Raw genomic sequence first — 282,837 nt, 5'->3', positions numbered from 1 at the left:
AATCAGTCAAACTTTTTTATCGAATCGCTGTATCTTTTTTCAATTTTCCCCTCGTGGAAACAAGCCTCGTTTCTTTGCTAGCAGGTTATGCAATACTTTTTCAATGAAATCGATTCAGCGGCTCAGGGGAATGGTTATAAATCGATACATTTCATAAAGGGATTGTTCTTCAAAGGTCCTCCTTCGTAGTGCGACAGGGTTATGGTGGAGAAGGGGGCTCCCGGAGTGGCGGACTGTGGAGTCGGTGCGGAGAGACAGAAGCCGGGTTGGAATAGAGCACGAAGCACGTACGACTACAAATAGAGCCCGTGCTCAAGTTGGAGCTGGAGCTGGCAGGAGCAGAAGTCACACGCAAATAATTATGTGATTTAAAACATGTTAAGGCAGAGGAATAAGCCTCGGCTCCAGCGCGGCGTGGTTGCGCCGTGATTGGGCAGCAGATATGACTATGAGCACTGAGTCCGGCACTGGTTACAGGGTAGCAGCATCGACGAAGGAAATCGCCGACAGCTCCAGGTCACCCCAGGGACATTGATGTCATATTGAGCTCAGAATTTATTACGATAGAATGCGTTGCTAACTTTTCCCTGATGAAAATGATCATACTGGTGCCAGCATAGTCGGTTTCAGTTCAGACCGTGTTGGTATCGTATGATATCATCATTTTACCAATAAACGACCGTGTTGATAAGTGAAACATGGTAACATGTTGACGCAAAACATAGTACTAACATGGCACCAACTTGGTCTCAACATGGGTCCGATGTTGGTATCGTGTTGAGACCATGTTGGCGTCAACGCGGTACCAGATTTCACTCGTTTACATTGTCGTCTTTAGTGGGGTTGCTAAAGCAAAAAGAAAGAATGCTTTGAACAGGAATAGGGTCCAAAATCACGATGAGCATAGCGAGGAAGTGTGACATTCATTACTAATCTGACAATCTTCCGATTTGCACAAAAAAATTTCTTTCCACTTCAGCAAAACTTTGCAAAAACCCATCAACTTTAGCTTGATTGTTGTATTTTGTTTTTGTTGACCGGACAAGGCGAGAATAAGGAGAAATAGAGTTATGAGTTATGAGACTACACGGGTTGATTATTGGAATTGATCGACAAAGCAATAGACGAAAAAGACAAGGGAGATATGGAGGAATCCTATTGGTGGACCACCCATTTCGACCAATAGGATCGCTCCATACACCTATGTCTTTTTTGTCAATTGCTTTGTCTGTCAGTTTCAATAATCAGCCCGTTGGTCAGCTTTGTCTAGTCTTGTTCGGGTTGATTTAACGACAGGGTATCGGCAACTCAAGAAGTGGCTTCAGCTTATCATTGTGTCTACCTGACCATTCATGTAACTCCACTCGTCCTCAGTCTTGTCTCGTCCGTGCGACAAACACACAATTTTAACAATCAGGCTGCTGTCCTTTTTTTTTGAAGGCTGTCGTACAAACTGGAGTTTTCAAAGAGGCTCATCAATTTCCCTACCTTGCTAGCCAATGAGAGGGCTGGAAAAGGCGACGATGAGCCTCCAGCTTTAACGTGGAAAAGAGCTTTGGAAAAGTTGGTTCGCTCCGGCTAAGCATTACCTCCTGGTCCATTGTGAATACGGACTTCAAAGCTTTGCCAATTTGGTAACCCCGGGAGGAGTGCGGCCTAAGACGATAAGCAGCGCGGTGGCGGAGCCGCAAGAGAGCTGCAGGTTCGCCCTCGGCCGACCCCGCGGACTTGGGCCCGAAGCTCGGAGGCCTTGGGATCTGTCGAACCGAGGGATCTGGGATAGGAGTCGCGAAACGGCGCCAGATCTCGCGGAGAATCCCCGAAACCGCGGGTTCCGCGGCGGTCGGACGGCGGCGGCGCGGCACGGCACAGGGCCGGCACGATCACGTTTCCATTACGAGGATCCGCGGTACACTTACAATTAGTAATTGCCGGGCATAGAGCACCCGGATTCCGGGCTAACCACGTTTCCCTCACCAAATCATAAGCTACCGCGGGCCGGCATATCATTGAGAGACGGACAATTCCGAAAATTACACCTATTAAACCGTGCACTGGCTCCTACTCGCGACGCGCGGCAGTATGGGAGCCCGGACGCCGAACGACCGACCGGCCTGCCCGACGTCGGACGCGGCCTTTAATTGGCCTCGTACGCACTCGCTCCCGGTCGGTCGAAGACCAATCCGCACGCCGCCCGACTTTGCATCCGTCCGGTGGGTTCGGATCCAGTGTAAACTGTCAACCCAACGGTGGCAGTAGGAGGAGTTTCAAGTAGGTAGGCGAGAGCAAAGACACAAGAACGACGCATTATCTAGTTACCCGGGATTAGTGCACGGAGAAAAAAAACTTCGTGCGTGGGACCCGAAGTTTAGGTCATATGGATCTCTGAAATTTTCGGATTGAGCATCTGAACACTTTAGGTCCAGCTGCTGAGGTTTGGATCACACATCTGAAACTTCAGTTCTCACATCTGAAGTACTTCAGATATAAGAACTGAAGTTTCAGATGTGTGATCCGAACCTCGACAGCTAGACCTAAAGTGTTCAGATGCTCAATCCGAAAACTTCAGAGATCCATATGACCTGAACTTCGGGTCCCACGCACGAAGTTTTTTTCTCTGTGTGGAAGCCTTTACTGCTGAGGAATCGACAACGAGTCTGTTGCAATCTTCAGCAAGAGCGTAGACAAGAATTTGTTCCTTCGGAACTGTAGCTGAAGTGACGATTCTATAATTTACTTCTCACCTCACAAATTAAATGAAAAATTGCGTATATCTTTTTCCCTATTTTTTCTTCTTTTTTGCTAGTTCCTCGCTTCAAAAAGTACACTGCGGCGAATATATAATTTGAAACATGAGTAGTTGATGGTATGTGGTCACCTCGATCAACACTGACTTCATTAAAAGAACATGGTGGGATTAAATTGATATACTTAATATATTACCATTTTGTTACAGGCGGGGGTGACCATATTGACCATTCACCATAAAACAGTTTTAACAGAATAAACCGTCAGGCAGATTGCTTAAATTTCCTAATATCTAAAAGGAGATCGGATTTTTACATACTAAATATAAGTGTCACGCTCTTACAAAAATACGTGTAAACGCCAACTTATCGATGGTGCAACTGCAGAAATGCGTATCTTGGTTCGCAGCGTTGCAGTCATACTTCATTCTCTAGATGGAAAACCACTAAACGTCATTTTCCGAAAATTTCAGTGATTTTTCATCTCTGTTCAAAAGATATATTCTGTGAAAACTTCAGGCCATGTAGTTGGTTCGATCTCCTTTTAAAAAATAAAAAGTGAGCGGAGATTTTGAAACACTGCAACCGAGATACGTAATTTTGCAGTTTTACCTTCGATATGCAGACTTTTAAAGATGATTTTCGGTGAAAATAATGTACTGTTTTACCAGTCTCAAATACCTTCCCCCTTATATGTCAATAACGAAGCAAAACAAGCAGTGAGCTCCAACACAATGTGTTGATGAGGCGCGTCATTAACTCGCACATATCAACCCCTTTAGGTTTCATTTACAGAGATTTCAAAAAAGGCAAGCAGCACAACAAGAGAATTCACGATCCAACACTGCAAGGTCAACGACGCACCTTGACGAGACCGTGTATTGTGAATCTAGAAAGCTATTCGAACAAATTTAAGTTTTTTGATCTGCCTCAAGCAAAATCTTATCAGATTCTTGAAGAAAAGTGCTACGGAAAAATTTAAGCGAAGAAAGGAAAAATTCTGTCGAACTCCTAAAAGATAAAGTCGATTTAAAGGTATTTTGGGGCTAAAATACCCAAATCACCGGTATTATAAATCCCGTTATATTATTGAAAAGAAATTGACTCGATATAAATGCAATTGTATTAAATATCTCTTGATTTTGTTATTTTAAACGTCTTTTCATGCAAAGAAGCTCAACCATGTCCATGCTTTATTCATTCATGAATTGAAAGTAAGCAATCCACATCCCGAAAATCTACCGATTTGCCGTAAAAAATCGCAGAAACTTGATATACCAGGTCGATGTACCCACTCTTTGAATTTACCAATCAATTTAGTGAGTGCACGTTTGTGAAAGTCAAAATGCTATAGTCATTTTGGGTGCATTCATTTTTCATGAAACAATTGTAAGTAATTTCAATCACGAAAAACCATAAATTTTCCGTATAAAATCGAAAAAATCAAAATATGTCGACTCCCTGACGTGAAAATTAAATTCTACGTATGAAAATACTTATGTATCGATATGCTGAACAGAATGCCCGCCTCTCCTCGTAATTTACAAACCTACTACTATTTACTTACCTACTTACTACGTAATTATATATTTTTCTTATTAAAAACTAAGAAAAATATATAATTACGTAGTAATTATAAATAAATACCAAAACAATTATCAATAGATGTCAAAGACTGACTGAAAACTTTTATTAACCTCTTATGTGAAAATATACATTTTATCAGCTGACACTGACAATGTTGTCAGATGAACAGCACTATCAGAGCACGGGTACCAACTTTTGCAAAGTATAACCGAGGTTACAGATCTGTCAAAGCAACGTTTTGAACAAAACGGAGGAGTTAAATTCTCATTCCGAGAGTGCCGACCTGCTCAACCATCCTCGAATCAGTTCGCTTGATTCTGCTTATATATGCATATTTTAAATCAGCGCGTCGCATTCTTAGGCTTTTTTTAAAAAAACCAAGTAACGTAGACTCTTGGTATTCACTGCACATAAACTAGAGACCCCCAGAATGAGAAACAACTTTAAATCATAATTATTGACGGATAAATAAACTTTTTACACGCTTTGGAAAATCTGAGAAGTTCGCGGTAGTCACTTTTCGGTAAGGAACTAAGGGACTCGGTTATTGTATCGAGCAGGGTTCGAAACGATCGCAAAGGCGGTATACTACGTATACGCGCCAAAAACGTAAACATTTGAAACTTATTTCCAGCACCTATGTGCGTTTCTCTTGCAAGACGGTCATCAGAGCCCGAGGAAGTATACCTATTAACGAAAGACTTGAAACTCATACTGCCGTGCTAAGGAAAAACGTCATATGACCCTTCAGGCGTTGCCAAGTCGTCTTTGATAAAATACGAATTCCCTGGTAAACATATGAATATTTTTCTTTCAATTTTTCAGAGAATTTTGTTTGTATTTTGATCTAAAGTTCCTGAAAACTTCAAGGGAAAAAAGTCACGATTTTTCTCAAAAATAAACATTTTATCGAAGGAAATTTGGCAACTCTCGAATGTTCATACTGCGTTTTTCCTCAGCACGACAGCATAGGTAAGCACACCAAGGCTTCAATTCTCTCTGCGGCACCTGTATCCGTCATTTTGAAAATGCCCGAGACTATCAGCCAAAGGTGCAGTATAAAAATGAAGCTACGAGCATGTCGAACATGGACTAAATCTTGAGTGAAAGGACTATGATTTATTGGTTGCAATAACTGTTAGTGAATACTGCACTCCTTCAGCCGTAATGCCAGGAACAAAAGTCCTTTCGCGTGTTGGCCATTCGGTATTGTGGTGCCAACCGACCATAAAGCCACGACTTATATGACCCTTTGGCGGGGGAACTTTTTCGTCCCATTAAAATTACTTTATGTCTTTTCTTAAGTAAAGCTCTGTCGAGTTTATTTTCTCAGGTAATACACGCTGAAATGTAATTTTTTTCTTCATTTTCTTGGCCTTCTTATTTCACGTTGAAAATTTAGATCAAAGCTATATATTGTGTGGATTTGGAGTTATTTTGTTAAACAGTATAGTATGAGTGTCGCAACTATTTTTAATTTATCTGTTGGCTTTATTTTGCAATTGGGAACTACCATTTCTGGCTCAGCGTAAAAACAGCGTGTGGACCGTTAGTTTCCCCGTGCAAGTAAGTTTTTTAAGGATGAGACAGTTCCCAATTGCAAAATGGAGTCCAGATATGGACTGATTTCATGACTATATTTGGACTGCATTTTGCGATTTGGAACTATAATATCTTGCTCAGTTTTGAAACAAAGTATGTACCATTAAATTACCTATGCACACGAGTTTTTTTTAATTTTTTTTTAATGTGTAGTTCATTTGATAAATCGTCATGAAAAGGCAATGCCACAACACTAACAGTACTGACTGTAAATTCTGACAGTATCAAAACAGTCCCTATGTTTTGGGTGACGATGGTTCATCAAACATGTTATAAAACAAAGTTGTAACTACATCAGTCAAAGCAAGAAATATACGCTCTTATAGGACACGACTAATACTTTTGACTTTTGACGGATAAGTTCAAAAACTCTGGAATAGGCTTGATTTCATCGTCTTCTTTGGTAACTTAGTCAAATAATGTGGCCGTGTTATAACCTCCCCCTTCATTTATTAAAAAGAAATGTACGTACAGTTTCGACTCATCAATTTGGATATCTGGCTTTCGGAACGTTTTTAAGGCATAAGTTCATGTAAAGCAAATTTTAAAAACTCTGAAAAGTTCAAACTACAAATTCTATTACAAATAAAAAACATTAAAATACGAATCGGAGGAATCCAATTTTCTTGTGAATCCAATAGAGAGACAAAACAAGTTACCTGCGCTCTCGCGAAAAAATACGTGTACCCAGCTCCTTTACCTATATTTTTGGTCCGAGTTTAGGCGATGCCTGCTACAACCCGCAGGAGCGGATTTAATTCTCGCTCAATAGCGCCACGTGCTCGGTCTTAAGAATAGACCATCTTCATAATTAAATCACGGTTTTCAGTGATTTCCATTTTATTAAAAGGCTCCTCTTCAACGATCTAATTTATCAAAGGACAGTACCGTACTTAGCGCCACAATTCTCCTCGGAAGCAATCATTTACCGATCTGAACCTATAATTAGCACAGCTTTGACCGCTCTAACCATCTCATAGTCCTATACCTACCCTCCGCTGCCTGATTTGTTTTAAATTGATCGCCGTCATTTGCACCTCTGCAGAGCGAGAGATGAAAAAGGTCAGCTGTTTTCTCGCTCGAACATAACGCTTGACGAAAAGGAAATGGTTTAATTCCGTGAAAAATTCGAGTTTTTGGGTGTACTCTTGGCAGAGCGTGGGGTGATTTTGTGTCCTAAGAGGTATCCTGCCGTGTTAAGGAAAAACGCCGTATGAACCTTCAGGCGTTGTAAAATTTCCTTTTATAAAACAAGAATTTCCCGGTAAACGTAAGTATGTTCTCCTTCCAATTTTTCAGGTAATTTTGTTCATAATTTCATCAAAAGTTCGTGGAAATTTCAAGGAAAAATATTCACAACTTTCCTCCTAAATAAATATTTTACCGGAGGAAATTTGGCAAGCCTCGAATGTTCATACGGCGTTTTTCCTCAGCACGGCAGTATCGGGTTGAAATTTGTTGACTTTACCCCTTGGTGCTGCCGGGCCCTACCCTAAAATTAAGATTAAAACGGTTTAACGGATCCCAATCGGTGTAAAATTGATCAATTTATTTTAATGGCAGGAAGACATAAAAGGGTGCGGGATACCGGATGCCGGTGCCTCTTATTTTTTCGGAGCCGTGTCCCGGCTGTTATCTAGCGCCTGTGACCTGCGGTCTTACCTGTGGTTCTGGTGTGTGCGCCAGTGGTGACGGAGAGGATCATGTGTGTTTATCACATTTTCGCCAAACCTCTGTTCAATTACCGCCGTTGTTACCGGTCAATTAAGTGATAGATCAATGTCAAGTCGACTGTTACTAACAACTACCCTTGAAATTTGGGAGGATAGGTAAGAGTTACGCGGTAAATGTGCCGACTCGGATTAAGGGTCTTAAATGGGTGGAAAATCTATTTTAACTCGATATGAATGGTATTATAAGAAAAGACTAGACAAGAAAATACTTAAAAGGAAAAAGTGTCGACGGCAAAGCCACGAGAATACAAATCGCTGGCGGAAATATAATATTGAAAGCTTATAAGGAGCAATATATAGGAGCAATATATAGGAGCAGTACTGCCTATCTGAAAACTGGCAATGGAGATGTTTCATGTGTGAGGAATTTGTGAATGCACATAGTTCACTGGAAAAAAGAGTCGCTTGGATCTAGAGTCCAGGCTTTTAATAACATTGACAAGAAAAAATACTCCTGATTCAATCCGACTTTTCCTTGAATCGAAGAGCCGATCCTCTTGAGGCAGATTTCCTTTTGATTCGAGCAAAAAGTCCGATTAAATCAAAATTTTCTTATCTTGTCAATGTTTTTAGGAGTCTGGACTCTAGATCCAATCGACATTTTTCCCAGTGTTCCGTTTGGCAGAAATACGTCCATGTGTTTCAAGAATCCGTGCTTTTTCTTTATTTTTAGGAGAATATTACCGGAAATTTTTGCAGGAAGTTTCCAAAGAATATTCCTCAGAATCTAAGAAAAAATCGATTGTAACGTCCACACCGCATGTTTTTCATAATTTTCCCGCGAGAAAAATGAAATACAAGGATGGATCGGCGAAGCACTGGAAGAAGGTAAAATTTAACGACGAAGTGGTTCGGACGGGCCGAATTTAGTGGTGGGTACCCTTTGGCGCGGTCATAACTCGCGCGCGTAGTAAATTTTTTAAGGGCGATAATTTATTGCGCTAATTGATTGAGTGGTTGCTCGTCGGTTTGACTGGGAATCCGCGAGAGGCCATACCACGCCGCACACTGGACCAAGTCAATCGGAGAATTCGGACAAAATTTAGAAACTTTAAAAGCTCATAACTCCATTCATACAAAACATAAGTGGTTTCATTGGTTTCCTCGTAAAATTTTCGTTCGGAACCACCCCTTATAGTGTCAAATGTGACGAATTAATCATCAAAATTTGCAGTTCTAGTTGAGAATTTTATGTTTTACTTCTCTGATTGTCTCGACGCACTGTGCCGCGCCGCGCCGGACGAACACGGGACCACGGATTTGCGCCTGGCGCGCGCATGAATTTTGCGCTCCTCCGCGCGGGGCATAAATCATAATTAATTTGAATACATTAGTGTCTGCGAGCGCGCGTCGCATGCAGCGCGTTTTCATCGTAAAACATGTTGATTCGCCCCTCATTCACATTTGTCAGGACTTTCGAAGACAAGGCTACATGAGAACAAGTTGACTTGCAGCCATGCTCCGTCTCTGTTCTCCCAAGTCCGCCGTGCTAAGTAAAAACGCCGCTCAGGTACTCAAATGTTGCCAAATCGCCGCTCAAAGAGGGTTCATTTTTGAGAAAAGTTATGAATATTTTCACTTGAAATTTTCAGATTTTTTAAATGAAATTACGAACAAAATACTCCGAGGAATCGGATGAGAAATATTCACAAATTTTCCTGAAAATTCGTGACTTGTCGAGGGAGATTTGGCAACGCCTGGTGGCTCATACGACGCTCTTCCTTAAGACGGTAGAAGTATACTCCCTCCTCTTTCCTTCATCGAGTATTCGAGTCTACCTATTTCCTCGTGATGTCCCTCTCAAAAACTCGGGTATTAAATTGCAATATTTTTACACCGGACTCATAAGTCATTTTATGCGTGGCACCTACATTATTTTTGCGCCTTCCTTGTTTTGTTTTATTCGATTTTTGAGTGGATTTTGCCGGGGGAAACAAAACATGTTGTATGTGATGCTGTCTGCTGGTCGTAGTGTGAGTGTGTTAAAATTTGGGACAGCTTAGCGTCGTTTCCTAAACGAAGAAGTCTGTAACTTTATTTCAACGTTACAAAATACTCACTCGTAAATTGATTTTTCACACGAGGACCTTTGGAAATGCGTCAGGACCGGATTAAGGGGGTGGCCACACGGGCCGCGGCCCATGGCGGCGAATTTTGCAATTTTTTTTAAATGTAGGTATAAAAAAATATCGGATTTAGAAAAAAAATTACAAACGAGAAAAGGCGACAAAATCTCTCATTTCCTGAGAGTATAATAATTTTTAATTTTGTCGCCTTTCAGTGATACAAGAGACAGCACCTTTAATTAGTCGAGTTAAGAGAGAAACCAAACACGCAATTTGGCCTGGAACGGCGCGGCGCAGAGAGAAATGATAACGAGGACTTGAGATGAAAAGGAGAAGCCATCGGCGCGGCGATCGGCATGTAACATACATCAGCGCCTGCAAGACTGCACGAATACTTCACGCATTGCATCAAACACAGTGCAGTCATTGCGGTCAGCGTGAAACGCATGGCGCCTACAAGACTGCGTGAATACTTCACGCATTGCGCCAAACACGGTACGGTCTGCGCGGCGCGGCGGCGGAAGTTAAAATCATTAAACCACATTCATGTTTGTTCTTTCATAATTTTTTCGTTCATTTCTTATGGATGGAAGGCCTTGTCCACACAGAGATAGGTTTACAAAACTTAACTTTTGCTAGTAGTGTTGACAGGGCATCCCCAAAAAATGAGTTCAGAACGAGTAAACTTGTCTTGTGCACCCCTCTCCCGCTAGCACGTTCACTTTATGGTTTGTATTTACCTATGTTTCAATACGAATGAGAAGGAGGCGGATAAATACAGGCGGCCCATGGGCGGCAAGTAGCTAAATCCGGCCCAAAAATGCGTACCTGAAAATTTCACTGAATTTTCGTCTAATTACATGCAAAAATCAGTAACATTTTGAATGACCATTGCACAACCAACATTCTTGAAAAATATTTAAAATTGTGTATCCATTTTATGATAGACTTACGTTCATTCGTTTTGGAAAAGACAATGAAAAGTCATGGTAGCTTTTAAAAGCTAACCCTATACAATGGATCTTGAACAGACTAAAATTCCCGAGGATGTATACTATTCTGCCGCTAAAGTTAGTTAGTTGCGCGTGTCTTATAATCGAGTTTTTACTGCAATATCCTTTAAAAAACAAGAGAGAGGTGTCATCCACTGATTTCTTTAAATGACGTTTTCTTCGCATCGTTATCGTGAGAATTAGATGTCTGACTTTTGATTTAGAGCATCATAATCTCTTGAAGGGTTCAATTAAGAAAGTACAATTTGGTGACAAGCAGAACTTACATATACATACATAATAATAAGCACCGGCATGGCGCACGGCGCAACACGCGCATTACGCGAAAGAGAAACCAAGGCGCCTTCAATTTTTTTCATGCAACACGCGCATCCACTGAGGACGAATAGTTGCATCCAGGTGCAGTGCTGAACTTTGTCTCCTTTCGCGCATCAATCGGTTGCAGCCAAGGGAAACGGAGAACAATGGAGATGTTGCATGTGTGAAATGTGCATTTAAAATCATATATTAATTCCTCATGTCACTAATTGTCACTCTCATTGTCTCTAACGCAAACCGAAATCCATGCACCATACTTAAATTCACGAAAGGACCTTAGTTGAAAGTGTTGTTACTTCACATTTATTCGCTCTTCAAAGCATTTACATAATGGACCACTAGACGATGTACGAATTTCAGCATTCTGATACATGCTTCTTAACCAAAATTTCACGTAGGCACAACAAAAATTACTGACATTAATTCCTAACCAAGATATTTAATTTTTCTAGATGCGTAAATTCAAATCTCCAGCTCATGAAAACTCAATGGTCTACGTGATTCACATCGCGCGCTAGACGTTTATCATGACGTATCATGACAGTCTCTGCAATATAAAAATCTTGCAACCTCAATCATGACGCTTTGGCTCAGCTATAGCAAATTACTTAGAGTTTGAACAGCACATGGTGAAAAATGAACATGAGCTTGATTGAGAAGATTGCTGAAACCATTGTAGTGCGCGATTTGACTCACGTAGAGCTTTGAGTTTCTTGTGAGCGGGCAGTTCAAATTCCTTGTAACCAAAGTGAAATAAAAACGCCAATATCTTCGTTAGGAGTTGGTTTCAGTCATTTCCGTTGCACGAATCGTGTTTTGCGTGAAATTTTGGTTAAGAAAGATGAATCAGAATCCTTTAATTCGTACCTCGTCTACTGGTCCATTGCTTCGCAATAATTACCGGCTCCTTAAAATTATTTGACGGCGAGGAATCCGAAAAGCGAAGGAAAAACGAGAGTAGGAGGAGGAGGTGGAGGAAGGAGATAAAACCTAGAAGACGGACAGGTACTCGGGTGGGAAAGCGAGCGATAGAGACACGAAGGCGCGCGGGAAAAACTGAGCGAGCCGAGAATCAATAAAAAGCTGTTATTAGCATTTAATGCCCAGTTTACGGGGCGAGCGGAATCGGCCCGAAGCCGGCATAAACCATGTTTCACAGCGTTCAGTGGCGTGGCGTGAATTGCGATGTATCGATTGTTGTGCCATTTAAACCTATGAAAAAAGATCGATTATCAGGGTGTTCCTATATAATCGATTCTTTACCATAGTTTCAAATGGGGAGATATCGATAATCGATTACTCACGCCACGCCACTGACAGCGTTGTCAAGGAAGAGCTTTGGCCAGTGGTCACGGGAGGGCGCGCGGCGGGCCGGCGGTGACAGGGTTAGAACCCCCGGCGGGGAGGGGGTGGGGGCCGGCTGGCGAGGGGGCGGGGAGAAGGTGGGATATCAACATGTGTAATGTTTGTGTGTACCGGTGCCGGCCCAGCGGGGCGTCGAGAGGAGCGCGCGCCGGGGGGTCGCAGCCAGAGCCGCGAGCCCCTCACCCCCCGACACAAATCTGTTATTTTATAATAATTATTGTTCTCAATAAATTTGACAACTTTTCATCCCGGCAGTTTGAGACCCCCGCCCCGCTCCGCCGAGCCCGCGGGGCTTGTTAACGTCATCATCGCCAATATCGCTTTTCTTCCGCCGTTTCGCCCGCCCGTCCCGGCGGCCCACAGTGGAACGAACTACCAGAACTGCCGTGCAACGCAAAAACGCCGTAAACGCCATTTTACATTTTTTGGAAACAACGTATCGTAACGGAAAAGCTTGTGTACCATGGAACAATGTTTTTGCACAACTCTTTTGCTAACACTATCGAGAACATAACTTGAAAATTTGCGGTTCATAGGTAAAACAGTTTTTATGTTATAAAGTGTTAGTTAAGTTTCGAATAACGAGGGAAAATCTTGATGGATTTACGGCGTTCTTGCCTAGCACGGCAGAGAACAGGTCGGACATGAAATTTTTGGCTTAAATTTCAAATGTGTATGTTTATTTCCTCAAATTCAACTTTATAGAGTGTTTACGAGAGGAAATTCTACGAAAAAAACAATGGAACCACCCCAGAGGCAAGAGACCCTCCACTAGTGTCTTCGCAATGGTGGAAGCTTTTACTTTCGGGACCTCAACGTTCAAGTGTTGACCATCCTACTCGGTTGATGGTTAACAAGATGTTGGCAGTTTCGTTTTGCAAACTTACCGCAGTTTGGGAAACTTGTTTTGCTCATGACGGCACCCGAAGCTCATCAGCATCACCCACCAAGCAGGTAAGAAAGAGTGATGACCGTTGCTCCCTCGTATTATTTTCCGCAAGGAGGTGTTGAAACCCGAAAGGGTATCACAGCAATGCCCCGCAGTTTATTGCCCCGTGAAACTCAGCCTGTTGCTGTTGCGCGGGGAAATGCAACTAAAAAATTAGTGCGGGGCAATGAAACCAAATTTTTGCAATCCCCCGCAGGAATGAAATAAAATTGTTTCACAGCCCCGCACCAAAAAATTTAGAGTTTCATTCCCCCGCAAATTAAATTGCTGATTTTTCATAAAGTTAGATTCTTTCAAAGTCATCATAAAATTCTGAACGACATTTTCCATTCCTTGGAGTTTCTACTCAACAGCCTGGTCTATTTCTTCTAAAAACTTCATGCAAGAAAAAAGCAGTTTGCAGCAACTCACCATTCACTGTGTCTAGTTCTCCTGAAGAGGTAAGATATTTCAATTCCAATCGTCCTATATTTTAAAAACACTTACAGAATCGCACTTCACAGGATTCCCAACACTTCCAATTTCTTCCCTTTCAATTCATAGGAAAGTTAATAAGCTCATTCAAAGTTATTACTGGTCTTTGTACTTTTGGAAGAAAGTAATAATAATAAAAAAAAATCCTACATGCTAAATTTCTTTGAAACAAATGCCTTCCAGGAGATTGCACTTTTATGATTTTCTGTCAATCTTCCAATAAATTTTAAGGTAGATTTTCAAGAACTTGATGATGTGATTTTGCTGCTAAATCTCTGTTAATAACTGATCTAATGCGGAAAAATCAGTTGAATTACAGAGTGCTAGTAGCTTTCATTTTTCCATGAGGATCCCAGCAAACCAAGCACTTCGTAAAGAAGTTCTAGAAAAAAAGAATAAAAAAACAGGCATTAGTGATTATTTCCTCATTGAACAAATAATTTTAAGAAATTGCAAAATAGCTTCCATCGTTTGAAATGTTTACACCTTGGCATGTTGGATACAGAATGAAGTGAGTGACCAAAAAAAATTACATCCATAACATTGAGAACTACAGATAGAGGGCATACATGAGGCAAAAATAAGTGACTGCTGGATTTTTAAGTCATGCTAAATAAAGAATAAATTTGTTGTTAAGTATGATAGGTAAATTTCTGTTTTTGAATTTTTTCTTGCGTTTCTATTTTTAATATTCAATTCATTTTCCTAAATGAAAGTCCCGTCACAGAGATTTCCTACTTAAAATAATTGAAACCTAATGTTTGACAATTGACTGATGAGTACCACTGGTAAGCATAGTGAAAATTGAGAGCCCAACCTCAGCTTCTAGGAGCAATCCCTTCAGCTTTTTAAGATCTTATCTGTGACTTAGTCAATATTTAAACCATGTAATTTATTGTCAGGAAAATCTCATTGTATCTACTACAATTGGATTCATGTAAACCTACATTTACTCGATCACACTCGAAGTATTTTGACAGTGTGAGTCGGCAATCACATAACTCGGTTTGCGACATCGCAGACTTCCTGTCATACTTTATTTTTTAAAAAGAACACTAGTCAAAGTCAATTCTTTAAAATTGCCGAGATTTTTCTTCTCAGTGAGAAGAAAATTCAGCATAAACTTCAAGGAATGATGTCCATTTGTTCTCCTTTCAAAAAATATCATAGAGCCGGAGATTTCCAGACACCGCAAACAAGATATGTGATTGCGGACTTATACCGTCGATTTGCGCTACTGAGCATTTTCAGGAACTTAATGAGAGATTCATTGATTGGAGGAGGGGTAGGGCATAAGCGTAGCAGTAGAGAGAGTTAGGGAGTGAGGGTTCAGGAAATTCACTCCAGATAATCTATAATTGAACCCAAAATTCGCAGATGGGCATTTTCCACACAATATTCATAATCATTTGAGGCTGAACGTTTGACAAAATTGATAAATCACCAGGCTATGGTGCGATGTGCCACAGATCTGCGCATCACGCTCAAGATCACCATAGTAATCTGGAAAATGCACTACAGTGTGTGCACCATGCACCAGGTATGATCACAAATTTCAAGTCTCTTTCATCTAGGTGAAATCTGCCCAAAGACATAAAGACGGAGGGCTAAAAGCAAAAAATGAAGCTTCTTTTCAACCACCTCTACTATTGGCTAGAGGATTGGCGGGGAAATCGGGACAAGTTTGAAATTCAAATGTAGGGCGGGAACTAAATAAAATTGCGGAAAAAAAGTATTCTAGGTTGATTTTTGCCCAAATTCACTTACCCACTCATATTTTTTTAACTTTAGGTTAGTTTTGGTCTGTCGTCGACCGATTCATTTCATTTGGGAGTAACGGCCATCTAGCACTGAAACGGCCTGTTTGAACCTGCAGAACCACCATGAGCAGAAGAAAAACTAACTTTATCTGAGATTACTGCCTGTTACTGAGCAAAAGTAGGTGTACTATATTAGGACGCAGACCGAACTTTCTTAATATAATCGTTTTAGGCATTTAAAACACGTTTAGAAGAAGAAATAAGGAAAAATCAAGAGGACAAGTTCAAATCAAATTTCCGTTTGCCGCCATGGATTCCCGCGCTCATTTACACACTCACACAAGCACCCAGCGCCAAACCAGGCTTCACTTTTTTCCCGTGCTTTTAGATACGAGCACTCCGTCTTTATGTCTTTGAATCTGCCACAGGCTGGTTAAAGTACTACTTTATGTTTACTGCCAACTGATTTTTAACTGTTATAAAAATAACTACCATCTAAACTTAAAAATCAATGCATGGTCAACTTTAGGTTGGACTTCTAAGCAGGTTGTACCAGCCATTACGCAGTTTCAAGCTTGCAAAAAAGCGTTTGAGCATGCGTTGGTGCAGCCACAGGCATTCTTTTTGGATTTCTGTTGAGGACTATTGTGGCATCAAGATGTATGCCACATTGCACCATAGCCTGTACAATTCCAGGGCTTGCAATAAGTTACAGAATCAGAATACTGTATCATCTAGTGGGGATCATGGTCTTTGCACTGCGCATAGGTACTTCGCCTACTGCCAGAGGGAGTATCTACTTACAATGTGCAAAACATCAGATTCCTATTATTATGTTCATGTTGAACTTGAGATACTTGATTAAAAGGAATACTTGCTTACCATCAGAAACTGCATGAAATGCCCGTCTTTTCAGAAGAATTTCGAATTGTCGTTGCGAAACTAGTTGCAGTTTCTAAGTGCACTTATCGATTCTTTCATAAGAATGAAGAGGCTTAGATTTCCTTCAAAGTGGGTATAAAATAAGGACCATAAACGAGGAAGAGTTGAAAAATTGATTTTAAATCATCACAACAAAAAAGTAATGCCCAGATAATTATAAACACTGAGTTTCGGGCCAGCCAGCATGAAGTTAGTATGCTACGAGTAACCAATGGAGTAACGCAGAGAGTTTTAGGTTATGTTGATGTTTTCTCGTTTCGCTGTTGCCATATGGTAATTCCTTTGAATGCTCTTTGAGAGGTAATAAGTCAACTTTAGACATAACTAATGTAAATTTAACTTTATTACTGACATGTCTCACTGTAATCGCAGTAAGTACATGCCATTTGTGTTGAAATTACAAAATCTATCTGTAGCCCATTACCTCCAATTTGGCTCCACTGTTATTTTTGCTTTCCCAACCTTCCAAATCAGATGTGCACCATACGATTTGCCGAGCTCATCAGCTCATCACTTAATTCTACAAAGAAACAACAAGTTTATGCCAAAAATCTTCAGTTTATTAATAAAAGTCGATCTTAGTAAGCCCTTAGTCGTAGATAAAGTGAAAATTAAGAGATTCAATGGATGTAATATTTTAATGAGGTTGGCTACACTGAGATCGCGGGGATTTTCTTAGCGGGAAATCCTCTGATACTTAAATTCTCGCAATTAACATTTTCAATTTTATCTGACGAACGGGGGTGTTTTAATTGTTTAAAAGCCCATCCGGGTCGACGAATGTGCACTATTTTTCACGAGGAATCGGAAAAAAACACCTTTAAAGGCGATAAATCATTAGTAAGGAAGAAAAAACAAGCCGGGCGCAAAAAATTTACGCATCTAAACACAGCTTGCTTTCTTTAGTTCTTATTCAGCACTTATTTGGTGATGCGGATTTTTATTTTTTGGTGCACGTGTTTTTTTTGGAGGGGGTGGGGGGGGGGGGTTAACATTAAAGAAAAAACCCAAATACAGTGTACTTCCGTATAGTTCATTGCACTAAGGGAGAATTCTTATTGAAGAAAAATGAGTCACGGTGCTGGGGGGGGGGGGGGGGGGTCAGCATTTTCAAATATCGTTTTTTCGGTCCATATGGTTAGAATCGGCATAAAAGGGGCTTATTGCGCATACTGGAAGATCAAATCTGTCTAACATCATTTCAAAATGGCGGCCGATTAAAGTTTTGAAACTATCCAGTTTCAAGGACAGACATTCTCAATTTATTAAGTTTAGTATGAGAATTTCCGGGATCTTTGAAATTATTTTTATTTTTTTGAGGGGGGGGGGATAAATATCGATCATTTCCCGCACTACTCGCTATCCCCCCCCCCATCGGAAGGGGGAATATTTTTGAAATTTTAACTCTATTTGAGCGCATCTCTATAGGTATCCGTGGCGCTAATCTTCCTACAATTTTTACACCAAGTTACCCAATTTTATGCATTTACAGGTTAAAATACTTTCAAATTGTTGCATTTAACAAGTTATTCGTGCATCAAAGAAGGTGTTTTTACACCATCCAGAATTTCTGGGGGGGGGGGGCAAATGAGACTATTTCAAATTCTGGGGGGGGGGGGCGGCCCCCCTCCGCACGCCTCTGTTACAGAGATTTTGGACTTAATCGATGCGATGTATCGCATGATCGCATGCCAGTTCGACCACGTCAGAGAGCTTGACAAATCACTTTAAAGGCTAGGACGAAAAGGCAAATACAGGTCAGCCTTCAATAATTGGACTGTACTACTAGACAAACAATTATAACTTCCTTGGCTCATTCGAACATGAGAACAACCTATGTGGTATCAGTTTCCCTTTGTAGATAAGTGCTTTCACGATCTCGTTAAGCGTGTCTAGCGCCTCTATCGGTGAAATCTAGAAACTCTTCTCATCAACTTGGCAGCCTCGCTGCAGCAGATGTTTACAAATCAATCCTGTTATTAATTTTAGGTTATTTCATTTCACTTCTCGTCTAATTTCTAATTCTGAAAGTATTTTCTCCTACTTTTTCTCGGCTGAAATTGGTTTCAAGTCTTCAAAATTGTTTGTAAAATCAGAAAATTATTTTCGTCATATTCGGCGAAGTCAGTAAGGTGAAGTTCTTAATAAATGCAAGCATGTGTTTTTGCCACCCTGCAATGATTGAATGGTAAGCTCTTTAGTCGCTCAGTCGCTCTTACAGCGTAAATAATATTGCTCTGCCCCCCACAAATCAGTGATATATTTGGTTGTCTTCCTCTTCGATTCATCATCTCATTGTTTTGAGTTTTCTTTGGATATCTTGTATCTCTAAACTTTGATACTTCCCTTCTATTGTTCGACATGGATAGGACATATTTGCATGTATTAGCCAAAAAAATTGAAACCCTTCAAAGGCCCTAATACTTATAGCCTTTGGATAACAGGTCCAGGTTGAGACTTTCACTCTAGGGGCTTCACAGCTAAACCATGGGAACATTTCACTGGCTGGTGAACAACAAGATGAGCCATTGTTGGACCCTTCAGCTAAAAATGTCTTTGTCAGGCCTTGAACTGTTTGATGCATTACTGAACAGCCAAGAGGAAAGTAAGGTGAGTGTTGCTGGAAACCTATACTCAGAAAGAACAAATCCGTGTAGCTTAAGGTTTTCCATTTCTTGTGAACCAGATATCAAATCTATCATCATGATTGCCATTGATGGATGACGTTGACTATTACGATCTTTTGCCCCTTCCTCTTGGATTAGTTTGGTCGCAGATCTACAAATTACTGATTACACCATCGCCCCATATAAGTTAAAACTCTCAGTTTGTAAGGTTCATTCCATGCGAAAGCAGCGAGAGGTTATGCATGACCCACTCAGAAATTGCTGATACTTTGAATAGGTGTTCTTCTGGGCTAACTAATAGAGACCTAAAATATTTTGTCCCCGTTTTTCAAGTCACATACTATCAACTGCTACAGGAACTCCTTTAAAATCTGTCAAAAGGGAAAGAATACTCCTAGCGGTAAATAAAATATATCTCTCAAAGGGCTTATTAAAGGTAATTTGGCATGTAGCTTGGAAATGGTAGAAACCTCAAACTACACTGATTCCTTCCTGAGTAGGTTTATATCATCAATTTACTTTCCCCTTGGATTTTTCAAGTCACATAATCAGCCACAGCACCTTCAAAATCTGTCAAAAGGGCAAAAATAGTCCTAGGGATCAATAAAATTTCTCTTAAAGGGATTACTTAACCAATGCAATTTGGCATGTAGTTTTGATAGCTAAGCTGGGCTGCAGGCTCCTTCCAAGTGAGATGTTAGTTCTGCCTTTAGTCAGTATGTGATTTGAAAACTTAAAAGAAAGAGAGAGAGAGAAAAAAATTGACCCAATTTTGAAAGATGAGATTCTGGCTCTTAAATTGCTCGATGTTTACCAATTTTGAACACAGTGTAAAATATTGGATAATAGTTAAACACTAGATTTTAATTTATCTTAAGTAGGAAATCTGAAACCGGATTTTCATTTTGAAAAAAAGATGAAAAGTTTTGAAGTAAGAAAGAAAAAAAAACTAAAAGAAAAGAGGCGAAGAAACTTCCAGGAATAATTGAAATTCATCACAATGAAGACAAAAAACTTAGTTTTTTTTTTTTTTTTTAAATTCAGACAAACCTCCAGAAAGCCACTAAAACACTTTTCGGCTCATGCCCACCCACAAGTCTCCTTCTTTCCGGACTCACTAAAATCTACATCTAACATGTTCGACATACCAAACTATGGAGGGTCTTTTGTCAGTTCTTGAAATTTTTTGTTCAACGAGAACAAAGTCATTAATGCCTGTTATGTATTATTTTTTTTTAGAATTCATCCACCCTGCGCCTGCTTTCCTGGAGTCCAACCTGGTAAAATGAAAGCTACTAGCACTCTGTGATTTGACTGTTTTTTTTTATATGATCAGTCATTAACAGAGATTTAGCAGCAGAATCCCATCATCGAGATCTTGATAAAAGATCCTTAAAAATGCTTGAAACAGCAGAAGCGCTGTCTAAGATTTTTATCTCTTTACTTTCAAAAAGTAAAAAGGCTAGTTTAAAATTTTCAATGAGTATATTGACTCCTTTATGAATAAGAAGGGAGGACATTGGAAGTGTTGAGAATTTTGTGAATTCCGGTACTTTAAGTGTTTTACAATATCGGATGATTGAAATTTAAAGATCTTACCTTTGTTGGAGAGCTCGATGCATTCGGTGGTGAGTTTTCTCATACTTTTCCTTTGTTGCATGCAAGTTTTGCCGTCCACTCATATATTTGCAAATAAATGGACTGGACTGCTGAATGGATATTATTTTCTTGCAAAATATACTGATGAGATATCAACCAATAATAAGAGGGAGGGCTTCAAATGTAACTAGTTAAGTGATAAAAATGGCATTAGGAATTTTTCGCTGACTGATGTTTTTTTTACCAGGTGAGGTTATCAAAAGTCAATGACATAATCTGCGGGGGAATAAAATTCTACAATTCTTGGTGCGGGGCTTTGAAACAATTTTATTTCATTCCTGCGGGGGATTGCAAAAATTTTGTTTCATTGCCCCGCACCATAAGTTTTATTGCAATGCCCCGCATCTTGCGGAGCAATGAAATTCCAGTTTGTTTCATGGGGCAATAATCTGCGGGGGATTGACACGTAATCACCCGAAAGTAAAAGCTTCCACCTGTCGCCAATAGGCCTGCGGGCTGATAATTGAAATTGATAGACAAAGCAAAAGACAAAGGAGACGTAGGGAGTATGGAGCTGTCCTATTGGTTGTAATGGGTGGTTCCTGTAGACTAAGGGAAAAAATGATGGACTAACTGTCGAGTCTCTCGTGGGTTGCCGTTAGTTAGTCTATTACCTACCTCGTTCGTCCATCACTGGAAAAAAAAACATTGGATATGGAGTCCAGACTCTTAAAAACATCGGCAAGAAAAAATACTCTTGATTCAATCGGATTTTTGCTTAAATCAAGAACCAAGCCTCTTACTAATTTGAGTTGATTTCCTTTTGATTTAAGCAAAAATCTGATTGAATCAAGAATATTTTTTCTTGTCAATATTTTCAAGAGTCTGGACTCTCTAGATCCAATGTGTTTTTTTTTCTTTTTCCAGTGATTGCAACCACCCGTTTCCACCAATGATGGAATCCCTCCATATCCCTGTTGCCTTCTTTGTCTATTGCCTTTTCTACCGATTTCAACAATCAGTCCAGATCTCTTTCGTCTTCTTTGTCTATAGCTTCGTCTATCAATTTCAATAATCGGCCCGTAGTGGAGGGTCTCTCGTGTATGAAACCTCCCTCATCCAGTTTTGTTTCGTATTTTCGAAAATGTAAGTTTTCAAAGTTTCTGGATTTTGTCCGGCTTTTCCTTTTGCGTCGGTCCAGTGTGCGGCGGCCCGGCACCTTGGAGCGCCTTATCATCTCGCGCGTAATCTAATCATATTTCCGAGGTGGGATCCCATGCCCGGGCCCTGCCTGCCTTCGCGTCAATTTGTCCCTCGCCCCGAGCCCGAGGACCCCAAACAGGGCTGCCCCTCTTCGGGGAAGCACATCGGGACACGGTCTCCGGGAAGGTATTAACTCGGTTATCGTCCCTCTCGGCCGTCCTAGTTAGTGCACTGTGCAGTTTTGTAAAAATAATCACCCCCCGCGTGCTAATACTTCGCCTATGCACAGGATCCACAGCTACGAACTGAAAGTCTGTTGTCATTGTGGGGTCATGGCCGGAAAAATGGAATTCGATGATGACATGCTGCACGGACATGCGCGGAGCTCATTAATTTGTCTCTCTGAGGTCTTGTACACACTGGTAATGGTTCACGGAACTTTGCCGGAATTCGTTTTCGTAACTTTACCGGAATTAGTTTTCGGGACTTTGCCAGAACAAGTTCGCGGATTTTTCAGCTGCGCATCATTTTTCGCCCATTTTCTGTGCGCAGACGGACCAGGTTATAACTCAGCTACACTGGAAAAAAAACTTATTGGATCTAGAGTCCAGACTCTTGAAAACATTGACAAGAAAAAATACTCTTGATTCAATTGGATTTTTGCTTGAATCAAAACGAAATCCGCTTAAATTAAGAGGCTTGGTTCTTGATATTTAAGCTAGATTCTGATTGAATCAAGAGTACTTTTTCTTGTCGATGTTTTTAAAAGTCTGGACTCTAGATCCAATGTGTTTTTTTTTTCCCCAGTATGAGGTCTTGTACACACTGGTAATGGCTCACGGAACTTTGCCGGAACTAGTTTTCAGAACTTTGCCAGAATTAGTTTGCGGGACTTTGCCAGAACAAGTTCGCGGATGTTTTAGCTGCGCATCATTTTTCGCCCATTTTCTGTGCGCAGACGGACCAGGTTATAACTCAGCTATGACTTATTCTACCTTTACGGGAACTCTGCACGCGTGAAAGGTCCAAGCCTTTAATTAGTTCAGTATCTAGATTAATTTGTTCTGAAAGACTCTCATTGACAGTTGTTAATTGGAAATACACACATTGATATCGCTTTATAGCTTTCATTGAACCAAACGCGATTTCTAGAGGTTTACCTTCAATTTTGCTGCATAGGTATAACAAACATGCCGCAGAACACGAATAGCTATCTATTCAAAAAAGACACATTATTCTTGCTCCAAAAACTTTGACGAACAAACCTATTGATAGATATTGTCCATTTAGGTTCGCCTTCGATTCCCCGCATAGGCAAAAAACATACCGGGAAGCGCGAATAGTTATCGCGTCGAAAAAAGCACATTCATACAGCTCCATAAGCTTCGATTGAAGCACTAAACGATGTTGTGAACCCACGGTAGGTGTCGTCTTCGATGTTATGACTTACTTATTCCCTTTTCTCCGAGATCATGCGTTTATCTTGAAGTTCTTCTGAATTTGCGATTATTTAATCGCTCAAACTAACAAAATTGCAATTGGAAAAGTATCCGCTTGGGTAAATTACGAATTTTAAAAGTTGATTCGGTAGTTTTTACTTTATTTGTATTTCTTATATTGAGCGGATATACTCTTATGATCTAATTGGTTCGATCATTGGTACCAAGAACAATGATTACTATTTTGGACACTTTGAAGTGACAATAATTATTCCAAAGATGATAAGTTGCGGCCTTTAAATTGGAAGAATCACCGCTGACCGAAGACAACGAGGGAACTTCTCTGAACTCTTTTCTTCAATTTTCCATTACATTTTCAGTACACAGAGGGGCGAAAAACACTGACTAAACCGCAAATGTCATTCATGGGACTGTTAACTTGTAAATTTTCTGTTGGGTGCTCCCCTAGGTCCCTTTTTAACTTCAGGGTGTCCCTGAAATTTCCCCCCACAAAACGCCTAAATTGATCTTGCCTGTCTTGCCTAATGTTAAAAAAATCCTAAATGCTGCACTGTCCGTGAAGAAGATCAACTATTTAAAAAAATTAATATTCTCTGACATGAGAGACTAATTAACTACGCTTATTCTGTTGAGAAGGTTAAGGTTCCGCGAAATGGATCAGGAAAAAAAACATAATTTCAGCACACATTTCAGACTCTGGATTCCTTCTGAACTCCAAAACCACAACAAACTCTTTGGTCAATGTACGTTTCCTCCGAAACGCCACAAAACCGCTCGAGGTGGAATCTTGATATATTTTTTTCGGTCGGCGATTATCTATGAATGGCCTCTCGTAAGCACGGTTTTTTCTCCAGCTTTCGAGGCTTCGAAGAGGTTGGAGTAAATTTAAGAGGAAGGGAGCTCCTCTAATTTAAGAGCTCCGTTTGTGGTGCAGGAACCGCCGAAGTATTAACGGCTCCGACTGACCAGAACCCGAGCTCCTGAGGCGAAGAGCAGAAGCCGCGTCAAGGAAAAACAACGCATGAACCGTCGGACATTGCTAAATTTACCCGGATAAAACATCTATTTTTGAGAAAATATATGAATATTTCTCCTTGAAATTTGCGGGTACGTTAGATTATGGCGCGAATAAAAATCCGTGAAAAATTCTACGGAGAATGCCGATAAAATTTTCAGAAAATTGGGATTTTATAAGGAGAAATTTGGCAACGTTCGAATGTACTGAAGGCGTTTTATCTTAGTAGGCCGTATTCAGATTTTGAACGGAAGACAATTCTCATATTAATAAATAAGTCAGTGGCTCGCCTTCCTCCGCGAGGCACGATGCCACCTAGTATACTAGTATACCTTCCCAACTCACTAGTATACCTTTGGTCAAAGACAAAGCAGTGCGCGCCGTGTCCTTGTAAACGGAACCTCATTAAGCGCTCGGTCCATCGATGATTGGTGGCGTTCGGGCCCCGCTTTAGAGGCCCCGTCGCGGTAACTTTCATCGATGATGTACGGTATGAGTGTAGGCTGGAGATAGAAGAGTGTCGGCGATCGTTTTGCTTTCTGCGGGCGACCGAGACACCTAAAATGCGATTTTAGCATTTTAAGATGCAGTGGCATTATTTCACCTTCCCGCGCGCCGACAATAATGTTAGCGGGTTGAACAGAGTACAATGCTGCAGGTATCGCTATAAACTTCTCCGAGCGCATTTTTTTACATTATTTCTCAAGTCATAGAAAAAATACTGAACGAACGATGGGGAGGTTAAAAATCAGCGCGAAAACTGTGGGATATTAGGTGATCGCGCCGGTTGTTAATTCAACGCATGCGAGGATGTTACGTTAACAGACAGAGCAATCGCATCAAAATTCCAGAGTTTTCGCGCACATTTTTAACATCCGCCCAGGTTTTAACCTGGCAATTTTTCCCCTGAAAGAATTACATAATTTTGATGAAAATGATGCATGCATGAAAATGATAATGCATTCAGATTTTTGCATTTAAGCAGGTGCTTACACACGCTTTACGCGCTTTTTCTATCCTATTTCAAGCAGCAAAACATGAATGAGGGCGAAGGTTATCTTTCTGCTTGCAAATAACACTGGCTGAGATATCGGTCACTAAACTGTACGTACAAATATATGACGTCTTTTGCCATAGTAGTGCGTGTCTTTTGTCTACCTTGGTTTTATGAGTGCTTCCAGCTTCCCATCAAGCAAAAAGTGAAAACTTGTGATGCATTCAAGGTATGAGAAACCAATTGGACGTATTTCTATCAAACGGAACTACGTGCATTATGACGCGAGCCCTGTTATACATATATTTTTATGGGTCTCAGGGCTCATGTCTTGATGCACATAGTTCCGTTTGGTAGAAATACGTCCAATTTATGCTCTGTAGCGATGAATAATATCAAACATCGTTCTTCCAGTAGGGATACCGCCATTTGACAGTCATCAGGCATTGCTTTTGGACAGGAAGAGTTTTACCACTGAAAAAAAATCAAAGGAATAAAAAAATGGAATAAAATGAGCCCTCTAAAGCGAATTTTACCTTACCCGTTTGCACAGCCCAGAGGATGGTCCGTCAGTGCAAAGCCCCGAAAACGTTTCATCTCTTGCCATAGTTCATAGTTCACCTGCGCAAAGTGTCCAAAAAACACACGGTGATCCCGCGTGACACGACCCATTGTCCCGGACGGGGATCTGATGCAAAGACGGATTCCGGGCATTGTACGATTTCCGCAAATGACAAGGACGAAAACGGAGGAGACCCCTTCAACGCGAGCAGCTATGCAAGAGCCAGAACCCACACCACGCCCCAAATCGAGCAAATACCACCTAACTCCACCCAGAATTGCATGTAGATACGCGGTTTTGCGGAAGAACGGACGACCACCCAAGAAGAACCGCGGCCGATGTCCAGCGAGCGGATCGCCACTGGTAAGAGTGCGCTCGGCTTATGACGAGTGTCAACGACGACAAAGGGCCCACTCGAGTGTGAGGGCCCCCACAAAGGCCCACTCTTCCTTTCCGATGTTTGTTGTTTGGCTCTCTTTCTAATTTCGTGTTTGTCTTCCGCGACGCGCTGGTAATCGATCGGGTTAATCTCGTTTCGAGAACGGATTAGCTCGACTCTCACTTGGCTCCCTGCATGGTCTCCCCACCTGGGTATTTTTTGCGTTTTGGTGGGCCCGGGTTGCATTTTGCTCGCGCGTCGATGATGAAATGGAGATGTTGCATGTGTGAGGAATTTGCGATTTGACTGTTGATTCTTATGTAAAAGTTCGCGAGAAACACGATGGTGCCACTGGTTTTCTCTGAAATCAACTCCCAAGCTCAAAAAAAGCTCTCAAGTTGAGGCCAAAATGGAGGGGATATCCCACCCTACCCTGAGAGTCCACCTCTACATCAAGACAAACTCTCCATGAGCATTGATAGGGAGCAAATACATTGACAGGGTTGCGGTGATTTCAGTTTTGGAGTCCCTAAATAAAGTGGCAGCCCTGTCAATGTATTTGCTCCCTGGCTTTGCATGGAGAGTTTGTCTTGATGTAGACGTGGACTCTCAGGGTAGGGTGGGATATCCTCTCCATTTAGGCCTAACTTGAGAGCTTTTTTTGAGCTTGGGAGTTGATTTCAGGGAAAACCAGTGGCACCATCGTGTTTCTCGCAAACTTTTACAAAAGAATCAACAGTCAAATCGCAAATTCCTCACACATGCAACATCTCCATTGCAAAAATGCGAATAACCCGGAAGAGAAGGCCTTAATACATAAAATTTTAGAATTTAGTTTTCTGCTAAAAACAACGATGGTCATGGAGAAAAAACGTCGTGCGTGCGGGACCCGAAGGTGAGGTCTAATGGATCTTTGAAGTTTTTAGATCGCATATCTGAAAGCTTAAGGTCCAGCTGCCGAAGTTCGCATTGGAAAAAAGACACGCCGGATCTAGAGCCCGGACTCTTGAAAACATTGACAAGAAAAAATACTCTTGATTCAATCGGATTTTTGCTTGATCAAAACGAAATCCGCTTAAATTAAGAGGCTTGGTTCTTGATTTAAGCTTAAATCTGATTGAAATAAGAGTATTTGTTCTTGACGATGTTTTTAAGAGTCTGGACTCTAGATCCAATGTGTTTTTTTCCAGTGTAGGCAAGACAGGCAAGATCGATTTAGGCGTTTTGTGGGGAGAAATTTCAGGGACACCCTGAAGTTAAAAAGGGACCTAGGAGAGCACTCACGAGAAAATTTACAAGTTAACAGTCCCTTGAATGACATTTTCAGTTTAGTCAGTGTTTTTCGCCCCTCTGTGTACTGAGAATATAATGGAAAATTGAAGAAAAGAATTGATACAAGTTCTCTCGTTGTCTTCGATCAGCGGCGATTCTTCCAATTTAAAGGCCGCACCTCATCATCTTTAGAATAATTATTATCGCTTGGTTCTTGATTTAAGCTAGATTCTGATTGAATCAGGAGTACTTTTTCTTGTCGATGTTTTCGAGAGCCTGGACTCTCCAATGGTTTTTTTTTTTTTTTTTTTCCAGTGCGGGTTCCAGTTCGGCAACTGGGTCTCAAGAGTTCGTATGCGTGATCCGAAAATTTCAGAGATCCATATGACCTCAACTTTGATCTCGCGCACGAAGTTGTTGTTCTCCGTGTGATACGCAGCAGGGCCGGATTAAGGGGGTGGCCACATGGGCCGCGGCCCATGGCGGCAAATCTATAGGGGCGGAAAAATTTTGATATTGTTTTAAATGTAGGCATAAACAAAAGCGAATTTAGAAAAAAAAATTACAAACGAGAAAAGGCATCAAAATCTCTCATTTCCTGAGCGTATAGTAATTTCGAATTTTGTCGTCTTTCAGTGATAAAAGAGACAGCACCTTTAATTAGTCACGTTAAGAGAGAAACCAAACACGCAATTTGGTTTGGAACGGCGCGACTTAGAGAGAAATGATGATGAGGACTTGAGATGAAAAGGAGAAGCCCTCGGCGCGGCGATCGGCATGTAACACATATTAGCGCCTACAAGACTGCACGAATACTTCACGCATTGCATCAAACACAGTGCGGTCATTGCGGTCAGCGTGAAACGGATAGCGCCTACAAGAATGCATGGATACTTCACGCATTGCGGCAAACACAGTGCGATCAGCGGGAAACGCATAGCGCCTACAAGACTGTCAATATACTTCACGCATTGCGCCAAACAGGGTGCGGTCTGTGCGGCGCGGCGGCAGAGGTTAAAATCATTAATCCACATTTATGTTTGTTCTTTCATAATCTTTTCGTTCATTTCTTATGAATAGAAGACCTTGTCCACATAGAGATAGGTTTACGAGACTTAACTTTCGCGCAAAGTCCCGTGAACTTTTGCTAGTAGCGTTGACATGGCTTTCCCAAAAAATGTGTTCAACACGAGTAAACACGTCTTATGCACCCCTCCCTGCTGGCACGTTTATTTGATGGTTTTTATTGATGTTTCAACATGAATGAGAATGGAGCGGCAAAATACAGGCGGCCCATGTGCGGCAAGTAGGTAAATCCGGCCCTGATACGCAGAAAAAAATAGAATGCTTTAATGGCGACCTAGGCGAAAAAATGCGTCTGGAGATGCTGGGTTGACTGTTCGCGCAGTTGTATTTGCATTCCCAGGATGTAAAATTAACTGCATTGGCAGTCAACCCAGGATCTGGAAATCACCAGCAACATTTGTTTTTTGACATACTCTCTTTTTTGTTTGTCTGGTCGTATTATTACCAAAATGGTACCGAATCATGTAATTGATGTCAGTATGTTGTCAACATGGTAGCAATCAGTCACATCAACTCGGTTGAAAGAGATATTAGTGAAAAACTAGCATGTTACTATGTTGATTTCATTATGATAACTTACTGATCTCAATGATGCCGCATTGGTAAAATATATGTTGGCACCCAGCTGCCGTCAAATTGGTACGATGTCCAATTCACCGAAAGAATAGGTATACGATAATAGAATACTTAAGATTTTAAATGATTACACTGTAACTATTTTTACATCAATTTAGAAGAAACTATCCGTAAAGACAATCGCAAAAATGTTCCCAGAATTTATGAAATTTTCTGATTGACTTTCTTGTATGCCCAAGATCAAAACTACGTGCCCTGTGTTTGAATCCAAGTCAGTTTACACGATGCAATCATTTTCATGCTGCAATATTTTCAAAGTCACATCTGAAACAGAATATAAAACTTTTATTAATTACACACGGACGTATCTCTGCTAAACGGACCTAAGTGCATTATGACGTGAGCCCTGTTATGTATACATTCTTGTGGGTTTCAGGGCTCATGTCTCAATGCACATAGTTCTGTTTGGCAGTAATACGTCCACATAGTGTTGCTTCGCGGCATGCTATACCGAGATTATTTACGTAGAAAGCTCCATCGCAAACGCAACGGACCGATCAAGTAAAATTCTAAAATAAACAGGTCCTATAATTAGATGTGAAAATCTCAGAGAAATGTCTAAAAATCATCCATTTCTTCTAGTCTTGATTTGCCTATGAGATCTCATGAATAATTGATGAGATCAAACAGACGGAATGAATAATAAATGAAAGGCGGGTGCACTCCGCGTTCGACTGTGTCTCTTGCGTTTTTGACGGAACTTTGACAAGGAGTGGTGAGCATTTTGACGTCTTCTCCGTCGAGCAAGAGGAAGAAAGTAAAAAGAATGCACCAATCAAATTTTTTCCAGGAACCTGTACCTGTTTGGGGTTACATTCCCGGTCACCTGCCAAAGCCCGAACAGGTTGTGGACAGTTTGCTCACCGCATAAATCGCCATCATGTTTCATTTCATCAAGTCAGTTTGCCGTGGGGAGATAGTGGCGCCTCGAATTCAAAGGATTAAAAAGCCGTGGAGTCGGTATGAATTAGAAATGAGAATGAACACGTCATATCCACACCTATCAACAGTTTTCATCAACTCAGAGGTCGCGTGTAAAAATGTATGTTTCGTTTCAACAGGTTGCCATTTATAAAATGTGCAATATTTAAATTTTTTCATGAAGGATTATAAGCATTTGTTACAATTTCGATAAGAAAAATGTAGAAAAATAAAATAAAATACAACAAAATATAATAAATACATAGGTATGCTAGATTATTTATCTAAACAGTCATATCTTGATAAAATACACGTTTTTACTCATAGTAGATCAAACCGATCCTCTGAATAGATTATTATTAGACACTTTAGAAATCAAAGTGCAAGTGGAATAATTTGTGATTCTTTCAGAACATAAACCTATTGGGAGTTACCAAAATCAACTCAAAAGTGAGAAAAAATCGTTTAAAGAGCTCATTTAAATTATTCTCTTCAAAATTACCACCCACGAAGAGAACAAAATGAACTTATTGGTGAAATCGATAACATTCAAAACATATTCTCGGCATATGATTTTAGTTGGGTTTTATAACGTATTTCCTTCTCTTCAAAAAAACCAATTTAGTAACTTTTTAGGGCCCGTTTTAGATTACTTTGCCTCTTTTGCTGTATGCGCGGAACAAGGAATTCCATATACCGAGCATTTACAGCGAAAAGTACAAAGTTATCTGAAACGGGCTGTAGGAAAGTTCAGCACACCAAAAAAAAGTTTTCCTTTCCAAAATAACGTGGAATTATTATAGGGCGTAACAAAATGGGAGAAAAGTGAAACATGATATGCCTGAATCAGATGGAAAAACAGAAAGAAAGAGAGGCATACACACTCCTCTCAGTGGCGTGGTGTGCTTTGCGATCTATCGATATTTCCCCATTTGAAGCTGTGGTAAATAATCGATTATCAAGGTGCTCGCTGCGAACACCCTGTTTATCGATACTTTTCCATAGGTTTAAATGACCGATCAATCGATATATCGCAAAGCACGCCGCGCCACCGACTCCTCTTGGCGCCGCGTGAACAACTGCTGTGTCAAGTGCACGGACTCCATTCTTCTTCCTCCTGGATTTGATTGATTTGAATAGCCAATGTCAAAGGAATAAAAAAGAGAACAAAAGTGAGGCGAAGAAGAAGAAGGAGGGGTGAAAAAACCAAAACGAAGAGCAACACCTAACTGCACCCATTGTTGATAGGCAGGACAATGGGATTCGGTAGGGATCCTTAGGAAATCGATTTGTCTTCCAGACGGACTGTTGAGTGTTGAGTGAGACCGGGACAGGGGGCATCGGGGATCGAGGGGGCATCCACGACCCGGGAGGGGGGAGCGCTGGGGGGCTATAATGATGCTCGTAATGAAGACGGAGATAATAATCGTAAAAATAATAGTGATGCGGCCGGCTCTGAGGTCCGCCCGGGAGGGAACAGGTGCCCCGTCACTCGGAGCTTGACGCTTTTTAAAAGCTCACGTTGGATGTGACGTCAGTCCTCGCAAAGGCATTGATTAGGCGTCGCGGCGCCCGCGAGTGTTCGGACGGTGACAGTCATTGAGCGGGCGGAGCGGATGGGGCTGACGCCCGTGCTGGAGTGGGATCTTCCCTCCGCAATCTCGCCCATGTCATCATCAGCCACCATTTCACTAGGAAAAAGTTCGAGCGCACGGGACGGGTCATCCATGGAGAAAGTCGGTATACGCGTAGGCAGCTAGCTGCGCAACAATGCAATTTTTTTATGGTTAGTTTCACAGCAATTTTGAAATTTTCTAGGATGCGTGGATTTTTTCAGTGGATGCTCTCTGGGAAGTGTAATCAGATGAATTGAAAATTAAAAGAACTGAATTCAAAGGGCTCTTTTACCTAAGGCACACGTTCTAAAAAGCACAAAACGGCGTTATAAGATTTTGAAATTTTGAAAGCTGAAGACGGCCTAGACTCTTCCCCTTGCTGAAAGATAATGCTCATTTGGTAAAAACCTGAACGTTCCAAATGGACCACTAGACAAGGTACAAATTTAAGCAATCTGTTACATGTTTCATAACCAGAATTTTACGTAGAACACGATTAGCGCAACGAATATTGCTGAAACTAACTCCTAACGAAGATATCAACGTTTTTATTTCACACTGGGTACGAGGAATTTGAACTGCCCGCTCACAAGAAACTCAAAGTTCTACGTGAGTCAAATCGCGCACTGCAACGGTTTCATCAAGCTTCTCAATCGAAGCAATGTTCAATTTCTCACCATGTGTTGTTCAAACTATAAGCAATTTGCTATAGCTGAGCCAAAGCGTCAAGATTGAGGTTGCAGATTTTTATATCGCAGAGACTGTCATGATAACGTTTAGCGCGCGATGTGAATCACGTAGACATTGAGTTTTCATGAGCGGTGTTTGAATTTACGCATCAAGAATCATTAAATATCTTCGTAAGGAGTTGATTTCGTAATTTTCGTTGTGCGCATCGTGTTCTACTGTGAAATTTTGGTTGAGAAACATGAATCAGAATGCTGAAATTCGTACCTCGTCTAGTGGTCCATTATTTCAATTAAAAACAAAAGTGTTATCTACATACATATTAAGCCGCTTTTATAGCGCTCTCGGCGCTCTGCGACGCCCGGCCACGAAGTCCCCTATCTTCCCAAAGCCCTTCAGGGAGTTGGCACACCCTCATTTCTTCTAAAACCCTCTGTCGCCGCCCTTTCACTGACCGAAAGGCTGCCGAAGAAGATGCTTGATTGGGTTCCTCCTGAGAGGAGACGAAGGGGACAAAGGTGTTTTATAGCTTTTGAAATATTTACCAAAATAACGCTTTTCGCCGAATAAAATGATTAACTCCCAATTAGGCATTACTGTGTCCTTTTGGGTGATAGAGCGACGAATGCTAAAATAATAGAGGAAGATTTTCAAACGGCAGTGGTAAACGAAAAAGAAATCAAGAGAGATGAAGGCTTTTACTGCGCATTTTTTACTTGATTTTGAACTTAAAAACGTGAAAAAGTTAATTGCGTTCAGTCTCATTGATGGGTGCCACCTGTATCTGCGATGCACGATCGAATAAGTCAGAAAAAAACAAAACTGAGTCGAACAAAAAGATCATTTGAATATGAACAGCGGGTAAAAAGAGGAAAAGAACGAGGAGAAGTGGAGAAATTATTCAAGTACAATTCCAAAAAAATACCATGCGCATATTTATTCATATTTATAGAAAATAATATTTCTGGGCTGAAACCGACGGGATGAACTGACGTAAAGACAGCTGACACGGGTCGGGCTGTCTTTTCGTTTGAGTCTCTCACCAGGAGCGCCCCAGGCACCTTCACCTCCTATTAACAGCTTTTTTCTGCTTGGGTACGAGTGTTCTTGCGTCCGAGGTGATGCTTCTCGGAATAGGGGTTTTCCATTTCCATGTTGGTGTCTTATTGTCATTATGCGTGTCACGCGTCAGGGCTGGAAAATGTTGCACTGACGTGGGCAGACATCACGTGAGCACATCACAACTGATTTGAAACAATGGGTTAAGCTGTCAAATTAACCAAGATCAGAAAATAATTTAAATTCCCCCTCCTTCCTCCTGAAGCATCTCTAAACAAGGCTCGCGCTTATCCATTCCGCTAGCCGTATTCTGCTGTGCATATGAGTTTTAATCAAAGCTCACTCTATCTTTGAGTGAAGATCCCTGCCCTGAAGACATAACATGAGGTGCAAGTCTGAAACTTCACCAAACGTGCAGGGGAAAACAAATGTCGTGAGTGGTTTGCAAAGCTATAATTTTACGAAACCCTGCCCTTTTTTACCGTGAATTAGATTCGTAATACTAGGAATTGTATTGGAGTTACGTCGCGGGTATGGGTTGAGGGTGCGGCCACGCCACCCCCTCCCAATGTCCTAAGGATTTTTTTTTTACATGAAAAAGGTGACATTTACCCCGAAAACTACTGAAAATTGCATTTCAGGGTTATCTAATTTCTAAATAAATTTCTTCGGAGGACCTGTTCAGCTGACTAAAAATATCTCGTTTTTGCACATTACACATCCCACAGTTTTAACACTCAAATCAGATTTTATTTCCATTTCAAAGTCACATAAATACGAGCCTTCATATCAAAGAGTTGTAGATGACAAGATTGCCAGAAAAGAATCACGAACCAAATTTTTATTGACTAGGGTCCATCATAAAACCGAAAATATGTGGAAGAGAAATATTTAACTTTTTTCAAATTTAAAAAAAAAAAAAAAATAATAAGAAACGCCTCAACGCGCGGTGATGAAGATGCAAAGTTACAGCTACTCGTGCTTGATGAATGTCCGTGTTGCATCTACAAAATTGAAGGTGCGATTGCGCGAGGTGTGAACTCGCAATAATACTCCGCTGTTTGCTGACCAAATAGGTTTAGCTCAAATTCAGGATACAATTTAAAAAACGAGGCGAACGAACGACTATTTCGTGTCTCCTATATTTGATTGGATTGCTCACGTAGCCCTCGATGCCCCTCGACAAATAAGACAAACGGAAACAAACACAATTAAGAATTTATTGAAATAGAGCAAGGATGTGCGTTGATGACGGCGCAGAGATACAACTATTCGTGCTTGATGGATGTCCGTGTTGTATCTACAAAATTGAAGGCGCGATGACTTGAGGCGTGAGCTCCCGTTGATCCGCTCTATACTGCTGGTGAGGAGTCGTTCAGGTTCGGCGAAAAGTTAAAAAACGAAACCTGATATCATCTTTCCTATCTTTGGCTGTGTGGCTCACGTAGCCCTTAAAACACAATTATAAATAAGACAAACGGAACCTACGCAACATGGAAATAGAGCAATGGAAAGTAGCGCTCGATGACGGCGCAGAGATACAACTATTCGTGCTTGATGGATGTCCGTGTTGCATCTGCAAAATTGAAGGCGCGACGGTGGGAGACCTGAGCTCGCTGCGCCTCGCTCTACGCTGCCAATGAGATGTCACTCAAACTCGGGAGAGGAGTTAAAAAACGAGGCTCGAGAAAGTCTCCTCTATCTTCGGCTGTGTTGGTCTTGGATTTTTTTTTTTTTCTTTTCCATTTTGATGTTTGATTTTCTTTTCGGGTGCATTTGTAAACTTATATCGAAAACCCGTATGTAGGTACCGGTCCCGGACGACCCGCGGGACACATATTCTTAGCAAATTGGGTCAATTTGACCCGGTTGGAACATCTAAAGGTTAAAATAGCGGTGGATTCAAATTCGGATTCGACTCGAGTATATGAGGGAAAATCCAAAGACACATTTTGAAGTTGACCCGAAGCTACTTTGCCATTTCATCACCTCAACCTATTCCACACTTCCCCGATTCGAGTAGTTTTGACCTGGCGCTGGAAGACAGAGACGGCTGCAAATCAATTTCCTGGGAGCTTCCTGTGTCCGGCTCCAGGTCATTTCCCCGGGGTCGACTGTCGAGGGCGGAGGTCCGACTCCGGGGACGACGATGACCGCAGCGGTCGAAATCCGCGGGCGCGGCGTCGAGGAGGGCTCCTCAAGAATTCGCCTCCCATCGCTTTTCCTCCTTTCTGGGCGATTTAGTTTTCCCAATTTGCGTTACGTGCTCCTCGTCCTCCCCGCGCACAGTGGACCAGTCAACGGGGAGGTCGCACAAAATTTGGAAACTTCAAACCAGTGCTCCCATCTCCCGGAACATTCCGAATGCCAGAACTTTTGAGATTTTCCGGAATTATTTCCGGAACTTTTGAGATTTTCCTGAATCATTTCCGGAACTTTTTTTGGGGAGTTTTGTGGCTTCTACTATACCGGAACTTTTGAAATTCCCGAAAGGTTCCGGATCTTTGGCATTTTCCGGAACTTTCTCGGAATTTTTGAAACAATTTGAACAGAATCCCCGGAACTTTTGACGGTTATGGAATGGGAAAAATTGAAATTGACAGTTCCGAATTCCGGAACCTTTGACGGACATGAATGGGAGCAATGCTTCAAACGCTTATAACTCCGTTTATACAAAACTTTGAGGTTCGAAAAGTGGCTCCATTGATTTCTTGGTGAAATTTTCCTACCACAAGCACGTCTTGAAATTTAAAATGTGACAAAATAAACATCCAAATTTGCAGTTTTAGTCAGAAATTCCATGTTCGATCGCTCTTATTGACTCGACCCATCGTGCGGCGGTGCGGGTGCGCGCTCCCACCTAATGGAGTTTGTTTGACCGAGCTATACGTTTAGATTACCCAAGGTGGTTTCACTCCGATGAATCCCGTGAACTTCCACTTTTGACGGGATCCGCAGCCAGAAATCCAATGGCGTGGCGTGCTTCGCGATTTATCGATTGATCTGCCATTTAAATCTATGGAAAAGGATCGGTAAACAGGGTTTTTGCAACGGACTTCTTAAGAATCGATTCTTCACCATAGCTTCAAAAGGGGGAAAATCGATAATCGATCGTTCACGCTTCGCCACGGGGGAGTCCCGAGAGTTTTTGCCCCCTCAAGAAGCGAATCATTAGGCTGGGGCAATCGGAAGCAAAAACACCGCAAGTTTACAGAGTACCAACTTCAACTTTGCCGTGTTACTCGGACGGAGTCGTAAGTGCAAAGATGAAGCTCAGCGTCCGAGCGGAAAATGTTATTGAGCGAATCCTCCGTTCTACGTTGAAAAGTCTGTTATCACCCAAAAGTATCCTAATTATTGTTTGGGTGATTAAAGCATAGAGGAAATTTAGATTTATAGAGTTTCACCTAAACAATACAATTTTGAATTGAATATTTTTTTTTGAACTTTTCACTAAATCCACCGTGATGTACAGGCAAAAAGTGAATTTTGCCCCTAAAAAATCTACAATGGCCCCTAAAAATCGAGCTTGATGCGCCGCATGGCTCCTGAAACTCAAAGGTGAATTTCGAACACTGTTTGTCACCTTCAAAATAAGATTGTTGATGACACGGAATAGTCCTTGAAAAGAATACCCACACTGTTACCACGCCAGCGTGGTCCTTTCAATGTGGCCTCATCATCGGATCATGTGATTCCTGCAGTATTCCAATAATTATTCATAAATTGGTTTCTCAAGGATTTCAGTTAGTGCGTGACTTTTGCAAAGCAGAACTCGGTTGTGCAAAGCCCGTCGAGGCGAATGCTGCTGGAAAAGACGAGGATGAAGAAGAAAAGAAAGAAGAAGAAGGAACGCGGCGTAAGAAGTTCGGGGGGGGGGGGGGGTAGTCGCGACGAGGATTATACGTGTGTCGAAGTGGCTGATGGTTGCATCGAGCGACCTACGGACCAATGCCATTGTTGAAGAGGTAATCACGGCTTGACCAATCACCGGCCACGACAGCTCGCTTTAATGATTCCGAACTGCAAGCAGAGTGACTAATAAGTGCTGCAGTTTTAGTGCCGTGCAATAATGTAGTAACATCGCCCTCTTGTGTTTACCGATTCCTCGTCTACCTGTCTCGTAGCTCTCGTCACGGATGATGGAATTGTGCCGTTGTCTTACTTTCAAATGAACACAACATTTTATACGGAAGAGAGTTCACTGGGGAAAAAAAAACGCATTGGATCTAGAGTCCAGACTCTTAAGAACATCGACAAGAAAAAATACTTTTGATTCAATCAGAATTAAGCTTAATTCAAGAACCAGCCTCTTAGTTTGAGCGGATTTCCTTTTGATCTAAGCTTAAATCTGATTGAATCAAGAGTATTTTTTCTTATCAATGTTTTCAAGAGTCTGGACTCTGAAATTTGAGAGACGTATGAATCGTATTTGATACATCAAACAAGTGGGATTGTATCGATATCGATTGGTTTGACATGTAAGCATTGCCTCGAAAGTCAGTGGTGTGATCTGAGGGATCGGATTTTTTGTGATAGATTTTTTATTCTTACGAGTACAAAATGGCAATGAAAAGTGAAATTGGTGGGACTTTTCTCATTTTCAGCTTTCTTAACTTAAATCCTAAAATTATTGTTTGAGGTGATGTTCTATTGTTTTTAACAGACGATACATCGAATCACTATCGAATACGATCCATTGTCAATTTTACCAAGTGTTAATATATGCATGTAGGGATAACTTCGTTTCAAAGTAAAACTGGAAACATTCGCATCTCAGCTGCTGTGTTTTAAAATCTCAGCTTATTTTCTCTCTTAAAAAAGACCAAACCAGAATCATGGCTTGAAATTTTCACAGTTTCTATTAAAAATATCAGATTTAAATTGATGACAAATCGTCTACAGCATTGTGTTAATAATTTTTCATCTGCACCAAAACGATCTTGCTGCTGCTTATCTCGGTTGGACAAACTGTATTTAACTTTTCAATGGAGATCTGGATGCAGGAACTCGTTGATTGATGAACATTTGAACATGAGAGGCAAGAACTGGACAATTATTGTTCATCCACAGCTGAGTGTGAATTGTTCACTCATGCGTTTTATCGCCCTTTGCTGAGGGGCACTGAATTCGTGATATAATTTTCGTTTCGTTCAATGCGGCTGAAGTGTTTCTGACCAGCTGTTCAAACTATCCAATTTGGTCGACAAAATTCAAACTATTTGTAAACCGACTCAACTTCTTGAGAACTTTCTTCTTTTTTTTTTTTAGTATGAATTAGTAAGTAAAAGAATGAAATTAAAAGAACCCACATGAATTTTTTTGGTTGAATGGATATGTTACTCTCATCATTTTGCCTCTAAAAATTTGAGACGTAATATGAGCATCTTCGGAGCATTAATAGTTGCTCGTACCAGTTTGAGCACGTTCATTCGATTCTTGCAAAATGAGCGCATGGAGTTACTTCATTCACCGTGCTTCCGACGCCAGTTTTTCATTGCAGCGTTCAGATAGATTGGATCTCTACCAATAAGTAAAAGAAGAGCACTGAAAAAATGCAGTTAATTCAACATACTTGATGTAAAAAAAAAGTGCGAGAATTTAAAAAATGCTGAATTACCCATTACTGTAGTTACTTTAGCAATGCCAAGATGTAAAACAAACTGCTGAGGAGGGTAATTCATCATTTTATTAGTTTTTGCTTACTTCTTTTACGTTCAGAATGTTAAATCAGTTTCTTTTTTTTCGGTGAGGGGAACAAGGGTGGAAAGAAGAGATGGAACAAGAAGAAAAGTATAAGGTGAGATGTGCAACATGCAGCTGAAATTAAGCGTTTTAAACTCAAATATGTGAATGTTGGTGAATATCATCCTAATGATGAAAAGGGACTCCATTTTTATCTTAGCTGCGTAAGTTTTTCGCATGAAAAAATGGGGAAACGGGGGTGAAGAGGGGAAAGGGGCCGAAAAAGGGGGAACTTTAAAAAGAGACGAGCTTTTGGAGCCAGATTGGATTATACAGTATCAGTGACAAGGAGCAGAAGATATTGGTCAGATGACGAACCAACATTAGGCGCGGATTAAGTCGGGTATCATTGGTCCCCCTCCTGGAGCCCGAATTCTCATCTCCCAGATTAGTTTCACGTGAGCGGTTCCCACCCTCCGCGAATGCCAATGAAACCCCCTTTTACGGTTTATGGGTCAAGAAATGCTTTTCCACACATTATGTCATTCACATGCCCGCTGATCGCACCCTTTTGTTTATTCAGCTCCCGCAAGTTGCGGCTTAGGATCGGCTGAGCAGAGCACTGAGCACTGAGTAGAGGGACTCCGGTGCGACACTTCGCATTTCGGAATGATCCGCTGCAGCAATAAAGGTAATGAAGAGAAGAGAAGTAATAGATGCAGATGTAGGTACTGGAGCCGATTGAACTTTGCGTGGATTGTTGTCTATCAGATGAAAAAACGCAGATCTATTTAAATGCTACAAAATTGACTCAAACAATTCAATTTTTATTAAAATATGACAGAGCAATTTTTGCAAAATTTTGCAATTTTGAATTGTAGAATTTTGCGAATGTGTTGAATTTTGAATGTCCTTTTTCTGGGTAATCATAAAATAAACACGTACCATGGATGGCAGTCCAAGTCCGGTACCTCTGGACCAAGTCTGTTATTCGGCAACAATGGAAATGATCCGGGAGAGAGGACCTATACAGATACACCTATAAGTATATCGACCTAAAAACACGTTTAGGTATCTTCACTGCGTCTTTTGAGAATGCTCTCTCAAATTTGATTTTTTCAGAAGGTACATATTTCATCATTATCAAACTTACTCATTATTTATACTTTGAGTTATTTATTTCTGTAAGTGTGCACAATACCGCTCTGCTAAAAAGGAACGCCGTATATGAGCACTCACGTGCTGCCAAATCACTCAGTGCATAGGGAATTTTTTGAATATTTGTTTCCTGAATTTTTAGAAAATTTTCTTCCCAATTTAATCAGTTACTGTGTACAAATGAGAGAGAAAAAACACTAAGAAGTGGCCTGAATACTGTAGGTAACAATTGGATTTGATTTCCCCGCGGAATAGTGTGGACCCAGCACCATTTCTCCACCTTGTTACATTTAATCAATTACTTACCCTTATAATTATTAAGAGAAAATATGAACTCTTCTCTGAGAAAAGTGTTTTGTTGGAAAAAATTGGCAGTATTCGAATGCTCGAACAACGATCTTCCGTCGCATGTACGAACAAGCGAACAAAGTGCGAGCAGCTCGCCTCCATGCGTCGTCGTGCCTCGGCGTGGCGTTAACTCTTGGCAAGGCGGGACCGGAGCACGGGCTACTCCCACCCAACACGGAGTAATTTATGGGCAGAAATTCGAAAATGTTGAGCAGGTCGTATAAGTGGCAGGCGCCCGCATACCTGAAAAATGGACGGAGCCGAGACCGGTGCCAGAAATACAGACGTTGCTACTGATTAGCACCATGGCTACCAGAGCCATTAAATGCACAAGAATCGTAGATAAATGAGCAAGTTAAAACAACATCGATCCGGGCTCCCGGCCAGAGTGACCCTCGCAGCCGACCTGTCGCAACGTCTGGCGGGTGCCAAACGGTCCCGACCACTCCGCTTTGCAGCCTATAATTATGAGCCAAAGATGAATACTGGGAGATATGCCCAGCTTTCTCGCTGCCAATATTAAAGGCTCCTCCCATGAGCAACTCCCATTTCTTGTAGTCCTTAATGTTATTCTTGTATTTTTATGTATTTCCCCTCCCACCACCCTCCGCCGTGTGCTTTTTTCCGCGCTCATACTCCTTCCTCACCTTTCCCCGTCCACCGCGTATAACTTATCAGCACCGTGTAATTTTAAAAATTAGAAATGTTTACTATAATTCAGAGCAGACAGGTACGTATCTGTGATTACACTAATACAAGATAAATAAAAATAGGCACACCTCAAAATTATGATTTCCAATTGAAAATTTTTCAGATGTAACATCATTGCGGTTACAGTCCAGGTATACTTGATAAACAGAGACAGTATACTTTACAGACCATGCACTGCTTTTTTCCTTATGGTGTATAAGGTATTTTTGGAGGTCAACATTTAGATTTCCCTGCTGGTGACTGATGACTAAAGAGTTAAGCTAATGGTTTACCGAATAACGTAAACGCAGAAATTCGCCTGGCAAAGTGCTCTCTACGACTTACACCAGTCATTATTAGGCGAATTTTATTTGACTTTTTGCTCGAAAATTTGCTGATGAATCATCATCAGGAGAAAATTATTGTTAGCCTTAGAATTTAGATTTTGTCTCACTCCATTACATCGCTCCGATTGTTAAAGCGGGGTTTTTATAATATATTGTCTTTACTGATAAAAGAAGAAAGGAAAAACACAAGATAAGCAATATCATTCACTTTTCAGCTTTTTGTAGAATAAGGAAACCTTGAAAATCCAAAGATTTTTTTAAGAGTGTCCACTGCCGGAGGTTTCTAAGTACTTGAAATATGATACATGTGTTGGCCTCTTTGGTTGCCGTTTTTAAATATCAATGACCACCAAAAAGTTCGCTCGGTTCAAGCGACATATTTTCCGAATCAACATTATAAGCAAAGAAAATGCACGCGCACTGAAAGATTCACCCTTTAATTATTCTGGATTTGAAAACCAGGAATCCACCCGAGGGAAATTCTTGAGTTAATCTGGAAGCCTGCACTGAAACTGAGCTCGCTGTTCAGATTGAACTTCAACGTTTCAAACCAAACGCAGACTTATTTCCAAATCCGGAGAGCAAACCGCTCACGTGCAGAGGCTTCTTGAGATTCAAAATCCAGCGCCACCCCCAAAAAATAAGGGATGAAAATCTCGCGGGCGAAAGTTGGCGCTCGTAACGAATCGTTAAAACAATTCATAAAAAAATTAAGCTCGAGACAGTGAGCACAAGATAATAAAAATTCCTTGGGATGTCTTTCTTGACACCCTCCTAATTCCCGTTCGAGGTGGCTGGGATTACGAGTTGAGTCGGGAGTGAGGGATGCCTCCCCCCGCCCCCTCCCTTCCTCGACACCGATCCCTCGGGCTCGCCCCTAAGCTGGAAATTCCCCTTGACTAGCCATCCATGATTTCTCCGCATTATTTTACTGGTTCAGGTCGCCTCGCCTGACTCAAATTTCATTTTTCCCCGTTTTATCAACCGTCGCGGATTTCAGCTTCCTAATCTCAGCTTTTCATTTCCCCGGGCGAGGCTAAGCTTCCAGATTTCCGGGAAAAACTTTTAACGTTCGTTACCATTGTCCCGACGAAACATGTATTTCTCCCGCGATCTGACGTCAGGGAAACGTGCGGCGCAGAAGAAGAGGAGAGGCTCAGATGAAATCATTTTCAGTTCCCACTTTCTTCAAGTTTTTCTTCCGAAGTTTAAGGAGGCAGAACTTTTTTAATTTTCCGAGGAGTAGGTATATGAAAATATTCCTCAGGTCCCCGGTTTTTCTTTTGAATCACGTATTTCCCGCAGAGATACTACATAATTTCATGAAAAGCCGGGAAAAAGTAACAAGGGGTGAAACACACGCCTGGCGCGTGCGCTCTTAAACGTAAGAGATTCTTCGATCATCCCTGAAAAAGAGCTATTTTTCTCTTTAACACTGACTCTTGTATATCACGATCATAACAGATCATGAAAAATATCAGAAATCAGGGAACCTATCTATTGGATAAAACTTCAAGGTATAACTTGAATTACAAGGAAACCAGATACAAATAAGAAAAGCTTCCAGGACTTTATGTCCACCTATCTTTCGTCCATTAAATAAATGTCTACCGCTATTTATGTCCACTAAACGTTAAGTCCAGTCTCTATTAAGTCCACATGATTTAATGTCCAACCATGAATATGTCCAAAATTGTCTAAATTGTGGACATGTTATGTCCACATTTTTTTCTTCTCATTTAAATGACAGGAACCACCTCAAAAATAAATGCATACTATTACTAGTTAGTTAGTTAGTATATTTTAAGACGTTCAACGCCACAGGCTATTGACGTCTTTACAGAGAATTTTGAAAATGGGAGTATATACGAAAATTTAGATTTTTAAATTAAGAGAGATGAAGAGTTCCTTCATTCTTAAAAACATTTCATTCATGAATCAAGTCAAGAAAGAGAACAGACTCTGAAAGCAGATGAAAGCATATGTTCATGTGTACACTGTACGGATATGATAAGATGAAAACCAAAGCGGGAGCCTAGGAAACGCTCCAATGCCAAATTAAACATTTTTCAGTAACAGATGCAGTCAAAACTGAAAGTCCTCTTTAACTAGTTATTTCGTGCGCCTTCAATCTTGTAGGATACTGTGCAACGCCTCTGACGCGGAATAGTTGCTTAAAGCGTTGCGGCGCGGCAGGCAACCAGCGCAGAACGCGCATAGGCGCCTACAAACCTAACGGGATACTTCACGCGTTGCGCAATGTGTGAGGTATCCCGTTAGGGTTTGTAGGCGTCAAGTCGCCGTTCTGCGCTGCTAACAAGCCGCTCCGCTCTGTGTTAGGCTCTAATATTTAAACTCGAGGAGTCAGCGTTTTTCAACTCATGATTTTGAAATGTTTGCACTCTCTGCATTGATTATTCCCTTTTAAACTGATGAAAAAGAAATATGTACTATTGGAAAATATAATGTGTTTTTTGTAAATATAATAGTCGTTCGTGTCAATTTTAATGATTTCCAAAGCATTCAAATTGATTCTTTTATGTTTTGGGCTTTGACTGTGCTGCAGCGTGGTGTGAGCGCAACTAAACGCTCAAAATTGGACGTATTTGACTCAAGAAGTCGATGTACAAATAAGTTAAAAACAAAAAATTTGACAATTTGAAAAGATGAATCAAAAAAAGAAATTAACATTTCATTTAAAATATGAGTTACGATAACAACACCTCATTATCTCTTAATTTTCTCATTTCGATATTGTCAATATAATTTTACACACGGACTAAAATATGACGTTTGAATTTGGTTTTAGTGGACTTTACATTTGTGGACTTTACTTAGTGGACGTTTAAGTGATGGACTTAACAATAGTGTGGGCTTTAGAACTGCGGACGTAAAAATTGTGGACGAAAAGTCTGTGGACGTAAAAAAAGTGGACATAAAGTCCGTGTATCTAAAGAAAACGGGTTTTTTGAATGTTTGCAAAATTTTACTCAACATTGGTCGATTCAGTCGCCAAACCACCACAATTGTGAGAACTAAATTACATCGTCAAGTTTGTTATTGGTGATCCACGTGATTCATTGACATGGTAGCGAAAAATGAACGGATTCATTCTAAGATTTTTTTCTGATTTTTCAGCTTGAAGTGAGCTTTTAATAGCTTATAATTGTTTGTTTACCTATTAATTAGCTATAGCGATCCTTATCCTTCTTTTATCATCACGTCTTATTGGCCTCATGTCACACATCAGCACATCCACGTAAAGTTTTGTTTTGCTTAATGGTCTGTTCAGCCGCACTCATTAACGCTAATTTGAAACGTACGTGAGCTAGTTCACGCCAATTACATACGAGGAATACACAAAAACATAAAAACATCATTGTAGTTATAGTTCCCAGACACGTATACTTTACTTATTTCCTAGGCTTCAGACCATTAATTCCCAAGCCCGCCAGTCAGAAGATATCGTCGCATCCTGATAAGCGCATGAAGGCACTAATGATTAATTGAATGTAATGAGTATGCCACAATTGAAATTCTCAAGTGAATTATTTATTTAACGCTCTGCCTGTACACAGAGGAAAACTCTTCTAAAGGCAAAATCATCATGGTTCTTTTAATTGGTGCCAATCTCATTCTCTCTCTCCCTCTTAAGGATATTAGAGTAATTTCATGAATCGCACCGTGGATGAAAATAAAACGTCTAATGAGCTTGCTTATAATAATTATGTTAATTATAAGTAGAACTTACAATGAATTGCTTTAAATCTACCGCCATTTTGTTTTAGTTTCATCGATGTTAACAAGTATCTCAAAATCTGCATATTTTACCATTTACGCTCCTCCATTTCTTTTTTTAAAAAAAGAACAAATCGGTTATTTTTCTTCTCTTCTCTTTTTTAAAATTTTTGCAAGGGAATGATAATAATAGGAGGTAAACTCAAAAAAAAAAAAAATGTTGATTCCATATTTATTCATTGAAAAATTAAATTTGTCAAAAAACGACCATGCACGTTGCAAACCTCGGATTTCACGTTTTCGAACTTTCAGCGACCCATGCACTCCTGTTGCAGTAAAACTTTTTCATCATTGTACATGCATACACGAATGATTTAGATGAATTGAATCCGTCGAATGTGAGAAATATGCGATTATACATAAACAGTTTATACATTACATGCATGCAGTCATTTTACATTATGTCAATTATATGCGACACTAGCGCCTTGAAAATGTCTGATAGGCAGCCAGCAACACATAACTCCCGGAAAAGGGATGCCGCATTACAGCACTATCTAGAGGGGTCTTTTTTCGAGCATTTACGCACACAAAAAAAACCCAAAAATTTGATAATCAATCGCCATTTGCACCCAATTTGAATGACGTTGATCAAGAAAGGTTTACAACAACGTTTGTCTTCTAACTTGGGGTTTAAAATTGTCTAACTTGAAACTAATTTTCTGCAGTCTATTCGTACAAAAAAGAAGTAAACAGGGCCGGATTAAGGGGCTGGCCACATGGGCCGCGGCCCATGGCGGCAAATCTAGGGGGCGGCAAATTTTGCAATATTTTTAAACGTAGGTATAACAAAAAAATCGGATTTAGAAAACAAAATTACAAACGAGAAAAAGCTACAAAATCTCTCATTTCCTGAGAGTATAGTAATTTCTAATTTTGTCGTCTTTCAGTGGTACAAGAGACAGCACCTTTAATTAGTCGAGTTAAGAGAGAAACCAAACACAAATTTGGCCTGGAACGGCGCGACTTAGGGACAAATGATGACGAGGACTTGAGATGAAAAGGAGAAGCCCTTGGCGCGAAAAGCGGCATGTAGCACATATTAGCGCCTACAAGACTGCACGAATACTTTACGCATTGCATCAAACACAGTGCGGTTATTGTGGTCAGCGTGAAACAGATAGCGCCTACAAGAATGCATGAATACTTCACGCATTGCGCCAAACACAGTGCGGTCAGCGTGAAACGCATAGCGCCTACAAGACTGCGTGAATACTTCACGCATTGCGCCAAACACGGTGCGGTCGGCGCGGCGCGGCGGCGGAAGTTAAAATGATTAAACCAAATTTTGTGTTTGTTCTTTCATAATTTTTTTGTTCATTTCTTATGAATGGAAGGCCTTGTCCATTAGAGATAGGTTTACGAAACTTGACTTTGGCCCCGAGTTCCGTGACCTTTTGCTAGTAGTGTTGACAGGGCTTTCCCAAAAAATGTGTTCAACACGAGTAAACGCGTCTTATGCACCCCCTCCCCCGCTGGCACGTTCACTTGATGGTTCCTATTGATGTTTTAAAACTAATGAGAAGGGGGCGGCAAAATACAGGCGGCGCATGGGTGGCAAGTAGGAAAATCCGGCCCTGGAAGTAAACCCTCAAGATGCGTTCTATTTGATACCATTGGTGTCAAATAACTGTTTTTTAATCGACTTAATAAAATAAATTCTTTAAACACCAAAAAAGTCCTCGTCCCGTGTAAACGATCACGAGTTGAAAAACGCCCTCCCAATCGAAGAATTTTCCAACTTTCGTGCTGCTAGATCACACCGAAATGGCATAGATAATGTATAAAGCGTGGAAGCATTTTAAAACTTTTATAGCTATACGGCCTCGTCATTTCAGTCATTCCTGAAGGAGATAGAAATTTTCCCTCAGCAAGGAAAATTTCCTCGGGGCGAAAGTGGGCAAAATATTACAAAGTCTCCCACAATGCCCTATAAGTTCCCCTAAAACTTGTAAATTAACTCAATTGCGGTTCCTACTTTCAAAATTGGAAGGTGCAAATGCGACTCAGTTTCTTCCTGTCCTTTCCGAATGACGCTCTTGCTTGGTTTTTTTGTGCTGTTTTTCTTACGTCGGTTTCAAAGTTATCACTGCAACCTTTCTTAAAATTAATCGAAATTGACTCCAAAAATCATAACTTTTGAAACTAAGGGAGGGAGCCATTGTACCACCTTTAAGGTGATTCGATGGACGCCATATTTTGTGTCACAACGGCATGCGATATATCGCATCAATTGGTTCCATTTTTTCAGCTACTCGTCATTTTTCTCCAATTTTGAGATCGCAATTCTGTTGTCAGGAGACTGAAGCACTCACTTACCAATTCTAACAAAGAAATTCAACGTAATAAAGGCGTGGTTTTTTCTAGAGAGTAGAACATCGCATTCGAGTGCAGTTCGATATCGAAACTGCATCGAATGCGATGTTCTTCTCTCTAAAAAAACCACGCCTTTATTACGTTGAATTTCTTTGTTAAAATTGGTAGGTGAGTGCTTTAGTCTCCTGACAACAGAATTGCGATCTCAAAATTGGAGAGAAAATAACGAGTAGCTGAAAAAATGGAGCCAATTGATGCGATATATCGCATGCCGTTCTGACACAAAATATGGCGTCCATCGAATCACCTTAAATGACGTTCTTGCGTTGCCTTTTTGTGTTCCTGTATTTACGACGGTTCGAACATATCACCACAAGCTTTTCCATTCGCAAAAGTCTGCATGTCCAAGAGTAATTCCGGTTAGCCTGCGAGACTTTCTGATCACTCTGAAATTATCACGGGTAATTTCAACCGCATGCATAGCATACTCCCACCGCGTGATTGAGTGTAACCACTTCAAAGCCGCTGCGACTCGCTGAAAGGTAATTTGACGATGAGCGAGTGGCGCCCTTGCCATGTGACGTTTCCGAGACGTCTGTAATTCGTGGGTTCCGGCCGGCGGGTCCGGAGGTTTCCTCCTTCTTCGGAAGCTGTTATTTTCCGAAATTGACCCCGGCGTAATGGGTGCCTTGGCTGGGGTTTTGTTTTATCGGTCGATCCACCGTCTGCTTAGGTTTTGATTTGTTTACAGAGGCCACGCTGGAGCCACCGTGAGCTAAGAGTGGAACACGGAAGGCCTTGTTGACACTTTTAAGGAGAAAAGATCTTAAAAAGAAGCTCGCTCATTAATCCTGTCCACCCAGAACTATAAAATGTATCCAAAGGTATGACTTTCAACGGTGAAAGCAGGAAGAAGAAAGTGACACTGACAGAAAAGAATCACAATCTCAATTATACTCTTGGCTGATTTTGGCGCTAGTTATAAGAGTAGTTACACCAGAAAGAGGTATGGTTGATCAAACCACACTTCCAGCTGACACAATTGTACCTCTGGCTGTTGTAACTACTCTAATATCTGGCGCCAATATCAGACAGGAGTATAGTTGGGATTGGGATACTTTCTTTTTCCATGAAGATAATTGTGAGTTAATGATTCGTATCCACTGACGTCACTGGGTAGATAGAATTCATTTTTACGAAATGAATAAAATCAATTATATTGCGGAATCGAAATGTCACAAAATTCGGAACATCTGGAAAGAGAACCCCTCACAGAAAATTATGTAAAACAATCAGTATAATATTTGCAAAGTCGAATAATAACCGCTTCCTGCACAAGGGAAGCGTTCTATTAAAGAACCAAGTATGTACCAAGTAATGATATGCTAATGTCTCTTTTGCAGGCTTCACATCAAATGAAATACATTTGTGAATGAAATAACTTGATACGGAAATTTCAGCAGAGGTATGAGACATTCTCGTGAGAATATTATAGACAGGATCTAATTTTCTTTTCTTTTTTTTATCCTTTTTTCAGAATTTTATTTGAGCATGCACATTGTTAGGAGCACTGTAAAAGATACACTTGGTCGTTTCAAGGAGAGTCATCAATTTCAAAGCCGAGCCATTCATTAATAGTCCAAAATAAATTAGATATTTTTCTCAATTTCCATGTAGCTCAAATGGTATGACCACCGACATGAAAGAGCACTGTCTGATACAGGAAGCTTCACATTTTCCTCGAAGTATTCTCTCTAATTTATTATTGTCTGCCTATATCTCCTCCACTATTTCAAGTAAGTACCGCATTCACGAGTACCGCCATCGAGGCATCATCATAGGGATCGGATGTCAAACATGCCTAAGGGCGGCCTGGAGCCTACCGACTACGCGTGTGTGAAGGGAGATGTTGCGAGGTATCGAAGCATCGCTAATGGCATTGTGGCGATTGTGGTTTGCGAGCCCCCCGCCACTGCCTCTCCAGCACTTGGCGGACGCCACGTATTATCGGTGCGCGTTCGTCTGTTTGTTTGTGAAACGAATGAGAATCAGCTTTTAATTTGGTAAACATCTTATTGTGATAGCTTTGTTTGCCTGTTTGTTTTGTTGTTGAGCGTTGCGTGGGGCATGAGGTAGCTTTTGATCTCGAGCTCCGCTGAGCTGGGGCTAGGGGTTCGTACATTCCCGCGGGCAACTTCCACCCTGTGTGGCAACAGCCTCGGTGGGATGCTCCAAGTTTTAACATCCACTTGATGGTAACACATCATGTACGTAGTAGAAGGAGAATAATTTTTCGAATGTTCGAAGAGAGATAGGTTGAAAGAAAAAATGGATCAATTTTGGCGCAATCAATTATGCGTTCCTTTGAGATAAATTTGCGTTGGATGAGTATCGAAAGGATAAAAATTTAAGTCCGCAAATTTCGGAAGTTCAGATATTGAATTTCACTCGAGCGAATTACATCTGGTACATTCTAAAGGCCCTCACGCAACTAATCTCTCAAAAAGACTAAGCACCTAACATCAATCACCTAAAAAAGAAATATGGCATTGCATTACAATTGAATTCATTGAAAAGAAATGCGTAGAACGTCATATCCACGGAACGTCAGTGAAAAGATTCACTGACAAAATCATATCAATGTTTGGTTGTGGTAATCAATTTGCATCTCAAATCTATGCAAAAAGAGAAAAAAGGTATTTGTGAGTTTTTATTACGCGACACAATAAACTGCGAACCCACATCCGAGTTACACTGTTCATCAGATACCACTATTTTAACGCTGAAGAGTGCATTTTGCCTATCTCGCGAAATGAAGGAAAATTGAGTGCAAGAGTTTCCGTCCTCCTCAGGATGCACCCATTGAATTATATTGAGTTGAATTACGTTGTGTCATGACTGTTTCATTCGAAAAAGAAAGAATGTGATCGTGTTTACGTGTATATTTTCATTTCAGTTACATTTACTATGAAACGACATTTTGTAAAGAGAAAACACTGCTACTTTGATATGAATGATTGTTATCATTGTTACGGAAATGTTGGTAGCGTAAGGAGGATTCGGACGATTTTTTTGAGAAAACAATTTAATTTGTCATCAATAATGACTTTTTTTTACCGTTTGAAGTGATCCGTAGGCACCAAATACTTGCCTCAGTTTTAAATTTTCATTTTAAATCACCTGAAAAAAAAAAAAAAAAAAAAAAAAAAAAAAAAAGATGAAAGAATTGCAAATAAAGTTTCGGAGTAAACACAAACTCTCCATCGATCATAATAAAATTATGCTCATGGCTCCTATCGAGCTCAAATTTATTGAAAAAAATGAACGAATTTCTATGCAACTCCAAAAAAAAAAAAATGCAGAAAATCTGGTCTCTACTCTAAAAAATGCTTTCAGAGTCCAGCTTGGGGCAAGTTTTATGCTGAAGTCTGAAGGTCGTGTCAGCGGTTGATGTGTCGCGTTTGATTCTTGTTCCTCTCACGACTCTCCCTCCGAGTTTTCTTCTCGAAACTCAGCTCCAAGCGTCAATACTTGTCAGAGAAAGCACGCCAGCGCTTCTTCCAGTCAAGGGGCGCACGCTTACCTGGCGAAGGCACCGCCGCGCGCCGGGCCCGGCGAAACTTCCGACAAATCGGCGGACAAAACACGCACCAGTTTCAAACTTTAATTGTCGGAGGCAGTGATGCCATCTCGTCATCATAAAGCTTATGGATGGAAAAGGATAGAATACTAAAAGACAACTGGACGTATTTCTGCCAAACGGAACTATGTGCATTAAGACGTGTGAGCCCTGAGACCTATAAGAATATATGCATAACAGGGCTCACGTCATAACGCATATAGTTCCGTTTGGCAGAAATACTCCCAATTTTACCGGGATCAATCATTGCCTTCATTCAATCATTCAGTTGTGCAAGACATGACATTGTCTTTTGATGATTGAATAGTGAATACGGAGATGCAAAATTTAATGGAACTTTTTAAAATGAAATTTCGTGAAATTTCATGAAATTTTTTAAAGCCTCTGCTATCGACTCAGTATGCCATGAAACGCAAAAAACAGTATAATCCTAATTATGATATGTTGGAGAAAAAATATCATGAAGTCAAATTTCGAAGTTTCTTCACGATGCTCGGATAAAATGAGGCGTTAGGTGTAGAAAGGACATTTCTTAGTTGCGATGTTTCAGAATGTCCTCTGCTAATTTATATTTTAGAGAGGAAACTATTTGGCCAATTTTCTGAAATTTTTAGATTTCAGCATTATAAAATCATAATTAAAATTCCGTAAAAGTTTTAACAAATTCTATTCATTTGCTTTAATTATAGTGGATGTAACGCTAACAGAGATCCTGAAACACCGCAACCAAGAATAATGCCCTTTTTGCACTAAGCGCTTCAAATGTTGTGGGCTGAAAACGCAGCCCCTGAAAAATCGTTGAAACTCAACGGAAAATGACATTTCACTTTTCAATAAAATGAAATTTCGAATGAAATTTGTCTCTCCGATTGGTTCTCAAATCTAAGCAATAAGTGAAAAAAGTCTTTGGCGAAAACCTGATTCCAGCTTTTGTTCGAGCTTGCTGCAATGTGCACCATGCAAAAAATGACGAAAGTCATCTCGAATATGATTGTTTTACTGCGTGAATCTCAGTCTTGGTTCAAATAGGCGAAGTCTGTAGCAAATGATTGGCAACGTGGAACGAGCAGTCGGATTTTGATATTTTCCCGCCTCTTTCCCGCCTACCTCATCCCTCACATCCGTCTAGGTCACCCGTCTCGTTCTTAAACCGTACAATCGTTGTTGATTCCATCTCGGGCTCAACTTAGTTTGCAAGACGTGCATGTGAGCATGCGATTAGCATTCGTGTCCTAAAATCGAATGCCTCTCACACAACACAACAAAATTAAACAATTAGGCCAAACATAAATCATACATAACTCACTACTGGTATATGCTATAATTTTCGTTTCGCTGCATATTACATAGCTTCATATAATGACTTCATCAACAAGTCTAAAGAGCAGGGTACCATACGAATGTTCTTCAGATAATTCACCATTTTAATATCATCTTTAGATAATTCACCATTTTAATATCACATGCCATGGGTTAAATCAAAGCTCTTTCAAAAATGATTTTTTTCAAGTTTTTAATGAAGCTATACTGCCAGCTACTTTCCATCTCTGTAATGACGAACTGCCCTCGGTTTAATTTGAATCGACCCGTTATATACACGTGAACAAATAAAGGTGGCGTAAACACCTAAATGCTCGCGTTTCGAATTCATTTGAGTCTAAATGGCCTCCATTTGAACTTGTCTCGCATTGTTTTGTCGATTAATTTAATATTTCAAAACTCTTAATATATTTCTACATTTCTTCTGTTTCGTCAATGTGTGCGCATATACCTAGCGAGATGGTTTAATCATTTCTAAGGAAACACCTAGATCCGTGGATAACGGTTCACGATCCTTTGATTTTGCAAGTTGGTTCAATTTATGAGAAAGTACGGCAATTGGTCTAAAGCATTCAGGATTTCTTGATGGGGAACTTTTTTGCCCGCAGGTAAATACGTATATATTACAAAATATGAGACTAGTAGATGAAGCTATACACTACCGTTCTAAGGAAAAACGCCGTATAAACCATCAGGCGTTGCCAAATTTCTATTGAAAAATCACGAAATTTCAGGGAAATTTGCGAAGATTTCTCTTCCGATTTTTCAAATAATCTTGTTCGTAATTTGATCTATGAAGCCTGAAAATGTCAATGAAAAACATCCATAACTTTCCGCACACGGAAAAAAATAGGGTAGTCGACACAACCAGCGGCTAGTTAAAAATGCGCCAGCTACTGTGTAGTAGTTGTGACCCCCACCGCGGTCGATACCGTAACTACCGCATACGGTAGCTGGCGTATTTTTAACTAGCCGCTGGTTGTGTCGACTACCCTATTTTTTCCGTGCAAAAGTAAACATTTTATCGAGGGAAATTTGGCAACATTCGAATGTTGATACAGCGTTTTCCCTTAGCACGGTAGTATAGATTGCGATCACTTGCAAAAGAGATTGGAGGTTAAAATTAAGTCATTATGTCTATGCATGATGCTTCAGGAGACTTTATAAATGAATCTCCGCTATTTACTCAGCACTTCCCTCTTAACTTGCTTCCCATTAAAAAGTTCTAGAGCTGGAAGAGGCCGATATCTCTGACAAGATTTAGTTCACTAGTTCACTAGGAGGTGGCGTTAAAACGGCACCGACGACAATCGAACCGAGCTTCGCGTCTGAAAGCTGAAAGCTGGAAGCTGCCTTGGCATCTATAACTCGGCGCGGCAGCTGCTGTGGGACTCGAAATCGGGGTCCGGGCGCGTTTTATCCGATGACGCGCCATATTTATCTTCCATAAGATAACGCCCATAAATCTCGCGCCTCCCCATAAATCACAACCCCGAATGACAATCCGCCATAAAGCTGCGGGGAGGGAGCGCGAGGCGAAGCGCGCTCTCTCTGGCGGCACTCCTCCGACACTCCGGATCGTGACACACGCACAATCCGTCGTCGCTCCCTCGATGAAGGAGCGTAACTCCATTCCAAAGTTGCAAAATTTATCCCAGAGAATATATCGACGGCGTAAGTCCGCAATCACACATCTCGTTTGCGGTGTCTGAAAATTTCCGCCTCTATGTTATTTTTTTAAAGGAAAACAAATTGACATCATTCCTAGAAGTTTCTGCAGAATTTTCTTCGCACAGAGAAGAAAAATCACGGCAGTCTTAAAGAATTGCCGTTGAGAAATTTTCCATTTAAAAAATAAAGTATGACAGGAAGTCACAGCCGTCACAAACCGAGTTATGTGATTGCCGACTTACACCGTCGATATATTCTGAAAATCCCGCACTGATATCTTCCTTGGGGTGTAAAAGTTACTTTTAGAAGTCTAAACTTTGATTCACCTTGACGTATTTATGCTAAAGGGACCTATGCTGCACTGGAAAAAAAAAAAAAAAAAAAAAACACATTGGATCTAGAGTCCAGACTCGTAAAAACATCGACAAGAAAAATACTCTTGATTCAATCAGATTTAAGCTTAAATCAAGAACCAAGCCTCTTAATTTGAGCGGGTTTCCTTTTCATTTAAGCTTAAATCTGATTGAAACAAGAGTCATTTTCTTGTCAATGTTTTCAAGAGTCTGGACTCTAGATCCAATGTGTTTTTTTTCCAGTGCAGAGAATATATATTCTGAAAATCCCGCACTGATATCTTCCTTGGGGTGAAAAAGTTACTTTTAGAAGTCTACACTCTACACTTTGATTCACCTGGACGTATTTGTGCTATAAATGGACCTATGCTACGTGCAATCCCTACGCACATAGTTCCTTTTAGCATAAATATGTCGACTTAATGAGACAATGATCAAAGAGGCGAGCAATAGATCGTATTCTATAGTGGCTCGATGTATCGTTTGGTTCAAAACAATAGATACCTCAATAAAAAATGTCAGTATTTAGGTTGGAAAAGCTGACAATGAGAAAATTCCTGACAAATTCACCTTTCATTGCGTTTTAGTATTCATGAAAATGAAAAATCTATCACAAATAACTTGTTCCTTCGGATTACTCAAATTACTTTTGAGGCTATGTTTACATGTTGAACCATTCGATATCGACACAATCTCACCTGTTTGATGTATCGAATACGATATATTGGTCCACCTAAACTAATTTGAGAAAACTCTCCTGGCAAACTGCTTACTCCGAGGGCATCCGTCATGGGAGAATTTCATTCGATTTTTGGCTCAACAAGCTGTTCATTATCCATCACCGGCAAAAAAAAAAAGTTAATCTCCCACTTCAACTCTTTGATTACATTGGTAATACGAGGACTCTGAAATATATTGTCCCTGGATTTTTAAATGAATATTGAATTCCTATACAAAATTTTGCAGATAATTGCATATAATCAATAGAGGAATCAGATAGATCTCCAGTTCAAAATGGTAAATATTTCCACGGTAAAAATAGAGAAAGCGAGTGGAAATTTTGCAACGTTGAAACGCGGTTCCGTCCTTTCGTCCGAAAAACATCGGAACGCATCCACGTGACGGCCCGAGCGGCGATCGACAGTTGGACACGACTTCAGAATCGGTTCTTGATCCACCCGCTGAAAAGCTGACCCGAACGTCATTAATGTTATTTATGGAACCGATGTCTAATGTAATTTATCACACCAAATGCAGTTTTTATTTTTTATTTCGAGGTGAGGTTTTGACCCCTTCCCCCTCCCCCGCCGCCGTGGGGGAGGGGGGGGGGGCAGAACAAGTTCACGCTGGGTTGTCGAGGGGTTTCTCTTAGGGAGCGGAAAACAAAAACGGCACCGCGGGGAGAGAGCATCAGCAGTTTCGCCGCTGCCTCGAATAAATTCTTCTTGCTTTCCTTCTTCTTCCTCCTCTTTTCCACCTTCCTTCTTCTTCTTCTTCCCTTGTCGGTCTGAATGGCCGGTCAGTCGCGGCCTCAAGACTCATCAACTCTTTTTTACCATTATTATTTTTTAATTCTCTTTTATCTCGCGTCGCGTCGGGTTTTCCTCTTTTATTTAAATAGCCTTTCCACGCACACACTCGCCTCGACGCACACATTTACAGTCCTCCGACCGCCGTCTTACCCCCCTCAATCTCTCCTTCGTCCTTCGGATGTTATCACACCTTTGTTCGAGACCCTCTGCTCTCCTCTTCCTCGGTTTTTTGTCTCGCGCTCTTCTTGAGCCCACTCCACATTGCAGCGGCGCTATTTACAACCGAATGAATTTGTTTTCCTCTTAATTTACTTTGAAATTCTTTGACAGTAAACTCGTAAAGGTGTTCCTCCCTGACAAGCGCCTCGAGGCGTACATGTGCAAATCGTGCAGAATTCTTCCTCCCTCTTGGGCTTCGTTTCTTTTTATGTAGTTACTGTTGCTCTGGAGTAGCACCAATTGCATCCACCAATGTTTGTAAGTGGGTGTGTGGATGTGACGCTGAGTGTTCAACCATAGCACTGGTTGAGACTTCATGGACCTCCATCAACTTTGACATTGATAACGCCCTGGTACTAGTGTTGGATGGGTACAGGAGGGAGCAGAGGGTTCCACTTTCAAAATTGTCAAAATGGCAGCCGTCTAAATTTAAATTTTCCCCGTTTTAAAAGTCAAAATTCTAGGAGTGTGGATCCTTTTAAAGGCACATTTTTACCTTTTATTGTTCGTTTGCATTTGCACTTAATACATAATCGAAAAACATGAAAAAATAATTAAATAACTTCCCATGCTTCTCACTACTTGATGATTGAACTTTTGAAGACTGCTATTTCGGAGACTTTAATATCCTCGTTTCTAACTTGTCCTCTCTAACTTGATAAATTTAAGCATTCTATTTAACACATATCAGCATTGAACGCAAGGTGGAATATTAGACTTAGGCACCTTCCTTCCTTACCTAGCAAAGGAACGAAATAGACGCTCAATACATCTTAATCTTTCTTGCTGTGTTAAAAGTTTGCAGGAAAGTTGATCACGAGCAAACCATTACTTAGAATTTGAGCCCATCGGTGTTGTAATTAGTGAATGAAGATTAAGTTATAAGTATATCTTTCAATGTTTCAATTTCTATAAAAAGCTCACAATCGTTTGATGATAGCCCTGAGTTTTGAAAGGAATCCCTAACAAAGAAAATAAAATGAACAGATTCCTATTGTGAATTAAAGTATCCTTTCCAAGACTTCTCTCTTCTTTTCTTTTCCATTCTCGTTGAACAGAGACGCCACTTTCGATGAGTGCAGTTAAAACACAGATATACACGTCACTTCCAATTGTCGTCAGAATGCAATTAGAGTACGATCAAAAACATCCGAGATGAAGTCTCTTAAGTAAGTTCCACAATAAAATTTCTCGCGGGCAACTTGTCCAAATAGGACTGGAAATGTATATCAGCATTGTTTTTTGTGCAAAACACCGCGCCAAGCTTTGAAACCTGGTTCGGAGGAGCAAAAATCCCATTTTATTTATCCTCAGCTTCATTTCAATCCTCATATTCAAACGAAGTTTTCCGCGTTCCAGCGCCATGCTTTGCTCCGTCCGGGAGAATAGAAAGTCAACTAATGGCTAAACGGATTTTCACGATGTCTCTTAGGAGAAAAATTCGATTTGATGAAATACCACCGCTTGCTAGAACATAATTTACTCAGTTTCCTGTATCTACCTCAAACGGATTCTGGGATTATCCTGAGCGTGTACCAACAGTCTACTTTCCATGACTTTCCTCGTTGCGATCATGATTAGACGCGTATCAAAAAAACTTTTCCAAGTCTTTGAAAAAGATGGAATGAAATTTGTCTTGCTCTGTATTTTTCCTGTCATGATGAATGTATTATATAGTCTCCATACCTCAATTTAAATCCTATGCTACACAAAAGAGTGCTATGTCGCATTATAAGTATTTTGAAATCGACTATGCCCGCTTTGAATTGTCTTTGTATTATTCTTTTCTAATTCTTACTTTTTAATGTATATCTTTTGAGGGCAATTAGGGATCACTACAAAAATTGCAATCTATGTATGTTGAATAGAAAAATGTAAAACATTTAGAAATAAAGGAAGAAGATGGAAAGAAATGATCATTATGCTTGGAATTGGAAAAGACGTTTCTTCCTCTAATATTATTCATGGTGCCAGCTAACACATTCAGCGCAATGGAATCAGTGACCTTAGTTATGTTCGGCAACTAAACCAACTCCATGGAATGCGGAAGTATCACGGGATATTGAAGGCGCTATGTGATGAGGCAGCGCGCATGTCGTTTTCAAATTGCCGGCGATTGCTGCCTGCCTGCGGCTAATCAAAACAATAGAACCTAACTTTCTGTTTGTCACAATCAGTCGTCGCAATGACAGAGGCAAACCACGAGTGTAAATGTAAGTTTTGGACTACATGGGTATTTCATGCGTTTCTTCTTTTTTTTCTTACTTTTTACACTTTAAATATTCCATTAGGGATAATCTTGCGCTTTTCCGTCCCTAATGTCCCATGTCCCAACCCCACTCCGACAAAAATCAAGCCATACCAATATAACCGTTTGAAACCATCAAATTCAGGTCACCTGACCGAGAAGCGAACCCGCGGCTATCCGATCATAGTGCAAGTGCTACAACCATCACACCATAGGAAGCCGACCACCACTACTCCGAAGGAGGCCGACAAACTGAAAATTGTTATTCTGTACTGAAGCTGCTAGTTGAATCAGTGAGAACGAAAACACACCCAACTCGAAAAAATGAAAAAAATCAAGACACACACAAAACTGCACAGTAAGTTTAAAATTTAGTCTAAGAAAAAGATTTTTGGTGTCAAAAGACAAGTACTTAGGGACACTTCAAAGGTCCGAGATTGAACAGATGCTCTAGCTTCAATGGTCTTCATTAAAATTGATTGTCTTTAACAGGGCCGGATTTACCTACTTGCCGCCTATGGGCCGCCTGTATTTTGCCGCCCCCTACTCATTCGTTTTGAAACATTAATAAAAACCATCAAGTGAACGTGAACGTGCCGGAGGGGGAGGGGTGCATAAGACGCGTTTACCTACTCGATGTTCGATACATTTTTTGCGAAAGCCCTGTCAACACTACTAGCAAAATTTCACGGAACTTTGCGCGAAAGTTAAGTTCCGTAAACCTACATCGATGTGAACAAAGTCCTACATCTATAAGAAATGAACCAAAAAATTATGAAAGAACAAACATAAATGTGGTTTAATAATTTTAACTTCCGCCGCCGCGCCGACCGCACTGTGTTTGGTGCAATGCGTGAAGTATTCATGCAGTCTTGTAGGCGCTATGCGTTTCTCGCCGACCGCTGCTGACCGCACTGTGTTTGACGCAATGCGTGAAGTATTCATGCAGTCTTGTAGGCGCTAATATGTGTTACATGCCGACCGCCGCGCTGAGGGCTTGTCCTTTTCATCTCAAGTCCTCGTCATCATTCCTCTCTGCGCTGAGCTCCAGGCCAAATTGCGTGTTTAGTTCCTCTCTTACCTCGACTAATTAAAGATGCTGTCTCTTGTAGCACCGAAAAACGACAAAATTAGAAATTACTATACTCTCAGGAAAGAGAGATTTTGTCCCCTTCTCTCATTGATTATTTTGTTTTTCTGAATCCGATTTTTTTTATACCTACATTTAAAAAAATTGCAAAATTTGCCGCCCCCTAAATTTGCCGCCATGGGCCGTGGCCCATGTGGCCACCCCCTTAATCCGGCCCTGGTCTTTAATGAAAATTGAGCATTTTCGATTTACCGAGTTGGTGTGTTTTCGTTCTCACTAATTCAGTTTTGGAAACAAGATCCCAACAACAATACATGTTCCCACTCTTGAAGCCTCGTTTTATACGGCGTAGTGACTAAAAAAAGATCAATCTCCTTTATGAATATGATACAGTTTTTTTCATCCTCTCTTCTTTTCTATTTTTTTCTCCGGATTTTTCGGAAACTGAAAGTGATCCGGAGGTGGAGTCCGGAGGTGGGAGGTAGGAGTTGTGCCGGCACGTGTTCGGGAGTGCGTGGAGGCCCGCGGCTGGCGGCGCACCCTGCGGCTCGGAGACGCGTGCTACCCTTTGGTGCGAAAACCACCGAACTCAAACCGAAATTCCCTTGAGATACGTGGTTTTGGCGGCACGGGGCACGAGCGCAAGTGAACTCGTAGCGCTGCCGCCGGTACTGGGCGCCGCGCCGGGGGGATCCTGATGTGTTTGATGGTTTCAACAGTCAGAGCCAGCGTTTCGGCATTCGGTAATCGATGACTGTCGTCTCCTCCCCTGCTCTGCATGAATCTAAGGTAGCAGCCCGGGCCTTCGTTGTCAGATGTATCCTCAGGAAAATAGAGTCTCGACAGTGAAAAAACATCTTAATTAGTACAGAATCGGGATGGTAGAGTAGTTGAACCGATTATTTTCCAAAATACGTGAGCGCCAAAATTTGTATTTTGGTGGTAGAGAAGTTGTGTCCAATTTGTTCTCTCTGGTATAACCAATCATGTCTGATTTTAAAATAGCCTTCTACAAGAGCATACATTTTTTGGAATTCGGAGATTGTCAACAAAGTGAATAAAACGGTTTTTCTTATTTTTCTCGCATTCGCAATTTTGGCGCTTACGTGATTTGGAAAATAATCGGTTTTATTATTGTAATGGAATTTTTCTTCCTGATATCAAATTCCATCTTTGGCTTAACCAGAGATGGGGATTTCTGCCGCAGAGCGTCGGGAATTCACTTTTTCCCCGGGAAATTATCTCTTGGCGCTGTAACTTTCGCGCACAATAGAAGAGTGTTTCCGGCGATTTATTGATGCAACCGGAAATATTGAGATTTTCGGTGGATATTTCCTTGACACTAATTTATTAAGACAACATTATTTGGATACAGGAGGTAAGTTTTTGCATTTGAAAAATTTTGTCTCCCACGGTCAACGAAAAATACCTCATCATGACAGGTAAAAGTTCTTTATTACGACTAATCTTACTTGACGCAATACTTGTCCGCCTCCACGCAAAGATAATAAACTGTTCCAATGTTTGGTTTTTTGCCTTTGTTTCCAAATGGTTTATGGTCTTTCCGGAAATGAAGAGTATTTCTTTTTGTTTTCCCCCCAGCTTTTCAGGTTGCTCTACTGATAAATTCCGAAAGGCACACTAAAACGAAGGCCTCGGGTCAGTTTGATAGCTGTCAATCTGGAGGAGCAATCTTTGAAAGTTTAACACGGGAGCAACTTTAAGACGGAAGCAAAGTGCTTTACAACGTTGGGAATTTTGATTTGGTGCCACGTCCCGCATGCAAAAAGGAAATGAAGGCAGGTTTATGAAATCGTAACAAGTTATCATAAACATTGAGCTCCTGATCCACCCATCCGCGGCATAAAGGGGTATCGAGAGGTGAGGGAGGAGGGGGTGAAGGCGCCATAGTCTACTGCTCGATGTTTATGACGATGGTGTGAGGGGATGTACTGGGCGAGGGGGGTAGGCGGGGGTGAGGCGCGGCGGGGCGGAGGCGGGAGGCGGGTAGTCAAAGAGACGTTTTTCCGGTTTAATCTCCTGCTTTCATACGTTCCACTTCCTATTTTAAATATTTTCACGGCCCCCACCCCTCCCCCTTGCCGCCCCTCACAACTTTGTGATGGTGCTTCTCCTCCCTTGCAAAACTGCGAACCCAGAATATGTTTTTATTTGTACTAAACTCACAAATAACTTTGACCACCGCTTCCACCGAGACTATTTCACTTCTTCACTTAATCAGTTTACTGCTCTAATGATGATTTTTCTGATTTTTTTTTGTTCGATGTTGATCACTGTTTGAGATGAGCGTTAACTTAAATTCTCTGATTTACAACTTTAAAATTGTTTGTACTACGAAGACTTACAAAACTTTATAACGTTCCACGTGCGCTAAGTTCCTACAAATTTGGTAAAACACTTATTGCTGCGAGTGCGGGAAAGTCCAGAGCGCCTTCAATATTTCGAATATGCAACGCGGACAGCCCTCGAGCACTAATAGTTGCATCAAGGGGTTACCTTCAACTTAAAGTGTTTTTGCTACGCTCTTGTTGCATGAAGAATGTATCTCGACTATGCAATTTCAAGATCTGCATCCGCTTAATAGTTTTTAAGCGGGAATTGACGTCTTAGAATAACTATTTCAGATTTTATGTTATATCATTAAGTTTGAAAGGGCAGAGAAAATGTTTAAAAACCATTATTTTTATATTTATAGAGAGTAGACAGTTGAAATTCCTATAGCATTTCTAGTTTTATTACGAATTTTATGCATTTTAATGCTCGTTAAAATGCATAAAAATGCATAAAATTAGAAATGCTATAGGAATTTCAACTGTCTACTCTCTATAAATATAAAAATAATGATTTTTAAACATTTTCTCTGCTCTTTCAGACTCAATGATGTAACTTAAAATCTAAAATAGATGTTCAACCCAAGCTTGATTCTGACGGTTGGCATATAATTCTCCACGAGGTCACAAATGTTCAACACGAAACTTTGGCCACCTCACACTGGAAAAAAACACATTGGATCTAGAGTCCAGACTCTTAAAAACATCGACAAGAAAAAGTACTCTTGATTCAATCAGAATCTAGCTTAAATCAAGAACCAAGCCTCTTCATTTGAGCGGATTTCGTTTTGATTCAAGCAAAAATCCGATTGAATCAAGAGTAATTTCTCTTGTCAATGTTTTCAAGAGTCTGGACTCTAGATCCAATGTGTTTTTTTCCAGTACAATCCAAATATTTGGTTGATTTGACACAGGGAAAACTAACACAAAAAATCTAACGCACAGCTTGTCCCACTCCATGTCTTACCTCCCTTAGTGACACAATTTTTCTTTTACTTTTTCTTAAAATGCATGTGCACTTAACCCATTTTCTGATTTTACCGTTGGCTCTTGCTTCGCGCACGAGGTAAAATTTCCGTTGCACGGCTGAGAAAAGTCAAGGATTACGCGTGGTGGCTCGAGAGTTGAGAACTATGTGACTCGAGCGAAGCGTGAATTTTACGAAATCCATTTTTGCAGAATTTATCCTCTCGCTGTTTCAATATCTTCGAGTATAATCCAATAATTCAGCGATGCGGATACAGAGCCGAGCACCGGAGAAAGCAGCGAGCTTTTTCTTACTTTCCTCGCGTTTGAGTACTTTAGTTAACAACCTAACCCACCTTGCTTCGGCAAAACAACCCCGGACCCCGCCCGCCACCTCCACCGTCGTAAGGTTCAACTTCAACCCCTCCGCTAAAGCTCTAAAGCTATCCAACTCATGAAATTGATTTCCTCCTCTTGTCCTCCGTAATCTTCCGCTTTTCTCCCTCAGGTCGTCTCTTCCCTCTTTTTTCACTTCATTTTTCCTCCTTTTCCATTTTTTCTCAATTTCAACTTTTGAAATTAAAGCCCGCAGTGAGCACGGGAACTTCAACTTTTGTTTCAATTATTCATAACTCCGTATCAACAGCTTCAGATCATCAATATGTGCAACTACATCTGAGCAAGGAATGAATTGTATGAAGTTTGCAGTGATAAAAAAAAGTAGTATATAACCCATAATTTATCATAAAATCGACCGAAGTGAGCACTATGTATGAGATCAGATGGATGGAAAAACGTGAAACTGAGAAAAGCTACATGAAATTGTTTGACGCCGTTATACTAAATGAACCGATTAATTTATTTTTTTAACATTGTTTGCTCCGCACATTCAGAATTGATTTTTCAGTGAACACAAACCGTCTACGCCGTAATTGAGTCAAATTATTTTAGTCCTTCTGTCCTCAATTCCGCACTGAAATACATATTATCCATTGAACTTTATTTATTTCTTTATTATGTATTTTGAACTTTTTTAACATCCATCAAGATAAAAATCTAAAATTTTCTTAATTTTACTCACACTTTCCTAAATTCTGTGAAGAAAATAATAGCCTCAGTAGCTGAATGTCTCTAAGCAATAATAACCACATAACTAACTTCCTTCAGTCAGATGTTATTTTTGTAAGAAAAATGTATTCTTTTTCTGAAGAATTAAAGTAGCAAATATACATTTTAAGAAAAGGAAAATCGGGCTTACTCTCACTTTTTTCGTGACCTCAAAAAATTTATATTTTCTATTTTTGTATTCAATTATTTTTGCAGTTTATTTGGCTTCTATTCCATTGCCGCGAAAAATAAAACATAAGATCTGAGGGTCGCAATTCTGAGTCTTTTAGACATCCCTTCGTTTAAGGGGTATTTGCCGCGAATTCCAGAAGCAGGTGCTTCAACCGAGGATACGGCTTATAAATCCAGACCTTGCGATCTCTGAATCCAAAGTGGATAGTAGGTCTACCTCAGCTATAGAGGGTCTATTTCGTTTGCAAGAAAGCAGAAAAATTGGGAAAACTTTTCAGAGATAAAGTCACTGAAAAATAATGATACGCACACCAAAAATCTGAAAAATACTATCTAACACTCATGACCGCACTCTTTATCGCGCTTATTCTTTCCTGCGTTTGCGGGCACTTTTCCTTTTGATGTCGAAAACCAGGTTTTCCGAAAAGATATGTGAGGAAACCCAAGACAAATAATAAATAGTTATAAAATGTCGCAAATGGTTCCCAATCCTTCTCACGTGAGACTTCTACCGTTTTGAACCTATTTTTTCTACTTTTATGATAGAAATGGAAGGCATATAAAAATGTTTTTAAAAAATTGAGATTACACATGAAGAGAATCGGAAATTGATTGCAGTTTTGTTTGCATATTTAGAGTGAGTTTTTTTACATCTTTCTCCGGGCAAATCTGATTACCAACGATGAAAAACAATTGCCCACGGACGAGAGGAATTTGGAAATGCAAGATACGGACCACACAAAATCGCGAGTTAACCTCCAATGGCATAGTGTTACGAATTTGTAACAACGTTTTTGGGTTTTTTTTTGAAAACTATATGTTTTTTCTGTGGCATGATTTTGCAAATTTTCATTAGTTCTTCTTTTTTTGAATAACTGATTTCCAAAAATTTAAAATTTTGAAAAAATATTGGGTACTCGATGATCGTTGTGCAAGCTACAAAATAGATTCGTGCCCTCAGAATCTGAGATCCAAAATTAATTCATGCCATAAAGGATTTGGACAGCATTCTGCAATAAGGAACCACTATTTCTAGCCCATTTTAGAAACAACATGCATATTATTGGTTTCCCTATGCAGATATGTGCTTTATGGGAGAGCCAGAGATAGTGGTTCTTTATTGCAAAATGTAATCCATTTAAGGAGTGCATTTCAGACTTCCTTGGAGGGTGTATCGTGATTTTTGGACGTACCCACTTCAAAAAAGTAAATTTCATTTTATATTTCAGGAATGAAATAACGATCTTGGGAGGAAAGGCACAAACCGGTGTGGTGTTTTTATTCCAAAGACACGGTGAAGTTTCCTAGACAAAGCTCTTATTCTCACCTAAAATGTTCGGAGAAAAGAAAACGAAATGCTGGAAAGTTCCCGAGCGAAGAGTCTGTCGGGTTTTTTCGCTCCGAAAGTTTGCCGGGGGATCTCGCAGGAGAGGGAGTAATCCTGCTTCAAGTTTCCTCCACAACATCCTCCTGAAAATCACAAGTTGGAGATGCTGAATGGGGAGTAGTTTTGTTCGCAAGAAGCATACAGCGGTTAATAAAGTTTTGCACTCGAGCTACGTTCGAGGACCCTGAAGGAATTTGACTTTCCTTTCGCTCCGACTCCGGCACAAAAAGACCCCGGGCTCGAGAAAAAAGTGAGCGACGCAGGAAAAGGGAGGAAAATGAAGAGAGGATTGTTCATGGAAGCAGAAGTGGAAATCAATGGTTGTCCAATAAGATTTGAAAAAGCGCGTTCCTTAGCAACCCTCCACCTCCAGCCTTGCCCTGTCTTTTGGAGGGGACTCAAAGTTGGCGGCTTCCAACTTTTCACTTTACAACTTGGAGTTGGAACTTTCGAAAAAAGTCTTTGTCGCTGCCGTGCTCCTGCTTTGAGTGAAAGTACATAACTCGGCGTCGAACCCTTGAATACCGGGAACACTCTTGGAATGGCAGGAATTTATCACATCCCCGAGGACTTTTTACTCTTTTTCTTTTATTGTCTTTATTTCTGGTTCCAAAAAATGAACCAGAGATTATGGTTTCTTAGAAATTTTAAAGGTAAAATGATGTATCCTTAATATACAACAGTTAGTATGGACCTGCGCCAGTTTTTATCGAATTAAATATGTAACAACTACGATAAGGGAGACGACCAAAAGTATACTAGTAAAAGTAGTAAAAGTGGTAGAAGTGGTAAAAGCTCCTTCATTTCACCTTTTCAAAAGAATATTCCATGGAAACTTCAAGCCGTGATGTTGGTTTGGTCTTCTTTTTAAATAAAAAATAATAGCGGAGATTTCGAAACACCGCAACTGAGATTCGCATTTTTGCGGTTTCACCGTCGATATGTTTTTTTTTTTTTAAAATGAGACAGAAATAGTAGCTTCCTGTTGCAAAATGCAAAAAATTGTTAAATGCTGTCCAGTTTCTGTTCTTCTGGAATCTATACTATAAGCTCCGAGACCTCCTAATTTTGCGAAACTGGTAACGCTTAGTTCCAGCGTTCTACCGGGCCGATTTTCATGATTTTTGCGGCTATCGACGGGCAATTGCCTCTAGATAAGCCAACTCTTTTCAGATTTTCAAAATATGGCCCAGGTTTTTTTATATTATGTGGTAAAGTTGCGAATTCTCCCATTTAAACAATGTAAATTTATACTTTTTGTCATAGTTCGTTTTTCTACCGGGCCGATTTCCATGATTTTTGCGTAAATCGACAGGTAATAGGCCCTAGATGAGCCCGCTGCAATCAGATTTTGGAAAAAGGACCCAGATTTTTTAAAATCACGTTATAAAAGTGAGTGAGTTTACAGAATGCTCCGGTACTGCTACCGCTATGCGCGGGAGGATGCGCAATGGTCGAGGAGGTTGCGCAGTAGCTGGGTAGCCTGCGCATCAGCTCTACACTTATCTACACAAGATTCGCACCTGCGACATCATGTCGAGCAGTGGCCGAGTCGTCTAAAGACGTCAAATGCGTCCACTTTGATCACAGTGTGAGTTCGATCCCCGACTTATGAAATCTTAATTATTACCTGACTATCATTGTTCATTGTTTTACTGCAATATTTCATCAAGCAGTCATTCCAAAACGCGTCCTTTTAATTTTAAAGTAATTTTAAGTAAAGTTTAAAATTAAAGTATACCTCATATCGTATTTTTTTAGGGGAAAAATAAAACTAACACTGATAGGAGGGTAAAATTAGGGCCGCGAAGCGGCCCATTGATGGCGCGGAGCGCCTTCAGTGGGTTGGGTCGCGTAGCGGCCAGGGGGCGTAGCGCGTAGCCGTAGCCGTAGCCCCCTAGTTCTAGAATAACGCTAGAATGCTGAAGAGCGTTCCGCGGAGTTCACAGGTCAGAAGATGGAGAAAAGGCCAAAAACTTAGGCTTGTAAGTTCTTGAATTTGTTTTTCGTAATTTTGACCATCTATACAGGAAAAGGAACATTGAACGTATTGAGAGAAATATTCACTTTTTTCGCCCACTTCAAAAAAGATCGCTCAGCTAAAAATAGTGTTTTCACGGACCAAAGTCCATTTTCCTTTGGACGGTCAGATTTTAATAATTTTTTCAACGTGGATATAAGAGCTCTGAAAAGGAAGTTGATGCGTCAGAAAGGTTGTGTCATTTTACAAACCACTCATCCGTTTATTTCGTGTAAAAGAATCACATTGCGATGAATGAGGCGAGCCTGGTTAAATCTGCATGTTGTTGATGAGCTTTGCACGGATTAGTATCACCGGGGCGGTAAGACTTTAAGAGCTGTTAATCCAACCTACCTGAAGCCTGTTCACCGAGCTTTTACCCCTTCAATGAATTCTCAATTTTCCGCTCTTAAAACACTTAATCGGTGGTTGCCGGTCATCGCGTCGCTCGGATGGCGTGGCGTGCTTTGCGATATATCGATTGATCTGCCATTTAACTCGTGGAAAAGTATCGATAAACAGGAGGGTGTTAGCAACGACCATCTTAATAATCGATTCTGTATTACAGCTTCTAATGGGGAAATATCAATAATCGATCATTCTGCCTCGCGACTGATATTATTCCAATATTTTTCAAAGTTAAACGTTCGGTCAGCTCAGATACGGACAGAGTTTAATACAAAAATGCGCATTATATTAAAAATATGCGTTGAGAACAGTTTTGAACGTAATGAGCCACTAGGAGAAGTCGAACGTTTTCATCGAAAAAGTTTTCTTCGCAAAGAGAAGAAAAATCACAGAGTTTTCAAAAATTGACGTTGAGCAGTTTTCCATTTAAAAAATAAAGTGATAGGGGAAGTCTGCGTCGTCGCAAACCGATGATGGTGGTCTGGTAGTTTCACCGTCAGTAAGCTTTTCTATGCAAGTAGGTGTTTCCAGGGATGCGTCAGAAATAAAAGTTCCCGATCACAAAATGAAGTCGAACTGAGCTTAGCACATTTGTGCTTCTAAAGTTCTAACGAAAAAAAATGTTAAATGTCAATGCCTCCGACTTCATATCTGAGGCACCATTACGAATATAGACCGTATTCGATAGTGGTTTGATGTAGTTTGATGTATCGTTTGGTTAAAATTTGGTTTAAAACAATAGAACATAACCTCAAACAAAACTTTCAGGATTTCAGTCGGAAATGCTGAAAATGAGAAAATTCTTAACTATTTCACCTTGCGATGCCAGTTGGTACGCATAAAAATCAAAAATTTATCAGAAAAACCCCGTTTCCTCAGATTACTCGATTGACTTTAGAGGCTATGTTTACATGTTGAACCAATCGATATCGATACAATCTCACCTATTTGATATCGAAGACGATCTATTTTTAATTTCAGGAAGAAATGCTTCCATGACAATGCCGAGCCGTTGTCGATGTATTCGGGGACGCATTCGGCATTTTGTTATCAGGAGCTCGGCAGATGAGCATTGAGCAGGTGTAAGGGTGGGTGGGCGGGCGACAGAAGGTGGCGGCGGCGGTGGAGAGGGAGGCGGGAGGAGCAGAAGGTCGCGTTTCCATGGCGACGACGCCGCGAGACGCCTCGATCGCACCTCGCCGTCCTCTCTCGGATTTTCCGTCAACGTCTCTCACGCCACGCGATGCGTTCAGCAACTCCTCTTCACTGACGACGTAAGTTTTTGCGTAAGGTCAAGTACCTGGACTAGAATCCAGCTTGTGCAAAGAAATAGGACGTGAACTTTCAAGGGAAAACGACTTTCAAAGTAATTCGAGGTAGAATTATTATCTTTGCGTCCAGAGACAAGGAGCCCCACGACGGATCGAGTCAATAGGAGAGGTCGGACAAAATTTGGAACCTTTAAACGCTCATAACTCACAAAATGTTGAGGTTTCATAGGTTTTCTCGTCAAATTTTCTTCCATGAGCACCCTTCGAAATTTAAAATGTGACGAAATAAACGTCAAAATTTGCAGTTTCAGTCAAAAATGTCATGTTCGACCTGTCGACGAATGGGCATTTTCTTTGCCCTCGGCGAAATTTGTAAAGCATTGAGCTTACCTGGTAATTCATTGCTACCATGTTCTGGGTGACAAATGATAGCTCAAATTATATGAACTTACCTGTGAGCAGACCTGTTGATACAAAAATGTGTTTTTAAGCAAAAACAATCGATTGACCTGAGCAATAAAATCCTAAACATGGTTATACATAGTTTATACAGTCCTGTAGCATGAACCATGAATTGCAAGCACGCTGCCCACTGATTCTGAGAAAGAAACAGACTGATGTTTCAGAAAAATTTTACACGTGAGTAAATTAAAGTGGACTTGAGGTGTGAATATGTTGATTTTCTTCCTTAAATATTCCTCACAATTAAAATACATTATTTCAAGGGTTGATCCGTAACCATCTGATCAAAGGGTCATGGGTGGTATACCTACTATCATATCGTATCGAAGAGAATAGCTAAAGAGGGAAAATATTCCCAGGGACATGCTTCACAAGCTGCATGGCTTGAAGCGAAGAATAATGACAGGAAACTATTTTTCATAAATTAACTGATATAGAACGATATGAGTTTGGCGTAAAACTAAGACAATTATTAATGAAGGTTCCCAAAAGCACACCCTTCGATCTTACCTCCACGTAATCTGTTTTCGAAAATACCACCAGCCCCGCTTCTCCTGGTGCCCGGATTTTTTTAAATCATAATTTTTGTTAATATACCTAGTCATAATTTTACCCTCCTGGATATAGTTAACACTCCCGAGTCCTCAGCAACCCTTTATGGATTCATCCCCAGAGTAACCGCATACGCCTCCACGAGAGGTTGTTTTAATTAATTTCAAATCTCCAAACGCGAGACGAAACCGCATGAATATTTTAAACTTTTCCGCCTTAAATATGGGCGTTCCACCAATTAAACGGTGGGCCAGCGTAGGTTTCATCAGTCAAGTTAATGAGTTAGCGGGCTGGTCAGTTCTTAAAGGGTAGTCCGGCCACGCCCCCTAACTGAAATCTAATGATGAAGGTGCACCTACCTGTAGCATTTACACCCACGAACGTTGAATTATGTGCCTGTCGAAAGGTGCACATGAATGTGAACCGTGTACGGGCACGTTGCACACACGCATAAACGTGGATGTAAACGTGAGAGACAGTACAGGTATATACGGAGTGAATTCTTTTACGGACCTCAGAAATGTGCCATAAACCGTTTTCGACGGTCGAGAGCACAAACCATCGAGGGGTTTTAGCCCCCGACTCATCTTTGTCTGGCGAAAATGAGAGCAATTAATCTTTGGAACTGATATTCATCCTGAACCCACCGCGACCCCCGTCCACTATTCTGAAGACAAATTCAGGGGCGTTTTTGACAGTAAATTTTTAAAACAAGAGAACGGAGCGGATACACCCTTTTTTCTCCCGTCATATTGGTCATTAGGTTAAGATGTTCATTATTTTTCTTTTAATTTCATTGTTATACGTTTTTATACTTTTTGTTCGTATGCAAGTTTTACCTTTATTATGCGCAAGGTCTTGACGGAATAATTTAGGTTTCTGAGCGGTTACTTTGAATTCGTAACGGCTTAAGTTCATAAAATTAGTTTTTCTTATGAGTAATGCCACACTTTTCAGTTCCTTTTTTAATTAACCGAAAAGCCGAATACGTGAATGCCCTTACATGAAGCAGGCAAAAAAATTTACGAGTCTTAAAGAGGGCAGATCAGCAAAACAGTATTGCATTATTGCAAAACTCCTCTTTCTTCTCATTTGAATTTCAGACTTTCCCTGCTTTGCTCAGCGAGATTTTTATTCACTTTCCAAGAGACAACTCTTCTTTTTGCTCCAGCCAAAGTTGATAGCAACCCCATGTCCATACAATTTTTGTAACGATGACAAATCCCCATCTTAAATGTGAGAGACAACTCCTCTTTTCGCTCGAGCCAAAGTTGGTAGCAGCCCTATTTCCATAAAATTTTTGTGACGATGAAAAATCCCCATCTCAAATGTATGGATTCCACGCCAAATAAGTTCACGCACTTCTAGGCTACTACAGATATCCGCCATCTTGCTTCTTCCATTTACTTTACAAGTAAAAGTGACGTCAGACGATCTTCTGCCGCAGTCTAAGTTTGGTAAACTATTTGACGTGGAGTCCACCGTCACAAAACTTTATTTGCTCCTTACTTATCTTGATTTTCCCCTCAAAATTCGCCCGTATGAGTGACACTGTGCTATGGAAAAACACCGTATGAGCCTTCAAATATTGCCAAACTTCCCCTGATAAAAATTATTTTAGAATCAAGTTCATGCAAACATTTTCTAGACATTTTTAGATATTTTAGATCATATTGCGAACAGAATTGTCTGAAAAAATTGGAGGAAAAATATTTACAATTTTCCCAATAAATTCGTATTTTATCAATGGAAATTTGGCAAAATCTGAAGGGTCATACGGCGTTCCTCCTTAACACGGCAGTGTGGACTCCACACTGTGGAGGCCCATCTCACACGACGCACAGTGGATCGAATCAATAAGAGAGGTTGGACAAAATTTGGAAACTTTAAACGATTAAAACTCCGTTTATATAAATCTTTGAGCTTTTGAAAGTGGTTCCATTGGTTTCCTCGTGAAATTTTCTTGCAATCGCACCCCTTCAAATTTAAAATATGACGAAATAAACGTCAAAATTTGCATTTTCAGTCAAAAATGTCATGCCCGACCTCTCTAATGGACTCGATCTACTGTGCGACGCGACGCACCTCCTCACGCGCACCGACTCGGAAATTCGTGGTGTCAAGTGGACCGAAAGTAACCGTTTAAAGGTCCAAAACGTCCTACACGAGCGGGGGCGGGGGGTCGATTTTTGACGGTGATACGCGACGCGGACGCTAAAGGTGACACTTTTGAGTGTTATGCCTTGCGCCCGGACCATAGCGAGAAGCTCGCGCAGTGATTTGTGAGACGGTAGCGAGGACCCCAGCGGGGGTCCGACTCGCCCATTGTCATTGCTAAGGAGCCGTCCCAGCGTTTATCCTTTCCCCATCTCACAATTACTGCCCCCGATCACCGTGTCCCCCCTCATAGGATGAGCCCTCGATTGCATTGGAATGAGTTCATATCAAGGCTCAGTTGGACGTATTTCTGTCAAACGGAACTATGTGCATTAAGACATGAGCCCTAACACCCATAAGAGTACGTGCATAACAGGGCTCATGTCATAATGCACATGGTTCCGTTTGACAGGAATACGTCCAGTTGAGGATGAGGTCATGTGGCTTGGACGACTTTCGGCTTACACCCCCGCCCGTGACCTCCTCGGTTAAATCGTCATCCGTGAGGAAACCGGCTCCTTTTGTCACTTTTTTATGTTATCATTAAGCTTCATCGAAAGAGGTGGAGAGCGAGCTCTTTGAGTGATCTATGAAATTCATCATGATGCGACCAGGACGAGAGTGAGTATCGATAGTGGTAAGGCTCTGGTTATATGATCGTGTTCTTCATTTGAATAAGTGTGGACGCTTCCAGAAAACCTCTGCTAATTTTAGTGCGTCCGTCGAAATTTACGATGGTTTTACAATTAGGCACGGTTGAATGGGAACCTACGCCATGGCAGTGGAACGGAAGATTTTGGTAATTTCAATGGTGAACCGACAAGTAGAAATATGATAATTTCCAGTTACACTACAGAAGTGTCCCTCTAGTACTACCTATCTACTCACACTGAAAAAAAACACATTGGATCTAGAGTCTGGACTCTTAAAAACATCGACAGGAAAAAATACTCTTGATTCAATCGGATCTTTGCTTAAATCAAGAACCAAGCCTCTTAATTTGAGCGGATTCCTTTTGATTTAAGCAAAAATCTGATTAAATCAAGGGTATTTTTTCTTATCAATGTTTTCAAGAGTCTGGACTCTAGATCCAATGTTTTTTTTTTTTTTTTTTTTTTTTTTTTTTTTTTTTTTTTTTTATTTTATTCTTTCTAGTGCAGTACACCGCGCCGCGAGTAAAACCGTGAACATGATCATGAAGTCTTTCTTAGAGCAGGAACGCTCCTTTAGTCTTGCCGTTTCGTCGCAAAGGATTTTCGCATGTGTAGTACACCCGCTCTTGGATTGCATACGACGCGATGTTTACGCGTGCTATATAATACTTGCTATCGTGCTAATCGTGCTAAGGGAAAACGCCGCATGAACCTTCGAGAGTTACCTTCCCCAAATGAAAATAGTATTTTTGAAGAGAGTATAGCATATTTTTCCATGGAATTTTCAGATATTTTAGATTAAATTGAGAACAAAGTTCTCTGAACAATTGAATGGCAAATATTCAGAATTTTTCCAGTAAATTCGTTTTCATAGAAGGAAATATGGCAACACCTGGATGCTCATACGAAATTTTCTCTTAGCGCGGCAGAATACTGATGCCTCGACACTCTGAAACAATCATGTTGACGGCCCTTAAACTGACTGGACATAATGCCACCGTGCTGCCAGTGGAACTTCATTTTGCAATTGAGGCGTCAGGTGCAGAGAGAGAATTACTTAGCTGCGATATTGCAGAACTGTCAGTGCTACTTAGATCAACAGCATTTTCATTTTTAATTATTGTTTTGCTCTTTTTACAGGGGATAAACAAACCAAGGCGTTCATGTGAACTTTTAAATTTTTTTTTGCTACAAAAGTTTTAAAAACATGGAAATACGACTTAGTTGCATGGCTTCGCCTTTAATTCGCAACAGTTTCTAGGTTCCTTCGATGGGTTTTCTGAATTTTTCAGCCCCCCTCCCCTTTATTTCAAATCAATAGATGAGTTTTGTTTTAAATTGCTACGGGCTTGCTCTTATAATACTCGCCACCGTATTTGACCATATTTTATTCTTTCACACACACGGGCTCGTGATCCCGTGTGTGTGACACACCCGTGAAACGACAAGTGAAACCCCCGTGAAACCCCCGTGAAATCCACTTGAAACCCCCGTGAAACTCCTGTGAAATGCCCGTGAAACCCCGTGAAATCCACGTGAAACACCCGTGAAAAGCCTGTGAAACGTCTGTGAAACCCCGTGAAACCCCCGTGAACCCCCGTGAAACCCCCGTGAAACCCCCGTGAAACCCCCGTGAAACGTGAAACCCCGTGAAACCCCCGTGAAACCCCCGTGAAACCCCGTGAAACCCCCGTGAAACCCCCGTGAACCCCCGTGAAACCCCCGTTAGACCCCCGCGAAACCGCAGTGCACGTTATACTCGCTAATCCACGTACTGCTACGTGGTTGATTGGGTTTTTGAATGATACAACTATTCGGCCTCCGAGGCCACGCTGGGAAGTATCTTTCCTCAATGAAGGCGTTTTTCATGCGTTGTCACTCATCGTCAAAAAAAACTGAATCAAGCAATCACATTTTTTTACTCACGAATCTAAGCTACTACAATGCTGCTTGGGTTTTGGAATGATCAACTATTCGGCCTCCGAGGCCACGTTGGGAGGTGAATTCTCTCAATGAAGGCGTTTGTCATGCGTCGTCACTCATCATCCAAAAATGATTTCCAACAATCGCATTTACTCACCAATCTAGGCTGCTGCGTTGTATTAAGCGTAAATAATCGATTACCGATATTCCCTCATTTGAAACCATGGTAAAGAATCGATTACACAGCCCTGCGTTTTTTTGGTCATGTCTTGTTGCATGGAATCACTTGATTGATTCCTATGTATTTTTTAGCGCTGAGTTCGGGAAAAATATCCAAAAAATTCCATCACGTCAGGATTTTCTGCAAATTCAAAATTTTGGTTTTTATGGGGCAACAATTTCCAAAAAATTGAACTTTTATTTCTTTTTCAATTCAACCATTGATTTTGGTCTGTAGTATCTCTACTAAGTATAAAATAACCATTGCACGTCAAAAAGAAGCCTTAAAGAGTGATACTTGTCCGAATTTCGTCAAATTTTATGCATTTTTAGATGATTTTTATGACCCAAAAAATCGTTTTCCGGTCAGAACTTTAAAAGATACAACTCGAAAACAATTTATTCCCCTAAAATTCACTTCCATTGGTACCCACTAATCACCAGAAAAAGTAAACACAAGTTTCTAAAAGATTGGGAAGAGGGGGGCGGCGCCAAGATGTCATGAGAGCTTCACGCGGCTTGCGGCTTCTTCCCACCCCGCACCGCCACACCGTGTTGCAGGTTCCAAGTTATCTAAGTTTCACACACTTTTTTGATACCTCGACACATTTTCACAAGTTTCAACTTGTCTACTGTTCTATCACGAGTTCAGTGGGCTTTTATCCTGACTTATTAGTGCTAAAATGTCAGACAAAGCGGTACGTTGTTTGAGATTCGGTTCATTTTTGAGCCAAAAATTCGTAATTTTGTCCAAATGGCTTCCAGAGAGTGCGAAAAGTCACCAGATGTGTTTTGTTACATCAGTGGTGAGCCGATGGTACAAAATAAGCGACGTAATAATACAGAATTTTTGAGGAAACTTGCGACGCGGCGGCGCGCGGCCGGAAGAAGCCACGAGCCGCGTGCAGCTCTCATGACACCTTGGCGCCGCCCCCCTCTTCCCAATGTTTTAGAAACTTGTGTTTACTGTTTCTGGTGATTAGTGGGTACCAATGGAAGTGACTTTTAGGGGAATAAATTTTTTTCGAGTTGAATTTTTAAAAGTTCTGACCGGAAAACGATTTTTAGGGGGATAAAAATCATCTAAAAATGCATAAAAATTGACGAAATTCGGACAAGTATCACTCTTTAAGGCTTCTTTTTGACGTGCAATGGTTATTTTATACTTAGTAGAGATACTACAGACCAAAATCAATGGTTGAATTGAAAAAGAAATAAAAGTTCCAATTTTTGGAAATTTTTGCCCCATAAAAACCAAAATTTTGAATTTGCAGAAAATCCTGACGTGATGGAATTTTTTGGATATTTTTCCCGAACTCAGCGCTAAAAAATACATAGGAATCAATCAAGTGATTCCATGCAACAAGACATGACCAAAAAAACGCAGGGCTGTGTTATTAAAGTGTTCGTTGCGAACACCCTGTCTATCGATCCTTTTCCATAGCTTTAAATGACAAATCAATCAACCACGTACCTGGACCAGCCTACTTTCAGCGTTAATCAGTGGGCTGAATATAAATTTGCAATTTGCGACAAATGTTTGTAGAAGACATTGCCAGGTAATGAGGGTGCATTCAATCGAACGTGCAAAAATAAGAACAATTGAGCTGAATGAAATCACCATCAAATTGTTCGTTCACGACTCTCCTGGTCATCACTATGGATTGCATCGACCCTCAGGAGAACGAGGAATTGAACGGGGAATGAATAGATAACAAACAAGCAAAACAGTTATCGAAAGTAAATTTGAACAAACAAAATGAATTAGGAACGAGATTAGGACCCGAAATTAACCGCCGAACTCTCGATGTCTCCAACACCCGTCAAACGCCCCCCGTCAATATTATTTGTACGGAAACTAATTAACACATGCGACGCGGCCCAGGTACATTATAATTTCGGGGTCGCGTAAATAGCCGGACAAATTTCGGCCGCGGCCGGCAAATCTCGTTTGATTTCATCGCAGGGCGAGGGACAGGACAGGGGGCAGGGACCTCGTTTCCCCGCGGGAATTAAATTTCGCAGGATTAGCGCTGTCGATCCTCCACCTTTGCCGCGGGGCTCGACCGATGGGGTCGGGGGATGTGTGATAGTTTCACCTGATGGCGAAGGATCCGAACCTGGGTTTGGGCTCGGGTAGTCTTGTGTGCCGGGTCTAAGGCTATAATCCCTGGGAAGATTATAATTTTGATCCACTCACGTGCCGTGTCGGAATTTAATTAAAACAGGAGTCCCTTTAATTTGTATTTTGCACGCTTCTGGTTTACCCACTCAACATCGCATCGGCGGCCGTGGCCCTGTCCGGGTTCGGGTGAGGACCCTGCCGCGGAATATTCTGCAAGTACACCCGCGCACCGATTCCGATGCTAATTTAATCTCGTCGCACCTATAGCCTAGCGCTGCGCCCGCCCGGGCCCCGTCCAGAAACCGCGCTAAATTCATTCTTAATTCTTGCTTAATCCCTTGTTAGTTCAGAATTTACGTGCTCCCGCCGCACAGAGAATCGAGTCAATGGACCACTAGACAAGGTATGAATTTAAGCAATCTGATACATGTTTCTTAACCAGAATTTCACGTAGAACACGATTCGCACAACGAAAACTAATGAAACCAACTCCTAACGAAGATATTAACGTTTTTATTTCACATTGGTTACGAGGAATTTGAACTGCCCGCTCACAAGAAACTCAAAGCTCTACGTGAGTCAAATCACGCACTACAACGGTTTCAGCAATCTTCTCAATCGGTCAATGTTCATTTCTCACCATGTGTTGTTCAAACTATAAGCAATTTGCTACAGCTGAGCCAAAGCGTCAAGATTGAGGTTGCCAGATTTTTACCTCGCAGAGACTGTCAGGATAACGTTTAGAACGCGATGTGAATCACGCAGAGCATTGAGTTTTAATGAGCGAATGGTTTGAATTCACGCATCAGGAATCATTAAATATCTTCGTAAGGAGTTGATTTCGGTAATTTTCGTTGTGCGTATCGTATTTTACGTGAAATTTTGGTTAAGGAACATGCATCAGAATGCTGAAATTTGTAACTTGTCTAGTGGTCCATTGGAGGGGTCGGACACGAAATTTTGGACTAAAACTGCTTTGTATGCTTATTTCGTCATATTTTAAACTTTTAGAGGTGCTTCTTGACTACAATTTTACGAGTAAACCAATGAAACCACTTTCAGAACCTCAAAGGTTTGTATAAACGAAGTTATAAGCGTTTGATGTTTCCGAATTTTGTCCGACCTCTCCTTTTGACTCGATCCACTGTGCGCCGCCGCGCCACCGCCCCGACGCGACGGGCCCAATTATAAAAAGGATTAAGCGGGGGCTTCGAATTTGATTTAGCCATGTTTTTCCGAATCTCCGCTTCCGTGCAAAAATAACACGTTTCGCGGTTTTATCCAGGGATTTCCCTAAGCTAGGCCATCCGCATTCTGTCGCTGATCTGACGAAGGAGTGTAACTGAGTTTCCTTTTTTGGCTACGCTACGTGCGTGTATCAATGTAATTTCAGGTTTGTATGAAGTTTGACTTCCGCTCTTTGTTCGACGACCCGACGATTCTCCCAGTAGGTTTAAGAGGCCGTTTACGGACAACTTTTGGGGTGCGTGGACCACCGCAAACTCCAAAATGTAACTTAGTCAAAGGTACACGCGTTTAGTAACCGTTTGGTTTATGAATCTACTTCTGAGGCCCTGTCCACACGAGCGTGGTTCGAGGAGCTTATTAGACGAACTGCTCAGTTTCCCGAAATTTGTTCCTTAAAATGAGGCATGCTGTCCACACGAGTTCGCCCGAACTGGAGCCGGAACTTCAATAAAACTATATAATTATTGCAAAATGATAGATAACTGCGGCCACGAGAGAAACAAAAACAAACGGCAAGACATAAAGGGCGTAAAAAACAAAAACAAACAAATTCACAACAAAAGAAACATAGAAGCTGGGAACACGGGGGAAGTTCCGGTGTTCGAGGTTTGAAGGAATAAGTTTTAGCTCACAATCAGCTAAAACTTGTTCTGGGAACAAGTTCCCCGAACTAAGTTCCGCAAACCACGCTCGTGTGGACAAGGTCTAACTTTTCGTGGAATGCAGGCAGTAAGTCTAAACCAATAATGTCTACAAAAACAGTCTACTTTCCTTCGTTTCCTTGAAAAATGTCTTTAACGAGGTTCTACTGTCAACAGTTCTACAAAATAGTGATGTCTCTGAGAAAATTGGCTTTCTTCCCAAGTCAAGGGAGTTTTTTTGCACTCTAATCCTAGTGGCTCCCTCGAAGATCTCTTCTACTAGAAAAAACCCCTTCAATGAGAAAAGATACTTCCTTCCGGGGTCTCGGAGGCCGAATGGTTGCATCTTTTAAAAACCCATTTGCCATTGGGCGGGTCTTTGGTCTCTGGTCTCCTGAACAAACAATTGAATGATCGGATACATTTGGACAAGATTGCCTTACTTCATCTTTTCTTGATTTTCTTTTTTTCTGGCTTGGGTGGTTCCGTTCATGATATCATCATTATAAATGCATGCAATTGAAAATCATTCTGAAAAATTACCCTGGAATAAATAATAGGGATGTTTAAAATTAATCGTGATTTTTTAAAATGTGAACAATATCGTTACATCAATCTCTTATCCATACATATCTCTTATCTCTTATCTCTATATCCTAAAGACCATCTTAACTAAGATGAATTTTGCTGTTTTGGAAATTTCAGTGATTTCACCTAAAAGAGTTCAGACGAATTTTGAAGGAAACTCGATTTCGAAAATTTGATACTTACTGCTCTCTTCGCTATCACGGCGGACCTCTGAAATGTATTGTCTTGGTTCCATATCGCCGAAAACTTCGCCCATAATCCTCCTTGACATGCACATATCACTTGGACGTATTTCTGTCAAATGGAACTGTGTGCATATAGACGTGAGCCCTGTGATGCACATATTCTTATGTGTTTCAGGGCTCATGTCTTAATGCACATAGTTCCGTTTGGCAGAAATACGTCCACGTGTGCCATTGAAATGCCGCAGAGCACCTCTGGAAGACTTCATCGTGCCAGGGTGCGGGTGTGGACTGTGATCTGCGCGTGACGCAACGGCGACCCGGGCCGTGTCGCGCGGTGGCCGGTCAGTGCGTTGCGTTACGTTGCGGTCTCGGGCGGACAATGACGGTGGTGGCGATGCTAGGCGGGGTGCTGCTGGGTGGGTCGCCGGCGGTCGGGGTCCTCCGATCCGCGATTAGATGGAGCCGGCCCGATAAGGGGCACAAGCCCCGGCTGTAACGAGCTATTGTTTTCCTGTCACTCCCAAAACAGCCCGGCCCGCCGCCACCGCCGCGGATGAGCCACACTCCGGAGTCGTCTCGTTCACGCTTCGGAGTCCTTGTCACTCTACTTGACCACGATCATCCCTCCGCCGCACGGTGGATCGAGTCAATCAGAGATGTCGGACACGAAATTTTCGACTCTAACTGCAAATGGAGATGATGCATGTGTGAGGAATTTGCGATTTGACTGTTCATTCTTATGTAAAAGTTCGCGAGAAACACGATGGTGCCACTGGTTTTCTCTGAAATCAACTCCCAAGCTCAAAAAAGCTCTCAAGTTGAGGCCAAAGTGGAGGGGATATCCCACGCTATCCTGAGAGTCCACCTTTACATCAAGACAAACTCTCCATGCAAAGATAGGGAGCAAATACATTAGCAAGGTTGCCGTGTTTTCAGTTTTGGAGTCCCCAAACAAAGTGGCAGCCCTGTAAATGTATTTGCTCCCTATCTTTGCATGGAGAGTTTGTTTTGATGTAGAGGTGGACTCTCAGGGTAGGGTGGGATACTCCCTCCATTTTGGCCTCAACTTGAGAGCTTTTTTGAGCTTGGGAGTTGATTTCAGAGAAAACCAGTGGCACCATCGTGTTTTTCGCGAACTTTTAAATAAGAATCAATGGTCAAATCGCAAATCCCTCGCACATGCAACATCTCCATTAGAGAAGTCGGACATGAAATTTTTGGCTAAAAGGATGTGTCCCATTTAGGAGGGTATTTTGGCCCTCCTGACTTTTGTCGAAAATTGAAACAGCTTGGAATAATGTCATGTATGGTCAAATCGACTCTTAATCATCTACCCTGAGAGAACTTGTCCTTATTTGAGCTGTTTTTGAAAGGTTTTTGCCTGATTTACTAGCGCAAAGTAGTGAAGTTTTGCAGTTTTCTTAAATAATTGCTCATTTTCGGTCCCAAATTAGATTGTCTATGTATGAGCACAAGCGACTACCACTTCCTACTTTAAAAATGTTGTAATGGGGGTACTAAAGATTAACATATTTAAAGTAAAAGTGGTAGTCGCTTGTGCTCATACACAAACAATCTAATTTAGGATCGAAAATGAGCAATTATTCAAGAAAACTGCAAAACTTCACTACTTTGCGCTGGTAAATCAGGCAAAACCCTTTCGAAATCACCTCAAATATAAGGACAAGCTCTCACAGGGTAGATGATAAAGAGTCGATTGGACCATACATGACATTATTCTAAGCTGTTTTAATTTTCGATCAAAGTTAGGCCAGGGCCATAAAACCTTCCTTAATGGGACGCATCCTGTCACGAGAAAACCTATGGAACCACATTCAAAACTTCAAAGTTTTGTATAAACGAAGTTAAAAGCGTTTAAAGTTTCCAAATTTTGTCCGACCTCTCCTATTGACTCGATCCACCGTTCGTTGTCCTAAGGGAAAACACCGTATGAGCTCGCGGACGTTGCCAAATTTCACTATGTATCTTCACCTATAGCTCGATTCGGGATCAAAATATGGTTGACTTGTAAATCGTTAGGTATACTTGAAATAATGTAGTGATACTTACCGTCTTTTTTGGATCAATCTCATTAACTCTGCGTACGACACTTTAATGTCAAGTTAAATATAATGAAATGCGATTCACGATGATTTCAGACTGCAAAATCAGTCCAGCCATGCGACAAACGATAATAAAAATCCACCAGGGAAAAATTTCAAAAAATTGGGCTGTTGTAGACATGAATGGAGGAGTTTTATCCCTGAACTTTAGAAACCTTGATCTCGTACATAAGTTTAGCCCTTCAAAGCCAAACATTTCAAAGTGGAAGTAAAATGAAAAACCAAGTTATTTGAGTGTGCGAGATCTAGAGACGATTTTACTTCCTCGTTTTCCTGTGAGCAGAGGAAGTATTGTCATCTTGCAGAAAAAATGAATAAAAAGATTTGAATTTCCTCCATTTCAAGGCGTTCCAGGGCACCTGGAGTGAAGAAATCAGCAAGCTTGAAAATTTTTATATCCGACCGTCCGGCGCAGCATCACGATCTCGAAAAATGTACCCATGAGGACATCAGTATTTCAAAACCTTTTCCTTTCGAATTCACTCCAAGTCAGCACAGCGGACCATATTCATACTTTCTTTATGCACACCAAATGCATTTACGGGTTTCCAAATTTTGGGGGGGGGGGGGGGGGCAAAAACAAGAAATTGCCTAAATTATTTTTCGTTTTCTAGCACATGAATTCTCTCCGCTCCACCGAGAGGAACTCAAAGGAACGCGCGGCGGAGCCTTTAAAGTCGGAGTAATTAGCGAAAGCACGGCAAGGAAAACAATATATGACTGGAGGACAGGGCCGGTTACGGCGGAGCGCGGGGGAGCGCGAGAGAAAATGAGGGGTGGCAAAGGGGCTCAAGTGGCCTTACATGTGTTGAAAACTCCGTTAATCCCGGGTTTTGGCCTTTTTACGTGCGCTTTTCACCTTCAACTCATCGCTCCTAACTTTCAACCCCCTCGCGCCTCCCGCCCCCTCCTCCCTCCGCGCCGCGCCGGGTTATTCGCTTCCGGAAAATCACCACCCTCGCGTTGCGGCGCGGCGCCCCTCTGCATCCATAAATGTATGACATTTCCTCGTCCTCGGAGCCATCGCGATCCGGGGCGGCCACCCTTATCGTTGCCCGATCCCGTAATCGCACCCCCTGCGCCGGGCATTTTGATCTCCGATCCCACCGGGTCCCCGCGCCCCTCCGGCCCGCCATTTTCCTCCGAGTCCGAATTTTGAATCAATAAACAGGAACCCGCCTCGTGAGTCTTCACCGTTGAGCCCCGTGGATGCCTTCACGCGAGGCGCTTTGACTCTTTGAGCCTCGTCCTTCACGTAGATTCTTGGTCGTATTTATAATATAACGCATTTAAATCAAAAGGAACTATATCAATGGACCACTAGAGTACATTGGATGATACATGATCCTTAACTTTGCAAAGCACGATTCGTGCAACGAAATGACAGAAATCTAACGTTTCTCTTTCTGGTTAAAATTTTAAAAACTAATGTATCAAATCGCGCATTGCAAAGCAATCTCAATCGAGCAATGTCATTTTGTGTTGTTCAAATATTCAATTTGCTACTGAGTCAAATCATGATTGCCAGATTTTCATATTGTAGCTGTCATGATAATTTAAAAATCACTAAGATTGACATGAGTGTTGAATTCAAACATCAAGAATTATTACTTCGGAGCTGATTAGAATGTTGTGCATCGTGTACGTGAAATTTTGGTTAAGAAGCATATCAGATGCTGAAATTCGTACTTTGAGTGGTCCATTGTGACATGAGCCTTGTAATGCAAGTATTCTTATGGATTTCAGGGCTCATCCAGAATGGCTATAGTTCCTTTTGATTCAAATACGTCCAACTAACAGCCTTGAACAGCTCCTTTCATTAAGGCCTAGATACACACGGCGATTAATCGCCGCGAGTGAAAGACGAAAGCCAATGGGGAGCCTTGATTTCGATCCATTGACGTCGATATATCGAAATCAAGGCTCTCTATTGGCTTTCGTCATTCACTCACGGCGATTAATCGCCGTGTGTATTTAGGCCTTTAGGAGCCCTAATACGGTCTGAACTATGATTAAAGGAGGTTTAAGGAGATTTTTGACATGTTTACATCATTAGATCAATAAATGCTGATTTTAAAGATCAATAAAATTAGTTTCGTGTGGGAGAAAGTTAGGCTTTTGCAATGCAGAAAATATTGAAACTTATTTCAATGTTATTTTGCAATAAATTTCAATAGATGGACCGCTCTCAATCAGAAAATAGACAACATACACAGCACTCCAGCACAAAAAGAAGGAAGTTTTAACGAATCTTAAGTAGAATTCAACAAAACAACTTAACATCAGATCTTTACAGAAGATTGAATAGATTTGTATCTGTACAAAAATAACTTATTTAAAAAAAATAAAAAAAAAAAAAATGAAAGACAAAGCCATAATTTTTAGGTTTTGAAAAATTGTAAGGTTTTTTTGTACCTTCAGTCACAGTCATAAACTTTTTTCATCCATATATTTTAATTTTTTGCGATGGCAAATGTTGTTATCTGTCATAATGGTTTATACCTTCGAAGTTGTTCTGATACATTACTGGAGACTCGTTGAACTTTTCTCAATTTTCAAGAACCACAACTACCACAAGTTACAATCAATTGCAAGGACATGATAAAAGTATTGCTATTTGCCGCAGTGTGTATGTTGTTTACTCACTGGTTGAAGGGGCTCCCGCTCCTCTCATTGAATTTTTCAGCAATGAAAACGAAATAAGTTGCAATATTTTCTGCATGGCAAATTGCCCACCTTTCTTCAGCATGAAACTCATCATATTGATCGTTTAAAATTGGCATCAATTGATCAAATTATGTGGAAACATTACAATTTCATGGTAAAAGTATTCAATTTTATAGCAGTAAATTTGAAAAATTTTTCAATCTTTTTGCTGTAGTGTGCAGCGATACCTCTCTTCCTCCTTGAACTGACAAAAATGTGTACATTTATATCTATCGGAAAGCATTTTGATGATTTACCGAATTTGTGGTCGATTTTTCATTCAATTTGCCATCCTTACTCTGAACAAGAAACCTAGGTAAAAACGAGAGGTAAATCTAGGCATAAAGATGCATGGTCCATCAAGAAACTTAGGGAGAAACAAGGGAGGAAACGGGGGTAGGATGGAGAGGGCCTGAAAATGATGCGTGGTGCGGCTGCTGACTGGAAAACGGCTCAATTTACGATGACTGCTTTCTCACTGGAGCTTGGTGTTAGCCTTTGATATGATTAATCCGCTATGCTAATACGCCGAGAGCTGGCGCTTGGCTCAACTCATCTGACGGACAAAAGGCCGTGACTTGATAAATGTTGCCCGGCACTTCAAAAGATGACGCGGGCGGGCGGGTCCAACACTTGACTTCGTACCCTTTGACTTGATACTCTGAAACTGTGATACTCTCGATTGAGCTCGCCCGTCCCCTTCAGACATTGTTTTAGTCAATTCCCATACAACTTACTTCACTCAAACTTGCATCTCCCACGTGTGTGAATTGTGGAATGATTAAACTTCATACCACAGCCGTTGATAGCGCACTTAGCGAGAATCGAGGCTCTCTGCTTTCGCGAGGGTTGTTTTAATTTTTATTGCCATTACCGAGAGGAACATTGGCTAATTTGTTCTCTCGTCGCCAGAAATGTGACTCAAATATCAGGGTGGTGTTGACAATTAGGGGAAATCAGCCGCGTCTTAACCCTCAGATACCCAAGATATTTTTATTCACGAGTTTTTAAGTCGGGTTATATTAGCACGTTTTTAAATACATCCATTTGGATGGTTTTTGAAGTATTATCTATGTTATTTCTAAAATTTTGAAGGTAAGAAATATTTTGTTGACATTTTCACCGGTTTGGTAACATACTGCAGGCGCCTTCTAAAACCCCTTACCGTAACGACCACATGTACATCCCCCAGAAAAGATAGTCGGGGATTTCTAGGGGTAGTCGTCAAAAAAATTCCCTGACACGACCTAACTTTCACCACAATACCAATTTTTAGATGTGCGCTTTTTAAAACGCTCAAGAGACATTTAAACATCCCCTCCCCAAGCGGTTCTTGCCTTGAGCACGACACGTGACAGCATATTTTGAGCAAACATAACCTTAAATTATCTCAAATAAAAACAAGAGACACCTCAATGCTCGTTGGTGGCGGCGCAGAGATGCGACTATTCTTGATTGATGGATATCGGTGTTGCATTTGCAAAAATGCAGGCTCGATGGCGCGAGACGTGAACTTTGAATGCTCCTCTCTATGCTGCTGATGAGATGTCACCCAGATTGGAAGAGAATTAAAAAAAAAAAATAAGGACCGATTTCGCCTATCCTATATTCGGCCATGTTGCTCACTCATCCCTAACAGCACCGCTACAAATAAGACAATCGTAACCATCGGAATATAGAAATAGAGCAAAGAAAAGGACGCGCTTGATGACGGCGCAGAGATACAACTATTCGTGCTCGATGGATGTCCGTGTTGCGTCTGCAAAATTGAAGGCGCGATGGCGCGAGGCGTAAACTCGCAATGCTCCATTCTAAGCTGCTAATGAGATGTCGCCCAGATTCGGAAGAGAATTTAACAAAAAAAATAAGGACCGATTTCGCCTATCCTATATTCGGCCATGTTGCTCACTCATCCCTAACAGCACCGCTACAAATAAGACAATCGTAACCATCGAAATGTAGAAATAGAGCAAAGAAAAGGACGCGCTTGATGACGGCGCAGAGATACAACTATTCGTGCTCGATGGATGTCCGTGTTGCGTCTGCAAAATTGAAGGCGCGATGGCGCGAGGCGTAAACTCTCAATGCTCCGCTTTATGCTGCAAATGAGGTCTCACTCAGATTTGGAAGAAGAGTTAAAAAAGTAACTTAAGATTACGTCTCTCCTATATATTCAGCTGAGTTGGCACTCAATTTTTTCCTCTTTTTTCCAACTTGATGTCTGATTTTACTTTTTTAGGATGTGTTTGTAAACTTATATCTAAAGCTTGTATGCACCGACCCCATAACGCCCCCGAAGGGATAGTCGGGTCGATTGGACCCGGCTTAGGATTTTTAGGGGTAGTTGTTAATCATTAGTTATGTCATTTCATCTAATTTTGGGGGGAAGGGGGGTGACCTGACATGACCCCTACGTAAGGAAGACATAAGGAGACTTACGTACAGAAAAAAATCAAGCTTTCAGCAATTCGATAAATTTTTCTCCTTTATCTAAGCCTTTTGAAACGCAGGGTGGGGGGGAGAGGCAACTACACTACCGTGCTAAGGAAAAACGCCGTATGAGCATTCGAGAGTTGCCGAATTTTCCTTGATAAAACATGTTTTTTGACAACATTTATGCATTTTTTCCTTGAAATTTTCAGATATTTTAGATTATTGCGTACAAAATCATCTGAAAATTTTGGAAAATAATATTCGCAATTCTCCCAGTAAATTCAGTTTTTATCGGGGGAAACTTGGCAACGTTTGAAGGCTCATACGGTGTTTTTCCTCGATACGGCAGTACACCCCCCCTGCCCCCACCAAATGACGCAACTGTCAATCATATCACTATCATTTATTGAATCATGGAAATCGCCAGAAAAACGATCAAGTATTGAAATCCTTAGAGGCACTGCAACTGTTCTAAATTCGGAGTAAGTCCCTGCCCAGCATTGAGACAGAGTTCAACCCGGGTTATTATCCGCTGAAAAAACATAACGAGGGAGCGAAAATTGAAGGTTTATGGGACGAAAGAGGTCTCAATTAAATGTCATCATCGTCTCCTTTCCCAGAAAATGAGATTAGTCTCAGTTAGCGGGCTCGCGCAATTAATTTCTCATTTGGCACGTTGATCGTTCACCCTTACATGCGGCTCTTGAGCGTATCATTGGAGGGCGGCGTCGGGCAATTCATTGCTACCAACATCTCGGCACTCGGCCGGCCGGCTACAAATTGGCGTTTAGCGGCACGTGCCAACGTTTGTTGCGCCCGTTCGCCGCGCCCCGCGCAGTTTCCCCGTGAATTTTCGTGCACTTGTTCCCGGCAAAGAAACCCCAGGGGTGAATCGTTAATGTTTATCGTGCTCCCGGGACGACGAATCGTTGTAGTCACGGTTCCAGTGAAACCCTTTTCGATGCCGGAAGCTGAAAAATGTGTATGTCTCACAATCAATTGAATCGGTTATTATTCTTGGAAGGAGGGTATGGATTCGATTGACATGAATCGATCGAAAAATGAAAACGAGAAAAAAATGACTTGATTTGGTATACAAACCAGTGAGTTGATCGACAAACCGGTGAATCGATCGACAAACCCATGAATTGCTTGAAAAATCCGCAAATCGATCGTCAAACCCGTGAATCGATCGAAAAACCTGTAAATTGATCGACAACCCCGTGAATCGATCGAAAAATGAAAACGAGAACCAATTGACGTGATACGGTTGAAAAATCAGTGAGTCGATCGACAAACCGGTGAATCGATCGACAAACCAGTGAATCGATCGAAAAACCCATGAATTGCTTGAAAAATCCGCAAATCGATCGACAAACCCGTGAATCGATCGACAAACCCGTGAATCAATCGACAAACCTGTAAATTGATCGACAACCCCGTGAATCGATCGACAAACCCGTGAATCGATCGACAAACCCGTGAATTGATCGAATTTCGTCGATCGAATCAGTGTCGAAACTCGTACCTCTGTTTGCGACGCTACAGATTTCTTGTCATAATGTATTTTCTTAAAGGAAAAATATTCAACGCCATTTCTTGAGAGTTTTCCTGATTTTTCTTCTCCGTAGGAAAATTACTTTGTAAAAATTCCACGCAGTAGGTAGCATTGGTTGTTTCTCCTTGGATGAAAGGAAAAGAGATCAGAAATTTTGAAATGCCACAAACCAGTTACGAGTTATTGCAGTTTCACTATATCGCAATGTGCCTCGGTGTCAAGTCTGCCGTGCTAAGGAAAAAGGCCGTATGTAAATTCGAGAGTTGCCGAATTTCCCCGGATAAAACACGTATTTTCTAGAAAAGTTATATATATTTTTTCTTTACATTTTCAGATATTTTAAATCAAATTGACAACAAAATCGTCTGCAAAATTTCAAGAAAAATATTCAAAATTCTCCAGTGAATTCGGATTTTATTGTAAGAAATCTGGCAGCGTCTAAAGAATCATACGACGTTTTTCCTTAACACGGCAGAATTGGCTTGGATGTGCAAAATTTCGTGGTCTCTTTCTCGCTTTAGTGGCGCAGCGTGAATGATCGACTATCGACATTGAAGCTATGATAAAGAATCGATTATTACAGTGCCCCCTGTACACCCTGTTTATCGATCCTTTTCCATAGGTTTAAATGCCAGATCAATCGATTTATCGCAAAGCACGCCAAGCTACTGCCTTGTTTGACACCAATATGTCTCATATTTCCATACATGATCCACATACATCTAGAGTTCCTTCCTCTTTCCTCAAGGCTCTTACAAAATTTAAAGACAAAATTATGGATCTGGAGTGATACCAGTTCGTGGAATCTTATTTGTTCACTCGTGTTTTTCGGTTGAAGCGGGTTATTAATAACTCATCCTACCGAACCATAACTATTGGTGGAACACGAAACAGCCTCAGGCTATGATCTAATATTTTTACGTCTTTATTCTCCGCCCTCTGATTCATTGATGAATTTCAAATATATAGATTTAGTTCAGGCCGAATTTCTCATTCTTTCCTCTTCGTTCTAATTCAGTTGAATCTTGATCCAGTTATAATCGAGGAGGGGCTTACTTATATTTTTATCGTGAGCTTAGGAAATAAATTTGTGTATTGACAATATACTGAAAACTTGTTGAGATACAGTAGAATGGAAGAGTAAAAATCATAAGAGGTCACAAGTGAGATGAGAATAAACGATAGAATGCTCCTTATGTATGTACTCTACCGTGCTAAGAAAAAACACCGTATGAACCTTCAGGCGTTGCCAAATTTCCTTTGATAAAACGCAAATTTCCTGGTAAACTTGTGGATATTTTTCTCACAATTTTTCAGATAATTTCGCACGTAATTTCTCCTTAAGTTCCAGAGAATTTCAAGGAAAAACATTCATAACTTCCCTCCAAAATAAACCTTTTATCAAAGGTAATTTGGCAACTCTCGAATGTTCATACGGCGTTCTTCCTTAGCACGGCAATACTGTTCTGCTATGCTGGAAAAACGCCGTATCAGCATTCGTATGTTGCCAAATTTCCTCTCGGAAAGTATTTATTTTTGAAGAAAGTTACGAATATTTTTCTTCAGAATTTTCAGATCATTTAGATAAAATGACTGACAAAATTCTCTGAAAAATTGGAAGCAAAATACGTACGCATTTCCCCGAAAATTTGTGATTTATCAAAGAAAATTTGGCAGCGGTCGAAGGTTCATACGGCGTTTTTCCTTAGCACGGCAGTGTTGACCTATTGAATAAAAAGATAAAACGGCATTACTTTTACTGCTCAAAACGTCACTCTCTAAAAAACAGCGTAAAGCCATTTTGGGATGATCCCTAGTCCTTATATAAAGTTATGCTTTCTAGGGCTTACGTGAAAATGGAGGTATGCCCTCATGTCACAGGAGCATCGGAAATGGGTACTCTAGTTGAATGACAAAAAGCTGGAAGATTTCCTTGATGTATAGTAAAGGCGTGGGGATAAAAGTTTAATGCGGCAATTTCACACCGTTCAAAGGGCGGCTTTGATGCAAAGCCAAAACTACAGAGGTTTGGCATACTAACAAGAGCCACTTCACGTTTTGCGATATAAAATATGTATTACATACTGTATGTCTCAAAAGAATTCACACCAATGCCAGCGAATTTTGGAAACTAAAATTCAATAAAATTCAAAGACGTTTTAAATTGCTTGCAGACTATATAAAACCATCATACAGCTGTGTTTATTTTTAGTATGATTTTGAAAATGTAGAATGCCTGCAAGTCTGAAATCAATTGGCATTCTCTGTGCAGTGAGCTTTATTTACTTCCTAACTGCACTGTCAAACATGCCTCCAAACTTTATCGCACACAACTGGGGATCACCACATCATTTGAAGTTTCAATTTTATTCACTTATGCACACTTGTTAGCAATCTCAGCTGTGAACAAGTAGATTCTCGAAAAAAGAGCAGCCACTGAAAAAAAAAGTCTTCAATCCACCCCAATAAATACGCTTTTTCTCAAATCAAGAATGGTGTTGTTTAATTGAGCTACATGTTTTTTTCTGTCTCTTTTTGGGGGGGGGGGGGCTTGACCAAGCATTTTTTTTTCTTGAACTTGGAAAAACTTAGCTTGAATCAAGATTAGTTGCAAATTTAAGAATCATTATATTTAAGCCAATCATTTTTTCAATGATAACTAATTCCGTTTTTTGATGACCCTATTTTATCCTTGACGTATAGTGAACGCAACCTTCCATTTAACTGTACTTAGATAATATTGCTCTCAAAGATCGCGCTGGAGGCATATATTTTCGTCATTTTACAAATAATTTTAATACGTAACCCTCCGCATGACCCATACACGTCTCTAATCCGGAAAAAAACAAAATCTTCTTACGTGCGAAAGAGCTGCAACATATTTCAGTCAAAAACAAAGTGTTTGGGTGAGGAAATCACCAACTGTATTATCTAGGCGGACACATGGCGAAGGGATGGCGCATAGTGCGTAATGTGCCACATGGGACTCGTTAGAAATCGATCCTTTTTATCGTTCCTAGATTTTCCATCTCCTGCATCACTTAATAAACCTCATTCTTCTGAAGTTCTGACTATGAATAGAATTGCTAGATCGTATGCAATGTGATGGATCATAGCTTGTCCTAGGATCGGTCGTGCACGTCTTTTTGCGAATGTTTTTTGCCACCATTTCTTTACACATGCAACTCGTATTCTTCAAGTTCAAAATTGTGGTATCGAATTCTTGCACTGTCATTCGCGTAACTATGACCACTAAGTCTTGTTCATATCTATTTTACGCTTTTTCAGTGGATTTAAGATTTGGTAAATTAGGATTTCCGAATTTTTTTTCGCTAATTTGAAAATTTAAGGAAAAAGATCTCACACAAAGCGGTATAGTCTCCTCCACCTCCATCTCCCCACCCTTGCTCATATAATTCAATTCGATTTGTTACACAAAAGCTGAAAGTTTCTAAAATAAGCATGCTATTAAGAATTTTAAGTTCAGTAACGCAGTTTCCCCATTTCTCTCGTGCTGTATTTGTAGGCCACCTACCCCACCTTCCCTGCTTCCTCCGTTTCGTTAATGTACGTAACTTTTCCGACGAAAATGGAGCCCCAATGGGAAAGGTACCTAATTTTAAAAAAAAATAAAAATGGGTTGTCACATGACGCTGGACTAAAACTGTGACAGAGGGCTAAAGATCTCCCAACCTCGCTTAACACACACACATGCAGATCAAAATTCCTCCTTATCTGACCGCATTTCGTAATATTAGGATTCTCCTAAATTATTCCATAATTGTATTGCCAAATTTGCTACCCAAATTTGTTTAAAAACTAAAAACATTCATTTCCACACTAATTTTACGGACTTCTATCTTATTTTTCGTTCTATATTTGTTAACTAAAAGTGCTAAATTTGTTTGTACAAAGATGTGCTAATAAATATTAAAAAAAAAAAAATCATATTTTGTGGAGATGCAAGATTTCGTGATTTGGGCTTCAAAAGCATGGAGTACATCTTAGTAAGGTACCTTCTCTGTACCTTCATAAATACAGGTCTCTTTATTTTCCTACATGCGTATATTGTCCAGATGTTGATTTTTACATTAAGCTATTGGCGAGATCATAAAAAGAAAGAGAGAAAAGTGGGAAGCCAAAAAACCGTCGCCGACTTGAAATGACAAGACGAACATTGACGGATGGTATCGACTCGGAATACCTCCCAGTGGGCAGTATCCCGAGCGATAACCGGGCGAACCGTGGTCGTTGGGCGATCGCGGGGGGTAGGGGTCACTGTTGACTGCCCACCGCGATGAAGTATGGATGATTCGTGGGGTTCGCGCCTGGAACAAAGGGAGCACAATCCAACTGGACAATTGGACTTGTCGTCATAAACGTTTGTCCGTGGAGAAAGAGACTCCCTCGTGCTCATCTGGCCGAAGCTCCACGGGGTTGGGGATGGGTCGTCCTTTGAGATGAATCGATATGTCTGCCATTTAAACCCATTCAAAGGATCGATTATCGATTAATCGATTTGTAACCATAGGTTGAAATGGGAAAATATCGATAGTCGTTGTTTGATGGCTTGGTGTTGGAGGATGCGGATGGCCCGATCCATCACCACCTCGGGCTCCTGACTGACAGGCTGGCTGGCTCAGGTACCGCACCCCTAGGCAGCGCCGTTTGCGCCGAGCGATACCACACGCACCACACGCTGCCATCGCCACCTGAGCCTTTCACACACCCCGTCCCGGGCTTGTCACGGTCTCGCACCCACGCGCCCGGCATCCATCCCATACTACCGTTCTAAGGAGGAACGCTGTATGAGCCTTCAAACGTTGTCAAGTTTCCTACGATAAACACCGAATTTACTCGGAAAATGTTGGATATTATTTTCCAAAAGTTTCAGACAATTTTGTACGCGATTTAATCGAAAATATCTGAAAATTTATAGGGAAAATACGCATCATTTTCTTTAAAAACAGATTTTTTATCCGGGGCAATTTGGCAACTTTCGAATGTTAATACGGCGTTTTTCCTTAGCGCATGGCAACGAACCATCGTTCTGAGGAAGATCGCCGTATGAACCATCTGACGTTGCCGAATTTCTCTAAATAAAGCATTTACTTTTGAGGAAAGTTGCGTATATTTTTTCCTTGAAATTTTCAGTTATCTTAAATTGAATTGCGAAATTGCGAGTAAAATTATCTGAAAAATGAAAAAAAAAAACATTTAAATGTGGCCCCAAAAATAAGCATATTATCAAAAGCTATCTTGTAACGTAGGTATGGAGGCTCTTACAGCTTCCTTCCATGAACGGCATGTATAGTCCACCGAAGTCCCGAGTGCATTGAATTCAGTAGAAAAGAGCCAAGTTACATGTGTTATGAACAACGAAAAGGTGGTTTCAAATTGTGTTTTCTTCCATAAACTTGAATGCACCATATGCAGCGGGGCGATTATTGAAATGATATCGACTGTATGTCAGCGCTTTGTCGTGTCGCGCCATCGACTAAGCATATGCTTAGTCGATGGCGCGACACAACAAAGCGCTGACATACAGTCGATATCATTTCAATAATCGCCCCTGTTTGATTTCACCAGAACAATGAAATGACTGTAAGCGCGAGTTAATGTTTACATTTTGTCGCTAGTTTGTGTTGGTTTGCCAATTGTGTTTTCTTTCGTAAAATTGAACGCACCAAATGTAGTTTGATTTCACCAGAATTATGAAATGACTTTGAGCGCGAGTTAATTTTTACATTTTGTCGCTGGTTTTCGAAGGCACACAACAACATATCCCAATATGTGTTGTGACAGTCATCTTTTGAAAACGTGAGAATTTCAAATGGAAAATTTTATGACACACTACTTATGGAAACATGCTCGTTGCTTGTCGCAAATCTGCATTTTGGTGGCAAAGTACGTAAAACTTGATGAACAGCCAAATGAGTCCTAAAGACTCTGATTCTTTTTCCGGTTTTTATTGAAGTTAGCATGGTTTAATTGCCTTTAGTAATTTAAAAATATGCCTTGATAAATTTTTCAAGAAGACCCATTAACTTTTTGGCGTTAGCGGAAATATACAAAAGCTTTAATTAAGTTTAATTCTAAAGACCTAAATTTTAACGTTGAAACAACCTTTTCCGCAAGTAAACTTTCTCTGCTTGCCATACGTATACGAAACGATATTCACCCGAGGTCGTATACACTGGAAAAAAAAAAACTTATTGGATCTAGAGTCCAGACTCTTGACAAGAAAAAGGACTCTTGATTCAATCAGATTTAAGCTTGAATCAAAAGGAAATCCGCACAAACTAAGAGGCTTGGTTCTTGATTAAAGCTTAAATCTGATTGAATCAAGAGTATTTTTTCTTGTCGATGTTTTTAAGAGTCTGGACTCTAGATCCAATGTGTTTTTTTCCCCAGTGAATCATGGAAATCGCCAGAAAATCCAATTAGCTCATATTCTTAAGGGTTCGCGTGGACATAGTGGACACATCCTATAACATTCCGTAGGTTAGAGGTCAAATTTTCTTTTATAATATACAGTGGCCTGAGGGTTCTGAAAATCCACCGTGACCTTTTCTTCGTCCACAACATGACGGTGGATTCGCCGTAACGCCCGATTTGAGATTGTGACGGGCGTAAAGGGTTGATCGCTTACAGGAACATCTCTGAAGGAGGGAGCCGGGATCCTCCAATGACAACATCTATAAACGAGGTCAGATAAGCCTCGATGGATGCCAAATATCATAACATGACGGGAAACCTGGCCACGTCAAAACTGGCCACCACGCCGCGTCTTCCTGGGAGGTCCAGCCTCTGCTTTGGTCCACAGGGACTGATTCATCTGAGATCTTAGCTCGTGGCAAGCTAAACCCGTGTCATGTGCCACTCAAGTTTTTGGGAACACTTATTCCTTTTGAATTTTGCGGATTCGGTCATTTGAATGATTTTATTCCGTGGTGCGTTCTTGGTTCGACTATATTCTGTAACTCAAGAGAGCGAGTATTTTGATACAGTTTAAAATATAAGACTGATCCGTATAGCGTTTACTTTAAGGTATCTGAAATTTGCACGTGGATTCTGGGAGTCACTCAATGGGTATTCGGAAACTGGTCACCGGGTTGTCGTGAGGGTAAAAAAGGTCAGTTGCGCTAGTAGTAGGATGGCTTTTTGGTGGTTTGAGCTTACAGATTATAGAAATAAATAATATGATCTGTTCATACACTTATACACTTATCAATCAGTAATACATTCATTTTGCATTGGTTGCTCGACTTGAAAAATGGATGAAACCAAGATGGAAGAAACCATGCTTAGCATCACCTCGGGGGATGGCGCGCCGTCATACGCCGTATTTTCTGAAGGGTGATATCTGATATTTCTGCTAATATTGAACGTGAACATATGGTGAACGTGAGACAGAGATATTAGTTTCCTGTAGTCTGAAATCATCAAAATACTATTCAGTGATTAGAAAAACTGACCCATCACCCACGTAAAAATCACATACGTCTCTGCCCCCCTCCTTTCTTAGAGCAACAAATGATTAGAAGAATTAAGAGGAAGAAAAGTAGATCAGGGAAAAGGGAGCTAGAAAAAAATAAAAGAGGCGGCAAAAAGGTAGTAGAAGAGAAATAAACATGCGAATCTCTAGAGGATACTGAATAAATAAAAAAAAAAATGCGAGAAATTTTAGCGCCTCCTGGGATTGGTGCCTCACGCACGTGCTTAAATTTTGTGCCCATTGTGGCCTGAGGGTCATTGATTAAGAATTTGGCTTGTCCCTGACGACTTCCTTTCCTTATGATGCTTTTCAGCTATTATATTTTTTTAATGTATATCTCTCCAAAATCTTGCGCAAGAATCAGGGTGATAAGGATATTTTATGGGGCACGGTTCCAGCATGGTGTTGATCTTGGAATGTCGCGCAGCGTAAAATAATTGTTCGATTTTGACATTTAAAAATGATGAACTATCAGCTTCACCCTATAATTTTAATTTTAAATTGGATTACTAGCGATTTTCCCGGGACCGGATCATGATATTAATTTATTCAACAGGTTTGGAGGAGGAGAGAAGGGAGGGTCTAACAGTGCACACGCTTCTGTTTTTCATATTTCTCATTTTTCAAAATCTGTGCCTCCTCAATCCTCGTACCTTCCCAGCACCCGTTAATTACAGGTTAGTGCAAGGCAATACCTTTTTTGTTTCAATCCTCGGTGGGAGAAGAATATACGCTGGACGCCCTCCTTCTGTTTTCGAGCCCATTTTAAAATGAGTTCCCACCCTTTTTTCATCCTTCTTATTAGTTTTCGGTAGTTCCGGGTAGCCCACTGTAATGTCCACCCATCCTCATTTTTCACGCAAATGCACTGTTGAAGAGAGCATTAAATAAGTAGAAGCAAACGTGGGAGTGTAAGAAGAACATGCAGGCGTGAGAAAAACATTTGAAGACGATTTTTTTCGATTTAGTTTATACCATTTTCAAATGGATTCACTTTCGTCAAATCCCTGTCTTCGCGTTATTCCATATTGTTTCAGTTCCCCTAAAGTCTCAACCATAGTTCATTCAACCGCTATCTTCATGTAGAAGAATTGTCGATTTTTAAATTCAGTGAAACCCGACATGGAAAATAAGAGGCGAAAATGAATCTGAATTATCATTTCAAGTATGTAGAAGTTCGCTACTATTTTTGGGGATAACATAAAGTTGGCGATATTAACCTTCCCGTGATAACCGCTTAAATTCAGATAACATGGTACGACTACTGCAAATGAAAAAAAAAAAAAAGAAAAAAAAAGAAAAAAAAAGCTCATTGATCACGAATTGAGATGTCACATCAAATGAGTATATTGGGTTAAAAGCTGGTGTCTTGTAGTGTGGCTGGTAGCTTTTAGTTTCGCGCAGACGCTTCATATCTCATACTTACGCACTTTGCTGCACATTCAGATCCCAGTGTGCAGTAAAAATAGCTTCATCTTCTCGACTGTTGGAATAAGTTGACGGCTAACGCCAGATAAAATATGCCTCGAGATAATGCTAAGAAAAGACCACTTACGACGTAAAAAAAAACTATGAGGTATGTTTCAATTTAGCGCTTCATTAGCATGGCGTCACTTTGCTTTCGATGCAACAAATTCCTCCATAACTCACGCGCATCAGCGAAGTGTCCTTTTCTCTCGACGATATATTTGGTTTGTGTTTGGTTGGTTGATAAATGGTATATGTTTTGCTTTTGATTTATGTGCAAAGTTGTAATTTAAAAAGGGCTGCACATGTTTAATTTAAAATTAAACCTTGGTACCGATTGCTGTAGATTTTTTTTCACCAATATTTTTGTCAGGTCTACAGAAAGAGCAAATGAAAGATTAGGGATACTGAACTAAAACCTATGAGATGTATCCAATTCAAATGTCGCTTTCAGACAAAATTTCACATGTCAATGGTGAAACTACCGAACCGTGTATCTTGGTTTGCAGCGTTTCAAATCGTCCGTTCCGTTCCGTTTCACTTTTTTAGGAAATTTTCTCTGATCCTCAGGAAAGAAAAATGCACGTGCTTGACGCTATGTTAAATGCAACCACATTAGTACAAGTTCCTCAGAAGTAGAATCTTTTGCCTGAAAGTGGCACTTCTTGAGATGAACATGACAAAAACGTAGTGAAAATTTCCCTAATGAAAATTTTCGCAGCAACAGCATTTTGGTTCTTTTACAGTGGAACACCTGCACGGTCTTTACAGCACCTGATGACGCTCACTAGGTTTTGAATTTTAACTTTCCATACATCGATGTCTAAAGTCAGAAAGTGTGTATCTCCATGCGATGCTTTAAATTTTCGCTGAATTTTTTTTTTTATAAAAAAAACCAACCAACAGCTTATTTTCCTATTTCTATGGATTTTCTTCACTTGTTCAAACATGTTCACAAAAAGTTCCAATGAGATATTTTGGTCAATTTTCTCTTAGAAAATAGAACGCTGTGGAGGATTATAAAACACTGTAATATGCAGAGACTCTTTTTCCAACTTTAGCCATCGAGTACTCTAGAGTTGAGCGAAAGAAACAGCGCGACTGCATAGAGGTGTGAGTGCGTGAGCGTGTGTATGCGAATACCCGCGATCCTGTCTCCCGCCGCACAAAGGAGCGAGTCAATGAGAAAAGTCGAACAAAACGAGGAAACTTTAAAAGCTTATAACTTCGTTAATCCAAACCCTGAGGTTCTGAAAATGATTCCATTGGTTTTCTCGTATAAGATTGTTCTAAGAGAGCAACTCTTAAAGTTTAAAGTTTCACGAAATAAACTTCAAAATTTGCGATTTTAGTCTAAAAATTCATGTCCGATGTCTTCCATTAACTCGACCAATTGCGCGCCGTCGGTCGCGGTTGCGAGCGTGTCAAAACAATGTACGGTTGGCAGACTGCAACTCCAGCCCGGAGTCTGGCGGGGCCTGGGCACGCATGTCGCTCGCGATGATCGATTATCGATATTTCCCCATTTAAACCTACGGTAAAGAATCGATTATCAAGGTGTTCGTTGCGAACACCCTGTTCACGATCCTTTTCCATAGGTTTAAATGACAGAACAATCGATATATCGCAAAGCACGCCACGCCACTGGGTTGAACATTCTCTAGGCGCCAGCCCGCCTCGGACTATTAAGTTTCATATCAGCGCATTGTTCACAGATCAGTCGGAGGCACCTGAAATGAGACGTAGAATTCCTCTCAGACTCCATTCCAGCGTGCAGCGTGTCATCGCTCGGGCCCCCGCTCGACGGGCAACACCTCGGGCAGCCGGGTCCATCCGCCCTTAAGAGAAACCGCGAATACACGCACGGGTTGTATTGTAGATAGGTGGTTCTTGATGTACCTCCTGCGCCCTTACACGGATTTTTGATACGCTTCATTATACGGCTATCACATGGGCTCTGCTTCAAAAGTTATGTCTTGCGCGCCCGTGTAGACCGCGCACCGCTCTCTCGCTGCGAGCTCACCTCCGCATTCGATGCAGAGGTGCAGTCTCGGGTACCTTCCCACCTCAAGGTCACTTCTGCGTGATGGTCCAAACGGGATGGGATTTTCATTGCAAAGACACAGAGAGACAAAAAAGAATAAAGAATTCGGAGAAAAAACTTCACGCATTTGGGACCTAAAGTTCAGGTCGTATGGGTCTCTGAATTTTTCGGATCGTGTATCCGAAAATTTAAGGTCGAGTTGCCGAAGTTTGGGTCAAAGGTGCTAGTCAATCGAAACTACTTCAAATGTGTGACTTGAATTTCAGCAGCTGAACCATACGTTTTCGGGTGCATGAACCGACAACTTCGCAGATCCATTTATGACCTGAACTTCAATACTTTGGTTGAAATTTTTATGGAATCAATCGAAGCACTAAGTACTGAACCCCTTCAGATGTGCGACTTGAATTTCCACAGCTGCACCATAAGTTTTCGGGTGCATGATCCGAAAACTTCGGAGATCCATTTATGGCCTGATCTTCGGGTCTCACTTACGAAGTTTTTCCTCGTGAAGTTTATTGAACTTGGGATAGGATACACAAAGTAATAACCCTACCTTTCGGTTGATTCTGTAGTTTCCCGGATTTTCCATAATTTTCTGCGCTAAAGTTATAAAACTAACTTCATTTCATAATGCGTCCACTCAGTAACTATTTCTTCCCAAATCTTTTTTAGCTTCCAAGAAACAACAAAAAATGTCAATGATACGTCTGTGACAGCTGGTCCTCTTGGTACCACATCTTGGTTTTCACCAAAACTCTGCCCTTCTTTGTACTATATTTAGTTTACAATAATGACCTCTCAAATATTTCTGCGATAATAGTCAGTAGCGCTATTACCCACAATAGCTTTGAATCATACGTGTCATTCATTGAACCCTATTTCAAAACTGTATCGACACTTGTTCAGAAAAGCCGAGACTCAATGAACAATACCTGCATGTATATTCATGATGACCTAAACGGAGACCAGATAATTGGCCTGCCTGCTGTCCTCGAAGAGGGCGGAGCTGTAAAAGTCGGAACCGCAGAGAGGGGCGAGGTAATTTAGGAAATAAAGATATTAAATGCTCGATATCAAAAATTAGTCATAACCGCGACGCGGCAGCTCGCATGGTGCGGTGCATCCATTATTCACATGCTTGGAGGGTCGACTTTCTATGTTTTCGAAATACCGCAGAAGTCGAAGGGGCCGCGCTGGACCACGCCTCCAGAAAGCCGAACAATGATCGAACAACATCTGGCATTAGTAGCTCTTTGTTGCGGGCATCCAGGAAAAAAACAGACAAAAAAGTAACTAGCCTAGCTGCAAGTGCCGGAGAGCATCGTAGGATCTCCGCGGCAAGAAATATTAACACAAAAAATGTCGACGCCCCTGTTGCGTTCGCCGGGCAGTATGAAGAAGAAACTCCTTTGCCAACCTTTTACTTACCGATAGCCTATCGAGGGTGGGACTGCCAAACCACGTATCCCGGTTTGCGACGTTGCAGACTTCCTGCAACCCTTAATTTTTTTAATGGGAAATTATTTAAAGTCAATTGGACGTATTTATGCTAGAAAGAACTATGTCACACACAACCCCTATGCACATTGTTCCTTTTAGCATAAATACGTTCGATTATTTAAAACTTCCGTGATGTTTCTTCTCTGTACAAAGAAAATACTGTGGCAACTGCAAGGAATGATGTTGATTTGTTCTTCTTCGAAAAAATATAATCGGGAGCGGAGATTTTTAATAACCGCAAACGAGAAACGTGGTTTGAGAGTTTCACCATCCCTCTGCTTGTGCATCTATACGTTTTTCATCGGCCTCACCTCGGCTATTCGAATTCTACTCCTTTGAAATTGACTACTAGACGAGGTACGAATTTAAGCATTCTGATACGTGGTTCCTAACCAAAATTTCTCGTAGAACACATATCGCGCTACAGTAATTGCTGAAATCAACTCCTTAGATCAGCTTCTCAATCAATCAGTGTTCCTTCTCCGTCCCATGTCGTTTTAAGTGTTTAAATCTGCAAAAGCTGAGCCAAATCACCGAGACAAAATTTTGAATATCTTAGTACGGAAGTAACTTTAGTCATTTTCGTTGCGCGAATCGTACTCATCGTGAAATTATCATGAGGATACATATATCAGAATGGTTAAATTCGCATCTTGTCTAGTGGTCTATTGTCACCCCGAAAGTAACATCGTAACTACAGCTAGATATGAGTAGGCCCTGGAATCCACCGGCAGTATCGTAAGCAACCGTTCTTTTTTCTCCGTGTGACACCGATGTAGCATACGAATTATAATTGATGCGTAAACTTCAACCCCGAGTTCACGTTCCAACGTCACAACGACGAGACAGGAACGTGACGAGCCCGCCGGAGGGTGGGAAAAAGTGCTCCGGATCGGGAAAATCGGGCAGCTCCGTTGGAAGGAGTCGCCGATCGGGGGAGGGGGTCGAAGGCGCGAATATTTTACGTAACGCGTTATCAGACAAACGCACGCACTTGGAAGCATGACGCACGTCGACGGCGGCGAGGGGCGAGGAGGGGGATGGGGGGTGGCCGCGTGTCATGCGGCTGATATGAAACGCGTGGCACAGATTAGCCGGGCCCGTCTTCCCGGTTGCCGGTCCTGGTCCCGTCAGGCGCGCGCTCGCCGCCCCCACCCCGGACCGGGACCCGGGACCGGGATTCGCAGTCGACCGCCTTTTTACCTAGTGACGAAACCCGAGACATGAACCCGCCACCTCGCTTCGAATCCTGGGCATCGTTGCCAGTGTATGGTCGTTCGGTGAAATGTTTCTGTCATAACAGTCACGATGAACAAGTTCAGAGGGTAGGAACTTTCCCTATCCTGCACGGAGAAAAAAAAACTCGTGCGTGGGACTCGAAGTTTAGGTCATATGGATCTCTGAAGTTTTCGGATTGAGCATCTGAACACTTTAGGTCTAGCTGTCGAGGTTCGGACATCTGAAACTTCAGTTCTTACATCTGAAGTACTTCGGATGTGAGAACCGAAGTTTTTCGGATGTGGAAACCGAGGTATTTCAGATTAAAGAACTGAAGTTTCAGATGTGTGATCCAAACCTCAGCAGCTGGATCTAATGTGTTCAGATGCTCAATCCGAAAACTTCAGAGATCCATATGACCTAAACTTCGGGTCCCACGCACGAAGTTTTTTTTCTCCATGTGAGATAAGGCTGCAATATAATCGAGAGCAAAAAGGAATATGGAGATGACCAGGAAGAGGAAAAAAAGGAGAAAGGAGACAGGAAGAACAAAAATAATAATTGGAAGGAGGAGGACAGATGGGAGGAAGGAGAAAGACGAGAGGATCAAGAAGATTAGGTAATATGAAGAGGAAAAACAGGTGGAGGAAGAATCAAAAGCAAATGGTTAAGATGGAAGAGTGGAAATAGAAGAAAAAGAGGAAGAAGAGAAGAAGGATAGGTAGGGTACGAAGAGGAATAAACAAAAAGAGGAAGAAGCAGAATACATTTTTCTTCGCGTTTTCTTTCCCTCTCCTTCTTTTTATTTTTTTTCTTCCGCTTCCTCGTCATTTTTCGTTCTTCTTATTTCTCGTTTTCGGCTTCAGATTTTAAAAAAGGAGTTTAGAGTCAAAATGGCCATGTCTATAGAAAAGGATTATAGCAGCTTATCGTATGTTCCGTCATAAAAATGTCAATGAAAACATGCGAAACATGTTCCGAAGAGTCAAAATCAACTGACAAGATAGTCAATGGTATTTGGATTGCATTTTGCAAAAAAGAACCACTAGCATTGCAACGATGCTAAGATTGTGCAACTTCATCCTTTGCAATAAAATTGTGGAAATTGTGAAAAAATATGAAATTTAGATGGTAATTTTTGTCTTAAATTTACAGTTTTTAGCGAGTAAAATAGAAACTATTAAGGGATAATCGGGTTTTTCCTCCAAGACAAAAGAAGTTGCACAATCTTAGCAACATTGCAATGCTAGTGGTTCCTTTTTGCAAAATGCAATCCATTTATAGTTTACATCAGAATTAGTTTTTTCCATGCTTCCCGCACACGGAAAATATATGATATCAGTTTTCACAAACTTCCTGGGAAAATATCTATTATGGTGAACTACCCACAGGATTACTAGCTTCTCCCCTGGAGGAGCACCTGACGAGCACGAACTTCTATCATGACTGTGTAGAAGAGCAAATCCTGAGTGACAATATGCAGCCAGAAAAATGAACGCCCTGCGTTACGCCAGACACCACGTAGCATGATTTTCCTTCAAAGTTTCAGGCAGGCAAAAAACTATACTTCCGGTCAAAATAGTCGCATCCTGAGTGGTAAGTTGATCAGCGCGCAGCGAGAGCGAGACTCCATTCTGGATCAGTAGCGATGGCAACGTTTGCGAAAAAGATGTATCTTTTAAAAAAAGAGACATATTGCGACTTGCGAGTAGAAAAACAGGATAAAACAAAATTAACCGAAGAGTATGTTCATTAATGAACTTTGATGATAACATATACGTCATAAAAAATTTATATTTTTCTTATTATTTTCTATTTTTTTTTTAACTTTATAGCCGTTGTAATGATGATCTTGAGAAAATATGAACTGCGTTCATAGTCACCTTGCAGAAGGACTGAACATTTCAAATCATTAAGTAAATGTGACAACAGCGGAGATTCAACCACGAGTAAGGTCAAAGCTTTTGACGCGATCTCTCTTAAGGGGAGGAATGCAACAACTAAACGAGGGATGTTTACAGATCCCAGTGATATCGTGATTTATTCAATATTCATATCACGATCTAAAGCACAACGCTTCGTACGCCACTTGATGTTTGCAACTTGCCCATAAAAAGCGCTAAAAATGATAAGTTGCTCCATTAAACTAAAACAATATTGATGCTTAACAGAACCTACGCAGAACAATTAATGCTCACAAATAAAAGTTACGGTTTCCAAACATATATGTACTTGTCTACAACGGACTTCGGATCATATCGATCCATCGGGGCCGACCTTCGAAATCTATATTATTGTGGTACACAGTTTTGCACTGTGTACCACAATAACATCGGACTTGTGACGCATAGGTGCTCAGGGAAAAATATAGGTCAAACGTGCTCATAAAAGACATCATTATTTGATAATTTTCCTGGCGAAGCCCCCGGACTCGTTTTAGTAAGTAACATATTCTCACTGGATTCTTCACGCGGGTGACACAATTATTAGACGTTATTTCTGCCAAACGGAACTATGTGCATTACGACATGAGCCTTGAGACCTATAAGAATATATGCATATCAGGGCTCACGGCATAATGCACATAGTTCTGTTCGGCAGAAATACGTCCAATTTTAGTTGCATTGAGGCAGCAAAAAGTTACATTCGGGCATGTGCAGCCTCTCAAGTTCGCGCTCTTAATGGCCTAATCAGGTACTTTCGTAACGCGGTTTCAACCCAGTCCCCAAAAAATTTATATAAACCCAGATCATGTTGAAATTTATAAGATTTCAAAACTGCAAATCATTTTTGTAAAACGTTGCTGTAAGAAATTGTTCCTTTCTCGTTGGTCAGACGATCGACTTCATTCTTTTTTTTTCCGCATCACAAATTTAAAAACCTCTTAAAATATTCATTTTCCATCGATTTTTTTAAATAGACATGCGGAGCAACGTCACGAAAGAAAGCGGGGACAAAATTTTCACCTGACAGTACTGTCAAAAACATTTTCACGAATCAATGGGCCGGGAGGAACGCAGGTGAAAAGCGGAAACCTCGACATGAAAGCCACCCCGAAAAAGGCAGCGCGGAGGCGAAAAAGAACCGCGACACGGTGAATTGACGGCCCGACTCTAGCTCTTCATTAAGGCCGACAAAGCAATAGACGCGGCGACAATAAAAACTCCGCGCGGGGGTGTAAAAAGGGGGTTAAACGCAAATTGGCGAGCATCAACAACAACAACAATTACACAAATTAACCTCAACAATGACAACAACCCCGGTGCACAGCGTTCAGCTACGGGGTCGGGCGAACAAAGAGGCCTAACATGTTGTATTGACACTCCCCAAAATAAGGGACTCTCCTGCCACTAGCAGGGATTCTGTTCTTGACTCCTACCACATGTCCCTTTCTCACTACCCACCCTCCCTCGTCCCTGCAGGACCACGATCGGCGCTCGCCGCCGCCGCCCCTCCCGCTCCGATGCGTACATCTTACGCGAGCGCCACCCTTTGATCCCTCCCCCACCCCTTCCCCGCCCTGCGAGCGTGTTCAATCCCTCGCCCTCTCGTGAACAGTCAATCGTGACAATCGTGATAAAATTAAGAAAATCATTCATATTGAGGCTCTTTAATGTCGTTTACCAGCACTCCGGCTAATATAGCCGTGTTTGGCCTTGTCAAATTAATGTTATTCATTGTGAGCGCAGCGCTCTCCTCCTCTCTTTCCCTCTTCAGCGAGGGCCCCTGACTCTATCTCTCTCTTTGTCAACAGCCAATGGCAGTGATTCTCCGATACTTGATGTTATTTGCCGCTAGTCCTTCGTCCTTTTTTTACCAGCGCAAACCTTTGAGTAATCGTTTTTCGACCCATTCAGTTCCGCATCTTCTCCTCGAACATCTCATCCTCCGCCCTGCCAGGCACACCCCCTTCACTCCATCCATAATTTGAATTATCAACTCTTTTGCGCGCTTTAACAGCAAATTAACCTCCCTTCGCTTCGATCCTCGAGAGCAAGGCTAATTGTTGGCGACTCTCCGCCCCTTCCCCGAGAACTCAGCATTCTTCATTGCATCGAGTCCTGAAGAATTTTTGCCGGTTTTTTTAAATGAATTGGATTGAAGCCTTCCTTGTGTGAGCGAGAGTGTATTAAATGAATTGAGAGGGCACAACACAAGCTTTCTAGTGCAGGACGCCTCTTGAGAGGAGATCAAATTTAAATTTCTGTGATTCAATAGCTGGAAGATTTTCTGTTGACTCCAAAATATCGACGGTGAAACTACCAGACCACGTATCTCGTTTGCGATGTTGGAATATCTCAGCTCCCATTTTATTATTTCGAAAGAGCTCAATTCAATATAAATTTTTAAAATTTTTAGAGTCTTCTTCGCATAAAGAGGAAAAAACCAGGAAGTTTTCAGGAATTGACGTTGAGTGGTTTTCCACTTAAAAAATAAAGTATGACAGGAAGTCTACAACGTCGCAAACTGAGATACGTGGTCTGGTAATTTTACTATCGATATGATTGTTGCCTAAGCAGCGAAACGGGGGGCGACTTCAAGTGGACCGATGGCTAAGCGCTTTGCATCGTGTTTTTCCGGAAGATGGCATCTCTCGTACCTTTTTGGACACTCTCTGTGACGCCTATCTGGGAGGATCCAATCCAAAACATTTTTGTTCAAAACATCAAACTAGAGGCTTTAATTCTTGCAATGAAGTATAGAAAAAAAAATATTCCCTTTGGTCAATAAATCATAAGACATCATTTGGATTGCATTTTACATAAAGGATCCAAGATCATTCCAATACATATGTCACCAAGATTGTGCAACTTTTTCCAACTTGCGAATATAAACTGATCAGTGATCATTCAGACAAATTTTATGATTACTCCCAATAAACTATAATTTCAAGACGAAAACTACATTTGTAAATTTAATTTTTGCATGATTTCGGTGCTTTTATTGCAATGAAAGTAAATTGCACAATCCTAGCAACATTAGAATGCCTTTGGTTTCTTTTTACAAATTGTTATTCATTTGGTGAAGGTCGTCCAATTTTCCATCTTTACCTAGGTTTAACTGGGATGTTTCTCAATCCTCTATTTCTAATATGAGCATACTTCTGCAGATAGGAAGAAGTTCTATTATAACGGCTTGCTGGAGTCGGTAGGCAGGGAGTCCGGAGTTGCGAGTTGGCAGGTTGTCTTCTTCCGCCCCGCGAAGCTCCCAGCTCCCAGCTCGCGGCTCCTGCAGGCCGGAATCTCCGATTGATTTCTAATAGAATTAATTTGCAATTGGCTGTAATTCTTGATCCAGGCTCCACCCATGAACCGCGAGCCGATGCGACGTGCTCCGCTCTGCCGCTGAACCCTAATCTTAATACATCACCGGCCTAGGATTTATGTTTTTCTCCCGTTTTCCATCTTCCATCGTTGCCAAAATCTCTAGAATCAGGTACAGTAAGAAATTATTAAGGCCTATTCCCTGTGGAGAAAATAATAAAAATACAATTTTTCGCTAAGCAGAGAAAGCATGTAGGGAGAAATTTTTCCGACGAAAAGAAAGTATCTACTCTTTGAGAAGTCTTGGAGGATTCAGGGATCACATTTCCAGTTGCAACGTCTGAAAGGGACAGGCATCTATCGACCTCTTCTCCATACACCTTTTAGAAAATACAGAATTTTAATACAGTATTGCAACGTTGTGGAAGATTCCTTGGATCAACTTGGTGGGCACAGTTAATGCACCCGTGTCAAGATAGGCCAAGTTTCACCTCCCACGACCGACATTGCCAGATTTCAATAGGCTAATCTGAAATTTCCAAATTAAATTAAAAGGAAAAAAGATAAGAAGAAGAAAAAGAAGAAGAAGAAGAAGAAGAAGAAAAAGAAGGAGAAGGAGAAAAAAATTAACAACAGCAACAACGAACGAGAAGAAAACGAGGAAGACAATGTATGGATTTCAATGCCCTGCTCAAAATGGAGCGCTTGCAACAGTTTACGTTCACCATTTGAATGGCAATTCTTGCCAACTAGTTGAAAACGAACTTTGATCAAATTACATACCTGAGTTAGATTGAAAATTGAAAGAAACTGACGTGACGTAAAAATTACCTTTCCCCGATTGGCAAAAGGATCATAGGTGTGTGTGTACCGAGTGAGCGTGCCATTTCATGATGATACCACTATTCGACCACGTGGGAGCTCGGGTTGCCTATGCTAAAAATTGAAGGCGAACTGACACGTCGTTGAAGTAACTTCTTACTTCTTCTCCTCTGGTAAAGAGCAACAATACACTTAATACAGACATTTTCAGTGAATTCCGGGTGAGCGCGACATTTCACGACGAAACCACTATTCAACCACGTAGGAACCTGTGTTGCCTGATCAATTTTTCGTTTTCATTTATAACCGAAAAAGAACATGTAATTAACTCAAAAACATCCCAGTATTTACGTATGTGATCTTTAGTATTTTGCAGCAGCCTTATTTCCCCGGATGAAATTGTTACATTTTAATGCAGAGAAAAAAGCTTCACATTAGGGTGTCTATAGATTGACGGTATGTTAGAAATGTGTCCAAGAACGTTCGATGAAAGAAAACGGCAAGAAGAAGTATCACAAAACAACATGAAGCAAGTTTAAAATTTATTCTTCAAAAACTTGTCATTGACTTTTTAAAAGTAGTAACACGTTAAACTTGAGGAAGTTTTTAAAACATTCTAGAAACGTATTGACGCCTTTAAAGATCACAAAATGTTTCTCAATAGAAATACTGAACTGTCTCATTGACACATTCTCAAAGCATGTCCGATACGTGAAGCACTAGCAGTATAGAGAGCACGCGGGAAAAGGGTGACAAATTCAGACTCGCCCTCACAGCCACGTCGCTAACCGGTAAAAACCCAAAGCCTTTAACGGGCCACGCTCAACCTCCTCGAACTTGAAAGCGTTTAAAAGCTCAAAGGATGGAAAATTCAAATTTGGAAAAGGCGGCGGGGGGTCGGTGGCCGGGGTTTCGTGGGCCAAGGCCACGGCAGAAGGGGTGAAGTTGTCAATAACAAGATTAGCCGGCAAAGTGGTGGACTAACTTCTGAAGACTCCCGACCTAGACGAGCGGCTAAGAAGACGCGGCGGGGAGGGGGCGAGGGAGGGGGCGGGGGTGGAGGTGGAGGGGGCGCCCGATTAATACATTGCATCATGCATTTAAATGACCTCATTAATCGGTTATCAACTGGGGGCCGCCGTGCGGGGAGGGGGTCACGGCAAGCCGAGGGGATGATCGAGGACCGAAGGACTAGGGTGGCTGTGGCAGGGTGGTTGCAACGCCTGTTGCACGCTCTCCGCCCACTCTTAAAAACCGCTTATCTTCATCGGATTTCACCCTGAGTTAAGCGGTTTTATTTTGATATTCTTTTTGGTTTTAAATGTTGGTCGTGACGTCAGCCTGGCAACCGTGCGGTTTGGGCGGCGGCGATGTAGAGCGGAGTGGCAATGGCACTGGCACTCGTTCCATAAATAATAACTACGCCCACTCAAGTTTGTGTCTCCTTGTCCTCGTACATGACTTCTCATCCCTCCGCCCGCCTGTCAACAGGTTGCACTCGCCGTTCACGCGACGGTTCTGTCACCCGGTGACGGAGCCGACGGGTTTTCCGGGAAGACGATCGCCGATTCGATGGACGAACATGATGGAAACGTGAGTGACTCGTAGGCTGGATGACCTATGGTGAAAAGTCGCAGTTCCGTGATCGGATATGAAAGTTTTCGGTCTTGAAGACCGGAATCTCCGGTAAGTGAAGTCTTCATGTTCGGTTTTCGTATCGGAACTTGGAAATGGGGATGACCTATCACGCCATGTGCGCCCAGCCTATGAAAGGAAATACAGTGGCGTGGCGTGAACTGCGATGTATCGATTTTTATGCCATTTAAACATATGGAAAAGGATCGATGAACAGGGTGTTTGCAGTGAACACCTTTATAATCGATTCTTTACCATAGGTTACCATAGGTTTAAATGGTTTAACAATCGATACATCGCAATTCACGCCACGCCACTGAGGAAATAGTGCAGGGAGGGTGGTTTTACCGATAAGTCAATTCGTGCATCAGAATCACGATGTTTGGTCGAACCCTGAAGATGGGCAAAAAATGAATGACCTGTCCCAAAGTTCAAATCAGGAAGGTCAAATATTTTGAAAGTTTCGCTACTTTTCATCGAGCAAATATTATGAACTCTTAAATTACCCCTTGAATAACAACTCTTTGAATGGCGTCATCCTCCTCGTTAGTGTTTAAATGTTCTCTTTAGCTAATGGTTTTATTGATACGTCAAGGAATCGCAAATAAGTTGAAGCCAACAAGGTAATGAAGCTAGGGTAAATAAGAACCACGGTATGCACCATTGCGTCACATAACTTTACTGGTGATACCAGTGGTGTTATCGTACGAAAATTTTGAGAAAACAAAATTTACACTGAATGGTGATTGCGTTAGGTACGATTTCGCCGCCAAATCCTCACAGCAAACATAACAGAAGTCGTTTCTGTCTGAAAATTCAGAGAAAGTAGAATTGATGCAATGGGAGTATGGAGGCTATGCACAACTTCATTTGGATGTATTTCTGCCAAATGGAACTATGTGTATTAAGACATGAGCCCTGAGATTCATAAGAATATATGCATACCAGGGATCACGTAATAATGCACATAGTTCGTTTGGCAGAAATACGTCCATTTTGCCTTCAGTTTTTGACGTGGGCAAAAAAAATCTTCGAGCAGCAATAGTTATTCATTCGAAAAGTGTGTCAAATGTTGTCGAAAATTCTTGCCCCTTAATGAATGATGATGACCTCCCACCTTGCGATTCTAAAGTTAGCTCTGTTTTCTTCCCTAACTTCTATGATTAACGATATAAAAATAAGAAAATAATTGTTATGTAACTCTCAATTTTTTTAAAGCAGCGCTTTCCTTGCGTGGATGCCAAAAACACCACTTGCACATACTGTACGTTTTATTAATCTTAGTCTTGTCGGCGATTTACATAGGGTATCCAGTCACATAACGCGTCGGTGAGACTGAGTAATTGAAATAACTACTGTGTTGACCAAAGCGCAAAAACATATTCGCACATGGAGTAACTAATGCAATTTTTACTGACGCAAAATGGAAATATTATTTACTAGACTATTATCTGCAATAATGCAGTAGTCAGGCCCGGATTTACCTACTTGCCGCCCATGGACCGCCTGTATTTTGCCGCCTCCTTCTCATTCGTATTGAAACATCAATAAAAACCATCAAGTGAACGTTCCAACGGGGAAGGGGTGCGTAAGACGCGTTTACTCGTGTTGAACACATGTTTTGGGAATGCCCTGTCAACACTACTAGCAAAAGTTAAGTTTCGTAAACCAATCTCTGTGTGGACAAGGCCTTTCATTCATAAGAAATGAACGAAAAAATTATGAAAGAACAAACATGAATGTGATTTAATGATTATAACTTCCGCCGCCGCGCCGCGCAGACCGCACCGTGTTTGGCGCAATGCGTGAAGTATTCACGCAGTCTTGTAGGCGCCATGCGTTTCACGCTGACCGCACTGTGTTTGGCGCAATGCGTGAAGTATTCATGCATTCTTGTAGGCGCTATCCGTTTTACGCAGACCGCAATGACCGCACTGTGTTTGATGCAATGCGTGAAGTATTCGTGCAGTCTTGTAGGCGCTAATATGTGTTACGTGCCGATCGCCGCGCTGAGGGCTTCTCCTTTACATCTCAAGTCCTCGTCATTACTGCTCTCGGCGCCGCGCCGTTCCAGGCAAAATTGCGTGTTCAGTTTCTCTCTTAACTCGACTGCTTAAAGGTGCTATCTCTTGTATCACTGAAAGACGACAAAATTAAAAATTACTATACTCTCAGGAAATGAGATATTTTGTCGCCTTTTCTCGTTTGTAATTTTTTTTTCTAAATCCGATATTTTTTTTATACCTACATTTAAAAAAATTGCAAAATTTGCCGCCCTCTAGATTTGCCGCCATGGGCCGCGGTCCTTATGGCCACCCCCTTAATCCGGGCCTGGCAGTAGTTACTTTTACGTAGTCTCCTTCAATGATATCACTGATCTCAGGAGGCTTCCCTTGTCATTTTTTGAGGCACTATATTTTAACATGTTTGAAGAAAATAACATCATCGCAAACTCGTCGATTGTAAAACATACGAACATTTGTTTAGTGCGCTTTTTAACTCGGACAAGTTTTGGTTCTTTGATAGGGGAGACGTTTGAATTTAAAGAAATGAATTTAGTGAATGCTTCGTTTTGGGCTTCATGTAGGTACTTTGTGTTGAGCCAGCCGATTTCTGCGAAATTTTGATGGCAAATTCAGTACATTAATACTGAAATTCAGAATTTTGTGACCCATCCCACCAATGGCTCGATGAAAAGCTTTGCAGCAAAATGAAACACGTAATTGAAATAGAATTGCCTTCGTGACATTGTAAGAGAAAACATAATGGCTTCTCTTTGGAAAGCTGCACAGATATCATTGAACATCGTAAATATCAATAATGAACAGTGGCGTGGCGTGCTTTGCGATATATCGATGGTTCTGCCATTTAAACCTATGGGAAAGGATCGATAAACAGGGTGTTCGCAGCGAACACCTTAATAATCGATTCTTTACCATAGGTTTAAATGGCAGAACAATCTATACATCGCAATTCACGCCACGCCACTGATAATGAAGCCCTACATAATGTACATACTCATGACACAAATGGACGTAGTTTTGCTAAAAGGAACTATGTTGCATTAAAACCCAATGCACATAGTTCCTTTTTGCATAAATACATATACGTCCAAATTTCGTTCTCCTCGTTCGAGAGATCGCTCTTTACGAATTCGAATCCTAAAAGCGACACGAGCGTGCTCGATTTTTCTCCTCTTTGAACGAAGAGTCTATTCAATTTAAATTAAAAATTATAAAGTATTGAGACTATGAAAACTCGGGGCCGGAGTGAGACGTTCGCGGGAGCCCGGGGAGGGAGGGGCGACGAACCGCCGGGAGAAAACAAGGAAGTAGGAAACCCTTATCTGCGGCGAGGGGATGAAGGAAAATACGGAGCGCGTAAAAGAAAGTGGGAAAGTGGGTGGCGCTGGAAGCGCGGGGGTGCGCGGGGAGAAACGATTTATTTCTAAGATAAATAAAGAAAGAGAGAACAAAACATCCCCGATAGAAGATGGAGTTTTTGCCGCGAGGAGCTGGAGGGGCTGTTTCGCCGAGCGGAGGAAGGGGGCGGCGGGGAGGGGGAGGGGAGAGCGAGGGAGAAAGAGAGGAAAGCTCCTTATCATAACCAGGAGTCGGTGGGGATCCAGCGTCGTTTCTGAGACGCGCCGCGCCGCGACGCCAAAGGACGCCGCATAAAAACACCAGATAATCAATGATATAAAATTATGCGCGCACCCTGAGCCCTGGGTCCCCGACACTCATTTGCCGCATCTCGGGAGAGCGACCCCCTCTTTGGAATTTATTCTCCAGCGTCGTCGGGGGATGGGTTTTCTGGGGAAAATACGGCGAGAAATTTTATTCGGGTTTACTAATTTCTTGGGTAGGGACGCCTTTCAATTTTTTCGATATTACTACTCTAAATGGTGAATTTGAACGAAACTTCTTTATTGCTTCATTTGAGAGTCCTTAAAGTACCTATATTGAGAGAGTATGGCCACTGGGTCCCATGGAGAGGCTTAGGACCCAAAAATGGCGGTGCTTTGTTTTGGTTTTTGTGGATGGGAGGGGGGGGGGGTCATTGCCAACTTTTGACGGTTATCACCAACCGCACTTACTGCCAACCTTACTACATCTAAGATAATTTTTCTCAAAAATTACACACAATTAGCCTTGGAAATATGTAAAGAAGTAGCAATAGTGCATTTGGGTAAATTTCTCGTTACGATAAGCAAAGAAAACTACATTTTGAGTCATTAAGCATTACATTAATTTATGGCGTCCGCCATTTTTGGGTCCTAAGGGCTCCATTCAGCCTAAGATGGCTGAGCCAATCAGAGGTGGTAACACCAGTGGCCATTCTCTCTCAATATAGGTACTCTAAGAGTCCTCAATGAGTTGATTTCGCCAATTTTTTTATAGTTTTTTCCTGCTGTAGGAAATGGTAAAAAAGTAGATTTAGAAGTGAGAAAATGCACCGCCTCGAAACGTCTTCAGGTAGCATTTTCCATTTAAACACATGTATTTTAGAGAATTTCGTCGTACTTCGTCTGTCAATTGTACAATTTAGAAACCTAAGGTATACTTACAGCAGTTTCAATTTAAAATGGAATTCATCACATTTCAGACATCTTTTTTATTGCTTCATCTGAGAGTCCTTAATGAGTTGATTTCGCAATTTTTTATAGTTTTTTCCTGCTGTATGAAATGGTAAAAAAGTAGACTTAGAAGTGAGAAATGCACCGCCTCGAAACGTCTTCAGGTAGCATTTTCCATTTAAACACATGTATTTTAGAGAATTTCGTCGTACTTCGTCTGTCAATTGTACAATTTAGAAACCTAAGGTATACTTACAGCAGTTTCAATTTCAAATGGAATTCATCAAATTTCAGACATCTGCAAATTCTCCGTTATAAGCGTGGAAATTTAAAAACCGGTGAATACCATGAGATGTTGCTAAGCTTGTGCTTGGTGTTTATCTTAGTAAAAGGAGGGAACTCAATGTTCTTCGCTTAGTGGACTTTTTATCGGAAAATCCCTCCAAATGTTGATCTTACCTCCATGACAATCATTTTCAGAACACTAGATTCCCGTTAAATGAAAGATTCAGTTGCACTTTCTCAGCAATACCTGATGGCGCTTGCCAGGTTTTAAATTCTCACCTTCCATATGATGATGAACTATAAACCGAAGCGTTTCACTGGAAAAAAAATCATGGACATTTTCATTCACTAATTATATACTTGCTGAGATAGGAGCCAGAATCTATGTCTGCAAAATTAAATGTACGAAAAAAACTTGTTGAACAATGTTTTTTAATTTTTGGGATGAAATTTATTTGATTAGTTTCCTACATACCTATTGATGAAATTTGTTGTCAGTCGCTGGAATCACGATAATTTTAACAAGAACATGTTTTAAGGCCAAGGGGCCAAAAACTGCCCCAGTTTACGCAACAGAAAGTTATCATTCCCTTATGTTAAAATGCTTCCGATATGTTAAATATTAATTCGTCCCCAATTCCCAAACATAGTTTCTAAATTTTTGGCAGTGTTCTTTCCTTCTTTCTTCAATTTTCTTTTCTTTTCTTTAGAGGTAGGGGAAAAAGAGGGAGAAAAAACACTGCTCCAGTTGAATTCAGTTCCAATGACAGACACACACACAACTTTGAGGAAATCGCTTAACTTAATTCAAAGTTATTATTCGTCTTTCCGTGACGGGAAAAGAGTCGGTAACTTTCTGTGCGGAAATTGAAAATCGAAATAGGATTAAAATGCGGCAGAACTCTCGTTGAGAGTGAGTACAGAAAAACAAATGCGAAAATTCTTTAAACTCTTGCGTGTGTTTTACAAGCTGGAAGCGTCCTTACTAAAACTTTTTGATACGTTACGTCGTTGCTTAGAGATTTTCGAATTTACTAGGATTAATCATTCCCAGTAAGTGGAAACTCATAATCGTAAAACCTCCTATGACCCTAATGATGAAAGTAAATAAGAATGTGCCCTCACGATATTTCACATACACGGAGTTTGAATTACTTCTCTAATGATCCATCTGTAAAATTTTTGAGGTTTACTTCTTTTCGAATTGCAAAATATTGTAAGGAGGAAACATGATTTCAAGTTCATTGAATTTTGAAGTACCCATTGAGTGACCCAATGAAGTTAAATCAATCAATTTCAATTCCGTATGAATTTCTACTGGAACACTTCATTTCAGTGACCTGCCTAGAAATTTTTCATGGGGAAGGCGACCGACAATCAAGCGTTTCACGAAGGGAGAGAGGGTGTAAAAAAAAAGTCCTTGAATTTACGAGAAACAACTCTTTTTCCAAAATTAGGGGGCTCAGCCCTTCCCGACTGGTGAATCATAGCAATGTTTCGAGATTCATAATTTATAATTGATGATACTTTTAATGACACTTAAAATACTCTATTTTTCCCCTTTAGTGTTAATAGTTTGAACGAAAACCTGATCCTCATGGCTGTCGGGTGATCTGAGAATATTGTCAGGAGCCATTGAAAGCACTCTCATAGTAGTTATTCTGCAACTATCAAATTCATTTCGTAAAATTAAACAGATTTTTTTTCTGTCTCGTCTTTCTCGTCCTCAATTCTAAAATATGCAACTCTGTTTCTCTCCTGACCGGAGTAACTTTGACGAATGAGGTGAGAACGGTCGCTAGAAACGCCTTCAAATAATTGAAATACCACCATCTACTCACGAGCCTGCCTCTTCTCGTCGCCAGGCGAGATTTCAGGCAAAAACTTTGCTCACCAGACTCGCCGAAGCTTTAATTATAATATTTTCATTTTTCATACCACAGATGACCGTCACGGTAACCTTTAGTGTACAATTTAACTCCAACAGATTATTGTTTTTTCTATGTGCGGGGAACTATATAGAATCTATGCGTCGGTATTATTCTGATTGTAGATTAAATTTCAGTCATTTTGATCGAGCAAATTGTTTTTTACAAGAAATATTGATGAGAAAACCAATGTTTTAATGCCTAAATTTGAACCATGTCTACCTCCTGACTTTTTTTGAAGTCTGTTAAGTATTTTAAGCCTTTATTCGTTTAACCGGTCTTATTATATAGTTTTTAACAACCAACTGAAAACATGCATTATTATAACATGTTAGCTAAGTGATTTTCCGTGAAGTATGTGATAATAGTTCTGAAGATGGACTCGTGGTCCGAAATGTACATACACTAACCAAAATAAAAATCAACATACGTGAAAAAACTTATTGTAAAGGTATTTTTATTTTTTGTTTCTAATCCTATAAACACGCAAAATGCGTCACTCCGATTGTCTACTGACTTCTGCACTGGAAAAACAACACATTGGATCTAGAGTCCAGACTCTTAAAAACATCGACAGGAAAAAATACTCTTGATTCAATCAGATTTAAGCTTAAATCAAGAACCAAGCCTCTTAATTTGAGCGGATTTCCTTTTGATTTAAGCTTAAATCTGATTGAATCAAGAGTCCTTTTTCTTGTCAATGTTTTCAAGAGTCTGGACTCTAGATCCAGTGTGTTTTTTTTCCAGTGTGTGACTACTGCTTTCTGTGTCAACTTTCTTGTCTGCCGTCTTGTCTTATCTTGTGTTGTCTTGTTTTGTGTTGTCTTATTTACTTACTTCTTCCTTCCTTGTCTACTGTCTTTTGGTCCATTAATGTGGGTGCCCTTCGAGCTTTCGATTACTAGGAAAACTGGTTAATGTCACAGAACTTTTTCGGTGTATCTCAGGTTTCAAAGGCGGCAACGGGGCTTAAAGCTGAGAGACAAGTGACGTGGAGACGAAAGAGGCATGCATAAGAGCGGAACCGGAACTCAGCGAGGTGAATCCGGAACAACTTTAAAACTTGCGCTTTATCTCGGTCTTGCTCCGAGCTACATCCCAGCGGTGAGATCGCGCGCCTTAATCTTTTCCGCTGAAATTAAAGGGAGGAAAGGACGGCAGATGGATGGGTAGAGACAGGGAGTACAAACAGAGAAAAAAACGGTTACGTGGAATTAGTGAGTGTCCGCTGCAGGGAAAATAAAAAGGCGGAAAAGAAGCTTCGCCGCTGAACATGCTTCAACTTGGATATTCCAGTTTCGCTGAATTTTCTTGCGCTTCCCACTGGGGAAAAGGAATCGTCCTCGTTCGCACAGCAAAATCTCAACAACGGATTTTTCAACCAAAACATGATTTAAAGAGCTTGGAGGACAAGGCGCATAAGTACAAATTTTGAAAAAATTGAGATATTGATTATTTCAAATAAAAATAGTCTTAATACATATTTTGTGGAAAATTCGCTCCCTAATTCTAATTGTTAAGCATCAAAAAGTCAGTTTGAACTTTCTTTTCGCCATTAGGAGCTATGTAATTTCGAAACTTAACTTATTCGAAACGTAACTCAACCCGTCTTTTTGAAAGGAGCAAAAATTGCACTTATGCGCTGAGCGCGCATTAGTAGCGAGCTGATTATTGAAATTGATACATAAAGCAATGGACAAAAAAAACAAAAAGAAAATGGAGCTATCCTATTGATGAAAGCGGGTGGATGCGATGGACAAAAAACGGCAAGTGACAGACTAACTAACGAAAACCCACGAAGGACCCTATAATTAGTTAACCATTCATTACCCCTTCAATCTATAACAACTACCCGTTTCAACCAATTTGGTTCAACTTTCCCGCTGTATCTTCCGTCTTCACTTAGGTCAACAATTTCTGACGACTTTTCTCGACTTTCTCTTTGGGACGTTTTGATGAGCTATTTTGTTCTATTTTGGCCAGTTTTATGCAGTTCCTCAGTAATTCAGGAATTCATCAATCGTTAGAATCTCTTCTAGAGAAATAGACATACCACGTGCAATTCAATTTAAAAATGTTGATGAAACTGGCGCGGTTCTTTTCCTTGAATACTGCCTCAAAGATATCAATGATAAAAACTATTATAAAAACACTGCCTTTACTTACGCAAAGTTTCATATGTTCCTATCCTGTTCCGTTTAATGATACAAATTCTTAGTACATCATAAAACGCTGCGAGTTTTTTCAATCAACTTTTGCGACCGAGAATGTTGATCTAGGGAGGCTGGTGGGAGCAGGGTTGTAGCAACTCCACGAGTGGCACTTGATTCGGTGGCTGAATCGTGATTGAAGAAATTCTCGTCGCATCGAGGATCGAGGGCAGGTCACGTAAAGAAGAAAAAATTGAACGAGCCGAAGCCTGCAAAGAGCTTGCTATGCGGATGTCGGGAAAAGCTGCAAACGCCACAGTGCTAACGTTGCAATGACTGCCCTGCGATGGCTACAACACTGGTGGTAATGAGAGTAAATGTTGACTCACGCTTCCACTGTTGTCAGTTTCATGAGAGAGCCATCATTTTTCACCCGTGTGGGACACGATTGGACGGGAAGGCCGAAAAATGGGGGACGCGTAATCGAAAATTTTATGACCTAGTCCTGCTTTCTCCGTCATTCTCTTTCTCTTCTTCACCTCTCTTTCTCCATCTTCCACGTCCTCTTTCTTATTTTCGTGACTACTAATTCTCATCCTCCTCCTCCTCCTTCTCCACCAACTCCTTCCCCTCCTTCACCTCCTCCTCCTCTTCCTCCTCCTCCTCCTCATCCTCTTCCTTCTTCTTCTTCTTCTTCTTCCATTTCTTCTACCTCAACTTTTTCATCGTTTCATCTTTCATCTTGTTTACATTCTCCCTCTCTTCTCCTCCTTATTCTTCTTTTACTTCTAATTCCGTCCTTTTCCTCTCCTTCTCCCTCTCATTTTCCCTCTCCTTCTCCCACTCCCTTATCATCCTTTCTCATTTGCAGTCGTTTCTTCTCCTCCCTCCTCGTATCATTCTTATCGTCCTTTTTCCTGATCTTTTCTGGTTCTTATCTCACTGATTCAGATCTGTTCACTTTTCATATTTCCCTACTCCGCTCCGTAGTAGTTATTCCATTCTTACACCCATTTTTTCCATTTTTTAATATCTTCCCTTTGTATCATCCACATCTTTTTTAACTTTCCTCACCTCTCTTGTTTCTTCTTCTTCCTCTTCTATTTTCTACACCGAAAAAAAACACATTGGATCTAGAGTCCGGACTCTTGAAAACACTGACAAGAAAAAATACTCTTGATTTAATCAGATTCAAGCTGAAATCATAAGGAAATCCGCTCAAATTAAGAGGCATGGTTCTCGATTTAAGCAAAAATCCGATTAAATCAAGAGTATTTTTTCTTGTCGATGTTTTTAAGAGTCTGGACTCTAGATCTTAAGTGTTTTTTTTCCAGTGTAATTTCTTATCTTTCTTCTTACACATTCAAGTTAATCCTTATCTTTTTTCGATCTAAAACGTAAGGGGGGGGGGGCTGATATCCTACGGCCGCACCACCCGCTGTCCGGGAAACCGAAGACGGGTGTTTTTCCGAGCAGCCTGGCAAGCGGAGGCGCGAACATGTATTCCTATAAAAAGGGGTTTTATACCCGCTTTAATAACGCGCACTGCCTGCACAGACTGGATGGATGCTGCATTCTCGCAAACCACACAATGCCTCTCAGCCGAGTAATAAAGGACCCACCGGTGCAGAGCGAAAATAGAGCAAAGCGGAGGTGCGATGCGGGGAGGTTCCAACGGGGGAGGGGGCACCGGGGAGCGATAGAGAGCGAGAAAATCAGGCGCGAAAGCGAGAAAGGGATGAAATCCCTCTCGGTCGATATCTCATTTATTGCAAAATAATGGAATTTATGGAAGATGCCGCTCGGAGCACCGTCCCGCCAATGCTCAGCCGCATGCGAGTTGTCTGTGCCTTTGACCGAGCCCGTTATTAATTTTGTTTTCATTTTTAATAGCTACTCTACTGAATTTTGGATGAATACGTTTTTAATGAGCGCCTATTAGCCGTATGAACAAATGGCTCGACGCTTTTCCGGCGAATTATGCGCCCGCTTCAACACCTTCGCTCTCTTGTTACACTTAATTTATGCCTCCCTTTTCGCCAAAGGTCCGCTCGCGCCCTTTGATATTAAACCAACATACATTACAGCACCAGGAGTTTTTGGGGAGGAAATGTATCCAATTTCGATGGCGTCCCATAAAACCATGAAAGTAGCTAATTTGCAATCAATCATCAAAAAATTTATTCCCTATCAATTCATTGTTACTATGAGTGAGAACTTAAATAATTGGATTCGAAGCAAAACATTAGGTTTTTCGATGTTTCATGATTTTTCAATAGTGCATAATTTGGTAAAATTTATGATAGATTTTTAAAAGTATTCATGAAAATAATTGAATTGCTAGGGAACGAAGGATGCCTTGAGAAGAAAATAGTGTATTTTCCCTCGAACGGTGCACCGAACACTATTGGTCCATTAGAGTGAAGACAGTGGAAAAAACAAGGAGGAAAAACGGGAGACATAAGGCTAAAAATACACAATTAATAACACCCGAGACGTTCCGACTCAAAACTGAGTCATTTTCAGTCGGAAACAATAAAAATTTAAAAGAAAAAACGATAAAAAAACCTGAGCCCTACACGGTGGTGGCCGGGATCTGAGAAAAAGACTTAGAGACTTAAAGATTTAGAGTGAAGATGACTTTAAAGGTAGCTACTACCAAAATATAATTTTTTCGACACGATTAATTTGTCTTCTATTTAATTAATAAAATGATGCGTTGAATTATGAAAAAGGAATTCCCTCAATAAGATATTTAAAATCATAAGCTCGTCAAGAAGTTTTTTAGCTAGTCCAATTGCGCAATCTCAGCGATTTTCATTTCACTTTATCATGATGAAAAATAATATTTGCTCCCTCTCAATGGTCACTTTCATCTGGTGACTTGGTATTGAAGGCTGTCCTTTTTCCCAGAAATCTCCATAGTGAAGGGTCGGAGACAAAGACTTCCGAAAGAAGCTTTTACAGGCTTTCAATTGTTCGCCAAAGTTGAAGAAAACTCTCAGAAGTCTCACATAATCCGGGTCCGAACCTATCAGCCCCAGCATCGGTCAAATCAATGAAATCGCAAGGAAGGTCGAGACCTCCAGAAAACCCTTCGACCCTTCTTGAATATATTGTAGAATGGCACGAATGATTTCCCGTTTTTTCTCGATTTTTTCCCCCAAAGAAGCGTTCGTACAAATAATACAAGAGACGGACACGTGAGTTGAAAATTCAAAAATTGATAAAAATAAATTCTAAAGGTTCCATAAACCTAAGTTTATGGAACCTTTTAAACCACGCAAACACTTTTCAGAGGGTCAATGTAAAGTTTTAGAGTGTTAAAATATAAAAGAAAAGTTTCAAGGTAATTAACCCTCAAGCATTGTGAGAAACGTAATTACTCATTGCCAAGTCTATATCTTTAAAAACTAACTAGTAAGTAAGATGAGTTGATTTTATGGTATTCTAAATATCTTTGCAACGCTTAAGACGTATTGTTGCATCATCCAAAGCATAACTACGACACCGATTTTTTAAGTATGTTGGATCAAAATCACTACATTTCAGTTAAATTTTTGTATCGTGGAGCTTCAAAGGCCACACACACAGCAATACAGTCGAAGATAGGAGAGACGTGATCTTGCTTCGTGTTTTAATTTTTCTCTCGAACAGGAGCGATCGTTCGATAGCAACATCGAGCGGAGCATCGTGAGTTCACGCCTCGCGCCATCGCGCCTTCAATCATTTTGCATATGCAACACGGACATCCATCGAGTACGAATAGTTGTATCACTGCGCTGTCGTCAATGCGCTTCCTTGCCCTTGCCCTATTTCCATATTGTATTAGTTTCCATTTGTTTTATAAGGAGTAAAGCTTCAAAAGCTGCGTGAGTAGCACAACCATAGGCAGGAAAAACGTTATCTTGCATCGTTTTTTAATTTTTCTCCCGAACAGGAGCGATACCTCACTAGCAACATCGAGCGGGGCATCGTGAGTTCACGCCTTGCGCCATCGCGCCTTCAATCATTTTGCATATGCAACACGGAAATCCATCGAGTACGAATAGTTGTATCACTGCGCCGTCATCAACGCGCTTCTTTGTCCTTGCTCTAATTTTCACATTGTGATTGTATTTATTTCGTTTGTTTTATTACATGGAGGATTATATTGATGATGAAACCTTACATACCACTCTGTTACGTTTTGAGCCTCTCTTGACAAGTTATCTTTGTGTCAGGAAACCAGACGAACTTTCTGTTCAGAAAATTTTGAGCATCACATCGTAAAAAGGAGAAAGTTTGCAAACTTCGAATAATATTCACAACAGTATTATTTTGAAAATGGATTTGTACAAGGTTTCACTATGATATGCCATTGCAAGAAGTATAAATTATGAAAAAGTAACTTCAGGGATTTGACAATCTGTAAGGCGGATACGGATCTGTGGGTTTTGAAATTTTCAAAACCCACCAATATTTTTCTTTTTTGTAGTAAACTAATGTAATCCTTTGTTAGGATCCACCTCTAAATTTACACATCTGAATTTTCATCAAGGTTCACAAAAATTATCCCTTTTAAACTACTGTGTTCAAGACTTCCTTAAATCTTAATTCCAGTGTAAATAATATGGAGCCTCTCTTAAGGCCCGGATACACCAGCGATTTACAAGCGATTTTTAAAAGTCAAACACCAATAAGCAAGGCGGATTCGATAGCTGGACGTCGAGCAATGGAAATCCTTGTTTCCTATTCTGCCGTGCTAAGGAAGAACGCCGCATGATCCTTCAGGCGTTGCCAAGTTTCCTTCGATAAAAACCGAATTTACCGGGAAAATAATGATTTTTTCCCCCTAAAAATTTCAGACAATTTTGTACGCGATGTAATCGAAAATGTTTGAAAATCTCAAAGAAAAATGTGCATGAAAATCGTCAAAAATACATGTTTTATCTTGGGAACTTTAACAACTCTCGAATGTTTATATGGCGTCCTTCCTTTGCACGGCAGTATTAGTGTTTCACTTTCAACGAGCGCTTGTGACTCGCACTGCAGTGGCGTGGCGTGAATTGCGATGTATCGATTGTTATGCCATTTAAACCTATGGTAAAGAATCGATTATTAAGGTGTTCGCTGCGAACACCCTGTTTATCGATCCTCTCCCACGGGTTTAAATGGCCTAACAATCGATATATCGCAATTCACACCACGCCACTGACTCGCAGGTGTATCTGCCGCACTTAAGGAAAGGACTTGTTTAAGAAACAACTATGAATATACCCCTGAGTGCTAAAAGTGGCAACACCGCGTGACGAAGGGGGCGAAGGGCGGTGACCGGAGACCTGCGAGCCCCCGGACGAGCGAAGGGATTTGTCAAATCTAATGCTGCTTCAGAGAGCCCTGAACCCTGAGGATTTATCTCCCTGTAGCCCTCCTGCGTCTTGTCTTATCACAGCAACAAGTCCGGCCCAAATAAATCACGTTAACTGCCCCCGTTGAACTAAAAAATTGAAATTGAATTAACGCCACCGACCGCATCTGTCTGAACGGCTGTAATTGCTGCGCTTGAATCCAGGAACCATACGTAACTGTAATTAGCGGCAAAAGTCGTTTCGCCACAAAGATGAAGTCTTCTTGTTCCTATGTGAAAATTTTTGTCTTCCTTTTATAATTTACTTCTCTTTTTTCTTGCTCTTACACAATTCCTTAAGAAAAAAACTTGCGGGTAGCTGAATTAAAAGAGTGCCACAGATGGTTTATACAAGCTTTTGATAAAAGTCTGCAAACACATATTAAAAAAAGAATCAGACATCAAATGGACGTATTTCTGCCCAACAGAACTATGTGCATTATGACGTAAGCCTTGTCATGTATGTATTCTTATGGGTCTCAAGGCTCATGTCTTAATGCACATAGTTCCGTTTGGCAGAAATACGTCCAAATTTTAGAAAAAGGAAAAAATCGAGTGTCAACACAGCTGCAGATAGGAGAGGCGTATTTGGGCCTCATCTTTTAACTTTTCTCTCGAATTTGAGTGACATCTATGATTCCCTTTAAAGAAATGGAAAAGCGGGCCATTTACATTCTGTCAAACGAAACTATGTGCCAACTGAATTCTGCGCTGTTGAGCCATAGGCATGTGACAAGAGCGTTATGGACAGGGCTCATGAGTTAAAGGGCACCATGGTGGGCGTCGCACAGTGGATCGATTCAATTAGAGAGGTCGGACTTAAATTTTTAGACTAAAACTGTACATTTTGATGTTTAATTTGTCACATTTTAAATTTTAAGGAATGTTGATAGTAGGAAATTTTACGAGGACATCAATGAAACCATTTTTACAATTTCAAATTTCTGTATGAACGGAGTTATAAGCTTTTAAAGTTTCCAAATCTTATCCGACCTCTTCCATTGACTCGATCCATGCACTGTGCGTCGTCGCTCCCGTCATCGCCGCTCCCAGATAAGACAGGAATATTTAGCCAATATTTAAACAATATTGTTTTGGTATTTATGCAAACATTGGGCCAATATTGGTTAAATATTGAGCCAATGTTAAAATCGTACACCATCTTTCTTTTGGCATAAATACTGTGCCAATACTTTGGCTGAGAATACTGTGCCAGTACTTCAAAGGGAAAGTATTTGGATATCAATATTGAGACAATACTACACCAATATTGAATCAATTTAGGGGTTCGCAGCTAGGGGATGGTGGAAAAGGGTTAATTGTGGAAATAATTTTAGAAACCATGAAAATAAAAATAATGAAACCACTGGGATGTTATTGAATCGATTTTGCAGATTAGAATTTTTTCATCCACCTTGGGGATTGAACCCGGGACCTACCTAACACTAACCGACGACCCTACCGATTGAGCTTCACTAGACGATGTATTTTAGTGACTTAAAACCGGTATTTAACGTCGAGTTGGACGGGCAACTAGGATATTTTCCATCTGCCTGGATTTGTCCGTGTATTTATTTTACTTTTTACTTTACTATATTTTCTAAATTTATTTTATCGTTTTACTTTGTTTTATTTCCTTGCTGACTCTATTTTTTTCTTCACTCTATTTTTTTTTTTTTCAAGCACTTCATTTTTTTCTTTAATTATTTACTTCTTATTCCTTTACTTTGTTTTGTTTTACTGTAATTTATTTTAATACTTCATCATAATTTTTTTGACTTCAGTTAATTCTTTAAATTCATTCTATTCTTTAACCTCATTTAGTTTTTTCCCTTATACTTTATTTTTTCTTCATCTCAGTTTTTTTACTTCATCTCCTTGCTCCCTCTAATGTTTTACTTCAGTTTAGTCTTTGACTTCATTTTATCATTAATTTGATTTACTTCATTTTATTTCTCTTCTTTTGTCTCTGTTATTCTATTATTTCCACCATTCTATTATTTTATTTATTTTTTTCTCTTTAAATTTTTCATCGACATTCTGAGATGCATTTTGCATTTGATTGCAGTTTGATGTCTTCCTCATAAAGACTATGCAGGTGCGATTGCCATAATCTCACAGCTGCACAGCTACTAAGTGCAAGTTCTACAGGAGACCAATAAGCACACGAGATCAAGAATTTCTTCTTCAGTTGAATTTAAATGTTTCATTTGAAATTTGAAAAATAAAAAATAAACAACCAGATGTGAATGAATGATAACATTCTCATTCAATGATAATATTCACAACAGTACATGAACTACAAACGAAACAAAAAAAGAAATAAACTGAGATCACGCGCAAATACATTGAAAATGACCTCAAGGAGGTGGAAATTCAACAATTTCTTGGGAGGCAAAAAAAATATATATTATATTATATTATATTAAATTTGACAACAACTGCAATAACCTTTATGAATAATAAGGTTGAAAATAATGGATAAATGTTCAGAAAGAACACATTTGAGCTACGTCTTAAATCTAAGCCTTATTATGTTTAATACTTTTCGTTATGGGCAGGCATTTAGTATGATGACTTATACCGATTAGGATATCGAAAATATTTTAAAAATATTTTGAATAGCAGTATTATTGTTTAAAATATTTTCAAAATATTTTGAAAATACTTACCAATGCATTACTGTCTTTTACAATGTTTTTAAAAGATATAATAAATATTTTGAATATAAATATTATATGTACTGATATTTTAAAAATACTCTCACGATATAAATTTTTACAGTATTGAAATACAAATATTTTGAAAATATTTTTATGATGTTTTGGGTAAACATATTATTTTTAAAAATACTAAATGATGATTCTTTAAATATTTTCTAAAAAAATAATTTTGATTATAATATTATCAAAATATTGTCAGTATTGTGTAAATATTGCGACAGTACTGACAATATTTGCCCAATATTGTAAAAATATTATGTCTTATCTGGGCTGACGTCACTGGCGCCTCACAACCCCCTTCATTTTCACGGACCTCGACTAAAGAGTACACCCCTTCTTTCCCACATATATCTGGTCCCGTTTAGCAGAAATACGTCCAAATGCTGAAAATCATGGGGGGGGGGGATAATAAAAGGATTTGGGAGAGGAGCTTTCAAATGACCAGGGTCACCAGGGATCATTATCCGATGTGAGATTGTTTTTATCCCTCACGAGTGTTGATTAAATGCATAACAATAAACCGAGAAGGGTTGAGGTTAATCCACCCAAGGTTTTTGAACGCTTACTTTTTCCCCTCGGTAAAGCTTGACTTTGGGATCCGTCCTGCCATTGGCTCAAGTGTTCAAACCGCTAAGCTCCCGGAAAAATCGGGACTTTAAATATATTATTATGATAACGATGCTGAGATTGCAAAAATGCTTATCTCGATTTGTGACGCTGCGCTATAGACTTCCTGCCATAATTTATTTTTTAAATAAAAAAAAAACTGAACATCAATTCTTAAAAACTTCCTTGATTGTCCTACTCTGTGTGAAAATATTTTCTGACAGTTCCAAGCAAGTGTTGGTTGTTTAATTTTTGGTAAATTAAATGGTAGCGGAGATTTCAAAGTGCCCTCGCAAACGAGATACGCGTAAAATGGCAGTTTTATTGTTAACATGTGCTTAAAATGGGGAAAAATGCATTCAATCTTATCGAACTAATCTGAAAAAAATAACTCACCACTGCTTCCACTAGCATACAAATTTGCCAAAAGCTTTGACTTGGAGCAACTATATAAACTCCCGAGGGATCAAATTGCATATCCGACGAATTATAGGCACCTCAAGTGAATCAGATGCATGGTTCATATCATGACTTAGTTATCTATTGGTCTCCGTTTCATTATATTCCGCTACAATTGTTTCTTCCACTTGTTTTTTCTTTTCTTGCCTACTATCATCCTTTCCTTTCTTTCTCATGACCTCCCTTCAACCAATTTTTCGAAATGTTCCGATGAGGCTATTTGACTTCACGCCAGCTGGACCGTGTTAAGCAGAAAGGAACCAAGCCACATCAGCCATTGCCAAATTTAATTGTGAAATTTGATTTTATATATGAAAACGGTTGTGCGGATCTCTTTGCAAATTTCAGTGAATTTTCTGCATAGTGAGAAGCAAACTCCCTGGAATTGTCAAAAAAAAATCTGCACTGAAGTTCTCTTAAAATTAAATTGCTCCGTTAAATTCGGCAATACCTGACGTGGCTTGATTCCTTCCTGCTAAACGCGGGCCAGTTAGTATAAGCGCCACAATAAAGAACTGTAAGCAAGACTATCCCTGGTAAAAGTGAGTCAACCTGACGTCGGATTATGTTTCATAAACTATCTTGAGTCAGACTGATGCAGACTGATGTCAGACTGATTCAGTCTGACTCAGGGTAGTTTATGAAACATAGTCTGACGTCAGGCTGAATCACTTTTACTATAGGGCAAGAATGATAAGCACCAATCCAACCCTGTTTCAGCCCTTCAGCACTTCACCATCTAAGGCATCCCTTATTGAAGTCAAGAGGGAACTAAAATAGTCACTTCATTAATAATGAAGCTGGATAAAATCCGTAGGTTAACTCGTTAAAAGGGCCGTCGTGGAGGCTGAAAAGCGAATCGACCCGTTGATAAACGAATGTGGTATGCGTATGTATATGCATAGTTCTCGCTGAAAGAGGAGTGGGGCTGCGGGGTCGCGGGGAGGCCGGAGCTTACCTCCAGCTCGGAGGGCATTAGAGATACCTCAAGCGATGCTCATTGAAGCTGGGCCCCGGAGCGTGATAAGTCCATCAAATTCATCAATCATAGCCTCAGCCTCCCGAGCGCCCTCCGCGACTGGACCAGAGACCACCCCGTCGAGAATACAAATACTCTAATGCGCCATACTACCCCGCTAAAGAAAAAACGACGTATCAGCCCTTGAACGTTGCCAAATTTTCTCCCTTAATATGCTAATTTTTGGGGGAAATTTGGAATATTTTTCTCTGATTATTTGGAGAATTTTTTCATCGACGAACTCGTAATGTTCCTTAAAATATCTGAAAGAACAGAAGCTTTTTTTGGTTTATAAGGGCTTTTTTGGCCCTATGAAGAGTGAAAAATGTGAAATGCACAAGAAAAGTATTTATATGGTAAATTTTATTATTAAATATTATTACGGTGAGACCCTGGTTCAGTTTTTAAGTTGTATTACATGATCGGGGCGTCGATCCGGTGTCCGAAGTTTGGCCTCCTCGTGCTTTTCCCCAAAAACACCTAAAGGTGACTATTTGATCGATGCGTTTTTTACATTATAACCACTTATCAGTGGAAATTTGACTGTGCTCCTTTTTTCTTTTTTGTTACTATGCTAATTCTTACTATGTGCTCTGTAACATATTCGAAGGAAAAAACAGCCAACTTTCCACTTTTATACAGTTAAAGTACAGTTTTTCTGTCAAAAAATCAGATATTCTAAGCTATTTACGCGGAGAGCCCCGAGAAGTCCCAACTTTGAACCCTTAATACCACCCTTAAGATAAGCTACACATTGGAAACTGAGCTAGATATTTTAAACAATAATATTTGAAAAGAAAAGTTGCAATTGAAGATTTTTGACCAAAGGTTCTCATAGGAACCTGCCTTTCTTGGGAAAACAATCATATTATATCGAGCAATAGGCTAATTATTGAAATCGATAGATAGAAAGGTAGACAAAGAAGACCAAAGGAAAATAGAGCAGTCCTATTAGTGGAAGTGGATGGTTGCAATGGACCAAAAAGCTCCTGACAGTTAGTCCATCATTTTCCTCCTTAGTCGACAACAACCATCTTTTCCAACCGATGAGATCGCTCGCTCCTTTTACCCCTGTCTTCTTTATAGCTTTGCCTATCAATTTCAATAATCACCCTGAAAAATAAATGTTTAAAAAACGTAAATTCGGCAACGTGCGAGTGTTGATACGGCGTTTTTGCCGAGGCCGGGAGGATCCACAACCTCCGCGGAGGACTCCGCGAGGGGGAACTGTTATTTTGATATATTTCACGCAAGACTTGATAAAATGATTGGAAACCCGTCCGAGCCGGCCGAGGCGGGGCCGGGGTAGCGCAGCGAGGAATTTAAAAGGGATTTTATTAACATCTTTTCGGGGAAAGTTTCAGTTGTAGTTTTTTCGATTCGAGTTTAAGCCGTCCACCAGTCGTGACTGATAGCGAGGGCAACTGCGGGAAGATAATCCGCGGATCAGAGCCGACCCTGATTCGGAGCCCTTTCAATAAGGGCGTTGAGTCGCGTATTTTTAAAATAACAAATACGCTCTTGCATCTTGCCACGCTGCGGTGAGGCTCAACTTGCCAACGGTCTTGTTTCCTGGTTCCCGACCCAGTCCCTGCTTCCCTATACTATTGTTCGGCTATCGGCGATACACGCCGTTTCAAGCTAGCCGCTATACCCGGCTTCGCCAATGGTTCGTCAAATAATCAGAATTTTGACATTTCGCAAATGATCCCTCTCTGGTTACCCTGTTGCATAGTTTGTCGCTCCTTTGGCCACACGGTGTAGCTCTATTTTTGGGATGAGTCCCATTGCCCATTAACTCATGTCCCTTCAGGGTTTTCCAGGGCTCACGTATGAATTAAGCAACGCTCCTCTGTGGAACGAGTCTTTGGGCGAAGTCGGACATGGAATTTTTCACAAAAATTGTAAAATTTTACATTCATCTTGTCACAATTTTGATATTAAGGGGTGTTTTTTTACAGAAAATTTTACGAGAAAACCAACGAAACTACTTATGAGACATCAAAATTTCATAATAATGAAGAAATACGCTTTTAAAGTTTTTACATGATGTCCGACCTCTCCCATTGACTCGATCCACTGTGCGCCCTTGCGTCAGAAACAAAAAAATGGACTACGTTAAGCAAAAAAGAACTAAGCCGCATCAGCTATTGCAAAATTTAACTAAACAAATTAACTCTGTACAACAGTAATTTCGTGCGAATTTTTTTTGAAAATTTTAAGGAATTTGCTTTGTACTATGCGAAAAATTCTTTGAAATTTACAAAAAAAAAAATTCCCGTGTAAAAAATTAAATTGCCCAATTAATTTGGCAAGAGCTAGTGTGGCTTGGTTCCTTTCTGCTTAACGCGGTCCAGTTTGTCGCTCCTTTGGCTTTATGGTGTATCTCCACTTTGGAATGAGTCCCATTGCCCATTAACTCATTTCTTTGCAGGGTTTTCCAGGGCTCCCGTTTAAATAATAAGCTACGCCCTTTCGTCAAAGGAAAAGACGTTATTTCACACCTCCAATTTCGATGGCCACAGAGAAGAAAAATTTCGTAAGTTTTCAAGAATTGACGTTGAGTATTTTTCTATTTAAAAATCTAAATATGAAAGGAAGTTTGCAACGTCGCAAACCGAGATACATGGTCTGATAGTCTCACCATCAATATGTATTGACCTCCGTTAGCATGGCTAGGCACGTGAGGCACGAGCTCAGCGTATTGTTCGCGGAATTCGTTGCGCCTTCATTTACAGAGTTATGCAAGAAGCACCTCCAGCAGTCTAAATCTTTCAGAGTTATCTTTTAGAGCTGTTGAGATATTCTTTCTGGGAATTTTTATTTTCTGTTTCATATATTATGTAAGTTTTGGGATTCTGTCTCTTCCAGGATGGCTGTCTTGTATGGATTCGAAGAATTTTTGGCCAGATTTTCCACTGTCCTCGATTATTTTGTGATTATGTAGACTCTTCAAGTCTTCCCTGCTCTCCTGACGAATGTTGAAATTTTGAACAAATTTGAGACAGCAGACACGACAGAAACATTTGTATCGAGCTGTGAAGCCCCAGGGACAGCCCTAAAATACGACCCCTTTTCCTCCCCGCCCCATCTCCCAACAGAGTTTTCGCGAGACAAGAAAAAAGGGGAGAGTTGCTTGTTCTCGGATAAGGAGCCAGATGGGTTCCTGGGACTGGTGAAGCCCGCTTCAAAACAGACTTTTGCCCTCTAGCGATATCCAGCAAAGCGTTGCCACGACAACGAGAGAAAAGTTTTTAGTTTTTTCGTCCATTAAGTAAGTTTAGATGAACTACTTTGATGTTCTTTAAATACGGAGAAAAATTATCCGGACGTCTAAGTATGTTGTGTATGATTTGCATATACTTTTCGCCGATCCATTAGAATGGGCAGGAATTCGATTGTCAAGAGTCTATTTCATTTGGCAACGTGCTATTCGAGCTTTTGTTATTATTTTTCTTTTCCTCGGAGAGCAAACAAGGTGGGTCGAAATCCCAAACTGCCGCGTCGTGTTCCCAGCTTCCCATCGAACTTAAAGCTCAAACAAAACTAAACGCAAACAGAGTTTGAGCTATCGTCAAAGCGTAACATTAAAAATTAAATTTTCTTTACCAACTTTATTCCTGTCGATGAATTCAACCCTCAGACTTACAGCAACTATTACTAATATTATTCAATGTGTGTCTACGCTTAATAACTTGGAAGCTAAATATTCAATACCAACAATTTTTGTAACTTCCTGTCCCCTGTTTTGCATTGAGGGTGTCGACAATGTTCAGCAATTTTCGGGGTTATTTAACTCTGCAATCCAGAAACAGAACAGAACAGTTATTTAGAAAGAGCAAAACAAAACAACATTAAAATCTGTTTTTTTTAAAACAAATGCACAGAATGTCACAAAAGTTTACGCAACGATTCTTTCAGGAAAGAGTAAAATGAACGTGGACGTTGCTAATGCATATTTCGAAGTACCATCAAAAAAGGAACATTTTTTGAGACTGTGAACAATTACTTGCGAGGTTTAAATGAATTATTCGAGGCTTCCTAATAAATGCTTTTTCGCTACTCCTGACTTCATAATAATACCTAATTGTAATTGATCATAACATTAATATATCGACAGTGTAAGTCGGCAATCACATAACTCGTTTGCGGTGTCTGAAAATCTCCGCCTCTGTGTTATTTTTTTAAAGGAGAACAAATTGACATCATTCCTTGAAGTTTTTGCAGAATTTTCTTCGCACAGAGAAGAAAAACCACGGCAGTTTTAAAGAATCGTCGTTGATTAGTTTTCAGTTTAAAAAATAAAGTATGATAAGAAGTCTGCGACGTCGCAAAGTTATGTGATTGCCGACTTACACCGTCGATATATTGAAACTATCAATAGTATCATAGTTATGTTACAGATTATCTACGATGCAAATATTTTACATTTTAGGAAGAGGGTCGTCTTGCGCATCGAATTTTGAGAAAATTTGTGTAATTTTTTCTTACTTTTTCATCATTAGTGTTAAAAAAAGCATGCGAAAATATGGTAGGGGTGCTCTTAAAAAAATCAACTATGGAGGGAAATTTTGGTGCACCGCAAAGAAAATACGTGTTTTCTAGTCTCACAAGGAAACCTTTTTGACCTAAAGCCGTCCTGGATGTCTCATCATTCCATTGGTCCGTAAAATTCACCTCAATTTCAAAATCTCGCGAAAATAGTTATCAGGATAAAGTTCTCCGACAGCATAAGTTTCCTCTCGATCCTCCCTGACGGGCCTGATACGCACAATCTGTGATTCACAACCCCACCCCACCATTGCGAGGCCTCGATTCAGAGAAAAAACATTTGATGTGCAGTTATTTTAATGAAATTCGACACACTTCGAGGGTAAATGAAACTTTTGCGGGGGGAGAGAGAGAGATAACGTCAACCGGAGCTATAGATAGTGAAAAAGAAAAATAGCGTTCGCGCCTACGGGGGAAACCCGCGAGGGGGTAAGATCCGTCGCACAATGGTTCGAGTCAATGAGACAGGTCGGAAAGAAATTTTTGACTAAAACTGCAAATTTTAATGTTAACCTCGTCACATTTTAAATTTCAAGGGGTGCTTATTGTAGGAAATTTTACGAGAAAACCAATGGTACCACCCCTACTGCCGTACTAAGGAAGAACGCCGTATGAACCCCCAGGCGTTGCCAAATTTCCTTTGGTAACTCGCGAATTTTTGGGAAAATTGGTGAATATTTTTCTTCCATGTTTCAGTTAATCTTGTTCACTCTTTTACCTAAAGTTCCCAAAAATTTCGAGGGAAAATATTCATAACTTTCCTCAAAAATACACATTTTATCGAGGTAAATTTGGTAACTCTCGAATGTTCATACGGCGTTTTTCCTTATCACGGCAGTTTAGAGCCTCAAAGGTTTGTATAAACGGAGTCGTAAGCGTTTAAAGTTTCCAAACTTTGTCCGATCTCTCCTACTGACTCGTTCCAGAGTGCGCCGGGGGGGGGGGGGGGGGAGGAGAGCGGAAACAAACCGAGCGCGAAAACAGGCGAGAAAAAAGCCCGGCGCGGAAGTCGCGGAGGCAAAGGAGCAGAAAGCCGAAATGATATCGGGCCGATAAGACGAACGCAAAAAGTGGGCGAATCCCATCAGACACGCATTCCTCACTTAATTAACATAACTGGTGCGAGGGGTGGCGCTGCAAGTGGCCGGGCGAAAGCGCCCTCCAGTTCGCCTCCACCTCCACCCCCAAAAACGATTTATTATAATGTTCGATTTTATTTAAGTGTATATCTGCGGCATACGGCCGGGGCGCGGAGCCACATGAATGAACACCTAGGACCCTCGCGCATGCGCTCTGCCGTGATTCATGGTATCAGGGGAGCCACTCCAGGCCGGCCTCCCTGAGCATCCCTGGCGTCCCTGATGGACCCGCGCTTTCGCATCGGCGACTTATCTGCCGCTCGTAAATCATCAATCTTGTATCGCTTTCGCTCCTCACTCGCGCCGCGACCGCGACCTCGCCCCCCCCCCCCCCCCCCCCCCGCGGTCCACCGGCCGTCCCTGCTAGAGATTCACTTGTTTTCCGCGGCTCATTTGTCCAAATGAAGCGGCAGCTTTTCCACCCTGGGTTCATCGCGCATTCCACAGCCGTGACGACGACGGGCGGTCGTTGCCGGATTTAACAGGGGTGGAACAAATTTACCAGAATTTCTCGCACTGAATAGAAGAAGTATCTTGGATGTAGAGTCCAGGCTCTTAAAAAATTTGAGAAGGAAAATACTCTTGATTTAATCGGATTGATAAGCTTGAATCGAGAGCCAAACCTCTTAATAAAAGCGGTTTCCTTTCGATCCTAGCAAAAATCCGATTGAATCAAACGTATGTTTTTGTCAAATTTTTTAGGAGTCTGGACTCTAGATCCAAGAGACTTTTTCCAGGCGCTTGCAGTTCCTTCATTCGACGTAGGATACACGCATCCATCGAAATGTTACTTCAGGGATTCCTTAGATTCTATAAAGAAAACGGCTCCCGAACTTGAAACGCCTTCATTTCCATGTGATACTCTACGCATTAACCTCCAGGTTAGTTTAGTTGCCTAGCCAACCTGATAGCTCAGGGCCAACGAGAGTCCATTTTTTTCTTCGGAAATGAAGAAAATTGACTAAATGGCACAGGTGCAAAGGCAACAGCAATTTTACGTAACATGTCTCTCACTTTTCAATTGTTAATATGAAAAGACGATATGCTAGCTTTGTTATTCTCCATAGATAATAAAAAGAAATGATTTATAATTTCAACAGTTCAAAGATTTGGTAAAACTCTACGGCAAACTCTCTAGAATACCCAAAAATCATGAGTAATCTTAAAGGAACTCGATAAATAACTCGGATATTCCGCAGTAATTGACAAAATCCCATAAGAGTGCTGTTGCATCACACACACACTCGAAGTCTGAAAATCCTTGAATTTTAGATTCCTCGAAGATCCGAGTATTTTCATTAGCTTCAACGCCATTTCCTATCGCAAGACTGTCCTATATTCTATGAGGACTTCCAAAGCCAACAAAAAGGCTGAAAAATTTGGTCAGGAATGTCGCAAAATTTTTTGAGCATAATTATTAGAATAAATATGAAATTAGTGTGGTATTCATTCCGTGTTGCATTATTTTTACAGTTTAAATAATAAGTTATAAAGTATCAAACCTCGCAAGAAGGAACTTCATTCTCAGGCTACCTTTTTTTTGAAGGGGGGGGGGGGCATACTCTAACGAGGCTTTCTATTGCCCCCCCCCCCACCCCGTTCGCATCGTTTACCTTTTCTCATTCTTTTATTATTTTATTTTACGTTTGCTTCTTGTCTCCTCCTCGATCTCATTTGCTTCACTGTTTGTCTCTTCCTCAGTCTCATTGCGTTTTACTTTTATTTTCTTGATATTCCTTTTTCCTTTTTGTTTTCTTTTGATTTTCTCTTCTTTTTCTTGTTTGTATTTTCCTTGTCGTTATAAGTTTTGGCAAGGAAAACTTTTCTTTTTATAATTCTAAGGCTGCCTACTTCATCCAACCGGCGAGAAGGTGGAAGATGCAAAGGCAGAAATCGGAAGTTAAATTCCTGAGGGATGCTCGGACGAAGCCGGGATCGGAGATGGAGATCAGATATCGAGAGGTCGCGCGCGAAAGCGAAAAGTGGAGGTGCAGGAGGCAGTTATTAGGATGGAAATGTATTACAGTTTTGATGGGACGGACAAGGAACTATCGGACGTCGAGCAGTTACTCCGTTTAAAGCTCCCAAATCTCCAGTAAAAAAGATGACCTATTGTAACTCAGATTTGACTGGTCCCTCAGGGTCGGTTTATAGGGCGAGGGCAGGCGGGCAGGCCATGGGGCCAGATAAGAGAGATCCCTCAGGAGCAGTTCTCGTTTGCCGCCGCCCCGCGACCCTACGAACCTAACCTTGTCTGCGTGGACGTCACCACTGAGCCCCTATGCTGCCGTGCTAAGGGAGAACGCCGTATGAACATTCGAGGGTTGTCAAATTTCCTTCAATAAAATGTTTATTTTTAAGGAAAGATATAAATATTTTTCCTTGAAATTTTCAGGGACTTTAGGTGAAATTGCGAACAAAATCATCTGAAAAATTGGAGGAAAAATATTCATAAGCTTACCAAGAAATTCGTGCTTTAGCGATGGAAATTTGGCAACGCCTGGAGGGTCATACGGCGTTTCTCCTTAGCACGGCAGCCCTGGTCCCTGTTCCCCGATCCCGGTCGTTGCATAAACGACCTTTCCTAACGCAGCTTTAATCCCTTCTTCCGGCTTTGCACTCTCCGCCCTAAACTTTGGATCCTCTTTTATATCTTTTTGAAGCAGTTATTCTTCAACTTTCATCCTTCACTGCTCGAGATTTTTAGGCCGTCTGCATACGACGAGGGTTTATTCTATCCGATAAAAATGACAGAGGTAAACCTCCAGCGGGCTGGTTGTTGAAATTGATGGACAAAGCTATAGACAAAGAAGATAAAAGGGATATGGAGGGATCCTATTGGTGGAAGCGAGTGGTTACGATGAGCATCAGAGAAAGGTAATAGACTAACTAACGGCAACCCACGAGAGACGCTTCACTTAGTTCATTAGTTTTCCCCTTAGTTCATAGAAACCAGCCATTTCAACCAATAGGATCGCTCCATACTCCCTATGTCTTCTTTGTCTATAGCTTTGTCTGTAAATTTCAACAATCAGCTGCAAGTTACCCTTGGACTCGTTTTACCCCCCAGATAAATGCAAGGACCTCTCCTATATCACTATTGTCTCTTGTGCTCTGTATCAATTGTCAATTTGAGACTGTTGTCACTATACTGTGGAAATACAAAAAAAAAAGAAAAAATGGATTTAATTATCACATACAAGAACCAAGACATATATTCTAATATCATTTTCAAGGGTTAGCCCATAGATAGAGTGGCGATTCTTGAAAGTTGGCAAGGTTTTTTTTCTCAATTTACATTGCATTATATCTACTTAATTTACTTTATTTTGAAAGTTTTTAAAGTATTATGAATGTTAGATGCATATTTTTGAGTGTAAGAAACAGTTATTTCAAAATTTTCACCTATCTCAAGCGCCCGAGATCACCACTACAAAGAAGACAAACGAAAATAAGCACCGTAATTAATAACAGAGCCAGGAAAATGATGCGCGTTGATGACGGCGCAGGGATACAACTATTCGTGCTCAATGGATGTCCGTGTTGCATCTGCAAAATTGAAGGCGCACGGCGCGGCGTGAACTTGCGAATGCGATGCTCCGCCGCGCCGCGCGGTATGCTATTAATGAGACGTCGCGTCGTGCAAAGTCGGAGGAAAAGTTAAAAAACGAGGTCCTGAATACGCCTCTTCCTATCTTTGCTTGTGTTGGCGTTCGATTTTTTTCTTTTTTTTTTCAATTTGACGCCTGATTCTTATTTACGGTGTATTTTTAGATCCACACATCTGAAGGTCGTATATACCGACCTCATACAACCGTGCTATTAGCAAGCTTCGCGTCAAATGCCCCAGCTTACGCATAAAGGGTTTCAATAAACATACAGCTGTCCACGTATGAAGTAAAGATGTTCTGTAGAGTGATTTCTATTTAAAAAAAAATCGGATGTTGATATTTTAATGACTCTTCATTCGTCGTACAGAGAAAGTTGTGGGCAGTTTCGCTCATTATTGAGCCAATAAAGGAAGTAAAAATGCACCATACAAGCGTCAGATAATTTCGTACTCTGTGCCTGGTTATTCACATTGATATACCTGAATATTAAATACCTCTGTATTTGATTATTTATACGATTTTTATTACCTTTACAAAAAAAATAATTTAAAAGCCTTCCTCTCTAAATGCGCGGTTTGAACGGCAACTATAAACTTCTACAACTCCAGTTTTTTTTTTTTTTTTTTTTTTTTTTTTTTTTAAATTATTAAGTGTTTTTTGTGCTAATATATTCACAGAACTTTCCACCATGTTCTTTCATCTGTGGCTAAGTTTTGAGTTTTTTTACACTAAGGTTCCATTTCCCCTCGGACTCTTAAAGATATATAGATAAATATGAAAGAAACACCAAAAATGGTACAAGTTAAAATTCGAACCTTACCCTTGTTCAGCCTTTTTCCTCAGGCCGTATTCTAGTGTGTTATTTATTGATTAGTCTACCCTAAATTATTTTATATTTACAAAAAAAAAAACACATATACATGTACGTAAAAACACTAAAATAATATATCGAAGTCGCAATGGGAAGGGAGGGCCCTCACCTCTTTCCCGGGGGCCCTTCATACTTCCGTGAGCTTAAAACTCAAAGTCCCGCCCTCGAGTGGAAGGCAGTTAATAGGGGGTGAGACGGTAACATGGTGAGTTTTCATCCCACAACTTCGGGAGGAAACCGCCCGGAGGTTTTCCTTTCCATTTTTATCGCTGCGGCGCCTTAAATTTGATTTCCGTGCGGAAAGAAATCGTAAATTAGATTAAAATACAATGATTGCAACCGAACGATGGCTTAATCAAATTTTATTCCTCTTATTTTATTTTCGTATTCGTTTCACCCCACGAGTCAACATTATCACCCCTCTCTCGTCCCCACTGTCCCACTATCGTTCATCGTTTCTGTTTTACTTTTGGGGAAGACGGGGAGAGTTCACCACCATTTCTTACCATCGCCTCAAAATACCTGCATCCCTCCATAATGATTTTCCATTGATAATGCTTTTTTACGTGTCACCTGACAGCTTCCTAAACCCTTTGACTCCTGAGTAAGGTTTTCACCCTGTGCTCCCCCACCTCATATTAGGAATGGCAAAAATGACTATTTTTAGTTGTCTTACCCTTATTCGCCTATTTCTCAACCAATCAGCTTGAAATTTGTGTGCCTTGTCCTTAAGCATGTACGAGTGAAGATCAGTCACCAAAAATTAAGTACTAGCGCCCAATTTTTTTTTAAAAATATAAATAACACCGAAACTGAATATTTTTGGGGTTCCAAGACGAGAATACTCGTCTGTAGGGGCTTAATGCGGTTTTGCGATGACGAGTATTCTCGTTCGTAGGGGGCAAAGGGTGAAACATAGTAAAAGTTACTGTGTCAGATTTTTATTCTTGTAGTCCATGGGGTGTTTTTTCCGGGATTGAAAGTTTCTCAATTACTTTTTTCTTTCTTCAGTAAAAACGGGTATCTCGTTGATTAAAGTAGGTAATAATTGTTTATCAACATCTTACTTTCCACCAGACCCTCCATCATTGGCCACTCAGACTCCCTTCAACGGAAGGAAATGTAGAAATATTTACATTTATGGGTCACTCCACATATTTAAAACATTACAAAGCTTCTTAAACTTTTTTTCCTATACGTCTCACTTTTCAGTGGTGTTCTATTCATACTTGAATGGTGTCTCGAATGCAGGTCCAAGGGATATGTTTTTTTTTAAAGAAAAATCGAAATCTTTCTAATTATCAGACAAGAATTAAAACACTATAAAAACTTGCTGGTGAGCGTCACCAGGTGTTGCTAAAAATAATCTAAATTCCTTTGCTTCGTGGATTTTTGAATGGGAAATTTTCCATAGATTAGGGTCTTATGACAGGGTTTCCTTTTTCAATCCAATAAGCTGTTATTTCATAATTAAAGAGAAACAATTGCACACTTTTAGCAACACCTGATGGCGCACGGTATAGCTAGCGCATGTTTTACCAGCCGCTGGTTATAGCAACTATCTTTTTTCCGCGTTTATCAACCTCCAATACTTCTCCTGAGATCTGAGCCTGTCTAACTTTTTAAATGCAGGCAAATCCACTCACAAAATTTTGACCATTGAAGAGTTTGGTCACGAGCATAGAACAAGTAACAGTGCGCTCATCTTAATCCGCCGTGAATAGGGAAAAGCGTGTTCATCCATGTCCAGGAACACGACTCGGAGGGGAAAAATTTCGAGGGCGCAAAGAATTCGAGAAAGAGAGAAAAGCGAGGGAAACAAACGACGTCCTAGAACGGTCAGCAGTCGTTGGGCGAAGAAAAAGAGCAGGCAGGAAAATGAGGTGCTGCCGGGTTTTGGTTGGTCGCGGGCCTGAGCCGCGGGTTGCGTCCGGGGCATTGTAGGCGCGAATGAGATGGCTCTGCAGAATGCACGACTCCGTAGTCCGCACCCGGTGGAAATATCCTACGGGACATTGGGCAGACCCCGAAATGAGGCCATATAAATGCATGATACGGCCACCCTCAATTCGCCGTGTTCCTGCTCCGTCCTCCAGATTCCACCTTGGGTATCTCTTATCCATGCTGCACACCGCGCGCTCCTTCCTTTTGTCGTTCCGCTAAACCTCCCTTACGCCCCCGCATCCGAGTTAATAATTTAACTTATTACCTACGTTCCGCGCCCAATTTTTCTTAATTTGTTTTTCCCGCCGACCTCTTCCCCTGTCATCGTTGTTTTCCGCCTCCACGTCCCTGATTATCCTCATCCCTCGCTTCCGCAATTTGGCCGCGGCCCGCCGGAAAATCCATTCAGAAGGAACTGCTTCCTCACTTCTTCCGTGCTGAGGAAAAACGCCGTATGAAAATTAGAATGTTGCCTAATTTCTTCTCGGAAAATATTTGTTTTCGAAGAAAGTTGAGAATATTTTTCCTTTAAATTTTCAGACACTTTAGATCAAATTACGAACGAAACCCTCTGAAAAATTGGACGATAAATATTCCCGAATTTTCCTGGAAATTCTTGATCTGTCGAAGGAAATTTGACAACGCCTGATGGCTCATATGGCGTCCTTCCTTAGCACGGTAGACTTTATGTGCGCTTTGTCTTTATGCGTATTTATTACATAATCTAAACTAAACGAGCGGATCAAGTCATGAATTGATTAAATCGATCCCCCTACCCTGTGAGAAAGTCAAGTCTCGCAGACCATGCCCGGGAATTTCACCCATGTTTAAGTAACGAAAATCTGAGACGGTCTCCTTCACACTTCAAGATTTTGCACCGGAAAAAATCCAGAAAAATCAGCCCCGTCTTTTTCAAGAGACCATGCCTTTCTTTTGCCAAGAACTTAAGTATCACAATTCAATGAAAATTTTCTCATTGAGTTTCAGCTCAATGCAATTTATTTGCAATTTTTTTATCATAAAATTACGATATTTTTCATCATTTACAATTCGATTAATTACAGTCACTTTTTAAGATCGATAAAATAAGCTGCATCCTTCGGAGAGAGAGGCAAATTGCGCTTCAACGCAAAATTGCAACTTATCCTAATTGTATTGCAATGAAGTGAGATAAAAGGGCCCCTTCAATTAGAATATAGGCAACAAGCACAGCCCTCCAATGATACAATGGTTATTCTTTTTCTATAAAATCTTAACAAATTGCAATTTGTACTACTTAGGGGAGAATATTCTCTCCAAAATTTGATGCACTTACTTTGGATGGATTCTACCTTATACTACATTGTGATTCTTCTTTATGCTACTCAAAAAAGTTCATTGAACAACACCAATTTAAATATTTAGCGTCGGTTCATGTAAATGTTTGCTCCCAGCAATATTATGTCAGTCGATTTTTGTCGCATTTCAACAACAGAAATCGGCTAACCGGAACGAAACACTCTAAAACATACGCTTGAAATCGAATACAACCCCAACTTTATTACAGTGAAGCAACCACCACTAACCAGGCGTTTTGTTACATCATCTCTGCCTGGGCTCCGGTTTTTGTGTTATTATTTCATATTCATGCCTCTTATCAGTTATCCCGCCAAACCCACGGCATGTAACAGACACACAAAAAAGGATAGGGCATAATCCAAACTCTTTTTTTAAACGATTTATATAAATCGAGAGCGTAGTGGAGAGATGAACGGAATTGAGTTATCTCCATGTGAGTTCCTGTTCTTACACCCTATATGACATATTCGTTTTTTTGATGGGTAAGTTAATCAAGTTTGTCGGCACATTTTTGCAATAAGCGGACATTCCATTCATAAAATATATACTTGCTGAAAGTGTCCTCTCTACTAGCAATATCTCTGGGCGCTCATTACCTGACTGTTAACCTTTCGATCGTTTGAAAAAAGTGTATTCAAAATACATTTTAATAGACGCTAAGTGCTTCTTACTCACGGGTAGGGATAATTAGTTATATGTTTGTGATAAATCCAGATAAATAGATTAATATTTTATGCAAGCATGCTGGGTTCCTTAAAGCGTGAGTTTCATCGTCGCCTTAAAAGTAGGAGAAGAGTGCTTAAACGTTCGTTACATTTGCATGTAGTCTCTAGACATACTACCTTCCATAGGCAAGTTAAGCAAAAACGGGTGTTTGAAAGTTGAAACAATAGCATTCACATACTTGCGTGTATTCTTAGGACGCGTAAATCGTATCTGGAGAATATACAGTATTTAACTTCAATTGACAAGGTAAGCAAACGCGGGTCCATAGGAAGTGCAGCAATTGCACCCGCACAATCATATATACAGGGTGTTCCAGACTTCCGAACAAAAATGTACCACTTTGACTATCTCGAAAACGCTTTAAAAAAACACGCTAAGTGTATGAATATCACAAATTAAGAGACAAAACTATTTGCGATTTTCATTTGGTACTTACTTTCGGAATTATTTCAAAGTGTTTCTCGGTGAAATCCTGAGCAAGAATACCTATAGCTTTTGCAGTATGGTTTGACTTTTTTGGGGGACTTAAGACAAAAAATTCCCCAAAATCCGGGAATTTTATTGTTCGTTCAACCATCCAATCGTCCTAAATAAAGCTATGGAACCACCTTGTCCATAAAGGGAACAGGGTAAAGAAAAGAGGGAAAAAATCGGGTTTCCTTTTTCCTTAAGTATTCAATTTCAACTTGAAGAGGAAGAGGTGTACCTTCATTGCCAAGCTAAGGAAAAACGCCGCATGAACATTCGAGAGTTGCCAAATTTTCCCGGATAAAACATGTATTTTTGAGGTAATTTATGCATATTGTTCCTTGAAATTGTCAGATATACTTTAGATTAAATTGTGTAACAAATTTTCCGAAAATTTTAAAGAAAAATATCCAACAGATTCCTCGAAAATTCATATTTTGTCAGAGGAAATTCGGCAACGCCTGAAGGTTCATACGGCGTTCTTCCTTAGCACGGCAGTATAGTGACTGCCACCCTTCGATATCTGAAAACCAGAGCGCGTGCCGTGCATGCTGCCTAACGGCGCGGCGCCGGACATGGGGTCCCAGGTCCCGTTGCAGGGGTGATCGAATTGAGATAAGACTCTTCTGCGTTACTCCTTTTTTATGGGCCAGCGTGTTGGATTGCAGACGCAGATACGCCAGAGGGTGTCAAACGCAGAATCACCCTGGGTACAGGAGCAGCCTCACTTTCCCCCGCATCCTGAACCGTCATGTTCTATAATTATGGCCTTGTCAAATTTTATCAAAATATTTTGATCATCATTATTTTAGTCCTCGACGCTGTCATGATTTTTTGTATCGAGTTTCCTACCGCAGGGTGAAAGAATGTCTAGGGGGAATTTTCCCTCCAGCGCTGCCCTGTGAGCCCTGTTTGAGGACCCGGTATTCACAGAAAAAACAAGAGGAACAAAGAAAAAAATGCTCTGGAAAAAAAAATTACGGGCTATATATACATACCGTCCGTTCCGGGCTCAGAGACAGAAACTTCCGGGTGCTGTAACTGTAGCTTCGACTACTCCGGATGCTACACCCAGAACTTTCGGACTCTGAGCCCGGAACGCGGACGGTATGTCTATACAGCCCGTAAGTATGGCTTTCGCAGCCGGAGTTTTTTTTTTTCAGTGTGAGGGAGAGAAATACGTAGGCGAATACTATGGATGATGGAGTTGATACAAGACGTTTTTTGTAGTTTCAAGAAAAACACGAATGGAAAATTACTCGGCTCAAGGCAAACTTGAGCCTGAAACTCGAATACAAGGCAGCAAAAAAAAAACTCTGCAATTTAAGTCAATTTCGTCATGAATAACTACCGAATTTAAGCCTTTTTCTCTCCTTTTTCCTCCGTCCCTTCACCTCGTAAAAATAAACTCATTTCACTATTACTACCTCCTTTCTTCTTCCTTTATTCGGGCAAACGGGGGGAGGAGGCTTAACCCCCTATGGCATAGGGCATAGGGGCCCTATGCCCTTCATTGAATCCACCTAGGGTTGTTATAATATTGCTGCAATATTACTTTTAGCAGCGCGCTAGTTCATGGGAGAGCCAGCTCTTTATGGACAAGGGCACTATATGCTCTCGTGGTCATGGCTATTCAAACCATCGGACAATTTGCCCTACATTGGGTTGGACTCATCCATAAACTTTAAAAGGAGACTTCCATTATAGCCCAACTTTGAGAACCTTTTTAGAGTTTCAGAACTGATTTTGCACAAAACCAGTGGTACCATCGTGGGCTCCGGTAATATTTTACAAAAGAGTTAAAGGTTCTATCACAGATCACCTACTCACGCAGGGTGTTTTTTTCAACAAAATTTGAAAAATATTTATGAAATATAGCGGAGAGATGCCAGCTTCCGGAGGTTCTCTACCATGACAGATCCCTGTGGCGGGTAAGAATCGCAGAACGCCCTAGCGCGCCATAAAAGCGGCTTATACATACATTTATGAAATATTTTCAGAAAAATATTTCTGTGACAATATTTTCGAAACATTTATCAAAAAGACTTACTCAACAACATTTCCTCAAAAAATGTTCGCTAATATTTCAGAGACATTTTGGCAATATTGCGGAAATATTTGCCGGCAACATCACCTCCACCCCCTCCCCCTTGCTGGGCGAGGACGCATGGCGAATTCAGAGTGAAAGTTAAAGATTTAGGGAGAAATGTCGTCGCCCAACAAGGATGCACAGGTTGAGCTAGGGCGCGTGAAAAGCAGACTAAGGGCTCGGGGTATAGACGGCGCGGCGGCGGGGGTCGGGGGGTAAATTACATTTAATTTCGGTTGACGGAAAGAATGGTTTTAATCGCATCTTGTATAGGAAGTCGAGATTCGGTCCCCAGGTCCCCGAACTCATTGCAGGAGACCCATTGTCCGTGCATGCGGATGAGCAGATAACTTGGCCAGGGATCCGCCGAGCCGCGTCATTGATGAAGGGATTTATCAATCCCTTATAATATCCCCCGGGATTCGCGGGGGTCTCAGCTGGTCCACCCCCGCCGCCGCCCTCCCCCTCCCCTCCCCTCCCCTCCGGCATGATATTGTAAACATCCCGCGGGCGCGGGTCGCAGGGATCCGGGGAGCGGGTCTGTTGCTTCTCCGCAATCCGCGATGTGTCGCCCGCCGCGCCCCCACGATTGTCTCCGTCCCTTCGTCAACTCTCCAGACACCCCCCCCTCCCCCGCTGGACTACCGGCTCTGGCCCTTCACCTCCAAATTAACGCCCCCCCCTCCCTTCGCCACTAATTCCTCTCGACGATTTACGACGAGAAAATAACCTCGTCACCATCACCGAGGAAAAACGCCGTATGAGCCTTCAGGCGGTGCCAAATTTCCTCTGACAAATCAATAATTCTTAGGATAATTTTTGAATATTTTCCCGCCAATTTCTCAGATAATTTTGTTTGTAATTGGATCTAAAGTGTCTGAAAATTTCAAGGAAAAATATTTATAATTTTCCTCGAAAATGGACATTTTATCCGAGGAAATTTGACAACTTTCGAATGTTCATACGGCGTTCTTCCTCAGCACGGCAGTGGTGTACGTGTAAGGAGTGGAGGTGCTGCTGAGGCTAGGATAATGTAATTTGTAATACGTACATCCCACCACGCTGCAATCAGATCCTCGTTAGAGTGGATTTCCGGCGCTAAGGAAGAACGCCGTATGAACATTCGAGAGTTGCCAAATTTCCTCCGATAAAACATGTATTTTTGACGAAATTTATGCACATTTTTCTTTGAAATTCTCAGATATTTTAGAGTGAATTGCGTACAAAATTGTATCAACATGTTGGAAAAAAATACTCAAAATTTTCCCAGTAAATTCGGTTTTTATCGAATGAAACTTGGCAACGCCTGAAGGCTCATACGGTGTTCTTCCTTAGCACGGCAGTAATATGCACCACTCCTCTCTGCGATTAGCACCTTTCATCGGTAATCCCTAACGATGAGCGATGATGATGGCTGGGAAACACATATCTCGTTTCGCTGCGTTTACTATCACTTTCCGTTGGTGAAATTGAGGATTACGACTGTCCCACATATGAGGCTACTACTTCCAAAGTGTAGGTATACTATGTCCATGAAAGTGGTGTGTCACCAAAACGCAAAAAACTGTTTTGAGTTTACTGCGTTTCGCTGCGAAGTACCTTTTTAATACTGCTAATTAAAAAGGATTTTGACTATATGTTTTGGCACACAATTAAACTATTTTCCGATTCTCCTCTATTGGGTGTTCAAGAATGCACTCCTACCTCAGTTTCGACCAAAATGGTCATTGTACAATTCGGAACTAGTAGCCTCATATGTGGTTGCGTATAGACATCTACTATATTATTATTAGACTTAAGGAAACGTTTTTCTATCGGAGAAATATCGCCAAAATTGTACCCAGGACTTTGGGAAATTATGATTTGCATTTAGAGAATGTAGAACTGTTCAATGTTTCATTTCCGCCGATTATTCTTCTTTTTTAAATGAACTTTCATTTTCATTTCTTAAAAAATTATTCAGTCCCGTGTTACCTCGTGCAAGTCTAAAATGAGCCAGTTGCTTCATTTTCATCTGTGTTCTAAGGTATTCCAATTATCGAGGTAACTTGGGACTGACAAGAATAATTGAAAAAAAATCGGGGAGATGGGGGATGACATCATATTTTTGACCAGAAAATCCAATTTGCGTTACAGCAAACTACCTGGTGTCAAAAAAAGATCGTCAAAAATGTTTAGTCTAATTGGGAGAGGTTTATTTGTGCTAAACTCGTCTCCAATAATCCCGTTTAACGACAGCTGGAAAAGCCCAAGATGTTTCCCTTAAATTTTTATAAATTTTCTCAACGAGGCTCCTTGAAATGTTCTCTCAAGAAAATGCGTTGTATCATACACCAACACCAACAGTAACACGTTAAAAAAATTGTCGTTGGCTAATAGCTGCCAAAAAATTGGAAATCCAACCCTGGCTTTGACCGAATTACTCACAGCTAAACCCAGGAACCGCATTCTCAAGAATGTTTATATTAGAGGAGCAAAAATATAATTTTCCTCTTCTTTTAAATTACATATAGTCGATCTAGGCGACAGGAATGACCAAAAAATGTCAAAAGGCTCATGATCGTAAGAATGGACTTTCACCTCCTGAAACATTTTGAAAGCTGCATTATAAAAATATCGCTTACTGAGGAAATGACCATGCTCGGATTTTTGGCTTTTTCGAATCATTGCAGCACCACCGCCAGATAATTGATTACATTTGATGTAAACGAGCGCTAACGCTAATAATTCCATAGCGCAGAGACATTATGCAACTATTCGGACTCTAAAATCATGGAAGCATCTTTTCTCGTTGAAGTCGTTTTCCATGCGCCGAAACTCTTCATCTAGCAGATGAAGCAATAGTATTTTTCAGTATTACTCAGAACGGTATCTGCAACTCTGTTGATTGGGTTTTTGAAATATGCAACTATTCGACCTCTAAGGCCACGCTGGAAAGTATCTTTCCTGTTGAAGGCGTTTTTTATGCTTCGACACTTCGCATCTTGCAAATGAAGCAACTACACCACTCGCTGATCCACGCTGCTGCACTGTTGATCGGGTTTTTAAAGGATGCAACTATTCGGCCTCCAAAGCCACGCTAGGAAGTATCTTTCCTCGTTGAAGGCGTTTTTAGAGCGTCGACGCTTCGAATCTAGCAGATGAAGCAACTGCATTGTTTTCTCGCTAATTTACGCTGCTACTGTTGATTGGGTTTTTATAGGATGCAACAATTCGGTCTATGAGATCATATTAAGAAGTATCGTTTCTCGTTGAAGCCCTCACGTAAATCGTGTTCTTTGTGAAATTTTAAAGGAGAGACATACAATGGGAATGCATATAAATTCGTATCTTGTCTTCCAAGAGCATTCCAATGTCGCTAACCTTGCAAACATAAACGATCATCTAAACTAGTTTCACCTCTATTCCCAATAAACTATGAATTCAAGATGAAAATTACCGTCTCAAAGTTTACTTTTTGCAAAGAATGTACCTAAGTTGCACAATCCTAGCAACATTGAAATGCTCTTAGTTCCTTTTTGCAAAATGCGATCCAATTGGTTGTTGCTGCAAAAAAATAGTTTCCCACAACCTGCTATACAATGCTCCAGTGACCATGTAAGTTGGCCCGAGCACTAACTTTTCGGGAAGCCTTTCCCCTACCTGGTTTCTCACTTAATATCCGCCCGAGTTTCGCATATCTTCCGTTTCTCCTCATCGCAGCTTCCATCAAACCGCAATTGCCCGGAAACTAGGACCGCACATCTTATCTGATAAAATCGTTCGCCCTTTAGACCGATGAGGGGGGGGGGGGTTAGGCTAGACCAGTCGATGAGTCAACTGCTGATCTAATTTCATTACGTGAACGTAGAAAAAAAACGCGGTAAATAATCACTAATGTGTGATCAATTTTCAAGGACAATTCTGTAATTTCTCCTACGATTTTAAATAGATAAAACGCGTAATATCCAAAATCTAAGCTCAGATTCGGATTCCTCGTGAAAAACTGATGCGATTTCATGCATCAAATTTTAGAATAGCGTGAAGGAAAGAGGTTTAATGACGTAAAAAAACACTAATGTGTAATCAATTTTCAAGGACAATTCTGTAAATTCTCTTACGATTTTAAATAGATTAAAACGCGTAATATCGAAAATTTAAGCTCAGATTCGGATTCCTCGTGAAAAATTGATGAGATTTCATGTATCATATGTTAAAATAGCGTGAAGGAAAAAGATTTAACGACGCGTATAGATTCTGTCATACTAGCCGTTTGAACTACGCCGCCGCGCCGCGCCGCGCCGGTCGCCCGAGATGCAACCGAACGGTGGCGCTTGGGTGGCGCTAAGCAATCGGTTTCGTCGCGAGGAATTCCTCACGATAAATTCTTATTCTTCCTCCTCCGCTGACCCACTGAGCACTACCCATGTTGCCACGTTGGATTCATATGCTCGAATCAGTATGTCTACGTTAATGTTACGTCTCTTTCCTTCACACTATGCTCGGGTATGATACATGAAATCGCATCGATTTTTTACGAGGAATCCGAATCTGAGCTTCGATTTTGGGTATCACGCGTTTTAAGTCAAATTTTTTAAATTCAAAAATTAGAAATGACGGACGTGGCATAAAATGCTATCTCAGCTCCTGTTCGATGGATTTTTGTGAAACTCGGTGTCATGGTATGATACATGAAATCGCATCGATTTTTTACGAGGAATCCGAATCTGAGCTTCGATTTTGGGTATCACGCGTTTTAAGTTAGATTTTCCAAATTAAAAAATCCGAAATGACGGACGTGGCTTAAAATGCTATCTCGGCTCCTGTTCGATGGATTTTTCTGAAATTCGGTGTCAGGGTATGATACATGAAATCGCATCGATTTTTTACGAGGAATCCGAATCTGAGCTTCGATTTTGGGGATCACGCGTTTTAAATCAAAATCTGTCAAAATTCAAAAAATTCAAAATTCGAAAATCTGAAATGGCTTAAAAGCTATCTCGGCCCCTGTTCGATGGATTTATGGCGCCCCCTTACTACATGCCTACTCTTGTATTTCTGTACAGCCGCAAATTTAGGGTCAAGGGGCGCCTGACCGTCTATGAACCAGGTGGAGTTTTTGTTCTGAAAATTTACCTTTAGACGGCAATTCTCTGTATATTTTATCTATGGTTTTTATGCCCCCCCCCCCTTTCTCGCGGACTCTCTTTTTACTTTTCTTGCCTCCTTTTTCCTTCCATTTCCCCCCTTCTTCCGTACTTTCACTGTCCAACCTTGTTTCCTTTTCCTTTTTTCCCCTTGTCCTTTCTTCCCTTTTTTTCCTTTTCCTTTTCCTCCCTTTTTTTTCCCTCTCTTCTTCTTTCGTGGCACCCCCCAAAGGCTGGCGCCCGTGTGCGCCGCACGCCCTGCACACGCCCTAAGTCCGGGCCTGCTTATCCATTCAAAATGTGGGGAAGTAAAATGAAAATCTCGTAAAAATTGCCTCAAATTGCTGCCAAAGAGAAGCAATTTCAAAATATTCTCGAGGAGGCCCCCGACCCCTTCTCATCGGAGGGATGTTCCATACTTCCCAGACCCCGCGGTGATGGGGAATGAGTAAATTAAGAGCAAGAGGAAAGCTCCAATAATTTCAATAAGCTCTTGGGAGAGATAGGAACCACTTCCATGGCATATGTACTCGTTTTAACTGCTTGCATTGACAACGGCCACTCTATTTATGCGCGATAGAAGGAAACTTAATTGAATCGGGGTCTGCTGCTTGTTTTTGCGGACCATGCAATAAAAATAGTTTGGATATGAAGAGATCATGAATTTTTCGACTGGTTAACTCATAGGCGGATCCATTCATCTCGGACCGTGGGGAGGGGGGGGGGGGGGGTAAGGAGGGCCTCCCCCAAAAAAATTTTGAATTTTTGAAGCATCTAATATGCAGTTTGAGACGATTTCGTCATTAATGTAAAAATTTAAAAATTTAAAATTGTCAAAATGTCAAATGTCATTAATGTAAAATGTCATTAAATGTGTGCGTCTTTCATTCTTCTCTCCTCCGCTTCTTCTTTCTTCCCTCTCGTTTTCTTCCTCCTTTATTTCGAGCAAACAGGGGGGGGGGGGGGGGGGGGCTACGCCCCTCCCCTGCATCTTACGTCGCGTCGATGGTGGTTTCGAATGAAGTTAAATTTCCCGCCAGATTGTTTTTCGTAATCGGCAAGGAATCGACAAGGATCACACGTAAAATGGAAACCGGAGGAATTGCGGGATGGACCGGAATGGTAAACAAAAGATTCTAACGGCACACCTTCATCAACACAATACAATCAATGCTCTCTGTTCTTTTCTTTCTCATCGATTGAATTAAAATTTGTTTTTCTCCAATGATCGGAAAGTTATTTAAATTCTCCATGTTCACGTGGTTAAAGTTCTCATAAGTGTCCATCCAGTTGTTCGATAAAATGCTGAAGTTCATAACTAAGGGGAAAGCTCCTCAGCCCACTGCTGAGCAGCAGAGACTCCAAAAGGATTTATTTGCCTATAGAAAAGTACGTAGCCTCTGGCGTTTTCTTTTGTTCCGAACTATTCTTCATTATATTAGTATCTTCCAAATGCATCTCTATAATAAGATTATTTGCCTTAATCCTCAAAATTCCAACCTCAGGGTACGGTGAGCTACCGTTGCCTTTCACGTTTCAAGACTCGTAAGCTTTGTTTTGTTTACTCAGCGAGCATGTATTTCAGTTGTTCCTGTATCTCAAACCAGCTTGCAGAATTCATGTTTTTAAAATCGGAAGGTCTGCAATCTCCAAAATTGTTAACGGCACTGAAGTGTTCTCTATGGCTCTCATGTAAACAAATCAGGCGAATAGTGAAAGGAAGCTAATGTTTATGCCGTTCACCATCATTTAGATAAAGGCGGAGAATCTATCCCTTTCAATTTAGTTGTAAAACTCGCTGAGGATTGAGATGGTGGATCCCAACTTGCTCTTACCAAGTTGGCCGGTAAAATTCACAGGCATTCAGCTCTATAAGAAAGAAGCCATTCAGTTTCGTTTAACTGTTTGAGACAAGTACTTAGGTGGCACTTGCTTTTCTAGAATTATTGTAGCATGTAAACTTTCAATTAATGTGTTGAATCTTCTTTTGACTTTGCTGCAACACAGGAGAATTTAGTTTTTCGAGCTTCAATTGAATGTGGAATGTTCCTCCAGAAGGGGTCTCTCTTCTGGTCATCTCAATAATATCGAAATATGTTTCTAGCGTGTCAAGACTTTCACAGTTTTCAACCGAATATTCTTTTCCGCAAAGGAAATAGTTGAGGTTTAAGTGATGGTCCCAAGTGGAATGGAAACTTTTCATCGTTATGATCCAAACAAGTTTGCTAGCCTGCTTTGTTCGGTGGTGAACAACTAGCGCATAATTTGAGGGGCCCAATACCTGACGGAGAATTCTAGAGTTCTCTTCCGCCAAAATAGGGTGCAAGCATACAATTCACATTCAGATTCCTAATCAAAATTGCCTCACTGTAAATGTATAGTGAGCTCCACCTCGGGACACTGAATAGAGTAGAAATAAGTAGTAAGAAGGAAAACTAAATTAAAAATGAAGTTATTGACTGTGTAACCATATAGTCAATTCCCTTGCTTACAAGATTTTCTCCTCTCACAATCAAATTATCCAAAACAATAGCTTTTTTAAAATTTTACATTCTTTCAATAACTATAGCAGAAGCACAATAAACCATTGAACCTACGTAGCTAACATATTAAATTTATCTATCTGCTCCCTCTCCTGCTCTAAGGGTTATCAGGACTAATTTTAAACTATACTATGTTTGAAAGCTCCGGTTTTTTTTTTTTTTTTTTTTTTTTTTTTTTTTTTTTTGCACTTGAAGAGTTTTTGCAAGTGTAGTTCAATTTCTCAAGTTAGTGACAAGTTGGAACCCAAATTTTAAAAATTTTGTCAGCTCCAGCTTTACGAAATCCACAGTTTTATTCTTAGCTACTTTTTGTCAAAAATAGTCACATTTGTTATTTATCACTACTACTTAAAGTTCATTTACGTACAAAGCACAGAGAGAGCAAAGGTTTTATTCATCACATGCCAACGACATAATTGTCTTACTATCAAAAATCTCCTATCAAAGTTGATTATCAAACGTTTCAAATGAAAGTAATTTTCCACAGTGATTGCGCCAACAGATGATTCAAAGTTTAAAGAATGGGAAGTTATTGTGTTCTTACCTCTTAAATTGTGGAAGTAGCTAGTCTCTCTGCATTTAACAAGGTAACAGAGAATTTGCATACAAATTTTTAATTGCTTCATCTGAAAGTGCTTAAAGAGCTGATTTCACAGTATTTTTTACAATTCTTTTCTAATATGGGAACTAGTATAAAAATAGATTTAAAAGTGAGAAAATGCACGCCTAGTGACGTCATCTGGCGGTATTTCCCATTTAAACCAACGTATTTTAGCAGATTAGATCATTATGTTATATCTTCTCCAATAATTGTTCAATTTATGAATCAAGGGTATCCTCGTGTTTAATTCACTCAGTAGTTTCCACTTAACACGAAATTTATCAAACTTCAGACACCTGCAAATTCTCTATTATTTGAAAAATTTTGGGAATTTTTTCCAAGTTCAACAATGGACAGCTGTTTATAATCTACATAGATCTGTTATTTTTTACATTGCGTGTTCATTTTATTGTTCCAGACCATTCAGCATGGATTTCCAAATAAACCCACTGGACTAGCTTGGGATCCTGGCCTTAGTTTAGTAGCTATTGGAACAACAACTGGAGCGATCAAAGTGTATCCTTTTTCAATTTTAAGCCCCGGGATCAATTGATTCTTCATTCTGTCTGAATCTCCCTGAAAATTATTTTTCACTGAGAGTTGTATTTCTCAGACAGACGCCTTTGACGGAAAAACATTCGGAAATCAAATGCAGCATCTATTTTTGTTGTCCTTTTCCTAGTTTATATTAAGAATCGATCAATGAGAAGTCTCAGGAGCAGGAAAAGTTTCCAAACACTGAACGTCGCTTGTGAACTAGCAATTTTACATATCGACCAAATTTTTAATTTGCCTCTCAAATAATTTTTCACTTGCAAAGCGAAGTGTCCGATTTTGCAACAAAATTTGCAAACAATCTCAATTTTTCAAGTTGAAGAGTACAGAAGTAAGAAGAAAATAGCAGCATCACTTGGAAAGTTCCCTCACAGCACAAGATTTACCCCTGTTTCCTGTGACCTGACGGTTGCAAAACCAGGCATAATTTTCACCCCTAAGAAGTCACTTTTGAGCATGAGCAGGAATTGACTGGGTTCTTCCTCTGCAAGAATTCACTTGCGAAAGACCAATGTTTGTTAAACAAATTTTGTCTTTCCCACTAACATTTCACAATCGGTATTGATACTCACACGCTGGGAATAGCATCAAGTTAACCATCTTCTCTCTGACAATGCTTTAACTTCATAATAAATTCTCCAAGGCTTCTTTAGGCTCAGTGGAGGAAATGTATTAAACCTATGATACAATGAAACAAAGAGATATTCATTCTTATTTACCTTAACCTTTGAATTCAGTCTAGGAAAACCAGGAGTTGAATTTTATGGTCATCATCCCAGCTCTGACCATGCTGTCACAAAATTAGTGTTTATACCTAATGAGGTAATCAGATGAGTAAACTCTTTTAAATTATTCTCGAAAAAGTTTTAATTGTAGTTTTATTATTTCCCCCTCCTGAACAGGAAACCGTTTGGTTTTCTTCTGGTTTACCAATCAGTTCTAGATAATTTCGTAAGATTGTAAGCTCTTCCCTGGTCCGCAGTACATTTTTCTACTAAGAAATTCGAGCCACTATCAATCCATACCAGCACTTGGTGCTGAGCCATGTTTATTTTTGTGTTTCTCTTGATTCGGAACAAAAATTCAAAGAAAGTGAGGGAGACGGAAAATCCAAGAGCGAGTAAAAATCAAAAAAGCTGGGGAGGAAGAAGAGAAAATTTTACAAGACATCTTGTTTCTATACTCATTACTTTTCATGTCAGTTAGACCAGCATCGTTATGCTTCGATTTGCTCTGCCGTTTGCTTTACTAACTAGGTGTATTCAAATCTTGTTGTATAATGAAGAGAATTCTAATTTATTTTTTTTACAATCTCTGCCTTTCAGGGTCGCTTGGTTTCTTTGTGTGATGACAATTCTCTGCATTTGTGGGAAATAAATAAAACACTTTTGGTGGAAGTTAAAGCACAAGTGTTGGAAGGAAAGTAAGTAATTTTTACCCATGGATAAGCTTTTTTGTCCTTCACATTTTCATTTGTATTACCTTTGCAACTCTTTTCAAGTTCCTTCACATATTTTATGGAAAGAATATGAGAAAAAAGAGAAAACTTACGAAATCTAATCATTGATTAAGTATTAACTGCTCATTAAAAGTTAATTTTCCAGTTCATTCTATTTCTTTTCCTATTGATAGTGGCTGCATAATCAGTCAAAACGTTTCAGGGTTTTTTTTACCTTTTTTTTAGACTTAATTTCTGCTTCTTAGCACTGTTTTTCATCCCTCATTTTTTTTAAGTATAATTATATGAAATACATTACGAGTAGAAAAATTCCTAATCCGGAGTAAGTACAATAATAATATATTGTTACTTTATTACTTTTTTTCCAGATTAAAGAAAGTTTCAGCCATAATTGTCCAGTCCACGAAAGAACATGTCTTACTGGGGACAGAAGGAGGAAATATTTATCTTCTCAAACTTCCTTCGTTTGAAGTATCAGACACAGTCATTTTTCAGGATGTTGTTGTCCAGAAGTAAGTTTTTTTTTTTGTAAGGCTAAGTACGATCTTTGTTTTTTTCTCACTGAATGATTTAAATATAATCTTGCCAAAATTGACTCTATTAGATTAGTATCTTTTCAAGAAATGACACCCTACTTTTTATGATTACATCAGATAGTTTTTCAAGGCGCTAAGTACAAGAAAGCTACTTCTTGGTTGCAGTGCTTCAGAATCTCGATTGCTAATTTATGTCTTCGCTAGGGATCTAATGGGCTATGTGTCTGAAATTTTTCCTATGGAAAATTTTAAAATCATAAAGAGTATTTAGTAAAAGTATCAATGGAATGCATGTATTCATTTTTCTCACATTGAATAAAATATCTTCGAATATTGTGGAAAGTGCCCTTTTTGCACCCAATCCCAGGGGAAAAATATTTTCCTGAATAGTTTAATTCCCTATTGGAAAAAAACCCACAGCCAAGAAAATTTCAGATGATAGGCTCTTGGTCATCATATTATTTTATATCAGCCAATTCTGCTGTTAATTTTCAAGAACATTTCAAATTGGTTTGGGAAGTGCTTTCACTTACCCTGATATCCATGGATTCTCGTTTACAGTGTTGCAGAGACTTACAAAATCAACCCAGGGGCTGTTGAGGCGATTGCGGAACAGCCTGGCGACCCAGATACCATATTGATTGGTTACAACCGAGGTCTAATGGTATTATGGAACCTGAAAGAGGCAGCTCCTGTCAAGGTCAGCTACTTTCAATGCATCCTGATTTTTCAAGATAAAATTTTGTAGGAAAGAATGCATTCCATATGCAGCAAATATGAAAGCGAAATTGGGTTGTGTTTGATGTTTTCTTCAAATGAAAAGCGTGTTAAGCATAATAGATCCTTTTCTTTGAAAACTGTAATGCCGAATGATTGTTTGTGTAATTAAAATAGTAAATTACATGATTTGAATGCGACCTGTGTATATTTTTTTAAAGTATACAGATGGTTTTAGAAAACATGATGACCAAAAACTGAAGGCTTTCACGGATCTCTGCAAGTCATATTCATGTGTCAACTTCATGTTATCTTGCATCTACAGTAAGACCTTGAATTATCGGATTGCGATTTAACAGATTCCACGATTTAATGGATTCCAGGATTTAACGGATTCCACGATTTAACGGATTCCCCGATTTAACGGATTCCACGATATAACGGGTCGATTCTCCGGTCCCTTCAGCGGGACCCACTAGCGCAATTCAACGGATTCAGCCTCCGGTCCGGTGAAATCTGATAAATCGAGGTCTTACTGCAGGTGTGAAAAAATAATTATTCTTGGGTCAATGGCTATATTGTATCAAAAAAATGCATCAGAATTGATTAGCTCTCAATTTAAATCATTGTAAATTTCCACTCTGCTTTAAATTTAATTTAATGAAATCTGAATCTATAAATTTCAGTCATTCATCTGTAATCAAGACTTGGAGAGTATTTGTTGGCATGAATCTGGAAAACAATTTATATCCTCTCACAATGATGGCAGCTACGCCCAATGGGATGTGGACTCCACGGAAGGACCAATTGAGCAACCAACAACAGTGTATGGACCGTTCCCATGCAAAGCTATTCCTAAGATTTTGTGGAAGTCAGCATATCAAGAGCCGCAGTAAGTCTGAATGATTACCCTCAGTACTATGTATTTTTATCATGTTATATGAACGTGTGGTGGATTGGTTTCTCTCATTAATGTCATTTCTCTTTTACAAGTCAATATATGTAATATCTGCTAGGAGTGCAGAAAATTCTCGGTGTGTACTTTTGTGAAGGAACCCTAAAATGTGTGGTTTTTTGAGAAAAAAACTACCAAGCACAATACCTTTGATAAAACTGTGTGATGCGTTCGTTATACATTTTGTTTTTATGACGTGATGTATATAATAAAGCTCTAATGATGACTACCAAGTCTAAAAGCCTATAGCAATAAAATATGTTTTAAATTTTCATCGTTTTGGTTTATTTAATCGCTAATTATTCCTATGTAGATAGCAATGTGAAGGCTGCCTTAAAAATGGTGAAGTGAAAGTACTTTTGTGTGGGCAACATTGTGAAGGCAAAGAACTTTCAGCAATCCTGATACCATTCCTGAAATTTTACTCAGCAGTCAGCACCCATGTGACGCAGTTTTCTCTGCTAATTGTTTTGCCAAAAAAAGTGTCAATAAAATTCAATTTTTCATACTTGTGAGATACTTTCTTAGCTGTGTTGTGATTTTTTTTTCAGTGATGACATGTTAATATTTAGTGGTGGAATGCCTAGAGCCAGCTATAGTGATCGGTACACCATCACTGTTCAAAGGGGAACAAAGAAACATGTCACTTTTGACTTTACCTCGAAAATTGTAGATTTTTTTACAATTGATGCAACAGATGATGAAAAAGGTATTCAAATCAATTTTAAAATTTTCGTTTAAACTATCTAAAGCTTGTGGAATTATAGGTATTTTCTACAGGCTTCATTTTTTAGCCAGTAAACATTTGGATCGATCGGTGAAACAGATTTACCAGGGGACTACAGGTCTAGAAGACCTTGAAGACCAGGAATCGTCAGGGAATTTCCGTAAGCCAATGAAAACAGGGAATACGAAGGTAAAGACTGGAAATTTGAAAAAGCCTGAGACTTTACCACAAAAATATGAGTCATTACTCTAGGAACCATAATTTTTAGGCGCCATTTATAATTACTCAGGACCCATCAAGATTTTTTAGGATGAAAAAGGAAATTTTGCAAGTAGCATGGTTACAAGTGACATCCAGGCTGCACAAATTTTCTAAGTACCACTTTTGGTGACAAGCCTCTCAGTTTTAGACGCGAGTAGCGCTAGGAAAACTTGATGCTGTGTTCCCAGATACTTTAAACAGCCAAATAGTTCTTATTCCGGGGACAAAGGCATGGTCAGGGACACCCAAAAATGGTTGAATTTTTTCCAAATTCCCCCTGGGGAGGGGGGGCGGGGGGTTATATGAAAAACGGTTTTTTGGCTATAACTTTTGAACGGTTTGAGATATCGATTTGAACTTTTTTTTAAATGAAAGGTCGTTTAAAGAGCTTTCTTTTGGTATATTATGTTTAATAGTTAGGTCAATTTTTGACCAATTTATGGCCTGTCAAAAATTTTCCATGAGTCCAAAAATCAGATTTCTGTAGTTTAGAGCAGCGACGATCGCATGCAGATGAACAAAAAACTGTTCAACTTATAGCCCTCTCTCTGACGGTTAAAATGAGCCCAAGATCATCTTGGGGAAACGATTTGTCTCCGAGTTATGCTTCTTCAAAGTTGGCGCGGCGGGGTCCGCTTCCGCGGGGCAGCGCTCCGGAGTACGATAGTTCACTCCCACCCCCCTCCCGTCATGCCACGCGACGCAAACCGAGGAAGACTACCTTTAATGATCTTTGTTTAAGATTTGATAAATCAGTTCACAATGTATATTCCTGAGATCTAGTAAGCAATCTGGGCCTTGGGAATGTGAAAGGTTCGTCAGATGGTAGTCTTTTTTGGAAATATTTCCAAAACTATCATAGCCTTGCAGGTTGATCATTGATTTTAATCCAAGAGGTATTTGACTATCTAAAGTTTCTGAACCCAAGTAGGTATAATAGAACAACCCTAGTCCTCCTAAGAAAAATACATCTGTATTTTTTTTTATTTTTTAAAGGTGTCACAACATTGATAGCTCTGGCGGAAGAAGAGATTGTTGGTATCGACTTAACCAAGGAAGATTGGCCCATGTTAAATCTCCCATACCTTGTTTCTCTCCATGCTAGTGCTGTTATATTCTCTACTTACCTATCTGATGTTCCTCAGTCATTGTGGAATGACATCATTAGTGTCGGGAAAGTGCAAACAGAAGGACTCTACTCAGATTCTGTAAGTTTATTTATTGTGTATTCTTCATCCCACACCTTTCCTGAGAAAAGTCTCGCAGTTGGAACTTTTATTCAAAGTCTCATCCGCCTATCACTCGGAATTTACCTTTGAATGTTGTAAAAATTGATTTCTCTAATAACCAAACAACCAATAAAAAATGAGAACCATTCCTAGAGTACATGGAGTCGTAATGTAAGTGGGAGAGCTGGCGCAACTTTTAAGCATTTTCCAGGTCCCAAATTCTGAGACTCCTGTGTGATGCCAGGTCACTTTTTTGATACATGATCAACAGTTTTTGGTACACGGGTACTGGCCATCCGATGTAAACGAAGGAGATAGGAATTACCACTTATTCCATACTGCCATTTTGGATCGAACATGTATCGAAAAAGTGACCGAAGCTCGGCGTACGCCAGGCTCGGAACTTGTCGACTAGAACATGACGCCAGCTCTTCCATTTACATTACAACTCTTTGTCCTCAATGGAACCATTTCAGAAGTCATTCCTTCTTCCTTAGGTAGTTTTTTTTCAACTTCAAACTTTCATTCAGCAAGAAACTCATACGGCCATAAGAAGTGTTGATTTTAGATCATTCAGCTTTGAAAACTTTTTTTACATAATTTTTTCTTCTTTTTTTACCAATATACAAGTAGCTTTTAGGGTTAATCCTTTGCTTGATGCCCAAGTTCCCTTACACCCAGCTCTAGGTGACCTTTGCCTGAGACCATCAAATGCTAGACTCAAACCATCTGGTGAAGAATGGAACCTGAGACCTAGTAGTCCTATGGCCAGCGCAACAACTCCTACACCTCAGGAGGCTTTCATTATCGGTTGATTTTTTTCAGGAGTGGCCCATCAAAGGTGGTGTATTAGAAGAAGAAAAAGGTGGCGTCTCTCATCGAGATCTCCTTCTAACCGGACATGAAGATGGCTCTGTCAGATTCTGGGATGCTGGTGGAGTTGCTCTTGTGCCCTTGTACACGTATAAATCATCCCAGTTATTACGTAGTGAGGAAGATGTTGTTTCCATGAATGGTGATGCCGCTGAGGAAGAAGAAGAAGAGTGGCCGCCATTTAGAAAAGTAAGTTACAAACTAGCCTGTATCTCTGATAATGTTCAAATATCATAGCTTGAAAATGCGAAGACAATAGAATAAAATATTAAGAAAGAGGGGCAAAAGCTAAAATATTAAGACACTTAAATGACAGGACGTTTCAAACTGTCTTAGGTGCATTTTCAGGCGCAAAAACAATGATAATTAAACACACACGTGACTTAACCATTCCTTTTTCTTTACAATGAGGACTTCAGTAGTTTTCTCATAACGTTCAAAATTCAAATACAATGAAAGAAATCAGCAAATTATTCAACGGAGACTTTATTATGATTCTTTTTCAAAATTATTTTTTGTCCCTTTTCCAGGTTGGGTGTTTTGATCCATATTCTGATGATCCTCGACTGGCAGTCAAGAAGGTTTCCCTCTGTGCTGTATCTGGAACACTGGCAGTTGCTGGAACATCTGGTCACATCATCATAGCTAAACTCTCGCTCACAGCAGCTGAAAATTCTAAAATCAAGGTGACCATTCATTTTGCAATTCATTTTCCCATAGCAATGTGTATTGAGAAGCTAGGAGTAAGTAACTTTATAGAGGCAGCTGTTTCCAACAAAAGCAGAATTATTGGAGTTCATCTGTATTATGGAAACAAGATGAACTGATAACATAGCAACAAGAGTTTGTGTGAACAGCTCTAGTTTGAGACTCAAGGACTTGGCACTATTCCATTATCTTGTTGTATATGAGATTACAACTAGAGGTTTATATTTTCAGATGATTTGAAAGAAATATTCCTTGGTTTATTCTTACAGGTACGGACTGTAAATTTGGTCAGTGATCGAGATTCATTTGTATGGAAAGGCCATGAAAAATTACCATTAAAAGGCAAATTGGAAGATGGAGCAACTACAATTTCGGTGGCACCTGGATTCCAACCGTGTTCAGTCTTACAGTTACACCCACCGGCAGCAATCACTGCACTAGCTCTTCACGCAGACTGGAATTTGGTCGCTGCAGGCACAGCTCATGGCCTAGCGATGTACAATTTTGCAACTCACTCCCCAGTATTAAGTAAATGTACTCTAAATCCAAATAGTAAGTATCACTCTACTTTAATGATATCAGCTGGTTTCTTTCAGAATCGCTGGACAAGCTGAGCTCATACCCCAGATGAAGGAAGAAAAAGACAAACAAGTAGAGAAAATCAGTCCTTATTTAGTCTCTTGCCAATGTATTTTTGTACTTTTGTATATGTGTCCATGCCAGGCCCAAGAAATGTGCAAATAGATGGCAGAATGTGATTGTAGTTAACTCCCATTACAAAAGATGGCAACTTTGCCAATCCTATCTTTTGGTTGCATTTATAATATGCACTTCATGATTAGTTTTATGGCAGACTGGTTGGTAGTGTACATATCTCTTGGTAAAATTGTGAAAATATGTCACGGAGTGAACCGTTCCTTATGACTGCCCTGGCTCTAAACACTTATCCAAAAAATACACACGCGGGGAAAATGCACCATGCATAGTTGTACTGCAATGTGACAGCAACTCATTCTGACAAATTAAAGGTTGCATCAGGAAATCACCTTGATGATTACAGTCAGAGATGAAAAGTTTGACAACAAGGTGTATCAGATGACTTGCTACTTCCAAGTATGTAAAATGTCGCTCACCAAAGATCTGACAGAATTTTAGTCCTTAATCCATCTTCGTCAGTATCGAAAAACTCATCAGCCCAAAATGCTCGTGTTTTCATTGTGCTTTTGTTTGGTAGGTATAGCTTTGGCTGGTGATGCACCTATTTCTAGAAGAAAATCCTTCAAAAAATCTTTAAGGGAATCTTTTCGAAGGCTGCGAAAAGGCCGACATTCCATGAGGCAATCGCCCGAGAAACGGAAAATTCCTCCTCCTGTTAATCAAGTTCCTGTTGATAGAAGAAGGTAATAATATTTCCATATTTTAATTTTCATTTTCGTGTTTGTTCACTTTCTCATTCTGACTCTAGAAAAAATGGCTTAACCCAAGAATCAAGGGAATCCAACCAGGGAATGAAAAATAACTGGAAAAATTGGGGAAATTGTCAGGGAATTGATGTTATAAACTGGGAATTTCTTCTCGCTGCACTCTAAAATCAATTAGTTTTAAAGTTAGTGGTCTGTTATGACTTAATTTTGAAAAATCAGATAAAAAATGTATGGAAAGATTGATTTGTTTCTCCTGAACCTAGGAGAAACATCTTGTTTTTCCATGAGAATCCAAAGAAAAACGAGAGAAAATCTGAAGTTCTCATCATGGATTTTTTTGTAAAAGTCAGAAAAATTAGGGAATGAAAACAAAAAATAGTCTTAGACATCTTTTCGTATGTTTCTAACTGAGGCACAAAGTTTTCTAATTCACTAATCATATATGCCTGCAATATTAGCCCTAGTGTAGTGGAGTTTTTACACTGTAATTTTGTTTTGTTTTGTTAGTGCTGAATCTGGTGGTATACAAGTAGTTCAAGTTGATTCAAAACCTGTTGAAAGAGCCATTGAAGCAAGGCCAGCCGATGATGGTTTTGGAAGTATGGTTCGGTGTCTTTATTTCGCAAATAGTTTTATAATAAGTAGTAAGTATTTGTGCTTGAATTATTTTCATTGAATTATTTCATTTTCAACGAACCTCTAGCGGAGGTAAAATCTGCTCTATTTAATTTCAAACGTCTAGGAACTATGAAAAATATTCCACATTATGTATAGCTGTAAAGTTAGTAAAATTGGCAGCCGAAAAAACCCCCAGTTTTACCTGAAGAAAAATTTTTAAGCCTGCTTTAGATTAAATTTTTATTTTGAAATTAAAACCTCAAAATACCTGATGAAACCTTATAAAATTTAAGAGCTCATGTGTAAAAGTTACAAAAATTGCTCTGGATTTTGATCCCATAAAGTAACAAAAGCAATAAAGGAGGTCTGAGAAAAGTTCATTAATTTACATAGATTGAGTTTCATATTCATTGTTTGAAACTTAGATTAAAGCATACGAAAGATCAAACTTGATTGGCATAGTTCATTCTTAGGAGCCATCCTATCTCTCTGAGAACCGCAAGTTAACTTTCTTAGGCGCCAAGGACTATTTTTTAGTTGTTATCCCTAAATTTGTGCAGTTAGTTTCAAACATTGTCATATCTCTACTTTCATTTATTTTTTTTTTTTCCAGTGCAACACTCAACCCCCATGCTGTGGGCTGGTACCAATAATGGCACTGTATATATTTTTACCATCACTTTACCTCCACGGGCAAGACGGAATGAAGACAAAGTATTGTGTCAACTTGGTAAGAACTTTATCAGTCTAAATGGACCCATGGTCGAACTTTTAATCTGTTTACGATACATAACAGCCTTAACCCTTCGACATCTGTAGATAAAAAGCTTTTACCTGCATAAAATTGCTGCCTGCACAAACTATAAACAAGAATTTTTCATCTGGAGCTTTCAAACCGGACCTTTTAATAATAGGACAAAAATCTTTTACCTGCATAAAATTGCTGCCTGCACAAACTATAAACAAGAATTTTTCAGCTGGAGCTTTCAAACCGGACCTTTTAATAATAGGGCAAAAAGGTCATGAAGGTCTTACGACACAAATGTCAGGGGAGGAACCTCTGTTCACCTCTCGCAGAAGTTCAAAACTTCAGTAAAGTTGAGGTCATTTGCCCTACAATTGTTTTTCATGTGGAGTACCTATTATTCATGTATGTGTATCTTATCTTTTCAGGTAAAGAAATTCAGCTGAGGCATCGTGCTCCCGTAGTGGGTATTTCTATAGTGGATGGAGCTAATAAGCCTTTGCCTGAACCATTTGAAGTCGAAAAGGGCTTGTGCAAGCCTGTAGATGTATCTGCTCCTCATAGAGTTATTATAGGGTCTGAAGAACAATTTAAGGTAAAGTTTAGTCAATTTTTAATATTTTTATTTTTTCATAGGATAATACCATTGCTTACAAAATCAGATCAAAGTTAATAGACACTCAACAAGACTAAATACATCGACAAAGAATCAATCCAGCGGTGTAGAAACTTCCTAATCCCGCAACCGTGATCGTTTGGCCACTTGCCTGAAAAAATAGGAAGACAAGCTTGCCATGGCATGAAAATTTCACATTTCCTCAAAAATTGTGGTGAAATTTGCATGTTTTTGTGAGATCACGGTAAAATCCAAGTTTTTGTCGCATATAGAGGCAATCTGTGGATTGTCAACCAGAAGAAGGTCGTAGCTTTGAAAATTTTGGGAAAATTTTAATAACGGGAGGGTATTGGGTTCAGAACATTTGTATTTGAAAATTAAATAAATATTAGAGCTCTAACTGTACAGCAAGCTTGCAGCAAACATCTCCGCCCAAAAAAAAAGATCTCAATACTTTCTATTTTTCAAACTCTTCACGTGCTTTGCAATTTCAGAGAATGAGTAAATGCCGCAAAATTTTTAACATTTTATGTGTCTTGCAGATATTTGCTCTCCCGAGTTTGAAGCCATTGTGCAAACTAAAACTAACAGCTGTTGAAGGTGCTAGAGTTAGGAAGATGTCTTTAGCGTCATTTTCTACGCCACATCATGCTGAAACTTGTCTGTTGTGTCTGACTAACCTTGGAGAGTGCATAGTATTCAGTGTACCAGAGCTGCGGCGGCAAATCAATGCAGCAGTAATTAGGAGAGAAGACATAAAGTAAGTACATCATGTTTCTTTCAAACTCACCAGTTAATCTTTGAAATTTTTGTCAGTGAAAATGTTTCGTAACAACTATCAATATAATGAATTTTTTCATTTGCAACCATTTTTACTGGTCCTGTTAAAATCCTTTTACTATCAAATTTTTCCCCCAAAATAAATTTTGTCATAGGGAGCCTGGATTCAACTGAACGGTGGTTTTATCAGCCAGCGACAGAAAAAAAAGTTACTTTTCACCAAAAACGTAGGAGATATTCCCTAACCAATCTCATCGTAATAATGTCAGGAAACACTGTCCTGTCACATATGTTAAACATAATTCTCAGCCATTTGTGTACATATAACAGTTCGGGAAATACACACGTACCTAAGACTATGGAACTCTTGAACTGTAGTTCAAATTTAATTTCTTATTTCTCGCTGTTCTTAGTGGAATATCCAGTCTAGCATTTACAAGGCACGGTGAAGGACTATACTTACACTCAAGCAGCGAATTGCAGCGAGTTACACTCTCTGCTTCACGGATTACCGTTCCCCACTGCAGTTTAAAACTAGGCCTATCCAGTGGAGAAAATTCTCCTGTGAAAAACACTTCTCTTTCACCAGCACTCCCACCAGCCACTCCACCGCCAGTCATAACCAACGGAATTTCGGAAGATGATGGTGACGCCGATGAGGAGGACGAAGGTTAATTTTTACTTTAAATTCAATACATGCTGTTAAAATTCTCTTTTTACTACCAACATCATCAAAAATGTTCAAAAGATTTTTTTATGGTTTATCTTTAAATTAAGTTTACAGTTTCATTGTATGATCCTTTTTTCAACATTCTTGTATTGGGCCTTCCTAATATTGCTTAGTGGCATATTATGCAGTGCATCTCTACTATGAGGCAAAGCTACAATCTGAAAACTTTTGAGCTTATGCGTTTCTATTACGTATCAGTTTTTCTTTACTTAATTTGTTAACACTCATTTTTCAATGCGCAAAATAGGAACTCTAAGTCAATAAGTTTGGTCATAACTGTATCTCTAAAGGCAGGTACAGAAGTTTCAAAAATGTACAAACTTAAATATATGTATAGAAAAGATTAAATCAATAGTTTGTTTAGCCGCTGACCATCAATGAATGTTGCTTTTTTGTAAAGCTTCACTATTTTTTCATGTACAGACACTCACAAAGTGTGAGGGAATTAAGTCATTGTAGCAAGAAGAAAATCCCCTAACCTGCTTGGATACATTCATTGCTAATGAGAACAATCTGGCACTCCTACTTTCCTCCTCCATCTGTTGGTCATTCATAGTCTCATTTATTTTGTTCCAGATAAAAAAGAAATAAAAGAAAATGGCATAACGGACACTACTAGCAGCAGTCATGACCTGAGCTCTGTGGGTGATATCACAATCGATTCAGTTCGAGATCACCTGACAAAGTAAGTTCTAGCGTTTTAATCTATATTTTGCTCTCTACACATCAGTTTTTTATATTTATTTTCCTCTCTCTTTAGTTAAATTGCATTTTCGTCTGATTCACCTGGGTTAGTTTACTCTGTACAAGAAAGAGATTCTCTTGTTCCTAACATAATCATTATTACTGCTAAACCTGCGGGCCGATTTTTGAAATTTTGTGTTTGTCAGGCCGACATAGATGACATAGGTTAAATGGCGGAGCATGATTGGTCGGCTATGTCTTATCGCTGCTTTGTCGTGCGCCTTTGTCAGGTGGAATGGACGACATACTGTTGGAAACTCAAGAGGTGCCTTGCAGGCCTCTTGCAGAAATTCGCCTAATGCAATCTACTCTATCCATCGTTGAAGTTAACAAATTGGTACATTAGACCGATACTTGATATTAGTTGAATTAAACTTTAAAATTTCTGAGTTGTAGGTTAAAATTTAATGCATCATATTTTTTTCCACTATTTCCCCAGCAAGAAAATGACCAGTTGATCTATGATCGGTGCCTTGAAAATTTCAATGAGAAACTTACAGTATTATTTTAATGAGTAACAACTTTAGTTCCTTCACTGGCCTCAAGCTACCATATCTAACTATGAATGCCATTGGTCCTAATCAACAATGATTTCTGTTTCAGCACCAGCCTATGAAATTGAACATTTTTGAAAATTGGAAAATTCTTTGATTCATAATCTTTTCTCCTTGATGGGTCGCTAAAATAGGAAACTGTCAAATTCCATGAGAGTGCATACGCCATAAAAACTGTTACTTAATTAATTTAAGCTGAAAGTGTAAAAACGTGTAAATATGTAAGAATCTCCTCAACTTAACGATAGGAAGTTCAATTTTCATAATTTCATCAAATCGACTGCCGCACTGTTTTCCAACTCATTTTTATCTCCGTCTTGCATTTAAATTGCAGTTATTAGTCATTTGAATTTCCCAATCATACGAAACATACCGTTTAGTTTTTATGCACATAATTGCTCGCTCATCACTATTTTTATCAGCCTTGGAAATGGTATTACCGAAAGTCATACTGATCTATTGGTCAGCTTGGCAGTCAGTGTGTCCATCATATGTTGGATGAATGAGTTCCAGAACCGATAATTTTTAACTTCTCAGTTCTACATTCTCAAAATGTCTCTCACTAGATCTCTTTGCCTGTATTATTTTTAGTATTCAGCTGTAAAAACTTGTCTTATCGATTATGAAACTCAATGTGCAATGTTCATCACTTGACGAGACTTCAACTCAAGGAATACTTAAATAAATTTTTGTACTTAAATATTTTTTATTTTTCTCTTTGCTCTTTATCTTTTGCTCGAGTCCTTAAGGTTTGAAAGTGTTTTATTTGTTTTAAGTAAGTAATCAAAATGGCTCCCTCAAAAAGTAGTAATGATAAGAAGACTCTCGCCTTCAGCTGGGAAGTAAGGAAAAATGAGCTGTACCCAGGTAGATCAGTATCACAAGCCAAGTTAAAAATTAAGTATTTTGATAAGTAGACCAAAAATGTTTTGACTAAGAACTCAAACACTTCATTTCTATAATCCCTTTCCATAATTGGATCGCATTTTGCAAAAAGGAAGCGGAAGCATTGCAATGATGCCAAGATTGTGCAGATTTTTATCCTCTGTAACACAATAATGGTAATTTTTGTCTTAAATTTACAGTTTTTAGCAAGCAATTCAGAAACTGTTAATGGATAATCAGGTTTTTCTTCGAAGGCAAAATAAGTTGCACAATCTTAGCAGTATTGCAATGCTCCTGGTTCCCTTTCGCAAAATGCAATCCAATTATAATTGCGATAAGGTGAGGAAACACCCGACTTGGAAGTAACTTTTCAAATAGCGTTCAAACATTTTTCAAGGATACTTAAAAACTGCTGGATTTTTATTACTCCTGCAGCCGATTGAGCCATGCTTCGTAAAAAGAAAAAGTCATTGACACGAAGCCCAAGTAAACAGAATAAAGAAATTTATTTTAGTTTTGTTGAAAAATTGCGTTTAGAAAATATAAATAAATAGAAATATAAATAAACAATATAAATATTAGAAATAATATAAATACTTTTCAGAGTAAAACAATCTTTACAAAAAACATTTGAGTTATGACTTGTGAAAATTTATTTACACAATATAAATGCAAAAAAATGGGAGCTAAACCTCACTTGCGACACATTAAACAACTATATATACATAAAAGTAATCTCAACCATAAAATTCGATTAGTCATTTTTCTAGCACTTAATTGCTTTTTATTCTAATAAAAGGCACATAACTTCCCAAAAAGAGAAACTTAATCTTACTTCTTCCACAGAGGAATAAAGTTAACAGTCTAGAGTCCACCAAAAATGAAAATAATCACCATTAAAATAGTAAATTTTGGAATTTGCTTAGATAGAGGAACACCGACTGACACAAATGAGCAATTTTAAATAAAAATTGAAAGGCCAATATAGACAGTAGAGAAAATCTTCACTTAAATTAATCGATGTGATTAATGGGGTTCAGTCATAAAGAAAGAAGTCTGTCAAAAATATCACGACAAGCTCCTGCATGTAAACTACTACTTCCGATAAAATTGCTTCCAGAGCGATAAATCCTAATTTGATGATCCGTCAAAACACAGAATAAAATGTAAAATAATATTTTTAATGGGGAAGTATCAGTCAAAAGTGGCTTGAGTCTCTTTAGTATCAACATATCAACGGTGAAACTCCCAAACCACAGAACTCTTTTTCGGTGTTTTAAAATCTCTGCTCCTATTTTATTTTGTCAGGGAAGAATAGATCAACATAATTCTTTGAAATTTTCTCAGAGGTTTCCTCTCACAGAGAAGAAAAAAATCAAGACAGTTTTGAAGAATCGCCTTTGAATAGTTTTCCAATTAAAAAATAAAGTATGACGGGAAGTCTGCACCGTCACAAACCGCGTTGTGGCTTAGGAGTTTCACCTCTGATATATAATGTGATTTATTAACTCATGGGCTTCAAAACTTTCACTACTTGAAGATAGCTATGGAAGAGAGATAGAAAATTGGTGTGGGCGGACATTCCTATAAAGGGTTTGTGGGGTGCTCTGCATCACCTCTAAGTCAAGCTTTTACAAAGAGCTTCAGCTGTGGCAACAATGGATTAAAAAAAAATTCAATTTACTAATTTTGTTCTGCACTTATAAGGCATTAGGCAAAGTCCGCTCAACTTTTTCTTCCTCAAGATGGAGTCATCTTTCTTCTGATTTGTTAGCCACTCTCTTTTTCAACTGGCATTCATTTGTCCGCCATCACTAATTTGTTCTGTACAATTAAATAAAATTGCCTATTCTTAACTTCCCTAAGTGCAGAAAAGCAAAATTAATACGGAAATTCTAGTGAATTGTTCTCCCAAAATTGATCAATGAGGCATTGCATCTCATAAGTTAATAAAAACTGAGGTTAGAACCTAAATTAGTGAGCATTTAACGAAGGAAAACAGAAAGAGGAAAAAAAACCTTGTTCATAGAAGACCTAGACTAGACAAATAAGCCAATATGTTTATTCAGTAATTACAACCTTTCAATTTTTGGTGTTGTGGCTCACATTTAACTTAGATTAACTGTCAAATTGATATTTTATTCTTGAAAGTTCATACCAAATCTATGAGAACAGCCTAAGTACACCTCTAAAACTGCAATTAGTACGGTTATCCAGATTTGATTAATGTTGCGACTTATTCGATTAATTAGACATGATTCCTCATTATCCTTTAGTGCACCCTACGAAAAAGTGACAAGGTGCAACGACAAATTGTAGGCTATTAAGACAAATGCATCACAAAATGGGTTTCGACTAAAAAGTAGGTGGTGGGGCAACAAAAATATTGGTGCAGAGAGGGATCAAATGACATAACATGGTGATTTCAATTATTCTGAAACGTTTTGCGAGAGAGGCACTCTTGATGAACAGCAAATTTGTATGCGTTCTTTGGGACAAAATGCATAACGGAAGTGTTGACACTTCATAAGTAAAATGATGAGTTTGGAGTCTCTTTTAGAGACAATTAACAGTTTCATTGTCATTGCATCACAGTCAACATAGACAAAGCCCTGCAACAACTGAATGTATTTTTAACAGTTACAAATGAGAAACAAGTTTACAGATCTCAAATATTAGAGATTACCTAAATGTGCATTGCTGATATCCGAACCTGTAGGATTGATTCCCATAAAAACTCAAAAACTTTGTAATTAAGTCGTCACATGGATTCTGTTTATTGCTCTTGGGGGCGGCAATGAAAAAAAGATTTATTTCAGATGTCGATTTCCTTGGCATAAACAGGGAACTTGAATTGATTTTGAAAAAATAATTTAGAACTGAAAAGTATTTATCACTTAAGAGGATAGAATCCATTAAAATGAAGCCATGTTTGTTCCATCTAGACTTGGGAATGATAACAGTAATCTCTTCTTTTTTTGATTTCTACTCAATGAGGATCCAGATACTAAGAAAGGTGGATTTTTCTTGCTGTCTAAAGAATGTAGTTGGCTATTAAGAGAAACCAAATTAACTTATTTGCTTTTCTCCAAAAATGGTCAGTCCCTGACTGCATACAACTATCAAAATACATTCAGCTGTCTTGGAACTTTCTGGTCATCCAACACACTTGTTAAATGAATTAGTGAGAGTACATACGTTTAGGCCAATTAAGTTTAAAGGAAGAAAATTAAGCTCTTAAATTATAAGAGGTATGAGCACATTCTGACATTCAGAATTCTGCCAATTTTAAGGCTAAAGACAAATCCTCTGTCTTATGGTTTTAAGCAGTCTTTCAAGCACTGCAGGAAAATGAAAAAAAAAAAAAAAATCTGCATTATTCCTTTCTGCAGAGAAATTTTCTTAGGTTAGACACATTTCATTAGTGGCAAAAGAGAGAAAGAGAGAGAGAAAAAAAGAAACAATAATTGCACAGTTTGGGTAACATTGCATAAAATCTTGGCAATGTTGCAGTAAACTTACATAACTATCCCTCTGAGAGGCTCAATAGAAACTTGTATGGGTTTCAGAGGCTAAACTGCTGAGGCTACAGCAGATGCAGTTTCTACTTGCTCAGTAGATCCTGTTTCTGGAAATTCCGTTTCAGCTAAATTCGATGAGACTGAAGTTTGACTCAAGTCTGACTGAACTTCCTTCCTGAAAAGGTGAGTAAAAAAATACTTTGTTATTATCTTAGCATATAAGGATCTTAATTCACCAATGATCACAATTAATTCTGTAAAACCTTGTTATGAAGACCTTCGATTTAGCAACAATTTTTGTCAATCCTGTTACGGTCTCAGTAGTAACAATGCATTTTTGTTTTGAAATAACATAGTAGCAAGCCCAGATTTGATTTAACAATGCTTATGTTGGGCGGTGACAGAAAAGAGAGCAACTTCTTGCAGAGAATATGGGGGAAAATCCAAAACCAATCTTATCAAACTGATGTTTAGAATCAAACGTAATGCCAGCACTTGTGTTCAATACGGTCCTCAGCCCTGTGCCATGGCAAACAGGGTCAGGAGTGCCCCAAAAATTCCTGAGACATAACTATCTTGCCACAAGCTTGCTTGCTGTGCTTATTGACTGAAATAAAATCTTGGTGGCTGAGACAATGCTGTTTCTGGATGAAATTAAGGCATGAGTATTGGGCTTCAAAACAATATATGAATGTACTTTACAAAATGTCCGAGAAAATGTAGAGTTTATTTGAGACCCTCTAAAAGGATGGAGAAAATCCATAAGGTTTTGTAAATAACTCATGTTGTATAAAAAAAAAAGAATGTGAACAGACCCAGGTGGATTTTGGAGTGAAGGTAATCCGAGTCCTCTTAGCATTCAGCTCTCCCAAAATATCTGCCATGGTATGATCAATACCAATAAAACTTCCAAAAAAAGTCTGCCTGGGTCCGAAATCAGACACACTTGTAGTTGTACTTCCTGTACTTTCGTTACTCTTACCACCCCTGTTCTTCCATTTGAAAACAATGAATAAATATGGACTTAAAAAAACTTACTTGGCGAGATGATCTCTGACAGAATCTATAGTTATCGAGCTCACATCCTGACTGCTGATGGTGGTGTCAGTTATGCCATTCTCTTTAATTTCTTTTTTATCTGAAAATAATAAAAAATTCAATAGAAAATTTACTCCTAAAAATCATATAATTCTCATACACCAGCAGACTTTTTCCCATTTTTCCAATGAAAAAATAGTTAGAAAAGATAGAAAATTCAAATGAACGAAATGAATGGAAAATCAAGCAGCACATACCTAATTCAGCTTGACCCTCGAATACCTGTCAAGATAAAGTCTCTTTTTTTCTCCTCTATGTCATGTCTTAGGCCAAACTAAATCTGCCAAAGGGCCTACTTAAGTACCCCTAAATACTAAATAAAGACAGAATTGAAAGAATAATATGTGGATGCAAGGAAGTTATACCATCAGTTTTTTCTTGTCCGTTTTCAGTAGGTTGCGTCTCCTCATCTTCTTCTTCCTCTAGTTCATCCTCTTCAGGGATACCATTGGAAATCACAGCTAGTGGCGCCTTGAGAGAGGGGCTTGTTGAGGCTATGGGTGTGGGTTCTTTCTTTTCAGGAGAGCTTGACTCTTTTGAAATGCTGGGCAAATTCAGAGTGCAGTGGGGTACTGTGATCCGCGAGGCGGAAACCGTAATACGCTGCAACTCACTGCTTGAATGTAGGTACAACCCTTCGCCATGTTTTGTAAATGCTAAGCTAGATATACCACTGAAAGAGAGAGGAATACAAAAATATTAGCAGGAGTTAAGAATGTGAAAAGGAAGAAAAATATCAACAGCCGAAACCTTGTATTGCCATTTGCGATGTTGCAGACTTCCAGCGATACTTTTTTTTCCCCTTGGAAAACTAGTTGACATGATTTTTTCAAGACTACTTTCATTTTCCTTCTCTGTAAGCTTTATATTCTGTCTTGAGTTTAAGTTATAAGGCTAGGTTGTTCCTTTTGGAGAAATAAAAAATACCTAGGGGCAGAAATTTAAAATATTGCAATGTGTATACATTGTACCAGACTTTGCCTATCAATATGTAGATTTAGAGAAAACTGAAAACTTATTCTTCATGCTTTTGTTCGAGTGAAATATTTTGTAAAAATAATATTGATACAGAATGGAGAAAAGCTTACCAAGTCAACATTTCAAAACAATATTAAGTTGTAGCAACTCATAATTCACAAATTAGGGGAAAATAATAATTTGCAAGCGGCGTAAAAATTGAAGGGGAAAAAAACACTCTAGTTTCAACTAAAAATTGACAGAGTTGAAATTAAGGTTACTCACTTTATGTCCTCTCTTCTGATGACTGCTGCGTTAATTTGCCGTCGCAAATCAGGAATACTGAAAACTATACACTCGCCGAGATTAGTGAGACATAGGAGGCAAGTTTCACCGTTAGGCAGATGAGCGGCCATGCTTGACGAGTATGAGAATGACGCTAAGGACATTTTTCGTATTCTAGCCCCTTCAACCGCTGTCAGTTTCAACTTGCACAAGGGTTTCAAATTCGGAAGGGTGAAAATCTGAAATGAGGGAAATGACAATGAAATTAGAAAAATGACATGATTTTGAGCATATGGGTCGCTTTTTATTTCATGAAATTTGCTCCTAAATTTTAGTAAGAAAAAATAGTGTGCAAATGGTATTTTGAGTCAGGATTGATTAGCTGTTGTGGGTGACTGACAGATTAGCTTAATGCTTGGGCTCTTTTCTAAAGAAAAGAAAACGTCAGATGCTCATTCATGGCTTTAGGATACGAGTTTTGCTTGTACCATTGCGCCATATAATGTGTTGATACCTACATGAAACCAATCAGTTACTGTCTCATTACTAATTTTTTGCCACGTTTGCCCTTTTAAAAATAGTATGTACGTTCAATGCTTCAATTTAATGAATTTGTGCTTTAACTAAGGCTGAGAGTACATATAACGAATTTTCAGATACATCTATGCTCCTCTTAATTTAAATGGAGCACAATATGCTGGAATTATCAAATAACTTTTGTCCAGCACTTGAACAAATCAGAAATTTTTAGACGGCAAATGATTGCTGGAGTTTACCTTGAACTGTTCCTCAGATCCAATGATCACACGATGAGGAGCAGTAATGTCCACAGGTTTGCACAGACCCTTTTCAACTTCAAAAGGCTCTGGCAAAGGCCTGCAAGCTCCATCTACAATCGAAATGCCTATAACTGGTGCTCGATGTCGTAGCTGGATCTCTTTACCTATAAAAAATATGAAACAAAATAATTTTAAAACAAGATCAGTAAAAGAGAAATTGGTTTTGGTGCCTAAGAATCTTCAGTTTTCATACGTGACAATTTTCAAATTTTCTGATTCAGTCTCTGCTTACTTCAGGATCTTTAAGTCTGAGTGCAGAAATTGTTGCTCTCTTAAAAAAGTTGCCAATTCCTAGCAGCCTTTTTTTTAAAGTGCAAAAAATGAAATCCTGTTTCTAACCACTTTCATTCAACTCAAAGTCAAAAATAGATTCAAAGACTCATTGAATTCAAAAATAAAGCTTTGTTGAAAAATTGATCTGAGTCTCATGTAAAAAATTTACTAAAGTTATGCTACTTACCCAGTTGGCACAATATTTTCTCTTCATTCTTTTTAGCGCGGGGCGGCAAAGTTATTGTAAATATGTAAACAGTCCCATTGTTTGTTCCTGCCCAAAGCATGGGAGTTGAGTGTTGAACTGAAAGTAATAAAATAATAATCATTGATCAAACAGACAAAATGGAAGAATACAGAGAAGCAACACCATCAGAAGACACTTGACACATGAAGGAAAGAAATTCGCTACCAACGAGTGCTTTGATACAGAATACAGCCTTGTAAAAATCGATACCTATAAGATTAGCACTCCCTTTTTTGGTTCAATGAATAGCTTAAATTTTTAGACTGAATCTTGCAGAAAGCCATTCTGACTTCCACAAAAATTACTTATTTCCTGTCATTTAAACTCTTCAAGGCAATAACTAAACCTGGCAGACAGGTTCTCTGAAAACCAACGGCCAAAAAAAAAGAAAAAAAAGAGGGGATTTTTTATAGTGAGGAACATGATGTTAGTAGCTTTTTGAGGGGGTAAAAAATTGATGTTTGGAATAATCGTGAAAATAAACTTTTGTGAGACAATGTTCAAGGAATTAAAAGCAACATTAATTTTACTGCAACTCTATGTGAAGTTTACTTCTTGAAGTCCTTTTCTGTGAAGTTCATTTTTGACATGGTGGTGTCAGCTCGAGTTGAGGATGTGAATTTAGGATACATTTTTAACATATTTATAAAGACAGGGACTCTAATGATTCAGAAGAAGCTGAGCTATGGAATTTAATTTTAAATACTTAGGACAACTTCAGGCAAATAAAATAGAAATTACAAATAATTTTGGAAATAAATACTCCATTAAAAACTAAAAAGATTTATCAAAGACATCGACTTACCACTGATAATAAAACTATTTGCAAAATAAAGACATCTAACCATGCTGCCAAGGCCATCATCAGCAGGTCTTGCTTCTATTGCTCTTTCCACTGGTTTTGATTCTACCTGTATCACGCTTAACTCTCCTGATTCCGCACTAAAAATTATGAAGAGCATAGAATGAGCAATTGAGCATACAAATCACTAACTGAGCGAGGAGGAGTATTCAATATATTCCAACATAAAAATGGTTAAATAGATAAGATATAAGTTAAGAGGTACTCAGTGCCCGAAGGGTTGTGGTTCAACAGAGGGCGGTGGAGATTAGGTGTTGTAGAGCGCCAGGGAGTGCTATAAAGCGACTAATATGTAAGTGTGTATAGGTTTCTACCCATTAATTTCAATTTTTGAGAACAAAAACATAAATTTAATCAGCTTAGGTCCCTGTCATTAAGACGATCTAAAGAAATATAGAAGCATAGGGACAGTAATTTTGAGGAAGATGAAAAAGTTTAAAATAAATTGGCCAAGTGGCTATTTTATTTATTTGGCTTAAAGCTTACTAACTTCTCCCAACTCTACTGCTCTCTATTTTTATTGTATTTGCAGTTAATGTCATCCAAATATTGAGCAGAAATTGCCACCCATGGCTCCACTGTATGTTAATTAAGTTGTTTGTAATCTGAAGTAAAAGGTAGCAAAATTTGTATACATTACCTCCTTCTATCAATTGGGACAGGGCTAACTGGAGGAATGACACGTTTTTCTGTATGTCGCACAGAATGTCGTCCCTTTCTTAATCTTCGAAAAGATTCTCGTAAAGATTTTTTGAAAGATTTTCTCCTCGATATCGGGGCGTCTCCTGCTACCGACAAACCTGAAATAGACAAATTTCAATTTTAAAGTAATGTTTCAGGATACTTTTAGATACCTTCATTATTTATGGACTGCATCAGAGCTGAGAATTCAAAGTAAACAAGAAGATACTTTCAATCGAGGCTCATTTTGAACTCTAATTTTTTTCCTTGATATTGCTATGCAGATAGAATGAACTCTACAATATAAGCTCAGTGATTACAAACTTAGTCAGGAGGAGATTGAATCTCTTGAGCGGAAATTGAAATTGGCATTCCCAGAGTTGTCACACAGTTAACATATCTTCTTTATGATAAAAACTACCTTGTCACATTTTTTAAGTTGTGCTAATGGCAGCAACTTTGAGACTTAATAAACAGGCAGAACATGCTAAATACTCTAGGTTGGGTGATGCTACTCATATCAGATTAGTCAAGCATGGCAGAACATTTTTAACTATTCATGAATGTCTGGCAAAGTACTCACTGTTGGGATTGAGGGTGCACTTGGTCAATACTTGGGTGCAAGTTGCAATGTTATACACTGCAAGACCGTGGGCTGTGCCAGCCGCAACCAGATTCCAGTCAGCGTTGAGAGCCAGAGCTGTAACTGCAGCAGGTGGGTGCAACTGTAGAACTGATGATGGTTGAAAACCAACGGGGAATGAGAGAGTGGTTGCATTGTCTTCAACTTTGCCTTTTAAAGTCAGCTTCTCGTGACCTTTCCAAACGAAAGTGTCCCTTTCACTGACTAAATTCACAGGGCAAACCTGTAAGAGTAAAATACATTCAATCACTGTTCTTAACTCAAGCCCATTCTTTTCTAACATTTTTTTATACTCTGATTGAGAAATTCGAAATGGAACGATGGCTTTTTGACTGCTTTTGTCGATTGACATGTATTAAGACAGATTATTTGCACCATACCAACAAAAAATCAGAGAGTCCGGGGGAAAAAACACATTGGGCTTGAATTTTGGTAGGTTCATCAAATTGACCAAATTGAGACACACAATTGGAATGCTACTTCTAATAATTATTTCTCCAGCACTCTACAGACATACTGGAATTCCACTGATAACTATTTTAGAATTGGGCGTCGCAAAGCGCGAGGCGGCGCTATAAAAGTGGCTTCATGTATGTATGTATGTACTATTTTAGAATCCATGTTGATTACTGTACTTGGTAATAGTAATGCCACCTCTTGGTTGCAATCATGAGTAATTAACATCAGCAAAAATGGGGCACAAGGTCCTTGATACTTTTAAGAATCATCTGTTCAGAAGTTTCTCATAAGAATTTTTTGGGGTGGAACTCCTATTTTGGCGTTAATTTTAGTTTAAAAGCATTAGTAAAGTTTTTGGAACAATTTAAAATTATAGTTTTAAATACAGGGATTCTTACCTTAACTTTAGAGTTTTCGGCAGGACAGAGAGATAACTTAGCAATGATAACATGACCTGCAGTGCCTGCAATCGCTAAAGTCCCGGAAACACCACAGAGAGAAACTTTTTTAATGGCTAGTCTTGGATCATCTGAATATGGATCAAAGCATCCGACCTATTAAAAATCACAAAAATGAGAGAGGATTAAGAACATGAGTTAATTCGAGTGAGCAAACAGTTGGATAAAACAGCACATTTTGAAAGAGGTACGCAATCAATATGGTGCAAAGTTTTACTTTTCATTCATACCTACCCTTGAATGTAAGTATTCTAAAATAAAATTTTTTAATATATATTCCTCTGAATTTTCTCAGAATTATACGAAGATTTTCAAATTTTAATTTTGAATAGAATTCTTGATGCCAATAAAACATTATAAAAACGAAAATTCTTGGCCTGATTTTTATAATCTATTGATGATCTCCTGATTTATTTTGGTCAGAATTAGCACTTGTTTGTGATGTTCTCAGAGTTGTAAAGGCTTCTTTCGTGACTGAACGGGTTTTTGACAGCACTATTCTCACGGTGGATTCGATAGATTCCTTAAATCTAAAGCAATTTTATGATCCAGCTTCCAGTCAACTTACTTTCCTAAACGGAGGCCACTCTTCCTCTTCTTCTTCTGTGGCGTCACCATTCAGGGATATTGCATCTTCCTCATTTCGAAACAGCTGTGATGACTTGAAAGTGTAGAGTGGCACAAGAGCAACACCGCCAGCATCCCAAAATCTGACAGAGCCATCTTCATGGCCAGTCAATAGAAGGTCTCTATGCCTGACGCTACCTTTTTCTTCTTTCAATACACCACCATCTATTGGCCATTCCTGATGAAAAAACAAAATGTAATATATGTTAGGATCTAAAGGTCATAACTATTTCCTCCCACGAATGTAACCATGGTTGAATCTTCATCTGCAAAGAACGCAATGACTTAAAGAACTTACAAATTAAAACCAATTTTAAAGGTAAAACCTTGATTTATCAGACTGCCATTTAACTGACCAATCTTCCGGCCCCTTCAAGGACAAAGTCAAATTAACGGATTTCACAATTTAATGGATCCATTTTTCAGTCCTATTAGATCTGATAAATGGAAGTCCTAGTAAATTTAAATCCTTAAAAAGTATTCAAATTTTCACGATGATGCAGATTAATTACATTTAAAGTACAATAAGAAGTTCTTTGAATTTATTTCACTGAGAAAAAAATTCTATGGTAGAATTCGAAAATGACTCTAATTATTACTCAGTATTCATGTTTCATGAAAACCTTTAAGTACACCGACTTCAAAAGTACATTCACATCCATCATGGTTATCTAGTTAGTGTCTAGGCCAAGATTTGTTTCAATAGCTTCATGAAATGTTAACATTCTTGAATAAATAGTGGAGCAACTTACAGCATCAGAGTAAATTCCTTCTGTTTGCACTTTCCCGGCTGTAACAATATCATTCCACAGAGACTGCGGAACATCAGACAGATGAGTTGAGAAAATAACGGCACTTGCATGCAGAGAAACCAAGTACGGAAGATTCAGCATGGGCCATTCTTCATGTTTCAGATCGATGCCAACAATTTCTTCTTCAGCCAATGCTATCAGTGCTGTAATGCCTAAAAAATTTAAACATCATAACTTTAGGACCCTGTTAATAATAACAATACTCTTCAAGACACTTAAATAAATAAAAAATAAAATAACACCCAAAGTAAACGTAGACAATCTTTGAATCTGTGAGAATGAAAACAACTCCAACTCAGGTTTTCCGATTTTGACTTCTCGATGGTTTAGGATTACTAATGGGTAACTTTTGAAAATTTTATCACAAGTGCTCGGAACAGTGGCACCAAAAAGCTTTTTCTAATTCTAACTTCTACATCTACTGTGAAGTTTTTCCTGTCTTCTAAAGACTTTCATTTTTCTGAGCTGGTGCTTTCAGTCTCATTGATTCAATTCTGGATTCCTCTCTTCTAGAACTCTTTGCATTTTCCTTTATTTTTCAGAGACTCGCAGAGAAAATACAAAATTAAACTGTGATGGAAACCACTCATTGTTCGCAGGAAAATTCTTGTGACGTTGTCTGAGTTCTCTTATGTCAATTTGGTGAAATACCACAGCCTGCATGAGAGTCATGCATGGTTTTTTGGAAATTTTAGATTCATAAACCTCAACTGCAACTTTTAGGCGCATTGAGAAGAATACTTAAATTTTTTATACACCAACATTTTTTAAACTGTAGAAATTTAAAAAAAGAAATTCTGGTCAAATCCAGTTAGTGGATAAAAAAAATTTCTTGTACACTTTACTTAGCAATGAAAGCAGTTTTCTAGTCAGGTCCATTGAGAATACACCAGAAAGAGTAAAATGGCTTTTACAGGCGCACGGGATAGGCCAGTACTATCAGTGACGTAGAGGTAGAGTGAGGTATTCCTTAAAGATTAATACCAATGAATAAAATTGAATATGGATAGTGTAAGTTGATTCACCATGCAGTTTTATTAATTGAGGATCATGTAACCGCTACTTTAAAAAACAAAATTAAGAATTTCATACCTGTTTCATCATCAGTGGCATCGATCGTGAAGAAGTCAATTACTTTGGAGGTAAAGTCAAAAACTACATGTTTTTGTCCTCTCTGGACGGTTATTGTATGACGATCGCTGTAACTTGCTCGAGGCATCCCACCACTAAAAATCAGCATTTCATCACTGAAAAAGAGAAGTCTGACGTTACAAAGAATAAAAATAAACATTTGGCTACCGATTCAATAAAAGGGACTTTAATATACACGGAATGACAAGCAGAGAAAAATTTAATCCACACTGGACAATTTGGATGGATTGGAATTCTTCAACAGATGATCAGTTTGTTTTCAAAGTGAATTTCACAATATAAATACTACACAGTTTTCCTCTACGTGATATTCTGCTTATAGAAACTTAAATTTTTCAAAAAATGATGAGGGGGGTCATTTTGGAAACAACTTACTGAGGCTCCTGATAGGCTGATTTCAGAAGAATTTTTGGAATGGCTTTACACGGAAAGGGGCCATAAACCGTAGTGGGCGGCTCCATTGGTCCATCTGTTGTATCAACATCCCAATAAGCGTAACTACCATCAGTATGCGAGGACATGAATTTCTTGCCAGATTCATGCCAGCAGACACTTTCCAAGTCTTGGTTGCAGATGTAAGTCTAAAGATGAACACAGAATTATTTTGAATAAATACAAGAGACTAAGTAATGACAGTAGATTATTGGGGGGAACAAATTTTTCCCTAAATTCGTGGTTAAATTAAATGAAAAAGATTATGATGGAAGGACATTACCCTGCGGAAGAAATGGATGGAATTAAAAATCAACGGGTTTTTTATTTCAATTTCGGGAGTACATTTAAAATAGGAAAAGGAAAAAAATCATTTTATGGGTGAAAATCAGCGATTCATTTGAATTCTTTTGAAAAAAGTTTGAACTTTTTTCAGGATGAGTGCTGTCTGTTAGAAAGTTTATCCTTGAGGACTTTGGGCCTCGTCACATAATTGAACTGATGGACTACTAGACAAAGTGCCAATTCAAGCATTATTATTAATGTTTTCTCTCCAAAGTTATGTGTAGAACACGATGTGTTTGACAAAAATTATTGAAAGTAACACCTGACCAAGGTGAAAAGTTTTTTTATGCATAAATTTGAACTTCCTGCTCATAAAAAACCATAATATATTTGAGTTAAATTGCACACCAAATGTTATCCTGACAGTCTATGCAGTATAAAAATATGGTGGCCTCAATCTCGACGCTTCAGCTCAGCTGTTACACATTGTTAAGACTTTGAATAGCATAGATTGGAGAAGGAACATTGCTTGATTAAGAAGCCTGCCCAAACAGTTAGAATGCGTGATTGAATTTACGCAGACTCTGGGTTTTTTGGTGAGTGTTCAAATTTTTCGTAACCAGAACTGGAAAAAAAAAATTGGTATCTTGCTCAAAAGATGATTTCAGTCATTTCCGTTGCAAAAATCGTGTACTAGGTCAAATTTTGAGGATGAACATCAGAATGCTTAAATTTGACTTTTTTAGTAGTCCATTCGGTCAGATAAGAGTTACTGATATGTGCTAATTGACTGATTAACTTACTTTAATGGGTGCTCCTTTCTTGAGACTCCATAGGACCATCAATCCTCGGTTGTAGCCAATCAGAAGTAAATCAGGGTCCCCAGGTTGTTCTGCAATTGCTTCAACCGGACCTGGATTAAGCTTGTAATCCTCGGACACGCTATAATTAAAAATAAGAATTCAATATTTACCAAACTGATGCAATTAAGAGCTACATACACAAGTCTCCGGGTGCTAATAAGATAGGTACATTTGAAGACAAAAGAACAAAACAAAAGTTCAAAAATAAGCCGATAAAAACCGTCTGAGCCATTCTATATAGAACTGTTGAGACAAAATGAGAAAGAGGAAAAAAAAATATCAAATATTCCGTGCTGACTAGCAAACATAAAAGAATTCCTAAGTAGCAGATTACCAAACTTCTTTCTTACAAATAAAAATTCCATTTAATTAGTATTTACCAAGGTCTCTTTTTAATATTGATCAGAAAACAAAAAATACACATCTACAAATTAATTGTGCAAAATATCAACATTCCAGACAGTAGAGTGGAAAAATGCAAGTGAGAGAACTGGAAAATATCCTTACCACTGCATTCAATATGTGTAAAAAAAATCGTTTGTTTGCATGGCGCGAAAAATGCATATTATCACATAATACTGCAGGAAATGTTTAGAAAAATGTGAGACAATCTGCATTTCATTTAAGAATTTTAGAATACGTAAATCATATAGCCTGACACAGCAGGAACATAGGGAACATTTATCCGGCCATTCAAAAAAATTCAGAGAATTGGGAAGTAGCGGTCATGAGCCTCAAATTCAATGTGGAGTCCCCTTAACTTCTAAATTTTTTACAGTAAGAAGAGAGAGAGCAAAGGTTGGCAGAACTGAGTGGTAAAACTATACCGGGATAAAGCAGAAAATCAGAGTAAAAAATAAAAAAATTGTGGGTAAACTTGAAAGTCTACTAAGTATGGGCTATTAATGAAACCTTTCGTCAAATAATACAGACCAATAAATTGAAATCATTCTAAAAAAATACTTCAGTGCTCATTTAAATTAAATCTTCTGATAATTGGAGAGATCCAAACACCTACTTTTGAATGATGACATCTTGAAATATAACTGTATCAGACACCTCAAATGATGGTAATTTGAGTAGATAGATATTTCCACCTTCCGTGCCAAGCAAGACATGTTCATTCGTGGACTGAACTGTGACGGCAGAAACTTTTTTCAACCTGGAAATGAGAAAGTCGTGAAATTAGAAATTAAGAAAATGAAAGAAACATTCTAAAATATATTAATCAAATTGATAAAAGCAAACAGGCTGCAAAAAGAGATCAACAAAGGAGAAAAATATGAGTATGATGTAGGAGTGGGAATATTTTAACTGTGGTGTCGAACATCTTTGAATAGGTATTCTACTTCTTTCTTTTACAAGAGCAGCACCCCCCCCCCCCCTTATGAAAATTTTTGAGTTTCTTCTCCTTCTTTTATCCTAGTGCAAATCATGTACTGAATATCAATGTTGAAGTTGCAGAAATGCGTAACTCCGTTTCTGGAGTTACAGACTTCCTGTCTTGCTTTATGTTCTACAAGGAAAACTACTGAACGCCATTTCTTGAAAACTTTAGTGTTTTTTCTTTTTGGTGCAAAGAATATTCTGTAAAAATTTCACACCATGATGAAAGTTTGATCTCCATTTAAAAAATGAAATAGGAACAAAGTTTGAAATACCGCAACTGAGATACGCATTTCTGCAGTTTCATCGTAGATGCAATACTTCTCTCAACTTTTGGATAATTGTTCAGTGCTGAGCCATTCTGGACGGCTGAATTAGAAGACAAAAGGTTTTTCAAGAACAAAGAAGACATTCTTGATTAGTAATACCTATTCTCTGACGGATTTCCCAATTATATAATCCCTGATGGATCCCAAAATTCCTTAGTTTTGGTAGGTCCTGAACACCATGATTTCGACTTAATGAACAAGGGGCAATGACATGATAATTAGTCAAAAATAAAATAATAAATACTTCACAGTGAAGCAATGAAGTTACTCACTTCCCCTCCAAAGTTTGCACTTTCACTTCAACCAGCAGAGTATCATTGATTTCCCATAAATGTAAGGAATTATCATCGCATAAAGAGACAAGCCGGCCCTGTAAAAAATTAAAATTTTATGAGTAAGTAATAGCAAAAGATTAGAGAGTGTCTAAGAAATAAGTGAGGAACTGCAAAATTCATCATATTCAAATCATTCATTACTATATGATGGCTTCCATCCAGGTTAACTACTTCCCAAAATATCTTAACTTCTAGAATATTTTCTAACACAACTGAGAAACTGAAATAAAAAAATTAAAATACACAGAATTGTTTCGTAATGGGCGTTTCAGCCCATTATAATATTACAAAGTAAACTAGCGATCAAGGCTAGATTAGTGTATCATCATGAACTTACAAAAGTTTCATAATAAGCTGAACACTCGAATTTGGTAGATACCTGATAAATTTGAAAAGAAGCATAAGGTAATAAATCTCTTAAAATTTTCTATTGATTAAAATTTTTTTTGAGCAAAATTTTTAGCAAAAATTTATGCTATGCTCAATACGACTGATATATTTCTTGCACAAAGGTCATGTTAGTATGTGGTTCATTTAATGCCTTTTTACAAGAGTAACGACTACTTACTTCATTTGGAATGAAAACCAACTTAGTCACAGCATGATCTGAGCTCGGATGGTGACCATAAAATTCAACACCGGGTTTTCCAAGACTGTAAGTAAACAGAGTTAAGGAAAAAATCTTTCGCCTATAAAAGAGAGGATGAATTTGTAACCCTGTTTACATTTCTTACTTACCTAAGTACATCATACAACACTCTGATGAGAATTTCATTTTCCTAGACTTCTAGCTAGAAATTAAAATGTATTAAACCGTGCAATTTCATAATCATGGAGCATCTAACAAAAGAGGGTCCTTCCCTCCATAATAAATGACAAGTGTTTCTTTTATTATGGGTATTGGAGGAAAAGAGAGGAAGAGAAAAAGTGGACTCCACGGTGAGAGTGGAAAGGTTTGTGTTACACATAATACTATTATGTAACTGACACAAAACCTAGATTGCTTTAAAACCCTGCAAACAGTCAACTATGCAGTCTCAATTCAGTGTAAGATGAGACATATCTTGTTAGGCAGATTATCAACTTCCATGTGATGACAATTAGTCACGCTTCAAGTGTTTCCTCCTGACTACTCTCTACCTACCCATTTCTGTTAAAAGCATTCTTTTCTAAGACCTTGTACCAACACTTGGATTAAACTTATCCAGATAATGTTGAAGTAAAATTAAACTTTTTAAACATCAGTAATAATGTTTGTATCTAATTTAAGACTTCAGTTTCAATGCAGATGTATTTTTAACCCCTTCCACTTATTTATTTTTTTAGGGTGAACTAGTATGCCTATTGCTAACCCCCCCCCCCCCCCCCTCTGTTTGCAATTCTTTACCATTTCAAAAAAAAATACCTAGATTAATATTTAATTCAAAAGAAAATAAGTAGGGCTAGAAATTGTAAACTCTAAATTGTGGCTGTTAAATTTGTTGCATCAAACTTTCATCCACAGGGGTGCAACATTTTCCTAATGATTGAGAAATGGGAGAAGATTGAAGCCTCAAAATTTTTGAGTACTTCTTTACAAACTTTTATAGGTACTTTGCAAAAAAACAATTAACCACACTGAGTGAAATAAAAAAATATAGAAATTACCTAGGTCAGACTTCAGGTTAAGAAAAATAAAAAATTGATATCAGTCCATAGATAACCATACCCTATGTAAAGGCGTTTCTTCCTGTATTAGAGAGTTTTCAGCACCCCTGTGAGTATTGGACAGTTTCAGTATTTTCCATCTGTTGCATAAAAAAAAATAAAAATAAAAAAAATCACAGAGGCTATAAAAACCCGATACTTTAAAATTCTTGAAATTAAATATTAAAAATACTGAATAGCTAAGAGAAAACAAGGATTCTGAATGACACACTGTGTGTTAGAATGACCTTATAAATGCAAGGGAAAGCATATTCTAGGTTGAAGGAGTGTTGAATAGTCAATCGAACGCCTCAAGGGATAAAAAAAACTCAGAAGAGATCGAAGTTTGACGAGGGAAAGGATACACTTTAATAGCTCCAGTTGCTGTTCCGATAGCGATTAGTCTTAGACCAGGATCCCAGGCCAATCCAGTTGGTTTGTTGGGGAAACCATGCTGAACAGTCTAAAAGAAAGAAAAAAATGTTAGCACTTCAAAACGACGGCTCATTATTCCAAAAAAACTTACTCATTTTCCTCATAAGTGAACCGATGTAGAGTTTCTCAATTTAATTGAACGTACATTCAGGTTACATATTTACATAAACACTGGCTACACATACATTTAGGTATGCAGTCGCTTGCGAAAGGAAAGTAAACAACTGCCAACTTATCTGACGAGACTTCTACCCCTTTCAAATACGGGCTACCTATGAATACGACACAATTCACTATCTCTCTTGCTTTTAACACTCTTCTCACAACATAACCCTATCCATATCTTTTGTCTTTTCCATTGGATGTATCTTTATACATTCAACGCCAAAATTAAAACAGCAACATTCTCCGTTTTTATCTCTTTCAAATACTCCATAGAGAACAGAAGAACTCGGATTTCAGAAATACATTCCAAGTTAATGATGATTTCTTTAAGCGCACTGAAGTCAGAGTTCCTAGCTCTTCCAAATTATGGTATAAATTCAGGCTGATTAAAATTTCTATTTGAGTTAGTGCATCTTGAACTGCAGTGCCTACCGACCACCTGTTCAAGCGGGTAGAAGGTCACATCTCAAGCTCAACTGGTGAGTCTGTTGCACAGAAACGTCCTGATTTGATATGGATACTTAAAAAGGTGTACAAAGTAGTGCAAACAACTATCAACTTTAGCCCCGGGCTACGCTCAAAGCATTCGGATTGATAAGATCTATATCCATGAAAGTTGATTCATTATGGTTGATAGCTCGGGCAATCTAAAGTCATTGAGATAGATTATTTGGTTAGGACGAACGGTCCTGTACTCAGATTTAAAGCCAGTTCTATTTGTTCTCTTTTGAAGCTTTTAGAACTATAGCTGCAATGACGGTTGGCAGAACTTATACCAGATTCGTTCAGTACTCGGTGGAGCCCTAAGCGTTCGTAAGGATAGTATGGCTGTACTGACTTAAAGAATTAGATTATAATTTTTCTTCCTAGATTTTAAGGAATCGAGTATGCCGACGAAATCTGAAATTGAGAGAAATTGCAGGGAAGCAGCTAGGTATTAGAAATAGCCGAAAATTAGGGAGTCCGCCCACAATAAACAACATATGAGGTGGTGTAACCATAACCAAATAAAGAAATAGAAGTTGCAAACGTCGTACCTTCCTGAACCCGAATAGATCCTTTTGAAGCTTCTGCTGCTCAGCAGTGGGCTGCTGTCCTTTGCCCCGGATGAACTTCAACATCGCACAAAATTCACGAATTCACAAGAAAATTATTCCGAGAAGTCACCATCTCAAGTGTTATACGTGTTGTTTTGCCGTGTTTGGACCGAAATCCTCCCGGATACCGTATCATAAACACAAAACGACGTCCGGCGGCTATTCGGGCAGAAGCCAATGAACGAATTCGGCGTATGTTTTCAGTCCGAGTAGTACACGCGATTGCCAAACGTATCCTGGGCCAGGCGGAAGCGGAAAAGCATGAAAGAAATGGGGGCCACGGTAACACGCCGCTCCGCACCGCACCGGGCCGCAAGGCGTCGGACGTCGGAATCGGGCGTTGAGGGCGTCGGCGGCGTCGGTGTCACGATCACGATCGAAATCTCGACGCTTCGGGCTTTCGTACATGAGAGTGCGTAAAATTAGCACCAACTTTCACTTTGACTAGGAAAGTTTCGTGTTCCAAAATCTGCTTTGCCCTTAGAAAGTTTAGGTAGGTATGCTTCGAGGGGGTTTTTTTATTTTATTTTTTTAAAAATGTTTCTCGACACTAAAGTTCCTTAAAAGTCCAAATATCCCAGCTTTTTATCATTCGCTTTATTCTTGAAGAAGTTTCAGCATGAGCTGCACAATAAGTAGTACAGAGTGCAATGAATTGCAATAAATTACTAAGAAAAATTATTGCTCCAGTATCGGAGTGTTAGGTATGTTGCCTATTTACTACTTGAAGGGGCATCCTTTATCGAAATTTCTTGCAATGAAATTGAAATAAGTTCAGGGCCGGATTCACCTACTTGCCGCCCATGGGCCGCCTGTATTTTGCCGCCCCCTTCTCATTCGTTTTAAAACTTGATAAAAACCATCAAATGAACGTGCCAGCGGGGGCGGGGTGCATAAGACGCATTTACTCGTGTTGAACACATTTTTTGGGAAAGCCCTGTCAACACTACTAGCAAAAGTTCACGAAACTTTGCGCGAAAGTTAAGCTCCGTGAATCTATCTCTGTGTGGACAAGGCCTTCCATTCATAAGAAATTGACGAAAAAATTATGAAAGAGCAAACATAATGTGGTTCAATGATTTTAACTTCCGCCGCCGCGCCGCGCAGACAGCACCGTGTTGGACGCAATGCGTGAAGTATTCACGCATTCTTGTAGGCGCTATGCGTTTCACGCTGACCGCACGTTTGGCGCAATGCGTGAAGTATTCATGCATTCTTGTAGGCGCTATCCGTTTCACGCTGACCACAAAAACCGCGCGCACTGTGTTTGATGCAATGCGTGAAGTATTCGTGCAGTCTTGTAGGCGCTAATATGTGTTACATGCCGATCGCCGCGCCGAGGGTTTCTCCTTTTCATCTCAAGTCCTCGTTATCATTTCTCTCTAAGTCGCGCCGTTCTAGGCCAAATTGCGTGTTTGGTGTCTCTCGTAACTCGACTTATTGAGGGTGCTGTCTCTTGTATCACTATGAGACGACATAATTAGAAATTACAATACTCTCAGGAAATGAAGCCTTTTCTCGTTTGTAATTTTGTTTTTATAAATCCAATTTTTTTATACCTACACTTTAAAAAATTGCAAATTTTTGCCGCCCCTTAGATTTGCCGCCATGGGCCGCGGCCCATGTGGCCACCTCCTAAATCCGGCCCTGAATAAGTTGCAATTTGTCTTTGCATTGCAATCGCCTCTACAATCGTGAGATTTTGGTCGTGCAATCGCCTCCATGAAGCTCATCTCATTGACTGATAAAAATCGGCATTTGAACAACGATGTAAAAATATTGCAACTCAAATGTAAAAAAATTGCATTTTCATTGCATTAGATCGCAATTTCATTATGCATTTCAATATTTTCATTGCTCTATGCTACTTAGGATGCATGTCGTTTCAACCGCAAAGAATTTTCATGGGACCTAACAAGGTTTCAAGTTAATAAAAAATGTATGTACTTGGAAATTCTTTTGTATTGTAGTGCTTTTGCACTAGTCTAATTACGTGTCTTAAATAATTTTGGTCGATGTCAAATTACATGTAGGCAGGGGCACTGGGTATTCTGTGGAGGGACATTGAAAAAAGAGTCCGTTCATAAAATACGTACTTGAGACTAAATTTCGGATTTTTCGAAATGTAGAAATTTTGCATTTTGTTTTGACATAAAATATTTCTACAAAAATCTGCGGCACACATTGAGCATTGCACCTGAGCATTTTGATAAAGTGATTATGTGACTCGATTTTTTTTAAGAATGTTAGTTAGTATAGCTGTTTCCCTCGAGACTACTATTAATGTAATGTCCGATACAAAGGAAACTTTTCAAGTAAAAAATCATCACTTTTCATACTTCCTGCGAGATCCAGTAATTAGTTATTGTAAATGACAGTGACTTTCGAAAAAGGTGAACACTAATTTCCATGTTTAAAATTTTTGCAAATGATTTAAGTCACATCTCTTATGGATTTGTTGTAATGCACCTTATATAAGTAGGAGTGGCAAATCTTGAAAAAGGAAAATATATCTCAACTGCAATGTGTTGACATTTCAGTTCATACTTACTTTTATTTTTTATGAAAGTAAGACTGAGAAATATTTTTGCATGAAATATAGGAAGAATAAGTATTTCGATACACTGGGTAGAGATTAATCATGCAAAATTGTGAGCGTTGAAAGAAGTTGGTGCCAATTTATAGAGACAGAATGTGGAAAGAAGTTCACAATGTTGCAAATCATAATGCATGTTTTCCTAGTATCACCATCGGTATCACTATTATATCAAATGAAAATTGAATAATGGCATGTGCCTCAGAAGTTTCCTTTTGTTAATTTTTTCAGATGACTTTGCGTAGCATTTGTGTACGAAATGTTCAGAAAATATTGCTGAGTGAGAAAAGAAAAATCAACGTGAATTTTGTGTGGTCATGGTGATCAGTTATCATTTAAAGAAGGGAAATGAATGAAGATCTGCAACATCACAAACCAAGAGGAATAGTTCTGCACGTTTGAAAGAAAGTTCTGCTGAGTTTATGTTACCTCTGTGTGGTTTCAGCCGAAGTAAGCAAAGAGTTGAAACAGAGAACAGAATCCAACATTCAATCCCTCAAGAACTGAGAGGTGAGATTCCTGTTGCTGTCTTTGTAAACTTATTTTATTCTATATGAGTCTACCTGAGATTGGCTTCTATCTGCACGATTCAATCCCATCGAGACTTGAGTGGGAGCTTCATTGTCGATACTAAAATAGTTTAGATATGCCTATGAGCATGCCAATCTTTTCTGGATTAATGAACAATAGGCAGCTTTCACAACGAGATTACCAACCAACTCACAAGATAAATCTAATTGATATTGATGGTGCAAGATAAAAAAAATTTACAACATTGCAGATTTAATATTTTAAGGGAGAACTGCTGAATATTAGGTACTTCTTCGTATGTTTACTGATTTGTCATTATCCTATACAGAATATCCTTTAAATATTTTTAACAATGGCGTTCCTTTTTTTTTTCTCTACAAAAATAAATTTATAACAGAGATTTTGAAACTACCGATGGGTCAATACTTTTTCAGTTCACAGTCGTGAGCCATTCCATTTGTGATTTTAAGCCCCGATATGTCATTCATATTCTGGCAAAAAAATAACTTCCGAGATTGTTTGCTCAGTATCACTGTCTTTTTTTATTGATGAATTTATAAAAGAAGAACATAGAAAACTTACTAGTAGAAAAGGTCAAAATGGTACAGTAAACATATTATACACTTGTTGAATTGTACATTAGAAACCTGGTACATAATTTGCTTCATTACTAAAAACTCATACTGAAAGATAAAACAACGCAGTTTACAAAAAAGATATTCTAATTCAGAAAAATTTATATTCAAAGTATCAAGTTGAAATGTTGTAAAATTCAAAAGAGGAAAACAGTCAAATTCTAGCATTATGCCGAGAAAATCCGAATTTCATCAGCAATATTTGCCAACATGATCAGAGGAGCAGTGGTGAGCTATGCCATCAGGTTCCATCAATACATTGAAGTCGTTTACCATAACGATGGTGAAACTACAAAATGCGTAAATCGGTTGCATTTCAGACTTCCTGTCATACATTATTTTCTGCATTGAAAACTACTGAACATACTTAATTTTGTTAAAACCTCAGTGATTTTTCAACTCTATTCAAGGAATTTGAAACACCACAACAGAGATACGCATTTTTTTCAGTTTCGCTGTTGATAAGTTAGTATGCTGAGGAAAGATACACTCATTGATAACCAAAATTTTTCGGCCATCAATGAAAATAATTCACCTCTTTATACTTAATTTTAAATCTTGGTAACTTAAAAATTATCAATATTTAACGATGTACCTACGTTGCGAGGCTGAAGAAACTGAATTAAACAGTGCGGAATGTTATTATCTATAAACAACAATTAATAAGGGAGCAACATTGTTGAAAAAATAGCTCCATAGATGCCATTGATGGCCTAGGAAAAAAAGCTTGTTGACAAAACCTTCCAGGTGTAAAATGAACACAAGTTTGAGCTTGCTCACTTCAAAAAACCAATTAAAGTACATAGAAATAAATCAATTAGGAATCCCCAAAACAGCTGAATTGTTTGGGGGTTTTTAAAGTTACAAGAAGCAGAGACTCCTAGTTTACTTACAGTTAAATCTAGAACAACTTCAAACTAAATTAAAAGGAAAAATAGATCATTTCGCCTTTTTACAAAATAGTAACAAATTACACTCGACTCAACCGTCACATTTAAATAGAGTGGTAATAAAATTAGTGCCTATATTATTGTGCTAGGTAAAAATCGGGAGATACAGTTTACAAATCACATAATTTATGATAAAATATAATAAATAAGATATAATATCTATGAAGAGACTAGACCCAAAAAAGGATTGTTTCTGTAAAAAAACGTATGAAAGGCACAGGAAAGAGGATCTTAGAGATATGAGCCGAAGTGGATTTTTAAAGTAAGAAAAATTAAGTAGATGCATTAGTTTTCGAATTATGTATACGTAAGTAAATTTTAAATAATGGGAGAACATAATCATTCACTAAGAAAATAATAAAAAAAACAAATTGATATTGCGAGACCAACACATGTGTTATTCAATCTTACATTCACAGAAAAATATAATGACATAGTCCATGAGACTGAGAAAGATAGGTAGAGATAAGATGGATACTTACAGTAGATTTGACTCTGCACTATATATACAATTTTTTGACACTCATTCCTTTCTGTATTTGAAGTTAATTACACAGTTAGTTAAATCACAGGAAATTTGCCAAAGATTGAGATTTGATTGAAAATAATTTCAAATTTTTACTGTCAATTTTTCCTGCAATGAAATGGGGTGAGAGCATCCTTCAGTCAGCGAAGGATGCTGTTGAAAAGGAGAGTGGAAATGACGATAATAATATGTATTTGCCGGAGTTACCCCAATGCATCATAAGACTCCTGGAAACTTTTCCTCTATGCTCCAACGTTCTGAAGCCCATATTTAAGTATGGGACAGAAAGAGCAAGCAGTGCAGCGGTAGAAAGTTTATTCGGAGACATTGAAACATGATTACTCAAGCATGTGCGAAACTTGCCTATTTCAGCCGACGTATTCTTGATGTATCATTCTCTGTGCATTGATGCAGATTTAAAGACGATAAGTAACAAGCCCAAAAACAGACTTTTGGATGAAAATGCAGCAGAAGAACTAAACACCGACGAGGAGGAGGACAGGATACTTGATGAAGTACTTCGCGGTAATGACAGCCATGAAAGTTGTAATCTGGAGGGCGAAACCGAAGAGATGTCCACATTTGATAATGAGACAAGAAATCATGGAGGCGGAAGAAATGATAGGACAGAGCAAGTGGAGGCCAACACATCGTGCCCAGCATGCGCCAGTGGTAATTTCCCTTCAGGTGGACAGTGCATCAAATGCGGGAAGTTCGTTCATATTATTTTCCCTGCCACCTGTGGGGCTCCATTAGACGGCTCCGAAGAAGGTTACGGCCAGCCAGCACTGTGCGTTGGATGAAAGAGACTAAGTGAAGATGCAGTACATGACGAAACACCCGGCGGTAATGACGTGCATGAAATTTGTAATCTGGAGGACAAAACCAAGGAGAGGTCCACATTTGATAATGAGGCAAGAAATCATGAAGGCGAAAGAAATGATCGGACAGGACAAGTAGAGGCCAACACGTCGTGCCCAGCATGCGCCAATGGAAATTTCCCTACAGGCAGACATAAATGCATCAAATGCGGGAAGTTCGTTCATATTATTTTCTCTGACACCTGTGGGGCTCCGCTAGAAGGCTCCGAAGAAGGTTACGGCCAGCCAGCACTGTGCGTTGGGTGTAAGAGACTAAGTGAACATGCAAAAGAACCGGAATTTGTCCAGTTCGCACCTGGGGGTAACTTCTCCTCAGTTACAGAGAGGTCGTGAAAAATACCAATCAAGTAGAACATGCACCTTTGATTCAGTGGCTCAAACCTTGGCCTGTGCCTATTGCGACGGTGATTTCTTTCGAAAATTCGTTATTACGCAACCAATCGATAATTTGTTGTGGCGCATCGTAAAAAGCATGGAAGCGTCTGGTGTAACCAGGTGGACATACTATTGGCGAGCGTCCTTGCTTTCGAAGGTGTGCAAGACCCAGAGGTTGAAGTCAGGAGTAACAAAAATTGATGCGATCGTTGTCGCAGGCGGCCTCTGCCGGAAGTTGTTTCAAGACGAACCCTCCACTGTGGAATCGATCGAATGTCCCATGAAACTAGAGGAAACATGGACAATCACCATTCCTGTTATAACCGTGGAGTTGGACCCGGGAGAGAAGCTGGATCTCTCATCAGCCCTGAGAGACAAACTTCGCACACGGTCCTCGCCTTGTAATAATCCTATGGGAAGTACTGCTACTCACCGGGTGGAATGTAAGTTGTCCTCTAACTTAATCATTTTCGAATTGCAGCACAAAACGAACCTAGCAATAGCAGAAGGGAACAGTGATTACATTGAGCCGATACAGTTCCGATAGCTTTGCGAGGTTGACAATCTTAAAATTTCAATGCTTGCCAATTTTAAGTATGAATTTCGGATCTGAGCTAGATTTTTCTACATAGTCAATGAGAAGAGCTCGAACCTAGACCCCTGGGGAGTAATTATTGTTATTAGCATTCCTCTGTGTGGAGTGCGGTCGCTCTCCTGATCGGTAATCTTGCTCATCCCGGACAACTATTTTAAGAAAAGGCGCCAAGTGCAAGTTTGTATCCACTGTCTATATGTTCTGTGATTTATACCGAGCTCTTTTCAAATGAAAATACTAATGTTCCTTAATGCAGATGATTAAAAAAGTGCTCATGACTGAACTGGTGTTTCTTTAAAAAATGATAGTGATTGTTGATCATTTCTTCTTTTTTTAGAGAAAAAGAAGGAAGTAGTTACCAGCTCAAAGGATATCATGCCGCGTATAAAGAGGAAATCTCATGCGATGAAAGTTGCAGAAAAGAAACAACAAACCCGCACAAAAAGAACCCAGAGGAAAAAGCAGAACGAACATGAAGAAATCGACAGAAACTGGTACGAATCGCACCGTGAGGCTAAAATTGAACAGGTGAAAAGGCAACCAACATTAAATTAAGTAATCCTGACCACAAACATAATCTAGCGAGTAGCATTTCACAAAAATGCAGGCTATCAAACCCTAAAAAGAAAGCTATTCACACAAGGCGTAATTTAAACTGTCAGACTCAGAGCCTTGCGGACTCTGAAAATCGAAGGAAGCATAATTTCGGGGCCAAAGTTGTGCAAACACGCAATATGATGGATCCTCATAAAAAATGCCTTCATATAAGGTGTGTTATCAACACAAGAATAAACGACTGGCCATTCCAGAAAAGAAAATATTGTAGCTAACTATGTTATGTGCTGCCAAAAAAGATATGTTATCCATCCTTCAAAACAGAATTATTCATAGGGAAAGACTAATTAGAGCTCAGAAACGTAGGCTGTCTGATCCTAATGATCAGAAAATTCATCGCAAAAGATCAACCCCAGCTGAGAACCGTACGTTGGCTGATCCTATTAATCGACAAATTCAACGCAAAAGATAAATCACAGCTCAGGACTGTAGGTTGGCTGATTCTATTGGTCGACAAATTCATTGTCAAAGATTAATTGCAGCTCAAGACCGTAAGTTGGCTGATCCTATTCATCGACAAATTTATAGGCAAAGATTAATCGCAGCTCAGGGCCGTAGGTTGACTGATGCTATTAATCGACAAATTTATTGTCAAAGATTAACTGCAGCTCAAAACCGTAAGTTGGCTGATCCTATTAATCTACAAATTCATCGTCAAAGATTAATCGCAGCTCAGAAAAGTAGTCTGTCTCACCCTTCCAATAGACAAATTCATCGTGACAGACTAACTTCAGCTCAAAGGCAGCAGTTATCTGTCCCTGAAAACAGAAAAATTCACCAGGCACGGCTAATTGCAGCACAAAAACGGCCGCTAGCCAACGATAAAAAAGGAAACTGCACAACAGTCGTTGTCGTTCCTTAAGAATTGTGAGATTGCATCATAATTGTGCTAAGGTTTTACAGGAGCTAAAACCATTCAATCGTAGGAAGAAAAACGTGAAATTCCAGCGATTCAGTGAAAAGTTATGGTGCTCTTATAAACAAGCTATTAAAGAGGGTCCTTCTTGCGCTGGCAATTGCTGCTCTCGTTTATGGTTCCAAAAATCACTTAAATCTTTTAAAGTTAATGATAAAATTAATAATTAATAATAAAATTAAAATAGTTTATCAAAAAAACTTGTTTGGTATCACCAGCATGTGGAGATTCTGTTAGTCTATGTTCCTCTTGTTATGACTCTGTTAAGAAAATGAAAGTCCCAGCACTTTCACTTTCGTATGCAGCTTTAGAATTCCCAAGTGTTCCTCATGTGATTAGAAAACTCACTTCATGTGAGGAGCGGTTTCTGTGTCCAAGACTTTCCTTTATGCAAATACGTGAGGTTTTTAATCATGGACAATATGAAGTTCAAGGAAGACTTGTGAATATAAGAGTTGTGAGTTGTGAAGAGTTGTTTTTAAAACTGCCTCAAGGAGGACATTCCTTACTGATCCTAATTAATTAGTTATTTGAAATTATATCTCATTTTATCAAATTTCAAAATCATTTTATCAAATTTTATAATCATTTTATCAAATTTTATGATCTTGTTACCTACTTTATTATTGAACCATTGTTTTTTCTGTCTCTTTTTTTTAAAACCTTATTGCCATCTTGTTGTTTCATTGTATCGTTGTAATGTTTAGCAAATGGGCCTGTATTGTCCCGTAGGAACTGTACATAAATAAATAAATATCCCCACAAAAGTAGATAACAGTGTAAACAGATAAACCGTCCAATTTGCTTTGCTTGTGTTAGTTTACTTATCAATGTTACCTATTAGTCAATTTATTCCGATTGCCAAAATGATTTGATATTATTTTGCAGAATTGGTGATGCAGAGTATGCTGAGTATATGATCTCGCCACATTGTCCAAATTATGACTGTATTATTCCTGATCTTTCTTTTAGTTAAGTTTTTTATGGGTTTAATTTCTTTGTAAATTTTATACTGTTTTTGTTGAGCGTCTCTTTTTTTCCAGAACCATGGCTGACGAGATTACAATCACTCTCAAGACAGATCTTGAGCTCTCCAGCTCATCCTCAAACAAGTCAGCGCCTTGCCTCCAAAAGCCTACCAGGCCAGTCAAACCGGGCAAGTACAATCCCAGAGCCGAAGCTATGGCTCCTAGGCAGCCGTTGTCTCGGCCGCAACGAGAGGTCGCTCCCCAGCGATCCACAGCACAGGGGTCTCCAAAGCGCCCAAGGCTGGAACGGCGCTCCAGGGTAAGCCTGCCAACAGTACGGAGAATGTTGTTGCCGCCATTCGCTCAATAATTTCAATAATAGAATCACTCTCGAGACAGATCTTGAGCTTTCCAGCTCATTTTGATCCAATTCCAGCAGATTGACATAATCCTGTGGAACGAAGCTACCAATGAAATTGAACACGGCGACTTGGGAAAAACCATTTTAATCAACCAAGTAAAATTAGACACATACATCCAAAAAATCAAAAATTCAATTCTGAATTTCGATAAGTATGTGATCTCAGATACTATTCACATTATTAAGTTTAACCACTAAAAGGTGATACAGTGTTGACTGAGACTCTAGGTGCCTTGATAGCCTGTGATCATACAAACTGACAACTTTCCACAGGAACTATGGATTATCTACTGGCAAGGGATATTATTCTCGAAGCTCGAGAAAACAGAGCGCAGATTCAGACAACTATTAATGAGAGAAACTTGAGTGTAGATACATCAATCGGAGCATGTCCGAATTTCATGTCCAACAGATTTTTCTTCATCATCCCAGAAGATGGTGAACATCCCCGACAATTATTCAAGAAGCTTCTAATATTGATCACCTCTGATCGGGTCGCTTACAACACAAGTCAGATGCTCTTTTGTAGCCTGGTCGGGTGCTTTAACGACCAGTGGCAGCTTCAACTTACTAGCCTACTGGTATCACTAAGTGTCACGGTACACCCGATAACCATTGAAACCTTCAAGCAGATATATGAGGAGTTTGAGGATATTGATACAGATAACCTAAACCGTTATGAAAAGATGGCAGCTCCTCATTATGTCTTCATTGCTTGCCTCCTATACAATCTGATTGGAAAGAGCTTAACCACGCGAAATTTCGCAGAATGGATGGTGAGGAGGCAAAAAACATATTCGAACCCGCTTGGATTACAAGAAACAGATCCATTATTACTAGGGCTGTGCGAGCACTCGATATTCGAGCTCGAGCTCGAGCCCGGCGCCAAGCTCGAGCTCGGCTCGAAGGTTAGATTCAGCTCGACTCGGCTCGAGCTCGAGCTCGGCTCGAAGGTATCGAGTTTGAGAAATGTCCAACAAAAAAATTGTTGGAGGGAATACTGAAGTAGAGTTTTCGAAATACATATTATTTCTCAGAAAATTTCCCGACCATTCAAGATTTTCGGGAGTCGTGATCTCCGCCACCGCAATTAAGCTTTGAACAATATGAACGGAAGAATTGGAGGTTATGTTATTTGTTTGTTTACAACACGGCTGGACAATTCTCCCCACCCCCACTCCTACCACATGTTTCTAAATCTAGCAGTGTTGACACGTGCGGATGAAGATTGCACTAGTATTTTCGGCTAAGCCGAGACGAACTGTCAAAATTAAAGGTACAGTCTTCGTGATAACTATGAAATTGAATATTTATTAATGAAAAATAAACACTTCAAAAGCTTTTTCAATGAAAAGAGCTTGAAGTCTGTACTACGGAAGAAAATACGGAAGGAACTATCACGAAGAGCCGTTGGTAAACCTGTCCGGCGTGTTGCCAAGTTCCATACCAAAAATTCGCGTGTAATTCTTAGTGTCATTGGTGTAAAATGTGCACGACTGTCTACGGAACAACACTGGTATCAATTTCTCCACTTTTCTCTTTGATGTCACCGCGCCGCGAGTTTTCGGATCACGCGATCACGTCAAATAAGCCGCCGCGAAGTTTTCGGTTTTTTAACTGCGGTAATGGTGCGGTAGTTTCAGGTGCGGTAATGGCTAGTTTAATTTGGAAATATTATGAAAAGATTCGGGATGAACAGAATAATAAAACTGTATCTGGTCGGTGTAAGGAACAAAAGTGTGCGAAATTGTTTAACATTCCAACGGGAGTGACAACCACTCTACGCCGGCACTTGGAGTCTAAACACCCGTTTTCCTATGCGGAACTTATTGCCGAAGAAAAGAAAAGAAAACCAAGTCAGCCAAAGAATACTCCTTCAGTTTCAAATTATTTAAACAAGAAAGTGACAGTGACACCTGAGCAGAAGAAAACGTTAGATGAGAAATTGGGTCTCATGATAGCACGTGATTATCAACCATTTTCGATCGTTGAAGATGAAGGTTTCAAAGATTTTGTCACCACATTGTACAACTACCAACTTCCAAGCAGAACAACTCTGTCAAGAACAATTATACCGAGAATTTACGATAATTTGAAAGGTCAAGTTAAGAAGATGTTGCAAGCTGTGAATGAACGAGACATATGCTTTACGACAGACATTTGGACAAGTCGAGCTAAGCATTCTTATATTACCGTAACTGCTCACTTTGTGACAGATGATTTTCAGTTAAAGACTGTTAACCTGGACACTCGCCATTTCCCTGGTAATCACACTGCGGACAATATCAGTAATGTGATTGATGAAGTTCTAAAAGAATGGGGTCTTAACATACCCAGGGAAAAGTATCTTGTTTCAGATAATGCTCCAAATATGGTTGCTGCATTTGATGAGGAATCATTCATTCGTATATATTGTTTTGATCATACTCTACAGTTGGCAATCGCTGATGCCAAGAAGAATTTTCCTACTTTACTACCCCTTTTCTCTAAATGCCAGAAAATCGTTGGAAGATATAACCATAGTGCCTTGGCAAATGGGAGACTAAGGATCAATCAAATAGCCCTCAATAAACCCCAGCATAACATGATTCAAAATGTCGAAACTAGATGGAATAGTGAGTTTTTGATGATAGAAAGATTGGTTGAGCAGAAGGAGCCTATTATGCTGGAGCTGACTGAGGCCAACGAAGATGGTCTCCTTGGACAGGAATGGCATACTCTAGAGGGCCTGACTGATCTCCTACGCCCGTTTGATGAAGCGACAACACAAATGTCCTCAGAAACGTTACCTACTTTGTCAATGGTAATCCCAGTTGTGAAAGGATTAATCCATGGTCTAGAAACATTCATAGAAGAGAGAAGAAATGGTACGACTTTTGCTAGAGGTCTTTTAAGAGCGATGAAAGTAAGATTTCCAGACTACAACTCTGACCTTTTAAATAATACCGCTATGTTTTTCAACCCATTTTTCAAGACAGCCCTGATGGAGGTACATATGAAGAATTTGATCATTGACAAAGTTAAGAAACTAGCTCTGGCCAAGAGGGTAGCAATACAAGATTCTACAATAGAGGATGATACACAGATGGAAAATCCAACAGAATCAATTAGCAAGAGCAAGAGCAGATTATGGTCTTCCATTAATGAAGTAATGGATCAAAATTTAGCAGGTAAGTAAGGAATTTTTAATTTTTATATCTTAGTGAATTTACCAAACATCAAGAGTTTCTTTTGATCTGTTTAAACATTAATTGAGGGGCTTGGAGGACAAGGCGCATAGGTGCATTTTTTACTATTTCAAGAATTATGTGTTTAAAGTTTCAAAATTACCCACATGGAGCCTTATGGCAGAAAGTGCAAATTCACTTTTCGATGCTTTAAAATTTGATTTTAGAATTGAATTTTACATGGAATACATTGGTACAACCAGTTGTAGTTGAAATCGTTAATATCTCAATTTTTCCAAAAACTGCACTCATGCGCTTTGTCCTTCAAGGTCCTCAATTGCAAAATAATTCATAATTGAGAGAAACTTTTGGAATTTTCTTCAAATAAGTTCTAGTTATCCTAGTCGAGTTTCTAACTGTAGTGCTGAAATAAGAATTCTTAAAATTAATTCTCACCCTTTTACAGTTAATCTTAAGCTAAACAGAGATCTCTGCATTTTCAAAATTAATTTTTTTATGCAAGTGAGCACAGAGTTCTTGTCGTACAGTATGACCCATTATTTAGCTGAGGTATGAAAGTTGAAATACTGAAAATTTGTTCAAAATGCACTCTTTAATTTTTTTTCCCCCCTCCTTGTATTTCAGATGTTATTACTGAGAATCCCAATGAAGAGATAATAAAGGAAATAGAAGCATACTTGAATGAGAAAGTAACTAGAAGTAAAGATAAAGAATCTGATCCGATGGAATGGTGGAGGTGCAATAGCGGAAAGTTTCCTTCACTGGCATCTGTAGCAAAGAACTTCTTGTGTATTCTCGCTACAAGTGTGTCATCTGAGAGGGTTTGCTCAACTGCAGGGAACACTGTTTCCATTCGGCGACAGTGCTTGAGCCCCCTCACTGCGCCCATGCTAATCTTTATCCATCAGAACTATGGTAAACTTTAGATTGTACCTTTCTCAGCAATTTTATTAAATTCTTCTTGATTTTTCGATATGCTCTGTTTTGTTTGTCAATATTTTCTGATGAATAAATTTTCTCTTTGTTTCTGAAGCCATTGTATTTATTTCCCCAGTAAATATCAATTTTTATCTTATCTTTGAAAAAATCGAATTATAAAAATTGATGATCATATAAAATAGACAAGTTTAAAGGAAAATGAAGAGAGACAATGTACGTAATAAAACCGGGAAGAAATGCATCATTAAATTTTTAAAAAGCTCGGAAAAAGCTCGAGCTCGACTCGGGCTCGATCCTATTCACAAGCTCGAAAAAAGCTCGAGCTCGGCTCGAAAAAGTCTAAAAAAGCTCGAGCTCGGCTCGAACCTATAAAATCAGGCTCGCACAGCCCTAGAAGCTACCAATGACATTGAAAACGGCGACTTGGGAAAAACCATTTTAATCAACCAAGTAAAATTAGACACATACATCCAAAAAATCAAAAATTCAATTCTGAATTTCGATAAGTATGTGATCTCAGATACTATTCACATTATTAAGTTTAACCACTTAAAGGTGATACAGTGTTGACTGAGACTCTAGGTGCCTTGATAGCCTGTGATCATACAAACTGACAACTTTCCACAGGAACTATGGATTATCTACTGGCAAGGGATATTATTCTCGAAGCTCGAGAAAACAGAGTGCAGATTCAGACAACTATTAATGAGAGAAACTTGAGTGTAGATACATCAATCGGAGCATGTCCGGATTTCATGTCCAACAGATTTTTCTTCATCATCCCAGAAGATGGTGAACATCCCCGACAATTATTCAAGAAGCTTCTAATATTGATCACCTCTGATCGGGTCGCTTACAACACGAGTCAGATGCTCTTTTGTAGCCTGGTCGGGTGCTTTAACGACCAGTGGCAGCTTCAACTTACTAGCCTACTGGTATCACTAAGTGTCACGGTGTGGGAGTGGCCCAGGGACCTGGCACCCAAGTCGAGGGCGCTGACAAAAACCCATACGTCACGGGACTGGGCAGCGGTGAAGCACCCCAGCGAGAGGGCAGAGGGGTAGCATCCCTTTTGCGCATGCGCAGGGTGAGGCTTGACTGGTTCCGAGTCAAGTGGAGGGGGTAGCCAGAGCCGTAGACCTAGGGAGCTCCTCGGAGCTGGGCCCTGGGATTATTCTTGGAGAGACTGGCGATCGAGCGGCACTTGGCCGCTCCTCATCCCATCAACCCAGAGTCAAACCATACATGAACTGCGTGCCCTTTGTAGCTGTAGCAATAGACATTATATCACAGCGTGATTTCGGGTTCTTCTTTGGCCTTTGCTTCTTCCCGTCTATCCCGTTTGTGTCTGCACTGCCGTTGCGACGAGTGTCAGCTCTGCACTTGCGACGCCCTGCGTCTGCATTGCTCTAGCGACGCCATTGTCTGCACAGCAGCCGCGATGCGTGTCTGCACTTGCTCTTGCAACGCCTTGCGTCTGCACTAGCACTTGCGACGCTCTACCCCCCCTGAGCTACGCCATCTCACAACGGTACACCCGATAACCATTGAAACCTTCAAGCAGATATGTGAGGAGTTTGAGGATATTGATACAGATAACCTAAACCGTTATGAAAAGATGGCAGCTCCTCATTATGTCTTCATTGCTTGCCTCCTATACAATCTGATTGGAAAGAGCTTAACCACGCGAAATTTCGCAGAATGGTTGGTGAGGAGGCAAAAAACATATTCGAACCCGCTTGGATTACAAGAAACAGATCCATTATTACCCATTCTCTGCCCAAAAGCTCTTTTCTGTGCAAGATTCTATGCGGAGACCAGAACTCATTGGCAACTGAGACATCTACATTTTAAAACCGTATACATACTTGTGTCAGATATGCCAATCTTTTAAGCCAAATTGGCGACCCTGGTTTAATAAATATAGGAATTAAGCTTAACGTATTTTATTGGGTTTGTTTTAATTTTCTGTTTAGGGTAACAGAGTGGAGCAGTAGCCCGGTTCAACCGTTTTTCACAGAGGCAAGGAATGGACTTGTAGTATTAGAACAAAAGAAGTTCCTTATGTTATTATGTTCAGAATCATTAAAAGTGATCATTTTTTTATTTTATTTCAGTAAAATTGATTTTTCATTGTATGGCACGCACAATTATTTCATTGCCAACACATATACCCCTTGAAATATGTTTTAACGCCATTAGGAGATAAGCACGAGTTTTGAGTGCGAAAATTTGTTTTTCAACTTCTGTTCGTCATTTCCGGTCGAACTTTCACAGGATATTTTTTTCCTGCCAGCTTCTTACAGTCAAGAGTTCCAATTTTCATATAAAAATTACGTCGCACTGTTATATTGAATGTAAACCTATAGAAAATGACTTCAAACTTTCAAATGCTGTTATCTTAAAACTCGATTTTCCGAGAAGTGCCCTTTTTGCATCCAAAGCCTCAATTGTCAACCCACAATCAGTTGCAACTTAATGTTCATCACATCTACCTCTTTTTTTTGCATTCCTTTTTATTATTATTCAATTTATTTTTCTATATACTCGTATTTCTATATAAATTTATATTATATTCCTATTATTTTTTTTTCTTCTTAGGAAACGTCCGCTTACACCGTTTTCCAAATTTCTTTTTTCCACTTATGTTAAGTGTCACATTCAAGTAAAGTAAACTGTAAAATTCAGTGGATTTCTATCTATCTAAAAATGTTGTAATTCATTTCTTTTAGAAATAATTATTAGTTATTGTGAAGTTTTCTGAGTATATATTTCCCTGCACTAACAATTTTGTGTTACGCTGTCTGTGGCAAAAGAGTGAGTACTTTTTTTTAAAGAAAATTTTTGCCACAGGTGATTGAAGCATCAACTCCTATGTAAAATTGCTCAAACATAAGGATGAGCATGAAAATGAACCTCTAGAAATAAGGTCTTTCCTAAAATACGTCCTCAATTTTTGAACACTCAAAAAATAAATAAAAGTTATATGATAATATGCAAGTTCCCGGCAAATCTTCTGCAAAATGAAATTTTGATACCATAAAATTTTTACAGACTGTTATGAAAAAGGTGGATGAATTTTATCAGGCTAGGAAAAATTTCTGGCGAACTATAAAGGGCAAAAAAATTTTGCTCTGATGAATACGCATGTGATGGTCTCGAAATAACATAACCACAAACAGAGTAATTACCTGAAGAGAAAAACAGAATACGCAGTAATATGAGGAACAACAAGAATCTGAATACACCATATCCAGATTGTCACCAGATGAATCTGGTTCTTCGATTTGCACTACTGGTTCTTGAGCTAAAAGGAGTGAAACGCATTTTACTCAACTCTGACGCTAATCTGTTTTCTTCGTCAGTTTCTGCTTTCCGAAGCCGAGAAATTTCTTCTTCCTCTTTCTTCCTACTCTCTTCCTCCAGTCTTGTTTTTTCTGCAATCTGAAAGAGACACATACATTGATAGTTAGACACTGAGCTCAATAATTCAATGATCAAAATTTGAATATATTGTCTGATAATAGAGAGAAATTCAATTTGAAAATCAATCGGCATAAAATTGACACCTGTTTGTTGGGTATACTTGCACTTTTTTTGTCTGGAGCATTGGAAAATCATAAAGAATAATTAGTAAAATTTCAAATGAATTAAATTCATTTGCTTTGATCACAACTGATGAAATGTTACCGAAGGCAGCCCCCTCTCTGCACCCAGCACTCCAATATACTCCAGAAATAACCATGTCTATCCTATCAACATGCCCATGCACCTAAAGGGTCCAATAGGGGTAACATTTTGAGGTGGTTTTCATCTTATGATGTTCTGCTTTAAGCTGTATGAGGCATCAATAACTCTAATTTGAGATTTTATCAACTAAAATCGTTTCTTCCGTAGATGGCCAAACATCACCCTATGTCCTTTTGTATAAAATTATGATTAAATGAGCTGATTCTATCGGTAACTTATGAGAGGTGAGTTAGTCTTTTAAATGCAACTTCCAATGATTAACTTACTAACCGTCTTTGCCTAACTGATGAAGAAAAGAAAAAAATATTTACTGTGGGGAAAAAAAGTCAGCACCTTAAAAAAGAGAATCTAGTTTTAAAAAGTTAGATTACGCAAGAATTGTAGCTAAATTAAATAAAATTCAAACATTTTATTTTAAAATATTTTTCTTTTAAAGAAAAACAACAACAATAATCAGACAAGTTGCTGGGATCATTTGAAGTAAGAAAATATGTAAATTGAATGGACAAAATGAATGAGCGAATGAAATGGAAAATTAATTAGATGCATAAAGCTCTGATAAAAAAGGGTGAAAGAGTAATTCATTGGTTAAGCGATTGAACACGACTTAAAGTCCTTTCTTTGGAGTCAGGAGTCTTAAATATAAAAAACAATTTTTTTAGACCTGAGCTTGTAAGTTATTTTTCCAATTTGTCCTGGATGATTCCAAAGCAGTTTCATGCTTTTTAATTTCATCATTCATGGATTCTACAGATGATAGTAGCGACTCGCGCTCCTCGATCAATTCCTTTTGAGCATCTAAATTCTGTTTCAATTTGTCACTGATCTGGAAACAAAGAACGCGCATCCTTGAAAAAGAGTCAATAAAAAATTGCTATCACTTAAAAACTAAGACAAGTCACCAAAAATTTACTTCCATAGCAAAAGCGTGGTGCGCACTGCATGCAAAAAATTGCCAACCTCCAATACTTCAACTGCTGATATATTTTTGGTACCAGTTTTCCCTGACACAAGGACAGAACAGAAATTTGAAGAACTAAAATATTTGAGTTCAAATATTTTTTCTGACATCTGAATTGAACGCGAACATTAAAACCTCAGAGTTTTAAATTAAATGTATTTAATACAGGTGAGTTCGAATTTTTATTCAAAAAATTATCCGACCTTGTTGATTATCTTGCAATCAACGGTTGATAAGAAGTTGGGGCTTAAAATTATCTTTGCAGGGACTCTCCTGAGTGCAGGTGCACAGCCAGATTATCACACGTTGAATCACTCATTGGTAATTTGCTGATTAGAGCGTGCTTTTCTGCTGTGATCGTCGGATTTCGTTTTTCCTAAAAAAGAAGAGGTTAAGGAGAGTGGGGTGGGAAGAGTTTGTGAAGAAGATCATCATAGGGGACGCGTCTTTGGTCTGCGGCTACGACCCTGAGACAAAAAAGCAGTCGTCAATTTTGATTGCACCTAGGAGACCTCGCCTGTAGAAAGCTCGGAAGAGTTTCGGCTATTTGAAGACAATGTTGACTGCCTTCTTCGATCATGAAAGTGTCGTCCATCATGAATACGCTCCCCAATGCTCTACTATCAATAAAGAAAGCTACCAAGAAACTTTACATAGCTTATTGGGCCTTGGAGAGCGTATTCATGATGGACGACACCTTCATGATCGAAGATGATAGTCAACATTATCTTCACATTGATGCGACTCTTCCGAGCTTTCAATGGGCGAGATCTCAAAGGTGCGATCCAAACTGACAATTGCACTTTTTTCTCAGAGTCGTAGCCGTAGACCCGAGACGTGTCCCCTGTGATGATCTTCACAAACTCTTCCCACCCCACTCTCCTTAACTTCTTTTTTTTTAGGAAAAACGAAATCCGACGATCACAGCAGAATACTACGCACTAATCAGAAAATTACCAATGTATGATAATCCGGCTGTGCACCCGCACTTAGGAGAGTCCCTGCAAAGATAATCCCAAGCCCCAACCTCTTATCAAACGTTGATGGCGAGATAATTAACAAGGTCGGATACTTTCCGAACAGACCTCGTATAGTACAACAGGCATTTAAATGCCTCTTGTTACGATAAAATATTGTTGGCAACTTTGTGCTAATTCAGACTCACTGCAAACAAACTTGAAATTGAGGCCTGAAAATACATCCGAGTTGAGCAGATTTCTGACCTAAGTAAAATACTAATTTCAATTTTGGCCGCAAAAATATTCCTCTTAAGTCTAAACCCTCCTGCTTTTAAGATAGGATGCTCAGCTATGGCTGGAGTTCAGCTTTCAGTTGTGCTAACCTTTCAACTTTAGATAATGTTTTGGAAAAAAGCACTGACAAGGGGCGCTTCCCAAGTGTAACCGGAATTTCGAGTTGAAATTTCGCATGAAGATACTAGAGATGATTTTAGGGATGCCGTATTTTTTCGTTTTATCGAATGGGGTCGGGAAAGCCCTCAAAAAAAGGGCTAAAGATGCGGAAAAAACGCGTGCGCTAGCGGCACAAGGTAAACGTAGGTGATAGAGGCTCTGCATCCTTATCAGTACCGCATGGCCAAACGGTAGCGCGCTCGCCTCGCAGGCGGGAGGTCCTGGGATCGGATCCTGGTTACAGCTCGTAATTTTATTTTACTTTATGCTTGTTTATTTTTCACTTACTTTATTTTGCACCATTCGCTCCGCAAACCGACTTACGAGGTAGAACACGTAGTGACTGAAGATTTTTTACATATGCTGATAAAAACTCGAAGTTTCTCTTGGATTGAAACGTTATATATAATTGAATAAACAAAACACTCTATAACTCACCAAATTTCGTTGCCAAACTGAATTTCCGGAGTATCAGTCAGATACAGATACAGATTCGACTGATACTCCGGAAATTCAGCTTGGCAACGAAATTTGGTGAGTTATAGAGTGTTTTGTTTATTCAATTATATATAACGTTTCAATCCAAGAGAAACTTCGAGTTTTTATCAGCATATGTAAAAAATCTTCAGTCACTACGTGTTCTACCTCGTAAGTCGGTTTGCGGAGCGAATGGTGCAAAATAAAGTAAGTGAAAAATAAACAAGCATAAAGTAAAATAAAATTACGAGCTGTAACCAGGATCCGATCCCAGGACCTCCCGCCTGCGAGGCGAGCGCGCTACCGTTTGGCCATGCGATACTGATAAGGATGCAGAGCCTCTATCACCTACGTTTACCTTGTGCCGCTAGCGCACGCGTTTTTTCCGCATCTTTAGCCCTTTTTTTGAGGGCTTTCCCGACCCCATTCGATAAAACGAAAAAATACGGCATCCCTAAAATCATCTCTAGTATCTTCATGCGAAATTTCAACTCGAAATTCCGGTTACACTTGGGAAGCTCCCCTTGTGAGCCGTATTTGAATTTATTTTCAGTTAAAAATGTTTTGATAGGTACACACCTGTTTTTCTAATGTACCTATGACTTCTTTCATCAACTTTTCCCTGGCTGCTTTTTCCTGTTTCCACTGTTTCTCTTGCTGTTCCCACAGCCGTTTTGCTTCTTCACTGCACAGAAAATAATACATACGTATTTACAAAAATGTAAAGGATAAGTCATTTTCTTCTTGTTTTTTGATATCAATGATATCTTTGATATACGAGACTGTGGTAAACTTTTAGAGTTCTGTTTAAGATGAGAAGGAAGAAAGTCTGACACTAAAGTGCTTAAAAATCTTATTCAGTGCATCAACAGTTTTCAGTTCACTACTTAGCTCATAAATAGGTGGTTATAATGTGAATTTTTGAAATTTTATTTCTGAGAAGTATAAGACTAGTACTAGTTTGAAAGAAACTTTAGAGAGGCGTTGTTATATCTTTACAATTTATCGCAAAAAATGCTAGAAACTTACTAAAAAATAAAATCCAGCTGTTTTTCTCGCTTCTTCTCCAATTCATTCATCTCCTTCAGCAGAGAATTGACCCTTATCATCTCTTTCTTGATTTCTTCCTTTCTAGCAGCGTCCAGCTCTTGTTCTTCTAGTAGTGCCTTTGATATTCTGTCCAGTATTTTCTTATCTTCAGCCAATTCTTCTTGCACTTCCATTGTTTGTCTTTTCAATTTTACTTCATACTGTCGAGTTAAAAATTGGCTGAAAATCAGAACAAAACGGATAATTAAATTGAGGACATTCATGCACCAAATGCTTGTTTTGCAATAGCATTAGTACCAGGCATGACTGTATTAATGAAAAATCTCCACTGGGCTCATATTACATAGGCAAAGCAGCAAAACTTGTTGCGCTGTTTGCAACAAAAGGAAAAGACACACTAATTTTTTTCTCATGAGATGAGAGAGACACTTAAAGTTCAAAAATATTGGTTCTAAGTTTTAAATCAAAACAATAGTAAAATATTAGAAAAAAATGTTGCAGAAAATGCTTTCACCTTGATCAAATCTTAAACACTCTCGGTTGGATCAAACGTACCAGTCTGCAAGAAAATTAATGGATGAAATTATTAATTCAAAAATCACCTGTGCTCTTTTTTCTTTCTATGAAGCTCGATCAATTCCCGATGGACATTGATATCCTCTAACTGTTTCCGTAAAGCTAACTCTCGCCTTTCTTGTTCCTTCAATTCTTCTGTCCTCCTTTCTTTCTCCCTGAAAACCGTTAGAGGGAAGATTTTAGTGTGATATTAAAAGAAATAGAAAACCGGCCATGCTAATGCTGGTCGTTTAAAACGACAGGTTAGCTCCTGCAGAATACATCCATACGGGTCCAATCAACTAGCATGGCAGTCAACAAGTTAACTTTTTGCAAATATCTGGAAGAAAACAATCTGGAAATTTCGGCGGAAGTTTGACCATTAATGCTCAAAAATGAAGGAGATATAAGTTCTGAGGTTCCGAAACAAAAATTCCTAGTTTGTGGGAGAACACGGCTTTTTTGAAAAAAGTGAAGGAAAGTTTTCTCCCAGAAAATAAGGTCCTTTAAGAGACAATGAAGAACATTGTATCATTACTTACTTTTTTCTCCAATATTAATCGTAATTGTAATAGTTAATTTTTCTGTATTTGTAATATCATTCAAAAATCCTTAATCACACAGATCTAGTTTATACAGTGCGTGATGTTCAGAAATGAAACGCATAAAAAAGGAAAAAAATCATTCCATTCCGGTCCATGGATGAGGCAATTCAAAATGTATATCTACACCTTTAACCTTCTATGCTGCGCTGATAAAGGTAGCAGCATTGTTTCAAAAGGCTAGTTACCCGATGAAAATAGAAAAAATTAATTAAAGAGTAGATCTGAAAATACAGAGAGTTGTGACAAGAAAAATTGATACTCACTTCAGCAACTCTATTTGATGTAATAGCTGCTGCTTCAAAGCCGCGGCTTCTGCTTGCTTCTTCTTCAGAGCTTCTTTCGCTCTTTCCTCTTCCTCCATTTTCAACTCGGCTTCCTTCTTCTCCAGTTGCTTGTTGAATTCTTCCTCTCGTCTTTTTTCCTCTTGTTTTTCTTTGATTTGATCAACCCAACATTGTTTGACGAATTTTTCCTGCTGCTGTCGATGGAACTGTGGGGTGATAAAAAATTTATGATGGTAAATGCAACCAATTTGTTATGAAAAGATATACAATTAGAAACAAATAATACAAACATGATTTCTTTGACGGATTTCTGACTTTTCCCGCTGAATTGACTGTTACAAAACATATATATTGACATATACATACTGTATAGACAGGGTACAAAATTAAGCACCACAATATTTATTTCCCAATCAAAATTTTATGTAGAATACAAAGGACACAATAGAAATAATGATTTTTGTGTACATTAATTTGCACTTCCTACACACAAAAAAATGTCAAGTGTACTCAAATCGAATTGAGCACTAGACTTATTTTTGGGATATTTTACAATAGAAAAATATCCCCATTCAGCAACTTATTTTGTACAAGATTAAAGATAACTTGAAGGAGGAAGAGGAAGGAAATGTGTGTATAACCACAGTGTGCTCTAGTTACTTGCCTAACAGACAGATTGATTTCACTGCCTGGTATGGCGTATGTTGATTATGGTGTTTTCATGAGCAGGAAGTTTGAATATTCTATTTATAATAAACTCTAAACAAGCTTGCCAGCAAATTTGTTGATGCAATGAGCCTAAGGCTCTTTTCTGAATTTTTTAAACCTTGAGATGCATGTATCGTAAAGATTTGATTATTCAGTTGTATTTTGTTAAGAAGTTTTCTGAGGGAAATTATAAGTAGAACGTTGCTTCCTGAGAATTTAAATTCGAGAAATGCTTCGATAAGAAAAGACTAGTTGGCGCTTGAAAAATGAACGTTGTTTCTGAAAAAACGTTATTTTGAGAAATGTTATATCGAGATACGATTTTAGCTAAAGCTGATGAAATTGAAATGTTTAAATGTTAGTGCAAACTTACATCCCGAAGGACAGGTTGATTGGATTTCCATACTAAATAATTCTTAAGTTCGGCCTCTCTCTTCCTGGATTCCTCTTCCTTCATTTTCATTTCAACATTGAGATTTTTTAATTCTTCCAAGGGCATTGTTTTTAGAACACTTCCACTACCGCTCCTAGTTCTCCTTGACCTCTGAAATGAATGCAAAATTACTAAAATTAGTAGAAGAATAAAAAAAAGACTACAATAAGATTTTCTTCTCTAAATCTGTTCTTACTTAACACACTAATAAAATTGGAGCTGAAGGTGGGTTTCCAGATTTTGGTTCGTCAAATCGCTCCATGTTGCAGGATATTGCAGATTTCTTTTTAGCAATACATCAGGTCAGGACACAACCATTGACAGTTCTTCTAAACTATTTAATTATTCTGTATTAAGACTTTATGAATTTTTAAAGATTAATTGTAATATCTTCTTGAACTTTCAAAACTATGGAAGGAAAATATGTTCCACAGACCAAGGGTTAGGGAGAAGGGTGCAAAGGATAAAGTCAAAGAGCTTACTTTCAGTTCTTCGTTGTATTCTTTTTCTTCAGCATGGAGGAATGCCGCTAGTTTTTCTCTCCTTTCAATTAACTTTTGTTTTTTCTTCTCATTTTCCACCCGCTTTTCGTAACCTTGAAAGCTATGAATACAAAATAAAAAGATCAAATGAGAATACTGTTGGACAAATTGACAGACATGAACCATGTGCAAATAATCGTTGGTCCCTGATCTGTTTAAAGTACTTTAAACCGTTTTCAATGTGAATATCTCACCTTTAAAAATACAAGCAATGACATTATATCTACCCTTCATTCAAAGGAAGGCAGAAATTAATACCTTTGCATAAATACTCCATCAGTTTTTATTTTTAGTTCTTAATATTCACTATCCTCCCTCCCAAATTTTGCCAAATTTTCTTGCAACTGTAAGCTTGTAGCTTGAATAGAGTTTCCCTTGTTTAGAAGTGTTGTTTGAGTTGTATCTTGTAAATTTTGTTGTTCTATACACTTACTTTAACCACCCTTTGATTTCCCACTTGACGGATAAATAGCCATTGAAGTTAAGGCATCTGACAGAGTAAAATTAACATAAGACTCCTGCTTTCCTTTCTTAAAATTCCGCATTATCTCAATCCCTTTTCTTTCATTCTCTAATTTAAATTTCTTCTTGTTCTTTGCAGATTCGGTTTAAATGGAACTCGGAAAGAGACTATCCAAAAATTTTAATTGAAAAAACCTTGAAATCGAGGAGGTCATGCAACAAGAAAGAATGAAAAAATTACCTAGAGTTATAATACTCCGGTGAAGTCCAAGCACTGAATTTGCTGGCTCGAACATCCCAAACTTGGAAATATTTAGTGACGTGATTCCAGTGTTCTCTGTGCAACGATTCAGCATTCCTTTTACGAACTATAAGTTCTTCCTCACGGCGAGCCGAGTACCGCCCACTGTTCATTTTACCGTTGGACCTGCACAGACATTAAATTAAATAATTATAAATTTGTATGAAATATCTCATCTTGCACGTCATTCTCTTGATGTAAGGGCTTGAATAAATATAGAGGTGAGCCCTGCTGTCTATACGACGCCTTGCTTTCCACAGCTCATGTGAAAATAAAGTTACGCCTTTACATCGGAGAAGCAACAACTTTTGTCGTTGGCACTCAAGAATCTCATAGATTCTTTCATTCTTCCGTGGCATACCTACATCTTGACTATAATGGCTGATGCACCTATGCATCGATCAAAATGAACTTTAACGTAAAGATCAAATTTTGATGATGACCGTGTGATACTTGTTTTTCCCCATAGATAAAAACCTCATTTTTCTACTTTTTTACAGATTGAGCATATGAATTGGACGTACATACAAATGATCATACTTAACCTAATTCTGCCGCGCAACGTAATAACGCCGTATGAGCGTTTCGAATGTTGCTAAATTTCCTCTCAAAAATATGTATTTTTGAGGAAAGTTATGAATCATTTTCCTTGAAATTTTTAGACTTTGTAGATCAAATTACGAATGAAACTCTCTGAAGAATTTGAAGAGGAATACCAATTCTCGAATTCTCCTGAAAATTCAAAATTTGTCGAAGGGAATTTGGCAACACCTGATGCTTCATACGGCGTTCTTCCTTAGCACGGCAGAATTAGACTACTTTTGGAAATCAGGCACCAAAATTTCTGGCTCAGTTTAAAAACAACGTATGTACCATTCGTTGCCCGAAAGACACATGTGTTTTTACGAATGAGCAGAATATTTTCGTTCCGAATTTTCTGTGAAAAAAATGTGGAATTTACCTACACAGTTTTTCAGTTTTTAGAAAAGCATGAATACCCGAATCCGTAGCAAACCTTCCTAGATCAGTGTTCAGTCCCGATATCCCCCAATAATAGAGCTAGGGATTGTTTAGCTCAACTGACGCGAGATCTCTCGAAGAGTGAGCATGATAAGTGAAATTATTTTATTTCTATTTTTAGGGGGCTTTGATGACGTCATTAAATTCATATATTTTTAAACTAAGGAGCCGCCCCGCGCTGGAGGAGGACTTCCGTTAGTCATTTACATACCTAGGCTTATATTTCTATTGAGACATTCCAAAACCACGTAGATGTATCTCATTTTGCGACGTTGCAAAGATGTCTGTTTTCCACTTATTTGAATCTTCGAGAAATTTCAGGTGGATCCGGGATATTCTGTGGTTAAGATCCAAAAAAACGCAACTATTTTGAAAAAAGCGAGTTTTTTGGATTCTCGACGTACTCGGTAAGGGATCTATATGGGTAAAAAAAATAATTGTGATATCTAAAACCACGCCCAAGATACACGGATTTTGATTGCAAAATACACTGCAGGCAAAACAACTGTAGCATGGTTTTCCTCCAACTTCGCGAATCAAATAAAATGTAGTTCTGTTACAGTTCTTTGACCCATAACTACGGATGTGGTTCTATGTATGTATCGTAACAAATTCGATATATGACTAAATAAGGGTTTATTCGGGTTAATTTTTTTTAAAAAAAAAACGGACCGACAAAATAGTCCATATTGCAGGTGTAAACATATAATCAAATTCTGAAGTTGACTGGCTCGAAAGTAAAGCCAGAACCGCGGACGCAAAAATTGCATCAATCGACAATTATTGATATCGATATCGATCAATTAGTCGATTCTGAATCACCCGAGCAACATTTATTTTGAGTGTCTCTTGGATGATTATTTGCAATTTTACGAAAAATGGAGAACTTGTTCAGCGAAATTTTGCTCTCGGACAACCCGAGGTCCATTTTCTCAGAACTTCATTTCTGAAGTTACCATTTCAGAATTTTCGGAGGGTGGTCTCCCTCCCACGCAACCCACCAGAACAATTCGGAGCGGGAATCAGTCATCTCAGCCTCAAAATGTCCCACCTTAAGAAAATGTACTCACTCTGTAAAGACGTCAAAAGTATGCGCTTGAGGGAAAACGATTAAAAAATTAAGTGCACTTGAGGCAAAAAGATTTAGAAACCAATGCAGGGTGTCTACTAAAATTGAATTTTGGATTTGCCTGATTATTCTTGATATTTTAGCCGAGCCTTCCTGATTTTTCGCGCGAATAAATTGGCACTCGTTTGATTTGAAAAATCAATGATGAATTACATCAATTTTTTGAAAAATACTTAAAGCACAAGGAATTTCCTGACCCATGACCGATTTGCCAGAAATCGTTCTGACTATTTCTGATATAATCGAATTTCCCGATATTTTCCGGCTTTTACTGATTATGGACACCCTGCAATGTGTGTCACGACTTTCTTGACTTGACGAAAAAAAAACCCTTTCACGGAAAAATGTCCTCGCGAGTTTCTTACTCCGCGCCCGAGGATTTTCTGCGCCCCCGCATTAGCGCGCGTGGAAAACCCGGAAAAGCCGAGAGGGAAAAGGGAGGTCAGGGTTGTGCGTTGTCTTGAGTGGCGAATAGTCTCCACAGTTGCGCGGAACCATCTTGACCCGCCGCACAGTGGATCGAGTCAATCAGAGAAGTCGGACATGAAATTTTTGACTAAAACTGCAAATTTTGATGTTTATTTCGTCTCATTTTAAAGTATAAGGGGTGCTTTGAGAAGAAAATTTCACAAGGAATTCGATGGAACCACTTTTGGAACCTCAAAATTTTAAATGAACGGAGATGTACGCGTTTGAAGTTTCCAAATTATTTCCGACCTCTCCTATTAACTCGATCCATTGTGCGCTGATTTCTGCCTGAAAATACGTCGCTTCCCGGACGAAGGAACTTAACTCCATTCCAAGGTTGCAAAATTGACTCGAACAACTCAATTTTTACAAAAATACACCCGCACCATTTGTGTTCAGAATTGTCGTCATTTTTACATGGGATCGGAAGAAAAATCACTGAAATTTTCAGTTTGAAATTTCCAACATTCTCTTGTTAAAATTCAATTTGCGAAGAGGAAATGTGGTAAAATTGAAATGAGGGGCTTGAAGCACAAGGCGCATAAGAGCAGTTTTTGAAAATATTAAGAAGTTAAAGATTTCAAGTAAAACTAGTCTTATTCTTGAAAAATTCGCTCCCACATTCCAATTTTTCCAATTTCCAATCCATCAAAAATTCACTTTGAACTTTCTTTCCGCCATACGGATCTATGCAATTTCAAAACTTCAAACAAGTGTTCCTCGATATAGCAAAAACTGCACTTATGCGCCTTGTCCTCGAAGCCCCTCAAATGTAGTTAAGTTCTTTCGTGGGGAATACATACTGCCGTGCTAAGGAAAAACGCCGTATGAACCTTTAGGCATTGCCAAATTTCCTTTGGTAAAACACGAATTTCCTGGTAAACTTATGAATATTTTCCTTCCGATTTTTCAGATAATTTTGTTCACGATTTCATCTGAAGTCTCCGAAAATTTCAAGGAAAAATGTTCACATCTTTCCTGAAAAATAAACATTTTATCGAAGGAAATTTGGCAACTCTTGAATGCTCATACGGCGTTCTTCCTTAGCACGGCAGTATAGTGGTTGCTGGTAGCCTCCATCTGGAGGCCGATTATTGAAACTGATAGACAAAGCTATAGACAAAAACGACAAAAGGGATTTGGAGGGATCCTATTGGTGGAAGCGGGTGGTGGCAATGGACATAGGAGGTAGGTAATGGACTAACTAACGGCAACCCACCAAAGATCCGACAGTTCGTCCATCTTTTTCTTCCTTAGTCTGTTAGAACCAACCATGTCAACCAATAGGATCGCTCTATACTCCCTATGTCTTCTTTGTCTATCGCTTTGTCTATCAGTTTCAATGATCGGCCCGCTGGAGTGGCGGAAGCCGAAGACTGAGAGCGGAATAAAGCTCGTCGGAGGCGCCGGAGCTGAAAAATCAACAGAGAAAACAGCGCGAGAAAAGCGAGGCTGCAGCCAAAAACGCCCACGCGTTTTGCGACTAATTCCACGGGCGACCGCCGCTCGCCCAGTGCTCCCTCGTTCTCCCGATTGAAACTTTTCCCCGTTATGTTTCCGAAAATATAACGCTGTTCCTCGTTCTCCACGAAAAATTCGACTGTGATAAAACTCGGAGTTCGGCGATCGAACCCGAGGAGTGAATTCAAATATTTCGTGTGCTGTATTGTGTGGTTGGGATTTTGTGCCTCAGTTCAATCCAGCAACAGCTTCCGTGTTTACCCGAAAGTTTAAGACTTACGCGAGGATTATCAGTTCACGAGGTTTGTTGGTTTTCCTTCGTGCTGAATTGAGAAAGATATTCTTCCCTCTTTTCTGCTTGCATACATTACGCTTCGATTAACCAGTGCTCACTCTGCAATACTGATTTTTCGTCGAATTTAATGAAAAGTGATAAAATCATATGTTGAGCGTGTGCTGCGTATATATTAAGTGCACGCGCCGTTGTTAATCCACATTGGCGGATACAGAAAACTGGCAACATTGTTTTTTCTCCATTTAATTCTATGAAAATGTATCGATTCTTGGAGGGGCCAGGTGTTCCGATGAACATCGATTATTTTATATACGTTTAAATGGAGAAACCCGGTGTTGCCAAATTGCTGGATCCGCTTCTGTTAATTCATCCTGTGTGAACTACCCTCATGGTTGACTCTTCATACCATCAATGTAGCAAAAATAATTCTGAACGGTTGTACAGATGAAACACAATGGTAAAAAAGTTACTAGGTTCCCTTCTACGTACAAGATGATTCCAAAGTCCCACATCATCCCTATACCATTAGGATTTTTGCCCCTTTTCATAGTGGTTCCTCAAAAATTTCAGGAGGCCATCAAAGTCGTATTCTTTGACTTAGAAGCACTTAAAAAATTTCAAGTCAAGTTTTCAAAAGTTACAGGGTGATGCCTGATGCTAGCGGCAAGGGACTTTTGGATCATTCTGTGTGATGCCTGGGAACTCCAGAAGCCAAAGCCGACACAACAGGGCTTAATTTCGCCCATTAGGCGCTTGGTTAATACTGTCGGACTTGATCTGCTACTAGGGCACGACCACTACCGTTCTTCTGCACCGTGGATCCGGACTATACCAAAATAGAGAGGGTGAAAAATGCTCTCACGAGCACTTGTACTTTCCCTCATAACTTGTCACCTTAATGAGAAGAAAACTCTGAAAGAAGTCGCTCAGATTTGAAGGCGGCGTTACAGCTAAGGCGAGAAAAAAGCGACCACGTAAAATAATGACAGCGAATTTTCCGCTACGCAACAGAGATAAGATGAAGAGGGTCTTGTCATGCGAATATGCTTCGAAATTTCGTGCACGCCCATTGCTTTCCTCCCGTCTTAACATAGTAGAAACCCTTAGCATCACATCCCCAAAAGGCATTTTTCGGCGGAAAAATCGCGATATATTGATATATTATGCGATTTTTTGGAGGAAAAATCGCTGGGATCATCAACATGTGAGCGATTATCTTCGATCTGGTCGCAATTTCGTTTCAATTCATTACGATTATGTGTTCGATAATATTGCAATAAAACAACGTCGATAAAATCGTGATACATTTCTCCGATCAAGTCGCAACTAATCGCGATCACTACAACTTGGGTACCCTTTCACTGTACTTGAGAGCACGTTTCACAAAAGGGCTGAAAATACGTTTGTCTATGACGCGATACCCAAACAATCCGACTTGGAACATAGTTCCGCCATTACGATTATTTGTTCGATAATATTACGATAAATCAACGTCGATAAAATCGGGATACATCCTCCGATTAAATCGCAACTAATCGCGATCACTGCAACTAGAGTCCCCTTAAGATCACGTTTCCCAAAAGGGCTGAAAATACTATGTTTATGTTGCGATACCCAAACAATCCGACTTGGAACATGCCCGGGTCCGCTTTTACGATTATTTGTTCGATAATATTGCGATAAATCGACGTCGATCAAATCGCGATCCATTCACCGATTGAATCGCAACTGATCGCGATCACTGCAGCATGAGTCCCCCTTAAGATCATGTTCCCTGAAGGGGCTGAAAATACGTTTGTTTATGACGCGATACCTAAACAATCCGACTTGGAACTAAGTTCCGCCCGCTGACTCAGAAGCGATATCGACGGTCGAAAATTGGCAGCGACCCTCGAGTACGTAGCGTCATAAAATGACGTCACCTCGTGAGGCAGTCGTAGCTACACTTCAATTTGATTGCAGCATATTTTGGGAAGATATTAACACGACGTACATCACTACTAAGGCATGCAATTTCGATTTATTCGCATCCCGCGCCACCGGTCTTTGCGCTCATTAAACGTGATGAAGAGGGAGCTCTCGACGGAGTTGTGTGACGGCAACGCTACGTCGCGTGGGCGAAAGGTTTCCCGTCGAAGTGACATTTCCGGCATAAAGTTTTAGTGCGTGTGTGTGTCCCGCGAGATGGTTACCAAATTTCAGCGAAAAACACCCTGATTCGTAAAACGCCGCCGGCTTTACGTATTCTACCAAAATATCGCTTTCCCAAGAGGTATTTTTGGACTGAATTTTGTAAATAGAGACTACGATTTCTGGCTCAGTTTAGAAACAACGTATGTACCATTAGTTTCCCCATGCACACAAGTGTTCTTACGGATTTAGTGGACTAAATTTTGTAAATAGAGACTACAATTTCTGCCTCAGTTTAGAAACAACGCAAGTACCATTAGTTTCCCCAGGCACACAAGTGTTTTTACGGATTTAGCGGACTTTTTGTAAATAGTCGAGACTACGATTTCTGGCTCAGTTTAGAAACAACGTATGTACCATTAGTTTCTACATGCACATAAGTTTTTTTTGCGGATAAATTGGAACTTGTAGTTCCTAATTGCGAGATGTAGTTCATTTGGACGGCTTTGACTAAAATCAGTCTGACGACATCGGACGTGGCCTGATTTCCGCTAAATTTTATCCTTTTCAGAGAAAAAACTGACATAGTCAGCAGCTTTCTGACTCAAAATGCTGTGAGTATGTTCTCCTTACATTATCGAAAATTGAGACAGAATGTCAAAGCTGCATATTGTTTATAGTTTTTCACTGAGAAAAATCAAACATTATAGGAAATCAGGCATCGTAAAATGCAATTAGACCGATTCTTTTAAACACCATCTGATCCAATAATAACAGAGTCCAGCGTATAAATAACGAAATCAGGTGAAACTTTTCAAAATTGGCCTCAAACGATTATTTCTTCTGCGATATTTAAAAGGTACAGAGAAAAGGTATGATTTGAGAGATGAGAAAAAAACATCGCTTTCAAAATCGGTTATGATAGTTTAAAAAAATTCTTCTTGCAAGCGATATTGCTTACAATTTGATGCCTTTCACATAACGTGATATTCAGCATCTCGACAGTTTCCATAAAAACCAAAAAAAAATCAGCAGAGCAGGGGGAGCTCCAAGTCAGACGAAGTTGCGAAAAAATTGAGGTTAAGATCTCTTTAAATTCAAAATAAAAATATTAAATAATCATAGAGCGTAACATTACACCGATAAAACAAAAATAAACTATTGATTTAGGGATGTTGCTACACTTAATCCATCCTTAGCTCCGCAAACTTGGTGGACATATATTCATTTATTTGCAATTCTTGGACTCCAGCACTAATTTTAAACCTACCTCGTCAAAACATTTGGTTCGCTTTTCAATTGCTATATTTTTGTATCAATTATATCGGTAAGAAGCGAGCGGAAAAAGAACCATAATATGATTGCCTCGGAAGCAACAAAAAAGTAAACGCCTCCACTTGAGCTAACACATGATGTGACTGGGGGTCGAGAACGCGTGAGAAGGGAAACGCAGCGAAGGGGTGCAATAATGGAATCGTTCAAGCGAAAAATGCCCACGTGAACTTGCTACTTGCGGTGCACCTGCTTTTCCCAGAATACATGCCCTAGAACAACTTAAGAACATTTAGGGAGGGGCTCGTGTGCTTTTTCACGACTTGAGAAGAGGGGATAAAAAAATACAAAATAAAAAACTGCAGAGTAATGAATGAAAAAGAGACCGACATATCCTCTGAGGGGAGAAGAAATAAGCATGAAGGGAGGGACTGATGGTAATGGTGGGGAATAAAACATAGCACTGTTTTAGCTGATAATGTTTTCACGATGCCTAAAAAAAAAATTAGTTATTCACGAGTAATTTCCCTTTGTGGACTCAAAACAAAGATTCAAAGACTTTGAGGATGGACGTCATTGAGAAAAGAAAAGAAAAAAAAAAAAAGAAAAAAAAAAAAAAAAAAACATCGACGGTTAAAGCACCAAACCACGTATCTTGTTAGAGGTGTTTAAAAATCTACGATTTCAATCTAATTGTTTGAAGGAGAACAAACCAACATATCATTCCTCGAAGTTTGCACAGAATTTTCTTCGCACAAAGAAAAACCATGAAAGTTTCGAAGACTTTGAATAGTTTTCCATTTAAAAAATAAAGTATAACAGGAAGTCTACAACGTCGCAAATTGAGCTATGTAGTCTGGTAGTTTCACCGTCGATATGTTTTAGAAGATAAGATGACGGTGATACATACAGCTTGTCAGTTGAAACGGCGCGGCGCAGTGCGCGGTGCCGAATCAGATGGAAACGAAATCGCTACTAGTTCGCCTTCAAATTCGGCGATGCCACCCAACCTCACACCGAAGTTAATTAGGTTGCATCCATCGATTGGATGTATTCTGAGTGTTGCTTTCTATTTTGCGGACCTATTCCTTGCTTGAGAGAAATTGGATTAACTGACAGACGCCCAAAGCCATGCTAGGGAAAAACACCATATGAACAGTTGAATGATGAGAAATTCCCTTCGATAAATACTAGTTTTAAGAAAGTTATGGATATTCTGCTTTGCGAATTTCAGAAGAATACGATTGATAATTGCAAAGAAAATTCTTTGAAAAATTGAACGAAAATTTCAAAGAGCCCACCAAATCCTGTGCCTCATCAAAGCAAATTTGTCAACAGCCGAAAGTTCATACAGCATTTTCCCTTCGCCTAACCTGACGCTGAATTTGGACGTTTTCGACCCTCTCCTCCTTACCATAGAAACACTTTTGTGGCATGCAGATATCTATCCATCGACGCGTACGAACAAAAATACGTAACGCTCTGTCCCCAAGAGCTTTACGTATTTTATGAACGGCCAGAAATGACTTTTCCAAAAAGCAGGCAACAGAAACGACTATTGATGTGTTTAATTTTGAATTGAATTTCACTCTTATTCTTCGAATAAAAACCGAAACCCTGCCACGAACATGCTCTTGCTATTATAGCAACAGCAGGGTCACTGAAAATTATGCGTCTTGGACCAATTTGTTGTTCGGCTTTTTCTTGCGAAATAAATGCTTTTCTAACTTTTTGTCTTTTAATACATATTTTTTCTTTCGATTGCTTTTTTAACAGATAACAATCAGCTTATTTCGCTTGTTATACAAATCGCTTCCAATAGCTTCTTTAACAGTGCTCTCAATTCACGAGTAGTTCGCCGAGAAAACCCGCACTATCATGATGTAAGTACAAACTTTTGATATCGTGGATTTTGTGAACTGTAATGTAATGAGAAACAACAGTAAAATTCAGAATTTTAAGTATGGTTGGAAAATTTACCAAAATTAAATATTCAAGCAGGAGTACTATGAGGGTTTTTCGGAGCAAACATCCATTGAAATCTCTGCCTGAGATTTCCTTACTCCACAAAAACATTAAAAGTACGCTTTGAGCAAAATATTTTTCGAAATAAGTGCGAAATACAAAAAAAAATTAACGATTTTTTTTTCTTTACGGTCAGACGAAACGCGCGAGGTTTTTTTGCAATTCGGTAATTTTGCAAGGACTTGACAACTCGAAAACAGTTTCAAGTATATTCAGGGACTTTTAGGGGCATTTCGTACCCTGATTAAATATTGAGTTGAAATGTTTCTCTTTCACTCTCCCCCATCCCCATCTCCCTTTTCCAGGAACAAAATTTAAATTAGAGTTGAAAAATTTAGCCAAATGCTGGTACAGGGTGTCTAGTCTCTTTTCGATTTGGGAAATCCTGATGAAGGCCTGATTTTTCCTGATTTTTGACTGCTTAATCCTGATTTCAAAAATTTTTCAAATCCTGATTTTTTGCGGAGAAAAATTATAATTTCTGCATAAGCTTATGCGAAAGCAAAACTCTAGGATTTCGGACTGCCGACTTTTCTCTGATCCTGATTTTACAACCGATTTTTCCTCACATCCTGATGAAATCGGGATTAAAACCTGACTGACCTCAAATCCTGATAGAATTGGGAAAATCGGGAAATTCCTGATGCTAGACACCCTGTGGTAATCGAAATGTTGATTAAACGATTACTTTATCCCGTTGTCTATTCCGATAAGACATAACTCTTCTTTACACTGGCGGGTGATGGAGTGGGGATTAAGGAGACAGGAAGTGAGAATGGTCACGCACTGCTAACCAACTGCGGTCCCTCCCTATGTTCGCTGCGTTTGTGACTCAACACCCGTTCGCACTTGTGAGGGTGTGAAAAGTGTCTTGCGTTATTATAAAATAAAAAAATACCTGACAAAATCGATCGGAAGGGAAAGAATGATTCATGCTAAAATGAATGGTTATATGCTCAGTGGCCGACTCGTTTAGTGCCGTTGGGACGTTGGGTGACTGCTGGTGGAGAGACGACCACATAAAAGTTTCAATCGGTGATCCAAAATTGCGCGAGAGATCAAAAAGATATATCAGATTTGCGCGAATGAAGAAATTAAGATATACTACAATGCGGGAATTTTTAAACTGATGGAGAAGTTTGGCAAAGTAGGAAGCAATACAAGAAAAGAAGAAAATAAAACGCATTTTATATTTTCTGTTGCGAACTTGTATTACGGATAATTCATTACTATCTCGCTATTCTTTTAAATGACTGACGTCATCAGAGGAGAGAGAGACGCTGACTGAACTTTCCATGGACTTTAATTTGACCGCGCTAGGCAGAAAGGAACCAAGCCACATTAGCTATAGTCAAATTGAATTGGAAAATTTAAATTTTTACATGAAAACGGCTGTGCCGATTTTGGAGTAAATTTCAGAAAATTTCTTGCATAGTACGAAGCAAATTCCTTAACATTTTCAAAGGAATCGCCGCCCAGTTCGAGAGAGGTTGGTCGATCTCAAAAGATCCGTAATCAATTAGAAAAAAGGGCAGTTATATTTTCTCCATTTTTCCGAAAAATTGATGGAATATGCGTGATGTCGCGTCAACGGTGTGGGCGTACATGTGAGGCCAATGAACTTCCTTGGCCACCCTCTCCCAATGGAGGAAAAAAATCAAGCGGCATCTCACTAAAAACCGCTCCACATTTTTAGGTAGATTTCGAAGAAATATCTACCTATTGCAGACGGTACGACATCGTAATTTTCGGGAATTTTCGCTCAAAGAGCATCGATCCTGAAGCCCTGAGTTGAAAAATGTAGGTCATAAAAAAAGTACGATATATATATATATTTATATATATATAACTGGGATCTAACGAACCTTTGCGACCGTTTTTTTCCGGAACTATCCATACGATCAAAACGAAACTAAGCATGGTTCTTCACTGCTATGAGGTCTAGATCGAGTTTCCTTTTTCGTGAAAATCGATCCACCCCTTATCCGGAAAATCTCAAGTCCAAAAGGGGATGGTTTTTCAAACTCGTCCGATCTTAGTCGGTGATACGTCAAAAAACTCGTCTCATCGTGGCCTTCAAAACAACCTATATTCATCTACCCTCTAAAACCACCCCTTATCCGGAAAATCTCAAGTCCAAAGGGGGATGATTTTTCAAACTCGTCCGATCTTAGTCGGTGATACGTCAAAAAACTCGTCTCGTCGTGGCCTTCAAAACAACCTATATTCATCTACCCTCTAAAACCACCCCTTATCCGGAAAATCTCAAGTCCAAAGGGGGATGATTTTTCAAACTCGTCCGATCTTAGTCGGTGATACGTCAAAAAACTCGTCTCGTCGTGGCCTTCAAAACAACCTATATTCACCTACCCTCTAAAACCACCCCTTATCCGGAAAATCTCAAGTCCAAAGGGGGATGATTTTTCAAACTCGTCCGATCTTAGTCGGTGATACGTCAAAAAACTCGTCTCGTCGTGGCCTTCAAAACAACCTATATTCACCTACCCTCTAAAACCACCCCTTATCCGGAAAATCTCAAGTCCAAAGGGGGATGATTTTTCAAACTCGTCCGATCTTAGTCGGTGATACGTCAAAAAACTCGTCTCATCGTGGCCTTCAAAACAACCTATCTTCACCTACCCTCTAAGACCACCCCTTATCCGAAAAATCTCAAGTTCGAGGGGGACGATTTTCCGACCTGTCAGGCTCATTAGGCGCAATTGTTTTCACAGAAACGATTAGTCGAAATCTACCTCTCGTTTCCACTGTGGCTGAAAAGCGTTTTTTTCTTAGTTCAACGCATACATTAAAGGCACCCCAGGAAATTGATCAGATAATTGAGGGAACTTCTTGCCCGACTTCTAAGCTTATCCTGACTATTTTTTTATTTTCTCTAAATCCAAAATTTTCAAATTCCCTGACTTTCTCTGACGTTCTAATAAAACTTCCACTTTGGTTTCCCCCCCCCCCCCATTTAAATTACGCTCGCTACTGTTAAACGCACCTCGCAAAGTTTCCTGAATTTTCCTATGAATTCCCTGACTTACCCGGTTTTCCAGAGCGCCGACAAACCTGCATAGTTTTTCTATGGAGCCGGAGTTCAGTATGGAGTGAGTATGTTCAGCCGGAGTTGCGAAAAACAGGGTTGCCACAGAATTAAGAAAATTAAATTCCCTGATCTCCCAGGCACATTCTGGTGCAATTGTCTGACAATTGAAGATATGCCAGATGCCTAGAGAGACTTGGTTTGATATACATTTCGGGCAAAATTTGAAGTTCGAAACGTCAAACCTATTCTAGAGAGGATATAAAGGTGACCTGGCAATTTTTCCGACACTTCCAAAGTTTCTCCGACTTTTTAAACAGCTAGGGTTGCCACGGAATTTAGAAAATGAAATTCCATGACATTTCCCTGATACACTTTGGTGAAATTCCCTGACAACTGTAGATATGCCAGGTTGTTAAAAATACACAATTAGAAATAGTTTCCAGGCAAAATTTTGTGTCATAAACGTCAAACTCGCTCTCGAAAGTAAATTAAGATGACTTAAAGATTTTTCCCTGACATTTCCAAGTTTTCCCTGACTTTCTAAAATTCCCTGACATTTCCCGATTTCCCCGGGATTCCCTGACTGTGGCAACCCTTTTTAAAATTTCCTGACTCGATATTCCTTGACTATGCCAATCCTGTAAAAATTGGGCAGTTTTTTTTTTTTTTTTTTTTTTTTTTTTTTTTTTTTTTTTAAATAGTTCGACGCCTCGTGATTAAAGGAGGGGACTCTCTGAATTTATGTCCGCAGATGCCTAAAACTATGCATATCTAAGAATTCCTGTAAATTTTTCATCACTCGGGGTCTCGTTTCGAAGCGGCCGGGCGAAAGTGAATGATGGAAGAGGTCAGACGACTGACGATCTGGGAAACGAAGGCGAAAACCTCGTGAATATTTCGAGGCGCCCCGACAGCGATGCTGAAAATCATGTGAACTCGAACAGCGATACAACGATGTCAGATGTCCCCGGTCAGCCCCGCGATAGCCCCCGCATCGCCGAACCGCGCAAAAACCGCGAATCCACCCGAAAGTTCCGGTGGGAGTTGGGTGGTTCTTGACCGGGAGTTCCGGCTCCGCGGTATGCAAAAACAGCGGGAAGAGCGGTTAACATGGGGCGATAATTTGTGGAGCGCAAGGTTAGCGATGCCTCCAAGCTCAGATATTATTAGACGGATTCAAAACATTTCGGACTAAAATGTTGACCCTTCTTCATCGCCCCGCCGACCCCCTCCGCCCCCTCGGGAACACGCCTACTCGCGCTTTCCGCCTTCCGCCCAAATTTCGCCGTTTCATTCAATTTCGAAGCGGGGCGAAAAGTGTGAAAAATGAGGTCTGCCCCTCCCCGCCCGCCCTCGCAAATATAAAACATAATACAACTGGGAATTCAGGAAGTCGCCGAGCGGCCGGGGAAGAACACGGGGTGAAATTAATAACCCAATTAATGGTGAGCAAATTGATGGGCTTATCAATTTCCGGCGTTGCATTCTTTGTCACGCTTTGTTTTCGAGAATGCAAGATTCGGTGTGGTTTATCTTTGCACTGGAAAAAAACACATTGGATCTAGAGTCCAGACTCTTAAATATATGGACAAGAAAAAGTACTCTTGATTCAATCAGGATCTAGCTTAAATCAAGAACCAAGCCTCTTAATTTAAGCGGATTTCGTTTTTATTCAAGCAAAAATCCGATTGAATCAAGAGTATTTTTTCTTGTCAATGTTTTCAAGAGTCTGGACTCTAGATCCAATGTGTTTTTTTTTCCAGTGTTTTTTTTTCGAGTATGCAAGATTTGGTGTGGTTTCTCTTTGGTGTATCAAGGGTGCCTCTGGGTATTTCAGGCTGACACAATGTTTTAGGAATTCGCCTAGGGTAACATACCCTGTATAAGCGCAAATGAGATATTGGACATGCAATTCGCTAAATCGAACGGAATTCAGAGTTTAAAGGGAGACAAAGAACAGAGGAATAGAAGTGTAAAAAAGATGGTGGGCGTGTAAAAGTTCAAGGAGAAGACAACAATGGAATCTAAGCCGACATTTCTTATGGGAATGCGCAAAATAGGAAAAAGTTGCCTTGAACATGACTATTAAAAGCTACAAGCATCTAGGGTGGGTGCGTCGGGGGGGGGGGGGGGGGGTAGCGACTTCTAATTTTGCAAAAAGCAGCGTCTGGATGCTGAATCAAAAAATGACGACTCGAATAATAATTTTGGCCAATCGCTAATATTGCCGGCCCCTTCTTGAACCTTGCTAAATCTCAGTTAGCAAATCCAGTACCTACCAACGTTACCGTAAGTGAGGGGCTCGCAGGGCAAGGCGCATAAAAGCAGGTTTTGAAAAAACTGAGATATTGATGATTTCAAGAAAAGCTAGTCTTAATGCATATTCTGTAAAGAATTCTCTCCCAAATTCCAATTTTTAAGCATCAAAAAGTCAGTTTGAGCTTTCTTTCCACCACAAGTGTCCGTGTAATTTCGAAACTTCAAACATGTGTTTCTCGAAATTGCAGAAACTGCACTTGTGCGCCTTGTCCTCCAAACCCTGTAAGTGGAATCGACACCAACGTTCACGGCTAAAGAGAAATACGGTTAAAAAGGCTTGCTAGGCAGCTACTTCAGAATCTAACAAAATAGATGGTGGGTCAAAGTTACCTCCGCATAATGATTTCAAAAAAACGTCAAATACTGTCACGTATAATGTTTTGGGTTGCTCCAGAAGCGGCACTCGGAGAACTGATTTGCGCATATAACAAGTACCGCGCGCGCGTGTGCAGCCTTTCAATGTTCAACTTCGAAGTGCATAACAAACCATTTGATAACGGAAATTATCTCTCTTATCACCCAGCTTATCTTCGATCTGATCTGCATCTGATCATGGCGGCTGATTCTCGGCTGTGCTTAGTTCATACTTTCAGCACAGTCCTCATCTCCCGGGGGGGAGGGGGGAGGGGGGCTTGTGCATTTTGTAGATCTCCTTACGTTTCACAGGAAAGGCCAAAAAGATCGATAAATCATAGACATTTTTTCCGGTGTCGTTTAAGCCGGAAATTTCCTCATTTTCCCAAAAATTTCTTCGCAGATCGCACAATCGATCGAGCAAATTTTGCACCCCTAGATTAAGCTACAGATAAATTTTTCAGAGAGGAGAATGGGAAACGACTTAGAATGTTTTTTGGACCGAGTTTATCAGAAAGGAAGCAACCCACACAAAGTTAAAACTGAGAAAGAGAGGTTTGCAGTTGTTTTCCTCCATAAAACTCGATGTAGAGAGTAAACTTTAAACGCTCTTTTCACGGACTAATATTTATTTTTCAAATTGGAATTTTTGGCAGAAGAAAATATAGAGGAACTCAAATACATTCTTAACTCAATTTTTTCGAAAATGTGGGTTGGTTCCTTTCTGATGAGGTAGGTCCATTTGTACCTGATACACGTAAGTGTACCACCAGTTGAAATGAAAAATGCAAACTATGCCTTCTGAATTCAATAATAATTAATCAATTAATTCGTATTTCAGGTATACGTCAACTTTATCAATGCCCATAATACGAGGAGATCAAGGAAGTCAGCCTAGGACCACTTTCAAACCCCCATGGGTCCGAGATGGACCAAGTCCTTTGCCAATGCCAGCTGCACCCTGGACAGCAAGAGCTAGAGAAAATGCGGCGGGCTCAGGATCAACAGAGGATGCACCCAAGGTAAAAATATACTTACAAAACAAAAATTTTCATGATACCAGAATCTCATTCTTAGTTACATTTGAATTAATGCAACACAAACTTAACTTGTTCTGCGTAAAGTCATTAAAAAGTCAATTTTCTTTTTCAGTTACTGGGTATCACTTTTTATCGAAAATCAGGAAAATAAAATAAAGAGTGCAAAAATATTATCATTTTTCTGCATACTCGGAAGTGATATGAAAGATAAAATTCATATAACCCTTAATTTAGGGCTTACTTCACGAGCAATGCAGTGTTGAAATGGACTGCATTTTGCAATTTGGAACTAAAAATTCTGGCCTAGTTTAAAAACAACGTATGTTCCATTAGTTTCCCTATGCACATTAGTGTTTTTTCAGACGAGCCAGAATTTATAGGTCCAAATTGCAAAATGCAGTCCAAATATAGCAAGGTTTTAAACATATGTTTTATTTGTTACAGTTTGAGAGACCAACTCTAAGGAAGCAAAGCAAAATCAATATAGTGCCTTCACAGCCTGCTGAAAATGGTCAGGTATGTATGACAAGATTTCCAAGAGCCTTCATTGTAAGATTAAAAAATTAATGAATAGTGCTAATTATACAAAAAATAATGGGAACAAATTTCGGATTTGTTTAAGAGAAATTGTCCCTCTTTTTTACTAGAACAGCAAGTTTCATACACTTTGAAAGCTTGAGTTAAGACTGTTTCAAAATTTCAACCACAAAAATTGATTCTTCAAAAAAAGACTTCAAGTAATGGGACTAATATCAGAAAATTTTCTGAGTGTCTACTAAAATTTCATTTTGGATTTTCCTGACATTTTCCTGACTTTTCAGGATATTTAATCAGAAATTTTCTGACTTTTTGAGAGAATAAATTGACACTCATAAGATTTGACAAATCAAAATATTCCCTGAATTGACTCCAATACTTGAAAAATGCTTAAGGTAATCAAAATTTTCTGATCCAAGACCGGTTTCCCTGATAATTTCCTGATATTCTCCGGTTTTAACTTATGGTAGACACCCTGATTTCAACTATGAAAAGCACCTCTTTTAAAAGATAAGATTGTTGAGAAATATTTCGGAAAACTTGAGAATAATACATATAATAACTTGTTTCTTAACAGTCACATCAAGGGTACGGGTAGTTAGTAAATCTGGCATGGAGCTGTCTTTTTCAGCCTTTTCATTGGTGACAAATACATACAGATTATGTAAAACAAAGACTAAATTAAAATTCTCCAAACCATTTCAGGTGATAAATGCAACCAATCAAAAACCACCGACAAATCCTACAAACCGAAAAGTATCAACAGAGAAAATTGTACCTATTTTTCGGGACTCATCATCACAAAACTCAAATCAGAAGAAAGCAGCTGAGGCTCCAGCGCAACGACAGCCCCCGGTGAAAGATTCTGCCAAACCACCTCCAGCGAAAGATGCTGCAAAACCACCGCAACCTGGTGCACCTCCAATGCCTCCTCCACCTCCACCTACTACAGGAATGCCACCACCACCTCCCATGCCTGGAGGTTTGCCGCCAAGTGAGATATTTTTTTTTCTTTTCTTTTCCTTTTTTTTTACGAGCCTCAAATAGCCCCCATTGGTAAACCCACGCTTACCACCAGCCCCAGGTGACCATTGTCTGAGACCATCAAACCCAGGTCACCTGACCGGCAATCAAACTCGGGACCTCTTGGAGATAGGGCCAGCACTACAGCCTTTACACCACAAGACGATAATTTTACAACCTAACTCGAGGTGTACCCTAATCATTTTCAAATAATAAAATATTTTAAATGTTGAATCAAAGTATCAATGAAAATACTGGGAGCCGCAAGTGACAAAAACCACAATACATTCGATAAGAGGGCAATATTGGGAGCTGCCAGTAGTAAAAACTGCAGTAAATTAGATAAGAGGACTGCTAGAAGTTAGTGCTCATGCTTGCGGCAGTCCGAGTAGGTCTGACAAAGGAATATAAACATAAAATTAAAAGTGTCCCACTTGCACAAAAACCAAGTTTTAAGATTAAAAATTAGGGCCTGGTAGTCTTGCCTCATGCACTGACTTCTAATACATAGAGAAAATCTGACACTCTACATCGGAAGTTCCGAGTAAAGTAGTACATCACTGTAAGATAAAAATTGAAAGCAGCCGAGAACGATTCACCTGAGGTTTGAACCATCCTAAAAATTATTTTTGAGGCACAATTTAGAGTATCAATGACTAGCTTGAACAAAATAATAATAAACAAGAAAGTAATAAATAGCACGTCTTTATGGGGTGTTCAATTGTTCAATGCTTACAGGGATCACTTATAAAAAGCAAAAATTAATTATTTGAACATTTATTGATAAATCACTTTTATCATGAGCAGAGAGAATATCATGGCTTGAAAAATGATGTGATAGAGCTAAAATGAAAAGCACAGAAAGATTCAGATGATGAGATCGGAAGTTTTGATCTTATGCCAATTTGAAAGTGTGCCAGTGTTATAAACTTTGTATCTGTGCATTAAAAATACTTTTAGATTGATAATTGTGTGTTTAAACTGTCAAATATTCTTGTGAAGGTTGAAATTTGATAAATTCAAGTTAATGGCAGAATTCAGGAACTAATAGTTGAATGATCTGACGATTCAAACCATGCCAACATTTGTGGTTCATACTTTAATGCCTCAAATTGAATGAAGGATTGTTAAAAGTCATGTACGGCGGTATGTACATCATGAATCTGTGTCAACTTGACCATGCATGTTTTCATTGATACTTTCCTCTTTTTTAAGTCTATCTTAATTGAAAAAAGGGCATTTCCTAAAGGGATGACAGCAGACATAAAACACTGAGAAAAAGGAGAGAAAAAGCTAAAGTAGTATCAACATGAATTTTAGACATTTTTTCTGAGTTTACTACTGATTGAAATTGAGAATGCACGTTGGCGCTCTAAAAATGAAAATCGTACTTCGGGACAGTGCGAGTTTCTTCCTAAATCTTGGTTTTTGGTGGAAAAACACCAACTATAGCTTCATACAACTTTTTTTTATTATTTTCTTATGCTCTTAGAAAAAAATTAATGATTTTCTTTGTCAAAAAAGTGAGAGTGACCAATTTGTTATGACCAGACCATATGATTGTAACATAATACAGCATAAAAAGCTAAAACACGACAATATTTTCTTTTCGCAATAAAAAATTAAGTACATTAATAAAATATTTTTTGCAGGACACTTTCACTAAAAAAATGTCACCTGCATACACATGATTTGCAGGAATTCCATTTGAGTAAAATTTAATTTCATGGGTTGCAAAAGAACCTGAGCAGAATGAATGTACTTAAATTTTATTTTTCTAAATTGTTTTCAGTTGAGAGGAAACCACCAACTCCAGAGAAACTTGCTAAATTAGAAGCACTGAGAAGCAGGCCAAGGAGGCGACCAGATTGGACAGACATGATGAAAGAAGTGGAAAGTGGAAAAAAATTAAAGCACGTAGAGTGCAACGATAGGAGTGCTCCTGTTTTGCCCAATGCGGTAGACAAAGCAAAAGGACAGGTAAATCCTACAGAAGGCAACCTTTGCATGAGAGTGTTTTCATAATTATTTTTAAAAAACTAAACTTGATAAAGATATTTGATAAAAACATTCGAATCAATTTGAGGAGCAGATTGCCTTCAGCAAGGACCATTCAATGACCATTTTGAAACCTCCAATATACTAGCGGCACGCTTCAAAAGCGGGCGACCCATGTGTACCTTTAGTGATATCCAATTATGAAATTATATACATTTAAGACAATTTCTAACTTTTAAACTAAAATAAAATTTATTTATAATACTAGTAAACATTAAGTTATCTGGATAAGTGTCACTTTTTAGTTGAGTTTAAATTTATTTTATCTAACTTGATCGAAAGCAAATTTGGTCATTTTTACTATATACCTATATGCTTTTAAAATACTAAAAATAGCAATGATAAAATATTTTATTTCTTTTCTTTCTGTGATTTTAGTTAGAAAATAACTCATTTGTATTATTAACGATAATATACCTCCATGTGGGACTTGAAAATTTGTTCTCGTTATTACAGTTTGTGTACGATTCTGAGACAAAATCTAAAGATGATTCACACAATGCTCTACTGAAAGAAATTCAAGGCGGCATCAAGCTGAAAAAAGTCAAAACTAATGACAGAAGTAAACCCAATATAGATGGTGAGGCTTTTATCGTATTCTCAGACTTCTTTTTATCCTTCAACGCGGAGAGACATAAAAGGAATTGATCTTACTGAAAATAAATCTTTTATTATTTTAAAGGCAATAAAATTGTGAAGATGGCTTGTACCCATTTTGCAATGGGTGGATAAAACAGATTCCAAAAGATGTTTCATAATCCGATCTGCCACCCGATGAGCAATAATAAAATATCTTGAGCTGTGGGGAATTGACCTACCAAAACAGGTCCCATAAAAATTTGCACAATTATAAAACTGGTTCAGATAATGAACGATAGAGTTTTTCTTTTTTTTTTTATTGGAAGCGATACTTAAGAATTTTCAGACAGAGATGTTAGCTTGTTCGTAGAGGTAAACACCAAGATTAAACACTCGTCTAACTAATATGATTGAACATTTTACTAGAATTTTCTGAGGTTCTACTATTCACCTGGCACTCATTGAAATCATAGAGTACATAGGTGGGTGGTGCACTCGCCAATGACATCAATTAAGGACAATTAAGTGCCTCCAGACAAATCAATCAGTTCAGAAATAAGTTTTCACAACCCTTCCTATTAGATATGTGACCATATTATAAATAGCCATAACTGCTCCTGTAATGTTTCAATTTTTGAATTCAGGTTTGCGAAAGTTTAGAAGACAGATGACAATTGAAGAAAAAATACAGAAGTCAATGTCAATGGCAGATGTTGTAGCCGCAGCAGCTGAACCAGATGAGCTAGACGATATTGACAAAGTTCGAGATGATCTTCAATCAAGTAAACAAATGCTTGCTCAAGAGCTACGAAATAAGGAGGCTTTGGAAAGAGAAAATAAACGACTAATGGCTAGGTTACTCAATTTAGAAGCTGAATTAGAAAAGGAAAAAAGCATGCGGCAAATAGAGGCTGAGAAAGGTGCTACAGTGGTGACATCCAGAACAGAAGAGGATGAGAAGGTAAGATTTGAAAAGGAGTGAATATTCTGACTCTCCCTTCAATCTGAATAATTAAAGGTAGATTGAATAGTTATGATCTCATTCATCAAAAGGTTAGAGATTTTGAGGAAAATTCTTAGCTGCTGAGAAATTTTCATCCAAAGTACAACTAAAATCTTCAAGCAAAACTGATATTTTGCAATTAAATATTTCCAATTTTGAGGTTTTACACTAATCAAGGACCTGGTAACAGAGAGAAAAAGATAGAGGGGAACTTTACAGCAGTAAAAAAGTTATAGTCCTGACAAATGCAGCAAATAAATTTAAAGGGTGAACCTTAATTCTTGGAAGAAATGAAAATAACACAATGGCCCGAATTCAGAACAATAAATATGATAAATAAAAAACAAATAGGTACACAAGGCTAAAAAAACAGAATAAAAACATGTCCTGGTTGTGTTCATTCTAGTTTTCAGCTTTGTATACTCATTTGAGTTGTATTTATTGTATTTATCATTTTCGGAAGAATATAACAAATTTCTAATCTCCTCTCCCTCAAAAAAAAAAAAAAAAAAAAAAAAAAAAAAAAAAAAAATTATTCTGATAGATATTTTGAAATTTTGGTCATAGCTATGTATTCAGTTCACAGTTCTCAGGATAAGTTTTTTTTTCAGCTGATAGTAAAACTCAAAGAGGAGGCTCAAGAGGCAGACAAGGTCGCCAAAGAGATGGAGGAGAAATACCATGCAACCGCAGAGGAATTGGATAACACACGACGGAAACTAGAAAGCGCTTGGCTGCGGAACCAAGAGCTGGAAATTCAGCTAAAAGCAGCCGAGGCACAAGGGGTCAAACTCCCAGCATCTCTTATTAAAGCGCCTTCATCCAAAAAATTAGCCCAATCCATAGCAAACATGGCAAATGGCAAATCGTTAGATCTCAGTGATACTGATTCTGAGGAGTACGAGGAAGAAACGGAGACAGAATCAGAAGGTACGTAGCACTTGAGTTCTCTGACATGCGTCTGCTCTGCATCTTTGATCGCAGCATGTTCAATAGAAAACGTACGGCTGACATTAATTGCTGACGGTATGATGGAACTAAAACCAACTATCTGCCATAAAAGATGAACGTATTTATTACTAGCATGCTCAAAATAGAACACAACCCATAAAAATTAATCCAATAATCGAAAAACTGCAAAATTGTTTCAATTGACACTGCAAATCTTACAAGTATTAGTACACTAATTTTGTTGCTGATATGAAACATAAGGCTCACCTTATATTAAAGAGAAAACGATCAGAGATAAAAAAAAAAAAAAAAAAAAAAAAAAAAAAAAAAAAAATATCAAGAGACATAATAGAGGAAAAACAGAGATCTTTCAAGTTCAAAACTCTCATAAATGTTAGTACTTGCATAAATATAACTAACTTTAAATAAAAATTACTTTATATCATTAACTGCAAAATAAGTTACTTTTGATGAGAAATTATGGAAATGTTGTTTCATGGAAAAAAACTGAATGAAACCAGGGCTCCCTGAAAGAACTGACTACATATTCTTGACACTATCATTCTGAGAAACTTCTTACTGCATGTAAAAATTAAATTTAGAGCATTGATTAATAATAATATAAAACTGATGTACACTTTTACTTTACAATAACTTTTACATAATTTTGAGAGTCAAAGAATGTGAGTTGTAATATTTATACTGAAGATATAGATAAAATGCAAGAATAGACTAAATACCTACTAAAGCTTACTGCTTTGATCTACTAATATTGCCTCCACTAATCACTATTCATTGTTTTATAGACAGCGAAAACGAGGCCAATGCTGCAGAGAAAGAGGAACGACGGACTGCTAGAGAATTAAGATTATTAGAAAGTAAAGTGAAATCTTACAAGGAGAAACAACAGGCTGCCCAAAAAGAGCGCAAAGTTTTACAGGAGCAGATGAAAAAGCAACAGAAAACTTTGAGAGACGAAAAGAGAAAGTTTAAGGTTCTTCAGAAGGAAGTGGATAAAATGGCTAAACTAATGCGAGATGCTGAAGAAGAAGAAGAGGAGGAAGAAGAAGAAGAAGAGGAAGTGGAGGAGGAGGCAGAAGAAGAGGAGGTAAGTATTCGTTTTAAAATAAGAGCATTCGTAAAGTTACTACTATATTTTTAAGCTACCTACTAATTTTTTTTTTCTTTCTTTCTTTCTTTCTTTTTTATACATTAACAAGGAAGTAAGGCTGGCGTCTAATACTGACAGCTTGATACTAAACATTGTTGTACAAACCATGCTGATATATATGAAGGGCTTGGAGGACAAAACACATAAGTACAGTTTTTGAAAAAATTGAGATATTAATGATTTCAAGTAAAACTAGTCTGAATGCATATTCTGTGAAAAATCCGCTCTTAAATTCTAATTTTTAAGCATCAAAAAATTGGTTTGAGCTTCCTCTCTGCCGTGAGGATTTTGAATTTCTAAACTTTAAACACGTGTTTCTCGAAATAGCAAAAATTGCACTTATGCGCCTTGTCTTCCAAACCCTTCATATATTTATCATTACAACATCATTCAGAATGGACCACTAACAAGGGACAAAATTAAGCATTCTGATTTATGTTTCCTCTTCAAAATTTTACATACCTAGAATACGATTGATGTAACCATTTACTCCTAACCAACTGGCAGGATATTAATTTCAAACCAATTTGATAAATTTGTCTGTTCACAAGTTATGATCATGTAACTTCTAAGAAAGTCTCTGAAACATGTTATCTGGTTCCAGTTCAATACAGAACACTTTAAACCATCTTGCACTTGCAGGTATAAAATGATGTGGAGATGCAGCTGGTTCAGGTTTAACAACTCCCATCCCTTGATGATTTTGAAATATGTTCAGCTTTGCAGAAAAAAGCTTTTATCACCAATGTTTTGACTTTATATGAGGATTTTGGAAGTCAAGGAGGTTTCACAAGAGCCTCTTAAGCCACCATAAAAAATTGTCATTCAGATTGCCAAAATATCACTAAGTTCCAGATTTCTCTTGAAAATTTTGACTGTTCTCTCTCTAAAATCCTTTTCAACCATAAGAGCCTCAATCGAAAGAAGTAAGCCATCAGAGTGTGACCGTCATCAAAAGGGGAACTTAGTCAAAAAAGTTCCACCTACATAGAAAAAAAAGGTTTATCGTTCTATTAAAGGAGATGGTATTTTCGGGATCTCTATAAACCAGAAGTCAAATCATGAGTTGTTTCATTGCTCAAGGCTTTCAAAATGTGTACTTCATTGCTGACGAAAGTCAGATCTCAGAACACCTGCACAATATGCCACAGCACAAGTGGCCCCTGTTGAATCCATGCTTCTCCATCTGCCCACCGAACTCACCAATGACATTTGAACTACCAGGTTAGGCTAGCAAAGGTATCAATTACCTCAAGTTAAGAGAAATTGGACAATACATGTTTAATCCGCTCTATTTGGAGACTGAGACTGCCTCTCGCTTTTGCTTCGAAGGACTTTCTGCATCCCTAGAAAATTTCTATACATTTCCGTTAGCTTATACAGTCTCAGTTACCTACACTGTTTTTGTTTCCTCCTTGTCATGTGTAATTTTTTTACTGAAAAACCACCTAGCAAACTCACAGACTTCATTGCATCACCTTTCAGCCAAAGTATTGCTTTGGCACCATGATGCCGAAGGTCTCAAAATAGTCTAATTTTTTATGGAAAAACTAATGCATAGAATCACTTAAAAATGTTTCATGATATATCTTTCGTCATCAAGATTATTCCCTGAAAATTTTACGAAAGTAGCAAAAAATTAAAAGAGAAAATTAAAATGATATTGAGATGTCTGGCAACATGTTAAGTGTTGAAGAGTACCTAAATAACACTTGTGAGACTTTGGCCGGAAGGTTAAAATTGATTCTTTCACTTATTCTATGGAAGTGCAGTGAAAACTGTTTATAACAGACTCTGCTCAGTTTGGAAAACCTATCTTCACAGAAATTTTTGCTGGTCCCTTGATACATAAATGCATGTAAATAACCAGTTCATAGCGGAAATCTGATGTTACCGAAAAAATTTCTCTGTCTTGTGAGATTCCATTATGAACATGTTTCAGTGAATAGTCTTTCCCTAAAATCATTCCAGTTGCTGTCTTATAAATTTTGTCTTTTTTTTAATTCAAGTATACCTAGAGGCAGAGAAGGTTGGAACAAAACTCATGAAAATTCCAATTTGTTCAAGTTTCAATGAGAGTCAACTATAATACCGAAACACTAAGTTCCGGAGATTGACCTGTTTAGAAAACAAAAATAATCAAAAAATAATATATGCCTTATTACCTTGATTACAGGAAACTGAAACCGAGAGTGAAAGCGAGGAAAGCTCATCGGAGGAGGAGAGCGATGATGAAGTCCCAGAGGATGCCGATACTGAAACCAAGAAAAAACTATTATCAGATATATCAAAACGATATGAAAATAGACTAACTACGTTGAAAAAGGGGAACTATTTAATGAAAGCAAACATTGATAGGCTCCAAGATGATATAAGTAGGCAGAGAGAAATGCAAGTCGAGTTGCAAGAAGACTTAAATTCGGTTTTAACTGATTTGGGATAAATCCATCTTTATCTTTCCATCAACAACACAGCAATAGTGAGACTAGAAAATCATCAACTATCTAACAAATTTTACAGGGTGATAATTTTTCTTGGCTTTCCAAAATCCCTAACTTTTAAGTAATTTTCTAAGCACTATTTCTCATAGAAATTCTGTTGACGAAACCTCTATTAATGGCTGATAAAGTTTATATTTATCTTTCTAAGTTGTTGACTTATCTGAACCAAAAATTTGTATAAGCTGACAAATCTGTAAATTTTTAGAGCGAAAATATTGTTGAGACTAACTTATTATTTAGATCTGAGGAGTCAAGGATGAAAATGTAAACTTTTCCTTGTGGATAACTTGTAAAAACAGACTTTGGGACTTGAAAGACTAGGGAGAGAATAAAAAAGGTTTTCTTTCAAGAAGCACCCCAAAATAAACTGAACACTTGCAAAAGGCAAGTATCTTGCAGATAATGACTCCGCAATTTTCTACACATTGGTCATGTTATACCTAGATTAAGTTTCAAACTTGTTAATTCATTGCTTTAATGTTTCAGTAATTTAATTTTGTTATCAATCTAATTTAACTTATTTAAGTTCTACTTTTGAGGGGAAATTGATGCGTTTTAAATTATTACCAACTATTTATAAATAATTAATTTTTAATTGATTTTTACTTCCTTGAAATAAAATTGAATCATTTTAACACTGTTTATTTGTGAAAATAATCAATTGGTGACGATTTAGGAATAATGATGCCAACTTTCCGAAAGTGGATTCCTAAAATGATAGTACTCTTCGAAGATCTGAAAATGGTCAGAAATATTACCTTAAATCCCAATCTTTCAGTCGATTGTTTATCCTGGTTTTATTTTACTCATAAAATGTACATTACCTGCCAAACCCATACACAGTTGATTTTTAGAGAACAGAAATGGAGATGTTGCACGTGTGAGGAATTTGCGATTTGACTATTGATTCTTATATAAAAGTTTGCGAGAAACTTGATGGTGCCACTGGTTTTTTCTGAGATCAACTCCCGGGCTCAAAAAAAAGCTCTCAAGTTAAGGCCAAAATGGAGGGGATATCCCACGCTATCCTGAGAGTCCATCTCTACATCAAGTCAAACTCTCCATGCAAAGATAGGGAGCAAATACATTGACAGGGCTGCCACTTCATTTGGGGACTCTAAAACTGAAAACACGGCAACCCTGCTTATGTATTTGCTCCCTATCTTCCTGCATTCATCATCTATTTCAATGATACCATGTAACTTTATAATTGTTGACATAGCCTTAAATGTTTAAAGATTCCCACAATTAACTCTTTCCTAACAAGTGGTGCAGCGTGGCATTTTGATGCCCACTGTGGATATGAGTGTTGACAATCCTCTTTCCGGCTCACCCACAATCCTCCTTCATTCTCATCAGAGTCAACTGCGGCAGGAAATTTTTGATATTGGAATCCTGGCCAAGTAAGATAACACACTTTTACACAGGATCCGCCATCTTGATTCTGGAACTTTCTCTCAATTAAAAACTGAGGATAGCTGCAGGTCGATTGTTGAATCGTTATCGAATGACCTTGATCGATAAATAGCATTGTAAAGATAGGGATTTATCGATCAAGTCCATTCGATAACGATTCAACAATCGACCCGCTGATCTTAGGTTGCACTCTATAAGTGTGTATACTTATTTGGCACGGACTCCACTAATTTTCACATTTTCATTAGGTAGGTATAGGTATAAAGCCCAATTCACACTATCAAACTTTTCATTCAATTCTTGAATGCAACTTGTTGAGTGAAAAGTTGGATAGTGTGATACTAGAAACAACAACACTGACACAACAACACTAAGTACAAGAAAAGAACACTTTGATGAAAAATGGAACGGGAACTTGAATGAAACGACACATTCAACTTTTCGTTCAAATTTCCATCCAATTGGCGCCGCCATTTGGATGGAAAGTTGAACGGAGAGTAGTTGAATAAAAATTATTGGCATTCAACTTTCCATCCAACTTTTCGTTCAATTATGTCAGATGAAAAGTTTAATAGTGTGAATTGGGCTGAAATATGGGATGGAACTATTATTATTGTGACAAGAGCCCTGTCATGCGTGCATGTGTTCTTACGGGTCTCAGAGTCCAGATCAGGTTTAAGTTAGTTCCTTTGGATTTCCTTTAACCCATTTGCCTCATATGCGCCTCAGACAAATCTCAGCTGACAGGTTAAATCGCGCCATCTGTTGGCGTTGCTGCGCTTGAAATGCCATCTATCGGAAAAATGAAAAAACACGACCAAAACAATCGCATAGCAACGCGGACAGATGGTGCAAATTATAACTCACCACCTGAGCTATGTCCCAGCGAGCGCTGACGAGTATACTCGTCAAATGAGTTGATCTTCCAAAAGTATATTCTACTGCTCCAATAAATTACATCTTCACTCTGAATTTTGTACTGTTATTAATACCTAGTAATTAATTTGGGTCTACAGAAAGCTGACAATGAAAGCTAACCAATTTTCTTTTGATTTCAAAGAGTTGAAGGATGGTCGAAGGAATATTCATGACTAGAACAAATCGACGGGGTAAGTCGGCAATCACTTAACTCGGTTTGCAATGTCGCAGATTTCCTATCATACTTTACTTTTTTAATAGAAAACTACTAAACGGCAATTCTTTAAAACTGTCATAATTTTTCTTCTCTATGCAAAGAAAATTCTGCAAAAACCTCAAGAAATGATGTCAATTTAATCTCCTTAAATAAATAACAGAGGCGGAGATTTACAGACACTGCAAATGAGTTATGTGATTGCCGACTTACACCGCCGTGAAGTCAAAATATTGCAACGGCAAGAAAAAAAAATTAAATAAAATAAAAATGCCTGGCAAAAGGACGCCTAATAGTCAAGATACGCAAGGTGACCGATTGCACTGTTCCAAGCCAAGAAGTTAACCATCCTCAAGCGCCGGAACCAGTCTCCTGCATTTATTCTGGTTCTCAGCAACTTGAACTAGTTTGCTACAAACATGAGTCCACCATTGAATTTGATCTTAGATTCAATGAATCGTTCACTTGAAAAACAAATTATTGAATTATGTGAGTAGATTTGGATGATGAGAAAATGAGGTTCTGCTTGGACCTATTTGCAAAGGTTGTCACTGATCAAAGAATGAGAGAGACTCTTGTCTGTACCATCCAAACTTAAACAAGCAATGGTTATAACTTATACTTACTGATGAGACCGCTCAATGCTTTCTGAAATGTAGGAAAAGATTTGGTAAATTATAAAATTTGTTGCTGAAAACGTGAAGTTCTAGCGAGGAATTTGCCGTGAAAAAAGAGTAAAAATTTGAGAGGACTGGATGCAATCACGATATCAACGACACGCGAAGTAAAAATTTGTGTAAGATAATTAAATTATGAGATATTCTACATTTTTCCAGATTACTCAAATTAAAACAGTACATACACGCACCTGCTGAAGCTACTTTTCTACTTTTCTAAGAATTCTTCTTCCTTTCTTCACGTTTCGTCTTTCGTAAACAAAACAACCGACACACGGCAACTCAAATGAACCAATGAAAATATTGCTCGAGTGCGCATGCAGACAACAGTGTAAATTTTTTTGGTTTGTTTAATGTTTACGTTTTTCGCTTATCAGTTTATCAGCTTATCGGTGTTCAACTGGAGATCTGGGATATCCTTTCAATTTCTTTTCAATTTGATTGAAAATGGTGCTGCAGCCTTGGCCATTCTACACTATTCTCATATTTAGGTAGATATTTTTCCACGGTTCTTCCCATTTGTGCCTCTGTCTGAAAATAACGTCTTTCTGCAGAATCAAATTTTTACAGGACGAGGGTGTCAAAAAAACTTCTCAGCGAGGATTAGGCCAGTAAGTATCTTGTTTTGTGCACCCGAAATTTTATGAGAGGAATAAATTATCCTCACATTGGAGATGTTGCATGTGTGAGGAATTTGCGATTTGACTGTTGATTCTTATGTAAAAGTTTGCGATAAACACGATGGTGCCACTGGTTCTCTCTGATATCAACTCCCAAGCTCAAAAAAAGCTCTCAAGTTCAAGTTGAGACCAAAATGGAGGGGATATCCCACGCTATCCTGAGAGTCCACATCTAGGTACATCAAAACGAACTCTCCATGCAAAGATAGGGAGCACCGGAGCAAATACATTGACAGGGCTGCCACTTTATTTGGAGACTCTAAAACTGAAAACACGGCATGACTGCTAATATATTTGCTCCTAATCTTGCATGGAGAGTTTGTCTTGATGTAGAGGTGGACTCTCAGGATAGTGTGGAATATCCCCTCCATTTTGGCGTCAACTCGAGAGCTATTTTTGAGTTTGGGAGTTGATATCAGAGAAAACCAGTGGCACCATCGTGTTTCTCGCAAACTTTTACTTCAGAATCAACAGTCAAATTGCAAATTCCTCACACATGCAACATCTCCATTAACCTGGTAGGTATTTGTTGTTCTGTACTCCATGTCACTAAATACTTTTATTATTTTTTTGAGTTAGATTATACAATAATGTGCCTGCAGAGGATGGTACTTACCCATCATGAACTGTAAAAAAATAGTTCTACTAAGTAACTGAGCGTTTCCTGAAGCAACAATTAGTCTACAATCATTTGCAATGGTCAAAATTTGCTTCATTACTTTATCTGCCGTGTTGAGGAAGAATATCGTAGGACCCCTCAGGCGTTGCCAAGCTCCCTTTTATAAAATACAAATTTTTCAGGAAAGTTATGAATATTTTTCTTCCAATTTTTCAGACAATATTGTTCACAGTTAAAATCTAAAATATTTAAAAATATCAAGGGCAAATATGTATAACCCTCCTTCGAAAATAGACATTTTATCGGTGGAAATTTGGCAACTCTCGAATGTTCATACTGGGTTTTTCCCTAGCTCGGCAGATTTGGACACCAGCAGAGGAGCCCCTAAGGACTTGAATCAGACTAGGTATTGAAATTTCCATTGTGGTTTGTAGAATTGGTCGTTTTGTTGAAGAAGCATTAACTAAGGTAAATCTGTTTCATGGAAGTTGGATGAACGTTCCACCTTCTGAACGATGCCTTACTCCCAATCCCAAGTCTACCAGAGACTTCCAAGGCCCTCTTTTCATGCCCAGCTTAATGGATTTTTTGCTCTGAGATTTTTTGCTACTTCAGACCTTACTGAATACTGAGTGAAGATGGATGGAAAGTAAGGTTCAGATCTTAGGATGCATTGCTCAATTATTAGTTAGGTAGTAAAGTAAATGAATGAAAGTAAAGTAAATAAAGAATTGAACTCGGCAACTCTTATCCATCTACTCAGTCATTCCCTAGTGTTCAAAGAACAATATGACAGATATGTCGATTGTATTAAGACAATCAACATCTTTTAAAGTTTGAATTTTCAAGAAAACTCACCTGCATGTTGTTTATTACCTAAATACTAGTTGGACGCTTTTTGGTCTCATCGCGACTGAGTCTGAGAGAAGTCGCTGATGATGGTCTCGCGATGAGACCGAAATGTGTCCGACTGGTATTGAGGGAATAAACAACATGCAAGTGAGTTTCCCTAAAAATTGAAATTATTAAGTTCTTGTGCAAACCCGAACATCAACGTTATCTTTTATAGCCCTAGGTATTTTCAAATGATGCATTCTATCATGTGCCATAAAGGTCTCATGGAGACTGAGCATGTACTTGTAATAATCTGCAATAAACAAAAACTGCTGATAACAAAGTTAAAACCCAAGGCTTTGTTTTTTTTGTTATGATTGAGATGTCTTTGTCACAGGCTGCTGCATAGAAGTGTATTTCATGAAATACCTCTACTTCCATTTTGTAATTAGACAGGAACTTATTTTTATTTTGACTTTTGTACTTTGAATGCCACTTTTTGTTGTAGATTGTTTCATCCGCTGTAAATGCAATGAAGAAACAAAGTGGATTGTTGAAGCGAACTATTGTTTCAAAGGAGCCTATTTTGAAAAACGATGGTCATTCTGGCAACTACTTGATGAAGCCGAAGGGAGTGGCTGGTCATGGCTGCGAGAGTCGCTATATCAAGAGTAAAGGAGACTGTTCCAGATTCTCTTGTGAAACCAGGAGCCATGATAGCTTTGGAGATCATGCCAAAAGATCAACGCAGGACAGGCTCAAAGATATTCCTAATTTTTTAGGCGATCAGCGTACTCAACATCCTGTTGCACAAGATCCGTTGTTTCATAAATCAAATTTTTCACCAAAACCGCCTTGCTGTTTCTGTCAAAATTTAAAGTCTCTACAAATCAAGACAGCTAATATTCCTTTGATTTCTTACCAGAATTTTAGGAGTACCCATTTCATTGACAGTGAAATGGTAAGTAAAATATTTTTAAGTTGTGCGTTAAGTATTTCAATCTTCTGATAAGTTCAAATTTGACAAAGAAAAATTAATAATTAGTTTATACTTACTCTTTTTTTTACAAACCGTGTGGTAATCAACCTTCTGAGCCATATGAGCATGAGATTCGTATTTTAAAGGAGATAATGGATAATAATGTAGAACATAGAACAATTTAGAAGCATCATTTCTCCCTGTACCTACATTGCTATTAAGATGTTACCTTTTTTTCTGAGAGTTTGCGGACCTGAGACATTGAAGAGTGAGTGAATACCTACTGTTGCCAAAGTTGGCTCAGCTTTTTATTTTTATCAGCGCCTCTTGTCACATGATTTTCGAACTTTAAAAATTTTATATTCAAAATGCGAGAAGAGATAATCTATTTGTAGAGAAACATTACAGACCGTCTTGTTCTTTTTCTCATTTTTTTTTATACCACAATGGTCCTTTGGATTGATTTTGTTGTATATTTTTTCATTGAGGTACAGTAATATATGCACGGCTAACCTGATTAATTTACTCAAATCTTGATCCATTAATAGTATGGACTTACATGCTTGTTTTTCATTCGGGACTGTGTATTTAGGGGCCCAGAAACTGGTGGCCCTGGTCAAGGACTGGTCGCTTGAAACGAGAGAAACCTTGTAAAAATTTCAAAAAATGGAAATAGGTTGTCAATCATGCCAATTTCCCATGTTTTTATTATTTTTCTTCTGATGATATTTTTAAGAGCCCTTACATTTTGAAGAAAAGGCTTGAAAATGTTTGCATCCCTGTGTCCATCTAAAAATGTTACTCTTGTATTGTTGCAGATGCCGTGTAACTGCCATGAACAACCGATGTTATGGTCTAGCAGGCATTATAGGTATAGAAATTCAAATACATTGACAGAAGATTGGTTTGATAATCATTCGATCCCTCAATATACTCAAAAAGCATCAAATCTATTATCAGGTAAGATAAAAGCACTGAAAATGTAACAGTTCACACTGCAAATACTCTTCTGGTATTCGATATCCTAAGGAAGATGGCATTGAAAATTGCCTCATTTAATTTGAGAACTTTAAATATCAGGTCAAATTGTGAGAAAAGCTGAAATTTTTAGCCTGGCAGCTCTCTTTCATTAGTAGGAGGGTGTCTAGTGAGCGGGAAAACCTGAATAGTCAGGGAGATTAAATAGGTCGGGTAGAGTGAGAAAGAGAAAATTATTAGCCCAAAGCGTCGCCAACCCCTTTGCAATATTGTAATTTTTGGCATAACTTCAAGACGCTTCAATGCTGAGTCCCGCAGCGCTCTTCTCCAGTCTGTAGTGAATCCTCTCAGATATCTTCCAAATCATGCCAGCACTTTAGGCTAAACTATGTTTATTTTTGCTTTTCTGTTGATTCGGAACAAAGGTCAAGGACTATTAGGAAAAGTCAAGTTGAGTGGGAAAAAGTTTTGCCGGTTACTCTGAACAGGTTTTTCATAGACAGTGAGAAAACTGAGAAAAATGAACAGTAAGGATCTTAAACAAAAAAGAACAGAGCCTATCAAATGAGATGTCTGCTTCGTTCAAAATACTAAGATTTGAAAGTAAAAAAAAAAAGTTCGAAACATTTTTTCTTAAATTAAGCTATTTATTAAACTATTTAACTATTACTATTATATTACTTATTAACTATTTAAGCTATTAAACTATTTGTAATTTCTTAAATTACATTCCTTTTTTCTATTGTTAATTTCATGTTTCTCATTCGGCCGAAGACAATGATGCAAATTCAAAGTTATTAAGAAAAAATAATGATTAAACCGTCACTTCAGCACCAACAAATATTGATTCAGCTGTCGCTGTGGCACCAATGATCCATGTTTCAGCTGTTGGTACAGCAGTATTGACAAGGAATCTCCACCAACATATTTTAGTATCTCTTAATCCTCCGGGGTATGAATTAATTTTGGGTTTTGGATTCTGTGGGACACAAATCTATGCTGTAGCTTTTGTAAAAACATAGACTCACAAATTATTTTCCTCAAAATTTCAAAATTTGGTTAATCATTTTTTCAAAATGAAAAAAACGTTGCAAAAATTTGGAACATCTTGCCATACAGAAATAGTTTAATATTTGAGAAAAAAAATGTGTCGTTACAAATGTAACACTATCCCTAGTAGCAGAGTTATATAAAAAATTTGTTTTTAAAAGTATAAACCGTAAATAACCACAAGCTAAAGAATATTCATTGTTTATGTAATGGATGTAAAGTTTTTTAGTTAAAAGTTTACTAAAAAACTTATTTTATTATGTAACCCTTAGTATAAAAGTTATATAACCAAATTCAAAGAGTGTATAAAATGAATTTTCATTATTCTTCCTGGCTGGTAGCGCACTCTAGTTATGAAGTGTGCAAGTTTTCATATGCGTTACTACCAGGTGGTGGATCATCGTAGAGTTGTGACTTACCTTAAATCCGCGCCGTCCTAGTCGGGATTAGAACCCACGCTTCGGGATGGAGTTGCAATCCGAAGTCCAGTACTTTACCACCAGACCAGCCAGGCTTGATATGAATGGGCCCCTAAATTCAATCTCTTAACTATCGCAGGCCTCTGAGTCCGTAATATTTTGTTTATTGACGGATTCTTATGATATTTTACCAGACTTTATTATTTATTATTTATTTATTTATTGTTTTTTATTTCATGATGTAATTTTTTCATTTTCATTTTTTTTAACTCTCTCTCATTTTTTTAGCTCTCTCTTTTTTTTAACTATCATGATTTTTAACTATCATTTTTTCTAACTCTCTCTATTTTTTTTAACTCTCATTTTTTTAACTCTCTCTCTCTCTCTATTTTTTAACTTTATAATTGCGTCTTTTTCCAGTTTTAATTATTTGGGCCTTTTTCTAGTTTGAATTTATGTCGATGTATTTATGTTATTTATTTATTATTATTATCATTTCCTTTTTTCTTTTAAATTTTTATAATATTAATTTAAACATTTTAAAAAAAATCAAAATTTTTAAAATAATATTTAATAATATTTTTAAAATATTAACAAAAATAATTATGATATACTTTAAAAATATTATAAAATATTATTTTAAAAATTTTAATTTTTTATATTTTTAATATATTTTTAAAATGTTTTAAAAATATTCATTGATTGTATTTCAAAAGTACTTTTGAAAATATTTTAAAAATACATGAAAAACATTTTAAAAATATATTAAATTTCAATATTTTTAAAATATTGCTGTCTAACTGGGCAGGGTTATGAGCCAGACACGCTACCAACTGAGGTAACAGGGCTCCTCGGATTGTGTGCCGAGATATCCCCTTTTAACTCGTCTCGGAGCCATTAGTACCTCTAATAATACCTATCCCACGCAGTCTGAGAGTCGAGGGTGTTCATTGAAATGAGATCATCATCATCATTCATGAAAATGAGATAGGTTTACGTTAAAGTCATTCAGGTCATTTATATAACAGTTATAATAAGCAAATTAAGCAAAAGGATACTATGCGTATAAAGAAAATTTATAAAAACCCTTCCTCAATTATATAAATTTTATATAAACGTTATCTTCTGAAAATATGAATAATTATTTTCATGGGCATTTTATATAAAACTTATATACACGATATATAAACTTTAGTTAAAATGGTGATTATATAACCGGTATTAATTCCTTATACGTTTGTTAGGAAGGGGAAAGTGAATCATGCTACTAGGGATGCCATTGAGGGTTAAGATAAATAAACAAGAACTAAGGATCTCTATTCATTTTGATCTCAATATCTCTTATCCTTATTCTTTGTTTTTCTTTCAGATAAGAAATATGTCTCTCAGCCTTCTGAAAACACTAGAAGGGTTTTAAATGCTGCATGCAGTTGCTTATATTGCAATGAAAACTGTGAAAAAGGACTCAGCACACAGATGTCAAATGACGATTATAAATCAAAGAAGAAAAGATGTTTACGGTGTGGAGTATGCCTAAAGAGTGATTCATAGTTTCCTGCTTAGTCATTTGATGAATTTCTTCACTTGGTTGTATTGTTCTCCAGTCTTGATTTTTGGAAATTACTTTTGCACCAAATTTCCAATAAAAGGAATGAAAGTCTTTAAAAGAAGTCTCTAATGGGGTAAACATCAAACAGGTCTGATTTTGTGACATGAAGTTTGCACAAAGTTTCCAATAAATGTAATGAAAGTCTATAATGCGGTTCATCTCAGCTAACAAGACTGGGAACCAACCTGCATCCTGCGCGTGACGCGGAGACAAATCAGGTTTCTCCGACGCGCGCGGGAGAGAGACTCTACTTGCTCGTAATTCCGCGAATTTAGCCGGTTGGAGAGAGTGTCAGGCATGCCTGAGACCGTTCCCACAGGCACCCAAGTGAGGTCACGGAGCGACATCGCTGGCACAGGTTTAGCCGGCTTCCTCTCATGGCCCAGTAGAATCTCGGTCGAACCCGTGTAATCTCAATATTTTCCCAAGAAATGCACAGGAAAAATCCGTTCATTTATTTTCCTTTGCAGTTAATTTTTAATTTCTGACTTTTTTAAATTAGGAAGCGGCTAGTGTTGGATGTAAGAGGTCTCCAAGTTAGTGCATTAGCAGTTTATTTCTCAACACAGCATCATAACAGAACATTAATTCATTGACACATTTCATCTCTGCATCAGCTTACTGGATACTTGAAGTATTAGCATGAACTGAACTGCGATCAAAGTTCTCATGTGGTACAAACGCAGAAAACAAACTCAGATAGAGGGCTAGTATCTGCCCGGTTACTCAATAACCACACGATAAAATCTGTTAGAATTCTCAAAGCACTTTTCACACTCATATGACATTTTTCCTTCGGTATTTCAAGGCTTCTCAGATTTCTTCCTCCTCATAGGAAACATTTCTGTGATCATTTTCTGCTTGCTGCTGGAAAGTTGAGGGTGCAGCTGAGTCTCTCAAGTTGAGGGTCTCTCAGTTCCTCTGGTGTCTCGAAGAGTTCTCTGATGTAGTTTGTGTCTATCACTCTAGGCATCAGGGGTTTACAGGGTGGTATTGCGGGAATGGGGGCAGTGTTGTACCCGCAGGTGCTAACATTACTTGATGGCTACTACAGCTTCTTTGCTTGTTTCCTCATTGGTTGGGAATTCTCATCATCGCTTGTATCGAATCTGGCAGGTAGAGTGATTGTCCGCTTCCGACGTCCTTCTGCTTCTACTTCTGAAGCCTGCGATTCTCTAGAGTGTTCCACAAAGTATAACATCCTGGTGAATGCTTCTATGTAGCTTGCGGTTGTACATTCTGTACTTGCAGTTGCGAAGTAAGAGGGATTTCTACATTCAATTCAGAGATTTCTACTTCAACATCAACCTGCGCCTGTCTGTTCTCTTCTTCATTTCTCACACGGAGGTCATCATGTAAATTGTTTTGGTCCTCTCCTCCTGAAAAGTATTTGGCATCGTCATCTTGAGAGCCCTCTAAAGATGCAAAAGCGTCTCTCAGTTCTTCTAGTGTCTCGAAGAGTTCTTTGATGTAGTTTGTGTCTATCACTCTAGGCATTAGGGGTCTACGGGGTGGTTGCAGGAATGAGGGCAGTGTTGTACTCGCAGGTGCTAAAATTACTTGATGGCTACTATCATTCCTCTATGGCGGCTTCTTTGCTTGTCTCCTCATTGGTTAGGAATTCTCATCATCGCTTGTATCGAATCTGGCAGGTAGAGTGATTGTCCGCTTCCGACATCCTTCTGCTTCTACTTCTGAAGCCTGTGATTCTCTAGAGTGTTCCACAAAGTATAACATCCTGGTGAATGCTTCTATGTAGCTTGCGGTTGTACATTCTGTACTTGCAGTTGCGAAGTAAGAGGGATTTCTACATTCAATTCAGAGATTTCTACTTCAACATCAACCTGCGCCTGTCTGTTCTCTTCTTCATTTCTCACATGGAGGTCATCATGTAAATTGTTTTGGTCCTCTCCTCCTGAAAAGTATTTGGCATCGTCATCTTGAGAGTTCTCTAAAGACGCAAAAGTGTCTCTCAGTTCTTCTGGTGTCTCAAAGAGTTCTCTGATGTAGTTTGTGTCTATCACTCTAGGCATTAGGGGTCTACAGGGTGGTTGCGGGAATGAGGGCAGTGTTGTACTCGCAGGTGCTAAAATTACTTGATGGCTACTATCATTCTTCTATGGCGGCTTCTTTGCTTGTCTCCTCATTGGTTGGGAACTCTCATCATCGCTTGTATCGAATCTGGCAGGTAGAGTGATTGTCCGCTTCCGACGTCCTTCTGCTTCTACTTCTGAAGCCTGCGATTCTCCAGAGTGTTCCACGAAGTATAACGTCTTGGTGAATGCTTCCTCGGAGGTTGCTGCAACAAAAACCGTATCATGAAAATGTTTGCATGAAATTGTAAGATTGTATCATAAAATGACCAGATGATTTTGGTGCCCTCTTGTAATTACAAAAATTGTAAAAACGACTGAAAAATTAATCAAAGTGCAGTGCATGTCACTGCTCCTAAAAAGGGTTACCTAAAATCAAAATAGGATGTGGAAACGTTGGAATGAATTAATTTGGATTTTTGCTTTCGAGATCCCAAAATTTTCCCAGCAAAAAAAAAAAAAACAGACAGAAAAGTGCAAGGGTTGAATTGATGCGAGGATGATAAAATATTTGAAAAATGGTACTTTGAAATGTTATACAAAGAAATTCATATTTGAAATGTGAACACAAACACTTGTATTTTAACGAAAAAATAAATACATGACAGAAATATAGACAATAATAGAAAATGGCAAGAATCTTCTGTAGGTACAAATACACATTAGAAAGGTCACAGGTGTAACCAAAAAATGCGTATTCTTGCGTACCTACCCTAACTCAAATGAAATTTACATAAGAAATGTGAACACAAACACTTGTATTTTAACGAAAAAATAAAAACGTCACAGAAATATATACAGTAATGGAAAATGGCAAGAATCTTGTGTAGGTACAAATACACATTAGAAAGGTTACAGGTTTAACAAAAAATTAAAGACCAAAAAATGGTTAATAACCAAAATATGCGTACTCTTGCGTACCTACCCTAACTCAAATGAAATTTACATAAGAAATGTGTGTATGAAATATAGAATTCACGTATTAACTACATCTTCAGGGGTTTCTTCATCTTGAGGAGTTTCTTCATTTTCCACTTGTGTTGTCTTGGGTTTGACATTTTCACGCCTCTGCAAATATTTCGTCATGTCTTTGACTTTAGTTGGATAAAAACAGTAGTTGGGCCTCTCTTTGGAAATCCAATTTGACCTGATTATAACCAATCCATCAGCGTGTTCTTCTAGCGTAACAATATAGGGGAAGTAAACAGAACAGAGGCCATTCTTTCTGCCTGTGAAAAGAGGTAAGAAGGCGTTTGATTAGTGATCAAAGTACACTTAGGTAAATAGTACATTCAAGATGAAGAGAAAAATGTTTTCTTCAAATACAAAGTCTAAGAAATATACTTTTATAAGCCTGTCAAGTAATGCGATGCTCTTCCAAACATATAATTTAATACAAAATTTGTTAATCATCTTACCTTTGAAGTGAGGTAAGATTTGCAAACTACAACCGCTATGATAGTATATCGGTGCTAATCAGAGTATAGAAGAGGCAGTGGAAGCTTATGGTGAAGGCCTTTGTGATTTGGAATATTCAATAATTATCCAATGTTCCATCTTTTCTTGAAGTATCAAGCCCAAATTAAATTTTGTAGTGACACAACCCAGTTAGCAAGACTGGAAACCAACCCGCATCCTGCGCGTGTCGCAAAGAAAAATCAGGTTTCTCCAACGCGCGCGGGAGAGAGATTCTACCTGCTCGTAGTTCCGCGAATTTAGCCGGTTGTAGAGAGTGTCCAGCACGCCTCCCGAGACCGCTCCCACGGGCAACCAAGAGAGGCCGCGGAGAGACATCGCTGGCGCGGGTTTAGCCGGGTTCCTCTCAGGGCCCCGTGGAATCTCGGTCGGACCCGTGCAATCTTAATGTTTTCCCTAGAAATGCATGGGAAAAATCCGTTCATTTACTTTTCTTTGTAGTTAATTCTTAATTTCGGACTTTTTTAAATTAGGAAGCAGCTAGTGTTGGATGTAAGAGGTCTCCAAGTTAGTGCGGGTATTTACATTATTATTTTTTCCAAGCCTCTTCCATGCCACTACACTCCTTCTCCCTTATTTGTTAAAGATTTTTTAGAAAAGGAAAGAACGAATTTTTCTCGAGCATTCCTTGTGAGGAAACCATGATTATTAAAAAAGATGTTGTCTTCTATGCAAGTAGCCGCTTTGAAAACTTGCTCATCCCTAAAGTGTCTACTTACTCAGTTTTGTGCTCGCTTAACATTAAGTTCAAAATAGTATTTTCCAAACTGCAAATGCTCAAGTCCAATTTTACCATATAACAGGAAAGAAATTTTATATTTGGAAAAAAAGAAAAAAGAACTTCAAAATGCTTCACAGAGAGTAACGACAGACTTTTTTTTTTTTTTTTTTTTTTTTTTTTTAAAAATAAAAATTGTACTGAAGATTGATTGATTAAAACGCTTGCAATTTGAAAAATACTATTTTGGACTTAAAGTCAAGCAGCCATATAAATAAAAACCAGACCATCAGGGGTCATCAACTTTCCAAAATGGCTCATTGATGTAGCTAATGATAGTATCTAATTATATTTAAATTCATTGTATGCAATGGAAAAAAAAGTACTGTTTTGGATTTCGAGTCCAGCAGTCATGCAAGCGAAAAAGTAGACAATCAGGGAGCATCGATTTATCAAAGCGGCTAATTGCTGTGCTACATTTCCGTCCGATTTCGACACCATACGATTATCTTTGGAACTTATTTTGATAAAATTTACAGAAAAAAGGGGAAAGTTATTTAAATGTAAAACCTCTTCCACACATTTGAACAATCAAACCCATAACACACTGTTTTCTAAGCTGTTTCTTGACTTCCAGCATTTCAAGTTATTGTGAAAGTTATATCGTATGGGGCCAAAATAACGTATGATCTGAAAATCTAGAGAGAGATGAACAATGTAAATAGTGCTGAAAGAGCTTACTTTCAAGTAGTGAGACATGTAGTGGGAAAAACTATGATTGAGTGCACATACTTTTAGGAATTTTATTTGATAAAAATATAAGATTATTTGCAAGTAAATACTTTGCCACTATACACACACCTACAACTATAAAAAGACTACAAAAAAAGAAGAAGAAAAAATTGACTACAGCACTTATTGACAGGAAAAATATATATACACAAATACACACTTATAAAATACGATTTGAAACTGAACGACAATTATACATAATCTGGCACTCTTTGAGGTCCTCGAGGGACTTTCTTCCCTTCAGCAAGTAGCCTTTTGCTCGCATTTCTCAGCCAGTTTTCTACTAATTCCCTGAATGCACTAGCTGTATAATCATGAAATTGTGGGTTTGCTCGTACAACATCTGTAACAAACAAAGGAAGATATAAGTAGGAGGGCATTAGACAGTATACTTGTGTATACACAATATTTGCACTTCAATACAGTTATGTTATTTTTAAGATTGGCACTTTCTGACACATCAGTAACTACTATCATCTAGTAACTATACTTAAACAAAAAATTCCAATCATTACACATTTTCAATTAATTATTCAGCACTTAAAATCATGGACTGACGAGTTTGATCAGCTGTCATGTTCCACACCTACATGAAAAGTGCCTTTGTTCCTTCATTTTATTGATCCTAACAAAAACATACAAAGCTTCATTCGATGCACTTTATACTTTAAGTTTTCAAATGCAAGAGCTCATGCTCGAATGAAACCTTTCACTTCACACTCAACTGCTCGCCCCTCCCTCCTTTTCCTGCTAAGCAGATTATGAGGAAACATCTCTCAAATGAGGTCTATTCCAAGGAAAGGAAAAATTAAAGTATGACTTACGCAGGGCTATGTCATGTATCAGCAGAGTTTGAAACGCCTTGTTGTTCGATCCCTCCCCTTGGTAGCTATATTCCTTGGCTGCTCAATTACTCAAGAGGGTTCTCAGTACTTCTCTGATGATATCTCCGGGCTTTGCCCCTCCCAGCTGCAACAGACCCTGGAACTAACGAAACAAACCAAACAATGATCAATTATTTTGATGTTATAATTTAGAGTGTAGCAAATTCAAGTTAACATCATGTTCTTGACTCAAATATACATCTTTTTCAGGAAAAGAAAGTGTCAAAAACTCATCTTTTAGACAATTCACGTTAATAATTTTCCTTACTTAGCAGTTTATTTCTCAACACAGCATCAAAACAAAAAACAAAAACATAACAAAAAACATTCATTGACACGTTTCATCTCTGCATCATCATACTTAATACTTGAAGTATTAGCATGAACTGAGCTGCGATCAAGGTTCTCATGTGGTAAAAACACAGAAAACAAACTCAAAGAGAGGGCTGGTTTCTACCCGATTACTCAATAACCAAACAATAAAATCGGTTAGAATTTTCAAAACACTTTTCACACTCGTATGACATCTTTCCTTCGGTGTTTCAAGGCCTCTCAGATTTCTTCCTCCTCATGTAAAACAAAAGTACAATACGAGTGTGTCATTAGGAGAGCAAATAGAAGATCAGATACTTAAAAGAAGAGATACTTAAATAAATCAATACTCACAAACTTCTTCCTGGTGTCTGCGTTTTCATTCAAGAAATTCTCAAGAGCCTCAACCTCCACAGAGGACTTGCACGGGAGGCCTGCAGGGTATAAATTAGCGAGACTAATTATCGGAGCTTTGTTGGCGCTTTGCCGATCAGCCCGCCTGATTTTGCTGTCGCTTTGAGGTACGCAACATCCTTCTCAAGATTGCTTAATCTGTTTCCGAAGGCATGAAATCCGGATTTTATCTCTCCTGAAACAAATTCAATATGTATCAATTATAATAGTGCCAAAAATTAGAAAAATCAACTACATTTTTCAAATTCTTACAACCCTTGGCCGACTTTGAACACAAACTACACTTTCCAAATGTTCAGATTCCTAACATACAATATTATAGTAGTTCCGAAGTTAAAAGACCACAATCACTTAAGTTGTTTGTAAAAATATTGCTGACATGGAAAGTAGTTTTCCATAATCAAAGAAGTTTACTGCTCCATTCTTGAAATTTCTAACTAATATAAAAAAATTGATTAAAATGAGAGGAAACCTATATTTTTTTCAATCCTCTTTGCTCTGTAATTGTTCTATGGTCTCATTGAATCTATCTGCATTGTGCCTGATTTTCCTTCTTTTTCTTTAACCATTTTATAATTTCAAGATTTTTTGATCTATTACTATAATTTGTTCCCTGCCTTAATATGGAAAATGTTCTGACAAATACATATCATCAACGCACATCAATGGTTCTTTTTCTTTTAACTTGAGCTGTCAGCCATCAGGAAATGAGTCTCCCAACAGGACCTTAAATGGATCTTTACCTACTCAGTGCATCATGATACATTTTCTTTGTGTATTATTAAAAACTAAAAAAAATTGTAATGGATTCAGGCAAATAAGATGGGGGAAATAACAGCTCAGGACGGTTGACTCAACATCTCTTGGAGCAAAAAACTCCCAACTAAAGTCCAAAATTAGCTCTATGAGAGCATTCTTAAGTTAAAGATAAAAAAATTGCATCTTATAGAGGGAAGCAGAACTAGAGTTTTCTTTACCACTGTGCCATCTTTAGAAATGATTAATTTTTAAATTTATTTTCAACCCAATGTTCTTGAGAGTATTGTGAGGTGTCCGGCATAAAAAACTGAATGCCCCCAAATCGGTTTCGTTGTAGCACTAATAAATTTCATCTTCCACTTCAAGGCACACTTTGCCTGATGACTGCACCAAAAATCAAAGAATACATGAATAGTTTTTGCATGCATTAAGATGCATTTATGAGCCCTGTGAAACAGAATGCTGTAGGATTATTCAACTTTCCTTCAGGTAGAGTCCCTTTATACCCAGAGTTAAGACAACTCACTTTTGGTTGGCCTGAAAGTGGCCTAAAAAAAAATCCAATTCTGATTGGTTCTCGCTCATGGAGGCCGAAACGAGTGCACCAAGATGGCGGTACCTCGAATGTGAACAAGAGCAATGAAAACATTATCAAATTGTGGTTTATCAAGAGTAAATTGTTATTTCCATCGGTCCAAAATGAAAATAGATTAAGAAATTATTCACAAACCAATCTCATTTTCTTTTTAATTGATCAATTTGTTGATGTTGTTGTTTTTGTGTGACAGACATCGCAGGATTCCTGATCCTTATCCCTCAATATCGTTCGTTTGGGTGCACTCGTTTCGGCCTCCATGGCCAGCCAAGGCCGGCTGCGAGTCAGCTGATAATCGAGTTGTCTTAACTCTGGGTATAAAGGGACTCTACCTTCAGGAAGGGACTCCATTGGTCAAAATTAGAACTGATTTTTTTACGTGTGCACAGGTCATGAAGTTAAGCTGCTCAGAGTTAAGAACCCTACTGTTTCCAAAATCAATCATTTATTTTTCAATAATCCTGACCACAGTCATGTTGAAGTCACCAAAATATGATCAGACTTACCTATTTAGTTTGTACACGTCATCAGAGCCACTACACCATTGTTTAATGGAAACCTGTCCATTCGCATTTCACCGTAACTTAGGGATGTTCAAACGAATTCTTGCCGGAACACTATCGATATCGTCTCTTAGGTATTGAAACTGGCGGCAGTACCGACGCGACAGTGGCGATGATATCGACAACAGCCGGCCTTATCGGATTTTTGAGAGCTCGTACTCAATGCACTGTTGCCCCGTGAGTCGGTTTATCAAATTGCCTGGCGCGGCGGCCCGTGAAATAGATGTACAAATGGCAACAGCTTATTTTCGTCAGCTCCGAAAACTATGATCGCTATCAGCAAGAGCGCTCTTATCGTAACTATTTCTTAACGGAACTGTTTCGGTAGCTTACCGACAACCGATGGAACAGCTGGAACTTCGTTGAGTTTCCTAATCTGCGTGGATGTAAAAATCCGCTGAAAATTCCAAGCCATCACAATGTCATTGCTTTATTCACCTCGGGAAAAAATTAATGTTAGAGCAAAACTTTTGAAATCTGCTTAGGCCCTGCAAGCGAGCATCAATAAAATGATGACCAAAGTACAAAACCACACATCTCCTTTTCTGTGTTTCAAAATTTCCGCCTCTCTTTTGTTTTTTCAACTTCGTTGCTTGAAATTCACACACACAAGAAATATTCTGCTAATACGTAGAGAAGAAGAATCAAGTAAATTATCAAGAAATTACGTTGACTATATTTCCAAAGAAACAGTAAAGTATGGCAGGAAGTCTGCAGCGTCGCAAATGGAGATACGTGGTTCCGCACTTCGGCCGTCGAAACGTGGATCTTTAGTTTCACCGCGTTGCTCAAGATTTTCTTCGTGCTCATTTTACGCTCCACGAATTGCGCGCTCTTTTTTTAAACGCAGGTAGGAAAATTCAAATCTGGGACGAAATTTTCTCGTCTGTAGGGAACCAATCGGATTAAACAAAGATCACCTGATCCCACCTCAGACTTTCAACCGCGCCGTCAGGTGGGAAATTTTTTCACATTTTGAAACTTGAATTACGAACGGGTCAACATACTCTTACTTTTTTTAAGCCGGAAAATAGCTCATTTAATTAATTTGTAGCTCCACTTAAACCTCTCATTTAATTTCTTCTATTCCCCACAAAGAAGGACCAATTTCATACCCCACGTTTATTATTCAATTGCTTTTCGGTTCTCAGTGTGCGCATCACTGATCGCCTGCGTTTGACCATCGACTTTCTGAAAGGCCTATTATTGAAGAAAGCCGATCCTTCCGACTGCCGAGCACGAAGTGTAGTGAAGTTTTTTTTTTTTTTTCTCAGCCTAACCATTTATTTATTATTGTTTTTCTAGGCTTAATAACCATGTCTACTTTCAATCAGAATAACGATACTCAATTAACCAATCTAATCGTCAACTATCTGCCGCAAAACATGACGGACAAGGAACTCTTCAGCATGTTCGTAACCATAGGACCTGTCGAAAGTTGCCGGGTTATGAAAGATAACAAAGTGAGTATTTTCCTTAAAACCTACCCTATCATGTCCTCCTCACATCATGATTTTTCCCCCGGTACATGAAACTTGTAATGAAAGCTCTGACTTAGAATATTACTATCTGTTATCAGGAGGTTACCCTGTGGTGGGGCTAGTCGACATTGGTCTTGGTTCATTCTTCATCATTTCTTTGAAATATTTGTTTTTTGGGGTGTCGTTTAAGTATCAACTTCAAGTACTTACATGTCAGTATTTACTATCATTTACATTCATCCCTCAATCCTCAGTAACAGTCAGTCCATTATCAGAATGTATCAGAACAGCAGGAGCCTGTAATCAAACTTTTTGGTTATCAATTATCTAGCAGTATGTCCCTACTTCACACATGACATTCTGACTATTCCTGAATTTGTTAATGACTTGTTTGTTCTTTCACAATATGAAGGATCTTTAAGCAATTGTGTCAAACACAGGGCGAGGACTTTGATCTTTTTTGACATGCCTGGAAGCACTACCGTTGACATGTGGCAAAGCTGTATGCCAATTGGTTAGAGTTAAGGATGAAAACAAGTGTTGCTGAGTCTGTCTAACTTCTTCTTAACTTACTAGTTGTCACTCTATGCCCATTTCGACTACCGACTATGCGCATGCACAAGTTTGACAATCCCTAGGAGGTTTCTGCTGACCCAGCAGTGGGCGTGCATAAAAGCTTGATGGTCATCAAGGGGTCACAGTCACACAGTCATTGTGCCTGCCCAAGACATGCCAATACCTGGTAGATTGTGTGCGATGATGCCTCTTAACAAACTGAAAGCATGGAGGAAACAAAATTTTCACAGTTTCTCTCTTTCGTAGACATCGTGAATTTTATCATTTTCAATTTTGTGCTTCATAAATGTGAACTGTCGCATTGCAAACTTCAATTTGCTTGAAGTGCAAAGTTCAAATTTTCTAGCAAGTCATATGAAAGATCAAGTAGCGTGAAATTCTAAGGCGTCGATTATGATTACTATGTTAAATTTCTAAGAAAACTCCATGGCCAAAATTATCCATACTTTCAGTGAACCTTGATTCTGCCGTCACCTGCCCTTCATTGCAAAGAGAACCTCTCAGTCGGTAGATTCTCTCTTTCATAACAATATTTCGTCAGTTTTCCATGTCTTTTCCTGACTTTGACATTGTTTTTTTTCTTTTTCCAGACTGGTTATAGTTTCGGATTTGGATTTGTAAATTATTCTCGGAAAGAAGATGCTGCTAGAGCCATCAGCTCTTTAAATGGTTTGCAAGTCCAGAATAAACGCCTGAAAGTCTCTTACGCTCGGCCCTCAGGAGAAGAGATTAAAGAAACTAATCTTTATGTAACTAACCTCCCTAGGTAAGAATTTTAACTTTTTTATTACTTAGACTACTTACTTAGTTAGAGGGTGCCTATTCAAGGCACCCTCTTTCAAGGGGGTTGTTGGATGGATGTGGGATTTGAGAATAAGGTGTTCGCAGTCCTTGAACTTCTTGCGACCAAAGTGATGGTAACGTTCAAAAACAAAAAATCCAGTCCTAGAGCCCAGAAAAGCTTGCCAAAGTTTCATCAAATTCAAGTTGGAAACAAACGATTTTCATTGATTGCTGTATAAGTAGTTGGTCTTTGCGTCACACCCCATGGGAGTCTCTGCTTGTGGCTATTACCCATATCTTAACCACATGTTTATCCAGTAGAGGTTAGGTCAAGTTAAGCTCATCTTGAGCTCTGATAGGCCATGATGATGAGCACGGATGCCAGGAAAATTCGAGCAGAGCTGGCTGCTGCGCACCGCTCTCCGCTCACTGCTAAGCGGCTCCTTTGCTCCGTGAGGAAAATGGGAAAGGAGCGGTCTGTAACTCATTTTTCGACCTAAAAATCGTTGTAAAGAGCCCAAATCTAAGTCTGGAAATTATTCACCTTATCATCAGGCATCCATCAAGGTAATAAAAGTGGATCTAGTCGGACAATTCGATTTTTCCCAATTTTTTAGGAAACTCATCGTAGCAAGCAGTTTAGATAGTAAATACCCAAGGCCGTGTGGTTTGACATCATAGTCTTGTGTTCTCGAGGCGTGAGAAGGAAACACGTTTCATATTGTTTCTGAACTTTCGGGGCTTTTTCTCCATGTTCCAATCATCAAAAAAATTTTTAAACAATTCCTCAAAAATAGGGTAAATGCATGAAATTTGTTTAATTCACTTTTTAACACTTTGAGGTCTAAGTAAGCACTGAGTATGAAGGTATTTTTTTAAAAACATTTCTAGTTTGAGGAACCTTTGAGACAAAGCTCTCTAAAGTCATAAATATTTGAAATGAGTTCTTTCCCTTGCCTCGGAATCACGCCCACCGTGACGTGGTGGACGTATACACGCTGGTTCGCCCCATGTTAAATACTTGTAAATCGAGACCATTAAAAATTCGTGTAAAATCAAGTTTTTTGTGTAGACTCGGTTTCTTGGCCTCAATGAAAAATTAAAGTTACGAAAAATATTTTTAAAGCTGTTTTGAAGAGGTTCCATCTAAATTTCTTGGAGATAAAGGGAGTCAAAATATAGCTTTTTGTTTAACTTCTGCCGCTGCAGGTAGCCGTGCAGTCTGTGGGATTCGGCTTTTGTGCTTGGATTTTCATATATGTAAAAGATATTCAAATGCGTCTGCTTTTTATGAAGAAAACTCTCAAGGCGTTTTATTTCATGTGCACTAAGTCCTCCAGAGCAATGTCTTTTTTTATAAATGAAACTATTAAGCACGTTCTTAGACTGACACCAAGCTCTCTCATGTAAAGGGCTCCTCTATCTGAAAGCCAAGAAATTTTTGGATCCCTGTCTGGGCTATGTAATTATTAGAAAATGCTACGCATGAATCCTGGATATTAGAGCTTGTTAACCTTTATTTCATACTCTTATGGTAGCATCTATACCTGTTTATGTAAGTTTGGAAATATGTCTTGACCATCTCTTTTCACATCCTCTGCTAATTACTTTTTTTGTCTCTTTATTTCATTAGAACTATTACTGAAGAACAGTTAGAATTTATGTTTTCAAAGTTTGGAAGGATCGTGCAAAAAAATTTATTAAAAGACAAAGTCACAGGAATGCCTAGAGGAGTCGCTTTTGTCAGGTGAGTCTTTTGATACTCTTTGCTCAACCTAGCTAGATTTCATGGCAACATTTTTGTAACTGACATGTCTTTTTTTTTTACTTCAATTGACAGCATTAACTCGCATTTGTTCAGCCCTATGGAGCAAAAATAAGTTTAAAAATACTTGAGTCTCCTCAGCCTAAGTAAATGGCACTCTGTAATAAAGATTTACAGCTTCTCCAAGTATAGCCTCTTTCAATAATATGCTTCCAAGGTCTGGAAACCCTGGAAAGTCAGGGAAACTAGTGCCCTGGTAAACTCAAGGAATTTTTGTAAATAGCGTCTCAGATTAGCAACTTCAGCCGGTGCCATTTGAGAGAGCGGAAGCAGCTTTTGGTTGTCTTTTTCTAATGGTTGAATTGCTAGAAGTAAGTACTTTGTCCAAAGTTAAGCAAAAAACAGTTCTAGTACAAGAAAGAATATCTAAGTAGTAGTTTTTATTCAAAGTCGGGGAATTTGGAAATTTGGAAGTAGGGGAAAAGCGAAGTATAAAAATGAAGCCTGTATTACAACAGATATTTTTTCTAGAGCCCTTCTGCTTCTAGTGTACTTTCTGATCAATGATTTTGCATTTCAAGGATATTTCATTCCCTACAGTTGATTTAGATTTAGTTTTGCAGTCGGTTAAAGAAATCTTGATTTGTTTTGAAGTTTACAACACGTCTTATAATTATTTCATTTTAGCAAGGAATGTTCCCAAAAATTTACTTAATTTGGTCAATCTTTTCTAGATTTGATCGTCGTGAAGAAGCTTTGGAAGCAATTGAAAGAATGAACGGTACAGTTCCTGAAGGATCTCAAGATCCTATCACTGTCAAAATAGCAGAAGAACATGGTAAACAAAAGGCAGCATACTACGCTGGGTTTCACGCAGGTTATAACCAGAGTCGAGGTAAGTTCTCAAAAATTTTTCCTTCCCTTATCAACCTTTCTCTGGAAGTTCAGAATTTTGGAAGTAAGGCATTTGCAACTCTTGTGAAAACTTCAATTTGAAATCAATGGACCTCTCGTTAGGGAAATCAGATTTGTCTGAAAATGAAAGCCAAAGTAATTAATCATGAGCGGCCATCAGAAAAAATTAATAAATGCAGAAAAGTCACAGGGGTTTGGTAATGTTTTCAATACGGTTAAATTTTTTATTCCTCCTGCCGTACTTTTTTTAAGCACAAAGAATTTCTTCTCACAAGCGTACCTGCTGAGCAAGTACATATTATGAGTGTTCTTGCCTCCATGTTGAATTATTTTCTCAATTTTGTACCATCATGGATAATATCTTGTAGCCTTTTCGTAAGTCTAATTTTGCTTCACTGTAAGAAATTTCAAATACTTTTGAAGTCGCAAAGTTCACTGTAATCACTACTAGGTTGTTGCGCCAGAGTATACTCCGAAAGATTAGTGTGGTGCCAATAAATTTGGTACTACTCAGGCTATTACTTAGATAACACCCACATTTCTGTTGGCACACTGTTTTTGGACATGGATTTGCTTCCTCCATGAAAATAAAATGGGAAAATATTAAGATCACAAATTGATGTTCGTTTTGAAGTTTCATTTTGTTGTGATAGCTTATTTCCTAAAATTATACTCAAATTTGAAAAATAAATCCACATCAATTTTCGGTGAGTTTTTTGAGACCCTCAGTCGCTTACTTACACCAAAACTCAACAAGTTTTAAGTAAGTAGTTTGTGGAATCCAATAGAATGTTACTTGTTCATTTCTTCTGATCAAGACTACTTGCAAGTTCTTTTTTCCTGTAGCGAAGTGTTTACTTTCATAATGCTGAAAATTAGGTATCTTTTATTCATTTTTTATATATTTCCTGATGTTCATCGTCCCTAGAATACAGGAAGAGTGCACATGACATGATATGTTGAAACTTAAGGCCCTGTCCACACGAGTGCAGTTCGAGGAACTTATTCGCCGAACAGCTCAGTTTCCCAAAACTTGTTCCTTAAAACGAGGGATGCTGCCCACACGAGTTCGCCCAAACTGGAACTGGAACTTCAACAAAACTATACAATTATTGCAAAATAATAGATTACTGCGGCCGTGAGAGAAACAAAAACAAATGGCAAGACATAAAGGACGTAAAAAACAAACAAATTCACAACAAAAGAAACATAGAAGCGGGGAGCACAGAGGAAGTTCTGGGGTTTTGAGGAATAAGTTTTAGCTCAGCTGAAACTAGTTCCGGGAACAAGTTCTGCGAACCACGCTCATGTGGACAAGGCCTAAAACGGAAATATTTTGACATTCCTTAACTGTAAGGTGCTTATTAGGGCTTCTCTTCAATTTCCCTCCTGCAACTGCTAATCCTTCTATTACTTAATTCATTGAAAGTTACCAACCTTCTTACCCATCTTTTTTTATTATTCTTATTATTTATTTAATGAGCCCCATTATGCGTGTCGAATTTTACTCAATTTCTTTTCAGCCTTAAAGTTTCATTATGCTTTTTTTAGCGAAACTTTTATTTATGTTTTTTATTTTTTACCTGTGGTTCTTTGTCCATGTTTCTCTTGTTTTATTTGTGAGTGTTCATTATGTGTCCCATAGGTTGATGACTGATCAGGGTATTTTTATCTTTTATCCTCTCTTTTCCCTCTCTTTCCAGAAACACCCCCTCCCTTTATTTTTATTATTTTATTCATGCTAAAAAATGTTTTTCTTGTTAATTACTTACTTTTGTCCATGAAATGGTATTATGATCTTAGTTGATAGATAAAAATTAAAAGACCAGTATCCTGAAGATCTTTGTGGGCCAATGAATGTACATATGAAAAAAAACAGGGGGAAAACGGGAAACACGGCTAAATATACAACACTAAAAATGCGAGATGTTTCGACTCAAATCGTAGTAATTGTCAGTCGGAAAATAATTTAAAAAATAACAAAGAGAAAACCTGAGACCTGCATGTTTGTGGCCAAGATTGGAGGGGGGAAAAAACCAAATAACCATAATATACGCAAGGAAAGTACAAGGAAAACAGCCTAACAAAGTGACAAATTCTTGTTAAGTCAGGGAATTTTGCTGCAGAACTTTGAATTATTTTCCTCCAGCTAAGACATTACATTTTTTTCTTGCTTTAAATCTTCATGAAAATAATTCTTTTAAGAAATCATGCCCCCCAAAAAAACAATGAAAAGTCAGGGAATCGTGTGTTTAAAACCCTTGTAGACAGGGTATTTTGTAATCCAAGATATCTCGTCACCCTGCCAAATGCCTTTTGATGATCTTGTCCCTTATATATATCGATAACTACTGTCTTCAGTAAAAGCAATAGTTTTCCTCGATACTTTGAGTTCAAAGTTGAGAATGAAAGTGCATGGTTTTTGCCCATAAAACAATATTCTGACCTTGGAGTATGGTCTTTTATACCCGAAGACCTTTGTGAGCTAATGAATACAAGGAAAGTATATAAATATCACCCAGACAAGGTTACAAGTTTCTGATAAGTCCGGAAATTTTTCCCAACCGTGAATTGTCACCGCAAGCATCAAGTAAACCATATTACTCATTTTTTTTTTTTTCTGATTTTTCAATTTTTTATTTGCCATCGTGCCTATCATAAATGGCTTTTTTGTAGTTATCTCAGTCTTTCTCTGCCTATCTCTTTCAACTCTGTATTGGAAGGTCAGTAAAAACATGATGAATTATTTTGGCCAATCCTAAATTCTTACCTCTATTCCTTCATTTCCTGAAACCTTTTGAAAATTCGATTCTTCTTGATTGGGGAAAAAAGCACTCAACACAGTTTCAGTGTTCATTGAGCAGAATCTGTTGGTTTATTAGAAAATTAAAGCGTTAAGTATGCAACTGCATAATTTTTGCCCAGTTTTTATATGATGACAAAACTTTTAAATGAAAGTCATCGTAACCACAGTGAATGATTTTCATTAAAAGGTGTCAAGAACGTTCTAGAATATTTTACTCATGCAATCTTATGTCTCATTCTCTTTAGCTCAACAATTTGGAGGTATCTAGTGTCAAATTTTTTTTTTATTTTTTCAGCATAAATGTATTCTAATGTTTTTTTAACAGGTTTATTTTCTGTGTAATATTTTATTTTTTATTTTTTTCTCACGCGTATGCTAGGTCCGACTAAGGCCGGAAGACGAAATGTTGCGTTCCCAACTCATCAAGCGTATCAACCATACTAGTTTTAGTCGTATGATTAAAATGTTACTGATGCAATTATCCTAAGGAAAAACTCCTTGACTATTTCTACTTCATTTGCAGTGAAATAGTGATCTTTTGCATGCTCTATCTGTTTTTCTAAACCTTTTACCCTGTATCTCTCAGTTCAAGGGGAAAAATTTTTTCATCGGCTGAAAAAGTTTTCTTTTCTTTTTTTTATTACATATTTAGAAACTCCTAAAAAATCCTCCGCCCATCCATTTGGTGATAATCATTCTCTTCTATACAGGTGTGACGTTGGTATAAGTATAGTTGTGTGTATTAGACAATTTCTCTCTTTCTCTTAATTTCTTTTTTCTTTTGTCAGTCATAATTCTTCTTTTACACAATATTTTGTTCTCATCTCCTCCACTCCTCTTTACAGCATTTAATCGATTCTCACCTTCCTTCCTCCTCTCATTTTTTTTAGCTACCTTAATATCCACCCCAACCTACTTTCTCTGAAAATTTTTGTTTTTGATCCTTGCTTTCCTGTGTGATCATCTTTTTCAAAAAACTTCTGTGCCTTTTAGTTCTATATTTGATGAGAAAAAGGTTCAATAATCGGAGGGAACAGGTAACGTTCAACCTCCCGGGAGATTATTATTTTTTTGGGTTTTTTTTTTCCTTGTTTGTTTCTTTTTTTCTAGAAAAATACGTATGTATTTAGTGTTATACCCTTTGATTTGCACCTTATCCTCAGTTTTTATTCATAATATTCAGGTTTTTGCATGATTATGATTTTGAATATAAGTGGAGTAAATGTTATAGTCCAATGAATAATAACTCTGCCAAAGGCGATGTTTGTCCCAATATTGTGCGAAGACCCATGTTTTAAGTTTCCTTGGGCGCACAGTTTTTTCGAGTAGAAGTTATTTTGAGATTTCTCAAACTTCCTTTGCTCTGTGTTGAATTCATTGGTTCTCCTATTATGTGCCACAAGAGCGTAGCTTTACAGAAATGGCCCTGTAAATCACAGCTCTTAATTCGTCGGGAAAAGGATACGTTCATAAAGATTTCCAGCCATTAGATGATTAAGACACCCGTAAAAATCGAATCAGTATGAGTTATTGTCTCAGTTTTTTATTTTTTGCAATTCATCTTTTTCTGTGCTGTCAACTGTGCTGGCAAAATATTACATACCAGCTGGCATTTTTCCAGCTAATGCTAAGGGATCTGTCATTTACAATAAGTTCAGCCAAGATAACAATTGGACCATCAAATCCTTAATTGTGTTTACTGGGACACCTCAAATATTTCGGAGTTAGAACTGGTCTCTAAGTTCTCTTAAAATAAAACGTGATTTACTGTGCTCAAAGGTCTTTCTGCTCCAATCATTGGTTGGGTTCTTGATCTTTGACTCAGAAGTATTCTGACAAGTTTTTTCCTGAGTTATTTATAAGTTTCCAAAGTTTTTGGATAAGCCTGAGATGGTGACACCATGTTCAATTGCCGAAGGCAGTGCGTCTTTATTTCCAATAACACCCTTTTATTTTTATTATGCAATCTGAACCTCATTGCTAGACCTCATTGAAATTGATGACTCCTCTGTAAAAGCATATCAGCAAGTTCTCAATTTTCAGTAGCACATCATTAAAACATTGTATTGATTATCGTCAAGTTTTCAATCAGTTGCTTTTTTTCCTCATCTATTCTTTTGGTAACTCTCTGTCACTTGACTCACTCCTCTCAAGGTGAAATTTCACTCCAACAGAAAAATATCACTCGTCATACTCTCATTTTGTCATCTAGCAATCAGTTTTTTTTCTCTCTATCTTTACTGCTTCTTGCCTTAAGTGAGAAATAGTTTCCGTCACTCTATTATCATGATCAGTTGCCGCTTACTCTTGTTTTGAATAGTTCCTTATCTTAAAGGAGGTCCTTCCAAGGAGGTCCTTTTTATTGTTGCTAAAGGGTCAAAGGTTCGCTAAAAAGACAACTAGCAAAATTTTGAGACTGAATACAGTTCATCTGTGATTTTATAGAGACAGGTTTTCTGCTCGAATTAGCAATTAGTGGCATCAATTAGATCTCATTCACACTCATCTACTCTTTAAATAGCCTGATGAATTTTTTTTTATTTGACTGAATCAGTTGACTAAATGACCGAAAAATGTGTATTATGTAAAAAGTGACCTCGGTTAAAATGCATCATGTTTCAGAATCATGACTGAGAAGTGTTATGAACTTACCAAGGTACATTATCTGAGGTTATTCTTCTTTTAGCTCAAAATTTAGAGTCTATAGGACAGCATTTTGCAGTAAGGAACTAGTGTTCCTGACTTATTTATAAAATCTTTTATCTGCACTTGGAATCTGATGGCACTTTTGAGGACCTATATGTAACAGTAGCGGATGTCGAGTTTTCACATTGTGAGAAAATCGCATTTAAAGTTTTCAAAGCTTTGCACTCTGCCGCCCGTAGAACCGAGAGGATTCTTATAAAGATTTCTATGAAGAGCAACTCTTCCTGGAAAAAACACACATTTTACGATTTATGTAAGTGAAAAACTGAAGGAGTAACAGCGATTTGGAAAAAATGTGACATCCGCCATTTTTGCTGAAAACATTTTTTTATGCATGAAACAGAGTTTTCAGGAAGGGTAAAGCTGGTAAAACGATTGAAATGAACCGAAAGCTTGTCAATGTTGAGTCATTTAATAAAATTGAACAAAAAACTAAACCGTCGGTAACTTCAACAACAATAATAAGGAACAAATTATAAAATCAGTTAAAATCTCATCAATTCTGGCGAGACGGTCCCGATACATATCATTTGAGTGTCAGCTGCAGCCTGTGCGCTGGCAGTTATCGCAAAGTGTTTGAATCTTCACAGTGTCCTGCCGCGCCGGCCGGGGAGAACAGTGGATTCTCATATCCGCTGTAATAACATGGTTTTCAGTTCATATCTCGCTGAAAAATTGCGCTGGAAGTCTGGAACTTTGCACAGGCATTCTTGAGGGCTTGAGAATTCGAAAGAAGCGTTTTCCCTAAAAATAGCGGATTTCAGCAACCGCTATTGTTACATATAAGTCCTCATATGTTATTTTTAAAATGAGCTAGATTTAGTAGATCCTAAGTGCAAAATGCAGTCCCTAAATTTAGACCAGCACCACTCAAATGCAAGGTCATCAATTAAATTAACACTTCATGAGAATTTTCTCAAATTTGCAAAGTACCGTAATGATCCGGTCAGTGAAAATTGTCAAAATTTCTCTCCTCTCACGACGGATCATTATCACATCTTTCAGAATCCATAAAAACTTTCTCCTTAATTTTGCATCACGCTTATGTACCAGCGATGACACTATTTTGAAAAATCAATACATCACCAACATGAAGCCAAAAAATTTTGTTCCACTTGTCAATGCCAATTAATGCTGAAATTTCATTTGAAAACAATACAACTTTTATTTAATTGCCTGAAAATCCTGTTAGAGTTTTCTCATTCAAAACACTAACCCCCATATCAAGAACCATCACTCTCTCTCATTAGGAAGTTTAAAGGAAAAAGGCAATTCAGTTGTCCTTTTTCTATTTTCTATTTTCTTTTTCTTTTTTTTTCTTTTTTTCTTTTTTTCTTTTTTTCTTTTTTTTTCTGTCGTGAATGTCTGAATGTGATAATCCCAAATGGCTTAAATTATACTATGAAGTTTCATTACTTAATTTTCCTAGAATTATTCCATGTCAATCGTGGAGGAACATGGTGCCTCCTCCCAAAATCCATCAAAATTTATTAATTCTCTCCAACCTGGACTTGAAATTTTTCTTAAGGTACACTGTGTCTAAGATAGTACATTACAATACAGAGCATTTTTTTGGAGAAATTTTAAAATCCAATTTTTTGACCCAAATCTCCGACAAATCGTGACAAATAGTGTCTCCTGAAAATTCCTTTTCCAATAGACAGTTCCCATAGTCACAAATGCGTATTTCTTTTTTAAAAACCCATAGACAAAAATATGGTGCCTCCTTAAAGAATGAACCGGATCAATGAAGGTGATTTTCCATGTGCAATATTTCAGTTGACTGAAGTAATTTATTTTGAATTTACCACCATAACAAAACACTTTGCTGAGGAATATGATCAACGAATTCGCCAAATTAATGTTCATTTGCTCTCTAGCCTGTAAGATTTGAATCATTGCACCTGCAACTGTCCCAACAGAATTTACAAGAAAATATTAATTAAAGCATTTCCTTTCATAATTTTGGTCTCCTTTTTCCAAAAAGCCATCACAAAGCATACGTCAAAAGTTGCTTTCTTACCTGTATCGGGTAATTTTTAAAGTCTCTAGTTTACAAAGAGGTGGATCCAGGATTTCGTTCGTTTGTAAACAATGCCACTTTCTAGCCTTTTGGTGGGTATTTACAGAGGCCTAATGTAGGATTTTGAAAAAAAAATTTGCCTATGATAAACATCACTCAAAAGAGAATTAAAAATCAATGAAGTTTGAGAATGTTTTGAGAAAAACGAAAGTGTTTTACCTGGCCCAATTTCAAATGAATCCAAATTAACAAATTCGTGCAATTGAAATTTTGACAGGATGCTATTCTTTTATTTTATTTTTTAAAGGTGCTGAGCTAAGAGTTTATTTTGAAAATACAACTTAAGGTTTTCCTCTGTGAAAAAATTGTGAATTTTTGAACATGATTCTTTTTACTGATTTATCTCACAAAAAGTTCTTAGTCCTGCTTCGGGTATAAAGAAAATTAGTGTGGTTAGTGTTGCTGGTGCCCTGAATATATCCAGCTTTAAGGGCAACAACTCCTCCCAGCTTACCTCATTGTCATTATTTTTTTTTATTCTTTGGTAATGGTTCCCTGTAGAGGTGGACACTTGCGAAATGATCGGAAGGAAGTGCAGGGAATCACCCAAGCTTGAGTACCCCATATCCATTACAACATTAATTTAGTAGAAACCTTTTACTAAATAACAGTGCTTTAACTTTCTCCCCCTTTTTTTGCAACTGTGAGCAAAATATTGCAAAAGGTTGGGATGGATGCAGAACTCACCAATACCCCTTGAGTGAATCTGAGTATCATGCTACCTCCAACCTTATACCAGTTTCAGTGTTTCCAAAATTTTTCGTTACCAGCGCTTTACTGTCAGGATTGGTGTTTTCCTCCACGCAACGATCAACAGGTCTAGCTGCTAACTTGCTCCACTCGCCTTTTTTGCTGTCTTCTCTTTATTTTTTTTTCTTTGATTTATTTATTTTATTTATTCTATTTATTTATTTTTATTTTTCCTTTTTCCTTTTTTTTCTTTTTTTACACCTTCTAAATCATCATTTTACCCACCATCCTCACTCTTTGAATGGGACTTCGGCTGATGCAGCAGTAGACATCTCCTATAATCAGTGGCTTCGTGTTGAAAAACTAAAACAGAAAATTAGTACACCTGGCGGCAGTTCTTCGAATGGACAAAATTCAAGCTAACGATGTCTCCTTGTTAAATAAGCAATCTAAAAGTGAAGTCGGTCAAATTTAATCTAGTTTAAGGCTCAGATTCTCAAGGAAAATTTTTCTTCCTTAAACTCGATCAGTTCTCTCTCTATGTATTTTTGTTATGTTCCACTGTGTCAAGTTTTTCTCACAAGAACCTTGAAATTCCTTAAAGGAATATCATAATATATATTTGGGAAAGAAATTATGTTAAAAACTGATTTGAATGTATTTTAGTTTGATGGAAGGTAGTGTGATTGTTGTGCAATAGAATCTTATTTGCTTTATGGAATTTTTGCACTTGAATTTCTGCTGCCATTGATCATTTGAGACTTTCCTAATAAAAGCTGCTCATTTATAAAATTCAAAATAAGTAGAGGAAATTATAAATAATAAATAACTAATGAACCCTGCAAGTAGAAAAAATGAGCCCTGCACTGATCAAGTTTGATGGCTTAACCATAATATGACTAAAAACTTAGTATTACTACCTGTATCGATTCTGATTCTCCCATGCTGTCTCTGTTACTTCTCTCTCTCTGTCGTACCTAGCTCCAACCGTTTTTAATCGCATGTGCTATTGAACAAAAATAAAACCAACTTGGGGTTATTCTTTCAGTTGTATCTGTGCTCGTCTCTTGACTTTCATGGTACTCTCTGTTTATTTTGAGACATGATTAATCATTCACAGTCAAGCACTTAAGTCCCTATACCGGTAACTAATGTAATTTTTTATTTCTTTAAAGAAATACGCCTCGTAATCTGTATTCTGTCAGGCGGCAAGTAAATGTCAAGACAGCAGTTCTGTCAGGCACCAGTGTCCTTTAATTGAATGTCTCCAAAAGTCTGGTCGGTGAGTGAAGAGCAATTAAGGGCTTGAGTGCGAGATGAGCATCTCTGAAGGATGTTTCAGAATTTTCTTATGCATTAACTTTTCGCAGGAAAAAAATGCTTTTCAGAAGATAGAAATTTAACTGAATATTTTTCATAATTGAACGTCATCTCAGTTTTAAGAATCCAATATTTTCCTCTTAAAAAAAGAAAATGTCGGTAGAAATTCAGAAATACTGTAACAGAGAACGGTCCTTTTCAAACAAAAGTCTTCAATTTTTCTTTAAGGAACTCTTTCAGCCAACTCTAATCTATAAAAATGTTCTACTCTCTGGTTCTGATTCATAAGAAGTCCGCAATTAAAATGATTTGAAGTATTAGCCTGCACCCTGTGTGACCCTGGCTTTAAACATGCCTGTGTCTAGTTTCGGTCGTATGCTTTAAAATAAATGCATCGTCTCTCTCCCATTTATCTTTTTTCAAAAATTATGATGACCATGACATTAAGTTTAGCCATATTCCCTTGAAATTCTAACTGCAGCAAAAGAGAATGGATTTTTAAAACTTACCATCCTACTTTTTCATATCTCACCAAAAGCCTTTTTGAATAGAGTTTTCATTCCTCTAAATAAGGAGTACCCAGATACTTACTCTAAAATAATATCATATCCCTATGGACCTTAGACCTCTATCTAGAATCTATTCACCTTCATAACAGTTTGAAATTTTAGAACGGTTAATATCGTCGTTGAATGTTTTTGGCAGGAAATGGGTGTGTTTTGTCATCTTGGATTAAATGACATTTATTATGATACATTGTATATCAAAGCTTGTAAGCACAATTTTCCATCAGAGATATGCCGATTTGAATAATGATGGATATGCCTGATCAGGATGACAACTATGGGCTGTTCCAGAACTTTTTGATTCCATCATCTCTCTTAATCAGGTTTTCACAGCCCAAGAGCAGGAAATCAGAAGCCTGCGCTGTACTGATGACAGGATCAATTAGTCCCGAAACATGACTGCAATTGTCCACTTGATCAGTTTCTTTGTAAAATTCCTCAAAAAACACATCACTCTCATGGCAAGTAGTAATGGGGTGAATTTTTTGCCTTCATCAAGAGAGTTTCCATTAATTACAGAGTGTATCGCTAAATGGCATCTATCTATGTGAAAATTTTTTGCATTGCGTTGCCCTCTATTTTGTAGTTTTATGTTGTTTTTGTAATTATGTAAATTTTACGTTTCTAGTCTGTATACTATCCAATTAATTGTTATTTTGACATTGTTTTGTATATTTCTATGAATAAACATCTCTTCTGATGATATTTGTGGTATGTGTATGTTAATTTTTTCTTTACAATTCTCGGCTCACTCCAATCCATCTGCCCTTGCCCTAGTGCAAAATTTGTTTATCTTTATTTAGTTCGTACTTAAAGTGTCGTTTAAGTATTACATTAAGCACCTATGGAGTAGGAAAAGGAGCCTCAGGCAGCGTTATTTTCTTTTGCAGAAACGTACGTAAGGTCGTTAAAATGGTGGCAAAGGTGTCAAACAATCCAATGTTATGTAGCATCTGAGAAATTTACGCAAAGGTTTAGAATTGTAGCCTGGCTTTTGTGGGGGAAAGAGGAACCTTGGTTGGTAGAAAGAAAGGGGAATCGTTTTCTCCCCACTCTCCTCCTCTTCTTTTTTCTTGCTTTTAGGGGAACATAGAGTCCCCCACACCCTGCTATGTGCTTGCTAAGATTAAGATGACTTAAATGATAATTTGCTCTATTATTACATCACATACTGACCTAGAAAATAATTGTATTACTAAAGCCTTGGTGTTGGCAGTTAATTTAAGTATGTTCTATCATGGTTCTCAGGAGTAAAGCTTAATGTTATCTCATTTTCCTCTGGTAAATCAAAGATATCTCAGAATCTTCTTAGACTTTTTCGTTTTTCATTCTAAAATGTACCTACCTATCAAGTAAGTTTGGTGACTATGAAGAATCTCCCGGTCTCATTTGATGCCTCTCTTCATGCTGACAATAACAATATTCTTATTTTAACCAAAACTCTGGTACATGTGTCGCACAATATAGATTTTAATTTTCCTCAGGTTTAAAGGACTTACAGGGGTCTTTAAAACATGTGCCTTTTGTGGCTGAAAGGGTACAGAGACGCAATTGGTAATATTCTTAGTGCTCTAGGGTTGATACTTATTTAGCTCCTCCTTCGAGGAAATAATTTATTTTTTAATTTTTTAAATTCAATTGACAAATTACCTTTTAATTGATGTAACATTTTATTTATCTATTTTTTCTTCTTTCAGAATGATGATTTCGAGATTCTACAAGCTGTTTCCAACTGAATATAATTTTTATTTATTATTTTGTTCAATTGTTTCTCTTGATCTATTACTATGCAAACCTTTCTTTAAAAGTAATATTTTTGATCTTTTCTTCGCTTTCCCTTTTTTGCCAACAACTTTCATCTGTATCCTCATGAAATTTTGATCATCTATTTTCTCCCTGTAGCTATCCCTTTCTCCTCTTTCCGTTCTCTCCTATTTCTACTCACTTTCCCTCTCAAACATTGGACTCAGTGTGCTTATTATCATTATATGAAGTAATTAGAGTGAAGACTTTCCAAGGGCCTTGATATCTTACTTTCATCAAACGTTCTTAAAGTTTCGTTTATCGCAACTTATCTCATTTTCAACTCAAACGGCCATTCAAGTTTCATTCTTTCATTAAGGAAGAAATCTAAATCATATAAAGGGTTAGGCCCTCTGTTCCCAGAAGAATTGTATTTCAACATCAGGGCAACATTATTCCTGAGAGGAAGGAAAAGCAAATTTAGGGGGGGGGGGAACCCTTGTAGATGTAAACATAATTGCAGTGGATGCGTCACAAATTTACTGTCTTTTAGCCAAAATCCAGCTTTTTGCACGGTGGGCAAATCCCTCTCCCTTCAGAAAATATAAGAAACTTGCTTTTTTTCTCTTTTCTAGCCAGTTAATGAATTTCTTTTTATTTATTTAACTAATAACTACTTTTATCAGTATTAAGTTTTTCACAATTGAATCCGCTCCAACTGGTTCGAATTTGTTTACGCACTTTGTTTATTATTATTTTTTAAAAGTTGATGCCTAATATATACATTGATGTGAAAGATTTTTTAATTTTAAATACCTCATTTTGTCCCTTTGTTGTTTACATTCATAATTTTCTCAGGACTCGGGTCAATTATTTATTTTCTATTTTATTATTCAAACAGCGGAGCACTCAAGACTCATCAGATTTTTTCCTTGTTTCTCTTCTAATCTAGGTGCCTCCGAAGTCTGAAGAAATTCATTCACCAGTTTATTTATATTTTTTTAACCTTTTTCCTAATTTTGATCTTGATTTCTGAATTTTTACAGTTAGATTGGCCGTCATGTTTTCTTCAGTTTATTTATTATTGTTTTTCAGGAGTAAAATCTGAAGAAGAAATTTTAGGTTTAACTATTTTGCCTGTTTTTTTTCTTTCTTTTTCACAGGACCTTTTAATTTATTTATTAATTTTTATTTCTGGCACTGTTTATTTTTGTGTCCTTTTTGTCCTACTCGAACATTCACACTAAAAATTTCTTCAATTGGCAGAGCTCACAGTAATTTTCAAAATTCGGTTACAATATTTTCTAGAATGATTTTTAGATTGTTCACTTTATTATACTATGTCAAACCCACTACTTTCCATGTTCCCTTCATGGAAATGATGTATAAATTCATCATACTGGAAATGGCTGTCACCTTATCTGAAACGCAAAAATTGGAGCCAGTGATGGACCTTTAAGAATCGTTGACAAATTTAATTTAGCAATTCAAGATAAATCAATTGAATGTGTGTTCAAGTAAACAATGATAATGAAGCGATACTTTTGTTTTTTGTTGAAAGAGATAATTTTAATTGAAGAAGGATGAACAGTCCTGTATTCATTTCTCTTACTCAATCTACACGTTTTTTAAAGTAACAGCTCAGTTGCCAGGTCCATGACCTACCCTGGGGGAAAAATGAGATAGCAGGGTTCAGTTCCCCATTCCGAGCGTAAAATCATCCTAGCGTTGTAGATTTTTGTGTGCAGTAGGAAAGTTTCCGCTTTCATCAATCTAAAACTATGCTGCTACTTCTAATTAATGTGTTCATTGCTTCAATTGATTCAGCATATTTAAGTAATGTAGGTGAATCCAAAAAAAGGAAAACAAAAATCGTCATTCATTAACTGATCAACAAAAATTACATTTTTTTAGTCTAACTGCAACCCTTTTATAATAAAATTGAACCATTAGAAGTGGGAATATCGGAAATTTAAAATCAATTTTGAAAATCAAAATACCAGCAAATAAAAACTATTGTACAGTAGAAGTAATTCTATTATTCAGTGTCATCTGTTAAAAAGAGGACTGCTTGAAACTTTCCTCTTCCATTTTTGGGTTTAACTCAACTTGAAACTATGACACAGGTGCTTCCCTCAGATTCGATTTTTGAAAATAACTGGAGCAAATCTTATGAGTCGTCAGGTATGAAAATATTGATGATGAGCTGATATAAAATGTCCACTCTCGCCTGAATTGGATAACCCCCAAAAATGTTCAAAATATTCTATTCATTTAGTTTTTTAATTGTGAAAGAGATAGCTTCAGCACTGGCAATATTTTTAGTTTGAATGTGAGATAATAAATCTTTTTACTTATTTTAATATTCTCCCCTATCCAGGCTGATTGTCTTATAATCAGTGACTCTTTAGTTTCTGTGTATTATTTGCACTCTTTATTGAACTCCCACCTATTTTTATTTTCAAATTTCTCACCTCGAACATATTACAACTATTTAAACTTCTTCAATCATGTTAATTCTAAGGGTTTCAATTTTTTCTCTCTAATTAATGATTATGCCTCCGTTTCTTTATTATTTTTCAATTTCCAAGAACTTTCACCACCTCTGATGTTCTCACCTCTCCATGCTGGTGCTTTTTTTATTATTTTTTTTTTTTTTATCCCCCATTTTTTTAAATGTTACCTGCAGGTGGTGGTGCCGCTGGCAAGAAACCCGGTTCTGTAGCCACTCCCAATCGAGGTGGTTTTCATAATGCAAGAGGCAATCAGGCAGCCAATTATAATAACCCCCTTTACTCCGCTTATCAACCAGTTATACCAAATCATCGGAATCTTCCCGGAAACTTTGGGGGAGCTGTCAGACAAGATAAATCTCATTACAGATTCAATCCCGTTGCCTTTAACACAGGTTACAATGTTGGAGGTGGTTACTATTAAGTTAATTTAAAAAAATTGATTCAGTTTTGCCGAGCATGTATAATTCTTTGATTAAAAAATAAAAAAATATGATTATATTATCATTTATTAATAGATTTAATTAATTATGTATCTCATACATATACTATTTTTTCTAATTTTTTAGCTTTTCGTTTTCCCTATCAATAAATATTATTGTTTTAAGATAATCATTAAATATTTTGAGTTCTTTTTTTTCTTTTTTTTTCTTTTCTTAATTATTTTTATTTGATAAAAATACACCATCGAATTCGACAGAAATATTTTATCAATGCCCCTATTTAAGCCCTTCGATTTTCGTCCATCGTTTTGTTCACTAGTAATCCAGACAGCTTTCCTCTCCATTATTTATTTATTTTTTCAATGTTAAACAACAGTGAATAATCTCATTATTTCGAGTATTCCATTGAGTTAGTTATGAAGTTATGTATTTTTAATGCGGGCTGAATACTTGGTTCTTATCTCTTTTATCTCATCAGTAAAGTGTCTCTCTTATCAATCGCAAAGCTTAAACCTGCGCAGTTATTAGCAGGGTTCTGTCAAGTTGCCAAGAAAAAAAAGAGAAATTATTTATTTGCTTCCTCATTGCAGAGTGCGAATGTACATGCAAGCACAATAACAACACAGTTTAAAATTGTATGCAGGATTTTAAAAATTTGTTTGTTACTTTTTTTCTCCATCCAAGTAGTTCCTGCCGAATGCAACATTGTGAGTGACCCAGGTCTAAGCTCAGTTCCTTTAAAAATCTTTGTTATTCCCCTTCCTTGTGGGTAGTTACAAATATCTTAGGCATCTTAATCATTCTGTTTTTTATGCATTAAAATTATTTTTTGTCAGCCGTTTCAATCCTTGTCTTTTTCTAATTCAAAATTCCAAGCAGATATATCTCAAGACACCAAGCAATATAAGTTCGCTGTCATAAAATTACCTATTTATACTAATTAACAGGGAAGGCTTTTAAAGGAAAAGACTTTTTCGCACTGGTTAATAAATTTGATTTTTTTTAAAGTTATCCCTCTCGGAGTTATTTTTTTCTTCTTATTCTTTTTAATTTATTTGACTAAAATATTACCAGAGTGTTATGAGCGAAGGCCATAAATTTCCTCTACTGTCAATGCACTTCGAGTACAAAATATATTGTGTAAAGTTCTTTGAACTACACAAATCTTGCACTAATGAAATAACGGTTTATGAATTCAAAATCTGTTCCTTTTTTTTCTTTCTTTTTTTTAGAATTTTAAATCTCTCAAACTGAGAGTGTACTCAAAATCTCCTCAAGCCCCATTAGTATGTCTATATTTTCTGTCAGCACAAAATTACTTTCTCATTTTTGGTCCGTCTTTACTCTAACAGACGCTATTGCAGGTCATGCACTGAAATTACGATAATTA

The 282,837-nt window shown here is 38.8% G+C and overlaps 7 protein-coding genes across 18 annotated transcripts; 5 read left to right on the top strand and 2 right to left on the bottom strand.

Moving 5' to 3' along the window:
• Positions 1-152,933: 152,933 nt before the first annotated feature.
• On the top strand, positions 152,934-169,885 carry LOC109040727 (lethal(2) giant larvae protein). Its single transcript, XM_019056745.2, has 20 exons — positions 152,934-153,199; positions 155,373-155,470; positions 156,247-156,331; positions 156,835-156,932; positions 157,337-157,480; positions 158,066-158,204; positions 158,908-159,113; positions 159,728-159,885; positions 161,161-161,372; positions 162,219-162,455; positions 162,797-162,952; positions 163,244-163,526; positions 164,209-164,374; positions 164,906-165,042; positions 165,630-165,746; positions 166,190-166,356; positions 166,920-167,137; positions 167,571-167,827; positions 168,464-168,572; positions 169,235-169,885. Exons 1-20 carry the CDS (start codon positions 153,113-153,115, stop codon positions 169,245-169,247), a joined length of 3,087 nt encoding a protein of 1,028 aa, XP_018912290.2. The 5' UTR covers positions 152,934-153,112; the 3' UTR covers positions 169,248-169,885.
• A 672-nt stretch (positions 169,886-170,557) lies between these two features.
• LOC109040720 (lethal(2) giant larvae protein homolog 1) lies at positions 170,558-190,208 on the bottom strand. Its single transcript, XM_072301851.1, has 20 exons — positions 189,938-190,208; positions 188,666-188,763; positions 187,183-187,267; positions 186,552-186,649; positions 185,583-185,726; positions 184,505-184,643; positions 183,360-183,565; positions 182,925-183,079; positions 181,773-181,984; positions 180,962-181,198; positions 180,334-180,489; positions 179,417-179,699; positions 178,793-178,952; positions 178,096-178,232; positions 177,231-177,347; positions 176,708-176,874; positions 175,932-176,170; positions 175,055-175,362; positions 174,630-174,729; positions 170,558-173,766 (listed from the first exon to the last, which is right to left on the bottom strand). Exons 1-20 carry the CDS (start codon positions 190,019-190,021, stop codon positions 173,643-173,645), a joined length of 3,249 nt encoding a protein of 1,082 aa, XP_072157952.1. The 5' UTR covers positions 190,022-190,208; the 3' UTR covers positions 170,558-173,642.
• Positions 190,209-194,854: 4,646 nt separating this feature from the next.
• Positions 194,855-204,226, top strand: LOC140224759 (zinc finger BED domain-containing protein 4-like). The gene is made up of 3 exons (XM_072301284.1): positions 194,855-200,914; positions 200,960-203,176; positions 203,819-204,226. The coding sequence occupies exons 2-3, from the start codon at positions 201,493-201,495 to the stop codon at positions 204,118-204,120; spliced, it is 1,986 nt and encodes a 661-aa protein (XP_072157385.1). The 5' UTR covers positions 194,855-200,914; positions 200,960-201,492; the 3' UTR covers positions 204,121-204,226.
• A 1,574-nt stretch (positions 204,227-205,800) lies between these two features.
• On the bottom strand, positions 205,801-245,468 carry LOC109040781 (trichoplein keratin filament-binding protein). Of its 2 annotated transcripts, XM_019056853.2 has the most exons (11): positions 245,233-245,468; positions 241,723-241,812; positions 215,614-215,799; positions 214,851-214,971; positions 214,309-214,479; positions 213,207-213,433; positions 212,386-212,514; positions 211,763-212,002; positions 211,313-211,418; positions 208,548-208,709; positions 205,801-207,577 (listed from the first exon to the last, which is right to left on the bottom strand). In XM_019056853.2, the coding sequence occupies exons 3-11, from the start codon at positions 215,784-215,786 to the stop codon at positions 207,395-207,397; spliced, it is 1,512 nt and encodes a 503-aa protein (XP_018912398.1). In that variant the 5' UTR covers positions 215,787-215,799; positions 241,723-241,812; positions 245,233-245,468; the 3' UTR covers positions 205,801-207,394. The 2 variants fall into 2 exon arrangements, with proteins under 2 accessions (XP_018912398.1, XP_018912390.1); XM_019056845.2 differs by lacking the exons at positions 241,723-241,812; positions 245,233-245,468 and adding an exon at positions 231,172-231,329.
• Positions 219,785-242,693, top strand: LOC109040759 (uncharacterized). 6 transcript variants are annotated; one of them, XM_019056823.2, is made up of 11 exons: positions 219,785-220,053; positions 225,225-225,331; positions 232,037-232,217; positions 232,680-232,751; positions 233,478-233,766; positions 235,588-235,775; positions 236,310-236,433; positions 237,077-237,393; positions 238,047-238,365; positions 239,193-239,494; positions 241,734-242,693. In XM_019056823.2, the coding sequence occupies exons 2-11, from the start codon at positions 225,327-225,329 to the stop codon at positions 241,998-242,000; spliced, it is 2,064 nt and encodes a 687-aa protein (XP_018912368.1). In that variant the 5' UTR covers positions 219,785-220,053; positions 225,225-225,326; the 3' UTR covers positions 242,001-242,693. The 6 variants fall into 6 exon arrangements, with proteins under 6 accessions (XP_018912368.1, XP_018912377.1, XP_018912360.1 ...); XM_019056815.2 differs by lacking the exon at positions 219,785-220,053 and adding an exon at positions 222,035-222,318; XM_072301280.1 differs by lacking the exon at positions 219,785-220,053 and adding an exon at positions 222,035-222,379.
• A 153-nt stretch (positions 245,469-245,621) lies between the features above and the next one.
• LOC109040818 (uncharacterized) lies at positions 245,622-258,741 on the top strand. Of its 3 annotated transcripts, none has more exons than XM_019056909.2 (4): positions 245,622-245,774; positions 247,925-248,377; positions 249,214-249,355; positions 252,212-258,741. In XM_019056909.2, exons 2-4 carry the CDS (start codon positions 247,949-247,951, stop codon positions 252,391-252,393), a joined length of 753 nt encoding a protein of 250 aa, XP_018912454.2. In that variant the 5' UTR covers positions 245,622-245,774; positions 247,925-247,948; the 3' UTR covers positions 252,394-258,741. The 3 variants fall into 3 exon arrangements, with proteins under 3 accessions (XP_018912454.2, XP_018912447.2, XP_072157386.1); XM_019056902.2 differs by having other exon boundaries at positions 245,651-245,894; XM_072301285.1 differs by lacking the exon at positions 245,622-245,774 and adding an exon at positions 246,346-246,481.
• A 3,505-nt stretch (positions 258,742-262,246) lies between these two features.
• Positions 262,247-282,292, top strand: LOC109040795 (sex-lethal homolog). Of its 4 annotated transcripts, none has more exons than XM_019056873.2 (5): positions 262,247-262,520; positions 263,705-263,880; positions 265,531-265,644; positions 266,397-266,557; positions 275,185-277,453. In XM_019056873.2, exons 1-5 carry the CDS (start codon positions 262,374-262,376, stop codon positions 275,283-275,285), a joined length of 699 nt encoding a protein of 232 aa, XP_018912418.1. In that variant the 5' UTR covers positions 262,247-262,373; the 3' UTR covers positions 275,286-277,453. The 4 variants fall into 4 exon arrangements, with proteins under 4 accessions (XP_018912418.1, XP_018912427.1, XP_018912435.1 ...); XM_019056882.2 differs by lacking the exon at positions 275,185-277,453 and adding an exon at positions 269,763-270,611 and having other exon boundaries at positions 262,248-262,520; XM_019056890.2 differs by lacking the exon at positions 275,185-277,453 and adding an exon at positions 278,446-280,857 and having other exon boundaries at positions 262,249-262,520.
• Positions 282,293-282,837: the final 545 nt, after the last annotated feature.

The sequence above is a fragment of the Bemisia tabaci genome, chromosome 6 (assembly GCF_918797505.1).
Source record: "Bemisia tabaci chromosome 6, PGI_BMITA_v3".
Classification (NCBI taxonomy): Eukaryota; Metazoa; Arthropoda; class Insecta; order Hemiptera; family Aleyrodidae; genus Bemisia; species Bemisia tabaci.
The sequence above is the reverse complement of the archived record's forward strand: the minus strand, read 5'-3'. Positions and strand labels throughout refer to the sequence as shown.

Bases quoted from the DNA above. Each gene is read 5' to 3' on its own strand.
- LOC109040727 (XM_019056745.2), top strand. From the start codon at position 153,113: ATGCTGAAGTTCATAACTAAGGGGAAAGCTCCTCAGCCCACTGCTGAG. The intron at 156,933-157,336 runs GTAAGTAATTTT...CTTTTTTTCCAG, and splicing joins GCACAAGTGTTGGAAGGAAA to ATTAAAGAAAGTTTCAGCCA. The intron at 157,481-158,065 runs GTAAGTTTTTTT...TCTCGTTTACAG, and splicing joins CAGGATGTTGTTGTCCAGAA to TGTTGCAGAGACTTACAAAA.
- LOC109040720 (XM_072301851.1), bottom strand. From the start codon at position 190,021: ATGTTGAAGTTCATCCGGGGCAAAGGACAGCAGCCCACTGCTGAGCAG. The intron at 188,764-189,937 runs GTACGACGTTTG...TCTTTCTTTTAG, and splicing joins ATCTATTCGGGTTCAGGAAG to ACTGTTCAGCATGGTTTCCC. The intron at 175,363-175,931 runs GTGAGTAACCTT...TCTCTCTTTCAG, and splicing joins ATCAGAAGAGAGGACATAAA to TGGTATATCTAGCTTAGCAT.
- LOC140224759 (XM_072301284.1), top strand. From the start codon at position 201,493: ATGTGCACGACTGTCTACGGAACAACACTGGTATCAATTTCTCCACTT. The intron at 203,177-203,818 runs GTAAGTAAGGAA...CTTGTATTTCAG, and splicing joins AATGGATCAAAATTTAGCAG to ATGTTATTACTGAGAATCCC.
- LOC109040759 (XM_019056823.2), top strand. The intron at 238,366-239,192 runs GTACGTAGCACT...ATTGTTTTATAG, and splicing joins AACGGAGACAGAATCAGAAG to ACAGCGAAAACGAGGCCAAT. The intron at 239,495-241,733 runs GTAAGTATTCGT...CCTTGATTACAG, and splicing joins AGGAGGCAGAAGAAGAGGAG to GAAACTGAAACCGAGAGTGA.
- LOC109040781 (XM_019056845.2), bottom strand. The intron at 208,710-211,312 runs GTGTGTACCTAT...CTTTGTTTCCAG, and splicing joins TAGGTACATTAGAAAAACAG to ATCAGTGACAAATTGAAACA. The intron at 207,578-208,547 runs GTCTAAAAAAAT...TGTCTCTTTCAG, and splicing joins AAAATAACTTACAAGCTCAG to ATTGCAGAAAAAACAAGACT.
- LOC109040818 (XM_019056909.2), top strand. From the start codon at position 247,949: ATGAAGAAACAAAGTGGATTGTTGAAGCGAACTATTGTTTCAAAGGAG. The intron at 248,378-249,213 runs GTAAGTAAAATA...GTATTGTTGCAG, and splicing joins ATTTCATTGACAGTGAAATG to ATGCCGTGTAACTGCCATGA. The intron at 249,356-252,211 runs GTAAGATAAAAG...TTTTTCTTTCAG, and splicing joins AGCATCAAATCTATTATCAG to ATAAGAAATATGTCTCTCAG.
- LOC109040795 (XM_019056865.2), top strand. From the start codon at position 262,374: ATGTCTACTTTCAATCAGAATAACGATACTCAATTAACCAATCTAATC. The intron at 262,521-263,704 runs GTGAGTATTTTC...TTCTTTTTCCAG, and splicing joins GGGTTATGAAAGATAACAAA to ACTGGTTATAGTTTCGGATT. The intron at 266,558-281,180 runs GTAAGTTCTCAA...TGTTACCTGCAG, and splicing joins AGGTTATAACCAGAGTCGAG to GTGGTGGTGCCGCTGGCAAG.